General features: G+C 39.4%; 14 protein-coding genes and 1 long non-coding RNA gene across 28 annotated transcripts; 8 read left to right on the top strand and 7 right to left on the bottom strand.

Moving 5' to 3' along the window:
- Positions 1–5,239: 5,239 nt before the first annotated feature.
- On the bottom strand, positions 5,240–13,836 carry tmem150ab (transmembrane protein 150Ab). Its single transcript, XM_017460386.3, has 8 exons — positions 13,433–13,836; positions 11,924–12,167; positions 10,631–10,678; positions 9,526–9,612; positions 9,353–9,420; positions 7,757–7,884; positions 7,502–7,679; positions 5,240–6,128 (listed from the first exon to the last, which is right to left on the bottom strand). Exons 2-8 carry the CDS (start codon positions 11,986–11,988, stop codon positions 5,818–5,820), a joined length of 885 nt encoding a protein of 294 aa, XP_017315875.1. The 5' UTR covers positions 11,989–12,167; positions 13,433–13,836; the 3' UTR covers positions 5,240–5,817.
- Positions 13,837–16,352: 2,516 nt separating this feature from the next.
- Positions 16,353–31,970, top strand: slc25a46 (solute carrier family 25 member 46). The gene is made up of 8 exons (XM_017460384.3): positions 16,353–17,089; positions 19,690–19,732; positions 19,819–19,876; positions 21,315–21,392; positions 21,593–21,693; positions 24,616–24,672; positions 26,894–26,951; positions 29,271–31,970. The coding sequence occupies exons 1-8, from the start codon at positions 16,834–16,836 to the stop codon at positions 29,856–29,858; spliced, it is 1,239 nt and encodes a 412-aa protein (XP_017315873.1). The 5' UTR covers positions 16,353–16,833; the 3' UTR covers positions 29,859–31,970.
- Positions 31,971–37,631: 5,661 nt separating this feature from the next.
- Positions 37,632–54,073, top strand: wdr36 (WD repeat domain 36). Its single transcript, XM_017460693.3, has 23 exons — positions 37,632–37,935; positions 40,284–40,311; positions 40,429–40,529; positions 42,194–42,311; positions 42,447–42,579; positions 43,419–43,473; positions 43,569–43,701; positions 44,352–44,527; positions 44,711–44,831; positions 44,946–45,011; positions 46,795–46,878; positions 49,143–49,297; positions 49,425–49,539; positions 49,628–49,793; positions 49,896–50,004; positions 50,147–50,226; positions 50,575–50,682; positions 51,718–51,815; positions 51,911–52,053; positions 52,172–52,288; positions 52,411–52,492; positions 52,611–52,798; positions 53,772–54,073. Exons 1-23 carry the CDS (start codon positions 37,780–37,782, stop codon positions 53,919–53,921), a joined length of 2,682 nt encoding a protein of 893 aa, XP_017316182.1. The 5' UTR covers positions 37,632–37,779; the 3' UTR covers positions 53,922–54,073.
- A 2,721-nt stretch (positions 54,074–56,794) lies between these two features.
- Positions 56,795–81,991, top strand: camk4 (calcium/calmodulin-dependent protein kinase IV). Its single transcript, XM_017460779.3, has 11 exons — positions 56,795–57,288; positions 65,391–65,469; positions 66,286–66,348; positions 67,061–67,143; positions 68,183–68,255; positions 76,186–76,276; positions 76,431–76,505; positions 77,263–77,338; positions 79,053–79,179; positions 79,341–79,493; positions 79,579–81,991. The coding sequence occupies exons 1-11, from the start codon at positions 57,173–57,175 to the stop codon at positions 79,732–79,734; spliced, it is 1,092 nt and encodes a 363-aa protein (XP_017316268.1). The 5' UTR covers positions 56,795–57,172; the 3' UTR covers positions 79,735–81,991.
- On the bottom strand, positions 65,470–79,455 carry LOC124626463 (uncharacterized). The gene is made up of 4 exons (XR_006981313.2): positions 79,318–79,455; positions 76,773–77,313; positions 65,917–66,354; positions 65,470–65,661 (listed from the first exon to the last, which is right to left on the bottom strand). It is a non-coding gene; the product is annotated as an uncharacterized LOC124626463 (long non-coding RNA).
- Positions 81,992–83,710: 1,719 nt separating the features above from the next.
- Positions 83,711–100,646, top strand: kcmf1 (potassium channel modulatory factor 1). Of its 4 annotated transcripts, none has more exons than XR_008393727.1 (8): positions 83,711–83,912; positions 94,039–94,206; positions 94,296–94,435; positions 94,733–94,834; positions 96,514–96,691; positions 97,134–97,419; positions 98,434–98,749; positions 99,978–100,646. XR_008393727.1 is itself a non-coding variant. In XM_017460669.3 (7 exons), the coding sequence occupies exons 1-7, from the start codon at positions 83,897–83,899 to the stop codon at positions 98,693–98,695; spliced, it is 1,152 nt and encodes a 383-aa protein (XP_017316158.1). In that variant the 5' UTR covers positions 83,711–83,896; the 3' UTR covers positions 98,696–98,832. The 4 variants fall into 4 exon arrangements, 1 of the variants encoding a protein (XP_017316158.1); XR_008393726.1 differs by lacking the exon at positions 99,978–100,646 and adding an exon at positions 99,059–99,253; XR_008393725.1 differs by lacking the exon at positions 99,978–100,646 and adding an exon at positions 98,865–99,253.
- Positions 100,647–105,903: 5,257 nt separating this feature from the next.
- ntrk2b (neurotrophic tyrosine kinase, receptor, type 2b) lies at positions 105,904–127,713 on the bottom strand. Its single transcript, XM_053676801.1, has 19 exons — positions 127,516–127,713; positions 126,672–127,015; positions 124,107–124,181; positions 121,491–121,562; positions 121,222–121,290; positions 120,908–121,053; positions 119,949–120,100; positions 117,443–117,575; positions 116,485–116,805; positions 116,382–116,393; positions 115,298–115,315; positions 115,165–115,196; positions 114,905–115,004; positions 113,558–113,746; positions 113,091–113,221; positions 111,046–111,218; positions 110,164–110,404; positions 108,431–108,589; positions 105,904–107,367 (listed from the first exon to the last, which is right to left on the bottom strand). Exons 1-19 carry the CDS (start codon positions 127,711–127,713, stop codon positions 107,182–107,184), a joined length of 2,751 nt encoding a protein of 916 aa, XP_053532776.1. The 3' UTR covers positions 105,904–107,181.
- Positions 127,714–132,659: 4,946 nt separating this feature from the next.
- On the top strand, positions 132,660–146,708 carry hnrpkl (heterogeneous nuclear ribonucleoprotein K, like). 5 transcript variants are annotated; one of them, XM_017460466.3, is made up of 17 exons: positions 132,692–132,811; positions 133,453–133,470; positions 133,949–134,062; positions 135,610–135,707; positions 135,985–136,041; positions 137,001–137,044; positions 138,265–138,337; positions 138,516–138,629; positions 139,899–140,027; positions 140,117–140,427; positions 140,632–140,679; positions 141,944–141,983; positions 142,459–142,474; positions 142,725–142,757; positions 142,844–142,911; positions 143,036–143,205; positions 145,840–146,708. In XM_017460466.3, the coding sequence occupies exons 3-17, from the start codon at positions 134,002–134,004 to the stop codon at positions 145,868–145,870; spliced, it is 1,293 nt and encodes a 430-aa protein (XP_017315955.1). In that variant the 5' UTR covers positions 132,692–132,811; positions 133,453–133,470; positions 133,949–134,001; the 3' UTR covers positions 145,871–146,708. The 5 variants fall into 5 exon arrangements, with proteins under 5 accessions (XP_017315956.1, XP_017315954.1, XP_017315958.1 ...); XM_017460467.3 differs by lacking the exon at positions 133,453–133,470 and having other exon boundaries at positions 132,660–132,811; positions 141,950–141,983; XM_017460465.3 differs by lacking the exon at positions 133,453–133,470 and having other exon boundaries at positions 132,660–132,811.
- Positions 146,709–150,299: 3,591 nt separating this feature from the next.
- LOC108260018 (guanine nucleotide-binding protein G(q) subunit alpha) lies at positions 150,300–159,835 on the top strand. The gene is made up of 7 exons (XM_017459920.3): positions 150,300–151,472; positions 152,132–152,316; positions 153,703–153,857; positions 155,527–155,655; positions 155,773–155,902; positions 157,182–157,335; positions 158,260–159,835. Exons 1-7 carry the CDS (start codon positions 151,337–151,339, stop codon positions 158,448–158,450), a joined length of 1,080 nt encoding a protein of 359 aa, XP_017315409.1. The 5' UTR covers positions 150,300–151,336; the 3' UTR covers positions 158,451–159,835.
- A 152-nt stretch (positions 159,836–159,987) lies between these two features.
- Positions 159,988–167,873, top strand: LOC108260019 (guanine nucleotide-binding protein subunit alpha-11). Its single transcript, XM_017459922.3, has 7 exons — positions 159,988–161,181; positions 163,657–163,841; positions 164,324–164,478; positions 164,608–164,736; positions 164,988–165,117; positions 165,213–165,366; positions 166,524–167,873. Exons 1-7 carry the CDS (start codon positions 161,058–161,060, stop codon positions 166,712–166,714), a joined length of 1,068 nt encoding a protein of 355 aa, XP_017315411.1. The 5' UTR covers positions 159,988–161,057; the 3' UTR covers positions 166,715–167,873.
- Positions 167,874–167,999: 126 nt separating this feature from the next.
- On the top strand, positions 168,000–185,596 carry prune2 (prune homolog 2 with BCH domain). Of its 5 annotated transcripts, none has more exons than XR_001811045.3 (13): positions 168,000–169,572; positions 172,169–172,434; positions 174,678–174,766; positions 175,079–175,285; positions 175,960–176,136; positions 177,393–177,495; positions 177,594–177,725; positions 177,821–177,907; positions 178,015–178,113; positions 179,564–179,709; positions 180,970–181,008; positions 182,956–182,997; positions 183,083–183,207. XR_001811045.3 is itself a non-coding variant. In XM_017459924.3 (13 exons), exons 3-13 carry the CDS (start codon positions 174,712–174,714, stop codon positions 183,108–183,110), a joined length of 1,056 nt encoding a protein of 351 aa, XP_017315413.1. In that variant the 5' UTR covers positions 168,000–169,572; positions 172,169–172,434; positions 174,678–174,711; the 3' UTR covers positions 183,111–185,596. The 5 variants fall into 5 exon arrangements, 4 of the variants coding, with proteins under 4 accessions (XP_017315413.1, XP_017315414.1, XP_017315415.1 ...); XM_017459924.3 differs by having other exon boundaries at positions 179,564–179,650; positions 183,083–185,596; XM_017459925.3 differs by lacking the exon at positions 172,169–172,434 and having other exon boundaries at positions 179,564–179,650; positions 183,083–185,596.
- A 1,512-nt stretch (positions 185,597–187,108) lies between these two features.
- Positions 187,109–208,726, bottom strand: pcsk5a (proprotein convertase subtilisin/kexin type 5a). The gene is made up of 37 exons (XM_053677299.1): positions 208,380–208,726; positions 206,442–206,546; positions 206,057–206,170; positions 204,865–204,999; positions 204,710–204,786; positions 204,543–204,631; positions 204,283–204,455; positions 203,993–204,199; positions 203,548–203,648; positions 202,469–202,572; positions 201,604–201,721; positions 201,317–201,505; positions 201,004–201,140; positions 200,745–200,861; positions 200,523–200,625; positions 200,231–200,421; positions 199,594–199,678; positions 199,362–199,465; positions 198,177–198,318; positions 197,762–197,877; positions 197,550–197,652; positions 197,176–197,312; positions 196,765–196,965; positions 196,595–196,663; positions 196,448–196,490; positions 196,025–196,167; positions 195,160–195,360; positions 194,856–194,939; positions 194,376–194,574; positions 193,944–194,161; positions 193,236–193,469; positions 192,269–192,502; positions 191,455–191,629; positions 191,144–191,355; positions 190,089–190,189; positions 189,281–189,482; positions 187,109–188,252 (listed from the first exon to the last, which is right to left on the bottom strand). Exons 1-37 carry the CDS (start codon positions 208,572–208,574, stop codon positions 187,780–187,782), a joined length of 5,631 nt encoding a protein of 1,876 aa, XP_053533274.1. The 5' UTR covers positions 208,575–208,726; the 3' UTR covers positions 187,109–187,779.
- Positions 208,727–208,822: 96 nt separating this feature from the next.
- On the bottom strand, positions 208,823–214,604 carry LOC108260021 (annexin A1). 3 transcript variants are annotated; one of them, XM_017459927.3, is made up of 13 exons: positions 214,556–214,604; positions 214,231–214,300; positions 213,967–214,081; positions 212,571–212,665; positions 212,363–212,476; positions 212,185–212,275; positions 211,998–212,077; positions 211,502–211,558; positions 211,190–211,283; positions 210,566–210,661; positions 210,215–210,273; positions 209,140–209,262; positions 208,823–209,019 (listed from the first exon to the last, which is right to left on the bottom strand). In XM_017459927.3, exons 2-13 carry the CDS (start codon positions 214,288–214,290, stop codon positions 208,954–208,956), a joined length of 1,050 nt encoding a protein of 349 aa, XP_017315416.1. In that variant the 5' UTR covers positions 214,291–214,300; positions 214,556–214,604; the 3' UTR covers positions 208,823–208,953. The 3 variants fall into 3 exon arrangements, with proteins under 3 accessions (XP_017315416.1, XP_017315418.1, XP_017315417.1); XM_017459929.3 differs by lacking the exon at positions 214,556–214,604 and adding an exon at positions 214,423–214,546; XM_017459928.2 differs by lacking the exon at positions 214,556–214,604 and adding an exon at positions 214,407–214,542.
- Positions 214,605–215,188: 584 nt separating this feature from the next.
- On the bottom strand, positions 215,189–227,229 carry tmc2a (transmembrane channel-like 2a). Its single transcript, XM_047151989.2, has 17 exons — positions 227,010–227,229; positions 225,544–225,634; positions 225,368–225,449; positions 223,812–223,918; positions 223,370–223,468; positions 223,117–223,259; positions 222,297–222,444; positions 221,953–222,141; positions 220,478–220,657; positions 220,172–220,330; positions 219,202–219,330; positions 219,057–219,124; positions 218,377–218,616; positions 217,827–217,952; positions 217,624–217,702; positions 216,858–216,975; positions 215,189–216,736 (listed from the first exon to the last, which is right to left on the bottom strand). Exons 1-17 carry the CDS (start codon positions 227,120–227,122, stop codon positions 216,534–216,536), a joined length of 2,274 nt encoding a protein of 757 aa, XP_047007945.2. The 5' UTR covers positions 227,123–227,229; the 3' UTR covers positions 215,189–216,533.
- Positions 227,230–233,492: 6,263 nt separating this feature from the next.
- Positions 233,493–235,482, bottom strand: LOC128629373 (transmembrane channel-like protein 2-A). The gene is made up of 3 exons (XM_053677244.1): positions 235,135–235,482; positions 234,990–235,025; positions 233,493–233,879 (listed from the first exon to the last, which is right to left on the bottom strand). Exons 1-3 carry the CDS (start codon positions 235,169–235,171, stop codon positions 233,560–233,562), a joined length of 393 nt encoding a protein of 130 aa, XP_053533219.1. The 5' UTR covers positions 235,172–235,482; the 3' UTR covers positions 233,493–233,559.
- Between the last annotated feature and the right edge of the window lie 8,966 nt (positions 235,483–244,448).

The following is a 244,448-nucleotide window of genomic DNA, read 5'->3' as shown; positions in this document are numbered from 1 at the left end:
ATCAGTCAAAATGTGCATTAGGAAAACCAAAATTTGGTGTAATCACAGGACACATGCTAGTGTCAGTCATACCTAGTACAGTAATCTTAGAAAACACGGTACTTTAAGGTATTTATTTCGACTGTAAATAGTTCTTAGCATCCTAATGGCCTTCTCTGATGCGGAAACGGTGTCGTACATTTGGACGTTGTATACTTAAGGGTTCTTAGCTTCCTAAAATGTTCAAGTATTTGAAGCAAAATCTGGGCAGCACAGTGGTGGCAGCATGGTGGTGGTAGTATTGACAGGTCACAGCTCCAGGGTTTGATCCTGAGCTTGGGTTACTGTCTCATTGAAGTGTCTGAGTGGGTTTTGTCTGGGTTCTCCAGTTTCCTCCTACTGCCAAAAAACAGGAGTGAATTGGTGACTAGGTTTGAATAAATGTATGAATATGTGTGTGGGTGCACTGGCTGGCGTTTCATCCAGGGTGTATTCTCGCCTCACTGATTCTGGGATCGGATCTGGCTCCACCATGACTCTGACCAGGATAAAGTGCTTCAACAGCAAAGCTACAGTCTATTCATATATATTTCCGGTAAAATCTCATAGTGGTTCATGGGTTGTTTATTTATTGCTGGTTTTGTTAAAAAAAAAAAAAAAAACACACACACACACAAAACAGAGTAAATTATTTCTGTAACTCTTCTTTGTGACAAAGTCTACTGTTATAAACACTACACAAATAAAACGCAATTCAAGTGTGACTTTTTCGTTGTTGTTTTGACCAATGTGGATCATAAACGTAAGAAGTAAAGGAAAGAAAAGAAACAGCAGTGGGTGAAATGACAAAAATATCATTTCACGACACACAGACATTTCTACAATACACAATATGTATCATATCTGGCAACCTCCAGCAAAACCGTAGTCTTACATTTAAAAAGGAGGATAAACTGTTCCATTACTTTAAACTGAAAAGGGTTTAAAAATCCAATAATATCATTTGAATCCATTCTATTAATGAATAATAATTACATGGTCTCATAGCCCAATGTGGTCTTCTGCTGTTCCACCTCATGGTTTGATGTGTTTTACATGCTGAGATGCTTTTCTGCTCACCACGGTTGTAAAGACTGATTATTTGAGCTTCTATAAGCTTCCTGGTAGATCGAACCAATCAATAAGGCGTTTCCATCCACAGAACTGTCACTCACTCAAAAGTTTTTGTTTTTCCCCACCATTCTGTGTAAACTCTAGAGATTGTTGTGTGTGAAAATCCCAGGAGATCAGCAGTTTCTGAAATACTCAAACCAGCCTATATGACACCAACATCCATGCGACGGTTAAAGTCACAGAGGTCACACTTTTTCTTCGTTCTGATGTTTGTCGTGAACGTTAACTGAAGCACTCGACCTGTATCTGCATGATTTTATGCATTGTGCTTCCCCCACATGATTGCATAACCGCTTAAATGAGCAGGTCTATAGGTAAAGTGTATTGTTACATAATATCATCATACTGCGCGAGTAATGGAAATGTCGTGTGTTATTCGGTAAAAACTCCACTCTCACTGTGGTGATCCATTTCATCATTCATTTAGCCTTCATGCTTCCATACAGCAACAAGTAACTCATCGTATAACAGGACAAAAGTTATTCTATCAGATTAGAAAACATATTACTGATCAAAATCTGGAATTTAACGAAACATTTCAGGATTAGCAATTCAGAATTAGTATCACCCTTTCCCTTTGCATGTTTTGACCAAAGGGTGAAGCCAAAGTGTTAACCACATAATCATAACACAACATTGTTACTGTCACAAGAGTATATTTCATTCCAGTCATCTGAATTTGGCCCATTATAGAAAAAAGTTAAGTATTATCAACTTTCAGTAGTTTAACAGAGATTCTTACAGAGGTATGTTGGCACTAGGGGTGGACGATATGGCAAATATATCACGTACATACACAATAGATCATATCAATACCACAGCAATGCTGTATTCTTGAATCTGATCGGTCAGTTGTTGATTCATTTTCTATTACAGCAGCTCGGACAGTAGTGCCGGCTGTATTTCTAATCACAGGTTTAGTGTATATTAATGGGGACTTGTAAGGCTGACGCTCTGCATAATTCAAGCCGAACAATAAAATAAAAAATTTTAAAAAATGTTATTTGACAAAGAAAAATCTATAACTGAAGTTTTCATGAAGAAAGAGAGTTATGAACATTTATAGAAGGAGTCTCGAGTGTTAGCGTCAAGTTTTCTGACACTTTGTGCTTTCTGGTTTCTTGGCAACACGAGACTTTTTTTTTTGGTCTTATTAACTTCAAAGAGAGGAAAAAAATAGATGCTGGTGAAGGATTGAGCTGCTATATCGTAAATGTTTACAGGAACTAACTTGTCTCACGGACGTTCCACAACGTTAAACGTAACTATAAAGGGTTAAAAAGCGTTAACACAACGTGTAAAACGGTTAACAAGTTCAAAACTGCAGTTCTTTGTGAATTTCTGTAGTATAAGAGGAATAAAACACTTTGTGACATGCTGTTATAGGAAAATAGTAACCTCAGTGTGGTGTGTCGTTTATTTTCCTATATAACACACGTAGCACGTACATATCAAAGTGTTCTATTCCATACATATTATACTTCTGGACATCTTTAAGATACACTATAGGTATCAGGGTATGTCATTTTGCTGAGGTTTTGCAAACAAGTGCACAATAGTTTTCGTCCAACGTTAAGAAATAAAAATTTGTACAGATAGTGCAAAAAAAATAGTTGTATCAGAAAGTGACTTAGAACTTAAACTTCGAAAATAACGTGTTGTTATTTCACGATATCGATATAAAATCGTCATATCGCCCATCCCTAGTTTGGCACAGTTCAATATTGCATTATTGCAGTGTCAGAAATGGCAAATAAACTAATAATACATACAACATCCTACAATACATCATCATCATCATCATCATCATCATCATCATCGCTTCCATTATTGACCAAATACTAAAATACTCTATAGACTCAGGACATGTTTGAGCTTCACATTAGCAGGTCTGTTATTTCTGACACTATAAAATATTTTGAAGCATGTAGCGTCACTTATATAATCATTACTATGTTCTTTAAAACAAGAAACAGCTGTAGTGTTGTGAGGTTCATGAGGAAGATATGAAACGGAAAGTTGAAAATAAAAAAAATAAAAAATCACCCAAGCAAACGTGTTCACTTACAAGCGCGAAATGGTTTTTCTACCAAACGTACAAGAACGATACGACGAGAAATTCAGTGTGGACCGTCCTCAATGACTACCTCTACCTCGTCTTAGCACCAGATCATAAAACATAGTTATTGCTAACAAATTAAAAGGAATATTATTAAAATCTTATGAGCTGAATTGGTTGAACATGAAAAATATAGTCAATAGAAATGCCTTTAAATTAGTACTAGTACTGCGTTGTGGCGCGAAAGCAATCGGATTAACAGCGTGTAAACTGTACCTGTGAATGTTTGGCTCATGAACTGTTAACTGACAAAAAGCGTGGCACCATGATTAGTGTTTAAAAAGAAAATGACAGGACAATAACTACCCCAGGAAAACTACCCCGGGTGGTGTTTATCATGTACATAGCATTTGTTTTTGCTTCTTGAAGAGAAACATCTTTTACATACAGCTTCATGAGTGCATGCTATAGTCAAGACTAAGTCATTTTTACGACTCTTTTTATCCATAAATATTCAGTGTGCTGTTTTAATGATAGAAAATAACAATAAAGTTCGCTGTGGATGAACATACATCACTGAGTAGTGTATTGATATGTATCGCGTTGGAGTAATGTATATCTGGGCTGCACTAGAGGATAATCGGATTCATTTAGAGACGAAAGGTGTTTACAGGTCTTAGTCTTAAACTATTATGTTCCCTGGTAAAACTCCGATGGGGGGGGGGGGGGGGGGGTATGGGCTAAGGCCAAAACGGCAAAATATTAAGCTTTTAACAACAAATCATTGGTCAGAAAATTAGCACGAGTTAAACAAGCGCACTCCTGAGACCTCCTGTGCCTCCATTTGCTGTTTAGTTTTGCTGCAGTGAACTGTGGGGGGGGGGGGGGGGGGGGGGGGTAATCTGTAGTCTTCTTGTATGCGAAGGTAAAGTCATGATAATGATTAAAACGTTTGATGTACATTTCTGGGTGTACAAAATTAAAATAAAGTAAAAATAATAATAAATAAATAAACAAACAAGAAGCTGTTTGCGAGTTCACTCAACAAGGCTTAAGCATTTAAAGAAATGGAAGGGAAAAGCTATCCCATAATAAGTTACTTTATCTATTTGTTTCCTGACCAACGATTTGTTGTTAAGATAACTAATTAAAAGCTTCATATTTTGCCGGAGTATGGTTTAGGGCTGTGGTGATTGGAACGGTGCTTGCATTTCAGTGTAACACTCCTGCAAGCCACGGATCAAAATGAAATGCAATGCAATTCCATGAATTTAAATGCGTTTCATTCTTTAAAAAAAAAGAAGAAAAAAAAAGAAAGAAAAACAAAATAGATCAACATGACATAAGAGTGATTCGATGACGGGTTTCGCTTCTCAGCACGACACGTCCTCGTGATCATGAGAAGGTGTGATTGCTTTTCTACCTGGCTTGCCGTCTTCTCCGTACTGTACAGATTTAAACTCGTACGTTGAACGCTTTGTTTGTCATCACTGAAGTTTGTTCGGGAGAAATTCTGTGAGCCGTCGGGTTCCGAAAAACCCGACAACTCGGATACCGATTCGTTTCGCTGGAATGTTTTCACTGTATGCGATTGATGAAGCGCATCACAGGATCTTGTATTCATTTCCAAACCAAAAAAAAAACAAGAAGAAGATACGCCAATCGGATCCGGACGTTCGACTAAAGCCTGTTTTACACTGTGCAATTTCAGCTGACTTCAAACTGTACGAGATCCAGATGAAATAGAACTCTATAACGTGATTATGTGATAATGTGCTCCACGAGCTTGAGGTAATAATGAGATTTTTCTCTCATTAGCATGTTTCGTTTCCGTTTCGTCATCACCACTAACATATGTGCAGCTGTCCCGTGAGTATGGTGCAATCTTATACCGTCCTCCCATTGGTGGATTTTTAGATGAGCGTCGTTTTATTTTGAAAAATGTCGGATCCAGTGCTAAAAAAATGACAGTGAATCAGCTGCTGGTGAGCACATTCTCAACTAAAATTCTCAATTCTCAAAAAAAAAAATTTGCCTGCGATTTTTGAAATTATACAGTGTAAAGCTGCCTTACAAGAGCTGGCTTAAAAGAGATGACTCATTACGAACGACACGTCACTTCAAAGTGTGTGGGATTTTTTCTCTGAGTAAATACTGTAACGTGAAGTTTGATAACTGCATGATCTGTCAAAATCTGTGATTATAATTGGGGTCCATTACATTTTTAACATTCTATCAATCTTGAAGTTTGGCCCAGGCATTATGAATGTAGATAAATGTAAAATATAATAATAATAATAATAATAATAATGGAGTAACTACATGGTGATTCTAATAACCTGTTGCTTCTTCGACCTATTATAACTATATTATACAGCTAATGTTGACTAGAAAGGACCTTAACTTCCCTCTTTAATACATATTTAGTGTTGGAAAGCTAACAAGCTTTCAAGAAAGTATTATTATTCTTCATATTACACGTAACTTTATCAGCGCATTTCACTTGCATGAACTCTACACTTGATCGATTGCTCTCTACCAGCACCTCACGGATCGGTAGGATTTAAATCCGTGATTTACCTGAGCCCTAACCTCTCCTCCGTTCACTATAACATGGCCACGCTCTCAGGGGTGCAGTTGAGGTGTGTGGAGGTGCCGCTTCCCCCGGGTGACTTCATGCTGCGAGCACCACAGCCCATGGGCACGCTTTTCCCCATGCCTCCTACGATGACTCCTGCGCTCGAGGTGTCGTGCAGCCTGCCGTTGACGAGGGCGGCCATCATGGTGTCGCTGCTGACGCTGCCAAACTCGTAGGTGAAGGTTCCGTAATAGACCAGGACGAGGACCGTGAAGATCCACTCGCAGATGGCGGCAGCGTGCTGCAACTCGAAGCTCTCGTGAATGAAGAAGATGCCGCCTGGGTTAGGTCGGGGAGTTAAAGAGGAACAACCGGAAATCTTCGAAAGGCGTTACTCATAGCTTCAAGTCTTCCCTGATCATTATCCACATTCTGTGTTTTTAGATTTATTTTTATCTATGAGGCAAGAATAAATAACGGACTACTTCGACTACAAAAAAATAAAAAACAAAACCCTGCAGCAAAATTGCTTTAATTTTCATACAGATCGCATGTATACAGTTGAGTGCAAAAGTTTGCACACCCCTAAGCAGTGTGAGGTAGGCTTTAAAATTTTAATTTACAATGGACAAATAGTTTATGTTAAGAGTTCACATTTTTCACCAGTTTGGTTTGGATTTTTTATTCCCCCCCCCCCCCCCCCCATTTACTTTCCTTCCTTTCTTTTTTTTTTTTTTTAGGTCTTAGCTGTTTTGTTTTATTCTCACTGGCTCTTATCTCAACTGCTTGAGCAAACTGCTTCAGAGTTTGAGTCTGTTTGACTTCCTAAAGACCTAAAGTAAACATGATGACTGTTAGGATTCATTAGTACTGAGTACTAATGTACTGAGGTGTATTTAAATGAAGTAACTAGAGCATGACAATGGGTATTCAAAAGAATTGAGCAGGGTGATAAAGATAACTCACTTGGAAACCACTGTTTTAATACTGTACATCACCAAAATACCACCTAGTTTTAGATAAATGCCCGACAGAGTATTTCCCCCTCCTCAGATGAAACACTGATGATTAATAAGCAAGCCAACCAGTTTGTCAACTTCTGATTTACATCAACTTAATCTTAAAGTTATTGTCAAAGCATAAATGTCTTTGTTTATCAAACCGAACTAAAACTTCCTGCCAAATTTATTACTTCAGTAACACTGAAGTACTCGTGTGTGTGTGTGTGTGTTTTTGTTAAATACCCAATCAGCCATAAATTACCAAGCATGATCACTGCACAGCTGATTACCATATAGCTACGCCCACGAAGCTCTCACAATAAAAAACTGAAGACTAAACATCGAAAGCGCTCCAATAATGCAGCTCAGCCACTGCAGAGCATCGGCTATCAAAGATACTAACCTTTTTTATCGAGTGCCATTACTTTTGTCCTAATCGAATGGTGAGTTTTATTTGTCTTTTGGATTGCTCTCCTTCATATCATTAATATGAAATGACAAGATTTTCTTTAAACTCATATGCGTAATTGAAATAAATAAGCGAATTCAACTTGTCATCTTTATACGTGTACAGTTATACGATTTATATTTACTCAGGAGCTCTCGTAGGATTCAAACGGACTGGATTTTCATGATTCTCGTGGAAGCGCTCCTGCGAACAATTTAGGAATAAATTCCTTGGGATGCAGCTTGATAATTGAGTAAGGATACTGAGGATGAGAGAGATCAGCACTCCAGCTGACAGAGCCACGCGCACATGGGCCATCCAGAAGTCCAGCGCTGTCTCGGCCATGCGGTATGTGAGCACACACTGCAGACACACGAATAGCAGACCTGCTGGAAATGCCACACCGGCCCCCACGTAGTGCAGAGTCTTCGCATGGTCGACCTGAAAGAGGAAAAAAAAATTTGGTTAAAAAGGGATCTCAGGGGTAGATATGGTTATTTATTTCGTTCTCAGCTCACCTGGAAGTTGCCCACCATGACGAGTCCCAGAGCGTTGACACAACCCGACACCAGCGCACTGGTGTTGACCCAGCAGTGGTGGCTGTGCTCGATCACATGAGCGTAACGCAACATACAAATCATCACAACTACAGAGAGCGAGAGGAGGAGACAGAGAGACAGAGAGAATATGGTTGAAAACAAATAAACCAAGAAATAGGCTAACTAGTGTTAATATCAAATGAGTGGCCTAATGAGCGAATCTGTATCAGAGTGAAATCGATACTTTTGGTCCGCTTGCTATTTGGTTTGAGGGTGCAGACTAAAATACATGGCATGTTTGATTCACTTCCAGCAGTCAACTCGGTTCTGAGTCGAATCACTTTCTCACTACAAATTAACCTTAACGATCGGGAGATTTTTGACATTTCTATGCGCGCTTAGTTATTGTCTGTTCACATTTTCCTTTGAAATAAAAGTACGAGGGCATTTTCAGCCCTACAACCCAACTCCACAACCTCAAACCTGCACCCCCCCACCCTTTTTTTCTTTTTGCAAAAGAGCATATAGCATGTTGCTAGTCCGTACAGGATTTCATTGAGTTATTTTGTGATTGTTGAAACAAAAAATGTTTGCTTTTCCCGCAGGCTTTCAGTTCCACGCAATTCGTGGAGTTTCGTTTAGCAGAAAACTACGTGAATTGGCGAAATCGCAGTTGCATGAAACTGTTCCGCAAAGTCTTTCACGGCAATGTTTGTTGCTAAACAAGACCTTTTAGCTGTACTCATGTTCGACTCGCGTGATTCGAAGAGGGCTTTGGCTGAATGATGTCACATGACCGACCAAATCTGTGGTAATTTTGAAAAATCTGCGAGCTCCTCTGAATATTGCTTGATTTTGCTTTTGTTTCTGCGATCAAAAAATCACGAAATCCTAGAGGGACTGAATACAAATAAAGCTAAAATATCAAGCTAGCTCTGATTCAGACTCGGCAAATAGACTAGTAGGTGTGAAAACCCACTGAGAGTGCGAGGTGGTCCTAGCTTCCGTTGCAGTCAGAAAGTGATTCGACTCTGAATCGACTCGAATGCTGGAAGTCAATCAGACATGCCATGCAGTTTTTATGCAGATGCGAGCTTCTGAAGTGATCCACGAGGCACAAACTGAGCTAAAGGAGGGAGCTGTTGTGCTGCAGAAATGCCATGTGGTCTGGAGATTTGGACCAACAAACAAGTAGAGAAAATAAACGTTGAATGTGACACACAACATGTTTTAAGTTACTTATTTATCTAATTATTTACTTCACGCTTCAGTGATTTTTGTATTTTCTACGCACACTTAGTAAAGGTTTTTTTTCCCACCTATTTTCCTATAAGCTCTATATGTTCCTCAGCCAAAGGTTTTTAGTTTTATTTAATTCTGTACAGCGTAAAACCAAACATCCGATGAACCAAAAGTATCAATTTCACTTGAATTCAGAGTCAGGTGGAAAAAACTGTAAAGTTTAAATTTAAAAAAACCCCATCAAAATCACAGTGTTGTCCATTATCAGTGTTTCCAGCTTGTTAAATTCACACGTATTAAGCACTCACAAGCAAGCTTGAGATGATTATTTACCCATAAAAGCCCCGACGTTGCCTATGAGACTGAAGAGACAGCTCTCAGGTGGGTAACAGCCGCATTTACTGAAAAAGAAAAATCACAAACAGCGCGATTAGAAATTGACGATATGTTCGTGCGTCATTCAGAAAATCTGAGCGCGAGAATCCGGCTGTAGGAAGAGAAGAAACCTGATGAGAGGGATGTCCTGTGGAGTACAGCAGGTCTTGGGGAAGCCCCTCTTAGCTGTTTCCTCATTACAAGTCACATTATACGTCCTGTGAATCATGTAACAGTGTGTTAGATAATGAGATAGAACAGGCCATTTTCCACAAGCCGTGTATGTGTGGCGGACTGGAAAAACCCGTTGGATGTTTCTGTGGCTGGATTCTGTCAAAAACTTCATGCAGACGAAAATCTGTTTTGTTTCGGGGTTTTTTTTGTGTGTGCTAGCATAGGTTTTTCCACCCTAAACATACTCTAGAACCATGTTGGGTATGAAGCTAGTTTAACAAACGCAGTGGGGAGGAGTCAGTCTCCAAACAAAACTGTCTAAAACCTTGCTAGCTAAGTGTGTTTTTCCTCACACAATAAATGCCACGCTTTTGGATAGATTTGCCACGGCGAACTAGACATAAGCTCAATTCAGTTTGATTGTTTTAATACCAGCTGCTAAAATGTCTGTGATGCTCCTGCAGGACATTCGGAGTAAAAGTGATTTTCTCCATTTTCACTTTTGGGTTAAACCAGATTGTGTTGCCAGGTGTTCGGTTTTCAACCGTTATTCGGATTTTCCTTTTCAATATTTGTTAGTGTCATATGTAATAATAAAATAAAAATGAAATAAAAGGATGGTATTTATGATAGCGGTGAGTTGTAAAACTGGTGTTAATTCCATCCAGTCGCTTTGTTTCAGACAGACCTGGCAACTTCTGAATGCTAAAGAAGCACTTTCATTTCAGAACTATATATATAGTAGATATATATACTCCGATCAGCCACAACATTAAAACCATTTAAAAACAACGATTTTTTAAAATTTAGTAAACCCGTGTTGTGTTTGAAATTGTTTGATATCCACGAGAGCGGAGCATCTTTGCGAATTATTTGAACAAAAAGACGAAAATGTTCAACAATAAAGACAATTTTTCACAGCCTTCTTTGCTCATGGGGTGACAATATTAATGGAGGGCACGGTATAGTAGATTTCACCATGCGAAGGGTTTTTCCAGGCTGCCACACGTATAATAATAATGATCTGTGCTATGTGAAGGCTTACGGAAATTGTTGACTTACCAGTTTTCGACTGGACACACATGGTGGTTCATCACTGCCATGGCATACCTGGGAAACACAATAATTTACTTAGATGGTATCTTCTCATCTTCGTGTGATGGCATCGCAACACGGGTAAATTACAGCTTTTAAAACAAAAAACGGATATAAAAGAATGTAAATAAAAGAACAACATATCAGGTCTTAAACGTAACTGCAATGTTGGGTTTTGCAATACTGATATTGGAGAAGCAGGAAATATGCAAATGAGCAAATCTCCAAAAAACTGTTTAACGCAATCTTATCAGCATTTTTTCTGTTATCATAACATTGGCAAAACAATTACTCTGGGTGAAATGAATGTTGCAGTGCTGATCTTTACTTGTGACCCGTTCACCTAGTTTTAATAGTGCAAAAGTTTGTGCCCCTATGGTTTCTGTGTGGAAACAAACCTGTACTGTACGTCTGTTTTGCCAGTGTATTTAGGGGAGAATTCAGAAGCTGTTCAGAGGATATTAAAGAGGTTGTGCATTCGAGTTATTAGGGAACATTTTGATCACATTCAGAAAGTTAGAATCAAACTAATCTCACCTGGATACTGTAGGCTTGTACATAAGAACTAGGTGTGTAACGATCAGATGGTTTGTATTGATGCATCGATTTAAAAGGCAATGATTGAAATGAATCACAGGGAAGACAACTGTTGTGTAAAAAAAATCATTCATATTTTTAAACCGACTTGTAAATAGGCTAGCAAGGTGATTTGTAAGTCTGTAAGTCTGATACATAATATAGTCCGTCTTTACGTCATAATACACAAATTGACTGCACACCTATCCCAAATTCTAACATAAAGTTAGTCATGAAGTGATTAATTAAATCAAACTGTATCGTAGTGAGTCAAGTGATATCATTAAATGTCTAATTATTGCTTTAGTAATCCAAATTGTATTATCTGGAAGCCTGTGGGCTACACCCCTAGTAAAAACTTTTGCTGTAATCATAAAGATTAGACTACCATGACCAAACTGTCAACTCGTTAAAGAGCTAATCTACATCAGGAGTTCTGTAAAGCTGATTTGTTACAGTGTGTATTGTTAAAAGTGTTATGAAACTTCTTGAACTCAAGTTGATTGGTCTTCTTCCACTATTATTTGTTTAATATTCCCATACACTATCTAGGTGTTCTTCATTTTATCCTATAGGGTGTGCTAACTTTTACCCTGTATATTACAAGGCACATTTTGGATCCATATCATTCAAGCACCTGGACAACAGGCATTTATGTTTCCCAAGAACTTTCCACACACTTACACTATCCATATCCCTGTGATGGAGAATGCCGACAGGCTGACTGGCAGAACAATCCAGGCAGTCATGAGGCAGTCTGTGAGCAGCCCTTGTGCAAAGCATGAGGGGCTGCCGGATCAGGGCTACGGTGACGGGAGGAGAGATGCGGTCAGGTGAAGCCATGCAGTGCAGGGAATATGAGAGGAGTGTTGAGGGGGGACCACAGGACAGGTCCTTCAACTACATCCGGCACCCTTCAGACAGCAAGCTGTTAAGAAAAAGAGATGTTCAGGAAACTTCCTGGTCAGGGTTGTGGTGGATCCCAAGTTTATTCAAGGAACACTAGGTATGAGGTGGGGACATGTTCTGGATGGGACACAAGTCCATCACAGGGCACCACACACACACACACACACACACACACACACTCATTCACACTCACACCTAGGGGTAATTTAGAGTCACCAGTCCACCTAATGGCAAGTTTTTGGGAGGAAACAGGAAGAAACCCATGCAGACACAGAGAGAACATACACACAGGCAGTAACCTGAGCTCAGAATCGACCACTGAGCCTGGAATTATGAGGCTATAAAAAGTCTATCTGCACCCCCATGATAACAAAATTAGAAAATCAGATTTTCTGGCTATATCTCGGAGGTCACAGTGGCTTAGTGGTCAAAATGGTTGCATGGGGGTTTCCTCTGGATAAACCGGTTTCAGTCCAACAACATGCATTGTAGTCCTGATTAGTATTTCCATATTCGGTGGGTTGGTGCCCCCGCCTTGTTCCCTAGGATAGTTCCCTGGGATCAGCTCCAGGCTCCCTGTAACCCTGCGTAGGACAAGCGGTCCAGAAAATGGATGGATGGCTACACCTCAGGGACCCCTAGGTTCTCTGAGACCCCATGGTTCTCCATCTGTGTCCTTTTCTGACCATAACACTACTTCCAGCTATATATAAATGTACTTTTGTTTTGCGAATTTATTTATTTTCCACCAGAAAAACTGAGGTGTTTTAAATCCCAGTAAGTCCCTGCTACACTCATATTAGCACAATGTCTGCCTAACTGCTGTGTTGAGAAAAGACCAGCACCTAGAAAACATCTGGCCAGTGGTGGTCACTATGCACTGATGGACAGCACAGATTGGTGTGCTCCAGTCTGTTTATCTGTATACAAACAAAGTGTCCAATATGGGAGGTTAATCTAATAACCTGAATCGGACAGCATTTTGATGCAACTGTATAGAAAACAGTTGCACACATTTTTTTGTCATTTAAAAGATGACCAGCTCTTTAAATAGTGTATATATATATTTAAAATAAAATACAAACATAGCTCAGTGTGTATATCACGGTTAGGCGTCAGCTAGCTATCTTGAATGCTAATCTCCTTTCCGTTACCATTTAAAAACAATCTGCGAGCCATCAATACAAATAATGAAACCACATTTACACTTAACACTCTTATGCAAGTCATTTATATCCTTAGGGTTATTACTGATAAAAATCACTGAAACGTTTTCTTGCTTACCGCAGCCTTTCCAACTAATCAATGAATGAATGTTGTTGCAGGGTTAATGCTGCCAGGGTTGCCAGGTCTGTGTGAAACAAAGTTACTGGATGGAATTAACACGAGCTCTATACCAGAAATTTTACAACTCACCGCGATCATAAATATCATCCTTTTATTACAGGTGTATTATTACGTATGACGCTAACAAATAATGAAAATAAATGAAAAGGAAAAATTAGGAACAGAATAACGATTTAAACCCGAGCACCTGGCAACACAAGCGCCAGCACCGGACAGCCATTAGAGGGCGGAGCTACCTGCGCAGCATCATAATATAACCAATTATATATATATTTGTATTTCGGTTATACTTGTGTGCGAATTATATTCAATTATAAATATATGTAAAGTGTATTAGAGAGTGACTGTGTATGAGACAAATTATTTACAATAAAAAAAAGCTTTATTTTTAATTTCTACAACCACGCAGGGTTGCCAGGTGTGAGCCCAGAAAATCATCCCCAAAAAAAACACCTGCTCAAAAACGCTGCTTCATATCAAAACTGTAACATTTAAAGGAAAGATTCACATTAAAAAAAGAAGAAGCATTAAAAACAGTGTGTGTGTGTGTGTGTGTGTGGGGGGGGGGGGGGTAGGAAAACGTATGTCTGCATTTGAATGGGTTTTGTAATATTTTAAGTGAGAAATAAAATAATCAACCACTCTCAAGTTATTTTCCTAAAACAGCACGCCCAAAAGTGATTTCTCTTATACCACAACAAACTACCAACAATTACAATTTGTAGTCATTAAAGAACGTCACATAACACACATTGTATAGTATCAGCTGGTTGTTAACGTGGTTATTACTGTATGTTATCCCATGTGGTTTATAGTGTGGTTACTATAGTATTTTATCTGCTTGCTAGTGTGTTACTAAGTTAGTACTATATTATTCCAGGTGGTTGCTAATGTGTTGCTAGGTGGTCACTATATATGGTATTTCATCTAGTTGCTATCATGTTAACTAGTTGCTATGTTATCCCAGCTGTTCCTAGGGTATTGAGGGTATTAAGTGGTTTCTATAGTATTCCTGGTGATTTCTTTTCCCTGCTGAAAAACAAAAACAAAACACAATAGAAACCATCACAGAAATGCTAATGATTTCTATTGCAAACCATCAACAAACCATTTCCATTACCATTATTGGTCCTTAATGGTATCCACTAAACATGCCGGGAATAGAAGACAACAAATTACCAGCAGAGCCCCCAAAAACGGTGCACTATTTTTTGCCTTTTCTGTGATGGTTTCTGTTGTTTTTTTGTTTTTTTCCCAGCAGGGTAAATAAATCACCAGGAACATGCCTACTTTGAAGATGCTAAAATGCTAAATTATTTTTGATTTATTTTGTGTGTGTGTGTTTTTTTTTTTTTATCACAACATAATTCCCATAGATCAATTTGTGTTATTCCCAAGTCCTGATGACTTTATTATTCTAAAGTGTGGGTTTAAAAATATTTTTAAAAAAATAAAGAATGATTGTGTCTAAACTACTGGAATAAAGTTGGTGTGACGTTGGACGTTCGATATTCGCGGATATGAGGAAATTAAGGGACCGTCTCTAAAGTTGCATACAACATTGTTAAACACGTTTCTAACTTCAATAGCATTTGAAGGGAATGACTTACAGTCATATAACCAACTGTAAAGTGTTCATGTAGGTGTCAGCTATAATGCTCACCTCTTAGATTTTTGATATTTTTTAATAAAATAAACTATTAAATCATATAAATATTGCCATGTATTTTATTACTGCATGGGCCCATGCACATTTACATTTATTCACTTAGCAGATGCTTTTATCCAAAGCGACTTACAAATGAGAAATGAGAAATATCGTGCAAATGAGAACTATCGTGCCCTGCGTTGGATTGGTGCCCTGTCCAGGGTGTACTCCGTGTTGTGCCTGATGCTCCCTGGGATAGGTTCCAGGTTCCCCGTGACCCTGAAAAGGATAAGCGGTATAGAAGATGGATCGACGGATATAAAATAAATACAGTACTAGTCAAAAGTTTAGACACTGGAATAAAGTTGGTTTGACGTTGGACGTTCGATATTCACACACAAAATATACACAAAATGTACACGAAATATACCATAATTTAAAGCTCAATAGCATTTGAAGGGAATGATGTACAGTCACAAAACCAACTTTAAAGTGTTCGAATATGAACACCCTTCAAATACTATTGAGCTTTAAATTATGGTATATTTTGTGTATGCGCCCATTCTGTAGTGAAATTCATATCTAATTTACATATGATTTAATAGCTTATTTTAATAAAATCAAAAATCTAAAAGGTGTGCGTCATACCTGACATTTAGATGAGCACTTTCCAGTTGGATGTGTGACTGTACATCATTCCCTTCAAATGCTATTGAGCTTTAAATTATGGCATATTTTATGTATGAGCCCATGCAGTAGTGAAATACATGGCAATATTTACATATGATTTAATGGTTTATTTGAATAAATATCAGAAATCTAAAAGGTGTACATTATAGCTACATGAACTATAATGAACACTTACATGTACATGTACATGAACACTTTCCAGTTGGATGTGTGACTGTACATCATTTCCTTCAAATGCTATTGAGCTTTAAATTATGGCTATTTTGTGTATGAGCCCATGCAGTAATAAAATACATGGCGATATTTACATATGATTTAATAGCTTATTTTAATAAATATCAAAATTCTAAGAGGTTTGCATTATAGCTGACACCTAGATGAACACTTTACAGTTGGTTATATGACTGTAAGTCATATATACGTGTTTAACAATGTCGTATGTAACTTTAGAGACGGTCCCTTAATTTCCGCCTATCTGCGAATATCGAACGTCCAACGTCAAACCAACTTTATTCCAGTGTCTAAACTTTTGACTAGTACTGTATTTATTTTATATCCCTCGATCCATCTTCTATACCGCTTATCCTTTTCAGGGTCACGGGGAACCTGGAGCCTATCCCAGGGAGCATCGGGCACAAGGCGGAGTACACCCTGGACAGGGTGCCAATCCATCGCAGGGAACGATATTTATTTTATATATACCTGATTAATTTTTTACACCAAAAACGAGAAAACTACCGATCTGGCAACACTAGGATCTCATATCCCAGAAGGCCACAGCGCACCCGGAAGTAGCGTAGAAAGTCAAAGGTTGCCGTTCACTTAGCTAGCTAGCTAGCTAGCTAAATCCCGAGTTGTTTTGCTAGAGAAGCACTGCTCTTATCAGGGGAACAGCACCAGACGACTGGAGATCTTTGTAGCTTTGAAATGTTTCGTTTGTACATGTGTTAAAGAGGACAAACGTATTTTTTTCCGCTCATCCCACTGTTTCCCCATAAACATGACTTCCCGACGCCCAGACAGCTTCGACGGGTTAGGTTACAGAGGCAGGGAGGAGCCGTCATACGGCGGAGGCTATTCGGGAAGGTCGTTTAACAGTTCATCCAACACTGATCTGCAGCACTGGGTCACCACGCCTCCGGACATCCCCGGGAGCAGAAACCTGCACTATGGGGACAGCACGCCGCAGTCTGAAGCGGCTCCTGCAGCCCCCGGGGCCGGAGACGAGTTTCAGTCGGCTGCTTCTCCACCGTCCGGTATGTCAGGAGTGAAAGACTGGACTCTCCCCTTGCATTGTGTGCGATAAATAAATACCACAGATCCCGCCTTAGATCAGGCTCATTTGCATATTCATTGAGGCGTCGTGCTCATTTACATATCAAAAAGTAAAGATTTAATGAAGACAGAATACAGTAAAGTTGAACCAGAAACTAATAGATTATAACTTTTATAATTTCTTATAGAAGGAAGAAGTCTTTGCTCATGGCACCACAAACTATGTATATATTTATAAAATACCATAATTTCTATCAAGAACGCAAACAAAAGGAGGCCAAATGAAGTAGTGGGTATTAGAGATATAGATATGCATGAAAATGGTTTTGTGAAGAAGAATAACTCATTCATTCATTCATTCATTTATCTTCAGTAAGTGCTTTATTCTGGTCGGGGTTGATCTGGAGCTTATTCCAGGAACGCTGTTCACATGTTCGTTCACAATTTAGAGCAACGATCCACCGATACTGCTGTGCCACCCATAACTCACTTTTATTTCTTCTAATTATAGTGAAAAAGAGAGTTTAAAACAAAGAAGAAAGTCGTGTGCTGGTGGGTCAAATAATGGTGACGAGTGATTGGTCATTGGATACAGTGGTAATCAGTGATTGGCCGAAGGGATCAGTGATTGGTCATCGGAAACACCGGTGGTCAGTGATTGGTCATTGAGAACAGTGGTGATTGGTTGATGGGATCAGTGGAGATCAGTGATTGGCTGATGGGAGCATCAATAGAATGGTCGAAAGGAACATCGGCTTGCACAAACGCAGCTCAGTCAGGCTTTACACACTGTTGGTGCAAAGTGTGTGTGTATGGTGTGCCGGAAAGAACATCTGTAAACCACGAAAATGGGTTCTTCAAAGATTCTTTATGGGTTCATTGGACAATAAAAGGGTCTTTTATGGTTTTAATTAAGAGTTTCTACACACCTCATGCCCAGTGTACCTGGGATAGGCTCCAGTTCCAAAACGCTCAAAATAGATCAATATAAAAGTACATATTTGGCTAATAATTACATTCACGAAACACAAGATGTGCTGTGATTATTAGTCAGTCTGAGAAATTTTATTAGACCGAAAGGAGTTCCTCCTTCTAAAAACATGCACTCTTCCCTAAATACATCATAAGATACAATCTAGAAATTTGATAACCGAATATAAATAATGAATAATGAATGACCTTTCTGGACTTTTCTTATGCCCTTTTGGCATTTAATAAAATATATTCAAGCTTTAAATGGGATGTTTACCAAGGCTTGACTCATCCAAATGAATATCTGAGTCCAGCTGTGTGTTGGACAGTGTAAACAGTTGTTGGACAGAATATCTTGAGGAATATCGCGAGGAGACGTTCGTCACTTTGTTTTGTTTTAACTCAAACATCTGCACAGCTGTTCCACACAAACATTCCTCATTCTTCAAAAGTGATGGGGGGAGTATTCAAATTCACTTCAAATTTAAGTTGTATTCATAAGCATAAATAAAAGATATGTTTAAAAAAAAAAAAAGGGAATCTGATACAGGGGGGAAAAAGTATGCAGACACCAAAAATGCAATTGTTTGCTATTACAGCTTCAGGATGTCTATGGTAGAAAGTAATTATCTTTTTGCAGCATTGTGGATGAGTTTTGGCCCATTCCTCTTGTCAAACAGTCTTCAACTCGTCAAGGTTGCAAGGATCCTTCTGATAGACTGGCAAGTTCAAAAAGTCAGGCTAGACCATGCAAGCACCTCTATCTTCTTTTGTAGAGACCAGCATTGAATTAATTATGGCTGTACAGTATGTTTGGGGTGATTGACTTGTCGAAACATCCATCTTCTTCCCCTATTCACTTGCTTGGTCTATGAGGTTCTATTCTCCTCTAATATGCTACCGTACATCGCTCCGTTCATCTTTCCTTCGATGATACATAATGTCCCCGTATGACATATGAGAGAAGCAACCCCATACGATGAAGCTCAGACCTCCGTATTTCACTGTAGCTATGGTGTTCTCGGGATCATACGCGCAACCCTTCTTTCTCCATGATGAGACGGAGAATTATTACCAAAAGAGTCTTATTTTTGTTCCAGGGCTCGTTTGGAGCGTGCGTCTCTGTCTCCGTGCCTCGTTCGTAGCCGAGGTGTTTAGCGCGAGGTGTAGAAACGGAGATGATTGCAGCGCAGTTCATTGTTCTCTGTGTACCTGTTGTTCCTGCTGCTTTCAGGTGGTCCTGCAACTCCTTTCAAGTGACTGCGGGCTTCTGTCCGATCCTGATCATTAGTCTGCGAGCATGCTGTGAAACCTTGCGTGACGCACCTGCCTGAAGAACGAGTAGTTATGGTTCCATGAACTTTTCACGTGCATATTATGGAAATAGCAGTACTGACAGGGATGTTTAACGTTCTTTGCTGAAGCTCTATAGGTTTTTCCATTCGACTGTCGTTTAATAATGTTGTCGAAGAGAACTTTAGGAAGTTCCTTCACATTAACGTGATTGCTACTTGTTGTGTGAAATCTTCCCAGTCAACGGCAACGTCTTTTATACTGACGCAAATTGTGTGATTTACTTCTTCTTCTTCTATCTCTTTTCTACTTTCAGATCAGTTGAACAGATTTGCTGGGTTTGGGATTGGTCTTGCAAGGTAGTGTATACCTTCTACACACAGTTTGTCTAAAGAGTATTTATTTTTTTTTAACAAACTGTTTTGTTTGTTTTGTTTTTGTTCAGCCTCTTTACAGAAAATGTTCTAGCCCACCCGTGCATTGTGTTTCGGCGGCAGTGCCAGGTAAACCTGAACTGAAACGAAAGATGGATAATAGTACACGTTCGTCACATAAACAAATGTTTGTTTGTTTGTTTGTTTTTTTAAATATGATGGATCTACACTAATGTAATACGTACTTTTGTAATCATTGCATCGTCGACTGCAAAAGTTTGCACGCCCCTTGTTTTGCTCTGCAGCTTATCTGCAAACCAGAAGCGTGGTCATGAATGGTGTTTTCCTGTGGAATACCTGCTTACGGAACAAACGAACATTAGTCAGCACATTAACTCATTTACATCTTATTTCAACTTTGAATCAGCTTGCTGTAAGAGTCATTGGGATTTAGAAAAGAATCTAAAGACCTGTGGGGAAATAAAAAAACAGTATATTGACCTTTTACAGAGATAAAGCAGCAGAGATAAAAAGATATTAGAGCGTTTGGGGCGACCAGTACCAACAGAGAAAACTACCAGAAATGGAAGAAACACCTACGCATAGACATGACCTCGAGAAGGAAAGAAATATAACTGGGAAAATAAAAAACCCCAGAAGGACATCACAGATACACAAAAATAAAGCAGACACAAATAGCAGGAAACCTGAAATGACATCATCTGAAAATATCTATTTAATGTAATCTTGAATATAGTCCAATTTATCAAGTGTTTCCTATTATAAGATTACAAGAAAACCAAATGTAACATTATTAAACTTATTTCTAGACATTTTTTAAAAACTAATTTCTTGCTATAAAGGCAGATCATCTCACTAATTCTGTTGAGCAATACATTTCTAGGAATATGCAAAATTATATGTCAATAGAATAAGAAAATTTAAAGCTTAAAAAAGATCTATTAATAGACATTGAGATTAGCTACTAGTTTCTGTGATGAATCACGGAGACAGGATTATACTGGAGAAGTACTGAACATTAAGATTCCTGCTCTATGCCAGGAACGTGCATTGTGCCATAATTATCAAGCTTAAAAAAGATCTAGAAATAGACGTTAATAACACAGAATTCTTATATAAGGTTTATTGTAATTTTATAATAGGAAAAACTGGATGAATTCGACTATGTTCGAGAGAATTTCACTTCCTGAGCTGTTATTTATTTGCAGTGTAATATTTTAAAGCTCATGCCTCTGTGGTGCATGAAATGTTTTGTTGGTTTCATCATCGTGAAATAAGGGTGTGCAAACTTTTGTTTTAAAGCCTCATTTAATTGTCGGTTTATATAAGACCGAAGTTGACGGTTTAGTTGTTTAAACTGATATATAGAGATAAAAACCAAGTTCGGAGAGATGCATGTGTATATTTAAAGTTTGTGGTGTTTATCAGTTCATTAGGTGTAGGTTTCAAAAGTTTAAAAGAAAGATCAAGTTAATGCAGTTTAATTAATCAAACTGTTATATATATATATATATATATATATTGCTTTCTTGATGATGTGTCTCAGGTGAATTACCACGCCAGATGTTACCACCTGTCACCTTTAACAGCTCTTAATGTGATGTACAACGTCTCCAAAACTCAGGTAATGAAGGCTTCATGATGGCTTTCAGTATGTCCACAATTCATCTGATTATAGTATGGTTCCTGACTTTTATCTTTAATAAGAGCCTCTGGAACCTGAACTTTATTGATAGCACTGGAGATCTGAAACGTGAAGCTTGGCAACGTCTCAATTCTCCTCTCTCTCTCTCTCTCTCTCTCTCTCTCTCTCTCTGTGTGCAGGGTCCAAAGGCTTTATGGAAAGGGATGGGAAGCACTTTCGTGGTCCAGGGAGTGACACTCGGGACAGAGGGCATCATCAGCGAGTGCACCCCTTTGCCAAGGCAAATAATATCTGTTTTTCACCTTGTGGTGGTGATCTGTTGATCCCTCTGTCACCTCAGGAATCCCCCCCTTGTTTTTAGGTAGTAGTTATCTGATGCTGAGTCAAATGGAAGTGTGCAACTCAGACAAAGAGTGTCATACATGAGGCCGTGAATTCTACAGGTTCCTTATTATAGCACTAGACCACAATTTCTGACATATTATCTGAATGTGGTTATGTGTGATTTTTATTTATTTTTTACAGAAAGCTTGCTTAAAAGGTTTACAGGGTATCTGGTTGAGTCTAGAGTATTAAAATAAGCTACCATTTTGCTTATATTTTGTAAATAAAACAACAAAATTTGTTACAAAATATCATACTGACAGTGCTGGCATTTCTAACTCTTTTTTTTTTTTTTTTTTTTCTCCAGTGTTTCCAGTGGCATAGTGGTCAAATAATATTGTCATTATTCTATATGTTTAAACACATGAAAACCTAAACCGACTGGAAATTGCTGTCTTGTCAAACTCGAGATTTTCTATCTTGCTTATAACTAACGAACACATTGGCAGAGGTGCCAACAGTTACGGTTTAATCTGTAGCATTTGCACATTTTTGAGTCCTTGCTACGTCGTTACAGGAGACACCTGAAGACTACTTGAAGGGGAAAGGACATGGAAATTGGGAAAGTTCTGGGTAAACTTTGACCTGGGATTTTGCAAATCTTGGATTTGTGAGCCAACAGAAATCAAGTGGGCGGGACTGTGGTCTCTATGATCCAAATAAATACATAAATAAATGGAGGACCCGCTTATTATTATAACGTAACAAATTTTGCCTCCCAGTTTATTTTGATGCACATCTTAGGAAAACAAGGTTACCCCTAGGCTCTTTCCAAAATCATCCACCATAATGAACATACTGTTAATGTGTGCAACTTGCGGGTATCGTGATCAGTTTACGTTCTTTGGCTAGGTGATACGATGCTATAATATCCATATCGTTATGAATTATGTCACAATGCGCTTTTCTGAGATGTTGTGGATATTGTGATAGAATTTTTTTTTTTGTTGATTTTGTTTATTTTTTGCAATATTTTTCTCCTTTCCGTGTGAAATATATGTTTGTTTGTTTTTTGTTGACATCGAATGACGTGTTTTCTTAACACAACACCACTGTTTTGCTGGCAGGTTGTTAGCAAAACTACAGCAGATAAATAAATAAACAAACAAACAAATAAAGTCTACACACCCCTGTGAAAATTTTAACAGGGGTGTGTAGACTTATATATATATATATACAGTGAGGGAAAAAAGTATTTGATCCCCTGCTGATTTTGTACGTTTGCCCACTGACAAAGAAATGATCAGTCTATAATTTTAATGGTAGATTTATTTGAACAGTAAGAGACAGAATAACAACAAGAAAATCCAGAAAAACGCATGTCAAAAATTGTATAAATTAATTTGCATTTTAATGAGGGAAATAAGTATTTGACCCCTCTGCAAAACATGACTTAGTACTTGGTTTAAAAACCCTTGTTGGCAATCACAGAGGTCAGACGTTTCTTGTAGTTGGCCACCAGGTTTGCACACATCTCAGGAGGGATTTTGTCCCACTCCTCTTTGCAGATCTTCTCCAAATCATTAAGGTTTCGAGGCTGGCGTTTGGCAACTCGAACCTTCAGCTCTCTCCACAGATTTTCTATGGGATTTAGGTCTGGAGACTGCCTAGGTCACTCCAGGACCTTAATGTGCTTCTTCTTGAGCCACTCCTTTGTTGCCTTGGCCCCCCCAAAAAAACCCCCAAAGCATAATGTTTCCACCTCCATGTTTGACGGTGGTGATGGTGTTCCAGGGGTCACAGGCAGCATTCCTCCTCCTCCAAACACGGCGAGTTGAGTTGATGCCAAAGAGCTCCATTTTGGTCTCATCTGACTACAACACTTTCACCCAGTTGTCCTCTGAATCATTCAGATGTTCATTGGCAAACTTCAGACGGGCATGTATATGTGCTTTCTTGAGCAGCGGACCTTGCGGGCGCTGCAGGATTTCAGTCCTTCACGGCGTAGTGTGTTACCAATTGTTTTCTTGGTGACTATGGTCCCAGCTGCCTTGAGATCATTGACAAGATCCTCCCGTGTAGTTCTGGGCTAATTCCTCACTGTTCTCATGATCACTGCAACTCCACGAGGTGAGATCTTGCATGGAGCCCCAGGCTGAGGGAGATTGACAGTTTTTTTGTGCTTCTTCCATTTGCGAATAATCGCACCAACTGTTGTCCCCTTCTCACCAAGCTGCTTGGCAATGGTCTTGTAGCCCATTCCAGACTTGTGTAGGTCTACAGTCTTGTCCCTGACATCCTTGGAGAGCTCTTTGGTCTTGGCCATGGTGGAGAGTTTGGAATCTGACTGATTGATTGCTTCTGTGGACAGGTGTCTTTTATACAGGTAACAAACTGAGATTAGGAGCACGCTCTTAAAGGGAGTGCTCCTAATCTCAGCTCGTTACCTGTATAAAAGACACCTGGGAGCCAGAAATCTTTCTGATTGAGAGGGGGTCAAATACTTTTTCCCTCATTAAAATGCAAATTAATTTATACAATTTTTGACATGCGTTTTTCTGGATTTTCTTGTTGTTATTCTGGCTCTCACTGTTCAAATACAACTACCATTTAAAATTATAGACTGATCATTTCTTTGTCAGTGGGCAAACGTACAAAATCAGCAGGGGATCAAATACTTTTTTCCCTCACTGTATATATATATATCCACTGTATATAACATATGACATACTGTTTATTGTGGAAATGTCTTTTATTTTGTTTCTATTTTAAGGAAATCTGAATTTTAATATTTACACAGTTGTTACAGATTAATATATTAACTTTATCCAATTTGGAGACACTGAAGATTTTTTTTTCCCCTCCCCCACACACACAGGGAGCTGCCACACAGATGGAATCCCAAACAAATCGCAGGCCACTTTATTCTGAAAGGGTAAGGTATTTCAAAAACATAATTCATCATTTCTAACATTTTGATATGATCTTTGGGAGAATTGTAGTACATTAAGATTGACTCTGTACGTAGGTTTTTTTTTTTTACGGTGCACAGTTAGTCATGGCGTCTGATCAGATGTCTTCGTCACCGATGACTTATTTCCCGTCTGTTATGTTTTCGGGATGTGCGTCCATCTGCGTGCCAATTCGAGAAATCGTTAGCATGATATCTCAAGAACGAGTGGTTGATTGGTTGTAGAATTGATATGGAGTCATCATTGTAACCAGCAGATGAATTGATTAGATTTTGGAACTTGAACTTCCTTCCTGTTTGAAGTATATTTTAAGGTTATTTCTTGTTGCTTGTTGGTGGTGACGGTATCCCTGTGGACAGCATTGCCGTCCATTCTCTCTGTCAGATTATAACAACAATATGATAAAAACTGACAGTATAAGAGATTTTACGCAACAAAAAAAAGATTTTGTCCGTCCCAAAAATTAGCTTTCTAGAGCCCTATTCAGGCTGGATTAGTTTTACACGAGGAGGTGGAGGAATGTAATTATGATCTATGATATGGGATTTTAGTCCTATCATGTCAGTAAAGATTACGCCATATTTGAAGTTCTATAAAATGACCACAACAAGGAAATATACAGTGGTGCTTGAAAGTTTATGAACCCTTTAGGATTTTCTTTTTTGGAACGGCCAAGTCAAAGTCCTGACCTTAATCCAGTAGAAATGTTGTGGAAGGACCTGAAGCAAGGAGTTCATATGAGGAAACCCACCAACATCCCAGAGTTGAAGCTGTTCTGTACTGAGGCTCAAATTCCTCCAAGCCGATGTGCAGGAGTGACCGACAGGAAATAACCGGGAACGTTTAGTTGCAATTATTGCTGCACAAGGGGGTCACACCAGCTACTGAAAGCAAAGGTTCACATACTTTTGTACGTCACTCACAGATATGTATGATATTGGATCATTTTCCTCAATAAATAAATGACAGAGTATAACATTTTTGTCTCATTTGTTTAATTAGGTTCTCTTTTAGGACTTTTAGGATCATGTTGGTCATATTTATGCAGAAATCTAGAAAATTCTAAAGGGTTCACAAACTTTCAAGCATCACTGTATATCCCATCTGAACTGACATAATAGTTAAAAAAAAAAAAAAAAATCATTATATCCTGTAGGAAAAGTTGTTTTGTGCTTTTTCTTCAGTCTAGAGACACTGATCAAGAAAGTGTTCAAAACCAAGCCTTGGTCAGGTTTAAACGCAGAACAATAATGTAATGTACACACGACAGACTTTAAAAGAACGTGTCAGAGAATCAACACCTTTGGGCGTTTTAGGTACGTAATTCAATTCATAGCACAAGTAAAGCCTACAGTATCTTCAAGTTATGGTCATGTGACCTACTAATGTTCAAGCATAGCCACGGCAATTGCTTTTAATAAAGGACAAAATAGGTTTTTCTTCAAACGAAGTGTAAGTAGTACGCAGGAAATCCATACGTCTCCTTTGTTTTATATTCTGCATGCACGGAATGGTTTTGTTTTTGTAATCAATATCCCTTTTAAATAAAATAAGCATTACTGTGAAATAGTGGTCATTTTAGACTCCGTGAGAATCTCGGACCGTAAAAGTCCTAGCTGTAGATTGCGACCTGTTTTTCGAGCACCTCTGCGTTCGTGACCTTTCTTCCTTCAAACTTTGGTCTACGCTGGATTTGTCCTTATCATACACCTTCGAGTGCTTATGTTTAGAGCATTTTCTGTTGTAAACTACACTGAGATGAAAGCACTGATGTGACTAATACATGCTTAGAGTTCCAGTTAGTGTGACGATGCACCCGAGCATCAAAAATAGCTTAGGTTATATCACAAGTGTAATATTAAAAACTCCCCATGATAACAGATCTCGTATCGTAAGAATTTAGCCATTTCACTCACCTCTTGGTGTTAGTGACTTTAAAATTTTGATCTTATCTGCGTCATGTTTTTTTTTTTTTTTTTTTTAATCATTTATTGTACTAATGCTTATCCACTTTCCTGACTTCTCTGTGTGTGAAATTCTAAAGAAAACTCGCTTGCTCAGTGCTGTTTGGGATTTAGTCAAGTGTTGAGTTTGTGTAGAGGGAATTTCTAGCACTTGACCTCTTATCTCTGTCTGTTTAATGGTTTTGAGCAAGAGTGTTTTTTTCTTTTCCCTTTTTTTCAGTTTAACACATGTGATCGCATTGCCGTTTTACTCAGCAAGCCTCATTGAAACTGTCCAGGTCAGTGTCAATCTTAAATCTAGATTTATTAAGTGATAAGTATGAACACATGTGCATGAGAGTTATTTAGAATAAATCATTTACATTGCATATACAAGGATGAGAATAAAATATATATGTGTGTGAATATATATATATATATATATATATATATATATATATATAATTTGGTATTTGAGTTGCATTGAACACAAACACAAGGCTTAATTATATGCAGGTTTTTCTTTGTATACGATCTTATATAAATCTCTACAGTTTTAATCTAACCGATACAGATGGAAACAAATCATTTTTCAGATTAAATTTAAAAAAAAGAAGCATCTGTATCATATCATCTTCTAGACGATAGTAATAAAAAAATATCAAAATATGATTGTTTCATATTATCAGGAATATTAAAAATAGCTGTTTTTATATACACTCCATATCATATATCTTTATTGCACACTTTATTAGGAACACCTAATTCACTCATTCATGCAATTGTCTGATCAGCCAATCATGTAGCAGCAGTGCAACGGATGAAATCATGCAGATACAGGTCAAGAGCTGCCGGTAATGTTCACATCAGTCATCAGAATGGGGGGGGGGGTGTATATATGTGATCTCGGTGGTTTTGACTGTGGTATGAATGTTGGCGCCAGGTGGGCTGGTTTAAGTGTTTCTATAACTGTTGATCTCATGAGATTTTCACACGCAAGAGTCCCTAGAGTTTACTCAGAATGGTGTAATAAAGGAAAAACATCCAGTGAGGGACAGTAACGCCTTGTTGATGAGAGAGGTCTACAGAGAATGGCTAGACCGGTTCAAACTGATAGAAAGGCTACTCTAACTCAGATAATCACTCTGTACAGTTGTGGTGAGCAGAAAAGCATGTCAGTATACACAACACGTCGAGCGTTTAGGCGGATGGGCTACAACAGCAGGAGACCATGTCGGGTTCTGCGTCTGTCAGTGAAGAACAGAAAGCTGAGGATGCAGTGAGTATAGGCTCACCAACTCTGGACAGTTGAAGACTGGAAAAACGTGGCCTGGTCTGATGAATCTCTATTTTTGCTGAGGGCGGCTGTGGATCAGGTGGTAGAGCGGGTTGTCCACTAGTCGTAGGTTTGGCGGTTCTATTCCCAGACCACATGACTACACATGCCGAAGTGTTTTTGGGCAAGACACTGAACCCCAAGTTGCTCCCAATGGCAAGTTAGCGCCTTGCATGGCAGCTCTGCTACCATTGGTGTGTGTGTGAATGGGTGAATGAGACACAGTGTAAAGCGCATTGGATAAAAGTGCTGTATAAGTGCAGTCCATTTACCAAGGTAGGATCAGAATTTTGCACCAAAAGCGTGAATCCATGGATGCAACCTGCCTTGTGTCAACAGTCCAGGCTGGTGGAGGTAGTGTAATGGTGTGGGGAATGTTTAATATTCTAATGGCTACTTCCAGCATGATAATGCACCAGGTCACAAAGCAAAAGTCTCCAGTCTCAAACTGGTTTCAGGAACATGACAATGAGTTCAGTGTTCTCCAGTCGCCGGATCGGAGTCCGATAGAACCTGTTTGGCATGTGGTAGAACAGGAGATTCGTAGCATGAAAGAGCACCTGAAAAATTCGCAGGAAACAACATGGACCAGATTCTCAAAGGAATGTTTCCAACATCTTGTGGACTCCATGCCATGAAAATGCAAATGCAGGCCCTACCCAGTATTAGTGTAGTGTTCATAATAAAGTGCTCGGTGGGTTGTATATTAATTTCTGTCATTATGATACACAACGATTTCCTTTGTGAACCTTATAAACCGCATTTACCAGAGTGGAAACCGCATTATTAAGACCATTTCCTCAAATTTTTTTTTTTTTTTAAATCTATATTCAGAAGCAAGAATCTCAGTTTCTATTTGACATGCATTCATGAAGTTTTCCTTTTCTACCCATGTTCATATACCGAACATTGCCGTAACAACATCACTTTTAATAACAATGCATGGTATGTTTTTGATTAAACAATAAAGATTGTCGAACAAGCTTTACTGTAAATGTCCGTCTCTTCTGAGAGTCTGCACAGTATAATACATATTCTAATTTTAAGAACATTAAAAGACTGAAGAAGAAGAAAATCTTTTCTGGATTTTTTAAGTATGCAAATTGGTACATATTTAAACAGTAATTAGATTAATTTATGATGTCTGTTGTTTAAAATAAAATACTTCTGCTTCATAGTTTTGACCGTGAAATTAAAAAATAATTATTCAAGAGTGTGAAAAAAGCACCGTCTTATTTGAATTATTTTTAGAGCTTCTGTTGTGTTTTTCACCTCCCTATAGAGTGAGATCATTCGGGACAACCCGGGCATCCTGGACTGTGTGAAGGAGGGCGTGGGGCGTGTCTTGGGTCTGGGCGTGCCCCACAGTAAACGCCTCCTTCCCCTGTTGACGCTGGTTTTCCCTACCGTCCTGCACGGCGTCCTACATTACATCATAAGTTCCAGTGTGCAGAAGCTAGTGCTGTACGTGCTCCGTCGTCGCGGCAGCACCGGCACGTCACCCAAACGCACCGAATTCGGCAAGGAGACGGTCCAGAACATGCTAGACGCCTATTTCCCAGAGCTGATCGCTAGCTTCGTGGCCAACCTGTGTGCCGACGTGCTACTGTTTCCTCTGGAGACGGTGCTGCACCGGCTGCACATTCAGGGAACTCGCACCATCATCGATAACACTGACCAGGGCCTCGAGGTGCTTCCTATTAACTCTCAGTACGAGGGGATGAGGGACTGCATAAACGCGATACGACGCGAGGAGGGTCCGCTGGGCTTCTACAAGGGCTTCGGGACCATCGTGATCCAGTACTCACTACACGCAACAGTGCTGCAGATCACCAAGATGATTTACTCAACTCTGCTGCAAAATGCCTGAGGGGGTGTGTGTGTGGGGGGGGGTTTACAATGTAAAATATGCCATGCACGGGTCCTTTCTTCTCACTTCATTTCATCAGACTGCGTTATTATTTCAGGAAGCGCTTGCATGACACATCATTTAGGCTGCTTTCACATTGTGCTTGTTTTCCCTCCCACAGAAAAAGTGCTGACCACGCCCCTTTGTGTTCTGGTTGGATAGACTGATCTGCTAGCTTATCTGTATAGACTGTGTTAACGGTAAAACGTGACGTGACATTGTACGTAAACCTCCTCTCATTCTCTCTGTAACCCTACTCTACGTTCACACGAGCAGTGACGAAGCGCCACACGACATAGGTGCTGCGATTTCACCGGCAGCCGCAAGCGACAGACTGACATTTAAACTGAGATGTTCTCACTTCTATGCAAATGACATACGACGCAGTAAAGGGATTCCTCAGACCCTGTCCTATGGTGCGCATGGATTTTTTTTCCCACGACTATAGTTCCTACGTGCAGTTAGTTTCACGTTTAATCTTTCCTCGCGTCAAACGTGTATAGGGACATTACAAAGAAAAATAAAGCTCGGTAGAGATCGTTCTAGCTTCTGGCGAGTATAGATAAGCAAATAACGTGAGGCCGTTTTTTCTAATCTGTCAGCGAATATAGTATGAACGTCTAACACATAACGTGAATCGATCCATCAGTTTTAACACAGATTATAGTGCTTTATTTATGTGTTTAAATAATTCCATTTACAAGCTACGTAGCTACTAATAATCTCATCAGGACTAAAGTGACAACAGGGACACACCCACAAGAGAAACTACAAGTGAAACTTGTCTCTCTAGTGTGAACATGACATAAGAACAATACAAGCACTCTGTCCTACATGTCTGTTCGCCCCACAAGCTGCATCCGGATTGGTTTGGGCGGGGGTTTTTTTTCTTTTCTTTTCTTTTTTTCCACAACCACTGTGATGGAGGAAAAATAAATCTCAGCAGAAGCGGTGCTTTATAATCCGTTTATTCTGATCACGTCGGTATGACCCTGGAGCACAATTAGATGACTAAATGAACCACTTTTCCACCATTAAACATGACGTGCTTGATGTGATTGTATTTATAGTTGATAGTAGTAAAAATGATTTCGGTGTGGTACGCAGTTTCCAGGATGTTTTTGACATAAGTACTACAACAGAGATTAGAGATTACGTTCAGATCATTTTGCCCTGAGGGAAAAGGGAAAAATGAGTGAACTGAGTTGTCTAAGGGAAAGCCCCAAACGTGATTGCCTGTTTCCAAAAATACCATGGTTTCCATCAGACCATTAACGCATAAAACTTAAAAATAAAAAATCTGATTCTGTCGTCGCTCTGAGCCAAAACCGGAACTCCAAGCCGGAACTTTTTTTAAAAAAGCTACGATGAAATAAATATGAATAATCCTTTTTTCAAAGAGTGTAGCGAGTGTTGAATCGCGTATGAAAGACGCGCTGAAAGTCGAGAGAAGGGGGAAAAAAACGCCTAGTGCGAAAGCAGCCTTTAGATTGAGGATTTCCTGTTCAATAAACGGCTAGACGTCATTTGTTCTACTCGATCAGCACAGCTATGTGTGTGTAGCTTTCTACTCTCACGGTCCTCCTTTACTGATGTAATCTAATTCCTCTCACTCTGCCTACAGTACAGCGTTTTCTGTACAAACTCAGATCCTGGATTTCCACAGCCTTGCATAGATGTGCTTTCTCGTTTTCACACACACACACACACGTTTCACAGGGGTGTTAAACAAAGTCAACTGCTAAACTCTTCAGGACCAGTGTCTAGAGATTAATAGTACATGAACGATATATAAATTGTAAAGTGTCATTTAGTCATTTGCACCCTGGTGAATATTTGTAATGATGTGTGAATTAGTGAAAACGTTTCCATCTGCTTTCTGCCACCTCACTGCGAGGGGTACAGTATAACTCGCCACATCGCAGCAGCACTGATTATAGTGATCGTGTCAAATTTTGACAGCAGCACTTTGTTTGGAAGCAAATGAAATGTTTTAGCTGCACTTAGAATAAAAATATATATATATATGTAAAGTAACGGCTACTGTGATTGCGAATAAAATGTATGCAATTGTGTTCGTGTCGAATTGTTCTTTTTTCATTGAAAACGAGTAATATTTTGTTGAATTATACACACCGTTCTGTACACCTGCTCAGTCGTGTAATTATCCAATAAAACGATCACTTGGAAGCATCGCCATGGATAAAATCATGCAGAACAGGCCAAGAGCTTCAGTTAATGTTCACGTCATACATCAGAATTTGGGGAGGGGGTGATCTCAGGGGGATGTTCCTTGAGATCTACTTTCCTGCAGGTTTCATCTCCGACTGAAATCTGACACGCCGGTTTTAGTGGGCACGATTATGTTCTTCATGAAGGTAGATCGACAGGAACAGGGTTGGTGACCACTACCCTGGGGTTTACACACAACGGTGCGAAAAACACAAACGTGAGCGGCACTTCTGTGGGTGGAAACGCTTTGTTGACGAGAGAGGTCAGAGGAGAACCTGGCTAGACAGGTTCGAGCTGACAGGAAGGCTACGGTAACTCATAACCGTTCTCGGAACAACCACGGTGAGCTGAAAAGCATCTGGATGGGCTACAAGAGCAGATGATCACACCAGGTTCTTCTCCCGAGGCTACAGTTCATCAGACTCAAGGGTTGAAGATTGGATCAAGTCGAAGCGATATCTGTATAATGTTAAACAGTGATCCTGTGTCCACTGTAGCATCGTATTCCTGTTCTTGGATGGCAGGCGTGGAACCTGACATGGTTTTCTGCTGTTGTAGCCCATCCATCTTGAGGTTTGACATCATCATCAGCATCTGCATGATTTAATGCACTGTGCTGCTGCGATATGATTGGGTGATTGGATAATTGCATGACTGAGCAGGGGTTTCTGATAAAATGGTCGGGGGGTGGATATTAATGTCAATCATTTTAATATGTGGCTCATTGTTATATTAACACACGATGAAATATTAATACTGATTATAAATTTTTTTGTGGCATTAATCGTGATGTGTCTTTACTATTTGCTGTCCGAACCAGAAGTCTACAACAGAACAGCTTCGTTTCAGAAAAGGCTTTATGTATCTAGCCTTTAGAACAGTCGTTCTCAAATCGGGATCCCTAGGCATCCAAGGAGCATACCCAGGTTTTCTGTGTGTTTTTTTTTTTTTTTTTAAATATTTAATATTTAGAACGTATACGTATTAGCCTATTTGACCGGTCCCTTAAATTGAATGACTTTAAGTCAGACCTTAGTAACTATAAATAATGTAGAATGTGTTCTGTCAGTGGGAATGGATAAAAAATTATTATTATTATTATGGTACTAATAAATAGACAGAATATCATTGTAATATCCTATTAGAACTTTGTGCTTAGCATGATTGCTTCACATCTCCAGGGTTGGGGGTTCAAATCCTGCCCCTGCCCTATGTGTGTGGAGCTTGCATTACATCTCACCGTGCTTCGGGAGGGGTTCCTTCGGGCACTTTGGTACTCCTCCCCGAATCCAAAGACATGCACTGTAGGCCGATTGGCGTTTCCAAATTGTCCGTAGTGTGTGAATGTGTGAATGATTGTGCAATGCGATGGGTTGGCTCCCTGTCCAGGATGTCCCCCGCCTTGTGCCCCGAGTTTCCTGGGATAGGCTCCGAGCTCTCCTCAACCCTGTGTAGGATAAGCAAAAATGCATGGAGGGATGGATGGATGGGTGGATGGATATCTCCTAAGGGGGGTCAGTGGCATTTCTTTTACAGTTAAAGTGGTTCCTGGCTATAAACAGTTTGAGAACTCCTGCTTTAGAAAGATCTCGAGTCCTCGAGGAACCGGCTTTACAATGCTAAAATGCTTCATCCACCTTTGTTAGATATGTAACACCAACAAAGTAGAGGAACGTAGTAAGTAAATTTGTCATCAAACAGTGTTTATCTGTTTTCTGAAACAGGGAACATAGGAAGGGAACAATGATTGATTATGATCTTTTATTATCTTTGCTATAAATACAGACATGAACTTTGTGTCTAAGTTAGTAATAGTCCTGAATAGATCATACAGAATCACAGACTTCTCTGTGTGCTGCACTTTGATTGAGTTTTCAGTGCAAATGAGGGACAAGACCAGAATCCAGTATATTTCTTTATTTACCAACTTGTTTAAATAAGGAATGAAACACCTGGGACAAGCTGTTATAGGGAAATAAACAACAGTGTATTGGTGTGATACAGCAGAGTTACTGTCACCACCCCAAAGTTCATCATTTTCCTATAAACACATGTCCTGAAGTGTTTCATTCCTCTTATGCCGTAGAAATTTCTCAGCATTGCCCATCTGTACTGATTAAAAGGTCTAAAATGAGACTTTTTAAATCATTCTCAGTTTTATCCATCCATCCAACCATCTTCAGTACCGCTTATCCTTCACAGGGTCGCGGGGGATCCTGGAGCCTATCCCAGGGAACTTCCCAATCCCAATCCCTTCCCAACCCTATCCCAGGGTGCACAATGTGGGGGTTAACCTGGATGGAGTGCCAACCCATTGCAGGGCACAATCACACACACTACAGACAATTTGGAAATGCCAATCAGCCTACAATGCATGTCTTTGGACTGGGGGAGGAAACCGGAGTACCCAGAGGAAACCCTTGTAGAATGGGGAGAACGTACAAAGATGGGGATTCGCACCCCCATCTCCGAGGTGCAAGGCAAACATGCTCACCATTAAGCCACCGTGCGCCCTATTATTAGTTACATTTACAATTAATCAGTTTTAAATAGTTGTTCACTCACCAGCCTCTTTTTCTATATATCTTTTAATAAATAAAATTAAAAACAATGCAGCTTGTCATGTCAGTATCAACCACAAAGTTCTCCATCCTGAAAACCCTTAAAGTTACAGCTTTACTTCTGACTGTTACAAAGTGCTGACACTGGAGACTCCTTCCATATATGTTACATCAATGTCTCCTCACCATATCATATTTTTCCCCCCAATTCCTTGTGTTAGCTGTTACCGTAGAAGTGATATTGTATTAGAATAAAGTGAATTAATATAAACCTTGTACGAAGAACCGTTCTCAGAGCTACTGATATTAAGTAATTCATTTATATCGAGACATTTTATAAGGCAGGAACCTTTATCCATAAACACAGTGAGAATAAATTCTTTATTCTAATATTTTGAGATACTGGATTTTTGATTTCCGTGAGCTGTACGCCGTACTCATTGAAATTAAAACAACAAAAAAGGCTCGAAATATATTACTTTATGTGTAATCAACCTAGAATAAATGAAAGTTCCACTTTCAAGATAAGGTCAAGATGAAATTAAAAAAAAAAAAATAGATGGTCATTTTTGTGACATTTTTGTGACCAGAATTTATTGAGAAGTGATTAGAACAAATCTCTTTTATGTGGTGAAACCTGTAGTGACTTATCCTTTTGATAGTTTTATGAGTCACCACTGTTATTTAACACCTACAATAAAATTTTGAAGTCCACTGCTTTTTCGAATAATTCTGTGACTACCTTGTGAAACACTTATAGCCAAGTCAACTGCACAGAACGTGTGGGCTTTCGGGGTTTTGACTCATCAAATATAGTAAGTCTGTTATGTGTAAGCACTTCTCTGGTGCCACAAAAAAAAAGGAAAAAACAAACAAAAAACAAAACAAAGATAAGCCAAGTTGATAATCTGAAGCACTTAATTAGAACTGGGTTCGGTATAAAAGAACCTCCAGCAGTCACCTCGAGTTAAGATGAAGAGATGCTCAAGATGCAGAAGAGCAGGTTTGCTGGTAAGAGATGAAAGTCTTGTTCAGAAGTAATGGAATTGTGTTTTGGTGCTTGGAGTTGAACTGAACTTGTGAATATGTTTTCTTTTATTGACAGTGTTTTGCCTCATTTGTGTACTACTGGCCATAAAGGCAGGCACATGCAGTCAGAAGAATGTCTGTCTTCAGGAGTTGCAGGAAACCGCACATAATATCATCAAACCTCATGTGGAAGTGAGTTCTTAACAGTTTTCAGAATATTTTGATTTTATTGTAACTACAGTATGTATGAGATAGGTCATCATGTGTAAATACCTACAATATCTACACTGCCAGTCAAACATTTTTTGTTTAGTTTTAAGTTAAATATTAAGTTATTCCCACTAGAATCTGAGACTGGATGATGACGAAATCCCTAAATACAGACAGTGAACACTGCCCATAGTGGAGAAACTGTAATAAAATGTTAAACAAAACAAAACAAACAAACAAACAAAAAACTGCCTGTATATGTACTGTGAGTATTATATGTATACTGTTAATCAGTTGGTATTATTTGCAATTTCTTTTAGAAGCTCTCAATGAACTGTCATCACTTAACTGAAAACAAGGTAAGCCTCATTAGGCATTTTATCATATTTTATTCTAACATTGAATATAAAATCATTGTAATGTTTACATTAACATTAATTATATGGTGTTAACGTTATATTGAAGTTTGAACGTCTATAGGATTGTGTACTGAATTTGTTTTTCTGTTTGTTTTTTTAATGTTCAGTTTTCGAATAGGACTAATTGCATTGTGAAATGGATGAACATTAATTATACAAGTTCTGAGGAATCTGAGGGAATAACTCAATTAAAATATATATCAAGCCTCCTAAAAGGAAGTATGGTAAGGCACTATTAACTTTTGTGGTTTTCTGGAGTTTGTGGTTTTATGACAAGCACTAAAGCATTTTTTCATTTCATTTCAGTTCACGCTGCAGGATAGGCACAAGTGTTTTAACATGAAGTGGAACCAAAGCACTACTTGCAACCGTAATGAGTGTTTGAGCAGGTTCCTGAAATGTTGGTGTAGATTTATAGCAACGGCGATATGACCTGCCTGGTTTTTACTGCAAATGATTTGGATCAGTGTTTTACCTGCTCTTGTGACCTTGGCTTTAAAACCAGATTCAGCTCATGAAGGGTCTGGTCATTAGCTGTTGGCTGAGTTGTTGTGTGTTAATGCAGTGAAAACACTAAACTGTGGACTGTAGGTTCCTGGGATTACGGACTACAAATGAATGCCTTTATTTATTCTAATTTTATACTTTGTGATATAAACATGAAATTTAACCTTGGCTCTTTTGACTAATAATCGTAAAAGTTGTTTTTTTTTATTATTATTTTTTTTTTTTTTACATTTCATACTTTCATTGTTTATTTTATTTAAAAAAAAAATTATTTCAGTGATTTTGTTGATTTGTTATTTTATTTTTAAGAAATAAACTTACATATAAAATGAGCACATATGTTGTTCCCAGCAACTTTTTCCCCACCAAACATTTTAAATACTTCAGTAAAAAAAACTAACTTAAAATAACTATTATTATTATTATTATTATTATTATTATTTTAGAAATTGTCTTTGAAAAAAATGATAAGAAGAAAAGAAAAGAAAAGAAACATCCTACTGATGCTTGTCAGAAGGAACTGATTTTGTGGAACTGAAAAATACTTTCATTAAAAAAAAAAACAACTAACAAACTAAGAATAACTTTTTAGCAATTATCTTTTAAAAAGAGAGAGAGAGAGAGATCACATCCTACTGATGCTTGTCAGAAGGAACTGACTTTGTGGAACTGAAAAATACTTTAATTAAAAAACTAACAAACTTAAAATAACGTTTTAGCAATTAGCTTTAAGAAACATCCTACTGATGCTGGTCAGAAGGAACTGACTTTGTGGAAGTGAAGCGCAACCCGGAACCTTTTTAGTGTAACTCCCCGCATCAACACCGCTCGTTTAGGCAGTAGGAGCAGTGTAATATTTTAGCCATGTTTTAACTGAATGCGTTGTAAATACTTTAAGCCAGGATTTAGACATACACAAACAAGATGTCCGTGGTGGGGAAGAAAGGAAGCGCGATTTTCTCTGGATTTAGAGCACTCGGGCTTTACTCCAGCCATCTTCCACACGTGGTCCGTTTCCACAAGAAACACCGGGAATTTTATGTGGTGACAGCTGTTGGCCAGTGTTTCCACACCTACAATGTAAGTCAACAAAATAATAATAATAACAATAATAATAACAAGTTAAATCAGTATTGAAATATTGCTTGATTAAAGTCTAAATAGCTAAACTATATTTAACGTTGCAGGGGGACTCCTGACAGGCTTTGCCCGTTAGTTTCAACCCGAACCGTTAGTCAGAACCGTGTATTTGCTTGCCCTGCACTTAATATATGCTTGGATTGAAAATGAACGTCGAGAACTTCAAAATACAGCTCTGTTTTGCTCACGTGGTGTGTTCCACACGGAAGGTTTAAACAGTACGCGGTGCGCGCGCACTCTTTCTGTTTCCAAACACACACACACTGAATGGAGCTAGTTAGAAAAGCTCTTTTCCTTTTCGTTTTTATCGATCATTTGGAAATAATTCCTATTTGAATCGTGTCCTTGTGTGGGTACCTGGTCATTTGGGAGCTGATTACTAACCTATAACAGAATTGGCATTATTACTGACAGTCCCTCAGAGACTTTAAACAAACAAACAAACAAGTCAGTCAGTTCAGATAATCCTGTAGTATTAAATATAGAAGTGACTCAAATGTTTAACTCTGGAATACAATTAAACTTCAGATAGGTTATCACCTCACCGAGGTGATGTTAAATGGCAGATTTCTCACCCTGGATATTCCCTTGGAATGTTACACTAAAGATCAGTAATCTGTCACAGCAATTATGTTGGGTATATAATATATATATATATTATATTTATTATCTGCAATACTACGTGCACATCTTGCCTGTGTGAGATTATTTAGGTACCAGATGAAAGGTTTTGGTGTGACGTAGACAAACTGAAAGATTAGATGCTGCTGATTCGACTGTTGCGCTCAGCAGCTGGGAGATTACACTTGTCAGATAACCTCCTGAGCTATTAAACATCCTTTCTAACAAGTCTAACAGTGATGAAAGCTTAAACATAACATCATAGGTGATGTATAAGGAGTTGGAGAGACGTTATATGGCGCGAGGCAAGGCAAATTGATTTCTATAGCACAATTCATACACTGAGGCAACTCAAAATGCTTTACAGTGGGAGTGGGGGGGGGGGGGGGGGGGGGGGGAGTTTTTAACCTTGACTGAACTTTTACCAAAAAATTTGAGGTCTTCTGGAAGATGATTCCAGTTATGAGTAGTGTAATAGCTAAAATGCAGCTTCTTCCTGTTTGGTCCTGATGTTCAACACTTTTAGTAGACTTGTTCCCTTATTCTTTCATCATATCTGGTATCGTATCATCGTATTTGGTCCTAGGTTATTGAGTCACCAGAGTTATCGTAGGTTCTTTTTTTTTTTTTTTTTTTTCTCTCTTGCCTCCCCAGCTCAGTGGTTCTGAAAGTGGGTATTGGGGATCCCCAGGGGTCTATTAAGCATAGCCAGGGGTCAATGCGGTGGAATTTACAACCCACCGTTATCAGAGTTATTATATATACAGAGGGTCCTAAAAGTCTTCATACTGTAGAGGACTGTGTTTGCCAGCACCACGTCTGTCATGCCTTCGTCAGTGGACGTTTGTGGACGTCCACGTCTTCTCGTTCGGTCCGCAACACGTCCAGGCTTTTTGAATTTGTTAAAACGTTTGGCAACAGTGTCGTGTGTGTGATGATGTGCTTGTCATGTTTCCTGTTAAAGTCCATCGCAACCTTGCGACCGCTTCCCGATCCAGCCATGGGAATGAGTTCATTATGGTCTTCTTTTGTCAAAGGTGTTATTAAAGGCTATCTAATATATATATATATATATATATATATATATATATATATATATATATATATATATATATATATATATATATATATATATATATATATATAATAAAACCATGCTTCTTTGAATATCCTGTGGTGTAGTGTTAAATCTATTATTAAAAATGAAAGAATACGGTACTCTCCTTAATCGTCCACGAAAGTGACCAGGTAAAGTGAGGGGAAAAAACTTTTACGATTTTTAAGATTTGATCGTTTTTCCCACATGTATACTAAGGATTTTGTGTATTGTTATGATATATCAAAATCCAGTGAAGTCCTTTTCAGTTCTAGGTCATAGAATGACAAAATAAAGGACAAGTTCACGGGGGTGAATACTTTTAAATAAGGACAAGTTCAAGGGGGTGAATACGCTATTCGAATATGAAGGCATATTGTTTTCAAAACTTGTTATAATGATGTTTTGGATGTTCAAATGAGTGTTTAAATCTAATTTTGCTCATGCCACATCCTTACAATTAAAATTTCAATTCAAATGCAAAAATGTTATCTGTTGAGTTGTTTTGTTTTTTTTTAATGCGTCTGGAATAATGTCTTTAATCTGATCCTGTTCTTAACACTTTCTTCAGGTAAAGAAACTTGGAATTGTTGCTGTCAGTAAGTAATGCACAAATATTTTAGTACCAATATTACATTCAGTTCTTGTATACTTTTTATTTGTCGGTATTTAAACAAAAAACAAACAGCCATCTTTTGTTCTGATTTGTTGTCCAGGCAATGCCCTTCCTGAAGACATCGCCTATCTCGCTGCTGACCGAATGCTCGTGTACGCTGCACATGGGAAAGTCATTTCAGCTTTCGCAAAGAACACTGAGGTAAAATTCCTTTCTATACAGAGATCACTCACCAGCCACTTTAATAGGAACACGTGTACTGTACACCTGTAATTATCCAATCAACCAATCCTGTAGCAGTAATACGCTGCATAAAATCATACAGAGCTTCAGTTAACGTTCACATCAAACATCAGAACGAGGCGGATCTCAGTGACTTTGACAATGGAACTTTCGCTCACAACAGTCTCTAGAGTTTACACAGAATGGTTTGAAAAACGTCCAATGAGCGGACGTTCCTTCAGGTGGAAACACCTCGTCGATGATGGATCCCAGGAGAACGGCCAGATGGTACTAGACAACGATTCTTCTCAGAAAAGACGTACATAGAAGTCTTCCAAAATGCCTCCCAAGGAAAAAATCTCATCTTATAAGGAAGAATTCATATCAAATATTAAAGTGAAGGACCTTTCTATAGCTGTTGGTGTTGACACTGTTGGAATGTTGTAAATTTTATCGGTGTAGTGCTGTAAGAATTTAAGGATTATCCTGGATCTTGCCATGAAAATAACCACTGGTGCTGACGTGGCATTAAAAAAAACAAAACATAAAATAATATGATTGGCCAGACAGGTTTGAGTTGACAGGAATCCTCAAGTTTTATGGCTAAAGGTGACCTGGCTTTCTCGCTGGCTGCTCCTAGGCTTTGGAATAGTCTTCCTCTCCATATTAGATCTTCCCCTTCCATTTCTCTGTTTAAATCCTCTTTAAAGACCTATTTGTATTCTTTGTTTCAATTGAGGGTGTACATTTTTCATTGGTCCTTTTTTGTTTTTTGTTTACTCTTTCTTTATTTATTTATTTATTTATTTATTTATTGTTTTATATTTCCTGTACAGCGCTTTGGTTTCAGCATCTGTTGTTTAAAATGTGCTTTATAAATTAATCAACTAAACTGAACTAAGGCTACAATAACTCAAATAGTCAGGTCAAGTGACTTTTATTGTCATTTCAGCCATTTACAGCTGGTACAGTACACGGTGAAAGAAAACAACGTTCCTCCAGGACCTCTGTGCTACACAGAACAACACACTAACCAAATGAGGAGACGACAAACTAAATAAGACCTAGACATTCTACATGAAGTGCACGTGCAAACAAACACAAGACAGTACAGTAACTATTAAAACAGGACAATAGCACAGTAAGTGTCAGTGTAGCGCTGAGCAGTACACAGTTCTAGTGTGAAAGTGTCACCCCCCCAAACAAAACACTCTTTACAACCGTGGTGAGGTGAAAAGTATCTCAGAATGCACAAGCTTGTTGTAGATGATCTACATCAGCGCAAGAACCACTCCTGTCTGCCAAGAACAGGAATCTGAGGCCACGGTGGGCACATGATCACTGAAAAGTTGAAGATTTAAATTTTTGAAGATATATATTTTTTTTTTTTAGTGTTTATATGCTTTTCTGTCCGATTATTTTCCCGGTCATTTCGTAAAATCTTAAATCGTAATGCCCTAAGTAAGAAATAAAACATTCGCTGTGATATAAATATTTAGAATTAATTCCTCTTTAAAAAAAAAATTTAAAAAATGGTGGTCTGTGTGCGCATAAATGTATGATAAACTTTTGTTTTTAGATCCTCCTCATCGCACTTCGCACTTCACAACCCCATATTACCGGTCTACTTAACTATGTTTCAGGTCGTTCACACTTACGAAGGCCACCAAGCTGATGTCCATCTACTGCTTCCGTTTGGAGACCATTTGATTTCCGTGGACAAGCAAAATGCCGTCATTATCTGGGATGTGGAGTCAGAAGGTCTTAATAGATTGTTTCTTGATTGTATCATTTTAGTGAAATTACTGAACCACTGTCCACACCATGTCACTGTGCTGATTTATATATATATAAATTTAACCCATGAACCCATGGTGCTTTTCTTTTCCTTTTCAGATGTATACTTACAGATTTCATTTGACAAATCCACTTTTGAAGTCCGGGCTGTTATGCACCCGAGCACCTACCTGAATAAAATCCTGTTTGGAAGCAGTCAGGGGAGTCTTCAGTTATGGAACGTCAAATCAAAGTATGCCATTTTTACAACATTATAGCAACCGAACACCACATTTAACCCTTTAAACTTGCAGCGTGTTGTTTATCTTAAAGCATATTCTGTATAGTAGTAGCTACCTAAGGAATTAAACACATCAGGACGTGCTGTTGTGGGAAAATAATCAGCGATGAGATGTGGCTGAGGTACATTTAACACCTCGAAGTTGATTATTTTCCTGTAACAGTACATGAACTACAGCAGTTTGCCAGCAGTTTGCACGTACCCCCCCCCCCCCATTTATAGCTATATATGTGATTTTGTGGAATGTCTTTCAAACAAATTCCTGTTATTACTTACATTATAGCAGCTATAAATAGTAATTCCCTTACAGCCTCTATTTTCCCCTCTCTTGAAGTTAATGAAACAAAAATAAAACCTTGGTAAGTTTGTCATGTTAGTAAGAATCCACAATGCATTAAAAAGTCTTATTTCTCGAAGACTTTCCTGTGGTGGAAAACTTACTGACTGTTACAAAGCACCGACACTGGAGACTCCTTCCAAAAACTTCTACTAGCCCATAATGTGTGCTAGTGGTTACAGTAGAAATGTTGACGTATTACTGTTAACAAGTGCATTAATGTAAACCTTGTAGCTGGCACTGCTGTCAGAGCTGCTGTTCTAGAAAACTAATCAACAATCTGACCAATCAGATCGCAGAATTGTTATTGCGCTGTGGTTTAATATGATTATTCAGTAACTGCAGGTTCTAGGTGTTTAAGGGGTTAAAAGAACCAACACAGATGATCATTGAGTGTATACAGAGCGCAAGATTATTCTATACTGACATTTCTATACTGTCATTTTTCCCTCAGCAAACTTTTGTTCACGTTTCCTGGTTGGGGATCGGCAGTGACCGTTCTTCAGCAGGTCAGCGTCGTATCTCTCTTTTAAAACGTCTTCATTTAGACTTTTTTTAATCGGTTATGGTTTAATCCTGTTTTCCCGATGGCCTTATTTACTAGACTCCAGCGGTGGATGTGGTTGGTGTGGGCTTGGCTTCGGGGCAGCTCGTCATCCACAACATCAAATTTAATGAAACTCTGATGAAGTTTCAGCAAGATTGGGGTCCAATCACCGCCATTTCTTTCAGAACAGGTCTTTTTGCCATTGCACTCTATCATCAGTATGGAATAAAACACAAAGGGGGCATGGTGAATCCCCGAAGTTCAATATTTTTATTATAACGGCGTGTCTTGAAGTTTTTCATCCCTCTTGTACTGCAGCAATTTGAAAACAATTACCATTTTTCTCTATTAAAGAAGGAGACTTCATATGATTTATCTTCTATTTATAGTTCCATTTAATGTCTGCAAAACAAGTTAGCTCCGGTTATCACTTACGTTATAGCAGCAAATCCTCCCAGCTTGCCATATTACCAAGAACCCGAAAGACTTTCTCGTATAAGTTATAGCGTCACCTCTGGCTGTTACAAAGTGCTGACACTGGAGACTCCTTCCTTTAATAAACCGTAAATATATAATATCCCCTTAAAGAAAATGTCACCATATCAGTGATTATACACTTAAAAAAAAAAGTTTATATGGAGCATCTGCCTTAGAAGTCCATGTGAATTAGCTGTTGCTATAGAAACCAGTACGTATTAGAATGAATGCATTTGGCTTGCAGACTGACCAATCATAATTGAGAATTCAAGACACTGTAGTATAATGACCTTTTTTCCTTTTTTAAAAAAAAAAATGGTGTAGTAGTAATAACATTATTCCACGTTTATTTTATTCCTGTAGATGGGCATCCAGTGATGGCTGCTGGGAGCCCTGTTGGACACATAGGATTATGGGATTTGGAAGCGAAGAAGCTGATTGGTCAGATGAGAGACGCACACACCACGTCGATAGCTGGCCTCACCTTCCTGCACGGTGAACCCCTGCTCCTCACGAATGGAGCTGATAACGCCATCCGGGTTTGTCTTCATCACTTCTTCCTCAGTGTATCCTGCTCATTCCTGATGACCAAGACTATTTTATTTACCATACCTTCATCCATCCCATATAATTAAATGAAAAACTCCGTCTTCTTAACGATGAGTAAAATCTCCTCAGTACCAGTTTATGCACTGGTCCGTGATATTCCTGTTGTTTTGTAGGTTTGGATTTTCGACGTAGCGGGAGGTGAAGGACGTCTGCTGAGATTTCGTATGGGTCACAGTGCCCCGCCCACCAAGATCAAACACTACGACCAGAGTGGACAAAACATCCTCAGCGCCAGTATGGCCTTTCTGCCACTTATTTGTTTCATTATTTGCTCTGCTAAGACGTACAAACCAAAGAAAATCTATTACACTCGTAAAATAACACGATCTATACGTATTGTTTTTCCAGGCCAAGATGGCTCACTGCAGTCTTTTTCTACTGTTCATGAAAGGTTCAACAAGAGTCTGGGACATGGTAAGAGTTTGCCGATGGGACAGAATAAAGCGCTTTATACGGCCTAAGGGACTGTAGTTACGTGTACAGTATATATTAACCTGTTATTCTTTAGTAATTGCTGTAAATTAGTTCTTGAGTCACTACAGTGAAACTAGATCTAACTAGATCAGGACCCTCTAAGAGCTCCTGCGGGTTAAAGGGAAATTCTGTTATAAAACTATAATTTAATATATTATTTGTCATTGTTGTAATATTCTGTTGTACAGCACTGTATCGCTTACTGTGTGCATTTTAGCAGAATTCCCGATTTTTAAGTCGTTTTCCTGTTTTCACCCGAAAACTACAATAGCCGGGATGCAATACGTAATTCAACCATCGGGGATCCCTAATATGATCGCCCAATCAGGATCTCTGAGTGAGACACATGACTCTGATCTGTCGAAGGCATGGACTCCAGAAGACCTCTGAAGGTGTGCTGCGGTATCTGGCACCAAGACGTTAGCAACAGATCCTTTAAGTTCTGTGGGTTGCAAGGTGGAACCCACCAAGGGAAAATCATCATGTAGCATTGCTAGCTAAGATTAAGGTAGCTGTTAGTGTTGTTGCTAACTTCAGTTATTTGGCTCGGTGGAATTTTGAAAGACCTACACTAGATCTCTGCTTGCCTCCTGTTGCTCTTGTTCTGTATATGCTGTCTCGAGCATGTATGGTTGGATGTCGAAGTGTAACAGTAACTCTGAAATTAATTTTTTATCTGTTGAGTCATTTCTGTGTCTTCAGTAATCTATTTGTCCACTCGCGATAATTTTGAAAAGCAAAGTGATCTAGCCAGATGGCTACTGCTAATAAATAATCTCCTCCATGAATATACCATTTTCCAGTGAGCGCTTCCGGGTACTCTCGCTGTGCTGTAAGACCATGATCTGGCATGTTTACAGAGTGTCCCTTTAAGCTGTTAAATACTATACATTCATGATTATATTAATCATAGGTCATTTATAGTTCTGTTTAATGTGGAATATCCTCGGAACAAGTTAGTTCCTGTTCTCTCTTTTTTTTTTTTTTTTTTTTTTTTTTTTTTACAGTGTAAACATGTTCCTCCTCACCAGCCTCTTTTTTCAGCCTCTGGGTTCTCTTTTTTGTTTGTTTGTTGTTTTTTTTTGTCTCATGAAATTAACGCCAGCTCATCTTTTCACCGAGAAGCTGAAACGTGCAAAATCTTCAGTCCTGAAGACTTTCCCATGGCAGAAATCTTCACCATATCAACGATTATACGTATTTCGATGATAAATAACAGCAAGTTTTATTATTAAATGCGTAGTTGATGTGGCGTGTCCGGCATGCGAGTCCCTGTGCGAGATGTTGCTATAGAAACGACGTATTAAAACGAGTGCGTTGATATAAAACCTGTGATTTGTCTTCCAGCTGGATGTAATGTCGGTGGAATTAATGTTGTCCAATCAGATTCGAGAATTAAACCGTGCTGTAGTGTATCTAAAACTGGATTTTAATCCAACACTGGAGCGATACAGTATAAAGTAGATCCAGTTATTTCTGTTGGTTGACGGTGCTCTGTCAAGCCCGCGTGAATATGATGGTGACAAGCACAACGACGCTTTCTTCCATCGAAGAAAAGTAGTCCAAGCTCCGAGAGAATGAGTTATACAGATTCACGCTTTGATCGACAAATCCATGTTGAATTTGCCGTGTTTTTGGAGTGAAACGAGAAGGAAATTTTAATCTGTAGTACTCTCACGATTGCTACTGATGTCATAGAAATGATAGAAATTTTCATCTCCAGGGTCTTTTACCAAGAAGAAAGCCAAAAAGAAGGGGGTGATGTACGACACGGCGAAGCTTCCACCCATCACCACTTTTGCATCAGGTGCGCATTTCATCTGTTTTATTAATGATTGTATATATATATATATATATATATATATATATATATATATATATATATATATATATATTTATATTTTTTAAGCTTTGTATTTCTTTAGTACTTTTCCTATCAAGTGCATAGCGTAATTTTTTGTTAGTGACGGTGTCTTTACATGAATGCCAAGGATGAGCGAGCTCTCACTTATTGTTGTGGTTAGATTGTCGAAGATTAGAGTGTTTACTGTAAATGCTCGATTCTTATCTTGCAAGTTATTATAAAGCACATTCGGAAAGCGTACTCGAGTAATAAAACCTAAAACGTAGGTGTTTTTTAACTGATGAAATGATGTGAACTGTGACTAATAATTATCTTAAACTGTTACAAGATGATTTTTGTTTTAAAGCTTGGAAACATAATTCATTCTATGTAAGTTTGCCCTTTGTCTATATACTCCAGCATGTCTATATATTTTAACGAGGTAGGGCCAGGGGCGCTCATCCTCAAGTCCCACGCTGCCGATTGCACATTACACATCTTCAAAAGTGCGCGGATAGCTATAGCACTAACTACATTGTCACAATGGTGAATTGGCTCGAGTCCTGATCTTGATGAGATACTAAAATAAGCCCATTCTGTTGATGTGTAGTATACAGCCATGGATGAGATCCTGGGTGAGAGTAGAGACCTTTTGTGATTTTGTACTTGATTTGATTTGTAACATCTAAAAAAAAAATTGTAGGCTCGTAGTCTGCAGGTAGAGCGCGCAATGACACCAAACTACACAACGTGGTGTTGGACCTGGAACACAAAGTCGCTTAGGTTTTGAGATCATTTAGAGAGAACCAGACATCTTACAACCCTAACGGTCTTTTAAAAATATTCGTTTTTAAAACGCACACATTAGCACAGCTTAATTGCATGGACAAGCAGGGGCACCGGGGTTCTCATTAAAGTGGCTGGTGAGCATATATGTATGTATAGATCTACATACAGTGCCCTCCACTAAAATTGGCACCCTTGGTAAATATGAAAAATGAAGGTTTTTTTTTGTTTTTTTTTGGAAATGCGATTAAGTACGAGTACATGTTTTCAGTAATACTCAAGCAAAGTATAAACATGCCTAAATAATACTTAAGTATAGTAATAAAGTATAATTATGTAGGTATCGTCCACTCCTGGTAACAATAGTTGTATAAAAGAACTTGCACTTGGCAGTGCTGACCATACTTCAGAAAAGTGTATCATGATGATCATGTCATCCAACGAATTAGTTCTGTATTTATTACACTCTTATTAAGTACTAAGTATATCTGCTAGAAGCCTGTATGTCAGCCGAATGAATAGCATGAACTAGTTTTTCTGCATTTTGAGGCAGTTTTAGCTCAGTGGTTAAGACGTTGGACTTTTTCACCAGAAGGTCGTGAGGTCAAATCTCATCACCGAGCTGCCAAGGTGCCACTGCTGGACCCTTGAGAAAGACCCTTAACCGTCAACTGCTCAAATGTATAAATGCGACGAATGTACTGTAAGTCACTCTGGATAAGGGCGTCTGCCATATGCCATAAATGTAAATGTATTGACATTCTATTTCTTATCCTAGCAATATTTCTGACCTGAAAAAAACCAATCCTAATAATGTTATCTACATGAGCTTCAAACGAGAGACTGGAATCAATAATCACAACAAGGTCTTTCTCTGCTGCACATGATGATAACTGAAAGGCCACTCTGAATTATTACGCAATCTCAAAACTTATTTCTAGCTGCTTGTGGTCCTTCAGTATTTCTGTCTCATCAGAATTCAATTAGGAGGAAGTTACTCAGCATCCAGGGTCGAATGCGCTTTTCACTTTCCTCAACTTTACTACGCCGGTGTCTGTCATCTGGCTTTGCTGAAACCTATACAGTGGCTCTGTGTCATCAGCATAGCAGTGGAAGCTAATACCGCGTTTGCGAATAATTGTACCCAGAGGTAGTGTGTGTATATATAGAGAAAAGACAAATAGGCCTAAAATAGAACCTTGTGGAACCCCAAACTTTAATGTGCATAGAGAGAATGAGTGTGTCTAAGCTTTTGATAGTGTGTATATATAGTCTGACTCTAAAACAGGTCTTGCAGCCGTAAGCTTTACGCAGTATGTATGTTGCAGTGTTTGTTACATTTATGTTACATTGTAACGTGGTGTTACATTTCTTTAAAATACTGAATGTAGTATTTAGATATGTCCAGGATATTTTGTTACATCTTGGTTCTTTGTGTATAGAAACGGCACGTCAGAGTGACTGGGACGGCATTGTGGCTTGCCACCAAGGTTTTGTCCTGAGCACAACTTGGAATTATCAGAAAGGCTCTATGGGGACTCACAGGCTGGAACCGGAGCATTTCAACAAGAACCGTGCTCTCAACGTTCATGCCACGGTGTGTGTGTGTGTGTGTGTGTGTGTGTGTGTGTGTGTGTGTGTGTGTGTGTGTGTGTGTGTGTGTGTGTGGGGCATACAGGGTTCAATGTAAAGTATGATTTCATTTAAAAATCGTGCCTCTACAGGCTGTAGACGTCACTTCTTGCGGGAACTTTGCTGTGATCGCGCTGTCTTCGGGACACATAGACGTCTATAACATGCAGTCGGGACTCCACAGAGGACAGTATGGACAAGACCGAGGTCAGCTCACATGTGACATCACTTCCTGCCGCACTGAATTACTCTTGCTCCTATAGCCAACTCGTGTTCTTGTGTGATGTATCTGCAGCGCATTCGGGGCCGGTTCGAGGCGTCTCGGTCGACGCGCTGAACCAGCTAACGGTCAGCGCCGGAGCCGATCGTCTGCTGAAGGTGTGGAAGTTCAAATCGAAAGAACTGATCAACACACACAGCCTGCATGCGGCACCGGCTTCCACACTCTTACACAGAGACAGGTGAGAGCGGGCAGCTCGAGACCGTCGAGGTAGAAGTCTGAAGGCAGCTCGTTCTGTATCACCAACATGTTTCCTTCTTGTATTTACGGCGAATTTCCGCAGTGGGATGCTGGCCGTTGCTTTCGATGACTTCACGATCAGTATCTTCGACATGGAGATGAAGCGTATTGTACGCCACTTCTCTGGCCAGCGTGGGCAGATTAATGATATGGTGAGGGTTTTTTTTTTTTCTTTCTCCTTTCCTTCAAAAGGTCACGGTATTTCTGCACTCGTTGAGGTTGTACATGCATTTTTGTTCTGATCATAATAATTAACCGTTTTTTTCCCCCTCCTTTTTTACGTTACCCGTACAGACCTTCAGCCCTGATGGACGATGGTTGATAACAGCCTCCATGGACTGTACCATCAGGACTTGGGACCTTCCATCTGGCAGGTAAGACCTTAAGTGGCGTTTTCTCAGGCTTCGTCCTGGCAGACCATGGCGTCCTTTGAAGGAGGGGAAGACCAGGCTTTTACTCGGTTTCACTTTCTGAATGATTTACTCTGCCTGATTTTGGACGATGACCTTTTTGCCAAGTCATCCAGCTCACTTCTTAATGAACAGAGCCCAGTGAAATCGTCTCTAGAGATAACGTTTATCTTGTTCATCTTCAAGTAGTGATGCTTCAAGTATGATGGTTTATCTTTATCCTGTGGCCTTGTGGTTAACACGTTTTCCCCTGCTTTCTCACTGTCTCTCTTGTCTCTCATTTCAATCTTACTCTCTGTGTCACGGATGCAGTTTGGTCGACTGTTTCCTGGTAGACACGGCGGCCGTGAGTCTCAGCTTGTCACCTACGGGGAACGTCCTCGCCTCTGCCCATGTGGACAGTCTGGGTATTTACCTGTGGTAAGAGATTCAAGTTGGGTTTTTTTCTCCCTGTGATTATCTCGATTTTGGTTTGAACTTTATCTGGACATACCTGACACGAAATAATCCTAAATTCTGACACAGTATGACAGAAACATTCGGTGTAATCTGTGTGGGCTGGGTTTGTCTGATTCAACAGGATAAAACGTTTCTCATGTCCAACAATTATTGGCACCCTTTTGGTCGATACTTTGTGCTACCTCCCTTTGCCAAGATAACAGCTCTGAGTCTTCTCCTATAACGCCTGATGAGGTTGGAGAATACATGGTGAGGGATCTGAGACCGTTCCTCCAAACAGAATCTCTCCAGACCGTTCACATTTCGAGGTCCACGCTGCTGGACTCTCCTCTTTAGTTCACCCCACAGGTTTTCTATGGGGATCAGGTCAGGGGACTGGGATGTCCATGGCAGGACCTTGATTTTGTGGTCAGTAAACCGTTTTGTGATGATTTTGATGTATGTTTTGGATCATTGTCCTGCTGGAAGAACCAACCAGGCCCATTTGAAGCTTTCTGGCAGAGACAGTCAGGTTTCATTTAATATCTGTTGATATTTAAGAGAGTCCATGATGCCATGTATCCTAACAAAATGTCCAGGTCATCTGGTAGAAAAACAGTCCCAAAACATTAAAGATCCACCACCATATTTAACCGTGGGCATGATGTACTTTTCCATATGGCTACTTCTCTGTGCACCAAAACCACCTCTGGTGTTTATTACCAAAACGCTCCGTTTTGGTTTCATCTGCCCATAGACCCCGATCCTTTAACAGCCTTCTTTGCTCATATTTACCAAGGGTGCCAATTTTAGTGGAGGGCACTGTATGTAGATCTATACATACATATATGCTCACCAGCCACTTTAATGAGAACCCCGGTGCCCCTGCTTGTCCACGCAATTAAGCTGTGCTAATGTGTGCGTTTTAAAAACGAATATTTTTAAAAGACCGTTAGGGTTGTAAGATGTCTGGTTCTCTCTAAATGATCTCAAAACCTAAGCGACTTTGTGTTCCAGGTCCAACACCACGTTGTGTAGTTTGGTGTCATTGCGCCCTCTACCTGCAGACTACGAGCCTACAGTGGTCATGCTGCCTGGCACCTGCCCAAGCAAAGGTGAGCGCGTTGTCCGTATCCGCACACATCCGAGAAAATTCCACCTTATCGTTAGACACTCTGAACTCAAACTCGTGGCTCGTATGATTGACCAGATGACGAAGAGGAGGTCTTGGAAGCCGAGAGCTCGGAAATGGACGAGTACATGTCTCCCGTGCAGCTGGATGAACAGCTGGTCACGCTCTCTTTGCTGCCGGATTCACGCTGGAAGAATCTTCTCCATCTGGACATTATTAAGGTGTGTGTGTGTGCACCGTGAAATTCTTCTCTTGATCATATTGATGATTTATTTATTTATTTATTTATTTATTTATTTATTTATTTGTCACAATTAACACACAGTTTTGTGCTCACAGAAAAGAAACAAGCCAAAAGAACCCCCTAAAGTGCCCAAAGCAGCCCCCTTTTTCATCCCCACTATTCCGGGACTCGTACCTCAGTTCGCCCTTCCTGATACGTCATCGGAAAAACAGGTAACTACACGACCACAGCACTCTTACAATGCTCAGATCATCCCTTTCCTAGGTGTTAGTCAGTGTTTTATTCCTTACTCGTCACTTATCACCCACCCACTAATCATCTTTCTCATTCAAAGTCCAAGGTGTTCAACATTGGAGTTCTGGCCCAAAAGTCCAATTTCTACCTCCAGCTTGAAGAAGCGCTGGACAGCAATCTTTGTAAGGACAATAACCTCCATTATGATTCTGCCTCAATTCTGCACACGTAACCAAACGAAATGCGTTTGATATATCTTCGTAATGGCATTATTTGTTTATCTCGTTGCACCCGTTTCAGACGAGGCAGCGGTGAGGCATCTGAAGGAGTTGGGCCCTTCTGCTATTGACACAGAACTGCGAGGCTTGGCACCGGACATGGGTGGAGACGTTAGCGTCATGCAGAGCTTCCTCAGGATGATCAGCAGCATGCTGAAGCTGAAGCAAGACTTCGACCTGGCACAGGCCTATCTAGCGCTCTTTCTGAAGGTGTGTGTGGGTGGCAATTGTCTATTTTAATTTTATTTTTTTAAAGCTACTACACTGTGGATCAAAGAGCATGCAGGGCATCTGTTATCCATTTTCTTCCTACCAAACCATGTTTAAATCCCCCGACTACGTTATACAGTCCCTCTAGGATCTTGCCATTTTTCAATAGAAGAAATAAATGCAAAATCGAGCAAACTCTGCAATTTTCCGAAATGACTGCAGATTTTCCACAGATTTGGGCCAAGACGCGTCATGTCGCGTCATCACAACGCAGCCAAAGCCGCCTTCGATTCACGTGCATCAAACGCGAGTACAGCGAAAAGGTCTCATTTACCAACAAACGCCACAGTGAAAAACCGTGCAGAAATTATTTCATACAATTGCAATTTTGCCAATTGAGGTAGTTTTCAACAACAAAAAAAACAAAAACAAAATCAATCTTTTTTGGCTGCAACAATCTCAAAGAAACTGTTCGATTCTGTTGGATGACACACAATTCTGTATGGACTGGTAATAATACCTGTCAATATCATGTACAGATGAGTTTTTGGACTCAGCCAGCAGATGGCAGCAGAGTTTAATTAAGCATTATGGATATTTTCTACTTTATTTTCTATATTATCATCTACTACTTTCTTCTATATATTCTACAGTTGTGTTACTGATTAGCTAAATAATCTTTATTTACCCCTCAATAAATCGTTCCATAAAAATGTTAGAACAACGTTCGCCTCAGCCTCCGATGCTCCACTCGTGGTCCACATTGCGTCTGATATCTTTTGTTACACTTTTCTGGCTACAAGCTTCAGAATCTTGAAGCTTGAAGTCTAATCGGCTCTCCACCGTTCGGTAGTTTCCAGAGAAAAAGCAAACTTTGGAACGTTTTTTTATTTCCTGAGCTGTCTATAGAAATGTAGAAATACAGTCTTCTCTTGTGGTGATTTATTCCAGTCTTTAACTGATTTCCTTTTAGCTTCACCTGCGGTTAATTGCAGAGCAGCCTGTCCTCATGCAGGAGACGGAGAAAGTGCTCGACCTGCTAGAGGGGACTTGGACCTCCGTACAGACGCTCCTCAACAAGAACATGTGTCTCCTGTCGTACATCAAGAGTGCTCTGCTGTAGAGACCTGCTTCCTCCGCTGCCTTCGAATAGATTCTTTTGTTTTGTTTTTTTACTTTTTAAAAGTGCTAATAATAGTATTACTTGTGCAATTGTTGTCGTATTACATTTGCCTTGTATGACTACAAATGCTAAAATATATTGTATAAAAAAGTCTTGGTGGTTTGGAGTTGTTTCTGCGATGAAACTGAAGTAGAGAGAATTCATCGACACATCCTTATGTAGCGAGCTAGTCTGCTACAACAGCAGGAAGTACTCCGATTAGCTAATGCTACCTCTCCAGCTGTAGCTCTCCGACTTCACTAGCAAGCCAGTTAACATTAAGATATTATATTACCGAGGATACTACAACGCTAACAAACAGCCGGTTAACCTTTATTGTGTAATCTGGAAGCCAGGAGATGATGATTAACTAACTAACTAACATCAGGCTAGCTTGTGTAATCCAGGGGCCAAAGTGATTAGCCGTTTGCAAGCTAGTTAAGATGCTATATTGTATAAACCAGCAGACAATGACACTAGCAAGCTAACTAAGATTAGATTAACCTACAGGTGCATCTCAAAAAATTTGAATATCGTGGAAAAGGTCCAAAACCTGTAATTTTATTTAAAAAAGGCGGAACTTTCATATAATCAAAATTCATTACACATAAAGTAAAATATTCCGAGCCTTTTTTTTTTGTTTTAATCTCGACGATTATGGTTTATAGCTCATGGAAATCCAGTATCTCAAAAAAAATTAATAAATAAATAATAATAATACAGAAATCCATCCATCCATCCATCTTCTACCGCTTATTCCTTTTCAGGGTCACGGGGAAGCCTGGAGCCTATCCCAGGGAGCATCAGGCATAAGGCGGGGTACACGCTGGACAGGGTGCCAATCCATCGCAGGGCACGATTACATACACACTCACACACCCATTCATACACTACGGACACTTTAGACACGCCAATCAGCCTACCATGCATGTCTTTGGACTGGGGGAGGAAACCGGAGTACCCGGAGGAAACCCCCGCAGCTCGGGGAGAACATGCAAACTCTGCACACACAGGACCACGGCGGGACTCGACCCCCAGACCCGTGAGGTGAACGTGCTAACCACTAATCCACCGTGCGCCCCTAATACAGAAATGTCGAGCATTTCTCGCAAATGGCCTTTATTTCACTTTTTAGTGACCGAATTCAACAGCTGCCCTTAGACCCTCGTTATATGTGAGATGGGAGGTTCTTCCTTTCTTTTCTCTTACAAATAAACATTCATTCTTGTCTGTTGCATTTGTACGTGTCCTACAGATTCAGTCGATGGAGATTACACTCGGTTTATGGAAACGAAAGCGACCGTTGGCCTCAATGCCGCAGATATCTTTTGTACACTTTTCTGGACACAAGCTTCAGAATCTTGAAGGTTGATATCTGATCTCTGCACTTCGTTCTGCGCTTCTGTGTAAATGAATTGCAGTTTGTAGTGGGAAAGTAAACTTCTGAACATCTTTTTTCCCCGAACAGTCTATAGAAATCATATGAAAATCGTACTGTCTTCTGATGTCATTATTTATACCTGTCTTCACTTCATTTCCCTTGCTCTTTACCTGCGGTTAATTGCAGAGCAGACTGTCCTCATGCGGGAGCCGGAGAAAACGCTTGACCTGTTAGAGAGGACAGATCATGTGTCTCCTCTTGTACATCAAGATTACTTATAACTGCACATAAGCTACAGAGGGATTAGGTAAAAAAATAATAATAATAATTTTTAAAAAAGGCACCGAAGTATTCCTTTAAGCAAACTAAAGCACTCTGTATATTCGTATTCCAAAAAAAGCACTAATATGTGGGTGTGTGGATGGATCAGCTTGGGGCAGTGTGTGTGTGTGTGTGTGTGTGTGTGTGTGTGCAGGTTGATATTTGGTAAGGAGCAGTTCTACAACAGATGGGCCTCACTGTGTAGGGAAGCTCCAGAGTAGTCGTCCAAGCCCAGAAAGATTAGAGTCCAAAAAGGGAGGGAGGCTTCAAGCCTGTTCTCAGTAGTGTTTACTCAAACTGCGAGAGAGAGAGAGAGAGAGAGAGAGAGAGAGAGAGAGAGAGATTGATTGATTGATTGATTGATTGATTGATTCTGTAAAATGACTCTAAATGTAAAAACGGTTAAAATATTTAGACAGGATGAACTGGCATAAATTACCCTAGTAGTATATTTTGCAGAGAAATGCTGTGAGGTACAGAAGGACAAAAATAAAACATTAGTGTTTAGTCTGATTTGTTAAATCTGAAATATGAGAATTTGATTGCAGCAGTAACTGTAATACAGTGATTACACATTTATCATTTTTGTCATAAAAATGAATGATGTATTTATAAAAATGAACTATTTTATGAATTAATTCTGTATTATTGGCAAGCATTTATTCACATTATTATTATTATTATTATTATTATTACTACTAAAATAATATATGATGCAATATCTTTATAGATTGTATACATCATGTAATAATAATTATTATTAAAATATTATATATATGATGTAGAATATTTCTATATTGTAATAATATAATTCTACACATAATTCTTCATATTATTATTATGACTATTGTGATGATGATTATGATGATGATGATTATTATTAAAATAGAATATATATGATGTATAATATATTTATGTATTGTATTACTAATAATAATATTATTATTGTTGTTATTATTATTATAACACAATTCTTCTTCATATTATTATTATGACTATTATTATTATTATTATTATTGTTGTTGTTGTTGTTGTTATGATGCTGCCATGCTAGGATGAAGGCTACATGTGCATGAGATTAGAGCAGTGTTGCTCAGCTCGGTGTGTTACATAACGCCGGTGTTGTGACGCGGCGCGCGCGCGCTGAATCCCCGGTACATTAGCGACAGTAAGACCCAGTGGAAGCCCACCGGCCGCCCCCTCACACTGGGAGAGAGATGCGCTGCTGTGGGCGATGAGCTCCGGTGAAGGTGTATAAGTCTCGCAGCTCACTTCAGAGACGCACATTTTTAGGTAGCTACTGCGTGCGCTTTTACACCAAACCCGCGCTCAGGATCCCTGTCGATCCCGTGTATAGGGCAGTTTTCCGAGCCAGTGCGTGCTGTGTGTGTTCTGTGAACCGCACCTCCGGGAACGGAAAGGCAACTCCGCGCTCCGCAGCTTGGCACTGAACTGAAGCGGGGAGATCACACCGCAGCTGGAGAAGGAGCGCAGGATCACTGCGTCTGAGATGCTCAAAGTGAGTATGATCAGCTCCAGGCCAGGCGCAGCTCCGGAATACTGGATCGATGGCTCCAAGAAAGAGACGCTGGAGGACTTCTACGAGCTCGAGTCGGAACTGGGACGGTGAGTACCCCTTAGTATCTCTCAGTAGATTTCAGTACCTCTCAATACCTCTCAGTTCTCCTCAGTACCCCTCAGTATCTTTCAGTACCTCTCAGTATCTGTCAGTACCTTTCATTACCCCTCAGTACCCCTCCATACCTCTCAATACCTGTCAGTACCTCTCAGTATCTATCAGTACCTTTCATTACCCCCAGTACCCCTCAGTACCTCTCAATACCTGTCAGTACCTCTCAGTATCTATCAGTACCTTTCATTACCCCCAGTACCCCTCAGTACCTCTCAATACCTGTCAGTACCTCTCAGTACCCCTTAGTATCTTTCAGTACCTCTCACTACCTGTCAGTACCTTTCATTACCCCTCAGTACCCCTCAGTATCTTTCAGTACCTCTCACTATCCCTCAGTACCTCTCAGTATCTGCCAGTACCTTTCAGTACCCCTCAGTACCTCTCAGCATCCGTCAGTACCTTTCATTACCTCTTAGTACCCCTCAGTACCTCTCAGTACCTTTCAGTATCCCTCATCTGTCCGTTCTGAGGCACTGCGGGAGATGAATACACATCTGTTAAAATGAGAAGAATGTATTCTGAAATATTTTAATTTATTTCTATACATTTTCTAAAAAAAAAAAAAAAAAAAAATGATGTTACTCCTTTATGTCTCTTTTTGAAGTTAATTTCTCATTTATAATAAAATTAGCATCTCTCGTTAAAAAAAAATCAGAAGTTCTATTAAATAGAAGACTATTTGTTTAAAGAATTTTAAAAAATGAATTTTTTTTGTTCTGTTCATCATGTCACTTTTTTGAAAATCAGAAGTTGATTTCTCATTTCTGATGAATTCAGGCGAACGCGTTAAGGCTACATCTTTATTATTTTATTTCATTTGAGTTAATTGTACCTTTTCATATTTTGTTACTCTTTTATGCCTCCTTTTTGAAAAGTTAATTTCTAATGAAAATCAGTCATTGCTTTAAGTTTATTTCTTTGACAATTTTATTTAATTGTTTATTTTTGTCTTTAAAATTATTGTTACTTTTATCACATCTTTTTCTTTGAGACTGACAAAATGAAGTTATTCTTTAAGTCTATTTCTTTTATTTGTATTTTATTTTGTGTGATTTTTTAAATTAAATATCATTACATTAAATATCAAATATAAAAAAAAATATTAAATATCATTACATAATTACGTTACATTTGTCATATTTACATGTATTTTTAAAAATTAAAGAATATAAAAAGTTAATTTCTAATTTTTAATGAGTTTACCATATTTTTAAGGTTCTTTCTTTCTTTCTTTTTAATTAAATACCTTTGTCATGCCTCTTTTTTAACAATCAAAAGTTAATTTCTAATGAAATGACCCTGTTTAATATTTAATATTTAATATTATTAAATATTATGGGGTTTTTTTTGAAAATCAAAAGTTAATTTCTAATGAAATGACCCTATTTAATATTATTTAATATTATTTTTGTTATGTCTTTTATTTTATTTTTTTTGACAATCAGAAGTTAATTTCTAAGGAAACTGAGCTATTTCTTCAAGGTGAAACAGCTGAATAGGGTATCTAAAAAAAAAACCCCAACAATATCACAATAAATGTTGATTTCAGATTTTTTTTTGTATTGGAATCCATTAAAAAATATTTTTGCCTTTATGCGAATGACACGTCATCTCTTTTAATATCAACAAATTTTCATACCAAATCAAAACTCATGCGTTAAATACAAGACAGAACTTGGAACACGTGTTGGCGTAATGTACAGTATGTGACATGCTGCACAAATTTCTGTGCAAAAATGGGTTGTGGAGCGGGCCACTGAGCGGAAGGACGTCACAGTGTGAGCTCATATCAGTCGTGAAAAATGAAAAATAAAAATAAGAAAGGGGATCGGGTGATTCCTCGTTGCTTGCTATTTCAAAACAGATGGTGAGACAAGGTGAGATGTTCACCATGAAAGCATAAATAAGGGAATATTTCAATTCCAGCATGCATTAATCACAAAATGGTGGAATCCCACATCCCAGAGTGCTGAGATTTTTCGGAATAGTTCTGAAGTAACGCTTTATCTTGGTGGTGGATCCGCAACCCGGAGCACTGGGTGTGAGACGGGAATACCCCCTGGATGAAATGGCAGTATATGTTATGGCACGGCATTTTCCAGAGTGACTTACATTCATCTCATTTATACAACTGAGCACTTGAGGGTTAAGGGCCTTGCTCAAGGGCCCAGCAGTGGCAGCTTGACGGTGCTGGGATTTGAACTCACGACCTTTGTCCAGCGTCTTAACCACTGAGCTACCACTGACCTCTACATTCACACATTAGACTTTGTCGCAAATCCACCTACAGTACTAGCATGTTTTTGAGAGGAAGGGGGAAACCAGAGAACCAGGAGGAAACCCAGGCGGACATCGAGTGTGGAAAACATTCGAAACTCTACACAGACAGTAACCTGAGCTCAGGATGGAACCAGTGACCCACAGTACATGAAATTAGGACACGTTTTATCCAATTAGTTAGCTTAATACTCAACACATTCTCAAATCAAGGTCGAACATGTGCGACGCCAGTAGTAGCCTGTGTTTTATCAAGATTTTCCAGGTCCCGGGGTTCAGTCATAGTTAAATTAAGACTGCGCTTGGTGAGTATGGTGTGAATAAGTGTGAGTTTTCTATTTGTGTTGCTTTCCAGAGTGGCTTTGATGCATTTATTCCACTGAAGCTTTGTAGTGAACTGAAAAGGTTTGGCAGACTGGATTATAATTATAATCAGAGCTGTTTCATCTGAGAGAGAGAGAGAGAGAGAACGAGAGAACGAGAGAACGAGTGCGTTGAATAATCAGAAATGAGAGCGAAATGCTCCCATATGGCGGCAGGACGGCCAACAGAAATCTGCAGGAATGAGGCTTGCTGACCGTGCGATTTGTGGGACGTTCATTTATTTAGGATTTGCAATGAATCCACACGTTGGTAAAAATGAAATGCATTGCCCCGTATCTGTTGGTAAAGTGGTTATCTATTGGCTACAGTGTTCAATATTTGGCCTACATGTATAACATGGCAGGGTTTTATATATCATTGAGCACAAGGAGATGAATCACTTAGAAAGCCTGGGAAGGGAAGGAACACTGAGCTCTCATCAGCAGTGCCAAATGTAAAGCCCTCGGGTCCAAAATACAGCAAAGCAAGGTGAATCTATAATGAAACCAGGGAGAGTACCTTGCTCTATCTCTTTTACTTGCCTGCGATTATATAATACTGGGCAAGCAGAAAACAGAAGCGAAGAGCGAAGAGCTTGGGTAACACACACTCCCGCACTCCTCTTCTTCTCCCCGTCAACGGTGCATTAAGCGCATAGAAACAATAGAGCTGGGAAATCCATTATCACTAAGTGGCGACCATGATAGACGTTTATCGAGTTAGCTACTCCGCCAAGCTTTTATCTAAGCAAATGTTGTACAATCATCAAAAGTTATATTAGGTTTGTGGAATGATTGATGAAGGAAGAATCACAAGAAGATGTTCAGAAGTAGAGCTTTACAGGTACAACTGCGGAGCTATCAGTCTGGGAGAAACTGCTGAGAAACACCTCAAGGCAGTGGTTCTTAAAGTTGGGTTTGTGAAGCATAGCCAGGAGATCCACAGTTTAAAAATAAATAAATAAATAAACCTTGTTGCAGTCTTGTGGGAATGACAACCCACTATTATCATAGTGGTTATATTTATTTTTGAGTTCTTATAGTAATTAGACTGTCTCACTGGTAACGTTAATTGAATGGGTTTCATCGAAACTTAAAAAAAAAATAACAAAACATGCAAGCCTATAAATGATGCCATCTCGGACCTAATGTGCTGAGTTGGTATACAGTTTAGGAATTTGAAAGCTCTATAGCTCCATTAAATACGCAGAATATTACTCGGGCAACATGGATACTCAATTAGATTTCACCTGGAGCTATATTCTCACAGCGCAAATAGTGTTTGAGCCATTCATTTTTTTAATGGAGACAGACAAACATCATGTGCCGCGAGAACAGCGGGCGATCCGCAGTGAACTGAGAAGGAATTGTTTTTTTTTTGATGATTTAATAACTTTACGCAAATGAGAAACAGATTGCCAATCAGATTGTGGCCTGAGGTGTCATGAGTTATGGCCACGATCACGGTCGAATCTGATCAACCCAAACATAACATAACATAAAACCACCCACCTAATCTTGTGTAGGTCCACCATGTGCCTCCAAAACAGCTCTGACCAGTCGATGCATGGACCTCAGAAGACCTCTGAAGGTGTGGCATCAAGACGTTAGCCGCAGATCCTTTAAGTCTGGTCAGTTGAGAGGTGGGGACTTTTGGTAGGTGCTAACCACTGCATACCGGGAACACCCCACAAGACCTGCCGTTTTGGAGATGCTCTGACCCAGTCGCCTAGCCATCACAGTTTTGGCCTTGTCAGAGTTGCTCAGATCCTTTCACTTGCCCATTTTTCCTGCTTCCAACACATCAACTTCGAGAACTGACTGTTCACATGCTGCCTAATAAATATATCCCACTCCCTCAACAGGCGCCATGGTAACGAGATAATCACTGTGATTCACTTCGCCTGTCAGTGGTTTAAATGTTATGGCTGATCGGTGTATGTACTTAAACTGTATTCAATAATTTCTCTGGATTGGGGCCAGAGAAAACTTGCAATCTAGCTAACATTGGACTAGCTGTAAAAGCAGTAAGCATGTTTGCAAGCAAGGGGTAGCCCAAACTCGATCCCCTTTGTCAGTTAGAACGACACTAGCCAATCACAGGCTTCTCTGAGCTCATGTATATGGAAGAGGGTAGATAGCGCTTTCCTCCAAGTGTGTTATGCTGCCCTGTTTGAAAAGATATGGTCGTCTGGTATGTGTTAGCCTTCACCTTCGTCATTTGGTAGCTGTTGTATGATAGTTGAGAGCTGGCTGGTGGTTGGGAATCGGCCTGTGAGCAAATCGTGGCAAAATAAATTTGAAAAATGCGTGTAATTGGTTCTACATTTTCATGTGCTACTTTTAAATAGAGTTAGCATTATAATTTTGTTTTATTAATGCTTATTCACAGTGACACTAAGCAATAGAACGGTCATGCAAAATTGAACCTGATACTGCAAATCCGGCCCATTTTCATTAAAGGGTGTCAAATTCAAATTCAAAAAGACTCATAGCGCTACGGACCGAACGAGAAGACGTGGACGTCCACGAACATCCACGGATGAAGGCACAACCGACGTGGTGCTGGTAAACACAGTCCCCTACATTATGGAGACTTTTGGGACACCCTGTAGTTACACACAAAACTAATTACACTCCCTATTAGTAAGTTTGATCGATGCAAGTCAAATTTCGCCTCATTTTTACAGTAGAGATTTGAGGGGTTAGATAAATAAACCGATGCTGGTCAAATCCACTAATGGAAGCCTTGTGAGTGCCATTAATGTTAATATCGCCTCATTTGAACTATTGTTGTTGATCTGCCTTTGTAGGATTGAGCCACTGGTGTGTGTGTGTGTGTGTATGTGTGTATGTTTATGTGTGACTTCATTTCCGTAATGTAATATTATTACTGTGATGAATATTGATTGGATTTGGGGCATTACTGGTGATGAGTAGAGCGTTGTGATCTGGCTTTTGGACTATGAACCCATCTGCCTTCTCTTTAGCTGATTGTATTTTCTACTTTTTCTTTTTAATATTATTATGCCACCAAGGCTCATTCGTCTCATTTTCCTGAGAGCAAATATCCAGTTTCTGTTACAGTGGCTTTGGACCTGTGTTATGCTTTGGACTTGCATTAAGTGTTCATGTTTTTCTTGTTTTGGAATCGGGGTTGAATTGTTCCTTGAGTCCTGCACTGCATGTGTGTTATGTAACCGCCTTAAAATAAAACGACTCCTCACAGTGCCTTAGAAGAATTCAAACAATGTGCCAAATTGTCCGGGAGGTAAACAGAGCTGAAACAATGCTAAATACTTTGCGTGTGGGGAAAGAAATGGAAAATCCATCTCAAATTTAGTATAGGAGTGGGGATAGGTGACCACGTGTGTGTTAGGGGTGTAATGGAATGGCATTATCTGTATCTGTATCTCTCAGAGCTCCAAATATCTATATATGTATTTGGATTTAAACCTGAAGGGGGTGTTTGCCTTGCACCTCTAGGGCTGGGGGTTTAAATCCCTCACTCCTCTGCCTTGTGTGCGTGGAGTTCGTATGTTCTCCCTGTGCTTCGGGGGTTTCCTCCGGGTACTCGGGTTTCCTCCCCCAGTCCAAAGACATGCATTGCAGGCTGATTGGCATTTCCAAATTGTCCTTTGTGTGCGATTGTGCCCTGAAATGGGTTGGCATCCATCCAGGGTGTCCTCCATCTTGTGCCTAGCGTTCCCTGTGATAGGCTTCAGGCTCCCCCGCAGCTCTGTGTAGGATAAGCATAATGGATGGATGGATGGATGGATTTGTATATTGCACAATGCTGTAAGAAAAAAAGAGAAGAGTTTTTTTCCGTCAAATTCGCTATCAGTTTTTTCCCTCAAAAGTGCCAGAAGGCATACTGAATACAAAATAATGACAGAATGATTTTTTACAATTTGCAGTGCTGTAGCAAAAGGGTCCCTCCCATTTCCTCTCATTCATCACACTTTACAGAGCCTCCTCATTAATATAGATCCTTCTATTAACATTTAATGAGCAAATGAAATGGGGCGTTCTAGATGCAATCACAAGGTGAGGCTTAAGACTGAGAGACATTTCTAAACAATCTCTCTCTCTCTCTCTCTCTCTATATATATATATATATATATATATATATATATATAAAAGGGGACCCCCCCCCCAAATACTTCATGTAATGGTTTCTGATTCGTATAACAATGCTTTCCTGTAGTGTAACTGTTTGGTGAAATCCTCTTGTTTGGGGGTGGGGGTGGAGTTCGGTTTTCCGGGATATAGTAATTATGAGGAGCAGATTGTTGAGCTGGCACTCATGCTTGCTTGGTGTCTGTTCACATTTACAATGTGTGTGTGTGTGTGTGTGTGTGTGTATAGCAGAGTGTAGTTCATAGCCAAAAATCAAGACGGTGCTCCTCGAGCAATAAGGTAGCCGATCCGCTTTTATTGCATTACCTACATTTCATTTATTTACACGTTGCACAATGTCCAGCTGAGATGCCCGATTGAGGCAGGCTTATTGTGCTCCGGCATATTGTGCTGGCCTGAGGCCTGGTCTGATTGCTGGCCTAAGCTGATTATGCGGTGGACTGAAGGACCAAACACATAAGATGCTGATGGGTTGAAAATAAGCCGAGCTTTTACAACATCCAAATATGGGCCTGGACACTTAAAGCCAGCAGGGTCATCAGGTCATGCGATTTGGATTATTATATATCACACCAGTAATTATGATTATTTGGCACTGTATACCTTTTTATCCATGCACTTACATTTTTTTATGGGTTTTTTTTAACATCCATTCTGTTATCCCTGCATTACATTATGTACTGTATAGCAGCTATAAACAGACGTTCTTTTCATGAGTCCTCTGTCCTGAAGACTTGCCCATGTCTGTAAATGTAAAGTTACCTGAAGAAAAAATTCCTGACACTGGAGACTCCTTGCAAAAAGGTGTTTTTTTTTTGTTTGTTTTTTTTTAAAAATTGTTTCCTCATTAAAAAGTTCACCATATGAGCAATTGTATATGATTTTAAATCTGTATACGTGGCGCGACCACCATACGATCGAATCGATAATACATTAGAACGTTAAAGCGCATTAATATAATCCTGTGATTTGAATTGCAGCCAGCGTGATTGCCAGAGCTGCTGTTATAGAAAATGAATCGAGACCTCTGAGAGTTGACCAATAAGAGTTGAGAATTCAACAGCGATGTGGTATAAAGTCCAAGAAGTATAGCAAATACTGACCTGCTGGTTAATGAGCTACTATAAAATGAAACATACAGTACATACTGTATATACTATATTTGTCGTTTTATACTACACTGTATACATAAGCTTTTCGCTAATACGTAAGATTCATAACACATGACTAATGTGTGATTTTTCTCCTGCTTCCAGGGGAGCCACGTCAGTGGTGTTTCGATGTCGGCAAAAAGGCACCCAGAAACCCTACGCTGTGAAGAAGCTGAAGAAAACAGTGAGTCTGCTTTTAGAAATCTGGATGTCGAACATGAAGGTTTTGTTCTGTTCTTCTTTGTTCTTTCTTCTTGGATTGGGAAGTCGATCAGGTTTCTCCCAATCTAGGACTGGAGAACATCAAGAACTTCCCCGCTTTTCTCTGTGACATGATGGCTGGTCATTGTTGTTCAACTACGTATACAGATCCGCTCTAAATGAAAGGGGGAAAAAAACAACCCCAACATAGATTGTGTTAGTAAGGTTTTGAGCCACAACATTGATGTTGATTCTGCACATCTCTGGAACTGTACTGGAGCGATGAACACCATTCTGCTTTGATATTTTCTCCTAGTTGGCGTGTTGATGATGGTGGTAGGGAGCGCTGTCTAACAGAATGCTCCAAAATCTCCAGTAGTTTAATTGGATCGAGATTTGGTAAGAGGGAATGCCATAGCATATGACTCACATCATTTTCATCCTCGTTACACCATTCAGTGAGCCCCCCGTTCTCTGTGAATAAGGGCGGAGTCATCCTGGAAAAGACCACGCCCATCGGGATAGCGACGTTTCATCGTAGTGATCAGTCAGAAGAACTTTGTAACGATTTGCAGTGATGTTTTCTTCTAAAGTCAGAGAAGAGCCACAAACACAGTAGCAAAAATAAATAAATGCCCCCCCCCCCACCAGATTAAAAAAAACATGTAAAATACCCATTTAGACTTCATAGTCTTTTATTTTCAGTTAAGACGGTTAAAATGCTGAACTTCTCTACTGAGCCACATCCACATCCTCTCGCTCATCTTCAACAATAACTCCGTGCTTTTTTTCCCGCCAGGTTGACAAGAAGATTGTACGAACAGAGATCGGAGTCCTGCTGCGCCTCTCTCATCCAAATATAGTACGTCTGGAAGTAAAACACATTGTAACATCTAAATATTCAGGATTATGGAGGATGTAAAAGTCCATGAAAGTTTCCGCTTATGGTAACCTGCAGTGAAGAGAATACATTAACTATCAGAGCCCTGAATGTTACACAGCGCAAACGCAGGTCTCCACTAACCACTTTAGATTACGGTGTAGAGCCGTGCTTCTCTTTTATTTATTTTTCATAGTTAGAATCCTAATTGACTGATTGCTTAAATCGAATAGGTTTAAGCAAGGAGATGATATCGCCTTAAATCTAACTGCACTTTTCATGAAGCTACTTCAAAAAAGCTCTGTTTTCTGCTTTCAATCTACAGTTTAACTCAGGGTAACTGTGTTGGGGTTTTATGAAAATTCTGGAATAAAAAAAAAGCTGTCATGGCTCCAGGAAATAAATAATGATCCAGGATGCTACATATGTATCTAATGTGCCTAATCTGTACTTTAATTATAAGGGCGTCCATGATTTATTTACACTCAAATACTGCAGGTCCCTGGTTGGGGTGGAGGTAGAACCACTACTGGATTTTTTTACTTTAAGAGTGAGTTAAGGGTTTCAGCGTAAATGGCTGTGCCTTCAGAGCTTTGGTTACTGGTCTCCCAGCAGTCCTTATTTATTACAGTTGTTTTAATTATGCCATAGTTAAGCTTCATCTCTCTCACACACACATTTTATTACATGACAGATCAAGCTGAAGGAGATCTTCGAGACGCCGTCAGAGATCAGTCTCGTCCTGGAGCTTGTAACTGGAGGAGAATTATTTGACAGGTCAGTAGATGTATTTGGTAATATTTATCATCTGAGAATCTGACGCTCTAGCGATTTAACAGTAGAGATAATAATATCAGATAATATCAGTTTATCGATTGTACTAACACCGATGATTTCTATCTACACAAGTCGTGAATGATCATATGGCAAGATCGAACACAGCAAAAGAACTGGATGATACGACTGATGTATCTTACCGCGGTGCTGTTTAATTCTCGAATCTGATCGGTCGGGTTTATACTGTATTAATGCACTCATTCTAATACGTTACTGTTTCTATAGTAACAGCTCATTCAGAGGGACTTGTATCTGCTGGTGAACACAACACAAAAGATGTCTAGGTCTAAGTCTACATGCGGTAATTTCACTAAGAAAATCATATAAACATTGGCGGAGTTTTCTTCCGGAAAGTTCTCCACCTTGCAACACAGGACTTTGTGTTTTAAGAGTTCCTTAGTAACGTGACGAGATGCTTTTTGCTGTCTTATTAACGTCTAGAGACTGATAAAGAGAGAGTGGTGAAGGAATAAGTGTTTTAAAGCTGTTACATTTTTAACGACAACACGAGCAAACTTGACAGCCAAATTATTTGTTGATAAATTAAAAATGATCATCATTGGCAAATTGCTGTTGTGTATGAGGAATAAAACACTTTCGATACTTGCTCTTACAGGAACTTTGAGGTTCATTGATTACTGAACATTATCACCACTCCGCTAAGTGTTTTATTGCCTACAAACTACCGAAACCACAGTGCTATTTCATTTTCTCGTAAGCTGCAGCCCAAAGCAGAAATATGATGTCTGTTTTATTCCAAAAGGCGCTTCCCCGTAAGCGATGTCTAATCAGCGGAAGTGTCTCTGTTCACCTCTTTATGTGCGCCAAGTTGCACACGAGTCACCAGCTTACGCTAAAGCTGGAAAACCATAAAGTGAAAATGATCAGACGCTAATTATCAGCCGACCCTTTTTAGTGCCCCCGTTCTGTTCGCTGTGGCGTCATTTAAACATAACAGACGAGGTTTTCCGTCCTGCAGGGTGGTGGAGAAGGGCTACTACAGCGAGCGAGATGCAGCAGACGCTATCAAACAGGTGCTGGAGGCCGTCGCGGTGAGTCTTCATTCACTGAGTTTGATTTACTGGCTTGTGTTGTTCCACGTGATCCGGTTTGGCTCCGAGTCAGAAATGGCGATCAGAAATCCACAATCATGAATAATGAGCTGAGCTGGATCAGGTGTAGATCTTCCCATCTGTGAAGCTGCCATCGCTCTTCCATCCCATTTAGATTCATGGCATTATGTGATACAGCTGTGATTAATATGACCACTGTTGCTGTGGACATATCAGGATTTTTCATGTCAAACCAACAAAGTTAGGATCAGTGTAAATGATCAGCATCGCACACCTGTAGAGAAGGTGGTTTATGTAGAAATCAGGGTTGCCAGATTGGATCCGTTCCTATTAACAGGCTGGGAATCAGAGACCCTAGTAGATCTGGCAACCTTCAGAAAGTTACATTAAAATGTATAGTTTTCTTTAAAAAGAACAATACTATATGATGTCTGAGGTAAGTTAAAATTACTTAGCGGTTAGCACTTTTTCCTCGCACCTCCAGGGTTGGGGGTTCGATTCCCGCCCCCGCCCTGTGTGCTCAGAGCTTGTATGTTCTGAATGGGTTTCCTCAGTGTACTCCGGTTTCCTCCCCCAATCCAAAGACATGTGTTGTTAGGGTGATTGACATCGCTAAATTTTCTGTAATGTTTGAACGTGTGCGATTTTGCCCTGCGATACCCGGTCCCGGGTGTCCCCTGCCTTGTGCCCCTAATGTTCCCCTGGGATAAGCTCCAGGTCCCCCTACGACCCTGTGTACGATACGCGGTACAGAAAATAGATGGATGGATACGGTATTTGTTCTGCACCAGTACTGTTTAAGTGTTACTATTGTATACCTGTTACAGAAACAGCTAATTCACAAGGACTTGCATGGTTAATGTCGCACATAACAGAAGTCTAATTCATTATAAACAAATTAAAAATTTATATGATTTAACTTTTTGTAAGGAGACAATATTGATCATATTTGGAAGGAGTCTCCAGTGTCAGTGGTAAAGCTGTAATTAAGTTTTCCACCATGGGAAAGTCTTCAGCACAGAGGAGTTTGTGCTTTGTAGTTTCTCTGTAACATGACAAGCTAAAAAAAATTGTATAGCTACTATAATATGATAACAGGAGCTAACTTGTTTTGTGGATGTTCCACAACATTAAATGTAACTACACATGGATAAAAAATACAATGTGTTGTTCATTAATTAATAATAATAATAATAATAATAATAAATCAATGGTGAATACATGTAATATAAGAGGAATATAATTTTTTTTTCCTTTAACAGCAAACTTACTAATTCTATAGGAATATACAAATATTAAATGTTCCTTCTATAAAACATCAGCTACAATCAAATAATTACCATGTAGTAATTATTGAGACAAATTCAAAAATAATAAAATCTGTTTTTTCCTCCATACATTTGACACAAATCTACTTTTATAGTCGTGGTATTTATTCAGGTCATGAAAGGGCTTTAGTGCACTTTTGGATCCTGTTCCAGAGAGACTTGAAATGAGATTTACTGCTTTCACTGTTCTACTTTAAAGCCAGCAGGAGAACTGAGACCCCACAGAGAGGTCACAGATGGCTATTCTCTATTCTCTCTTTCCCACTGTCTTTCCTCTCTCTCTTTCTCAGTCTCTCCCCAAATGTGTTTACTATCAGAGCTGTTCTGCCACCTATTGAATCTTTTTCAGTCACCACAACACGAAATCTGGCAACCGCTCCATCCATCGCACCAGGTAAATAACTGAGACAGATGTCACGTCGCAGAAACAGGGTCTGTCCTCATGGGTGTACAGTAGCTGCTGTAGTTTTAGATGCTTTTTAAAAAAAAAATTTTTTTAAAAAGTGTATTCTCACCTCTTGGCTTTCATTTCACCAAGGAGATGTTGCCAAGGAGATGAGATAGCAGGACGGTGGGCACATATCTCATGCATGGCTTTCAGCTCAGAGAGTTGGCAGGCTGCAATAAGTAAACACAGACTCTCCACATCTCACCGGGTGGAAGAACAGTGAGCTGCCGCCCCCTTTAGAAGTGTCGCCTTTTTTTTTTAATATCACACCACACAATTTTGCCCTGTGTACTTCTGCTGGGAGTTTCCACACATTCTGTTTGTGTGTGTGTGTGTGTTTCTTTCCAGAGAAACACCTCTGTGTTGATCTGACTAGTTGCCAAAGGAAACCCACGATGCATCATTGCTGTTTTTTATCTCACTTCCGCCTGCTCTTGAAGGATTTTTATCCAGTTCTGTCCACTCCCAGAGAAAGTTTGACCAATCCTGACAAATTCTGAAGGAATTCTGACCGATTCCACCCACTCCCAGAGAATATTAGACCAATACCAACAGCTCCCAGAGACTTTTGACCATTCCTGCTGGATCCCAGAGAATGTTTGACCACTGCCCATTGCTCCTGAAGGAATTCTGACCAAGTCCCTCCCAATCCCGATCTGAACCCTCAATCCGTCCTGTTACTGGAGATACTTTGACCAATGCAGACTGCTCCCAGAGAACATTTGACCAATTCTGACAACTTATGAAGGAATTCAGACCAATCCCACCCACTCTCAGAAAAAGTCTGACCGTTCTGGCCTGCTCCCAGAAAACGTTTGACTGATCCCCACTCCTCCTGAAGGAATTCTAACCACTCCTGGAGAAAGGTTGACCAATCCCCACCTCTTCCGAACACCCAATCCATCCCGTTCCTGGAGATACTTTGACCAATGCAGACTGCTCCCAGAGAAATTTTGACCAATTCCCACTCCTCCTGAAGGAATGCTGACCAAATTCCTCCAAATACCAGAGAAGCTTTGACTAGTAACTACTTTTCCAGGAGAAAGTATAACCAATCCCATCCACTCCCAGAGAAGGTTTGACAAATCCGTCTTGCTCCCAGTGTAACTTTGACCAAACCTGACCTCTCCTGAATCCCCAATCCATCCCATTACTGTAGAAACTTTGACCAATCCTGACTGCTTCCAGAGAAAGTTTAACCAATCACAACCACTCCTGGATAATGTTTGAGCAATCCTGGCACTCCAGAATCAGCTGATCAATCCCGCCCACTCTCGTAGTCAGTATTTATGGTTGTGCCTGCTTGTGATATTTTTTACACGTTCAGGGTAGACCAACATCTCTCCATAGACTTTCATGGGCTGTTAAATTAAATCTGGATGGGTTGATGTATTGCATTATCTGGTATCAGGAGCTAATGCGGCATTTACTGTTTTCTGATTTCCTGTATCTGTGGCCCTGAAAGAGTTTATAAGAGTTCACATGCAGCTTCTGTTGTGCTGATGAGCTGCGCTGGTCCATTAACCGAGATAAACAGACCTCAGACTAAGGAGAGAGAGAAAGAGAGAGAGAGATAGAGAGGGAATATAAGAAAGAATATGAGATACAGTATGTATGTCAGCTCCACTGTGCATTGCACAGGAACAATTCCCCTCGGACAGCGCACAAAGATAACACTCACATGTCAGCCTAATTAGTGAGGATAGAGAAAAAAAATCTGCACTGTTTTATATCAGATAAAGCCTGGCATAAGACATATTTGTGTTTATGGTTATTATATGTTTACACTTACACTGTTTGGGCTGACGTGCAACGCTTGTCTCTGAAAATCAAAAGTTGAATACCATGTCAAGTACAGGGCTTTCATAATTCAAGGTTAATTAACATATCATTAGCATATCATTTGCATTATGTGCCCACTTAACATTTTGCTTCTGATTTTCAAACCATGATGAAGAAGCTAAGTCCGGCTGAGAGCCACGTGTGTGTGTGTGTGTGTGTGTGTGTGTGTGTGTGTGTGTGTGTGTGTGTGTGGGTAGCCGCATGTGGTTCTACTGTAACCAGGCAGACTTCTGCTGGTCCACGCTGCTGTGTTTAATGAGTTTCCGTGGTAACCTTCTTACCACGAGGCGTTGCTTATAAAACAGTATCTTTGTCACACTCCTATAGAACGCCATAGAGAACGTTCTTTTAATACATTATTTCGGTCACTAAATTGTCCGACTGAATCGGTTAGCCTGGTTTGAGATCATTTATGTAGTTTTAAATTCAATGGACAGACTTCCTAATTATTGTGTTTTTTCATTACGTTGTAGTTTTACCGATTAATTAATTAACGTACAATGATTGATTTTTAAAGAATAAAAAGAAAAAAAAAAAGTACAACAAAATGTGCAACAGTATAACAAGCTAATGAAGATTTCTAAAAAAATTTTTTTTTTAATATTTAAAAAAAAAAAAAAAAAAAAAAAGATCCAGCACTTCTTTTGAGTCTTGGTTTTTTTGGATTTAGTTTTTAGCCAGAACTTTTCATTTTGCTGCATCTTGACTTTGTTTTATAGCCTTGGAAGCCAATTTGAACAGAGAAAGAAGAAATAAGGTGTAGTAGAAAATACATTTGAGCCAGGTTATCATAATGTCGTATAAACATACGCAAGTAGCAAAATATTAAATGACTAAATTAATACAAAGTCAGAATGTTACAATGAAAACAATAACAGTTTTAAGTTGGGGTTTTTTTCTCTCCATTTTTTCTTAAATCAGTGATGGAGGGAATCCCGACAAATTGTGTTCCAGATCTTTGGTGATGAATAACAAATAACTGCTTCACCACATGATGGACAGAATTTCCTGTTTTAAAGAGTGATTAGGAACATTAGCCGGGCATTATTAGGCATTCAGGAAGGAACAAAGATGCTGCACTATTATAAGATGTTAAAAAAACAAAACAAACAGCTGTAAGTACTAAAGGAAACCAGTACAGGTAATCCAAAACCCGTGTAATGGGATATATTAATGTCCTAGCTACTACAACCTAGCTGCCTGTTTGTTGTGGTTTTAGGTTCTAGTAGTCTAGGTGAAGAAAAAAACAAAAGAGTGGATCAAATTCTAAGTGTCTTACATTCTGTAGTAGGCTCTAAATAACATTTTCTTATAGTGGGAGATTATCCAAAAGCATTACAATAAGTAAAATTCTGTTACTTTAAAAAAAAAAAAAAAAGAGAGACTTAAATAATCATTAGTAAGAGTAAGTAGCAATGATGGTTAAAACCATTAAATGTAAATATATAGACTCTCACTTTGAGAATCTGAGGATTCATCTTGATAAACCTTCTCATTATTAAAATATATGGTTAAAACATGGTTTCTGAATTCATTTAGGAGCTAAATGAAACTATTTATATCGACTCGGTCCTGTAAATGCCCCCAAAACTGCATATATTATTTAAGATAAGCATGCAGATTGGACAACACATACCGTTTTGTTCAGACGAAATAGAATCGTCTGGACGCCGTGTTAGGACATCAGCTTGTATGTTTTTGCAAAGTCTCTGTGTTAGTTAATTAACTAGCCAAACTAGCCCAAAGCATCTTATGTTCAGGACCATCTCATCTGGTAGAGCTAGTGCTCGGTGTGATGCTCGCGCTACCATTTATGCTGATGCGTTTGGGAAACTCGGCGCTAATCCATTATGGTATCTTCCATTTACACGTCCTGTAAAAATGAACATAATGCGCCCACTTTTTCCATTTATCATCTACTGTCTGACGCTGACTTACTTACTCGGTCACTAGTAACTAGTAGGTCTGAACCTCAAGAAACAAAATGATTTCCTATGTGCCCACTTGAAGCTGTGACTTGCAGGGACGTTCTTGTGCAACGTTTCATTACGAATCTAGAATTAACGATGATTCTGAAAGCCCATGAAGGCGGCAGAAAGCCGGGAAGGCGATTACATCCAATTGGTTATGTGTAAAGCAGGAAATGAGGCTGTGATGAGGTTAAAGTGGCTGCCAGAAAAGAGATTTTAAAGGATCAACAGATGAGATGAGAGGAGAGCAGAGGAAAAAAAGGCTAAAAGGAGTAGATATGTATCTGGCTCATGAAATTTGATGTGTCAAGTGCTACTTATTTATGTTCATTATCTCCGATCAGATTTCTCAGTCATATTTTCAGCTAATTAACCACAGCGCCAATTTTTTTCCGTCACCTTCTTTTGAAGATCTTAACCAAGGGTGCCAATAATTCTGGAGCTGACATAAGTATTAAGTATTGTCACAGATTTCCCCTATCGGCATACAATGCACTTAAATCTACTATGACTATACTATGTTTCAATGTTGTGTTTCGAGTTTTATTTATGTCATATGATTGTGTCTGAACATTGGGCTGTTTGTTTTGACTTTGAGTCTTGTCTCCGCCCCTTTTCCTGTGATTGATATGTTCCCTCATTGTACTCTCCTGTTCTCAGTTTAACCTCGACTAGCTTGACTAATGAAACCCTGTTGTGTCTTTGTCTAGTTGTGAAGTCTTACAGTACGTTTTGTCTCATTAAGCTCTTTGTGGTTCATGGTGCTACTTCCTGGTTTAGATCCTTGCGTGTTTTCTCCGGTTTACGTTACAAACCGGAGTTCTTTGGGTAGTTGAGGGTTCAAGCACTTTTCAAATATTTTACTTGGAACCTTTTCTGAAAGGGAAACCCTGTGTTGTATGGTTCTACCTGGAACCATTAAGGGTTCCCCCATAGGACCAAACCAAAGAACCAATTTGGGTGTTAGGAAGTTCTAATCAACGCATGCACGATTTGAAAGATTTTTTACTACAGAAATGTATTATTTTAACCACACTCATACATAGACACGCACACACACGCGCACAAAACATACTTAGTTACAATTTGTGTTTGGTGTGTAAGGTTAAGAGAAATTATCCTCAGAAAAAAAAAAAAAAAAAACATCTTTTATTTATTTGACATGAGTGATTTCCTGTGTTTCATTCAGCATGGTTAAGAACAACACACTTACGCTTTCTGACGTTATTCCATTGACATTTTTATTCCATAAAAAAACAGTTTTTACATGTTGCCATATCATTAAGCCATTAGCTCTGTTTGTAAATCTAAGTTTAAACATTTTGGGCGGTTTAACGCGCATATTTTCTCTCAATTTCGAATCTAAAGGCTTGAGAGTGTAAAAACGTGCAAACTTAATTAGATGAAAAACGTGAGTAAAATAGCACATCTGTTCCCTTTGGCACGTTTGCATGTTGCACGATCAAGACAATTCTTAGAATACACAAATTGATACGACATACGGGCAAGTATTACATTTGAGGAAACCTGTTTTTTTCCAGCTGAAGACAAAATAAAACCATTTACTGGGTCTTAATAAGAAGGTGTTCCAATATTGCACCTTAGGTAAATCACCGGAAACAAGCTGAGAACGATTCAATGTAATGTTGTTGTAAAGATAAGATAAATAAATAAAGATTTATAAAGGTTGTATATTCAAGATTCGCCTCACTCTGATACTGGCAGTGATTATTATTCTCATATATCTTATGAACAGAACACACTCATGTCTGCACAGTTTTTGGAAGCTTGTAATCACCGTCATGCTTCGGTTTCGGTTACATTTTTTTTTTTAGATCCAAGCTTGCCATGTTTATTGCCTGCTTTGCGCATCAGATCTTTTACGTCTTTTGATTATTCTTTACAAATCGTCGACAAACCCACACAGTTTATATAATTTCACCCAAGAATCAGAGTAAATCTGTCTGGAAGGGTGAAAGTGAACACATCGAATCTTTGCAAAACGTTTTGAACCCCGCTCACAAAAATGGCACCTGGCAGTTAAACACACTTGAAAGGGGATGCTAACGGCCCTCTTCTGAATACTTAGGCTCACAGACCTCTACGATTGGCTGATCCCGATGATTGGCATGGGAGAGAGGAACACCGTCTGTCCCACCCAGAGTTCACGCTCCCGAATGACACTTCAACCTGACAAACACCCTTCTAATGAATTTTAATCATTCCTTCAGGTTAAAGAGTTTGTAACTTGGAGTCACAGTGGCAGCTGCCGAAACAGCTGCGCGTGATGAATATTTACGTCCGTCTGTCTCTGTTCGCAGTACCTGCATGAAAATGGTGTCGTGCACCGCGACCTGAAACCCGAGAACCTCCTGTACGCCACTTCAGCACCAGACGCTCCTCTCAAAATAGGTATGGATACCGATCTCTGTCACCTGTCTAGAACCTGCATCTTCATGGTAGGAAATATTGATGGATTGTACCGGTCGGTTATTTGTGTATCAGTTGCAGTGTTTATGGCTAGGACACCTGTCTGAATTTTATCATGTGGGTTTGATCTTTTCAGCCGATTTCGGGCTGTCGAAAATCGTGGACGACCAAGTGACAATGAAGACGGTGTGCGGGACTCCAGGATATTGTGGTGAGCTTGTTAATATTGTCTGCGTATTCACAGTAGACCATCTACGACCCTCTATACACTATAGAATGTGTAGAAAGAAAGATCAGGGGTGGGAATGACTTGTCAGGGACAAGCGAGTTAAGCGCGGTATTATTCGATGTGTCCCCGTCCCCGTGAAGCGCGGTATTATTCGATGTGTTGACATATTTTCTACTGAAACAGGAAGTCAGGGTGAAACATATCAAGTGGCTCCACCCCTCTCTATATAGTCAATAGTGTTTAGCTTACCTCATAGCCCCGGGCTAAGCCGTACTTGACATGCGTTCGAACAGCCAAAGACACGTTTATCACCCTTGATCGATCGCTCAAGAACGGCAACCTCGGCAATGCGTTGGGTGTTGGGGGTTCAAATCTCGCCTCCGCCCTCTGTGCACGAAGGCTGCATGCTCTCCCTGCTTCCTCCAGGTACTCCAGTTTCCTCCCCAGTCCAAAGACACACATTGTAGGCTGATTGGCATTTCCAAATTGTCTATAGTGTGCATTAGTGCTCTTAAAAGAGTTGGCACCCCATCCAGGGTGTCCCCCACCTTGTGCCCCGAGCTCAATAAGCTCCAGGCTGTGTGGGATAAGCAGTTCTAAACAATTCAGCCTAGTTAATTAGGTTAACGGATTAACAAAATCAAGTCTGAGTGAGCACATTAAAACAGATCTAGCTAATAAAATGATCATTTATCCAACTTCTTTCTCTCACCCTCACCTCTGCTTCTGCCTGTTCCAGCTCCAGAGATCCTCCGGGGGTGTGCCTACGGGCCCGAAGTTGACATGTGGTCTGTAGGAGTTATCACATACATCTTGTAAGTGACACGCCTTCATTTATTATTCTCTAAGCGATGTGATGTCAGAGCACCTTTAGTCATTTAAATGAAAAATCGAGGACGTATACTGTAGGTTATGTAGCTTTGCCTCTCATTTATGTATAGATTGCTGAACGATATTTCTCTCACTTTTATTTAGACTCATATATTCATTATTATAATGTGTTCATGTCCATATGAATGGGGATGAGTCACAGCTGATGCCCAGCTGAATGGAAGTTGCTCTCTACGTACAAAAATAGATTAAATGACACGAGCATATTGTTCCCTCGACGTTTTCACTAACATCTGAGAAATATTTTAGCTGTTCATCTCATACGTGGTTAGCACGCATGTTCTCCTAAAGCACTTGTATTACCCGTTTGTTCGTTTTTTTTTTTACAGACAAGGGCAAAAGTTTGCATCCCCTAAGGATTTAGAAAGAAAATAGAGAAGATGTGCTTCGAATTTATCTATAAAAAGATTTTAATAACGAAATGTGAGGGTATCCTGAAACAAGACAACAATCCAAAACATAAGGCAGGGGATCAGTATTATAAATGAGAGGATCTGGATGAAATTCAGAGGATGTGAAAGAGATAGGAGGCTGTTCTGAAGGCAATCTCTAGACAAGAGGACATTTTTCAGATATGTGACCCAATATACAATATATAATTAATATATAATTAAAATACGCTCACGCTCAAAGTTCTGATATGAATTTTTAACTTCACAACAATCCTGCCATTTTTAACAGGGGTGTCTAGACTTTTTATATCCACTGTAGTTCTGTTGTTTTCATTATTAAGATCTTAAGTGATGCTAATATACCGGATATATAGTGAATGTAGTTTAAAAAAAAGAAAGAAAAAAAAAGAAGCATAGTTCTCAAAGCTTATAGAGAAAGTGAATTAGCAAAAGAACATGATGTCAGTGACTTGGACTGTGGCATGGTTGTTTAGTGCCAGACAGTCTGGTTTGAGTATATTAGAAACGGCTGATCTGCTGGGATTTCCTGCGTGGCTGTCTGTAGAGTGAACGGCCGTTCTGTGGGCAGAAATGCCTCGTTGATTAAAGAGGTCAGAGAAGAATACCCAGACTGGTTCGAGCTGACAGGAACGCTATGGTAACTTAAATAATCACTTTTTACAACCGTGTTGAGCCGAAGAGCATCTCAGAACACACAAAACATTGAAACTTGAGGTTGATGGGTTACAACAACTCCGGTCAGCCAAAAACAAGAATATAAGGCTATAGTCGGCATACGTTTACATACGGGTTACAGACGGGCTAGTCTTCACTTCCCCACATGCATCAGTGAGCCTTGGGCGCCCATGACCCTGTCGCCGGGTCACTGGTTGTCCTTCCTTGGACCGCTTTTGGTAGGTACTAACCACTGTATACCCGGAACACCCCACAAGACCTGCCGTTTTGGAGATGCTTTGATTTCGTTGTCTAGCCATAACTATTTGGCCCTATCGAAGTCACTCAGATCCTTACGCTTGCCCATTTTTCCTGCTTCCTACACATTAACTTCAAGAACTCACTTGCTGCCTAATATATCCCACCACCTTGACAAGTGGCATTGTAACAATATAATCAATGTTATTCACTTCGCCTGTCAGTGGTTTTAATATTATGGCTGATATATATACACAAATATATGTGTGGTTCTAGTTATCATTTTTGCCTTCATTTGTTTCTCTTTTTACAGACTGTGCGGTTTTGAGCCTTTTTTTGATGACAGAGGGGATCAGTACATGTTCAAGCGCATCCTGAACTGTGAATATGAGTTTGTCTCCCCCTGGTGGGATAACGTGTCTCTTAACGCTAAGGACCTGGTGAGTGAATGGATTTAACAAACAAACACTTCTTACTGATTACAGAAACATTAGAGTAGACTAACAATAAAACCTTTCACCCTACATATTAGATTTTTCATGTAAAAAGAATAAAAAAAAGAATAAATCTTTGCTTACCGTCTGTTTCTTCCTGTTTGCAGGTGAAGAAGTTGATCGTCAAGGACTCAAAGAAGCGGCTGACGACGCAGCAGGCCCTGCAGCACCCGTGGGTGACCGGGAAAGCCGCTAACTTCACCCACATGGACACGGCTCAGAAAAAGCTCCAGGAGTTCAACGCCAGAAGAAAGCTCAAGGTTGGGATATTCACACTCAGCAGGACGTACGTAGTAAACACGATGGCTTTTCTGTATATCAGTAGTGATGCTCTGGTCTCTGCAGGCTGCCGTTAAAGCCGTGGTGGCTTCGACACGGCTGGGAAGCGCCAGCAGCCACAGCAACTCGGACGCAAGCAAGGCAAACTCTCTTCCTGCTGAGCAGCAGGACGCGGAAGACGAGCAGCCTGAAAAAGACGTCCACAAGCTAGAAGACCCGTAGACTTGTTTGAATTTGCAAGGGAACGAGTTTACCATTTGTCAGTGAAAGGAAAATGTTGTTTTTCTCACAGGTTTGGTTAGACCTGAAACCATTGTGTCCTGACAAGGCTCATGACAGGATAGAGATTTGGGTTTTGGTGACATGCATGTGATTGATTTAGGCTACAATATCAGACTTTGCAAAAAAACAAAACAAAACAAAAAAAACCATCATGCCATTTAATACAAGGCATCTTGATATCTGTATCATGTATTTGAAAGCTGTATGTGAACCAAGTGCAGGTGAACTGTTTTTCCATTAACAGATATCGGGTGATCACTATGTTTAAGTTATATCCTATATAGCCAACTGAACCATCAGACTGAAGACTTTTTAATGACTATACCATAAGACGCAACACCGAGCTGCTTTATTACAAACATATTTTTTGAATGCATACGATTTACACGTAAACAGTACAAATCATACAATTTAAACAAAATCCTCGAGCTGTCAATGTCATATTATACACCAGGGTCTTATTCTTTGCTATAGAGAAATATCTATAGAAGTAAGCTTAAATATAGTTACTTTACATCCTAATAGTTATACCGAATTGAAAGGGCTTAGAATAATGTTTGTGTTGTTGATGAAGGAAATCGACGGGCTGGTTTTCTACTTTTCTAAGAATCAATACCAAGTACATGATGCATGGTTTAAAAAAAAAAAAGAAATAAAAAAAAGAAAGGAGTTATGCACAAATTAATGCTTATTAACAGTGCCAAAATCCTTCTGCACCCTCAGAAGGTCCCACTGTCTGCTCCAAAATTGTTGGCACCCTTGGTTAAAAAAAAAAAGAAGATGTCTCAGTTAATTAGCTCAGTCTCACACTGAAAGAAATCTCACTCTTAATTGAAGTAAAACCCCTATTAAACTTTATATGTTTTAAAAACAAACTCATGTCACAATTATTGGCACCCTGCACGTTGTGCAGCCCCGCTTTGCCAACATAACAGCATAACATACTTAATAGTTTAGGATTCGGTTCTTTTCTGTATACTCGTCCTGCTTTTTTACATCAAACCCACCTCGAGTGTTGCCAAAATCACTCAAAATGTCTAAAAACCTAGTTCCCGAGAAAGCTCCAGTAATGTCTAGTGAACTTCCGGAGATTATGTCTGTGGTTAGATGAAAGAAAAGGCTTTCTTCTTCATGACTTCCAAATAGTTTGTTGGAGTATAATTGTAGATTTGGAGACTTGGTGTCCCCCAAACTGCTACCATCTTGTGCAAATCTCACTCTGCGGTCTGTTGAGAACTGTTTGGCTCTCTGAACATCCTCCTCGAAATACACTTGTTTACACTTTTAATCTTCTTAACTATCGCCCTAACAGGATATTTCAGGCGTGTTAGTTGATTCATAAAGTTTTGTCTCATTTCATATTTGTATTTGCTAATCATCCCTATATTGCTGAATGACTGAAGGAATTTGGCCTCTGTGCCATCTCCTGTTCACACCCTAGTAAAACAAGGATGATGCTTAAGAGTTCCTAAACACTCAGGTGAACTTTTTCATCCAGTATTTTTAGTGTGAGATTACGCTATTTAACCACAGACATTTTTCCCCCATAATCTTTTATTTAATTATTTATTTTAAATACCATCTATACCAAGGGTGTCAATAATTCTGGACCTGACTGTATATTCAGGTTATAAAGTTAAAAGTTTTTGGTTTATATATGAACGCTATTAGGCTAAATTGTCAGTCACGGTTCTTCACCGTCTTGACTGATCAGCATTTAGAAAAAGGAGTTCAAAGGTGTATTGATTGAATGTTACTTAGGCTATAGCATGCTTTTATGTACAAATATCAGCAAATGCTGTTTCGGAATTATTTGCTAAAGACGTATGGAAAGGAATGTAGCATGGGTGTACTATATAAAGGTCGCATTGCATGTAGGAATGTTCTGCAGCTCCAAATGTCTTCTTAAAGTGCACATATTTGACTAATATTAATTACCATGTGTTCTACAGTACGATATTTACAGGCTGTTCGAGGGCCACATTGTATGAGACTCAGAGGTCAAATTTGTATATCTGCCTGTTTCTATCTTAACATTTTCATTTTACAATGAAAATTATACTGTGTATTAATTGCAAAAATAAAAGCTAATAAACGCAATAACAGAGGTGTGTTGTGCCTGCTCGGGAACACTGGAAAAGCGCTTACATAACCATACAGCTTGTCTGAAGTACAAGCTTAATTTTGGACTATTAAATGTGATTTATGTCTACAATCTGGCAAAATCTCTGTCTGGAATCAGACTTGACAAAATCAAATGGTTTACTAGTTGTCTTCACTGGAACTAAGAGGCCCAAACCTGTTCCAGCACGACACCCTGTGCACAAAGTGAGCTCCATGAGTTTCCAAGGCTGGAGTGGAAGAAGTCGAGTTTCCTGCACAGAGCCTCACTAAAGGTACGTTCACACATACAATGATTTTATCGCTGCACTAGGTCGCCAGTAGGCGTTCCTACTACCGGTTGCCATAGTAACATTTATCATTTGGTGGCACAAGTAGCATTCCACTTTCGACAACAAACCAGTTTTCTTGCCACTGAAATGAAACGTTCTGGAGGGAGAGAGTTTGTATATAAAATTCACCAGTGTACATATACATCATACCCTACGAGATGTAGGAGTAGCAGTGTGTGTGAGCTCTTTGCCATTACGGCCATCTATCTGCTGCAAAAGCTAAAGAGCCGTACTGTCTGGGTCCACAGAACGATTGGGACAATTGGCAACATGGCGGATCACGCATCATGTGCGCTCTACTGTCTTCACTCCCATTGGTAGTCGCTGCACCAAGTCGTTCCAAATTTGCATAAAGTTAAACTATTCTCGCTACACCCGCATCTAATCACCAACGGTCTCTGTCGCTTATATCGCCAGAATACCCCAGCTCTCAGTGGCTATGTTTACATGCACCCATTTCCTTCAATCCGAATGAATTCAATCCGTTTGCAGATCTGTTTATATGTACCCTAAACATTGCAATCCCATTCAAATATTTGTTTATATGTGCATTATATGTATTCTGAACGAAGCTTACAGCGTCAGTCGTCATGCCAACCATGCAATAGCGGAGAAAGAAAGCCATGGACGTGACACCAAGTGACCTAATAGGATTTTTTTTGTTGCTTTGTTGACATATATAAACATATGTCAGCAACATTTTCCCCCTCAAATCTTACTCAATTTAAATTGACAGACTGAATCCTCCAAACTGCATTTCCTTAAACACTTATTTGAAGAGATCGTTATTACGAACGTTCATTCTCCAACTCGGTCACTCGATTTTGTCTTTTAGTATGTTCGACAAATATTTTGTCTCCTCCATCGACCGGTTCTTTCCACCGGACGCCACGTTTAAGACGTAAGACGTGAACATACGCCCCTTTGCACTGCGTGTGTACAGAAGGTATTTTCAAATCTCATTGAGGAAATAATCTGATTCGAGCGTTTACATGGCCATTTTTTCCCCTCCCAATCGGATTAGAAAAGGAATAACCACCCCTTCCGACCTGATCGAAATTTCATTCGGGTCGGGCGCAATCGGATCGATAAAGGTTTTTACATGAAGGATTTTCAGTCCGATCAATCGGATTACTATCGGATTATTTAGTCGCATGTAAACCTAGCCATCGAAAATGAATGATCTCCATTCTCTTTATGTGCGAATGTAGCTTTATGCTCTTGTGGCCGAATGAGCACAAAATCCCACATCCACGCTCCATTATAAGAGAAAAATCTGGAATGGGATGTTTTAAAAGCACACACGAGTCGTAATGGCCAGGTGTCCACAAACTTTTGGCCCCAACCACGTAATCTGTGCTCATGCGCACTTGAAGTTTACCGCCGTTTAATCAGCGCTCGAGAAGAAGAAAGTTGTCTGTTGCCTCTGGCGCCCCCTGCAGGTCTATCCGGGTGTATGCGCTCCGTCACCGGCGGCTCATGACAGGCGGGGAGGGGGAAGGAAGAAGTGGAAGCCGCGGATCCATCTTCAAGAGAAAATAGGAAAGAGACCGCGTTTCCAACAGTTTTACTTCGTTTTTTTAGCGGCATCTTTCCTTGTAAATACGTGTCAGGGAGCCCGAGGTGGGGGCTGTGTCATTGTCTGTAGGATGTCCCGACATGAAGGTAGGTAGAGAGAAAAAAAACACAGTCGATTGCTGCGTAAAAAGAATTTTTTTAGCAGCCGCGGGTTGCCATGTTTTGTATTGAAATGCATTGGGAAAGGCTCATGATGGCCGCCGCCATGAATTTTGCAATCTTTTTTATTATTATTTAACTTCACTTCGTTCCCTCCTCTATAATGTTCCGGTCACTCTCATAAACCCGTTGTTTAGAATATCAGAATTCAGACAAGAGCCCGTGTCTGTCAGTCGGTTCGCCCGCCGCCTTCTTGCCGTGTGATAGCTAGGACCTTGTTTAGCATGCTAACGCTTGCTAGCTTAGCGAGCGCCCCTGGCTTTGGCCTGGTCTAGAGGGCGAACCGGAGACAGCGGAGGGAAATTATTAGCTCTTCCGAGACTTCAGAGGTGACTGCAGTGTCATCGAGGCCCTGCTTTAGGAGCAGTTCTTCAGAAATAACGTCTTGCTTTTCTCCTTGAAATAAAGCTATGCCACTAAAGCAGGATGATCCAGCAAATCTTAGCCACGCTAGCTAAATTAAGCCGGGCTAGTCGCCGGTATGTGGCGGTGAATCAGATGAACCTGGGCCGCCCTTTGCTGCTCATGTAGCTCAGCTCAGCTCAGGTTAGCTAGCTTTAGCCTTCAGTCACGCTATCTCTAAGTGCTGTAAAAGTGAATGACTTGCACGTCTGGAATTAGCATTAGGCTACACCTGGCGTGTTAGTTAGCAAGACGAATAAGTGACGAATTAGCTATAAACACGTCGAGTATAATTCCCTTAAAACGTTTCATACGTGTTACCCAAAATCTAAATGAGCAATATGTTACTTAATATGTTAGTTACAACCAAGTTGTATGACCGTCAAGGTGTATCTCTAATCTGGGAGACATGCTAGCTAACTTTACCTGACTGATTAGCTTACCTCTAATGGGGTTTTTTTTTACCGTTCAGACTAACAAACTGGTTTATAAGGTGAGCAGTCATAATAACCTGAAGTGTTGTCTGAACGGAAAAGTCAAGTCGTTACTTCAAAGTTTGAAGAGTTTCCTCAGGTTATAATTCATCAGTGTTTTCTTTTTTTTCTACTCTTTTTAAACGTTTAAACATTCACACAGGACTGTTTATCTGTTATTTTACTCAAAATCCCCGTTAAGCGTGTTTACACGCGCACAAATAATCTTATTCGTGTAATTCGGCTTATTCGAGCGGTGTAGAGACAACACGGAACGATGTTGCGAATCGGATTAAGGTGGTAATCTGATCTCGTTCCTAGAAATCCGACAGACGCCCGTTAAGCGTGCGTATACTCGGATTAATCACGCTAATCCGGTTTGGACAATTCGGATTATTAAGGCGGTCGTGTAAACGACTCATTGTGAGGGCTTAAATCTTGAATTGGATTAAGGTCACAATCAGGAATCCGATAGACAGGTGTTAAGCGTGTATATTGTGAAGACGGAGGCCATTCCCAAATTTGGTCTGAGTTTTATGTTTTGAAGTTTCCCTTGACTAAGTTTACATGCATGTCAGTAATCTGATTATTCGAGCGATGTAAACAACAAATTCCGACATCTTTGGAAATCACCTGGAAGAGCCTGTGGTGATTACGTGCATGTATACTGTGAATTTGTAGTCATTTTTCTATATGTCCACAGATTGAGATGGACCTGATCTCGGCCTGTTTTAAAATAGTTTGTATGGCGCGTAAAGAGGATTAGCAGCCATAAGAACCGCACAAAAAATAACCAACATTTAATTTATAACTGAATATTGTGTTTATTAAGAACACTACTCGATAAAAGTGGATGAAATAGTCCATGAAATTACTTCGAGTAGTTTAATGGCTTGACTTAAGAAGTAACCCACCTCATTTAAAGACATACTGAACAATATGTTTATAGGTTAAGTGACTTGTATAGAGTGGGAGTTTTTGGCCATTTTTAGATTATTGAAGTGCGTGTAAACGTGTTAATCAAATTATAGGCAAAATCGGATAATTTGCAGCTTCCCTCTTGGAGTGGATAAAACATGATTTGGAGTGATGGTGTAAACAGTCTGTTATTAATACGTTTGGAAAGCAGACATCACATGGCAGCCGAGGAGATGTTCATGTGACGGAAAGTGTGAGTGTGTCGTAATCTGTACAAACACACACACACGTACACAATGGAAATGTACACGTACACAATGGAACTGGCAGTAGCATATATTTATCCAGATATGTTACACTCTTACTCCGCTTCTTACCAGAACTGTTCATAATTACGTGATGTGGCATCCTGGAGGTGTGATGCTCTGGCATCTTTAATGTTTATTAGTCGTTATTGGTCCGCCAGACGCAACGTATATTTGCTTTTGTATTGTTGCATCCGAGGCAGGTGTCGGGAGAAAGGAATTTCAGGAAGATGTTCATCAATGATTGATCAAGGACGGTGAAGACGGTATTTAAAATGTCTCCCCGAGGTTGATTGTATACAGAGAGTTGACGGATTAAAGGAAAAGCCAACGTAAAGTGTGTCGCCAGAACAGCGTCACTGTGTTTAGGCAGAGGTCGTACATGTTTCTGGAATAGCGGTCAACCAATTGATCAGTTTTGCCGATTGCTGGAACTATCGGTTATGGGCAAAAATCCACATCGATAGTTATTTTGGTTTGCGTCCGTAGCGTGAGAGGCTGAGAAGGGTCTGCTGTCATTATACAGTACGAGAGCGGCCTCTAGAGGTGAAATTAAAAACCTTCACTGACAAATTTTGTTGTTATTTGAAGTGTTTTTTGATTTATTTTGGATGTCTCTGTTGTTATTTGAAGTGTTTCATTACGTGACTCATGCTTTCATTCAGTATCAGTTGATTAATTGGTTATCGGCAGGTACTGCCCAACTTAGTTATCGGTAAAATCTACCTCACCTCTGGAACCGTACTGTCGTGATGAACACCGTTCTTTCAACAGAGATTCCCTCTGCCTATCAGTCATGACCATATGGCAAAATTTACCGTACGTGTTCTAATCGGGTTGAAATCTGCTGACTGTGAAGGCCGTAGTATACAATTTAGATCATTCTCATCCTCATCAAGCAATTCATTGAGCCCGTGGATGGGGGTGGAGTCATCCTGGAAGAGACCACTCCCTTCATGATAGAAATGGTGCATCATAACATCAAGTGATTAGTCGGAAGAACTTTGTATTGATTTGCAGTGACGCGTCCTTTTGAGCAGGCAAGTCGAGAGATACTCCTTGGTGAAGAACTAAAAGTGCTGGACCTGATCCAACTGGTCGTATACGCCCTAACACTAATGACTAACCCCTGACCCATGAGATGTTGTACAACACGGAACAACAAACATATTTATCTAGCCTGAAACACACTGAGTCGTCTCCACCATCGGAGCTTTGGTCGGACTCCGCCCAGGTAGGAGGAGCTGGATCAGGTGTAATGTCAAAATCGTACTCCCCCACTTTGGTGAAGGATGACTCGTCTGACCAGATCACACCCCCCGCAACTCTGTAGACCAGGCCTTGTGGTTTTTACACCTCTCAGATCTGCTTGAGGGTTCCATGCAATGCAAACTTACTATCATGTTCCTCTGTGTAGTTGTGGGTTTTCTTTCTAGCGGTCTTATCACGTCCTGCACTGACGTTCTCCTTCACCTGAAGAACAACCGCTCTTCGGATTTTCCTTACAAATATCACTCTAATGATATTTAGATGCATGATGCACAAGCATCATGGTCCTGGAACAATTTCATATCATGGCGACTTGATTTTACAGTCTGTGAATGGCTTGCTGTGGCTTTTTTTCAAAATTTGCAGTGATTATTGTGTGTGGGGTTTTTTTTTTTTGCAGAAAAAGAATTCGCGAAATTGCAATTGCACGCGATCTTTCTTTTGTGTTTCACAGTGATGTTTGTCGGTAAACGAGACCTTTTAGCTGTACTCATGTTCGACGCATGTGAATCGAAGAGGGCTTTGACTAAATACATGTCGTGATGACGTCACATGACGTGTCTTGGCCCAAATCTGCGGTAATTTTGAAAAATCGCAAGCTCCTCTGAATATTTCGCCGTTCGCTTGATTTTTTTTTAAACATTTTTTTTGTGTTCATTTCCACGATCGCGTTATCCCGCGTGTCACTTTCGCCCATGTTCAAAACTCTTAGGAATGTTTCAGCCAGGGCTCCATGACGCATCCTGGACCGTGATTAAAGCTACAAGTCATATTTGGAAATTGTTTCTCTACTGTTTCATCCAAGACTGGATTCTTTTTTTGGAGAATTTCTGTTATTGACATTTTCAGGTCAGCATTAAACATTTTTAAGGATCTTCCTCTGGATTCTAGTCATTTAGTAGCGAAAGCTACTTAAGGACTCAAATATAGACAAAGTCCATCAACAGCCAATGAAACTCGAGTGTGTATAAACAGTAAATATAAGTTTTTGATGATGGTAATTGTTGGCCTGGCGTTTTTGGCTGGAGAGGAAAAGAATTCGAGCTGGCAGGAAAGTTGACGTGGGGTAAATATGGGTCGTAGATTTAAGGTGGAACCTCAAATCAATCAGAGTTGGTGGGTTTTTTTTTCTTTCTTTCTTTTTTTTCTTTTCTTTTGCCTCTTGTTTTAATGAGAGAGTCTTTGGTGTTTAGTTCCATTCAGAAACAAGTAAAAGGACGTTATATCATGAGCGCTGGATATTTCTTGTAAACTTGGCTGGTCACAGGCTTGCGATCTGATTGGTGGTGCAACAGTTTGAAACTTTAGGACGCTGTGATGCGACAAGCTTTTCTGGGGAAGATAAAGGATTAAAAGTTCATGCGCTCACATGTTTAAAAGTCAGTCCAGAGTTTTGTTAGAAGTGGGAAAAGGGGATTCGGTTGAATTCTGGAAATTTGTGTAGTTGCTCGTTGCATAGCGAAGCATACCAGACTCTCTAGCAATAGATAGACCTCTGAGAGAAAGACTCGTGTGGTCCCCAGTAGTTAGTGTGGGATCATATGTTATACATCCTAGTGTATCCAAACCTTAAGATGCGTTTAAACTTTTACTCCAGTATTTATTTATTTATTTATTTGGGCGTCAGATCTGAAACCAGTTTTACTTTTTGGAATATTTTTTTTCCGTAGTATTGTTGTATTGCTTAATATTAAGATTAGGCCTTTAGTAGTCTCCGCATGAGGACTGTGTGTGCGTGCCTGATCTCGTTTGCACTCTTTTCTGGCCTCAAGCTTCAGAACCTTCAAGGCTTCTCTCTGTACTCATGTATGCTTTGTTTAGACGTCACAGCGTCTTGTTTTTAGAGTTTTGTTTGTTTGTTTTTGAAGCAGTCGGTGGTCTGCATACGAGAAAATCTCGTGTGTTTGCTGACGGGCCATGAGAAAAGGTCTGTGGATCAGCCGTGTCAATCAAATCGACTCTGTGAAAGAAGGCGGGTCTTGGCCGTGCTTATTGACAACACGCCAGATTCTTACTCGGGCGCTGGAAGTCTGGCTCGTGAGCCAGGGTCGAACGGCCGTGTTCCTTTCGGCAGTTAACAGGACTGTGTGTAACGCCAAAGATAATCGCATAATCGTTTAGAAAGTAAATACACCTCAGTTTTTAAAAAGACTTTGTGGCGCAATGATTGAATTGAAGGATTTGATGCTTTCAGTTCACAGAATAGCCTGAAGTCTTCTAGCTTAACTGTTCATGCTAGTACTTGTACTAGGCCTCCATGTGCTTGTGTTATGAAGGCTTTCTTAAGAGACCAGTGCTACGGTCTCTTGAACCTAAAGGTGTAGTCTGAGGGGAAATGAAAGCGAAGACATGATGTCTGAGGGTTGGGCTTTGAGGACGTTTAGGATAATGAGGACCGAGGCTTTTGTCCAGTTGTTCACTATGTCACACTTGAGTATGTGATTTCTGACTTTTTAAAAAAAAAAAAACAGTTCTCTATGAAATCAGCATCACAGAGCTAAAAAAAAATAATGAACGTTTTAAAGTTTCCGGATCACTTTTTTTTTCCCCAGCATGTAGTTTGGTGCCGTTCCTCAGAAACATCAGACTCTGGTAGGAGATGTGGAATAAAGTAGAGTTCGGTCGGTCGGTTATGGGCAAAAATCCACACCGATGGTTGGTTGCGTCCGTCGCGTGAGCAGCTGAGAAGGGTCCGCTGTCCGCTATACAGTACGAGAGTGGCCTCTAGAGGCGAAATAAAAACCAACTCGCTGACCAAATTTGTCATGCTATTTCAGGTGTTTTTTGATTTATTTTGGATGTCTATATAGTTGTTATTTGGAGTGTTACTTTGTGGTTCAGTTTGGATGTATATCTTTTATGTACATTAATATTTTTAATAGTTAACATATATTAATATTTACATATTTATTTCATTAAAAATAAAAGTACAGGGTTTTTTTTTTTGTAATAAAAGTTCAGCACTATTTTACTTTTACAAACTGTCGGTCGATTAATCGGTTTTCGGCAGGCATCGTCCAACGTAGTTATCGGTAAAATCCTCTATCGGTCCACTTCTAGACTAAATTCTGAGGACAGATTTGGACTCTGATGATGATAGGTTTAGTTTGATTTGGATATTGAGCCAGATGATATTTGTGTGTAGCTGTATTAGCCGTGTAAAACCAGTACAAACTTCAGATACCAAATCGACTCCATTTGTGATGAAGGACGATGTCGTGTGGATAGTCCTTTAAAGCGGCGGTCTACATTTCCTCTCTGGTATTTAGCTTGTCTACGGCTAAATGAACTCAACCAAAGGCTAATCTTCCAAGGTTTGATTTTTATTCATTTTTTTCCGTTTTCTGTTTGTGTCCGTGGGATGCCATTGGCACGCGACCGGGTTCAAAGACAATGCCGTTGTCTGAAATTTCCTTGGCGTTGAGCGTGATCTTTTCGCCCGCGTTCCATGCGTGGTCGACACGGCAGCATATGTTTTGTGCTGGTTATATATAGGACACGTGTAGGACACATGCCAGAGTTGAAGAAAGACAGAGAGACAGGTGTCACACTTTATCGCCCTTCGTCCGTCGTGTTTCTTTTCCTTTTGCTTTACTTTATTTTTTTTCTTTGCTCATCACAGCCAGTGTGTGACCCAAAGCGAAAAGAAAAGCAACATGTGAGTAATTTGATGCAGAGAGCTGTGTTTGGGGTTTTTTTTTTTACCGTCCTGCACAGGAGCAAGAAGTCAGATATGAAGTTCGCGGGGCGAAAAAGAGCGAACGCAGCTCCGGTCACATTGAGCACCCTTCATTTAAACGACAGCAGACGCAAATCAGGTAGCTCAGGTTTGCAAATTAAAAAGAGCTTTACGTGCTGCGATACTTAGTGATGCTTTTCTTTTTTATACTGAGCTTTCATTTGTGACTTCATTCGCTAGGTTAGTAAGTATTAGAGAAGGCACTGATCTGATGCCCAGTATGTGCCGATTGCAGCAAACGATTGATCGGATATCGGATAAAACGTGACGAGTAGATAATCAAATAGATTTGTATTTGGAAAATAATTTATGTTTTGGAACTGGACGTGAAACAGGTTTCGTATAAAGAGATGACTGAAATTATTGTTGATGCGTTATACTTTATTATATTTATTATAATCGCAATGTTAGCGATTTTTGTGCGAGTTTAATTGAAGTGCTTCAAGTTTTTAAAAAAAATTTAAACGCTTTTAAAGAAAACTAACGTACGGGTTTCGGTATCATCTGATATTCGAGGTTTCGGTATCAGGAAAGCAAAAGTGCTACCGTGCCATGGTTTGAGGGTCAGTTTATTCTAAAGCTGCGTCCACGTTAATCCGGATCGATCTGAAAACTGCGTTTACATTTTAAAAACGCTTTCCGTCTACACTCTAAACGTTTTCCAGAAATCTCTCATCCGCACCGAAACGTCTGGAAGCGTAAGAAGCTTCGGCCTGTGTCGTTTGCGTCAGGGGGTTTATTTAAAAATGCAGTCTGAAGGATGTGCGGAGCGATCTTTTAATCTTTAACAAAGCTGTCAGTCTGGATAGCAGGTACAACCACAGCAGTACATCGTCGTTCACATCGTCTCGTTTATTTGGAGTCAAATAGGTCACGTGGCTAAAAACACGTCGTCGTTTTTGAATATCTCCGTTTTCTCGGTCCTACCTACATCGCAGAAACGGGGTTTTCAAATTGATCCACTTGGGAGCGCGTTTTTCCGAAAAGCTCAGATTTTCGCTGGACCAAAGCGCCGTCTCGATGTGGAGGGAAGGCCAAAACGTACGGAAAAAGACGCATTGTCACATTTATCTGGATTAATACGTAAGCTTCGCCTCTGCGAGGCTGGTGGGATTGCGTGAACGTCGTTAATCCAACAAAATTTTGACGATTTTGTGATGTCATAGTGGTGTAAGAGGAATAGAACATGACGGGGCGTGCCGTGATGAGAAAATCATCAACGACAGGGTAGTTTGATGCAGCCGTGTGCGGCGTTACTAGTTAAACAAACATCCTTTCATTATCACGTACAGATATTTGGATAGCATATTTAGCCAGAGATATTCATCCTCATTTCATGGAAAATGAATGGAAAACATATCATTTTTTGCTGAATGTTCTGCTCAATACAGCGAGAGGTCTTGAGCTGCAAATAACTTGATTATACCGTTATATATACTGACACTTTTTAAAATCTAGCCGACTGTTCCGTTGAGTTGTTTTACTTTAGTTTTTTGCAGCAGTTGCCGACTTGTCTCCTAAACACTTCGTAAACCTCCCCTCCTTTTATCTGAACGCAAAAGAATGAGTTCGGTGCCTGCCGAGGAGCTTGTGAATGAAAATAGGGCATGTCCGCTGTCGGTGTGGGATTTATTTTGGCTTCTTGTTGTGTGTAAGCTTTGCAAAATAATAAAAGTCCGGGCGAACTACGGAGAAACAAGCTGCGAGAGACTTGTAATGCGCATGTACAGTGTGTGTGCTTGAACAGCGGGAAAGAAGAAATGGGACATTTTGTTGACGGTCCACTTTTCATGGTTTCTGTTAAAATGTCGGCTCTGGGGAGGACGGTGAGAGTCCTCAGAGCAGGAGCTCGGTTCGTCAGACGTGCACCTCGGTGTTATCCGGAAGTAAGTGTTAAGGTGGAAGTTTTATATGAGGCTAGGATAACTATGCTAACAGGCTGAGCAGAAACCAGAGCACCAGGAGTCCCATTCTGCGCTATCATGTGATGTTGATCTTCCTTCAAAATGAATCAAAAAACTCTTCAAATAACACAACAAAATTGGGCGATGATGGTTTTTATTTCTCCTCTAGAGGCCGCTCTTGTGCTGTTTAATGACAGCTGACCCGTCTCAGCCGCTCACGCAACGGAAGTGACTGGGGAAAAACTATCGGTGTGGATATTTGCTGATAACTGACAGTTCCAGCGTTTGGTTATCGGTGCAAGTTAATCGGCAAAACCGATTAATAGCTTTAACCTTATATATATAAAAAAAAAACAGGATCTATGAATTTGCATGAATATGCAAATTGGAAACAGCTCTATTTGCATGTACAGTTCCAAACGCAACCCCTTACCACACATCCCTCATTATACTGCACTATTACTATGGGGGGGAAAACACACTGATGAAAATGTCCAAGTTCTCTGGGTTAATGTTTCCGGTTGCCATGTTGTATCCTTTAAATGTTCAAAGATGCAGAGCAAATGTTGTGGCCTCACTGTCTGAGCTCATACGAAGCCCCGCCCCTAAGCAGTTTGATACAAAAGTGTACCAGGAAGCGTTATCATTACTTTATTGAGTTCAGGACGACTTTCTAGACATGTTATAATCACAGCTTTTCAAAGATGTAAACTACAACCGTGTAGAAGTTCTTGCTCATTTCTTCACTTCGGTTAATGATGAATTAAATAAATCAGTGCCGCGTGACCTTCTCCTGTGCCCTGACTCCTCCGGACAGATTCTGAAGAATATATAGTGCAAAAATAATTACTCTCATCATCACGCTACTACTATTTCCAACTTTTTCTTTTCTCGCAGCCTGTCGCAACGTGTTCACAATAAAAATGCGATTGCGGCGCGGCTTGAGACGGTAAAATCTGATGTGAGAATATTACGAGAAGAACCGCAACGCATCCAGTAACAGACTTGCGACTGTATAACCGTGTGTGTTCTTTTGTGTTGCAGGTGTGAGCTGTGACGCGTGTTTAAAAGGGAACTTCAGGGGGCGCCGATACAAGTGTTTAATTTGCTACGACTACGACCTGTGCGCGTCGTGTTACGAAAGTGGAGCCACCACAACCCGACACACCACGGAACACCCCATGCAGTGCATACTAACCAGGGTAGACTTCGGTAAGGGTAGGATAGGGGTACAGGTTCTCGGCTTGGGCGTAATGACGACATGATGGGAATGATCTGTCTGTCTCTCTGTCTGTCTGCAGATCTGTATTATGGCGGAGAAGCGTTTTCAGTAGAGCAGCCCCAGTCGTTCACTTGTCCATACTGCGGCAAAATGGGTTACACAGAAACGTCTCTACAGGAACACGTCACCTCGGAGCATGCAGAGACTACCACAGAGGTGGTGAGTGTATTTACAGTGCCAAATCCAGATTAGCCACCAACCCAGGGAGGAAACTTTCCATTCGGAGGAAAGCTACATTTGCCCTCTTCTTCCGCATACATGATTGACCGATCAGATTATGAAAAAGTTACCACCCCCCCGCCGCCCTGATTTTCTCCTTAGTCGCCATCTCTCAACATGCTATAAACACTCTGAACAATTTTTACTTCAGCTGTATAGTCAGTTTATAAAATTTCTTTCTTACCTCTTTCTCTTTTTTTTTTTTTTTTCTTTCTTTTCTTCTTTCCTCGTCTTCAGATCTGCCCCATATGTGCAGCTTTGCCTGGAGGCGACCCCAATCATGTGACGGACGACTTCGCTGCTCATCTCACACTTGAACACAGAGCACCAAGAGATTTAATATCCTTTCACTTCTTTTAACATTTTGAGTGTGTGTGTGTGCACGCAGAACTTTGTACACAAAAAAAGGGTATTCAAATAAACACTCTGCTGTGTCCATGAAATGATTTTGCTTTTACTTGAGAGCACCAGATTAATGTTTAATGGCAGAAACATCGATTTTTTTTTTTTTTCCCTTCCTTTTTTTTTTTTTTTAAAGCCGAGTAACCCAAACTAGGCAGCGATTGATTTGATTGTTTTGTGTTTAGCAGAGTTGAGTGTAAACGCTCTCCGTTACTGTATTCTAATGACCGACACTATTCTGATGACACGGTAATGTAACGTGTTACATTTTAAATCGATGTCATTTGATTACAGCTACTGATGTCAATGAAATGACGTTACTTGCGTTACAGATTTATTGTTAAGAAAACAACATAAAGTAAAATGCGATTTTTGCCCCGAAGATTTTGTCTTTAGCCGCGAGTAATTCTCCACTCGGAGCGGTCCGTCACTACGTAGCTGAACGTCTGTAAAACAAGACGGCGGTGTTGTTATTTTTATATCTTCAGTGAACGGAGGCGAGACCGATCAGACAGGGTTTACAGGAGAATGCGTGGAAAAACTCGTGTCTTATTGGCCGACGGGTCTCAATTCTACCGAACGCTAGCTCATAGTCAGTGTGAGGGGGAAAATGGATACATGCCTATTTTTATTAACCAGTAAAGGGGAAAGTAAACAGTAACATCCTCTGATGCTGAGTAGGAAAACAAGGTGTGTACATGTCTGAGTTCCAGTTTACGTGAACATGATATGAGCAGAGCATAAGGGAAGATAATTTACTTTGCATGGTGCTGTAGCAGCTAAACCCATACAGTGGTAGCTCAGCTTCGCCTCCTCTTGGTTAGCGACACCAAACTAGCCTAGTTAGAAAAGTTGATACTTTATCGTCTCTGGTCGTCCTACAAACGGTGACAACACCCGAGGCAAGTTTTATGATAAAAAGTTTTCTTATGTCGTACATCGACGCGTGCTAAAATGACTGAAAGACCTCAGAGTTTCTCTTTGTAGTGTATTTTTGTAGGCTTTGAAAGTACCGTGAAATTAAAGTGATTAGTAATCTGCTTACAATTTTAAAATAGTGATTAGTAATCTGTAGTGGGATTTTTTTGAGTAACTTCGCCAACACTGGTGTTCAGATGAATTGAAATATTTGAGCTTGTAATGTTACAGCATTTGATTCAGATTTATTTACCTTTATATTTATTTATTTTCTTCTCCTTGGTGTTGAACTCAAATTTAGCACTTCTTCCATGCGCAAGCCTGCATATTCACACAGGAATCACTCGCACAGGCCAGATTCCTGTTCACTGTACAGGTTCACTACGTAGGATCTAACACCATGCTGTTGTGGGAGATTCAGTCACTGAATAGAAATGAATTCTGTGTGTGTGCACAGAACATTGTGTTTGTCGTTGTGAAGATTAAAGTATTGGCACCCCAAACTCGCGGTATTCCCCCCCTATGTAGGCCCCAAAAACCTAACTTGAGTAGTCGTCTCCTTGTCCATCACGAGTGCACAGGTTTAGGTGGTTTTAGGCGACATGCACTCCGTGTGTATGTGTGGTTTTGTGTGATTTTTTTTATTATTTTTTTTGTGTGTGTTTTCACTCGTTCTTCCTTAACAGTGATGTGTGTACGATGAGAGCAGCGGGGTGCGGCACGTGCGCCGGATGTTTCACCCTGGGCGTGGGCTGGGAGGCCCTCGGGCACGGAGGACTAACATGCACTTTACCAGCAGCTCCACCGGGGGGCTCTCATCCTCACAAAGCTCCTCTTACTCCCCGAGCAATCGGGAAGCTATGGACCCTATAGCAGGTGTGTGTGCAGGCGTTATGGTTTTGAAAATGTAACAACCTGGTTTTAAACAAAGAATCATGGTTCTATGCTGTTTTGTTGACATTTTAAAAGCACAAGCTGTTCATTCATTTCTGGAACATTTGATCAGGTAAAACTGAACATGGAGCTGGTGATGGAGAGAAGTGCATTTGAATTGATATTTAGAAAAAGTCAAGGATGAGGTTAAGCATGTGATCATCCACCGTGACTAATCAAGAAGCCATGCCATCAAGCACTTTGCTTGACACTCTAAATTATGTCTTAATCCTTTAATTTAACTTGGCATCCAGTCCTAACTATTTATTTATAAGCTCAAGCTTGTGTAGTGTTTAAAAAAAATATATATATATATATATATTTTTTTATTCCCCCACGTATTGCTTTGTTGTTGACTGATTTCATCTCGTTTATCGTGTCTCAGAGCTGCTGTCTCAGCTGTCAGGCGTTCGGCGCTCTGCAGGCGGCCAGCTGAACCCTTCGGGCCCGTCGGCCTCGCAACTACAGCAGTTGCAGATGCAGTTGCAGCTGGAGCGGCAGCAGGCGCAGGCGGCACGTCAGCAACTGGAAACGGCACGCAACGCCACGCGCCAGCGCAGCAACGCGAGCAACATCAGCGCCAGCGTGCCGCCGCCCAGCACCGCGACAAACACAGCCATAACCGAGAGCAACCCGATGGCCTCCCACAGCTCCCAGTTCCTCCTCACACGGTGAGAACGTCGACACGCAAAACACCCGATGATGAATTTGTGTCCCCGGAAAGGAAAAATAACAACTGAAGGTGTAAAGTTTTAGCAGTAATAATAGTCTAATATGTTTTAAAAGAAAGAAAGCACTAGAAACGGATTAGGAAACGTAAGGCTAGCCTCCTAGAGACGAGGTTTCGGTTTCTGGAATCACGATTTCTGATAAACACGCTCCGTGCGTAATGCGTCCACTTGAGTGAGTCTGTGTGTGAGATGCAGCCATGACTCACTCCATCCATCCGTTTCATTTCATACATTTAATCCAAATTCGTTTAGTAAATGGGAGTTTAATGAAACATTTTGCTGAGAACAAACGAGCTCGTTCTCACTACTTTTTTCAAAATGTAGCTTTCCGACGTCGTTTCTCCTTTTCTTCCTTTGTAGACTCTCCGTTCTTTAGGATCGCGTGTCTACGCTCTTGACACGCGTGCAATTAAGACTCTGGTCCGTGTAGACGAACTGAGAGTTTAATCTCACTTCACGTCGAGTGGCTTTGTCATTTCAAGCATATACAGCTGGTACAGTACACAACGTTCCTCCAGGATCGTGCTGCTACATAAAACAACACAGGACTACACGAGACGAGACAGAACTAAATAAGTCCTAGACATTTTTACGTCAAGTCCACGTGCAAAGCATGTGCAAGCAGCACAAGACAGTATAGGAACTACTAAAACAGGACCGTAGGCACGGTAAAAGACGGTGTAGCGCCGAACAGTTCGCGGTTCTAGCATGGACGTGTCCGATATAACGGGTAGTGCAAAACAATAACTATCATAAAACGTGCTTTGAATGTAAACATAACATAGTATGACACGGTATTCAGCTTATACCATATATGGACGTAGCAGCCAGGTAGAGAGTATAGTAGCGACAAGGTATTTCTGTAAATACCCTCTCGCTAATATTAAGACGGAGTTTCTTACCATCGCGTAAGGCGTTTCTGACGGCGTCTCGTCTTCCTTTCTGTCCGCGCAGGTTGAACGAGCCGAAGATGTCTGAGGCAGAGCGTCAGGCTCTGGAGAGCGAGCGCGCCGACCGGAGCCTGTTTGTGCAGGAGCTGCTGCTGTCCACGCTGATGCGCGAGGAGAGCTCTTCTTCCGACGAGGATGAGCGGCGAGACTTCGCCGACTTCGGCGCCATGGGCTGCGTGGAGATCATGCCTTTGGACGTGGCGCTGGAGAGCCTGAACCTGAAGGAGAGCTCTGCAGGCAAAGAGCCTCCACCTCCTCCTCTTTGATGATATCCCACCACCACGCAGACAATGTCCTCTGTGCTGTAACTGCCAATGACGGTGGGCAAACACACAGCTCTCTCTCTCTCTCTCTTTTTTTTTTTTTTTTTTTTCCCTTTTTTTTTTTTTTTTTTTTTTCTTTTATCTTACTTTTTTTTTTTTTGGTGATTTTCAGGTCTGTCACCTGTTACATTGTAAAAATCCATAAAGAGCGAGAAAGAGGGTGAAAGTGTGCGAGAGAGAAAAAGAACAAGCGTGTGCGAGAAGTTAGCGAGCGCGCAAGAGACAATGAAAGTGTATGTGTGTGTGTGTGTGTGTGTGTGTTGATGATAATCAGTTCCACATGACTAATTTTTTTTCCTTTAGCAGGTGAGCGTAGGTAGCTGTGGCAGACCTTCAGCTTCCTGTGTCTAACAAAAAAACAAAAAAAAAAAGAAAAGAAAAAAGGCTCTCCTTATAAATACTCCACATTCTAAAACTGAAGACAGAGTCCTTCTCTAATGAAGCTGCTGTGTGTATTTATGAATAGTAATTAATAAAAAGTGCTTGGATGGTTTACCATAACTACTGCATGAGGTTATTTGCAGTGTGCATGATTTTTAATGACCTTGTCATTAAAATGGCAAAAATCCCAAAGCGTACTTTAATTTTTTAATTTTTTTTTTTACTTTTTTTTAAAACTTTTTTTTTTTTTTTTTTTTTTTTTTTTTTTTTTTTTTTAAAAAGAGTTACTTGAACTGAAAACAAAAGTGTTTTGAGTCTATGAAATATTATAGAATCAGAATTTATTTAAATATTTTATAAAAAAGGAAATAAAAGCATAAGCGTACATTTGGAAATCTGCAGTTGCTTCATAAGAAAGCAACGCACCTTTCCGTCTCCGCTCCAACCCGCCCTCTGCTTTCAGGTGCCCCGTGATATCCTGATACCCAGTGCTGCAAAAAAAAAAAAAACTAAGGAAAAAAAACCACGGGAAAAATATACAAGTTAATACAATAGCCTTTCATTTTTTATTTTGTTTTGGTTTTTTTGTTGTTCAAGAACTAAAAAAAATCTATACAGGCGAAAATATAATCTGCCTCCCGTTGGGTTTTTTTGTTTTGGGGGGAGTGGGGGGTGTCTTTTTTTTTTTATTTTTATTTTTTATTTTGTTTTGTTTTTTTGGTTTAAAAAAGACGTTGATGTTTTCGTGAAAACTGTGTAATCACCAGATGTACTTTCTAACTTTTGCACCTGTACAGAACAGTTAGCTTCTCCATGCTTCATCTTGCTCTGCTTCTTCCAATAGCACCTGCTGCTCCCTGAACGAATCCTCTGAGCCGGAGTGCAGATAGACGATCACTTTTACTTTTATATATATATATATATATATATATATATATATATATATATATATATATATATATATATATATATATATATATATATATATAAATAAATATAAATGTCCCCGGCCGATTAAAATCACTGTACACAGGAGGAATCTGCGCCTGCATCAGCATTCCTACTCACAAAGCTCAAAAAATAAATTCTTTCTTCAGTTGGTGAAAGAGTGCTGGAGACTTTGCCACATAGTTTTTGTTCTACATTATTAAAAAAAAAAAAAAAAGGAAAGAATGAATCTCGTTTTTTTGTTTTTTTTTCCCCCGTTGTGCTAAAAATGAAATGGGGAAAAAAAAAGAAGGCACCTTCTATTTATTCAGGTTTTATTTTGTTTTGGATTCTTTTTTATTTTTATTTTTCTCTTTTTTTTTTTTCTCTTTTTAAGCCTTGTGATTGAGTCATGCCACCTCCATGCCTATACTTTTAGCCTCAATGTAAAATACAATGAGATGTATATTGAATTTGTGCGTTAACTTTCATAATGGTTCTAGGACATGGGCAGACTTTCTTTTTTTAAATGTAAATTTAGAATACTACAATAAAAAACGGCGCACAGCTTTTGATGAAAATAAAACCCATCGTCCTCTCGCTCATTGTAGCTGTGGTCTATATGTGTAGTCGTTTTTAAAAAGAATAAAGAAAAGGAGGGAAACGCTCCATCATGTGAGATTTGTGCCGCTAGGATTCAAGGTGAATTTTTTTTATTTTATTATTTTTTTTTTACAGCTCTGATTATTTTTTTGTAAGGTTTTACAAAGCCTTTTAAATGAAATAGAAGTACAGATTCATTGTAACAGGGACGCCATGACGTTTCCTCACGTCTGAATTTGAACTGCGTTGTTGCCACTAAAATGTGAACATTGTACATCTGATTAATTTAGAATTAAATGTCGACTAAATCTTAAAAAAAAAAAAAGAAGAAGAAGCAGAAATCTTAGTGGCATGATTATCACTTGCCATTTTACTTCCCTTTTACTTTTGAAATAAAATGATTAATTATACTATTAATATACAGATAAATCTAATCTGCACATTTCCTGTCTCTCACAGGTTTAAAAGTAATGGAGCTAGATTTCTTTTTCAGAATTAGTATTAATCTGTCTGAACAAACGGCACCTGGTTTAGTTTCTGCAGCCTGCGCCAGTAAATACTCCTATATTACCTTCGGATGCGTTTCACTATCCTTGTAACTGACACTACTGAAGGGAAGCAATCACACCTGCGTAAGTCCTTCATAGCAGCTGGCACAGACCTACAGAAACATTTACAGCAGCATCCTGACATGTTGAAGACATTTTCAGTGTTGCAATAAAGCCTCAGTCAGTTGAGGAGATTTTTGCTGATACAAGATTGTGTGATGATTTTTTTTATTTATCTATTTTTTTTTTTTCCCCTCTAACTGACTTGCTGACCAAACTCCTACTAATGTGTGGTCCTGAAACCCGGGTTACTGTTTCCCCAATGTCTGTGTGGGTTTCTCCTCCGGGATCTCCTCCGGTTTCCTCCTAATGATGAATCCATCTGTACAGGAGTCCCCCCCCCCCCCCCCCCCCCCCCCGCTTCAGTGGCTTTTTTTTTCCCCCCCATAATTTGCGATGCAAATTATGCAAATGCGATGCAAATGCTTTTTTTTTGTTGCACAAAACAAGAAGACTCGTCTTTCACAGTGATGTTCGTTGCTAAACGAGATCTTTTAGCTGTACGTATGTTCGACGCACGTGAATCAAAGAGGACGTTGGCTGAATGCGCTTTGTGATGACATCACATGCCATTTCTTGACCCCAAATCTGTGGAAATATCTGCCAAGCTCCTCCAAATATTGCCAAGTTTGCTCGATTTTTGCGTTCGTTTCTCCGATCGCGGAATCCCGAAATCCTGGAGGGGACTGATGATTGAATGAAAATATAAATACAGAGATGCCAGCATCTACGGTCGAGCTGCTATTTTACCATTTACGCTGTGCTGCCGTTTCAGCTAAGGTAGGAGTCAGGAGTAAAAATTCAGCAGGAGAAAAGACAGTTCACCGAAGGGGAAAGGACGGAGGAGGGCGTTTACATTCTCAGCAGGAAGGTTTTTCAACCTTACTAAAAGAAAACAAAGCTGATCAATTAACATGCACAATCACCACTTCAATCTGAAAGTCTCCTGTAGGTGGCGCCTTCATGCCGGTGTCTTCCGTGACTTTCGGTTATGGATACGACTCCCGAGTAATAATTACGACATCGCAGTGACGTTGAATTGCGCTCACCTCGCGATTACGATATTTCTGACCGGATTTGAGGGCAGCATTTATCCGGTGTCCTGTGATTTCATGAGCTTCGCTCTTGTGCGCCAATAAAAAACAAGTGGGCGGGACTGTAGTGTCACTTGTTTTCTTATTGTTCGATCTACCAGCGTGCACTCGGGCTTTTGCGGTTAAAATTTGGTTGTTTTCTTCTCTGGATTTTCTTCTTAACGCTTCGTCAATAGCCATGTTTGTATTTTTAATGTGAATTTTGGGATCTCGCATAAAAATAAAAATGTTGGATGGAAACACCAGATGCGAATAAAACCTCCAAAACCTGCATAAAAAAAAACAAACAAACTTGTGTGCTCAATCGAGACGGGTAACTTTTATTAATCGGTAAGAAAACGTGCGCATAAACTGCGATGGAAAACATATCTACCGAGTAAATTCCTTGATTTGCATTTTAAAAAAAAAAAGTCTACAACAAATCATGTGATTGGATAATTGGCTCAGAAAAGTAAAAATGGCGGCGAGTGAGTAGTGACTATCTTGTTCTCACGGACTCGCGGGATGGAGACGGCGCTTTATTCGCAAATATTTTATGTGATATTCCGTTTTTTCGCCCGAGGTCAATTCACAACTTGTATAGTAACGTAGCTGCTGTCATTAATGTTGAAAGCAGATGTAACCTGACTGTGAAGTCCTTCAGTGTTTATAAACCAGGTGTTATATTTGTTCCTGCAGAGTTCACGAGATGTTTCGGAGAATATTTTGGAAAGGTCACCTTCGTTCAGGCTCAACTGCATCATTAATGTTACGCGACGCACGAAGCTACAAAGTCAGTTTGTCGCGATGTTCTCATGTGTCGGAAAGAACCATAACACACCTCATGTCAGCAAAAAACATGTCACTTGACACCAAAATGCACAAAAGCAGTATAATCCTTTCTGAAGGTCTCGTAGTTCTGCGAGCGTTACTCTTGCGTAAAGGGAAAACTGATTAAATTTTTCCGATGAGAGTTTATCATACTAGAATGATTCAATCCAGTAGTTTTTAGTGATTTCAAAATAGATATAAAATCACTCCGTACATGATTTCACTGAGTTTTTTGTGATTTCGTTGCCGCTTTTCTTTTCTTTGCCTTTTTTGCTGTAAACTACTTGAACTGGGGCGCACGGTGGCTTAGTGATTAGTATGTGATTGTGCCCTGCGATGGATTGGCACCCTGTCCAGGGTGTACCCCGCCTTGTGCCCGATGCTCCCTGGGATAGCCTCCAGGTTTCCCCGTGACCCTGAAAAGGATAAGCGGTATAGAAGATGGATGGATGGACTACTTGAACTGGCTTTCGCGGCGATGTTTGTTGGTAAATGAGACCTTTTAGCTGTACTCGTGCTCGACGTACGTGTATCAGAGAGTGCTTTGGAGTTGTATTGACGTCACGTGACGTGTCTTCAGTCAAATCTGCCGTAATTTAGAAAAACTGCGAGCTCCTCCGAATATCGTGGAGTTTGGTTGGTTTTGCGTTAATTTCTGTGAAAAATCCCGGAGGGACTTTTATTTTTATTTATATATATATATATGTATATATATATATATATATATATATATATATATATATATATATATATATATATATATATATATATATATATATATATATATATATATATATATAAAATATAAAATGTGTGTTTGTGTTACAATTCCTGTGTAACCTTCGCACCGAACAAATCAGACAGAACTGTACTTGGGTGTAGAGGTTGCAGAAATCCAGCGCTGCGTTTAAGACATACCACTTTTATTAAATGCACAGTAGTACAAGGAACATTTCCACTGACTGCAGAGAAGCTGCTCTCAGGATGCACAAAGCGTAGAGAACACTGATCGAATCGAAGCAGTGAGATTGAATCTGCCAGGAGCAAAAGAAACTGAGGCAATTTAACACTCTCATACATGCACATAACTATGCACAAATGTTTATGCCAGGACACACACACACACACACACTCACACACACTCTTAAACACACAGTCACTCTTTAAAAGGTTTCTCCAAATGAAAAAAAAACAAAGTTCCATAATTCAGTTTCATAAGTAGGAAACCAAAGAAGAAAATGAACCCCAGTTGAACCGGGGACGGGTTACATAAAATAAAAAAGAACAAATAAGTCCCCGTTCCATGTAAATGAATACATTCGATGAAAGAAGTAATACAGTAGTGCCCAGTCACAGTTCTTCATTTGGAAAAGAAAAACAAATATTCGCCGTAGAGTAGGACATAAAGAACGGAGAGGGATGAGATCAACTCGGATGTGGACGCTGATCGCCATGGCAACCTCGCCTCACGATGACATCGGATGGAAAAATAAATAAATAAACAAACCGAGATGCTATCCTCACTGATACTCGGAAGTTTTTGTACAGTACATTTTGTCAGACAAAATAATTTGTATTTACACGCCTGTGGCCCCTTTTCATCACACGTTTGACATGATAGCTCTTTTTAAACAGATATATATATATATATATATATATATATATATATATATATATATATATATATATATATAAACATACTATTCATATACACAAAGATTTCATCTGTACAGCATGGGCTATGAAATACAGGCTGGCTATTTAGAGCAAATATTAACTGTGGGTCTATAGTGCAACAAAAAATGGACAAAAAAAAAATTCACTTGCTTTTTCAGTCAATTTAATAAAAAATAATATGTATATATATATATATATATTTCTAAACATATATGGGAGATTTGGACCAAATATAGTTCTTAGAATATAGAATTTTTTATTATTATTTTGCAATAGTATTTTAGATATCATTTCTTTTCTTTATAGATTTTACTTTAGCCAAATGCTGCTAAATAAACAAATTTCAAAATGAAATTGAAATAAAGAATTCTATATTATTTGATTATTATTATTATTATTATTAAAATCTGATTATCAAACAAAACAAAGTTTCTATGTGCATTTTTCTCTTTCCCTCTCTTCTCTCTCTCTTTTTTTTTTTTTTTTTTTTTTTTTTTTTTTGCAGTGCTGATCATTCTTTCTGCAACTTGTGAGGAAAGAAAAAGAAATAAATTCGAGTTTTATCGCCCAGAAAGAGTTCGACATCAGAGTACAAAGAACAGTAAATGTAGCTGATGAGCATTTACATTTTTGATTGCACAGATCGCTAGAGGAGAGGAGGAGAAGATGCCCACCGAATGATAGAAGATTAGAAGATGCATGTACAGGAGGACTTACTGTGTGTTCATGAAACGTAACCTCGGGAGGAGGCGGAGTTTATTCAGAATTAACCAATGAGATCATTCCGATCGAATTGTCTGTCACGACAGCGTGATTTATGAGTGCAGGAGTAAGTAAGGGTCAGTAAGTCATCCTGGAAGTATCCTCGTCTTTTTACAAAGCAGGTGGGACCCATACACACACACACACACACACACACACACACACACACACACACACACACACACACACTGAAGAATCCTGGCTCCCTTCATAGGGTCTTTATCTCCTGGTGGTGACCTCAGGGAAGGCCAGCTCGTGCCACATCACAGTGCCCACCAAAATCAAATGCTTTCAAACTGCCCGCTTTCAAATCACAAAAAAAAAAAAAAACATAGCAAAGGGCACATTTAAAGCAGGTTTTTTCCATAGTAAATAACAGAGCCTATAAAAACCGATAGTAATTATTTATGATGTATGATTAGAATCATAAGTGCAAATGAAATCCATCTCCTTGTATTAGTTAGACATGTCTGTCATTCCAAAAAAAAACAAACAATTAAAAACACTATGGAATATTAATGTGGTGACGTTTTTTTTGCCACTGAGTCTCCTCTCATCGTGTCATTGCTGGAACCACCAGACCAGGACTACGGCCCTGACCTTGATTTAGTCCCTTGTGTTTAGGGGCAGTCCGTTCACCGTTCACATGGAGTTCCACTGCTGGTGACTTTGGCTACTGTGCTCTCACCAAAAACCACAAAAAAAAACCATAAAAAAAGATAGACGATAAAGAGATGAACCGATCGCCATCCTGACATCTGCACAACTGCTTTACAGTGGCGGTTAACCAGAATGAAGACTTTTCGATATTTTCCCACTGTGCTTCGGTTAAAAATACAACAACAACAAAAAAAAATCACTCCATCGTTATTTCTTAATCCGAACAACAATTTTTAAAAGAAGAACGCATTCTGGTGGCCTTCCAGCTTGAGCAGTTGTCTTGCAGTCCACACTGGCGGCCATGACAGCGACAAAGTTGTGCTAATAAATGAGCCTTCCGTGACTCTAAATTGAGATTTCTCCATTTTTTTTTATTTTCTTTTGGAGGTGTAGATTAAGGAGGGAGAACGGGGAGGGGGGAAGATGGCATCACGGTGGCAACAAAGGACCGTCTATAGCTAAATTTCACGAAAAATGGCTTCCCTTTTTCCAAACTGTCCACGTTTCACAAATGTCTGTCATCTCGGACACTTAAGCATCAGCCTTTTCTGTTTTTAAATGTTTTTTTTTTTTTTTTTTTTGCTTTTAGTTTTGCTTGTACTTCGGCTAATCATTCCTCCAGTCACTGCGATGAGGGGGGAAAAAACCGTCCAGGAGTATTTACAACGATCGGCCCGATTTCCCTTTTGTTCGCCGTCGAAACACACACGACTCAAAAAAAAACCCAAAAAAACAATTCGAAGCAGAGAGGATACGGATGTCCCAAAAAAATTGGCAGAAATGTATGCGATCAACTTTAAGGCCTTTAGTCTATGTGGTAAAGAGGCAGAAGCACAAGCAAGAACATTTACGCCCAATTTTTTGTACACACACACACACACACACACACACACACTCACGCAGACATTCAGCCCAGGATGTCCAGATAAACAGGCGAGGCCTTGGCCAGGCTCTGGAGCAGATTGTGAATCTCTTTAATGTTGAGTCTCATGTACGGTTCACGCTGCCAGCAGCCCAGCATCAGGTCGTATACCTCTTTGGGGCAGGTGCGAGGCCTCTGCAGAACCCGGCCCTGTGTGATACACTCGATCACCTGCAGGGGGAGCCATCGAATACAGACAGTTATTCTACTGTATGATGTGGTGCTATTACAAACGCCATGTTTCAAAACCTCATCACAATATACAGTATGAGGTATGTACATAAATATGACATATTATCTACACATTATCTACATATATATCTATACTTATCTACACACACTTATGCTTAGGCTTAAAGGGAATTTCATTTAAAATTCTAGTGTCGTATTTGATTTGATCGCAAGGAATTCATCGGGGTCTGGAGGGGCCAGGATTTGAAAATGCTAGCTCCCGTTAAAGTAATTTTGGTTAAATCAAGTAGGAGCTAGTTTAGTTAACTGTACTGTGTGTCTTAACAAAATAATCGGAGAAGATTTCAGTATTACTATAATGCCAAAACCACTAAACAAGGAATACAGGAAATAAGAAAACTTAAGGTCTGGTAATCTTTCCACAAGAACTCCATACTCACTACTGTTCCCAAATTAAAGACTATATATATATATATATATATATATATATATATATATATATATATATATATATATATAAACAAAAGTAAAAATAGAGCTAGCAACTGGCTAATCTGAGAAGCATCACTGACTCAGCAGATATAATAACAACATCTCTGCCGCCCAGTCAAAGGCTCCACTCGTCAATAAGCTTTCTAGTATGGTAAATTTGATAGAAAATTTTTAAAAGCCTTGTGCCCGCCCCCACCACAATCCATCCTCTCAACCCCACATCTGGACCACCCCTGCAATCAGGTGACTGACAGACTGATTACGCAAAAGATCAGTGCTTTATCATTATCTTATCAGCAATTCTCTGACGAATGAACATCTGAGAATCTAGCGATGAGAATAATTAACCATCATTTCAGAATGAGCAATATTTTTTTTACAGTATAATAATACAGTCACACGTGAGTACTCTCACCACGTCAGGGACCCGGAGAAGGTGTCTGCCCCGGCTTTCGGAATTTTTCTAAATTGATATTGGTTTATTTTAAGCCATAGGAATGCTGGTGTGAGCTTCACAGCATCATCAGTTAATCCAGACCCTCAGACTGACCTCGTTATTGGAGAGCTGGTACCAGGGCTGCTTGCCGTAGGTGAAGATCTCCCACAGGACCACGCCCAAACTCCACACGTCACTCTCCGTGGTGAACCTCCGGTACATGATGCTCTCGGGAGGCATCCAGCGGATGGGCAGCATGGTGTGACCACCCACCTGAGCACGCACACGGGATCGGGTTATTAAACCGTAGCATTCGGATTATATGCTAGAGCTTGTTAAAACGGGACAATTCATCTCTCGTGTCTATCTGTTGTTTCAGTGTCTGGTATATTACAGGAGAGTTATCTGGTAGTCTAAGAGCTCACACTCACACACACACTCACTCACAGTGTGATCTTGGCAGTGTTAGCATGGGGCAGATTTGGGAGAGCCCTTCAGTGTCAGATGGTCCGAGCTTTTTTTGGAACAACTAACCACAGGAGGAGATTGTTCTTTTTTTATCGCACATTCATATTTCATCAGAACTAATCATCTGCTTTAGAGTCATATATTTCATCGATCTAATAAACAGCCTTTCCTGTTCAAAAAAACAACAAACAAAGCAGAAAATTGCTAACAAAGACTAAGTTTATAATTAACTAACTGATGAATTAATTGTAGAGCTTCTAGTGTTTTCCAGTTTAAAATGTTTCCTACTTGAAGTGTGTTAACAAATGTGTTAACACATGGAGTGTTTTTTTTTTTTTTTTTTTTGTGGTATGTTTTTATTACAGTTTACCCACTATTGGCAATTAAATGAAACAACTGTTCCAAAAATAAAGAAATAAAAATCTTTGTACTTAAGGACTCCTTCATTGTCCATGCTCAGACTGTAACGAGACTCTAAATGAGCGCTTTATTAAAGTGCACTTCTCTGATAGACCCAGTCACTGTACATTAAGTAATTTACTATAATCCATGATTTATCTTACAGCTGGTATTAGACAATGACTACGTTTACATACGCATCAATATTCCGATATCAATCCGAATTTGGCAGTATTCTAATTAGTACTGAGTCGTGTGAACACCGTAATCCGATTGCCCGATTCAGCTTGGAATATGCCCGTATTAATCGGAAATGTGTCGCATGTTGCACCTTATTCGGAAAAGCCACTGAAAGGAGATATATGCACATGCTCAGTCTGCAAGGAATCGTGGGTGCTAACAGATGCTTAGCTGTAGGCTAGGTATTTAGGAACGGCAACTTGCATCAGCCACGTATACAGGAATATTCGGATGCCTGTACGCATATAAACGTCGTATTCGGAATACGTGATGCGCATGTAAACATAGTCAGTGTTAGTAACTCGAGTAATTCTAGAGTATTTCATTTGCATTCACTTCTTGAGGTTTGAACAACAACAACAACAAAAATCACTACAGGGGGCTCAAAAACTTTTGAGTACAGGTGTATGTTATGATATTAATAGTGTGAAAAAACCCAACATATCCAGTCTTTTTTTTTCTTCCTGGATTGTGAAGAGTGGTCATTATGAAATGAGCATGCCAGTATTGGTTCATATTTTCTGCGTCATTGCGTTTTGACGGAAGACTCCGGAAAAGCAAGAACTGTGTCTTTTAATTGATGCCGATGACTCATGCACAAGGTAAAAATGGTCCAGAAAAAAAAAATTGAACCCCCAACCGTGGAGGTGTGAGGCAAACGTGCTACCCACTAAGCCACTCTGGAGCCCCCGCCAGAGACATTATAATTAATTAAATGCTTAATATTTCAGCCTCCTTACCCTGTAGTAATCTGTGCTGTACACGTCTCTGGACATGCCGAAGTCTCCGATCTTCACGAGCAGATTCTCCCCCACCAGGCAGTTGCGTGTGGCCAGATCTCTATGAACGAAATGCTGCGAGGCCAGATACACCATGCCGGCTGCGATCTGCTGAGCAATGTGCAGCATCTGCGACTGAGTCAGCTCCACCATCAAACTGTGCTGTCCGTCTGCCATTAAAATTGCATCTGGACCGTGAGCCCTGAGCAGCCGAGAGAGAGAGAGAGAGAGACGGTAAGAAACGTCATGTACCACTAAACATATTCAAACATGCTTGTTTGGAGGTCTATTAGCGGTGCTGTTCAGAGAACCAGTGAATGCCCCGCCACCGGGTTAAGAGTCGAATCGTTGCCTAATCAGAAGTAGAGTTTTTTGGAAATTCTACTTCTGACCTTGAGAGCGTTTTTAACCATCCAGACGTACCAGTAAATTCTTCAGCGTCTAAACACAGCAGCACTCGTGTGCAAGCTGAAACAATGGCTGTTTATCGCGTGTGTTAGCATTAGCATTAGCATTAGCTTTAGCATTAGCACGGTAGCTCAGATTAAGTTTGCAAATACCGGTAAATTGGTGAAATTTCTTTTACCGCGGTTGTGATGATAATTTTGCTTCGAAAATATTTTCTCAACAATTTCCACCCAACCCCCTCCTCATACGCGTCCTACTTCATTGGCCGTCAACGAACTAACTCTAGTTGCTTAAGTTGTCACGGCAACAAAACGACCATACTCAGTTCTTTATTTCAGATTCAGCAGCGCAACATTTTTGCTGCCGAGAACAGCATTCTTTCGTGGAACAGTTCCAGCTTTATCTACCAGCTCGAGAACTAGGGCTAACACATGCCTGAGGAACTTGTTGAGGTCTCCGTGCTTCATGTACTCGAACACCATGATGAGGGGATCGCTCTCCACACACACACCGTAAAACGTGACGATGTGCTCGTGCTGCAGGTTGGTCAGAAGCTCCGCCTCTCTGTGGAAGTCGGCCCGCCCACTCTCACTCGCCTCTTTCAGGGTCTGTGTGAGATGTGTACACTCTTAGAACACACACACCTTTTTATTATTAGAGGAAATTACTGCTATTAATGGCAATAAGTATCTCAAATACACTCAAGGTTTTTAAAGGTTCTTCAAAGTTCTTCCTAGCTTCTTTAAAGAAACACACTGGTCTAGCATTCTCTATTAAACCTTCAATGGTTCCCCCAGATGAGAGGTGGAAGAACCCCTTAAGAGTTCAAGAGTTTACCATTTTTCTAAGAGTGTGTACAATTCCCTTAGTAAAAAGGGTTCTTTTGGATAATAACGGATCACTGCTTCCTAAGAACACTCTGTGAAAGTGAAACTCTCTGCTGTAGGGTGTTATATGGAACCTTTAAGGGTCAACCAAAGAACCTTTAGAGGTTTTAGATTTCACTTTTTTTTGTAAGAACATATGCTACAACAAGGTTTGTTGTAACATGTTTATTTGGCACAAAGGGTTCCTCAAGGGATTCTATTTAGACCCCTTTATGAAAGAAAAACCCTCTGTTGTAGGGTTCTACATAGAACTTTAAGGTTTCCATCAGATTGACCTTTTTCTAAGAGTGCATGCTACATCACAGTTAATTGTATATTGTTCACTTAGTTCCTCAATGGTTCTTTGGGATAATAAAGCTCTCTGCTTCTTCCTATGCTACTTAGAACGCTCTAGAACCTTTGGGGTTTGCACAGCGTTTGGATTTTTTTTCTTCTTCTTTTTCTACGAGTGTATACTACAACACAATGTCACTCTGGGATGTTTAAAGATTCTACTTAGAACTCTCTGTGAAAGAGAAACCCTATGTTTTGGGGTACTATATACTTTAGAACCATTAAGGGTTTCCCATGGAGAACCAGGAAGAACCCATAAGGATTCAAGATTTATTTATTAATTTTTTTTCATGCATGTATGCTATAACACTGTTCATTGCAACATATGAAAGAGAAACTCTGTTGCAAGGTTTTACATTTAAAGGTTCCACCAGTGGAACAACGTTTTTAGGGTTCTAGATTAGATCTTTTTCTAAGACCGTATTCTATCTACAACACAGTACATTGTATGTAAATTGTTAACTTAGCAAAAAGGTTTCTCAGTGGCTCCGTTGGATAATAAAGCTCAGTGGCTTCCTAAAAGGACTCTACTAAGAACCCTAGGTTGCAGGATTCTACCCTTAGAACCCTTAAAGATAAAAACTTTAGGGTTCCACTGGCATGACAACCAAAGAATCCTTCATAATTCTATATTTTACCTTTCAGGGATTCTATTTAGAACCAGTTGTGAAAGAGAAACCTTTTTGTTCTATATAGAACACTTAAGGCTTCCCCATGCTGGACCTAACCCTAACCCATAAGATGTTCTATATTGTACTTTTTTCCTAAGCATAGAACCTTTAAGGGCTCCCCCAGTGGTACAACCAAACAACTTTTAGGGGTTCTAGATTTGACCTTTTCTTTTTTTTCTTTTTTCAATGTTATAACAAATTTCACTGTAACACGTTCACTTAGCAAGGAGGGTTCCTCAAGGGTTCTTTGGGATGATTAAGGACCGCTGCCTGCCTAAAGGATTCTACTTAGAACCCTATCTTGTGCTTCTACAAAGAACCTTTCAGTTTCCGACATTTTCACCTAGCAAAAAGGGATCCTAAAGGGTTCTTTGGGATAATTAAGAATCACTACTTCCTAACAGGATCCTACCTAGAATCTTCTGTGAAAGAGAACCACACTGTCATAGGGTTCCACATAGTACTTTCTCTCAAAAGGACTACCCAAGGAACCTTTTAGGGTGCTATAGATGGATCCTTTGAAAACTTTAAACCTTGTAATAAATGCTACTAGCATTTCTGAAAAGCTACGGATCTCAGAGCCTCGTACCTTGACAGCTACCAAAATCTTCTCCTGGTCTGGTGACAAGTTGTAGCACTCGGCTAGGAACACTTTCCCGAAAGCTCCCTCTCCTAGTTCTCTCTTCAGGACTATGTTGTGCCGCTTGATATGTTGCACAACTGAAAAGAAAAAAACAAAACAAAAACAAAAACATCACAGATCAGCCATTAGGTCGCTAGTGAGTGCAAATCACAGGACAGACCTACAGCACAACCATGCAAATGAATCATGTAAAAGAAAGCACAGAGCTCATATCTGTAAAATCTACATGTAGTGATTCACTTCAACGTTGTTGCCATGGCAGTAGAGAAGGTGAGTTTAGTATGACGACAAGCGAAGGCAAGCCCACGTCTAGAATCAGTTTCAGATGGTTGGGATGGAGTGAGTGAAGTGAGGTAGTGTATCTGTGTGTGTGTGTTGTGGTAGGTTTGATCTGGTGTGCCATGGCAACTCACAAGTGTCCGATTTCAGCACACTGCCAGGAATACGGAAGTACTGTGGGTTCTCGATGACCGGGATCTTGGTCATGCCGATGATGACAGCGTCTGGGCCCATCTCGGAGGACGACGGTGTGTTGTTGCCATTGGAGACATGGTGGAGTGGGCTGGCTGAGTCGTCGTCATTACTGATTACTGAGGAGGACCCTGCAGTGGAGGAGGGAGAGCAGTGTGCCAGAAATACACGATTATAATAAAAATAAATACAGACAAGTGATTATGAACTGAATGGTCAGTTTCAAATGGTGGACTTGATTATAGTAATATACGGTATATGTGGTGGTCTGGAGGGAAAAAAAGCATCAGATGTCCTTGTGGCTGAATTCTGGTAAAAGGAAAAATGATAAGATTTCGATTCTGGCCACGCCTTACCTAGATTATCTCCCTGCAAAAAGACGCATAAAGATCTCAAAAGCCTGGCTAGCTAAGTATGCTTTCCACATGCAGTGAATGACATGTAATGAAAAACCGGTTGTCAAAATATCCGTGATGATCCTGCGCCACACTCAAATGTCATTTTCTCTGTTTTCACTTTTGAGGGTAACCAAACTTTGACCGCAATTTTACGTCTAGTCGAGATATATGCAAATAAGATGCAAATTTCTCAAAGCTGGTGAATGAGGCAGGCAAATGGGCTTTATTTTGGCGAATCCAAGAATCATAGTCATTATCGAAAGCAGGGGTCAGTACATATGGCAACATTAAATGAAGATAATCCACAATAAAAAATAAAAAAAAACGGAATAATGAAATAAATGTGGAACAGAAAATAAGACTCCGAAGTGCAGGACACAACGAATAAGACATGGAACAGGTGAACACATGACACCAATGACGAGATGGGGTGGACCAAGCACAAAAGCACGTTGCATAGCGCGCTGATAGAGAGAAAACATGACACCCTGTAGTTTTCAGAATTATATATCATAGAAAATGTTAAAAAAACAAACAAAAACAAATTACACATAAATAACACACACATATCCTTTCCCAGGCAACTTCACACAATTACTGCGTGTCTTCTGGCCACAAATGAAACCTAATCTCGCATTAAGCTACACTGTAAAACCAAATACACTTAAATATAACAAAAATTCATTTTAAATTACAAAGTTTGAGTTAAATTTTTGTTATATTTAAGTGTATTGGCTTAAAGAAACTCATTTATCAACTTAAAATTTTTGAGGTAATTAGTTTCCTCAAATTTTTGGAGTTAAGCGAACTTATCCGGTTCATTATCCTGCCCTTTTAAAATCTAAGACTACATTTAAAACCGTCCCTGTAGCAGCTGTGACACATTCTTACCCTTCAGCCCAAACTTTGAGCTTCGACCATACTTCAGAAAGATCAGCATCAAGACACACCCAGTGAGCGCAACCCCAGCGATCCCCACCACAGCATAAACCTGGAATACAGATACAAAGGAACATCAAGTTGTCCTTCTACTGTAACAAGACATTAGTTCTCACTTTACAATTACCAGATGAAGTTCTTATTCTAATATAATGCATTTTTTAACTGCACGCATTTATTTACTGAACATTCGAAATGCAGTTAAGACTTACGGCCACTTTGCCCTCTTGACTTCTTGGGATTTCTGAACAAAAAATACCAATAATAATGTATGTTTTCTCAAATTCATCGAGATGAATTGAATATTGAGAAGGAATCCAATGAGTAAAATTAAAACAAACATACCTGGAACGTCAGTGGTGTCTAAATAGAGAATTCCCCCATCAAAACCAACAGAATATGACAGAAATGGATGAAAATCATGAATGTATATACAACTCCATGATACATTCAGTATTTCAACATTGTACAATGTCAACAAGCTCAGAGTATAATGTGCTTTGCCTTACAGACATTACAGTTAAACAGAAGTTTCCAACTCCAGTCCAGAGTCATCGCCTGAGCAGATAAACCACTGAGGATTGAACACTTAAGTGCTTTATAAGTCCTCCTGGTGGAGAACCACATCGCTAGTGCAGTTGTGAGCCCTGTGACTGGCATCTCACAATTGGCAATAAATATTGACTGTATTGCTTTAGAAATGTGCTAAAGCTGGCATTTTTGAGTAAGAAATTCTTTGGGTAGTCTTTTAACAGGGCCCATGTGGGTGGTGTAGGATATGGTGGTATTGGAGATAGGAGCCTTTTTTTTAAACACAGCTCTCATCCCCTGCCCCAAAGGAAAACTGGGAAAATCAAGGTTAACATATAGGGAGGAAACCCAGGACTGGGATGGAAAACCTTGTGTAGAGGTAAATTTTATGCCGATCAAACTGAAATCAGTTTAAGATAAGATAAGATAATACTTTATTAATCTCCAGATGGAGAAATTAGGGTGTTGTTTATCTAACATCCATCACTTTTCCATAATGCTTATCATACACAGGGTCACGGGGGAGCCTGGAGCCTATCCCAGGGAACTTGGGGCACAAGGCAGGACACCCTGCACAGGGTGTCAATCCATCACAGGGCACAATTTCACTATGGACAATTTGGAAATGCCAATCAGTCTACAAAGTATGTCTTTGGACTAGGGGAGGAAACCAGAGTACCCAGAGAAAACTCCCATAGCACAGGGAGAACATGCAAACTCCATGCACAAGGGTGAAGGAAGGATTCGAACCCCCAAACCCGGAGGTGTGAGGCGAACGTGCTAACTACTAAGCCACCGTGCTCCCATTGATCCAACATCCAGAAATTAAACGAGATTTACACAGATTATAGATTACAAAAAAAATGATAGTCATGTTTACTTTGGTAGAGTGACTTACCATAGTAGAACCCTGTAAAGCAGATGCAAGCACATGGTTACAATTAATTTAGCACGTATCAATATGCGAGATTAAAACAATCTTCATGTCTGCGTGAAGGTGCACCCACCTGCCCCTGACTGGTCCACTTCAGGGATCAACATGAAGTGCGCGGTGACGTTCCTCTGGTCCTTGCCATACTCGTTGGTGGCCACTAGCGTGTAGACACCATTGTGAATGTGCGTGGGGATATCAAGCTCCAGACAGCCATGGTACTCACTCTCCATCACCTCGTGGATCTGAGTCTTGATGTAATCCTGCTCCTCCAGGGGTTGGCCCTGATGGTACCACAGCAGCTCAGGTTTGGGGTTCCCCGTCACACTGAATGGGATGCACCAATCCTGTTTGCGCACGGGCGTGTCCAGGTCCAGGATAATCGGAGAGACTGAGCCCGGGAATGGGTGTGAAAGGCAAGATGAGGTAGAGAAGGAAGGGAAAGAAAACGAGAGGAGAGGAAGTGTGACCACGGGTCATGGCAGGAGACAAACCAAATGGGTGAAGTTGGAGTGTGGCGAGATTTAGAAGCAGTTCGGTTTGGAAGAGCGTGACAAAAGGGAAAAGTACAGAGGGGATACTAGGAGGAGGAATTGAACAGAACAATAAGAAATGAAAAGGCTTGCTGGAGCATAAGGGGCAGTAAGACCAAAAATAAACCAGCAAACAAGCAGAAAATAAAATGCACTTTAGATAACATTGGGACGTACTGAGTAAAAAATACTGGCAATAACACCGGTGGTGCATTACTTACATTTGCCTTTAGTTAATGCTAGAAAGAAGCCCATCAGTGGAGTCTCAAAGGACTCATTTTCAACACAACTAATTATAGGTCTGGTGGTTTAGAAAAGAAACTGCATACGAGCCCTCTAGTGTGCAACAAAATTGCTCGTTTTAACACACACAGTTAAAGACATACCCAGTGCAATAAATGGCAGAAAAGTAGTTCATCACATATTCTCTCTCTCTCTCTCTCTCTCTCACACACACACACACACGTACACACAGACAAAGAACTGAGTGCTTACAGAGGATATTGAGGACGACAGAGGCTTCAGTCTGACCCACAATATTCTCAGCGCTGCAAGTGATCTCTCGGCCATTGTCGCTGTGGGAGAGGTTCCTCAGCGACAACATAGACTGCAGGTCAACTGTGTTCACCTGGTTGAGGGGAAAAATGCGAGATTTTGGTCCGTACTGTGACAGTTCGATACACATTAAAGATGTTTATCCAGAAAAGTTCAAGATTCTGCACAATGTTTAAAGTTGCACTTTCACTGTTAGAAGAGGGTTCCAAGTACAACCCCTTTAAGAAGCAAAACCATCCATCCATCCATTTTCTGTACTGCTTAGCCAACACGGGGTCAGCGCGAGCCTATCCCAGAAGGCTCGGGGCACAAGGCACCCTGGACAGGGTGCCAACCCATAGCAGTGTTAATGCATGTCTTTGGACTGGGGTACGCGGAGTTAACCCCTGAAACACACGGAGAACAGGGCGCAGGTGGGAATCAAACCCCTAACCCTGGAGGTGCGAGGCAAACATGCTAACCACTAAGCCACCATACCCCCTAATATGATAAGTGTTAGGACTGAAGACGAGCCACACAATTTTCGAATGGAAAAAACTGTAACTAAATTATAACTGAGGGCACGCTCTAATAGGAAAATAATCCATGACAGGGTGGTGTGATGCAAAGCAGAGTTACTGTTATCACCCTAAAGTGGATTTGGCTGGAAGATTCCATCCATCTTCTATACCGGTCACGGGGAACCTGGAGCCTATCCCAGGGTGCAGCGGGCACAAGGCGGGGTACACCCTCGACAGGGTGCCAATCCATCACAGGGTACAATCACTTACACATTCACACACCCGTTCATACACTACGGACACTTTGTACTCGCCAATCAGCCTACCATGCATGTCTTTGGACTGGGGGAGGAAACCGGAGTACCCGGAGGAAACCCCCGCAGCACGGGGAGAACATGCAAACTCCACACACACAGGGCCACGGTGGGAATCCAACCCCCGACCCTGGAGGTGTGAGGTGAACGTGCTAACCACTAAGCCAGGCTAACTACAAATATTAAACGTTTATAGTTACTTTACACTGTATGTCTAGAAATGTTTAGGAATATATACGAGACAAGCTAGTTCCTGTTATCACTTACGTTATAGCAGCTATAAACTCGTTACAGTCATTCCCTCACCAGCCTCTTTCTTTTTTTAATACAGTTATATAGAGTGTATAATGGATTGGTATACGAGTCAGTTCACTGTTATACTGACTATTTCTTTCAGGTAAAAAAGGTCAACGCTCAAGTGTTTTCCCTCAGAATGAAATTGCTTTCAATTCAATTGCATCAGCTTTTCCCTCAGAAAGGGAGTCCCTTTAGGAAGCTAAGAACCCTTTATTATCCAAAGAACCTTCCCTTTTTCTTTCAAAGATTATATAAGATAACGCATTTTTTAAACACAGTGATTACAAAGAAGGTAAATTGCCGTAACTAACGGCAATGCTACATAGGAATCTGTATCTCACTGGATGATGTTTCCAAGCAGGCACAAGAGACACTTTGTTGTAAATATTCTAGCGGTGACATTAAATATTAATGGAAAACATGGGGCTTTCAGGAGTTAGAGCCAGGTTCCCACGGTCCGAGCTTCTTATCGGGATGAACAGGTCCATTACTGGACATAATGGCAATTAAGTGTTTAAGTGCTCTTTCTTAATGTACCATTGGTGCTTTGTACAGAGTGGTTAGGACTCACGTGAGGGTTCTGTGGTTATACACTGGGCATTTCAGGTTTTATGAAGCTTATAACTACAATCCAGTACATTTTGATGTGGTCAACATGCAGAGGTCTTTATAAACTCTTCTACCAGGAAAAGTGTGTACAACTTGGCAATATTGATGGACGGTAAGGAATAAAAAAACTTGGTGGAAGGCTATTATTATAAAATAACTAACGATTTGTTAGTGTGGAGTTAACGTTATCACCCTGAAGTTGATTATTTCCCAATAACAGCACGTTGCTGTTAAATTAGCGATTACAACTTTAAGCTACTTCTCGTTATCGCTTATGTTACTGCAGCTATAAACAGCCACTCCCTCACTATCCTCGCTTGTTTCTGTGTCTTGAAGTTATTAAGACTAAAACACACAGCTTGTCACCACAAAGACTGAAGTCTGTTTTTGTTTTTTTTTTTAACGAAGGCTTTCCCTTTTCTCGAAACCTACAGACAGTTACAAAGCGCTGACGCTGGAGACTCCTTCCATAATTGTTAAATAGACGTCTCCTTACAAAAAAACGTCACCGTTTTCCTTCGTCCGATAACAACGCCATTTTAAAACCATTTATTATTCATCTTGGATTATGCGAAGCATCCGCCGTACATGCCTCTGCGAATGAGTTGTTAACATAGAAACAATAACGTCTTAGAACAAGCGCCTGCACCTTCTGACCAATCAGATTTGAGAATTCAGCAGTGCTGTGATTTAAAGACCGTTAATAGCTTGGAAATGTGTGTTTACCTCATGGTTGGTTGAAAGTAGTGGCTGTTCAGTGGTGTTCAAATTCCAGAAAAGCATAGGAGCAGGAGATCCGGAAGCGCTACACATCACTATTGCATCACTTCCTGCCATCTGGCTAACGACAGGAGGGACAACCTCTACCTGTGGAAACTCTAGAAAGTGAGAAATATAAATGTATTTTTGATGACCTTTAGGATTCTCTCCAGCTAGGCCAAAGTAGTACATTACAGTTAAATCTGCATTAGGTATATGATTTGTCAAAATTTATCAAGATTAGGTCTCTAAAGGTTAAATAGGTGGAGATGAATACATTTGGAATGAATTTTATTCACTCCTTGAGCCTTTCAACTGCCTGAAGGGCAGATTACAACTCCATGAACATGCATTGAGGAGTTCAAGTGTGCAGTGGCTGTCCTTTTTTTTTCTTTCTAATCGAAAATAAACAGTATCTACTTAAACGAAAAATGGTATTCAAAGCTTTATACAGATTTCCCTTATATCGTTTACTGAGCAGCGTCTGTAAATTTTGCATCCAGCTTCATCCCCGTCGATAAACGAATCCATCGCGGAAAACCAAGACCACTGATTATTTTGGATCTGTTTCTTTTTGTTAATTATTTTCGAAGCACAAAGAGAGGATACCTGGCCGCACTGGAAGCTTGCTGATTTAACACTGAGATGGGGCAGATTGAATGGGGCATTGGGGAAAATGACTTACAAGAGGCACATCCAAATAAAAACAAACCCGAAGGCAGTTTTCCAAACTATGTCTTAAACCATTCTTTCTTTTAAGCAGTTCTACATATTTTTCCATGTTATTTGTACTAGGAAGAAACAAAAAAAAATCGACCTATTACACCTTTAATTGACTGATTCCACTCTCAGTGAATTTAGTAAACTTAAGCTAGAGCTTTCTCCGTAGTCGTTGCATTAAAATGTGAGTGGAGTCACTGGTTTACCGCATGAAGGGACAGTGATATTGGAGAGGGTCCTCAGTCTCCCGCTTTCCTGCCGACACTGGAGTTGATCTCGCTCACTCAAATCCAACCACGACTTGATCCACATGTTCTCACATGTACACTTCAGCGGATTCCCAGCCAGCAGCCTGTATGGCACAGACGCGCCAATCAACCCATTATTCACATATTAAAAACAAGAAGATGTAAAGTTCAGTAGCAGTATTTTTTTTTTTACAAAGCACGCCCATTCACAGGGGTGTTATGAGTGGGTGTGTCCATATAAGATGCTCGCTCCGGTGCAGTGACACACTTACAGAGTTGACATGTTGGAATTACGAATCGCCGTCCATGACAGCGTTGACAGTCTGTTGTCTCTGAGATTCCTACAAGTCAGAATGAAAGCTTACAGCACACTGCATACAGAACAGTTCTACTGCTGTGAAAGATCAGCAATAAAGGAATGGCAACGTATAGCAGCATCGTTCTCTTCTACAGCATCAAGAGAAATTGAGATTAAAACCCAATGTACCTTGTTCAACTTGACTTTAAAAAAAAAATGGCTACAGTGGAAAAATATACTTACAAATACTGAAGTTTGGAGTTGTAGACGAAGGCTGTTGTAGATACAGTCTTCAGTTGAGTGTTGATTATTGTTCTGTATTAAACACATTAATATCGATATTAGTATCATGGTTACAGCGTGGAAATTCACCTGCAAAATGAGAAATCACTACTGACACTTGAATATGTTGGTAGTAAATATTTTATTCCATCAGCATTTGCTCACACACTCACGAGGGTAGCTATCCTACCTTACCAAGCATACCTTAGGTACCTTATTCAGAGTGCTACACGGGTTGAGACTGAAGACTGGAGTTATACTGTATATGGTTACATTCATCCATCCATCCATTTTCTGTACCGCTTATCCTATACAGGGTCTGGGAGCCTATCACAGGGGACTCGGGGCACCATGGACGGGGTGCCAACCCATCACAGGATACAATCACAAACATACTCACACACCCATTCACGCACTAGGGATTATTTAGAGATGCCAATCAGCCTACAACGCATGTCTTTGGACTTGGGGAGGAAACCGGAGTACCCGGAGGAAACCCCCGAAGCACCGGAAGAGAGACAAACGTGCTAACCACTAAGCCACCGTTCCCGCGGTTACATTCACGAATGATTCATTTCATTATTATTCTTATTCATTTAGTAAAAGACAAAGAAATCAACATCCTATTGGATGACAGAGTATACTGATGATCATATTTTAGCATAACTGCCACCTCCTATCTACCTCACCATCATCTTCTTCGTATCACATATCCCCATCTTATCTTATCCAATAATTCTTGGTATTTCTCATAAAGTTTCATACCATGGCACTTTTAGGACCTCTTGCCTTTGCTGTGTGGGCCAATTCTCTAAACAGGGAAGTAACCCTATAAATAGTCGTTACTTTTTTCCCCAAAATATACAACACCTTGAGATAATTAATTTCACTTCCCCATTTTCTTAAAACAATCTGTTCTTTCTGGGATTTGAACTGTCCTTTAGTATGTTAGGAATTTTCCGTTTTCTCCATATTCCTCCCTTGAAGTTCACATCTACTCCATAACACTCTCATAATCAGAAGGGGGTCATAATCCATAATCACTAGGAAAAGGGGAAAAGAATCTTTTGCACAGGATGATAGTTATTATTTTGTTTGAATATCTTATTTTTTAAATTTAGCATCCTGTTAAAAAGTTTACCCCCCCACCCCCCACCCACCCCCCGAACCCCCCTCCCCCAGCTGTTAATGTATCATGTCGCCTTCTTGCGCATCATTGAATGTTTGCACCTTTTGTAATAGTCGTGTACGAGTCCCTCGGTCGTCCTCGGTGTGAAAAGATGGATCTGAACATCAAATAGTCGCTGTTGGAAAGGAGTCAAATATGTAGAAGGTGCTGGAAAAGTAAAGAATGTGCCGGACCTCGAGGATTTTTCTGAAGAACAGTGGGTAGTTTAACTGCTCAGGACAAACAAGGGACTCATGAACAACTCTCACAGAACATATAAACACAGTCGCTGATCATCCAGGTAACGACACACGGGATTAAGAATCGAGCGTGTGTGAACTTTTGAACTGGATCATTTGTATAAATTCAGCTCTATTTTTTTTTTTTTTAAATTATTAACATTTTGCAGATTCCGCAAGGTTTATGTAAATTTATGACCTCAACTATATATAAAGATTTTTTTGTAAAAGGTTCTTTAGGTGTCCCTCTGAAGGAACCTTTAAAGGTTCTACGTATAACCTTATCAGAGCCCCTCTAGGAAGCCGATAACCTTTAAATTTACTCCAGAATTTCTTTAACGGGTCTGCGAATAACCAGTTGTTCTCAGATTAATTATTAAAGATGAAATGTGTCTTTTTGCAATCCAAAAGTTGCTTAATTTACAGAATTGTAACGAAAGCCTAACACTTACAGTAAATATACTGCACATACTAAGAAAGAAATAAGTTTCTAAAGTACGAAATTATGCTTCAGGATGTTGGTCTTTGTTAAGATTCATCAAAAGAATTCATCAAAAAAAAAATCATAAAACCAGTACAAATCGATCTCTATGGCATGTTTTAAAGAATATTTGATCACAACACTGTTGAGTGCTCGATTCTGATTGGTTAGAAGGTGTTGTCGGTACAGTGCAGCTGCAAGATCACAAGTTTATATCACTGTGCTCGTTCTAGTACATTATTGTTTCTTGAGTAACAATGACATTTTTTTAATCGTGTAATTGTTGATATGGTGAAGTTTTCTGTGTAGGGAAATGTATGAAATTAGACAGTTATATGTATTTATATTTTTCTAAGTAGTCTCCATTAACTTAAAAGTTTTCTGAGTTGACATTTTCCAGTTACTCGTGAACATAAGAAGCTGCACTTCTTGTCTTATTCATTTCAAAAGAGAAAACAAAAGAGATGCCAGTAAGGGAATGACTGTTATAGCTGCTATAAGCTAAGTAATAACAGGAAGTTGTGTTGTGGACGTTCCACAATGTTAAATGTAACTATGAATGGATAAAAAGCACGACCTGTCATTCTTTAATCAATAGAAAATTGTACTGGTAAATCATTGTGGTATAAAAGGGTTAAAATTCTTTGCTCAGTTTTGCTAACAATTCCATACACATGACAAATACTCACAAATTCCTGAGATTTGTGTAAAACTTCATGCAGTCCTCGTTGAGTTCAAATAGTCCATTTTGATTCGCGATATACCTGGAAACGAAAAGAATCAGTTCCATGATTGCTGATTTTGATAGGGTATCATTTATATGATTTCTATGAGCTATAAATGATTTTCAGCCACTGGAAATAAATTCCACAGGCCCCATCAGTACATATTTCATTTCATGGATTTTATTTACATGTGTACAAGAATATTTTGTCTATTTATTACAGACAGAGAGCTTTCAACTTGAACCACCAACAGACACATTGGATTCAGGTTGACGTTATTTGTAGGCTGACTCGTTCATTAAGTAAATTCTTACGATTCAAGTGACCAGTTAAACTGGCGAATAAGTCATAACTAATAACTGTGATAATATTGGTTGTGATTTTTATTGCTGTAACTAATTATTATTATTATTTTTTTAAATCATGGACCCACACTTTGAGAACCAAACAGATAGGTGGAGATCAGTGGTCACCAACCCCGTTCCTGGAGATCTACCTTCCTGAAGACTTTAGCTCCAGCCATAATCGTGCCGACCTGACCATCTAATCACTGCATTAAGAAGTTCTTGATCAACTAAAACAAGTACAGTGCCCTCCACTAATATTGGCACCCTTGCTAAATACGAGCAAAGAAGACTGTGGGGAAAAAAATCGTCTTTATTGTTTAACCTTTTGATCTTTTGTTCCAAAAAATCACAAAAATTCTCTCATGCCCTCATGGAGATCAAAACACAGGTTTCTCAAAAAAAAAAAAATCTTTGTTAAATATGATCAAATGTTTGCTCGTCTAAATATGTCAGAAAAGCCAACAGTTTCCATGGGGTGTACTCATTTTTTCACATGACTGTATACCTAACTCACTCAGCTACTTTTTAAGTAACTATTTTATCCTTTCTCAGGGTCACAGTGGGGCCAGAGCCAGTTCCAGGAACTCTGGGCATGAGGTGGGAACACACTATCTCAGAGTACCGTGCATGTACACACTCATATATTTATCGTAACCACCTACTGGCATATTTTTGTGAGAACCCAGAGGAACCCCTGGAGAACGTCCTGAGAAACTCCAAACAGACAGGCACGGCGAGCTCAGGAATGAACCCTGGAGCTGTGAAGCAGCAACACAACCCATTGCACAGCTCTAAAATGCTCAGTAAAGGTATGCACTTTTCCAGATATTAGTTAGGCTTACATACAGTAGGAAAGGTGAAAAAGATGTACCATTCATGGTACCAGGAAAAGTATCACCAAGGACAAGGTACAAGTATTTCAGAGAGGGTTTCTTTGGTATCTCCAACGCCCTTTTGTTTTTAAATTTCTGACGCTTCCGCAGTTAAAATTCCGCCATAGGAGCTTTTGGATAAAGCGACGTGATCGCTCCGCACGCGCTCCGCCGCGCCGTTGTTGTGGCAACCGAGTGACATATTTGTGTAGGAGCTGATGCCTATTGCTCTGCGGACTCTGAACTGAAACACACATCATGACGAGGAAAATGTCTTTGAGAAATGTTTTGGTGAAGACGTGCGTGCGTGCGTGTGTGTGTGTGTGTGTGATTTTTATTTATTTATTTATTTATTTTCTGCATTGCATAGGCTACAGTCATGCATTTTTATTCTGAATTCATGCGCGTGATGGATCTTAAATCTCAGACAGGCCTGTTTTCAGCGATGATGATGATGATCATCATCATCTTCATCATCATCATCATCATCATCTATTGAGTCGACTCCTTATCATTCTCCAACCAGTATAGATTTATTAGCCTATATATTAGTACTGATTTTTTTTTGTTATTATTATTATTATTATTATTATTGTTAGGCCTATTATTATTTTGTAAAAAGCACCACATAAGCTCGAGAGATCCAGTGAGTGTAGATTTGCTCTAGTGCAAATTTCGTATACTTTTATTTACCATAACACCCACCCCTTGGAGATGCGCGTTCCCGCTGGCGCGCACACACTCCCGCGCAACACATACGCTTTAAGCTCGCGCTCGCGCGCGCACACAGACTCACGCACACACTCACACACACATACACACCCACACACACACACAAATACACACACACACATACAGAGACGGACTTTTATGTTGATATATATCTATATAAATTTTGTATAGGCCTATCACTGCAGAATCATTGCCGTTTGCTGTCAATAAATATATCCACTCACAAGCCTCCTGGATCCCAAAAGAGAAAAGCAAAAAAAAAGAAGAGAGAAATACATTGCATTAAGCATGAATATGAACCATAAGACTATGGGAAGGTTATTGGATGTCATAGAACATCATCCAGGATTTTAGACATCTGAAAATCCAAGCTGCACATTTCACACACACACACACACACACACACACACACACACACACACACACACACACACAAACAATCATGTTGTGTATTCATTTCAGGTTGTCTTCCCTTTTTTTTTTTTTTTTTTTTTTTTTAAAAGCAGTGGCACGACACGTCTTCTCATATCTCTCTCATCTCTCGTGGACTGAATCACAGCCCAAGCTGCTATACTTACATGTCGGTGATGTTTTCCATGTCAGTCTCGGGCACCAAGAGAGGAATATCCTCGATTCCTGGATCCTCAGAGATGCACGCGATCCTCGAGGTGTTACAGGAACAAGATGTAGGACAAGAAGAGCCGAGCTTCAGGAGCCCCATCAAAATGCCATAAAATCCCCAGCGAGCCATTCCGGTAAACCCTGCGACCAGTTCCAGTGTTAATGCCCCGGTGTGTGTGTGTGTGTGTGTGTGTGTGTGAGAGAGAGAGAGAGAGAGAGAGAGAGAGAGAGAGGTGGGGGGAGCGGGGGACGGGACCGAAATATCTTCTTCTTCTTCTCTGTCTTCTTTTTTCAAGCGGCACTTTTAATCATTCCTTAAAGCATAACGCAGGCTGATGCGCAAAGACGGCGAGGCGAGACTGCTGTCATGGAGTGGCCTTCTGCTGTCTGCGCACAATGGTGCGGATCACACCATCATGTGTCGATCCACGGTGCCAAGATAATATTGTACTCGCTGTCAGTTTCCGTATGGCAGTGCAGATTCTAGGTGATGATGTTGAAAGGAAAAAACAAAACAAAACAAAACAAAACAAAAAAAACCCCGTCTGCCACGATTTCAGTGTGGAAGTGAGCAGAGCGGAGCGCAACCGGATTGGTTCCGACCAATAGTACGGCTATCCAAAAGCGCTTGGCTGACGGCACTACAATCCCGCCTCCTGCCGTTTATCCCCCCCTCAGTAAGGCTAGGAGGTAAAACGTTTGACCCTTTGATTTGGCAAAAAAAAAAAAAAAGACAGTAGATAATAACCTTTGCTCATAATACACATGTAGCCTATACTGAGTTGATCATTATGAGCGGACAAAGCTCGTGCTCTGAAGGAGGAGGAGGAGGAGGGTGATGCCAGTGCGATGATGCTGCGCGTCCACGCAGGCGATGCTCCACCATCCACCATCCGCTATCCACGTCTCCAGAAAAACGCTGCGTGGGTATAACGTGGCACCGCAGGCACTGTCCAGGGGGTTATGGCGCCTGATCCAGCGCCGTGGCACAGAACGCATATGTGCGAGTGTGTGTGTGTGTGTGTGTGTGTGTGTGTATGTGTGTGTGCGTGTGTGTGTAGGAGTCAGAGTACCTGCGCGGGGCAGTTGATTAGGACAAGACAAACGCATTACCCCTAGTATTTACAGGAATATTATATTTACATCATATATATATATATATATATATATATATATATATATATATATATATATATATATATATATATATATATATATAAAGCCATCATGAAATATGCACCCTGCCCCTTTTTTTAAACCATGATACTATTTTCATTTTAAGATTACTTTATTGCTTCACCCCTAATTAGTTTTTGGCCAATTCGTGCTACAAGCGCGAGCGTGGCGTGTCGCGGGCCTTCAACAAAAGCCCAATCCACTGACAGCCATTACCGGGGGATGACGTGCACTTTGACGCACAAGATGTGTTGCATCTAAGAAAGAATAACTACAGAGCAGAACCGCCACTGCTGGAGTAAGCTTTGCGTTGGGGAGGGGGGATGGAGGGGATAAGCAAGCAACAGAACCCACATCAGACTAACCCACAACAATTTATATATATATATTTTATCTTTATTTATTTATCTTTTAGATTATATAATCTTATTTTATGTGCTTAGTGTTTATATGATGAGTAAGGCTATAGATGTTGAGATGGAAACACTCTAAAAAGATCTTGATGGATTGTAAATAATAATAATAATAATAATAATAATAATAATAATAATAATAATAGCAGCCTCAAATTTCTGTTCTCGATAGGTGTGGAAACCAATGTGGTCTTCATAATCGACTTATTGTGTGTTCTGAGATGCTGTTCAGCTCACCACGTTTGTAAAGAGTGATTATTACAGTGTCACTGTATAGCCTTCACATCAGCTTGAAGCAGTCTAGCCATTCTCATCATCCGGCCCATAGACCTGTCACTCACTGGATGTTTTTTGTTCCATTCTGTGTAAAGAAACTGTTCCGCATGAAAATCCTAGGACTTTCTGAAATATTCACTTCATCCTGTCGGGTAACAACAACCATGCAACATGGGCACGAAATCACTGACAGCACAGCTCCCTCAACATTGTGATGTTTGAGGTAAACATTACACTGAAGCTCTCGACTCTTATCTGCATGGTTCTTGATCTGCTGCCACATGATTGGCTGATAATTTGAATAATTGCGTGAATCTGCAAGGTGTATGAATGTACAGTATATATGTATTAATAGAATAATTTGAAATGAATACATAGCCTACATAAGTAACAAGTAATAACAAAAGCTCCTGCAACCGAATACAATAGCTTAAAATAAATGATATCGAGATGCATTTAAATAAAAAAATCATTTTTCAGTGCGAAATTTTGCACTCTCCCAACAACAGGAAAAGAAGTTATGAATATAAAAAAAAAAGAAAGAAAATTCTCACATAGAGAATCAAGGTAGGAGACACTCTTAAAAATAAAGGTTCTTCAATGGTTCTTTACAGCACCATAAACCAGTCAAAGAACCTTTTTGTCAAGAGCCATTTTTCATTGTATAGGGTTCTTGAGTTTCACTCTATGGTTCTTTGGTTTTCCATGATTCATTATAAGTTTTTAGAGTAGTGTATTAGTTCTTCAAGGTATTATCCCTTAACAGGTTAAAAATGAACCCTATAAGGTTCTTCATAGGCCTGGAAAAGGTTCTCATGGCATCACTATTAAGAACCTTACTTTGGTTCCTTAAAGCAATAACTAAGGGTGTAGCACTGCTGTGAAGAACCATTCTTCTTTAAAGCACCAGTAAATAGATTACTCTCTAAAAAACTTGAGAGTAAAAGGTTCTTCGTGCAACTTAAAAGGGTTCTAATGTGGCATCAGGCTGAAAAACCTTTTTTGGTTCTAATTGGAACCTTTATATTTAAGAACGTAGTTGACTGACTAACATTTTGTTTCTCTTTTATCCATATGAGGATCTATTCGGACATTATTTTAACGTTTACTCATATACATATATGCATAGGTTTATGTACAATCATTTTCATATAGTGTTCACTTAATAAAACGCAAATTGACTTTACCTGTAGATGCAGGTACATAGTTACCTCGAATATTGTTGAGGTCTTTAGAGTGTAATATTTAAATCTGTTATGAAATAGATCCTCAATATGACATCTACAGAAGAAGGAATTTGAAGATCATGCATTTCCATGTCTTCTTTGTGATATGGTGTCTTTACAGATTGGTTTCAGTTCCTGTATTTTACATCAGGTATAGTTTTAGTTAAAAAAAAAAAAAAAAGCTAATGTTTTCTAAACAACATCAGCAAAAAAATAAAATAAATAAAAATCAGGTCTGGAGGATCAATTTCAGAAAAACACACTGAACTGAAAAAATTAGGTTTTTTTTATTTTCTTTCTTTCTTTCTTTTTTTCTTTCTGGTTTTTACCACAAGAGGGCGAGGGAGATTATTATAGTATTTCCTGGGTTTAGTCTGTTTGTAGTCAGAATAAAAATGATAAGTGTTCAGTTACTCAGCAACAAAATGGCGGTGTTGTTGATTTAACACCTATGTAAGGTTTAAGCAGTATACAAATGAACACTAAATGTCTTAAACACTGCTGAGAAGTTCAAAAAAAAGAGGCAGGGAAACACATTGTAAGCCATAAAACATGATCATAATTGATCAGATATGCAATGAAACAGGCCTAAACCAGTTTGTTACACTGATATTGGACCACTATGAACCCTCTATGACACTTTTGTGGTGACATCCAGTCTTTTAAATACCAGCTATGTGACATTGTTATGTAAGGAATAAAAACATCAACAAAAACAAACAAACAAACAAACAAACAAACAAACAAACAAACCAGTAGGACATGCTATTAAAGGAAAATAATCAGCGACAAGGTGGTGTGATGCAACCATATGCAAAGCACTGTTACTGAGTTACTGAGTTACTGTTACCACCCTGAAGTTGATTACTTTCTTATATCAGCATGTTCTGAAGTGTTTTATTCCTGTCTTAACACAGCAATCGCATTTTTCTATTGCATTAATAAACAACATATCTATTTATGGTTATGTTTAATGTTGTGGAACGCCCGTGAAAAACAAGTCAGTGTTTGTTTTCACTTACTTTATAGCAGCAATAAACAGCCATTCCTTCACCAGCCTCTCTTGTACTTGTAATAAGTCTTTATTTATATAAGAGAAGTGCTGACGTCCTTCGTTGTGTATCTGATGAACTGCAGATTGCTAGAAACCAGATGTCCTCCTACAGTGCTGGAGGGTAAACAACAACATTTATGAAATTATATTGGCACTGGGATGGATCTGCACAGTACAGCAGCTCAGTCAGCTAATAAATAGCACAGTCCCTCTCAATACATAACATAACAGCCAGCTTTCTGTCTTCTATTATATTACATATTGTGTAGTCTGTGAATAATTTCGAAGCAATTGCTGTGTTGCTTGACAGGAGAGCTATAAACTATAAATTAATAGGTATGATTAGATTATACTAGACCAGATCAGTTTAGATTAGATAAATGTTCATAAAGGTACTCGTACAGGTTAAAGGCACAGTATGTCGGCTGATACCATGAGAAGATAAAATAGACCTTAAATGTAATATTTTATGAGGTCTAGATCAAAATTATATATATACGCACATATATAAAACAACAGTGTAGCTAAGACCATCATGATTGTCTGAGTAATATCTGCCACTTTATAGAAATGATCAGCAGTTTCAAATCTTACTGACACAAAAACAAATGCAGAATTATATAACTATGACCACACATGGGCAAGTGTAAGGATCTGAAGGACTTTGACATGAGATAAAAAAGTGATGGCTGGATGACGAAATCAGAGCATCTCCAAAACGGCAGGTCTTGAGGGGTGTTCCCGGTATGCAGTGGTTAGTACCTACCAAAAGTGGTCCAAGGAAGAATAAACCACAGGTTCATGGGTGCCCTAGGCTCATTGATGCGTGTGGGGAGTGAAGGCTAGCCAGTCTGGTCCTGTCCCACAGAAGAGCTACTGTAGCACAAATTGCTGAAAAAGTTCATGCTGGCTCTGATAGAAAGGTGTCAGGACACAGTGCATTGCAGCTTGCAGACCGGTGAGAGTGCATAGTCTGACTCCTGTCTACCGCCGAAAGCATCTACCATGGGCACGTGAGCATCAGAACTGGACCATGGAGCAATGGAAGAAGATGGCCTGGTCTGATGAATGACATTTTCTTTTACATCATGTGGACGGCCGGGTGCGTGTGCGTCACTTAGCTGGGGAAGAGATGGCACCAGGATGCACTATGGGAAGAAGGCAAGCCGGTGAAGGAAGTGTGATGCTCTGGGCAATGGTCCGCTGGGAAACCTTGGGTCCTGGCATTCACGTGGATCTTACTTTGACATGTACCACCTACCTAAACATTGTTGCTTACCAAGTACACCCCTTCATGGTAACAGTATTCCCTAATGGCAGTGGCCTCCATCAGCCCTGCCACACTGCAAACATTGTTCAGGAATGGTTTAAGGAACATGACAAAGGGTTCAAGGTGTTGACTTGGCCTCCAAATAGCCCACGTCTTCTGGATTTAAAGGATCTGCTGCTAACATCTTTGTGCCAGACACCACAGCCCACCTTCAGCAGGTTTTGAGTTGTGAGGAGTCCATGCCTCGACGTATCAGATCTGTTTTCGAGGCACAACTTGGGACCTACACAATATTAGGCAGGTGTTTTTAATGTAAAGGCTGATACGTGTATATTTATGGAGAAACATAATGCTTGTGAATACTGTAATACGGAACCGCTTTCAACGGTTGCTATGACGACAAGGCTACAGCCTGTAAGGGCAATACAAATCAAGGAGGTGGGGAGATTTGTAGTGACGGACAGCCACCGAAACGAACGGTTCGTTTTTGATAACGTGCTTGAACGTTTATTTGACAGTTGATCTGTCCAATCAGGCTTGAAGACAGATTGGCACGAGCGTCTGTCTCGACCAATCACAGCTTAAGACAGACGCTCGTGTAAATATGCGATGAAATCTGGATTGAACGCGTAGTTCGGTTTTTTGGCCAAAATATCGGAGAGACGAGCGGCGCCGTTAGCAGGTTTGTACTCGGCGTTTCTGCTAAAACTCTCTATGTGTATGTTTATGTTTAAGAATTGATAATAAATTAGAAGCCCGCAGCAGCCGCGCAGTATGGAGTATGAGAAGCTAATGGCAGTCGGAGTGTAAGAGGAAGGAGGTGTCCGTCGACATTAATTAGCTAGCGTAAGGAAACGTGCAGCCTTTCCGCTTAGCTAGCATGCTAGCATGTTAGCATTTTAGCATGCTAAGCAAGCCAATAAAATGGAGTGTTTGTGGGATCTTCCCCCCTGGCTTTGTAGCTAGCGTTAGCTAATTAACAACGTGACGTTTGGTTGTCAGGGCAACCGGACACCTGTTTCTCATTTACGCCTCTAACAGCATAAACAATTTCCGTTATGTTACATATTACAGTGATGTTGCACATGGAGCTAACATGCTAACCCCGAGTGCAGGCTTTTCCGCAAGCCATTTTGTGATTTTTGCCTCCGCAGACGACACTTCAGCTTTTTTTTTATTTATTTTTTTTTAAATTAAAACTCTGAATTAATTTCGCATAAAAACAGCGGTGATGATATGAACTGGTTAATTTGATATGCTGTTTTATTATAATTATTATTATTATTATTTTAACTGAATATGAATTTGAAACTATTTCCGTAGGGCTAATGCTGTTAGCAGGTGAGCATAATGCTAATGCTAACCCTAATGTTAATACACACGCACCATTTTGAAGAACACTAGGCCTTGTTGCTCGGCTTCTATAGTCGACTGTTTTATTTATTTATTTATTTATTTATTTATTTATAACATTTATTTTTTGTTCATAAGTGAGACAATGCGAGGTTTTTCATCTGAATTGAGCTAGCTGATGTTTTTGTTTATTATATACTGAACTTATTTTGATTAAATTCAGTTCAGATAGACGTGAATGTTTTGCAGTATGTACATTCTGTAATACTAAAATACTTGAGATCTGACACCCCCCTTTCTATCGAGCACTTACATTATTTGTGTCTTGTTCATTGTGTTCTCTATAGTCAGCATGTCACACACAAACATGCAATACAATGCATGACTGGGTCAAAACACAGTCTGATACGGATCCTTATTTATGCTGATTGTGTGAATGAAATCTATCTTTCTTTCTTTCACACAGCGTTTTCCCACGGAGAGGAGAACCCTTTCCTATTTTCTCCTTGATAGAAGACAATGGAGACAGAAATCGAGCAGCAGGACGAAGAGACAACGTTCAGCAACACTGACACTAACGGTAAATATTTAGTTTTCAGGATGCCGTCGAATTGCACTTCAGAGGGGTCGGAGTTCTTGTACGGGGCGGACAGGACGCCATAGATTTTGAGAAATTAACCCAAATTCAAGCTCGCAGTTTCCCGACACGCGTTCAGGTGTGTCGAACATCAGTACAGTTAAAAGGTTTCGCTTACCACCAATATATACCTCACTGTGAAAGACCGTGCAAAACAGTCTCGCCAATTCGAGTAGTTTTCTGCAATAAAAAGCCCCAGCAAGATCAGTCATGTTTTGGCCGCAAAAACTGCGAAAAAATCTCTGCGAAATCCTGTACAGACTGATTAGTTTTTATTCATATTTGCCCATTTTTCCAAAACAAAGTTATAAAAAGCTTAACGTGAGTGACTTGTTCCAATTGTACAAGGATTAATGGGCGTGTGTGGTTGTTGGTGCAGACCAGACTGTTTGGAGTATGTGCACTTATTTGATCTATATTTACACTATATGGCCAAATGTTTGTGGACTTCTGACCATCACATCCATATGTGGGTCTTCCCCAAACTTTTGAGGAGGCTCATGTTCCAGCATGACGATGTAGACACGTGCTGCATCCCAGTTCGCCTAGCGTCCGTCCTAAACAGAATTACATAAAACAGAGATTAGAATTACTGCATCACAGATCGAAGTATGTTGAAGCAACCATCCCAAAGGTACCTGGATGGTCTAGTATTTCCAGGTGAAATTTGTGGATCTGTCCCAGTACTCGCATACTCCTTTTAAATACACTCTTAACAGTATGTTTTTTTTCCATCACCTCTCTTCACAAAAAAGAGTACATACTTTTAGTGCATAGTATAAGTAGGAGAATTGAGACGCAGCAATGGTTTGCGAAGGTTGGTGTAGAAGAACTCGAGTGTCCTGCACCTCAACCCCACTTAGGATGAACTGGAAGGCCTGGTCACCCAACATCAGTGCCCGTCATCACTAATGTTCTTGAATGATCACAAATCCCCCACAGCCATGCTCCAAAATCTAGTAAAATTCCTTCCCAGGACAGGGGGACTAAATCTGGAATGGGTGTGATGGTAAGGTGTCCACAAATGTTTTTTTTTTTCCCCTATCCCTGGAATTATACCAACACTGCTTAAACATGTGGACAGCATGAATGTGATTGACAGCTGATATATTATACTGTGCAGAAGAATGGTATGGTAACTTGCCAGACTTAACAAAACTCCACCTTAAGATGATGTGAGATCAGATAATAAATAAATTCTTTATTCTAATATTTTGAGATACTGGATTTTTGATTTCCCTGAGCTGTAAGCTGTAATCATCGAGATTTAAACAAAAAAACGCTTGAAATATTTCACTGTATGCGTAATGAACCTAGAATATATGAACATTCCACTTTTTTAATTAAATTACGGTGAGGAAAAATGAGCTTTTCCACACATTATTATTATTATTATTTTATTTATTTTTTTAACATGTGCCTGTATAAATGTTTCATAAACATGAACAGTGTTTGGAAATGAAATCTAATTGACATTTCACTGTTAACAGGTAAACGCCCTGCTGAGGACATGGATGAGGAACAAACCTTCAAACGTTCTCGTAACACAGACGAGATGGTGGAGCTGAGAGTGCTGCTACAGAGCAAAGTGAGTCTTACTTTCGTGTAGACTTTTTGGGTATGGTTTAATTTTTTTTTTTTTCCATCGATAAATGCATTTTTAAAAAAATGGATTAAAAATAGTAGGAGAAATCTTGCTCTTAATCAGTGTGACTATAGACACTATAGTTAAGAAACCATGTGAAGCAGCATTAAAAAAATCTTAATGGTATTTAATGAAAACACAATTTATAGCACTTTTATTTATTTAATTTATTTAATTTTTTGTTGTTGTTGTTTTTGGGGTTTTTTTCCTTCCCGCCCAGAATGCAGGTGCAGTAATCGGAAAAGGTGGCAAGAACATTAAAGCGCTCCGGACAGACGTGAGTATTATTAGCTTTTAGAAAGAGCAGTCGATAAATTTCAGTAAAAGCCGGGTGGGAGTTGCCTTCAGATCATCAGCGATCATGATTTCCGATTTATTTATTCATTTATTTATTTATTTTTGTTGCCCAACATTTTTTACTAATCATCTGGATTTGATCTCAAACGAAAGCACCAATTGATTCAACTTAAATCTTGTAACTCGATCCTAATAATAACGTAGTTAGATGTGTAAGGGTGCTAATCACTGCATGCTACTTGGCCCTAAACGGGAAATCTTGCTCTCCGTAGCTGGCATGTTGATGCGACGTGCACTATCTATAGGTTAGCTCATTTGAACAGACTCTCATGCTCTCTGAATGGAGCCTGATTGTGGGGTTTTGACATTTCAGTAATAAAGTACTCAATCTTAAGTTCTTCAGAGCATTCTGTCTCGCTGTCCCCGTTAGGGATGTCATGGCGCGCTATCCATTCTGTGCCAAAGCCCTAAAACAGATGTCTAGACTCTTGAGCTGACCAATAGTCTTAATTTCATAATTAATTTCTGTATTAGTTTTGTATCTAAACTGTCTTCAGATCTGTCCAGAGCTGTTTCTTGTGCACTCGTTGCCAAGTCTCTTCAAAAAAAAAAAAAAAAAATTTTTTTTTAAACAATATAGTGAATATAGCCTTGTATTCAATTAAAATGTATTCCTTCTCCCCCTCTTCCCTCTCCTTTACTTTTTTTTTTGTTTTGTTTTGTTTTTGGCCACCTTCCTCTGTTGCCCATGTTCTGGATCGACATGTCCCTCCTGCGTTGCCCACCTTGACGTTGGCCCAACCTCCGCCCCTGAACGCCCGCCCGCCCACCTGACACCCCGGTTGGCCCCATAATCGTGCCCCTCCCTAAATGGGCACCTTACTTGACAACATGTGATTGAATGCCCTTGCCCAATGCCAACCTCCACGACCAATGCAGTACAATGCCAGTGTATCAGTCCCAGACAGCAGTGGCCCAGAGCGGTATGTCCCACCAGTTATTGCCTCACTGCCTGATTAGAACAGAGAACACATGTCTTTGATAACCTTCTGTTTCATATTAACATTTTTATACACATAGTATCGCCCCTTTTTAAGAAACATGTATTTGTACAATTGGGTTTTTTATGTCTTTTCCCCTTCCCCCCAACACCCCATTCAGTATTTATTTGGGACCTTTTTTCTTTTCTTTTTTTTTTTTTCTTTCTTTTTCTTTTTTTCTGAGATGTTTATGAAGTTGGTATTATGACACAAAACACAGGGAGAACTTTACCTACTTAGTTTGAATGGAAGGAACACTGCTTGAAGTGATGAGATATCTTTGCTGTTGTTGCTACTGTTGCTGTTCCTTGCTCTTGTATTGATTATTAATTGTTTAAAAAAAAACAAACAAAAAAAAACACACACACATCTCATCTGTCTCTTTGTTGCCAACCATTTCACTGTTCTCAGCGTCACCGTCTATGACTGCTGCTGACTCACTTCCCTGTTCTGTCTTCTTCACTGTTGTCTTGTCTTTGATTTCTCCTGTACTGCAGCTCTTTCCTGGTTTTCGTTTTATTTCTTTTTTTTTTTTCTTCTCTCTCTCCTCCTGCCCCTCTCAGGCCAGACAACAGGTCTCTCCTTTGTTGCCCTGCTCCAGCTCTACACATCACCTTGTGGTCTCCACTTGCGGTTTCTCCTTTTATTTTTGCTTTTGCATTTCATTTTGGGCTGACTTTTTTTTTTTTTTTTTTTTTTTTGAATTTTTTTTTTTGTAATAAATCTCTCAAATATTATATTCAATAACTCTCACTCATCTTTCCTGGTGTATCATAACAAAGAGGCTCATTAGTTTCTCCCCCCCTTGCTCCTCTCAATATCCTCTCAGTGGTGGGGTGTATGAAACAAGTAGCTTTCTCTCATGGCCTGTTGAACATCTTCAGGGTTGATGTTTGTTGAATGTGCAAGGGTCAAATGCATGTCAGTGACTCGTATTTCAGTCCATTGTGGGAGACCTAAACATGTGTTCAGGGGTTTTTTGTTTGTTGTTGTTTTTTTTGGTTCGAGTTTTTTTGTTTTTCAAAGCTCAGCTCTGTTTACAATTTAAAAAAAAAAAAATCATTATTTTTATTATTATTATAATGTTGAAGTGAATCCACATGTAAAGTTCAGTGTCTTTGTTTTTGCTCTTGTCTTTCTATGCTTTTGTTTGCCCGGCGCAGCATCCTGAGCGTGAGTGCAGATATTGAGACAATCGGAGATATTCTTCTGAAGATCATCCCTACTCTTGAGGAGGTAAGGTCTGAGCTTGGAAGATACATGGAGACCGTAGAGATTCAGATTGCATGTGTTAATAACGCGTATATTACAGATGTTGGGTAAAAAGTAAGGTCAGGATTACAAGCTTAGGCACACATGCATGCTGGTTATTTTTCAAGTTTGGTTTTTTTGAGACACACCTTCTGTTTGGCAGTACCAGCACTACAATGGTATAGACTTTGACTGCGAGCTGCGCCTGCTGATTCACCAGAGTCTGGCAGGAGGCATTATTGGCGTCAAAGGGACCAAGATTAAAGAATTGAGAGAGGTAAGCTGTGCAGGTTTTTAAAGGAAACCCCTTTTATGTTTAATTTGAACATTTCTGAAGGTTCAGTTGCTTACAAAGCTCCAGATAAACAAATAGCATGACTGAATGGTGACAAGTGTTACCTTTTAACGCTTAATCATTAATGAGCAGTGTGTGGCCAAGAATAAGCCTCAAGTAATAATCTGATGTGGTCCAATTAAAGTGTTTTTTCATACATCGAACACTGTAGTAGAGGACCCCCCCCCCCCCAAACAAAAAAAAACCACTCTGCTAAAATCCATCCCTTCAGGATATTGCCACAATATTTGGAGGAGCTTGCAATTTTTCAAAATTACTGCAGATTTTGGCCAGTACGCGTCACGTGACATCACAATGCACATTCAGCCTTCTTGGATTTACGTGAGTCGAGCATGAGTACAGCTAAAAGGTCTCATTTACCAACAAACATCACTGTGACAGATCGTGCAAAACAAATTCGTGCAGCTGCATTTTCCGCAATGAACTCCACAAACCGCATCGCAAAAAAAAAAGCCTGCAGCAAAATCCAGCGCTTTTGGCCACAACAAACACAAAAAACCTCTGCGAACGCTGCAATTTAAATTATGAGCACATTAAAGTGTTTTTCCATCTTGGGTGCATGTAAATCTATTGAATGAGACGTTTAAAACATTAGGCCTGTTTCAAAACCACAATAGGTGCACTTTAAATAGTTGATTACTGATTTAAATGACTTGATTTGAGCCTGCTGTATTTCTGGTAATGTTTAAACATCCAGTATTCAATACTTGCAGAAATTGGAAATGCTGAATAAAATTGATTTTGTTTAGCAATAGTCCAAACTACAAAGGTTATGTAATTAACCTCTCAGTGTAACATGAGGGAAAAATTCTTTCTTGCCAAAATAACACCAGTGTGTTTAATGCTTGATAATGCTTTTTAGGTGTATTGTACACTGTCCTAGACTGGTAGCTGTAGTGTGAAAGTGCGACATGTAGATAATGTGCTAGGAATTGGCAACAACTAATTTGGAGGTAAATTTAGGTTAAAAACAAAAAACATTTCCTAGGTGTGCACAACAGTTACAAAACACTTGATACTATAACTGTGGAAAAAATCGAACTATATGGCATTAATTTGGATTCCAGCATCATGCTACACTGTCATACAATATAACCGTCGATAAAAATCAATACAAGTAGCTCTGATTTGATTTGATATTACCTCTTGTTTTTTGTTTTGTTTTTTACTCTTCGCTACCTTGTGTCTCAGAATACCCAGACGACCATTAAACTCTTCCAAGAGTGCTGCCCGCATTCGACAGACCGTGTGGTTTTAGTGGGAGGAAAACCTCAGCGAGTGGTGGAGTGCATTAAGGTCATCCTAGAATTGACGTCAGAGGTAGAGTTGCATGTTCCCATTGATTTGATTTTGAAATCTGATGCAAGTTGGAAATCAGACCTTCACGATCTCGCTTCCGTCCTGCTTAGGCTCCTATTAAAGGCCGTGCTCAGCCCTACGACCCAAATTTCTACGACGAGACCTACGACTACGGCGGCTTCACCATGATGTTTGAGGAGAGAGGGCGGCGGCCCATGGGAGGGTTCCCAATGCGCGGGCGTGGCAGTTTCGATCGTATGCCCCCCAGCCGTGGCGGACGCCCCATGCCCCCCTCTAGGCGTGACTATGATGATATGAGTCCCCGCCGTGGACCACCTCCACCTCCGTTAGGGAGGGGGGGCCGAGGCGGGAGCCGGGCTCGAAATCTGCCTCTCCCTCCTCCACCTCCTCCCAGAGGAGGGTAAATAAAATTACCCTCATTCTTTAAACCAAAACATTGTTTATTATGAACTTTATTTAGAACTTGTTTCCTCCTCAGCCTGAATATTGTGTGGGTTTTTTTTTTTTTTTTTTAAAGGGGCATTTAATGAGGCATCCAGCTGTTGCTCCATTTGTTGTTTTGTTTTTGTTTTTGCCCTGCTTTGACAGTTTTATTGTTTTGCAGAGGCGACCGGTTTTCCCACCATCACGGCAATATAGACGACAGACCGAGGTGAGTTATTTTGTGGATGACAAAGCTGTAATTGCTGTGAATTGGTGGCTATTTTTATTCCTTCCAAACTAGTTTGTAACCGGTCATAAAGATTTGTATTCACAAAAAAGGCTTAAAGCTAAAGGTGACTCCTAAATGTACAATTTAAGAAACTTCTATTAGTATTTTAGTACTAAAAGCAGCACCTAAACCTGTGGTGCTTAGTCCAAAGGTCATCAAGAATGAATCGCAAAGTATCCCAGCAATTCTAAAATGGCTGCTCATTTAGCACCGCAGATCAGCTGGCAACGTTCGGTTATATACCGTACTCGCGTCATGTATTGTGCAGCACCTGCACCTCATGCCACAGGTTGTTTATTTTATTTTAGAAATTCACCAACTGCAATGCTGTTTACTCTGAGGTGCAGTCAGCTAATTAAGAAGGCTGTTTAAATCGGTCTTCATGTAACTCTAATTTACTTGAATTAAATAATATTCTTTAATTAATTTGTGATGTGCCACACACACAAGCTGCCAATGATTATATTCAGTCATGTTTTACAAATGGGCATGTTTTTTTCAGGTGCTACTGTTTGACTGTATCTTGTGGTGGTGGTGTATGTGGTACACATGCTCACACACTCACTCGCTTACTGCCGGTCAAAAGTTTGTGGACACTCGACTGAAACGTTTCTCATGATCTTAAGAACCTTTTGATCTGAAGGTGTAGGATTAACTGTTTGAAATCGGTGTTGTAGACAAAAATATAATCGTGCCGACGTGTTCGTTTCTTTCATTAGAAAAGTAATTTTATTTTCAAAATTATTATTTTTATCATTTTTTTTTAAACGGACAACGCGGAGTGAAAGATTCTGAGAAGCAGCCGATAAGTGTCCAGCGTAGATGTGAACTCCTTTAATACTGTTTAAAAAGCATCTCAGGGAAATTCCTCAAGAAATCGGACGAGAGAACGCCAAGAATACATTTCTTGGCAAAAAGGGCGTCTACTTTGAAGATGCTAAAATACTAAATTATTTTGATTTATTTCGAATTTTTGATCTCCCCATAATTCCCATCCTTCTGTTTGTGTTTGAGTTTTGATGACTTTATTATAATAAAATGTGGCGGGGGGGAGGGATATAAAAATTAAAGAATGAGTGTGTCTAAACTTTTGACTGGTAGTGTACATCTACACAGATGAATTCAGTCTGTTATGTACCACCTGAGTAGATGTGCTTTCCAATTTTTAGCGAGCCAATTCTAATCATTTACCGTTTGCTCCAAGTGACAGAAGAGGAAGACCTATAGATCGCTACGAAAGCATGGTAAGCTCCCGCCTGTAAAAGCACCGTCACACACGACGGTTTTCACGTGTTTATATGTCTCTGAATGCTGTGCAGTTGGGGGGGGGGGTCTGGCTCTGGAGAGGAAGGGCCAGTTTTGGAAAACGAGCAGAGCCTACTTGTTCTGTCTCTATGAAATGACAGGGTAATGGATGCATATGCTGTGAACTGCTTTGGCCTGCTGTTGCTAGGCAATGGATTTTTTTGAATTGCTTGTTGCCTTGGTAACTAAGGAGCAGATAGATATGTAGGTAAAAGCCATCACACTCACCAGTGAACTCGGGGCAAAGCTGGAAGCTTTGTCAAGCGCTTTAATTAGTTTGTCATTTGTTTTAATATGTATGTGCACGTGTATTTTTTTTGATGCATATAGGTTGGATTAACACACTCTCTCTCTCTCTCTCTCTCTCTCTCTCTCTCTCTCTCTCTCTCTCTCTCTCTCTCTCTAATTGAATAGAGTGGAGTTGTATATGGTGAGTGTTGTTCAGCTTTACTCCTATAAGCTCGTGCTCTCTCTCTCTCTCTCTCTCTCTCTCTCTCTCTCGCGATCACTCTTTCTCCCACACACACACTCAAGGTTACCCCTAATCAAACATGTCAGAATACAGCTCTCAGTAGCTGTAGTGTTTCCTCGCTTTCTGTTACTCACATCTTTCTCTTGTACCTCTAATATCGTGATAATCTTTTTTTTTTAATTATCTTTCCCTTTTCTGATATCTGAAGACAATAACTCTTCTTGGGAACCCTTCCAATCTGGTAAGTGTCCATCATATTTTTATGTGCAGACTCTGCATGAATAAAATGTAGGCACGAATTAATGAATTGTTAATCCGTTTCTGCAGGTGGACGAGGTTCCTACGGCGACATCGGTGGTCCTGTCATCACAACACAAGTGACTATACCCAAAGACGTGAGTGCGCTTTAACCCTGACTTTATTTATTTATTTATTTATTTATTTATTTATTTATTTATTACGCGCTCATACAGCCTTACTCACGTGCACACGGCTTAAACAACCCTTGTACTATGTTAGCTGGCCGGCTCCATCATCGGGAAAGGAGGACAGCGTATTAAGCAGATCCGTCACGAGTCCGGAGCCTCCATCAAAATCGACGAGCCTCTAGAGGGTTCCGAGGATCGTATCATCACCATCACAGGAACGCAGGACCAGATTCAGAACGCGCAGTATCTACTGCAGAACAGGCAAGTGCATGATCGAACAGCTAGACTTCAGGCCTGACAGCGGGCTTTTCTCACACACACACACACACACACCGCCACAATCTGCTTCTTAATCTTTTCTGTGCGTATATAAAGACACCTTTGACTCTTACTTTCTTCTTTTTATCACTGGCAAAGTAACCTCATGCTTCTAATACTACCCAAGTTCCTGTCTTTTCCTTCTCTGCAGTCTTATTTTAATTAACCTTTACCTTTAAATATATGAGCAGTTTTTTTGCTTTTTGCATGATGTAATTGAGTACTCGGACACAGATTGATTTCCCTGTGTTTTAAAATATAGCTTGTAATGATTTTGCCTCACAAACGTAATAACCGCATCATAACAAGTTTTAGGCGAAGTGGTAAAACATTGTTAAAGAATTAACAAATTTGCAGTTTAACAATCAAGAGAAATGTAGTATTTCACTGCGTTACAATATTATTGAGGTTGTAGTGTTACTCCAACATAGAAGACAGAAGGTGAACATTTAGCACTGAACATCACGACGAGCTAAGAAACCTTTATCATAAAGTTGAAGGAAAAACCCACCTGAAACGTTATCCATGTAAACATCTAACGTCTTGGAGTTCGAGTTAGACCGAGTCAACGTAAATGATTGATTCTGTAAAATGTGTTACTAATCGATTACATTTCAAGTAATGGAGTAGTTTTCCATTTGTATAAACTTGTATACATACACCTACCTTGACAAGCATGTACATTTTATAAAGAGTATTACCTTAGTGATAAAATTATTATAATGAATACATTCTTGTTAGCATTTTACTTCGGTTGCCCCGAACATGCAGCTTATTTCTAATCATAAACTGTGGTTGAACATGTGACCTGTAACGAGCTACTAATTTGTTATGAAAGTGTGGTCTAACCTGTTTCTGCTTTGATACTTAACTGCAAATGCTATTTTCTTTCTCTCTCTCTCTCTCTATCTCCCTTTTTTTTCTCTCTCTCCTTTCCTTGGGGGAAATGTGTCCGGATTATTTGAAACCGAAATCCAAACAAAAAGTGACCGAGAGCTGCGGTACTCAGAGCCCAGGAGAGCACGATAAAGCTGGCCTGCTTCTGTGTGGAAGACTTGTGATTTTGTTGTTGTTAGTTAGATGAAGTGACAACAAATCACGGTCTGCCCTACAGCACAGGCTCATCTGCCCTCCTCCCCCACTTTTCCTGTTTCTCTAACCCTGCCCTAACTTTCACATGTCTGTTTCATTCTGAACAACTTCTTCTAACGTGTGTGCGTGTTTTATTATATGCCTCCAGTTGCCTTTTTATTATTTAATAAAAAATAAAAAAAGACCACAATTACATGACATGACTGTATAACTCCTTATATACAAGCTCAGCTCTGTTACTCTATCTGTGATGTGATTTGTAATTAATAATAATAATAATACGACGCGGCATGCTGTTACAGGGGAAATAATCCATGACTGAGGGGTGTGATATGGAGTTGCTGTTACCACCCTGAAGAGGATTATTTTCCAATAACAGCACTCTGAACTCTTTCATTCCTTTTATACCACACCTCAGCAATTCGTCAATGCTAACAACTTTTTATTTATTGTAGAACGACACGTCATACTTTCACCTTCTTGTAGTTATGTTTAATGCTAATGCTTCATTTAATACATGCTGTTCCTGTGAATTTCCCTCTGGGATTTATAAATGATCGCTCTATCTCGCTATCTAAGGATGTCCATGAAAGATATAAAAAAATGTAATATGAGAGAATTTCACCTAGTCACTTCCAAAAATGAATACTAATAAACATCTTACAGAAAGCTTATCGATAATTAGGCAGACTTTCTTTTCCGTTTTCGAACGAGTACGCTAATATTAAAACGGTGTAGTGGTATGAAATATTTTTAACACTGTTCTGATGACTTGTTGTCCCTGTTGTATATCCAGTAGAAATACTTGCGAAAGGCCTTTCATTTGTTCACCATGAGAATATAATGAATTGGTAACCTTTATGGACGTGACGGTGAGGAAATGTTCCCACCGGTTATGAATACCCGTGCAGCCATGCGCAGTTCGCTTTCGAATTAGCTGCAATTGCTTGAGTGGTGGGATGATTATTATTATTCTTAATGGAAAAACACAACACCAAATCCAAAATATTGCCAAATAGGCACTTTTACATTTCGCTTTGAAACCACATTTTCCACCATTGTCTGGTCAGTCAGCTCGTCTTACGCTCGTTACGTGATGAATGAAATCTGATCCGTGCTGCGACTCTGACTCGTTCGGATCGTGCTGAATCGAGCAGTTCAAGTTTTTAATCGTAGCGTCCGTTCTCTAACTGAACTAAATGATTATTACGATAAAAAAAACCCCAAACAACAGTGGGGGTGGTGAAGTGATGTAATCGGCGTGTGGCCCTAACACCGGGAACACCCGACTATCGCGGCAGGCCTGGTAACCTTTATATATTAGCCAGGTTGTGAATAATCTGTAATAATAAAATATATTAATTCTAGTGTTTCACAGACTACATATCAACTTAGCATCCAGATCGTAATTATCCATGAGTGCAGTTTAATAAAAATACTTGGTTATTGCTGTCTGTCTGAACTGTGTGTGTGGTTCTCTTCCAGCGTGAAGCAGTACTCTGGTCGGTTCTTCTAGAGGACAGCAAGCAAAGACATACCGCCCTACGTGTTTTCCTTCAGCTTCTTTTCAGAGTCTACATTCCTCCGCCTCTTCGGTAGATGTGTCCCCTGCTGCTCTCCTAACACCTTAAAGAAAAGATTTTTAGGGGTGGAAGAACGATCTCTAGAACTAGCAGAATGAGTGGATCCTGATTCTTTTTCCTTCTCTTCCCCTGTGCTTCGGATGCATTGATTTTTCTCCGTTTTTGGGATTCTCATAACGTTCTGTGATTTTTAGCAGAGCCGTGTAATATCCACATTTAGCCTGAGCAGAGCCGCATGCCTGGTTTGTCTAACAATTCAGAATGTAATCTTCGCTAATCCTTTTTGTGTTTTTATTTCCCTTCTGCCATTTTTGTCATTTCTTTCAAAAAAAAAAAAAAAAGTAAGTTGAAATGTCAAAATGTAAATGTCCAGCTGAGTTTTAAAAATCTTAGCGTCTTATTTAATGAGCTGCAATGAATGTTTTTGGGGGGAGGGGGGAGGAGGGGGATGAATATGAAGTTGAAATGCAGATATGATTATTTTTTTCCTGTTTTGATTGGCTATGGACTGACTGTAGTCTCACTATCATGATTCATTTAATCTGATCAATGCTTGTTTTGTACGTCTGTTTCTACGCTTTTTTAACAGTTTAGATTGGGTGTCTTCAAAAACCCTGATCATTTAGTGGGTTAAATTAAAACACCTTTGTGTAAAGGTCTCCTGGTGGTCTCATCCCCCCCCAATCCCTGTTTTCCAGTGTCTGTGTAGAATGTGCTGTGAGTCTGAGTAATAAAGTCTGTGCCACTTTTTATTAAAAATGCATTCCCATCTTTTCTCTCTGCTATTGATTGACTTCACCAATATGCCTGTTAAAAGTGAAGGTATTAAGATGGTCCTTTTTAAAAAATTATACACACCCTAGCTGGGGTATGGAAGTCTGGCCTGAGTATTGGTTCCACTGACCTGAATATTTCTAGGTTGAATGTGGAAGTGGTTTTTCTTTTAGTACCACTCCTTTCGTGAAAGTGAAACAAAATTAAGGAAGGAGTGAGTGACGGATAGCTATTTTAACGTGGAAAAACTCCTAACCTGCAGGTGTTTGGTTAGAGTTAAATTCCTGCTCTCATTTGGATGACAATGTGTATTATATTAACATGTTAATAACTTTAAATAAATAAATAAAAAGCAATTTAGGCCCATCATGCCCCATGTAACTCGGTAAACAGGTTCAAGAGAGTTTCTGATATCTGCACTGAAACGATGCCACAGTTGATGTGTGATGGTTTTCAGCATTTTTACATTAGCTTGTGAACTATAGTACACAAGCACTGGCTGTGATTTGTGACATGAGAACAATGTGCTACACTGAAAAGCAAAACCATCAGTACGCGGTCGTTGTTGCATTGCTCTATATCTATATTATTAAATAATGAAACGCTGACTTCATGGCATACATGAATTAAATGTCCCATTGCAATGCATTTCACTTTCATCAGTGCATTGCAGTAGTGCCACACTGAAAAGCAATCACTGTCCAATCACCGTGATCAGCACTCTCGTATGTGGCCCAATCAGAGAATGGATGAAGGGCCTAAAAGCATCGTTTTCAAAGAGGCCTTACAGTCCATATAAAGTAACACCCTTTATAGGCTCATTTAAAAAAAAAAAAAAATTATTCTTAACCCTGAATCCTTAATCAAGCTTTTTAGGAATTATTAGCTAAAACAACTTAATATGACCTAAATACTTAATAATACATAGCTACAAGCCATGCCTTCAAATTTCTTAGATTTACCTGTTCACCTGTCAGGGGCTACAAAATTTCAACTGGCACCCCACGTGTTAGTGGGTTCTTGTATTTTTGAAGTCCTGCTAGATCTGGATTCATGCCATTTTCCTTCCTTTTACCAATCTCACACACCCACAAGCTACTGACTAAGAGCACCCTCTTGTGGAGAATCTCCAGCCTGCTAACATTAAACATGAGCAAGTCAATGAAGTTCTTTACATCTAAACAGTTGTGGGGAGGTTCCTTCATGTGTATATTACAGATTGATCAGAGTTCCTTCATGTACACATGATTAAGGTCATAGCTCTCATGTCTCTTAGGAAGAATTGTTCTTTAGTAGTTCTTTGTATCATTAAGGGTTCTTTCTTCATAGTACATTAAGGCAAATCTGTTTAACCTAAACTCAGGGATGTACATTAGACTGTTAGATGTTCCACAAAGAGACAAAACTGATAAATCAAGGCTTTTTTTTTTTTTTTTTTTTTAAAGATAAAACCTTTTCTGTAAGAGTTTACCTTTTTGTTCACTCTTAGGACCTTCCCTTATCTTTTGTAGCTACAATATACATCTCTCACCTGATAATGTGCATATACTTAACCTTTAAAAAAGACTTAAAGCATACTACAGTGCTGTAAAAGAAGTATTTGCCCCCATCCTGATTTCTTCAGTTTTTGTGTATGTCTCATACCAAATAGTTTCAGAAATTAAATCAAAATCTAAGATAAAACAAAGGCAACCTGAGTAAACACAAAATACAGTTTTAAACTGATACTGTTATTTATTAAAGCAAAAAAAAGTTACACAATACCAACTGGGCCTGTGTGAAAATGTATTTGCCCCTGTAATTACTAATTCCCCAAATCTATGAAACTGCATTCATAACTACTGCATTGATCTGTTCAATCAAATCAACACTTAAACAGAATTTTTTCAACAGCATGAACTTGGTTAAAAGGTCTTACGCAGTAACACACTATGCCAAAGTTGAAAGAAATTCCATAAATGATGAGAAAGAAGGTCATTGAAATACATCAGTCTGGGAAGGGTTACAAATATATTTCAGAGGTTCTGGGACTCCAAAGTGAGACCACTGTGAGAGCCGTTATCTCCAAATGGAAAAACTCAGTACAGCACAGTAGTGAACCTTCCCAGAGGTGGCTGACCTTCCAAAATTCCTCCAAGAGCACAGCAACGACTCATCCAGCAAGTCACAAAAGAGCCAAGGACAACATCAAAGGAACTGCCGGCTTCTCTTGCATCAATAAAGGTCACTGTTCATGACTCCACTATCAGAAAGACACTGGACAAAAATGGCATCTATTGAAGGGTGGCCAGACAAAAACCACTGAGTGGTGTGATGCTCTAGGCAATGTTCTGCTGGGAAAACTTGAGTCCTGGCATTCATGTGGATGTTACTTTGACATGTACCACCTACCTAAACATTGTTGCAGACCGAGTACACCCCTTCATGGCAACGGTGTTCGCTAATGACAGTGGCCTCTTTCAGCAGGATAATGCACCCTGCCACACTGCAAAAATTGTTCAGGAACGGTTTAAGGAATATGACAAAGAGTACACTGTGTTGACTCGGCCTCCAAATTCCCCAGATCTCAATCCGATCGAGCGTCTGTGGGATGTCCTGGACGGACAAGTCCGATCCATGGAGACCCCACCTCACAACTTACAGGACTTAAAGGATCTGCTGCTAACGTCTCAGTGCCAGATACCGCAGCACACCTACAGAGGTCCTTTGGAGTCCATGCCTCGACGGGTCAGAGCTATAGATTATTTAGCAGATGATTTTTTAATGTTATCGGTGTATATATTGATATGATGGTCATGTGAGGGCACAGAGTGGCTTAGTAGTTAGCACGTTCACCTCACACCTCCAGAGTCGGGGGTTCGATCCCCGCCGCTGCCCTGTGTTTGCACGTTCTCAGTCTGCATGTTCTCCCTATGCTGCATGGGTTTCCTCCCCCAGTCCAAACACATGCCTGGTAGGCTGATTGGCATGTCCAAAGTGTATGAATGAGTGTGTGATTGTGCCCTGAGATGGATTGGCACCCCGTCCAGCTTGTACCCCGCCTTCTACCCCATGCTCCCTGAGATAGGCTCCAGGTTCCCTGAGACCCTGTAAGATAAGCGGTATAGAAAATCTTAGATGGATGGATGGATGGTGTCCTGAAACTTTTATAGATTTTACATCCAGCTGTATGTTCAGCTTTAGTCTTAAGATGGCAGCACTGTTCACAGTGAGTGATAATAAAAGTCAGTATAATATATGAATAAATGATCATTTTATTAGAAATAACACAGGTTGTAATATGTAATATATATATGAGAAATTTTCGATTAATAATAATTTGTGAAGGGGGGTGTAAGGGGGGGGGGGATAGAACAGTTTAACTAGCCTCACTCTCTGAGTAGCTGAATTGTTGTTTTTTTCAGTTGGTTAGAAACACACCTAACATTAATAACCGTCGTGATTAAGCGAGAAAGTATTTCAGAAATAAACTTATGTGGGGGGGGGGGGAAGTGTGAAATTATGAAGTAAAGCGTGTGTAAAATCGTTCCTTGTTGGTGTAGAGAGCAGGTCTTTTGCTGTGCCGTGTTGCTTCCTCTCTCAGAGAGGTCACATGGCAGGCAGGGGAGTGGATGCAGCCTGTAATGCAATTACATATGGAAGATCTGAAAGCAAATGCACTTCGACTGGAATTTACCGGATTGTGGATGCACAGAATCGTTTTAATGAATTGATTCAGCGCGGACGGATTTGTTCGAACTTGTTGTTGATTATTTTTTTTGTTGTTCTTCTTCTTTTTCCTCCTCAAACCTGACCCACGGTACATGCACGGAGAGGGTTTTCCTGTAAAAACAGAACCGTTCCAGTCTGGTGGTCGGAAGGGAATTGTGAATAGTGAAACTCCGCCATATTCAGCTTTTTACCACGCCCGGGGTCGAGCGACTGGAGAGAGAGAGAGAGAGAGAGAGAGAAATCGAGAGGAAAAACCTGACGATTTCAAGGCTTTCTGGTTATATAAATGATTTATTGGAGAGTCGGGAGGATTACAGCACTTTGAATTGTCACACATGAGGATTCAAAACGATTCCAATTATATCTAGATTTATAACAAGCTGTAAAAGAAAGAAAACATCGTTTAGCAGCTATGGAGTGTGGAATCTGTTGATTGTAAAGTGAGGCTATACACACACACACACACACACACACACGTATATATTTACATTATTTATATATGCACGTGCGCATTCTTGTCGCCTCAGGTAGGGGCTCGCGCTTGTGTTTTTTTTTTCTTTTTTCAAAGCGATGATATCAACAAAAATGATATAGAGATATATATATATATATATTTGTTTATGAAATTGCGTCGACGTTTCATGAATCGCCTCACTTCTCCACCTCCTTTTTCTCCTCCTCCTCCTCTCCTGTTCTCCAGTCTGGACTACAGGAAAACTAGCCTTTACTACTACTTCTACTTCTTCTTCGTCGGCTTCTTCTTCTTCTTGATCTCCACGTGCGCTTAATTGTCAACACCCAGATTTTCTGTGTGTATATCTCTCTCTCTTCAGTGGAATGGAATAGCTGAGAAACTTTTCAACAAACAAAGAAACAAAAACAGTGTCATTTATCGTTTCATTTCGGAAAGAAACATGACTCTGGACTCCGTCATGGCGTGTTGCCTCAGTGAAGAGGCGAAGGAAGCGAGGCGGATCAACGACGAGATAGAGAGGCAGCTCCGCCGGGATAAGAAGGACTCCCGCCGAGAGCTCAAGCTTCTCCTGCTCGGTAATGAGACGCTAAAGAAGAACAAACAAATAAAAAGATTAATAAATCACAGATAAGTGACTCTAACCGGCTGCGGTTTGTTATGCAAAACTCGTGTGTGCATGTGGATTTTAAAGCAGGAGAATGCAAACGCGTTAATAATAATCGCCCGGTTTGTGTGTATGCGAGCAGATCAAACGTGCACCACAAATGTGCATATTGTTCAGCGTTTTTAGAATGGTCTGTTTGCGCAAAAACGGTCATGCATGGACAGACAGGAATGCTGCTTGGCTACAGATGCAGAACAACATAACATATATAATTATTATATTATATAGTTATTATGCTCAGATTAGTGTCTTAATGATATACCTTTCACACATCAAAATGTTGCACACAAGGACATACCTATAGGTTATATGTATGGGAACTGTCCATTTAGAAATCACACGCACACACACACAGGGCTTACTAAAGCTTGCACATGTTCAGCAGGTGGACCAGTTGGCATGAGAAGGTGTCAGGTGTAGGACTTGTTTGTTTTCCGTCTTTCCAACTTCATACCCCCTGTTTTCTTTCCCATCTTAACATGATCTTCCCTGTGTCTTTTATTTATTTATTTATGATTGCGCAACATTTCTTGCATCTGTTAAAATCCCTTAAATCTCTGCTCGCCGTAGGGACGGGCGAGAGCGGCAAGAGCACCTTCATCAAGCAGATGAGAATCATTCATGGTTCGGGCTACTCGGAGGAGGACAAGAAAGGATTCACCAAGCTGGTCTACCAGAACATATTCACATCCGTTCAATCCATGATCCGAGCCATGGACACCCTGCAGATTCCCTACAAATACGAACACAACAAGGTAAAGTCGTCCGTCTTCGCCAGGCCTAGAGGGAGTTAAGATGTGGATGTGGGTGCTGGAAACGTTCTGCAGTTCGCTCTGAGGTCCTTGGGAAGCCGGGTCTTTCATGTTGTTTTTGCCGGCGAGATCTTATTACACGATACACGTTAGACAATAAACAAGTGCATCAAGTCATTACGAGGCTAAATCGTCATGGGTGTCGAACACATGGCTGGATCTGATTCGGATTAGTGAATAAATCTAGCATCGCTGTTGTGAATAAAAATCATCACGTGGACCGTAATGGAGTTGACCGGTTAGGGGCGGGGAAAAAAGAGCCAGTTATTCCATTACGGAGAAAAATAGAGTGATAAACTGACAAAGTGCTAATGATGGATATCATTTTTCGTTGGCAAGGTAGAACTATGGCAACGTCACCAATGTAACCAGGTCACTTTCCAAAAGAACTCATTTACGGGTTTCACAGCAAGAAGGGCTGAATACTTCAGATGTAGTAATTCGATTACTTTGGAAAAAAAACAAAATTTTTTATTTGCACCTTCAAGATAAATGAAGACATTTAAGCGGAGTTGATGTGTTATTGAGCTACGAAACTGATTTCTTTGGTCTGACACCCCTGATCTAAATGTTCATAAATTTGATAATTTGATCTCATCGATGGTCAAATTTCCCCAGAGATGCATCTTTGTTCTGAAGTAGGGCAAGTCATGAGACAAATAAGATGAGAGACAGCGAGTTTAGTTAATCACACAGTACAGCCCTAATGAGATTATCCCTTCAGGCTGTAAAATTAATTATACGAATTCAAAGCCCCACAGAAATGTCCTGGTGCTCTTTTCTATTTCTGGATGGTCCTAAAGGCAAGCCTATTTTATTTTTTTTTTCTTCAATAACATCTTACAGAACATTTCAAACTTATCTGCAGCAGCACAGTAATAGGTCATGTCCTCAGTCGTAACTTAAGTGGGGTTTCAATCAGCCCTCAATATCACAAATGGGACCTTTAGTATTTATTTATACACGTACACTATATGTATAGTATTATGAGTGATCCACAACCCCAATTCCAAAAAAAAAAGTTGGGACGCTGTGTACAAATGTAAATAAATGTAAATAAGCCTTTTGTTGCCCCGTCCCAACTTTTTTGAGACGTGTTGCGGCCATCAAATTAATCAAAACGGTACATTTACTCAGTTTAAACATTTGATGTTTACTATGTTGTATTGTGAATAACATATGGGTTTATGAGATTTGCAAATCATTGCGTTTTGTTTTTATTTACGTTTTACACAGCATCCCAACTTTTTTGGAATTGGATTCGGGGTTGTGTGTGTGTGTGTGTGTGTGTGTATATATACATGTTCATTTCTGTCTCCTTCTTTAAAGGGAAATGCAAATATCGTTCGAGAAGTGGACGTAGAGAAGGTTTCAGTGTTTATAAATCCATACGTAGATGCCATTAAGAGTTTATGGAAAGACCCGGGAATCCAGGAGTGCTACGATCGAAGGAGAGAATACCAGCTCTCAGATTCCACCAAATAGTGAGTACAGATTTAAGACACTAATTGATGCCTGCTTGATTCCTTCGATCCTACATCATTCAGCCCCTGACCTGGAAATCTCTAGTCATTGAGTCAGCCATCTTTAAAGATGTACCAATTCTTAAAATGGAGTCTGAGGAATCAAGGAGAGATGAGAGAGGAGGCTTTTAGAGCAAGGATACAAAGGTTTTTCCTATGTGGAAGTTGTGGGTTTTTTTTTTTTTTTTTTTTTTTTTTTTTGGATTGCTAAGTCAATTCTTTTCACACTTGAGGGTTTCATAGGGTCCCTTGTTCGTATATATGATGTCGAGATCCATATTTTCACGCCGAAGACGACTGAGGGACTTGTACACGACTATTACAAAAGGTGCAAACATTCACTGATGCTCAAGAAGGTAACACGATACATTGAGTCAGGGGGATGTAAACTTTTGAACAGGATGTTTGGTGTAACTTATTATTTTATTTAAAGATCTTTTTTTTTCCATTTAGTACCACCCTTCAGAAGCTACATAAGATGTTTACATGTTTCCCAGAAGTCGAAATAACAATTTGCACCGATCCTGTTCAAAAGTTTACACCCCCCTGGATCTTAACGTATCGTGTTGCCTTCTTGAGCATCAGTGAATGTTTGCACCTTTTGTAATAGTCGTGTACAAGTCCCTCAGTCGTCTTCGGCGTGAAAATATGGATCTCGACATCATATATAGTCGCTGTCGGAAAGGAGTCATATATGCAGTAGATGCTGGAAAAGTAAAGAATGTGCAGGACCTGGAGGATTTTTCTGAAGAACAGTGGGCAGTTTAACTGCTCAGGACGAACAAGGGACTCGTGAACAACTCTCACAGAACATATAAACAGTCACTGATCATCCAGGTAACGACACACAGGATTAAGAATCAAGCGTGTGTGAACTTTTGAACTGGTTCATTTGTGTAAATTCGGTTATTATTGTGTCTTGTTGTCTATATGTAAACATCTGTTATGTGAAATAACTTATTCAGGGCAGGACTAAATAACAAACAAAATGCGATTTTTATGATCCCTCTTATTTAAATAAGTAAATAAATAAACAAAAATGACATTTTGCAGCTTCTGCAAGGGGTATGTAAACATATGGGCACAACTGTATATATAATCACATCAGTTAATGAATTAATGAAATTCGCTTTAAAGTGATGCTTCAGTGAGCAAGAACTTTTTTTTTTTCCTTCTTCTTCTCTTGATTCCTTCTCTTCTAGTTTCCTTTTCTTGCCTCCGTTCTCAACAGTGAAAGGAAAGATGAAGGAGACTCAACGAAATGAGAAGCAGCCTTACAAACAATGCTGACTCTGAAGGGCTGATGTAAAAGTCTGGTAGCGCTTATGTGCCAAATCGCACCTGATTTCTCACTTCTGTAAAAGTGCAGGAGTTCTTTTGCTAACGCTTCCTGTTTTGGCTGGATGCAGGCACAGTGTTTCCAATACAAGCCAGTGTTTAGTTGAGGTTAGAAAGAGAAACTGACCAACAAATGTAAATGTAGGTCAGTGTAAATAGGGAATCTTTTTAGCTTTCCATTTCGTTCCAATGCAGAGAACTTCACTGCACAGAGAAGTTTCACTTTTTTAAAAAGCAGCTACTCCAAACCGTACTGCAGATTAGGAGTGAAATCTCTCTCGGTACTTTTCAGCTACCTGAATTCGTTGGACCGGATTGCTGACTCGTCATTTGTGCCCACGCAGCAGGATGTACTGCGGGTCCGAGTGCCCACCACGGGCATCATCGAGTACCCTTTTGACCTGCAGAGCGTCATATTCAGGTACACATTAATTTTTTTTTAGTCTGTTGTTTTTAACAGTTTGCTTCCCTTTTGCATTTTCGGCGCGATTTATGCCGTCTCTAGTGTATAGTAACTGATCACTCTTGTCTGGACCAGAATGGTGGACGTAGGTGGCCAGCGGTCAGAGAGACGCAAGTGGATCCACTGCTTTGAAAACGTCACCTCCATCATGTTTCTGGTGGCGCTGAGCGAATACGACCAAGTCCTGGTCGAGTCTGATAATGAGGTTTGTGTCACGTGTGATATTCCTTCATGAGCAGCAGAGGGCGCCAGATTATATGCTTATAAACTAGTGCTGTCATCAGCATATTAGTTTTAAAGTGCCTTGCAAAAGTATTCACCCCCTTTGTGTTTGTCCTGTTTTGTTGCATTACAACCGGGAATTGAAATATTATTTATTAATTTATTTTTAACTACTTAACAAAGTAGTCCAAATTGTTGAAGTGGAATGAAAAAAGTTGAGTGCATATGTATTCACCCCCTTCGCTGTGAAACCCCAAAATAAGATCCGGGACCATCCAATTAATATCAGAAGGCATATAATTAGTTGATTTAAGGTCCACCTGTGTGCAGTCAAGGTGTCACATGATCTGCCACACGATGTCAGCATAAATAAGCTGTGTTCACGCCATGTCGTAATTACCATAATTAAAAAAAAAAGCGTTCTTGTAAAAAGCCTTCACGTCCTTGCCGAACTCGTAATTACAACTTGTAAACTAGGAATTTTCTGAAAGCTCCTGACGTCACAGTAAATTGACTGTTATTAATGTCTTAATAAATCAAGATTAATCTGAAAATAAACGAGGCATACGATACAGTTTAACGTCGCTAGCACAGAGTTGGATAACCATCTTAATGTCACATCATTCCGAGTCTGAGGACGTGAACAGGTCCGAGTAGAACGTCCGGGTTGTCTTTCAGTAATTACGGTGATTCCGACATGGCGTGAACGCAGCCGTACACCTGATCTGAAAGGCCCTCGAGTCTGCAACACCACTAATGCACTCAAATGAATACTTATGCACACTCAAGATTTGTCATTTATTTATTTATTTTTATTTATTAAAAAAATAAATCTTAATTATTGTTTGTCACTATAAAAATATTTTGCACCTTCAACATGGTAGGCATGTTGTGTAAATCAAATGGTACAAACCCCTCAAAAATAAATTTAAATTCCAGGTGGTAATGTAACAAAACAGGAAAAACGTTAAGGGGGTGAATACTTTCGCAAGGTGCCGTACTGTATATTGGCTAAAACCATCTTGTGTTTTTGTCAGAACACTAATACTAAATGCAAATTAACACAAAATATTTATTTATTTGTTTGTTTGTTTGTTTATTTATTTAATGTTTTTGTAAACCGGATGTTTTGAAGGTTAGCAGTGATCTATAAATGTTGAGAAGTTACTTGTCTTCTCTGTGGATGTTCTGTGGAGTAAATCGTTCCGTGCTAGACGTGCAAGCGGTTCCTGACATCTCCGTTTCCGTCTCTTCTTCCCCAGAATCGAATGGAGGAAAGCAAAGCGCTGTTCAGGACGATCATAACGTATCCGTGGTTCCAGAATTCTTCAGTCATTTTGTTTTTGAACAAGAAGGACCTGCTGGAGGAGAAAATCATGTTTTCACATCTAGTAGATTACTTTCCTGAGTACGATGGTGAGTGGGTTTGAAATCTTGATCCTAAAGGTGCTGGGTTTTTACACCGTGGACTCATTAGAATCGAGGCGGTCCTTTTTTGTTTTATAAAGCAGTGTTCGGAATCTATCGGAGCAACTGAACCGAATATGACTCCTTGGCGAAGTTCATCAGATTCGTCTCTTCATCACCTTCTGTATATGTAGTGATCTCTATAATTGTACTGGTAGAATTAATTTTAAACTTGTAAAGATATCTGAAGCATAATTTCACCACGGCTTCCTGCTGGATATCCTGTCTGTGCAATAACGGGACATTTACCTTCCACTGGTTTAAATTCAGCACTATTTTAAGTCGCGCTCCGGTTACTTTTGTTTTTATTTTCAGTGTGGAACCCTGTATGCTCGTGGGCTGTTGTAGCCCACTCGCTTCTGCGTTCTGAGATGCTTTTCTGCTCAGCACGGTTGTACAGCGCGGTTATTTGAGTTACCGTTGCCTTAATGTCGGCTTGAACCAGTCCGGTCGTTCTTCTCTGACCTCTCTCGTCAGCATGGCGTTTCCAGCAGCAGCAGCGGAATTGACGTTCACAGGATGGTTTTTTGTTTTTCGCACCATTCTGTGTAAACTCCCTGTTATTCTGTGATACTTGATGTGAACGTTAACTGAAGCTCTTGGCCTGTATCGGCATGATTTTGCAATATGCGTTGCACTGTTGACACATTAGTGGCTCTAATCGATTATTGAGCAGGTGTACTGTTGTACACATTTAAACAATGTTCTTCAAATACAACTGTGTTTCTTATTCCCAGGATTGAATATGCCTTATGTCTGAGATGTGTTGTTTTACGTCATGTCACAACGTAAAGGATTGTATAAACACAGTAACGTATTTCATGTTGTTTATAATTTCCTCCGCTTGCTCTCATTTCTCATTCTCTCCGTCAGGGCCCCAGAGAGACGCTCAGGCGGGGAGGGAGTTCATCCTGAAGATGTTTGTCGACCTGAATCCCGACAGCGACAAAATCATCTATTCGCACTTTACTTGCGCGACAGACACGGAAAACATCCGCTTCGTCTTCGCCGCCGTCAAGGACACCATCTTGCAGCTCAACCTGAAGGAGTACAACCTGGTGTAGACAAACAGATGAACGAAGCATGGCGTCTCTGCAGCTTGAGCTTAACTTTAAAATGACACGCAGAAGTCCTCCGGGGCGGCGTTGATTTTTCTTTTCTTGTTTTTTTTTTTTCTTCTTCCTTCGTCTCAGGCAAATTGGAGACGGATTTACCATTTTGTCTTTGGACGATAATATCAATGAATACAAACTGCTCACTACTGCGTAATTTATTTGCACCTCGGAGCTTGTTCACAGGGTCCGTCTCGAGTAATGTTATTCCATTTTAAAGCGAAACGATCCGTTTTATGTTCGCCGTGCGGCTCGTTCAGGGGAGCCACAGAGGTTTCGTAACGAAAGCATTTCGCTCTCCGTATGAGATTTAAGGAATGTACATATTTGGTTAATTACTGATTTAAGATGATCGCTTTGCTCAGATTATCCAATCATCCAATGATTGAGAGGTTGCTAGAAAGTCATTAAAAATTTTTTTTTCCCCATCGTATTGAAGTACTTCAACTGGTGACCATTTTCTGTTCAGAGTCTGAGGAGACAAGTTAGGTTCAGCGAGGGGCGGGGTTTACGCTAAAAATAAGCCATTTGTTGTCTTTATGATGATTAACAGTGAAGGGTTAAGAGTTGAGTGGTAGTATGCTACAAGTGCCACGTTTTGCTTTTAAATATGTTTCTTATATATTGCCAAAGGAATATACGCTCCATTAACATTAGCCATCCCTCTGTTTAAAAAAAGCAAAAAACACACACACTATCTGTTTGTACTGTTTTACAGATTTCTGAATTGTTCTGGTAAAGTTGTCCAGCTCCACAGCTTGACTGTACTCTATAGCTGTAAGTCCTCAGTATTTCATTAGCCAAATTGTGTTGGTCTGTTTTCATCTGCTGCCTGATATATAAGGTGCCATTTTTGCTCCCAAAAGTTCCCCAAAAACGGAGCGGATCACTTCGGGTTCTCTTGGCAGCACTTTCAGTATATTCTTCTTAATGATGAAATCAGGATGTGCGATCAGTGTTTTAAAGCAAGGCCAGTGTAAGGAACGAGGGCGGATTTCTACATCATGTTTCCACCAAACCAAAGTTAGCTCGTCGTCCTTCCAAAACTTAAGACAAGGCGATCTCAGTGCCGTCATCATTTTCCTCTCATCCTAAATGGTTTCGTACAAGCTTTCATCGATGAAGGGCGGCTGTTGTTGAAAAAAATAAATAAACGGCGGTATTAGTGATCTGTGATGTTTGCCATTGGAATGTTCTGGAAAATGAACCATAATGAAGTCCTTGTGTTTTTTTTTTTTGTTTGTTTGTTTGTTTGTTTGTTTGTTTTCCTCACCTAACGGGATGTTGGTGTTTAAATCATTCCTAAAATGACTCGATTAAACTTCACTTGCTTGTAATCCCTGCAAAGCTTTCACTTTTATGTCATGCTAGAGATATCGGTCCATGCAGGATTTCGTGAAGGTTTTTTTTTTTTTATTTAAATTTGCGATGCAACTTGCGGCATTTTTTCATCCGGAAAACTACTTGAATTAGCGAAATTGCAATTGCACGAAATGTGTCTTTCACACTGGTGTTTGGTAAATGAGACCTTTTATCTGTACCCGTGTTCAACGCGTGCGGATCGAAGACGGCTATGGCAGACTGCCCCTTGTGATGCGTCCTGGCCCAAATCTGCGCAAAAAAAAAAAAAAAAATCTGCGTGAATTTTTACAAATCTCTTGATTTTGCTGCGAAATCATGGATGAGACTGTAAAGGAAGATGATCTGGAAATTCTTCACGTAGCAGTTGAATGAAGCATTTCAAAAATCTCACCAATGTTCACAAATATTTGCCCATCAGCCATCCTGTGTGTAAAAAAAACAAACAAACAAACAACCCTCTAATGCATACAGCAGATGATGCCATTGGATCGAAGAAATCTGACACCAACAAACTTCTGGAGCTTCTGAGTATCGCAAAAGTAGTTGGACTTGAATAGCGAGTCAAACCCTTAATCAGTACATTCCTTTCACATTCAGTGATCTTCTGGGAAGCACTTTAGAAAACAATGAGTTGTATTCGCCATGTTTTTTTAAAATTTCTTTTCTTCTTCCTCACCAGTTCAGTTCATTCGACGTGTAACTCGATCACCTGGATGTCCGAATGAACCCTCCTCCTCCTTTTGGCTCTTTCTGGAACCAAATCTAAATTCTCTAAATATCATTTCATTTCATTTTTTGGACACTCCTGAGGAAAAAGCTTCATTGTATCTGCATTTCCACCACATACATGATCCCAAAGTGCTGATTCTTAACTTTTAACTCCATCCCTTTTGCTCTGTAAAACATTCCCTAGAACCATTCGACCCAAAATCCTTTCTAATCAACTCTAATGGAATAAATTATTCCGGTTTATAAGCTGCAACGTCTTGTGTTTTTATTCGTTAAATGATTTGATTAGGGAGGTGACACAAAAAAAAAAGAGACGTGAGAAAGGAATGAATAAGAACGACAACTATTCATGTAGGTGTTGTCTTCTAACACGCCCCATGCACACCATGAGGAGGGACGTCGCTCGTTTAATAACCAGTTTGCGGTATAACCTGTGTGGCAGATACTTCATTCAGAGCTTTGGTTGGCATGATGGATAATTGTTGTATGTCAAGTGCGGAGCAAGAAGCTCAAAGAATCCACCAGGACATCGAGAGACAGCTCAGAATGTCCAGAAAAGAAATGCAGCACCAGGTGAAGCTGTTACTTTTAGGTATGTTGACGTCTTTGTACGAGTTTTACGAGCTCACATATGCATTTCTGCTTTTGCTGTGCATTTCCCACGAAATGTGAATTTCTGGGAGTGTTACTCCGTTGATCTGTGTCCTCATGCATATAAATGCAAATCCACGTCTATGTTCTTCATGTGCCCCTCGAAAACGTTGTGTTTTAAGTCATATTTGCACCTTTCTAACCAATAGATCATGCTTTTGGTAAGTTTTAATAACTGGGCTTATAAATAACGACCCGTGGAGAAGTTTTTGAGCTTGTTTGCTGGTCAAGAATGCTCATCTGGGAGATGGAAGAGATGAACGCACCCTGATGTTCAGCTTGATAACGTTCCTGGAGAAGCGGGAAGTAAAAAGAAAAGGGGAAAAAAGAGAAATATTTTGTCACTGTGTTTAGGGCTGGTTTGCAAAACATCCCTGTCCATCTGGTTTCCAAATTGAACTGTGAAATATTTCACGATGTCACGTACAGTGATGGCAAACAGACAAGGGGCTTGGTGGTTAAGGCTCTGGGTTACTGATCGGAAGGTCGGGGGTTCAAGCCCGGCCAAGCTGCCACTGTTGGGCCCTTGAGCAAGGCATTTAACCGTCTCTGCTCCAGGGGGTGCTGTATCATGACCCTGCGCTCTGACCCCAACTTCCTAACATGCTGGGTATGCAAAAAAAAAAAATCACTGTGCATATGTATATGTGATCAATAAAGACTCATTATGAGCTGCGTCTCAACTCACAATCTCTAGCCTTACATTCAAAAGTATCTTCTAGTAGCTGGAAACTCCAGAACTCCAGCCCGGTATGCAAGACAGACCTTTCGGTACGTTTGAGAGGTTTTTTAAAATCCGAACACTAACTCTAATAGGAATTTAAATGTGACTTGTTTGAAAGTAGCGTTTCAAAATGTCATCACACGAAATCCATCTTCAAATTTAGAGCGATATTTCTATAATAATGATGATGATGATGATCATTAGTGAAATAAATGAATAAAACTAAAAGAGGAGCTGATTTTCTGGGGAATTTCTCTGATGACCCTATTTATAAATCAAGTGACCCGACATGGAGTCGCAACGCGCGGTTTGAGGACCCCGGCTCGAATCTTTGCTACTCTGTACACTTTGTATTTATCAAGGCAGTTTGTGTTGTGACCGCTAGCAATTAGCATCGAGTTAGTCTGTTTCGGAATTATTCTCAAGCTAGATATCATTATAAAGATAAGTAATGAAGCTTAGTTATTAGTTCAAGATTAGCATGGTGGTTAGCTTAGTATAGTTAGCATCGTGACTGCTATATATATTAGCACTCGTATTAGCTAGTTCGTTTTGTCAAAGTTATCGTCATCAGATTCCTTGATTAACCGAGGAACATGTGGAAATTTTAGCCAAGGCTGAAGTTTACTTGAGAAAAACCCAATCACGTTTAAGTATTGACTACATTTCATAAGAAAAATCTCTAGTTTCTAGTCATTACATTCGCAAACATCACTAGATTTCCTTATAATCAAATATTTGTAAAGTCATACATGGAGTTTTTAGCATCAGGCAATTTCAAGGAGTCGATTGAAAGTCCGAATAAATCTAAACTTTAACATGTTACATGAAGAATGAGACCTATTATCATGACTGCAATCAGTTTGCGGCTGTGTACGCACACTATTTATTGAGGCAGTTTGTACTGTGACCGCTAGCTATTAGCATGAAGCTAGTTTGTATCAGAATTACCGTCATGCTAGCTAACATTTGAGAGATTAAGAGTAAAGCCATTGTTAGTTAGCCTTAGCTGATGTTTTCCCATGTTCCTTGGTGTCGTGATGAATGATTTGTTGACACTGATATCTTTGTCCTTCACTTTCATACTTTTACTAAATCAAATACTGTAATTTTCTACTTTATTTCAAGTCAAGAATATTGAAAACTGGCTAGTCATTACTCCAAGTTGTGAAATGATTATACTTCTATCTTAATAAACCTTATATTAAATGATAAATAATTCAATCTACACCCCGAAGTCTAGAAATCATACATGATTCTTAATCCTTCTAATCCTGGTTTTTAAAATACACCTGCTTTTGTTTTAGTTGATAATAAAGTTATAAAGAGTACTTCGTGTGTCATAATTTAACCAAGAACATCAAACTCGGATTATTTCCCAGGTTCTGGTTTTGTTGAACAGCAGTACACTCAGCTCCAATATTATTAGCACCCTTTAAAATTAAAGAATGAAAAAAAAAGTGGTTCATTTGTGGTTAATTAGTTTAATCTCATATTGCAAATATGAGAGAGATCTAACCTATTTCTTCTGTTACTGGGCTGAATGCAATGTCCTACCCCACTGTTACTACAGCACTTCAATATATATTTTGTACTTATTACCACAAACCTGTCCCTATTATACTGGGCCACAGTCAGACGGCTAGGTGAATGAAAGCTATCTGGCTAAAAATAACCAGCAAATGTCTATAGGTACAGGCGAGAGCGGAAAAAGCACCTTCATCAAGCAGATGAGGATCATCCATGGAAAAGGCTACTCTGAGGACGACAGGAGGGCCTATACCAGGTCCATCTTCGAGAATATATTCGTTGCAGTGAAAACCATGCTCCAAGCCATGCAGACGCTTCAGATCCCGTTCACAACTGACAGAAATAGAGTAAGCTCTTGAGCCTGTACACACACAATTCGCTTTATTTGCATCTGGTGTTCCATCCAGCTTTTTTATGTGAAATCTAAATAAAATTTCCATAAAAATATGTAGATGGAAACATAGCTACTGACGACTAAATGGTGTGCGCTAAATCTTCCAATAATGCAGCTCAACCACTGCAGATCGTTAGCTACTATACACGCACTAACTCTTCCGCTAGTCTTATTTGCCTTCAGTTCTACATGTGTTTTGGAGTTGCTATATATCATTGAATTAACTTGCAGTTTATCCGATTTGAAGCCTGTCAGTAAAGGATCTCGGAAGGGAGTCTCATCGGATAGATTAGTTTGTATCCAGCTTGATAAATAAGACGCATTGTGTGTCTTTACTTTATACAGTCATAGAAATTAGGGAGCCAATATATTTTAAGTTGACTGTACATAAACAATAAACCAAAGATCCATTTTTATGTTGTTTATGTGTTCCAGGGTTATGCTGCGATGCTGCTTAATGTGAATCCAGGAGAAATGAGCACTATAGATAAGCGCTATGCTGATGCTATAAGCAGCATGTGGCGAGATCCCAGCATGCAGGAGTGCTACGAGCGCAGGAGAGAGTACCAGCTCTCTGATTCGGCCAAATAGTGAGTTGCGCTCATCAAGGCTGTCTGTATACCTTACTATAATCCACTCATTTCTCAAATAGACAGTGTTTACCTTGTACATATTGATCCGGGCTGTAATTATTCGCAAACGTGATTTTTAATTTTCAGCTACCTGGATGATCTGGAGCGATTATCAGGTCCCCTTTACGTGCCCACTGAGCAGGATATTCTCAGAGTACGAATTCCCACCACTGGAGTCATCGAGTACCCCTTTACCATTAGCTCTGTTGTATTCAGGTGAGAATAAATGTTTATATATATATATATATATATATATATATATATATATATATATATATATATATATATATATATATATATATATATATATATTAGTATGTGTGTGTGTGTGTGTATATATATATATATATATATATATATATATATATATATATATATATTAGTATGTATGTATAATATAATATGTATGTATGTTTAATATGTTGAGGTGTATTAGATGTATCTGAACAGCTGTGTTGTTATGACAGGATGGTTGATGTCGGGGGTCAGCGTTCAGAGAGGAGGAAATGGATCCATTGTTTTGAAGACGTGACTTCTATCATTTTCCTGGTGGCACTGAACGAGTATGACCAGGTCCTGTATGAGAATGCTGATGAGGTGGGATGCTTTGATTCACGTGACTGACATGATTACTCACTTTTACAACTAAACTGATTGAAAAGTATAAAACCATGCACTTTGTCTATTCATAGAATCGTATGGAAGAGAGTAAATCCCTCTTTAAGACCATCCTCAGCTGCCCATTTTTCCAAAGGACCTCCTTCATCATCTTTTTCAACAAGACAGATCTCCTTCAAGAGAAAATCTCCAAGTCCGACCTCGCAGACTACTATCCTGAATACGACGGTGAGAGGCTTTCAAATTCTACAGTGTCCCGGGATTAGTGAAGCTGTTGTTAATTAAATACGTTTTATTATTTATTATTATTATCATTATTATTATTATTTTTAAATGTTAAGGAACAAATGAGATGCACGTGACTGTTTAAATGTACATATGTGTGCTTTATTTTGACCCTTTATTAGCTCTTACTGGACCAAAGACTAACATTTCAAATTTTTTAGCAGAGAAGATGGCAATAAATGGATTGTTTTCATTAAAAGAGGCAGCGGTCTCTCACTAGCCAATTAAGAATAAGCAGTTAGTTATAAAGATGGATCACAGTCGAAACATAACAAGCTAGCTAGAGCTAATGCCAACTAACCAGTTCGATAGTTAATTAGTCGTAGCTAAATATTTTGGTCAAGCTGATTAGACTTAACTCTGTTAGCAGCTATGAGAGATTAGCAATGTAGCAAAAAAAATAGCTAGCTGCAGAAATTGCAGTGGTGGCAGGAACCTTAATACTGCATTATGTTAGGAAATGGCTCGGTCTAGCCATGGTGTCAAACATGGTGTTAGCACGTTTGCCTCGCTCCTCCAGGGTTAGGGGTTTGAAACCCGCCTCCGCCCCTGTGGGCTTGCATGGTCTCCCCGTGCTTCGGGGGTTTCCTCAAATGATTGGCATTTCTAAATTGTCCATACAGTGTGGATGAGTGTACGATTGTGCCCTGCGATTGTTTAGCATCCCATCCAGGCTATCCCACACCTTGTGCCCCGAGTTCCCTGGGCTAGGCTCCAGGCTTCCCACGACCCCGTGTAGGATAAGCAGTATGAAAAATGTATGGATTGATGGATAAATAGTCCTGCCTCATCTATAAACCAATTAGATTTTCTCAGAAATTACCTATTTGGCTGCAAATGTGTCTCGAGTATGTTTATAAGATATACACATGGCTGCTTTAAGCCAAATCGTGTCCCAAATAAGTCAACAAGCCTTTCTAAAGCACATGTGCATTTTAATAACTGAAGATATTATTGATGTATTATCTTCAACATTGACTTAAAATCAGACCTCATATAAACAACCTGAAGAAAGCAAGGTTTTCTTTCCTTCCACTAAGCAGGTTCTAAAAATTCTAAGCAACATTCCAAACAACATTGTAATCCCTTTTCCCCCTCAGGCCCCAAGAACGATGCAAACGAAGCGAGGAAGTTCATCCGCAATATGTTTGAAGCTCAGAACTCCGAGGCATGCAAGCGTCTGTACTCGCATTTCACTTGTGCGACAGACACAGAAAATATCCGCTTAATCTTTTCAGCTGTGAAAGACACCATCATGAGGATCCATTTAGAGGACTTCGGCCTGAATTAGAACATCTGCAGCTCTGACTTTTATTTTGTTATTAGAATTATTTATTTACTACAGTTATTTAGATGTCACATTCCTTACAGAAGAATCACGAGTCACTTTACATATGTGCTTTTTCTACTTCGCATATTGTTTGACAAATTTTTGACGTTTTTATTATTTTTTTTTTCCAGATATGATTTGTTTTGTATGATTTTGGTTTGACAATTATGGATGTAAATTTTTCATGTGATCACATATTCGTGTTCACATTAGCAGTTTCAAGGCATAACATGGTGAAATGCATCTTCACATCAGCATATGATCACATGAAATGGATCTGAATTTTCTGTAAGGGTTGTGATTGATTTTTATTTTTATTTTTATTTTATTTTTTTGTTTAGGACAGATATGCTTTGTTTTGTATGTTGAATGTTTCTGTAACTCTACGGTGTAATACTGCCAATATTGCTGTTTAAAGGTTCCTTTATTTTTGTACAAAAACACATTTTCCCATCTAGAAGTTGGAACTTTTTAACATTCAAACCCTTAAGGAACTGCTTTTATTTTCTCTAAAAGTGTAGGTGTGTAGCTAGCCCAAATAACCTTCCATTTATAGTGTATCCTATCTGATGTTTCCAAAGGAGAGATATTTAAACATACGCATTCTTCAAAAACACCATTAAATCCAATAATGCAACTAAATGGCATATTAACATTTTGGGATTCAGTAATAACCATGAACGTGTTCTGTGTTGTAGTTTAGAATATGTCCATTAGATGGCAGCACTGTATTTGGGTCGGTCTACTAGTAATCAAGTCATCCTTGATTGATTCATTGAGTCAGATCATTTGACTCAGCTCAGCAATAAGACTCGACTCTTTCGGCTACCAGACGACTCAATGATTTATTTATTTATTTTTTTGTTTGTTTGTTTATGTTTGGCTGTTTGCAATATGAAAGATGATTAGCCTTCTTGGGAGCACAGTGGCTTAGTGCTTATCATGTTCACTTCACGCCTCCTGGGTTAGGGGTTTGAATCCCACCTCCGCCCTCTGTGTGTAGAGTTTGCATGTTCTCCCTGTGCCTTGTGGGTTTCCTTCCTGTCGTGGTTGTTGTTATTTTTATTTTTTTTTGTCCATTTCACGTTCCAGTTTGAAAGAAGAAACAATATCTGCTCTATTGCGTGTACTGTATTCCTTCATTTCTAAACTCTGATCCTGCTGTTCACTCGTTGTTACCGCACTGCCATAGTGATGACCTTTGGAGCAGAAAGCTGCAGTAAGACCGATTAAGTGCAACCTGATCGTCCAAGATGGTCCTGGGATTCGAAGCGAAGGTGTGCTAAGATAAACACAGCAAATTTCCTGTTTAAAGGGACAGTCAGTGACTTTGGTGGGCGCAAGCCGAAGTGCTGTTTTGACGCACAAAATACAAACAAATACAATCCCTCTCTTCAGCCTGAATGAGCCAGAGCTTTTTGAATTCATGGGCAATTAGAAGAGACCACTCCATGTCCTGATTGGTTGGTGTTGAATTTGAGGTCCCCAGCCTGACATGCCTGCTGTGAGCACGTATTTATTTGAAACTGTTTGAATGTGAGAAGAGCTACAAATATTACAATGTTCTTGAGGGTACAGCTAGCGAATGATTACGAGATAGCAGTGCTTCAAGGATGATGTCCTATGGGAAGATAGATAGACAGAATTTGAAGAGAAGACAGGAACGGCACAGTAACACCAAAATCTCCTCATCTGTGAAGCCTGGTGGAGGTAGCGTCCACCTGCAAAGTGGCTGCATTATGGACGATTTTTGAGGAAAGTTTTTAAGTATCAAGACATTTTACAGGAACATTTCAGGGTAGTGTTGTCATCTAAAGCTTGAAGACGTTTGGTGAATAAACAAGACATTGACCCCAGCCAAAAAAACCCAGGACAATCAACAACAGAAAATTTGTATTTAGCTCAAATACATAGCTCAAAATGAGATGCTGTGTCATGACATGTAGAGGGCAGTTCATGCAAGAAAGTCCAGAAATATCGGCAAACTGAAACAGTTTTGTAGGAAGAACTTTCTAAAATTCCAAAAGTCCAATCAGCTTCTATAGGAAACATTTGCTTACAATATGTGGAGGATATTGCTGCTGAAGGATGTTTCAATGCAATGGTTCACATCCTTCTTCTAGTCATTACTGTTAATGATTAATCTATATGGAAAAACTGAATGTATTGCCTGCTGTCATATCAAGTTCAGACCACATGTTAAGTGTATTAATGCAAATATCCAGCTGGGTTTAGAATACCAGCTGTATTTTCCCGAAAAATATTTGGTTTGACCCAAATAATTATTTATTTTTATTACCGCACTGTTGCATCAAATCTGTTAACAGCCCTGCCAGAAATTCCACAGAAATGAGCAGGGAATCAACTCTGAGCTCTGAAAAACCTTTCATTGAGATTTATTTACACTGCTGTAGTATGGAGAGGATAGTTACTGATGTTTACATTGTACATTGTTGTGCTTATAATTTATTACGCCTGGTTGCTGGTTTAAAATAGAAGGAATAGACGAACATCACGGGTTTTAATTCTATGGCTTGCAAAAAAATATCTCTTCGTTTTTATTATTATTATTATTATTATTATTATTATTATTATTTCAGTTTTGATGGTAATTCTGCATGTTTTTGTTCCCATTTGACGTTTTTGCTCTCTAGCAGTTTAATGTGCAGAGTTACTGTGTGTTTATTGTGTTTGTGGTTAGCTATTCTTCTAGACAACTAGTAACTAGTTGTCATGGTGACGACCTTTGGATTATAGGGGAGAGGTCAGCCAGGAACATTTACTTCCTGATTGTCCAACAAGATTCTGGATTTTAAAAGGTGAGAACTAAACTTGACACACCACTGAACTCTTTTTTTTTTTTTTTAAATTATTATTATTATTATTATTATTATTATTGTTATTATTATTATTATAAATTTTTTTAAAAGGTTTCTTTTGCATGAATTTGTTCCAAATGTCTGTGCAGTGAATAATGCTGTGATGTATGTCGTTCAGTTAGGATATAATCCTACAGTTTTAAAGTGACACTGCTTTGTAAGTTGATAACGGAACAGATAAAGTGCGACAGGGTTGTGGCTGAATTGTGTTTTATTTGAAGTCAAACGCAAAATTATTACGTGCTACTCTGTTGTCTCAAAAGTGGAAATAGTGTGTGATTTGTGAAGCTGCTTTTTGAAACAATTGATTAATTCTTCAATGCATTTATACTAAGCTTACCAACCAAGAAAAATGAAGGCAGCACAAAACTTTTTTTTTTTTTTTTTTTTTTTTTTTTTACAATAAACATTTGCTAATGACGAAGACGCTAGGCCAAACTGTAGCTTTGTACGGAATAATATTTGCGTGTTATCGTAGATAAGAGAATATTTTAAGGGTTCTTTGAATAGTTAAGGCTCCTAAGCTTTCCAAAAGGGTTCTATGGGGAACCCATTCGGTTGTATGGTTCTACATACAACCACACCAGTGGTCACCAAACGTCTTCCTTGAGATCTTTCTTCCTGCAGGTTTCATCTCCAAACAATATCTAACACACCTGTTTCATTTGATCAAGAACTTCTTAAGGCAATGATTAGATGATCAGGTGGGCACAATTATGGTTGGAGCTGAAGTCTCAGGAAGGTAGATCTTCAGGAATAGGGCTGGTGACCCCTTCCCTAGAGGAACAACCAAAGAACCCCTTAAGCATTCTATATTAATCTTTTTTTTTTTGTAATATCGATACAAACAATTTTGCTTCAATGGTTTAGGACTACAGTTGCCACAAACACTTTTGCACTCAAGTTTCCATCGGTGAAGAGCCGATCTTCACTGAACTTCAGCGAAATGGACTTCATGTGAAAACTATAATGAATTTCCTGGTTACACAGTTGCACTTTTTGATCACGTAGCACACAGTTATAGAAGGGAATTATTTACAATCGCACTCTCCGGTGTCACACAGATGAGGATGGGTTCACTTTGGAGTCTGGTTCCTCTCGAGGTTTCTTCCTCATGTCGTCTCAGGGAGTTTGTCCTTGCCATCGTCGCCCCTGGCAACAAACTGAATTGAATTAAATATTGTTGAAAAAGGTCTCTCAAGAGTTTCTGTATCGTACTTTGTTTTCTGTAGGAGTTGTACTTGGAACCATCTCTCTCTCTCTCTCTCTCTCTCTCTCTCTCTCTCTCTCTCTCTCTCTCTCTCTCTCTCTCTCTTTTGTAAAGTTTTACACAGAACCTTTTTGACATGATGGTTCCCCCAGTTCAATAAGCCATAGAACCCTTAAGTGTTCTAGATTTCATTTATTAATCAATTCTGGATCGATTAAAGGGCAGCGTTATTTCAAAGTTGTAGCTCATTGCACATTGTATGAAGTACATTGTATGTTTTCGGGGTTTTGAAGACATTAGATTCGATAATAACTAATCAGATTTAAAAGCTTTATGGAACGCATTTCAAATCCAGCTGTTTAGATTCAAATTCATGTTTTGCTCAAAATGAAACATAAAAAAAATAAAAAAATTTTCCGAATTTATAATCTGAATTAGAATTGTTTACATCTTTCTTTTAAAAATGATATTGAACACAACGTTGAAATTCCGTTAGCTTTAACTCAATTTCGAACACTGATGTTCGATTTCATAACGCACAAAAAAGAACCAAAAAGACAAAAAAAATGGTCATTTTATTCGACCAAGTTTAAAAATGTCATTTGCAAATACAATTTCAAAATAAAGCACAAAATGTTACATTTACAAATAAATAAATAAATAAATAAATAAATTTGTTCTGCAAAATTTTCAAATGAAATGAACAAATGCGATTTCAAAATAAAGCACTCGATTAAAATAATTCACAAAATAATTCACTCGATTAAAAACCGAAATAAAAATTCTAAACCTAGGACAAAAGGTTAGATTTACAAAATGTAATATTTTAATTAGAAAATAAAGCACAGAATGTTACAAAATTGACAAAATTCAAATTTTATTTTCCAACGCTTAAAACGTAAACAAATACATTCGATTTTAAAACAGCACAAAATGTCAGATTAAAAAAAAAAAAAACATTATTCTGCAACATCCTCCATTTAAATGAACAAATACAATTTTAAACACAAGCACAAAATTCCAGATTTACTAAATTAAAAAAATTCACAAGGTTGGATTTACTACATGTAGACCATATGGCAGAAATGTCCCACAGTTTAATCCCCATGTGGATTTCGAGCTCAGTGGTGCAGCACAAATGTGATCTCTTTATTCCTCGACTCAGCTGTGATCACACTCCCCGTCTACCTCTTTCTTCTTCTTCTAGCTTCCTTATTACTCCCTATTGGCTTTTTCTCTTTTCACCTGCGCAGTCTGACTCAGGCTCGCTGCTCCTCCCTTATTTACACAAATCGCCTTGTTTCCTTTCTACCCATCCTCCTTTAGCTGCACACTGACGCTCCGTGCTGTTAGAGCTGCACTCATTCTGCTGTGCCAGCCTCACACACCAGCCTCAGGCTCTTATCAAGTGCTGGACAGGGTCACATGACTACAAAATGGTGGAGGCTGTCGGTGGGTGAGCCGAGCATCTCTGTAGCTGCACAGAGGAACGGAGAGAAACGCAGAAGACTCACACACACACTCATGATCTCTGAAACCTGGAGCAGGAGCGAGAGAGATTGAAAGGAAAGGAGAAGTGTGTATCAGCAGTGGTGAGTGATTGGTGTGTGTTGATGCAATGATATGAGAGAGAGAGAGAGAGAGAGAGAGAGAGAGAGAGAGAGATGGGTTGTGTTTTCTTCTTTCAAAGAGCTGAAAGAGAAACAGGAGACATGGGAGGGGCAGCTGTTTACACAGAACCAGTTCTGTCAGTTTGTGTGTGTGTGTGCCTGTTCATGTGTGTGCGAGGTGTGTGTTTAATAATTTGATTTGATTTTGGTCATGGGGTTGAACTCCTGAGTCTCAGGGGTTATTCACGAGACTCTTTCCAACAGTCATGGCCGACCTAAATTTGCATCCAGCTAAAGCATTTGCCTCTGACCGTGTGTGTGTGTGTGTGTGTGTGTGTGTGTGTGTGTGTACGAGTGTGAATGCTGAGTTGGAAGAAAAACGAAAATCCTAGAGAGGGAGGAGGGGAGCGAGGGATGAAAATGAGCCGATGATGTAACTTCCCTTTTGCGAGACTTGGACTGTGGTCTTTATTTATTTATTTATTTATTTATTTATTTATTTATTTATTTATATGGAATTATCATATTCTGTTATCACATTTTTCAAACACGTTTCAGTCTGTAAATTATGATGCGATCTTCAGTGGTTTCCAGAAGAACCGGTTCTTGCTGTGCTCCAGTTTTGTACTGGATATTTATATCCTCACAGCAACAGTAAATGCCCTATATACAGGAGGAGTAGATTTGATTTAACAGCGTAGCGATGGTTAAACAGTATTCATTCATAGCATGATCATGGTTCTTTAAGCACAACAAATGACATCATCTAAGGAAATGTCTACAGTATGCCTGGACTATTCTGTTTCAGCAAATAAGCTTTCTGATGTTGATTCAAAGCGTTTACAAATGCATTCAGAACATGAGGGTTCGAATCCCGGCTCTACCCTTTGCGTACGGCGTTTGCGTGTGCTCCCTGTGCTCCAGGGGCTTCCTCTGGGTACTCCCCCTTCCTCAGTTTCCTCCCCCAGTGCAAAGACATTTGTTGTAGGCTGATTGATATTTCCAGATCGTCCGTAGTGTGTGATCGCACCGCCCATTGTGATGGGTTGGCACGCCGTCCAGGGTGTCCCCCGTCTCGTACCCCGAGTTCCCTGAGATAGGCTCCGGGCTCCCTGTCACCCTGCGGTGGATTAGCGGTACAGGAAAAGGAATAGATGGATGGATGAACAGACTACTTCACTAAGGAAGAAAAATCATTTGGGGGCATGCTGCTATAGGTGGTGGTGTAATGTGTCCCAACATGATGACCTTAAGTGTTTTATTCCTCTTATACCAAACACAAATGGTTTTTATTCATCATACTACATTTTATTCCTTTATAGTCAAGTTTAAGTTTGTGGGATGTCTCCAAAACATGTTAGTTCCTGTTCTGGTTCAGCAATTTGATCGGACAAGTTGTAATCTAAGATTGTTGATATTTATTATAACGGCACTAAAATACAAGGCACTATTTTTGTTGACGGAGCAAAAAAACAAAACAAAATACTTGGCCATATTGTCTTTGAAAAGTCAGTTCCTCGATACTAAATTCATGTTTATAGAACTGTTGTATAAAAGCAATATTACACTGCAGTCATGCTGCTGTAGTGAATATCTGCATGGCTGTGATTACCCCACAGGACTCGACCTGAATCGTGCCTCGTGCCTCATAACCCTGCTGATATTCAATATAACAGCACTCTTGCTCATGTGACGTTGTTTAATTATCACTTATGTTATAGCAGCTATAAAGTCATTTCGTCAGCGGTCTCTTTTTTGATGTTAATACGATAAAAACGTAGATTGTCATGTTACAGAGCAACTGGAAAGGGCAAAGTACTCTGTCCTGTGTCCTATCTGAAAAGGTTTAGCTTTACCGCTGACACTAGAGACACCTTACAAAAATGCTTTAAAAAAAAAAACAACAAAAACAAACAAAAAAAAAAACTTCACCATATCAACAATTCAAATCAATCAAACAATACTTTTTTTAGTGTACGTATATGGAGTGTGTACTCTGTGTTATAAGTTGTTACGATAGAAACAATAACATATTAGAACGAGCACATTAATATAAACCTCGTTATGGAAAATGATCAAAGTGAACGGTTCTCTGAATGAAGCTGTGGTATAAACATGTGGTATTGCCCTGATTTAGACAGTGAGCACATACACCACAAAACATTTGAATGTTACAGGTTGTCTTTGAATCAACGATACAGATGTGTTTGTGTATAATCCTCCAGATCCCCCCTCCCCTTTCCCTCCGGTGATGAGGGGATGGAGCAGCCTTCTGAACACAAGATGAGCTCTGAGGGGGCAGAAGGCCGACCAGGTGAGTCTCTTTTAAAGGTACCTTACATTTAACAGCCTTGCAACACTTCTTCAATCTTTATTTTATTTCATTGAGGTCATTTTTATGTTGTGTCCAAAACCTCAAAGCTCCGTAACACAGTTAAAAAGGTCAAATGTAGCATTTGTGATAAAGCACAGTAGTGAAACAATCTAAAATGATTTTATTTTATTTCCATGAATTGTGATTAGGCCAGGTTGAAAAAAAAATGATGTTATGGCTGGACGAAAATAACGCACGGTAATTTATTTATAGAGATGTTTAATTAATTCAAATTCCCCTCTGACCTCATAGCTCCTCCCACTAGTCTGCCACTAAAGGGTGATGGAGGCGGCTCTCAACGGAAAAAGCTGTCCGCCCCCCGGATCAGCCTCTCGCTGGATCAAAGTGAAGACGACCTGTTCGACACCCCTGATGACCTAGACATTAATGTGGACGATTTGGACACACCTGACGAAGCTGATGTCCTGGACTACACTGATCACGAGTTGGACTGGGAAGGTGAGACACAAAGTACAAATGTGTCTTTACAAATAATAATAATGCAACAGAGATTTGTCCCCCAACTCTTAGTTAATTTTAGAATTAGTAGGCAAAAATATTGGTCCCCCTACTTGTCATCCTTTTATATGGCTTTATTGTTGATTTCGGCTACACATATTTGATGATATTCAGTCTCTGGGACATGGTGGCTTAGTGGCTAGCCGCACACCTCCAGGGTTAGGGGTTCGATTCCCATCTCTGACTTGTGTGCATGAAGTTTGCATGTTCTCCGCATGCTTCAGGGGTTTCCTCCGGGTACTCCGGTTTCCTCCCCCAGTCCAAAGACATGCGTTGTTGTAGGCTGTTATAGGCTGATTGGCATCACTAAATTGTCTGTAGTGATGGGTTGACACCCCATCCAGGGTGTTCCCCACCTTGTGCCCTGAGTCCGCTGGGATAGGCTACAGGCTTCCCACGACCCTGTGTAGGATACGCGATACAGAAAATGGATGGATGGAAGGATTTGACCTTGACCTCGACCCCCTTAAGACCCCCTTATCTTGACTTGAACTAGTCCTTGGACTTAGTCTTGGACTTGAGTCTTGGTGGTATACAACCCCAGTCATCAGTCAGTGATACATAATATCCCTTGACGTTCTTATCGTCTAAACATCTAAATCTATTCTATTCAGAACCTCAGGAATCCCAGAGAGCTCCAGTGAAGCAGGAGACCGAACCCGTCCCTACATACAGCTCAGAGGAGGAGCGACAGGACTCCAAACTCTGGAGGACTGTCATCATTGGGGAACAGGAGCACCGCATCAATATGAAGTGTATTGAACCCTACCAAAAAGTCATCTCCCATGGAGGTATACACACTGGTAGTGCACACAAACACACACACGTTTGTAGCTAATCTGGTCCCCTTTTGAAAAAAACTGGATAGGGTTGTACTTTGAAGGATGTGATTGGATCGTCTCAGAAGTGATCTGGACTGAAACTCTGGTTATAATGGAAGTGAATCAGTTCCACGAGAGTCCTGAGTAAAAAGGTTTCAGAAACCCAGGGGTGGGAAATACTTGATTAGTTGTACTTTGTTACTGTACTATGTTAAGTACTATTTTGAAAGATTATTAAAATGGAATACTTGTATTCTTACTAAAGTAAAAACGTACATTTTACTCCTTAGATTTTTATTTTAAAATGTACTCGTTAACAATCACAAAACACCACGAGAATTTTCTCTCTCTTTTTCATTTTTTTCCTCAGTAAAGATTAAACATGTGCTTAAAATTCACCAGCAAAAAAAAAAAGATGATAAATTACCTTTAAGTTTGATAAGTTTTGTGAGTAATTTTGTAGTTTAGTTTGTTAAATTAGCTAGCTAATTAAGTTTTGTGAATTAGCCCGTTAAATTAGCTAGGTAGTTATATTTTGTAAATTAGTCCGTTAAATTAGCTAGCTAGTTAAGTTTTGTAAATTAGTCCGTTAAATTAGCTAGGTAGTTATATTTTGTAAATGAGTTTATTAAATTAGCCAGCTAGTTAAGTTTTGTAAATTAGCTGAGTAAATTAGCAAGATAGTTAAGTTTTGTAAATTAGCTGAGTAAATTAGCAAGATGGTAAAGTTTTGTAAATTGTCTGTTTTAAGTGAGCTCGCTAGTTAAGTTTTGTAAGTGATCTAAATGATGTTAAATTAGCTAGCTAGTTTTTTCCCCATTGCTAATTTGCATTCATTCCAAAAGCGCTATAAAGCATTAATGAACCAGCTAGCCAAATTTTAGGTTTGTTTGAGTTGATTAGAATATTTCTCATATGGTTGATACCTTAGTGATCTTGATATTCAAGGTCAAGCATAGTGAAATTTTGGTCATCAGTTAAAAAAAACGTTTTACTCTTGAATACTTGAGTATGTTTAAATATAAGTATAGATACTTTTTTTAAAAATAATTTTTTGACCTCCTTCTTTTAAGTGAGTAAGATTCTGACATACTTTTACTTAAGTACATTTTCCATCCCTGCAGATACCTTGGCGTAAAATGGTGCAGAGACACTTTCTATCATTCAGCTTGAGTGCAAATGTAATTCATTTTCTTTTATAACAGCGAGTCTCTCTTCTCTAAAAGGCTACTACGGAAATGGTGCGAATGCCATTATTGTGTTTGCTGCTTGCTTCCTTCCGGACAGCGATAGTGAGGACTACCACGAAATAATGGAGAACCTCTTTCTGTGAGTTCTCATTTGCGTATCAGTAATCTATATTTCTTTACTTTAATTGTATTACCTGTAGCACTTTGCTGTAAAATTGTACTGTTTTTAATGGTCAGGTATGTGATCAGCACGTTGGAGCTGATGGTAGCGGAGGACTACATGATCGCCTACCTGAACGGGGCCACTCCTCACAGGAGGACGCCTGGCCTCGGCTGGCTGAAGAGGTGCTACCAGATGATTGACAGGAGGTAGCTGCTAATTTATAGTGCAGAATCATGAATGTTTGGTTAAAAAAAACAAACAAACCAACAACAACAACAACGACTTCAAAATCTGCTTTCAGGCTCCGAAAGAACCTGAAATCCTTTATTATTGTTCATCCTTCGTGGTTTATCAGGACTATCCTAGCCATCACCAGACCTTTTATCAGGTAAAAGAAGTTTATAGTAACCAGAGATAAAGATACAATATTTTTAATATAATTAACATTCATTTTTTATGTTTCACATTGTATGTATTTGTGTGTGTTCCCTACAGTTCAAAGTTCAGCAGTAAGATTAAGTATGTGAACAGCTTAGCAGAGCTGGAAGAGCTCATCCCTATGGAATATGTCCATATTCCTGAATGCATCATCAAGTGAGTGAGAGTTTATGTTGTTAATTCTAAACATTAATGTTAAAAAGCCATCAAATTTCTCTAAAATCTCTATACTCATGGTGTATTATTCACCCATGACGGTCCACGTTGTTATAGGAAAATAATCCATGTCAGTGTGGTGTGATTGTGGATCATTTTCCTTTGCCAGCATTACTGTTATATTACGTGTTTTATTCCTCTTATACCACAGCGATTTGCCAACGATTACAAATGATTATTAATGAATGACAAGTGACACTTTTTAACCATTTATAGTTACATGTAAAATTATTGAACGTCCACAAAACAAGTAAGTTAATGTTATCACTTATCACGTTATAGCAGCTTTCACTCGGCGGCCTTTCTTTTTTCTTAGTAAAGCTTAAATGTCCGTCTTAAAAATTTGCCATCAGCTATAAGTTAAATTAGCTAGCTAATTAAGTTTGTCATATTTTTTTTAATTAGATAAATAGTTACATTTTGTAAATTACAACCTGGATAAACAAGCTAGCTAGTTAAGTTTGTTAAATTAGGTAAGTTGGCTTGGTAAATGAGCTAGTTAAGTTTTGTAATTTAGCATGGTAAATTAGCAAGCTAGTTTTGTTTTTGTCACTAATGTACCTTAGCATTCACTCCAAAACGGCTACAAAGCATACTTCTCTCTCTTGAAGTTAATAAGACAAAGAATGCAGCTTGTCCTGTTATCAAGTAACCAGAAAGCACAAACTCGTCTTTGCCGAAAATATACCGATTGTTACAATGCGCCGACACTGGAGACTCCTTCCATCAGAGTTACTTGTTTCATGATATCAATGATTATACGCTTTTCTATGTTAAGTAAAAAAAACAAAACATTTTTAAATCGATTTTTTTTATTATTAGTCTTAGATTATGTGAAGCGTCTGTTGTACAAGACCCTGTGTATGAGCTGTTACTATAGAAACGCTCGAACTACTGTCAGAGCTGCTGTTAAAGAAAATTATTCAACAATTGAGAAATGAACCACGCTGTGGTATAACTGGTCTAAAAGCATATTGCTCAGTAAATACTAGGAAGTTATGTGTAGTAACTGTGTAGATTCTCTACATCAGGGGTGTCCAATCATATTCGGAAAGGACCGGTGTGGCTGCAGGTTTTCATTCCAACCAAGCAGAAGCCACACCTTCTTGATTGTTACGAAACCCTGCACCCACACCAGCTCTTTGCATTTAAGATTAAACACCCCTGGTCTAGATCTTAATCTGGACCTGCCAGTTCAACTGGTTAATACATGGATGCAGCTTTTTATTTTTCTACAAAGGTTTGCATCCGTCATGGCTTTTGAACGGAAACGTCAACAAGGTGGTGGTGGGTGTAAAATGTGGTTGTGTCCTACAATAAGATAAAAATCCAAATTATAAAGTCAAATGAGCATTTAAACAAGTGTTATCTGCACCTTCTCTGTCTTCAGAACATGTCGAGATGGGAGGGTGGGCAGTGGGCACGAGGCTCGAAAAGCTGCACAGAGGATGCAAAAAAAGAGGTTGGAGGTTGAAGGGTGGGCATACGAATGATCTCAAAATACACTATTGCACCATCCTTGCACATGATGATGAAGTAAGATCTATGATTATGTCTTTGTCTTCTTCCTTTTGTCTTAAGGGTGTAAGAGTACAAACTTTTGCACTCGACAGTATGACCTTCTCTGTTTGAATTCTTTGTGGATTTCCATAGACAGGATGTAGTCTGTACTCTTGTAGATGTCGATGCTCTACATAAGCAGAAACTGTGAAATGTGTTGAAGGCTGTTTTGAGGTGGCAGTATGTTCCTGAGAATCACTGAGAGCCCTGACAATCTGGTTTCCGTGGTAACAGACACTAATGTGCCAAAACAAGTGCTAACGAATGCGTTTTTTTCTTCTTCTTTTTTTGTCTCTGACCTTGTCTTCTAAATACAAGAGTTTTGGGAAGAAAAGGTTTTTGCAGGGTGCAGCAACATAGTTATTTTTGCAAGAATTATGAACCTTACGCCATGTGTTTGTGTTGTGATTTTGCTGATTGGTGCCCATCCATCCATCCATCCATCCATCTTCTATACCGCTTATCCTTTTCAGGGTCACGGGGAACATTATAAAAAAAATACTATAAAGAGCAGTAAACAGTAATAAACTACATACAGTTAATATTTGGTGTGATAATTCTTAGATAATTCTGCATAGTTTTAAAAGGAGATTAGCTTCTGATTTTTTTTTATTATTATTTAATTTTTTAAAAACATTTTCAACCTTCATTATGTTTTCTGTCTGAAAAGTGATCTGTTATGTAATATATTGCTTTCTTTACTGACATAAAACCATTCTTCTTTAGGATTTTATTTTTTGTTGGTAAAATAATGTTTGGAAATATAAGATGTTTTAATGCAGACATTATAATATAATTTTAAGCAAAATTTGTACTTGGGGTGCATTCGAGATTTGCACAGTACACGATGATCTTCCTAGATCAAAGGTAAAACCAAAAATCTACGGCAAGTGTGAGTCTGAGTCTGAGTGTGACAGACAAACAAGTAATTTAAGTAAGTAGACTATGGAAGGATATGTAGTCATGTTGAAATATTATTGGTATTATCTCTATAAGATCAGGGATGTGGGTCGAGATTTTAATTTTATATGTTTAACCTGCTTTTTGGTTGTTGCACATTCATCCGTCTTGTATTGTAAGTGGATATAGCTGTCGCTTTGCTGGAATAAATGAGGAGAGAACGCTGAGGGACTTTTGGGTTCATGCTAAAGGATAAACGTAGGTCCTGAAGCGAGATCGATTGAGACCCACTGATTTAGAATCCATGTCGATTCTTTTCTTTTTTCTCCACTACAGACTCGACGAGGAGCTACAGGAAGCTGGAGAGAACTCAAAGTGAGTATGAGTGTCCAGCATCCATTGCACTTCAGCTTAGAACTAATCAAGTGCTTGCTGTGTTTTGTTTTCATTCGAGTTATGTTGCACCGCTCGATTTAAAACCTGCCTTAACATATCGACGATTTAAACTTTAACCTCCCGATTAATCGCTTGACCTGGGATTAACTCTAACTGTCCACAATGACATATTCAACACCTAAACAATTATTCAGCAGTGTTACTCTTTATCATTGTTTCGACTTGATCTTCCTCTTTGAGCGGAAAATTCCATAAAACCATTTATTGACCAAACTATTCGGTCCATCTTATGGAGTTCCTAAATTTAAGCCACCTCAAATGCAGTATAATGTGAGATGTAATGTAAATTGTGTGATATGAACTCGCAGTTGTGAGAAAGAAATGTCCAAATTACGAGATTTAAACTTGCAATTGTGGGAAATAAAGTCAGAATTGCAAGATATAATGTTGCAATTATGAGAAATAAAGTTGCAATTCTGAGATGTACAGGTAAAGGAAATGACCTTTATTATTATTTTTTTCTCTGTGGTATGCTTCCGTAGTATACAGTATGTGTGTATGCAGTATACGTTTACTACAGTTTTATCTGCAGAACTATTTGAGCTTGAACACATTAAAGTAAATGTTCAATGTCAATTTTAATTTTCTGCATACTGACTTACAATGCAACTATGACCTGTTTACTACATAGCTAACACATTAAAATACCAGGTTTTGTCTTATATACATATTGCTATTAAAGGCTGATATATTAATTTAATAACATTGTTTATACTGCTCTAGCGTTATGTAAACATCCTAAGGGTGAAATGTTTATTCTTGTGAATTCTTCTTTCCGTCCTCGGTGTGGTTTGTTTAAGACGGTCCAAACACAACAGTTACACTCATGCTCTCGGTTTGGTTGTACCTGACCTCCAGCGTTGTTCGTGAACCCAACATGCGACGTATTTGGGGTTTTAGGTGATGATTTTTCGTAGCTGCGAGCTGCTGTTATGCGTCACGGATATTTGGACTGACAAAAAAACGAAATAAATGCTGGAGTCTATATACGATAATTTCCATTTGAAATCATGGCGTTCTACATTTTCTGTTCCTAGCCTCAGGGGTAGACAAAACATACGTTTATTAGCTAGCAGACCAGACACGAGACAAGTAAGTTTCAGTGATCTGCCAGGTTCCTTGTTTCGATTACTCCGCATCGAATTCGCAAGGCTTAGCTAACAAAATGCTAAAACACATTGCAAACTAATTAGTTAATGTACTAATACTAATGTACAGAATAAGGGCGGAAACATGTCCTACTTATCTACAAGAATGCATATGCTTTGAGCTAAGCAAATGGGTGCTTTAGCCAGCTAACGGTAAAAGCTAGTTTTTACCCATAAACTGGCATGGCAGACATTTTTGTCAAAATGTTTTAAGCTATCTATTTATACTTAGATAATCATTTATTTAGCGCCACTAGCTCTATGTTTTCCATGCAAAGTTGTTTTTGTTTTTTTTTTGCATGAAAGTTTGTCAAGTTTTAGCTTTATATGCTCCTTAAATTTACAATTTTTTTGCTTAATTATACACATGTAGTGTGAAACCAAACCAAATCAAATAGCAAACGAACCAAAAGTTTCAGTTTCGCTCTTATTCAGACTCGTCAAATGTACTAACAGGTGTGAAGACATCCTTAGATTCAAACACTGGGACTCAAAAGTAGACTTTGGACTTAATTTCTACTTAGTGGACAACCTGGGACTTGACTCAGATTTATTACAACCAACAAAAACGAACAATTATTATTATTATTATTATTATTATTATTATTATTATTATTTTTATTTAAAAGTAAATAATGCCCATTTAAAACCTGTTGTAGATTGTGAAGCAATTACTAATAAAAAGAAGTAATTCTTAATAAAAATTCCACCTATGTAGAATCAACAGCTTTCTCCAGGGACCTGATGTGCCACAACCTATGTGAGTGTTTTTATTCAAGACCATAATTTTCTATTTCCGCTGTGCTTGCAAACGTCTCTATCTATCTATTTTTTTTTTTTTGCAGAGCTCAACCCAGTGCAAGCAGCTCCTAAACCGAGGACACAATGAAGGAATGCATGGCCAGTGTGCGTGTGTGTGTGTGTGTGTGTGTGTGTGTGTGTGTGTGTGTGTGTGTGTGTGTGTGTGTGTGTGTGTGTGTGTATAATAAGAGATAACGTGAATATTCGAAAGCTGGATTCTACACACTCAATATCCACTGCCCAAACACACTTCCTCACCCACATCAGCTCATTAGACAGCTCGTTAGAACGTACTACTGTTCTCATGAATCGGTTTCCAGCATAGACCAGTTACAGCCAAGCATCATCTCTCAGATGCACCACAGATTTCAGAAATCACTCTTATTTTACTTTACATCTTCTCGCAATATGCCTTTCTTTTCTCTTCTTTTCGATATGCATGGGAAGCAATAATATCACGTTGGACATCTCACTTCATACATATTATACGATGTCATACGATAGCGTTTATAGAATGAGAACAACACCTCGTCTTCAGTATCTTCACTCAGTTTTGCTTTGAAATCATGAACATTGGAATTTTTTATTTATTTATTTATTTTATTTTTCTAGCAAAAATGCTTAAATAGTCTTTTACCTCTTTGTAGATATTGATGTTATGAACTGCAAAAAAGATCATTACGTATACCATGAGGTTACATATCAGCACTTGTTAAGCCTCACCAGCAAACTTTTATTTCTAACCTCCGGGGTGGACAAATCATACACTTATCAACTAGCAGACCAGACACCAGACAAGTAAGTTCTATGACCTGTGCAGTCTTATGATTTCAGGAATGTTTATCCAGAAATCTAACTGGCCAGGCTAATAAAAAATGTTAGCTAAAACGTATGGCAAGTTAGTTAGTTAGCTAAGTGTAGTAATACAGAATAAGGGCAGAAACAATCTACATGAACACATACACTTTGCAATGCAAGCTCAAGCTGTGTTCTGAGTGTTGCAGCAAGGGGGCGCTATAATCACCTAATGGCGGAGGCTAGTTTCTACCTGTCGGCTGTCATAGCAGATGAGCAGTTTGAGTCTCTTGGAGAGCTGGTTAGTTCATATAAACAAATACGACATGGAAAAATGGAAAAAAAAAAAAGAAAGAATGAAAGTACATTCTAATCGAATGAAAATGGAAACGACTTTGGGACAGATTTGTCCGAGTCACGAAAACGATCGAAGGATGTCCATATCTGTACTGCTGTGTCCAGCTTTCATGAGAAACATTATATATATATGATACGGCATCGCTTCTGCACGCCAATCGAATTGAAAATGCCTGACAAGATATTGCGAGTTCTGACAAAGTAGTCATCAAGAGAGAATGGAAACAACTTCGGGACTTCTTGTAAAAGACGAAAGGATGTCCATAGCTGTAACCTTGCGAGTAGCTATGAGTATATATGTCTGGACATTATAATGATTCAGTAAATGTGACCATACACAACAGGAGTGTGTGTTAGTAAAGATTTGGATGGGAGTTATCATTTGCGTTCGCATAGATATAGATATGTAGTGTTTATTCTGGCCCTAAAATGGACACGAATAAGTGTATGATTATTATCCTCGTCTAACAATGTATTCAATGTTGTGTTTTTGAAATCGACAGAAAGTCAGCAAGTTGTTGGACGACATGGTTTTAGCTATGCAATGTCCTTGCGGTGCAGGTAAAAATATTATAGGAGTCTGGCTAGTTTCAAAACATTTTTCTCTCAATATGCTTAAGCGTGTTTTGTTAAGCACAAAGGCTTTGCTCTGCACTTTATTGTGCTTAGTTGTAACAGTGTTTCTGATTCTGTGAAAAAAGTTGTCATCCGTGTATGCTTGTTAATCCGCTTAGTAAAAAACGTTCTACCTTAAGCTAGATTGGGTGATGGCTGATGTGTGTAGTGCAGCAGGTCGGTGGGATTCAGAGTGAGTAGCTTGTTTAAACACATAGATACACCAAATGAAAGGTTTTGTTTCGCCAAGGTAAATAAGAAATGTTTTTTTTTTTCTTTCCCTTTTGCTACTTATTAAACCTACTTGTCCAATGAGGAACTATAAACGAAAACTGAATAACCTGGATATGAAATTTGCTTGTCCAAGGTGTCCAGGTTACTGATTTGTCCACCCCTGTAACCTCGTCTTCTGCCTGTAGTGTTTAATCTTAAAAAAAAAACAAAAAAAACACCCAGCCAAAATGCAAAAGTGATTTCTTGAAAACCTCAATGTCTGTGTGTGTGTGTTCAGTCGCAGTGTTTGCTACGTGGAATATATTGTATACAACAATCAAATTAGCGGAGTAAATCCAGACAGCATGCAGATTCAGATTCCTAACACGTCTATGGAATCGATGTAGCTCCTGTGTCTACGTACTGTATGAACACCTCGTTGTATGTGAGTGTGAATGTGTGCGAGTTTGCTGTAGGTGTGATTGTGTTTCGGTTGTGCGTTTGTGTGCTGTTAGGTCTCTCAGGTTGCTGTAAACAGGAAATGACCTCATAGGTGGATTAAAGACGATGCAACTGCAGAGCACAATATCTACATTTTTGTGGTGTGTGTGTGTGTGTGTGTGTGTGTGTGTGCGCGGGTGTGTGTGCGGGTGTAGGCATGTCAGTGCATGCCTCATAGTTGTTAATATATTTACAAAATGTGGTCATATGGAATAAAGCTAAACAATTTATTGGATAGAACCAGAGGCCTTGTAAAATAATACTGACGACATCAATAAATTTACCTCTAATCTAATTATGAAGTGGTTTGTTTAAAAAAAAAAAAAAAAAAAAAAAATTCTTTTTGTATTATTTTTCAAATCCATTCAGACAGTCTTCAATCCATCTATTTTCCATGCCACTTATCCTGCACAGGGACATGGGGAGCCTGCAGGCTATATCAGGGACATCACACACACACATTCACACACTATGACAATTTGGAAACACCGATCAGCCTACAATGCACGTCTTGGGAATGTAGTGGAGGAAGCTAGAGTACCCTGAGAAAACCCCCGAAGCACAGAGAGAACATGCAAGCTCTGCACATGTGGACGCAGAGGAGGCGGGATTTCAACTCCCAACTCCAGAGGAGAGAGGCCTACGTGCTAAACCACCGTACTTGCCCCCTCTGATAGTCTTATCATTCAATATTTAAAAGTTTGCACCCCTAAATAGGAAAATTTACCTAATGTCTATCTAATGTGTATTATCTACAAATATAAATCATTCTAACATATTCTATAATTACATGTGGGGTTAGTTTGCAACAAGTCCATTATCCAAAACATTAGGTAAAAAGCAAACAAACAAATAAATATTACTTCTAGTACTACTACTAATAATACAGGAAGAGATACATTTAGTTAATAAACAATAATAAATACAATAATTTAAGCAAACAAGTAAACAAACAAAAATAAATGGTTTTATCTATGTCTATCTGTCTGTCTGTTTGTTTGATCTGTTTCTTTTTTAAGAAGAAGAATGTTTTGGTTTTGGTTTGTAAAAGGCACTGTGACTTCTGGGATAAATGAATTAGGGTGCGGTCTACTCCAAATAGTACAGGAGAGAAGACTAAAAAGCAGTTCAGAAAATTTAAAAGAGGTGGTTATAAAGGCAAGGGCAAATAATACAAGGGAAATAAAACAAGAGGGGGTGCAAACTTTTGAACCATGGTAGTACTCTTCTTACTGACAATATTAGTGATCTCTTGCATGATATTTTCATCCATCCATCCATCCATCCATCCATCCATCTTCAACCACTTACTCCTTTTCAGGGTCACGGGGAAACCTGGAGGCTATCCCAGGGAGCATCGGGCACAAGGCGGGGTACACACTGGACAGGGTGCCAATCCATCGCAGGGCACAATCACATACACACTCACACACCCATTCATACACTACGGACACTTTAGACACGCCAATCAGCCTACCATGCATGTCTTTGGACTGGGGAAGGAAACCGGAGTACCCGGAGGAAACCCCAGCAGCACGGGGAGAACATGCAAACTCCGCACACACAGAGCCGTGGGAATCGAACGTGGCAGTGTGAGGCGAACGTGCTAACCACTAAGCCACCGCGCGCCCTGCTCGATATTTTATTGCTATAAATGACATTTGTCTTTGGGCAGATTTTTTTTTTACCCTTGTCTGTGGAATGTGTGTCTTATTTGTTTTGTTCCTTTTTGGTCTGTTCTTATGTTTTATTTCAACAAAAGTCATTACATTTGCATTAAACTGAAGATATGACCACAAAAACACGTCCACACCCAAAACCATGACAGCAAACCAAGGCAAAGGACCTATTAAAGAAATGGCAACTTAATCACCATGTACATCCACAAAATAACATTTAAACAGTTAAAAGGTTTATGGTTCTGTCCACATGGTTGCCAGAAAACAAACAGTACAAGAGGTAAAGCTGGATATGTTTCAGTCAAATGTAAACGCAATACATTACAGATTAATCAGTTAATTAAATGGTACCTTTTGCCAAATTGCTAGTAAACTGTACAAACTCATGGTTACCTGATTTAGGTAAATGTGTTTAGACACTTAATTTAAATACATCATCTCATCAAATCCTTTTAAGCTAGACAGTCAACCACTATTAAAATGATCCACAGTAACTTCTTTTATTGTCTGTGTTATACAGCTTGGACGTTAATCCATCTCCTGTAGCATTTTATTTCATTTGTGCTACTGATTATTTGAAGTTATAGCTCGTCATACTCCAGCTGATCGTCCTGGTCCTCGCCAAGCTGCCCGTAGCGGAACTTGCGGTACACCGTACCATCCTGCCCCATGTACACGATATCTTCATCCTCGTCATCCTCGTCATCATCATTTTGACTGGTCCGTCTGTCACGCAGGTCCACCAGCTGCTCCTCGTGTAAATACCCGTAACCAGATCCAGACCCTCCGGCGTGCCTGGATGACGTCGATGAGGATGATGTCGTACCTCCGCGGAAAATGTCCCGTCCACTGCTGTTGCCTAGTTTTTCATAACCACGAGCAACAGCAGTTTCAGGGGCCGGCCGTTTGGAGAACGAGCGTGCGACGAATACGACTACAACGCCGAGAACCAGCAGCAGCAGGATGGAGGTGGTGATGAAGATGAACATGTTGCCTGAGTGCTCCAGTTCCTCATGGTTGCGGAAGGCAAAGTTTGTGCTGAGGACACACTCACCTTGAAGGAGAGAAAACAATCTGGCTGTAGGTAAAGACGCTCCACTGAATAAATAGGTTACTACACTAAAGAAAAGGATCCTACTAGGTATCTTAGCGTGCATTCACACTTTTTCTCAACATCAAGAACTTTTTTACATCCCGACCAATCAGGTAACAGGTTTGCAGGCGAGCGAGAAAAATAAACATGGAGGACAAAGTGATGGGGGAAAAGCACCATCTTGTTAGTAAACAAATATATGGAGAATTTATGACATGTTGACTAGAAAACATTTCATCACCATATTTCATCCAACTTTACAATACAACTAAAAATAAAAACCCTGGCTAGACTAGTATACACTGTGACTTCCCACTGTCACACAAGCAGGCCTTCTTCTCTTGGATCTCTGTCTTCAAAGCTATAATGACAGCAAGCAAGCTCCTCGTTGCTACAGTTAAACCATGAAATCTCTTAAAAAGATTTCTTACTGAAGCTAAATGTTCAAATCTAAAGTCTGCAGAGCAAGCTAGGTTGTTAGCTGATACCAGCTAAAAATGGTAAGCGTTCTCGTTATGGTTCGAGTTTGTGCATCGTGTGAGCTGTCATAAGGCTTCAACAGTAAATATTTATATGGCTGAACTACAAAATGCTCAATCTCAATATTTTCCAGCTGAAATGTTTACTGTATTTTTGCAACCAAGTTAGCAAAGCTCACTCCGAGGTTTGATATTAAGCAAGTATGATGTTCGGAAAGGAAGCTCCACCTACTGGCTGTTTGAACCAATGAATTTGCTCCTGCTTCTACATTAGAACAATTTTGATTTGCCCATGAGCACATCTGTACACAAGGCTGCACTCTGTCTATCAGGAAACTGCAATGCAGTAAAATATAAATTCCTTATACATTAATGCAACTTAAAGCAGTTCAAATTAAAATGGTGTCTCGTGTTACTTTAATAATATCTATGCTTGGCTTTTGTAGAAAATATAGGATCTTACACAGGATATGATTTAATATTGATTTGATTCAGCAGTAATTAACATACCCCTGGTCTGTGTACAGTTACAGCACTCCTCTTGCACTGCCGTGGTGTCTTTCTCTCCTGCATCCTGGTCCTTACAGCAAGGCAGACAGCGCCCACCGGCGGCTAGGTTGAACTGTGCATGGCAGCCGGTGCAATTCTGTGGGCCAGGTCCCTGACACGCCAAACATGACTGGTCACAGGGTTTACAATTATAATACTCCTCCTGGTGGAAAACAATACATTGGTAAAAAATGTATATAATCGAAATCCTAGTATCACTGGGATCACAAACCTCCTGGAAGTACACTGCATGTCACATTTAAGTGATATATACAGACAGATGACAGATTAAAGGAAAAACGGTGCCTCTTATGCTGTAGGGGGCATTTATTTTTAATCAAATAGATAGGTTAGGACCACTTAAAGATGAGCATCTTCATCCCATGATGAAACCTTTCTATCCTCATGAGTGTGGTCTCTTCCAAGATGACTCTGTCCCCATCCACCAGGCAGCATGGCTCACTGAATGGTTTGATTGGGATGAAAAGGGTGTAAATCTTATGCTATGGTCTTCACACCATCACACCAGATCTCAAACCAGTTGAACACCACCATAATGACAACACCAAATATCTTTTGGAAATATGTTGTTGTTGTTTTTTTAATCCCTTCAGCACAGTTCCAGAGACTTGCAGAATTTGTGACGAGCTATATTGAAGCTGCTGAAACTTTATTTGGGCTTTTCCTTTAATTTGCCATCCATCAGGAGTATAGCAGGTACGTGGAGTTAGTATTAAAAGTATTAACTGCTATACTGCCAAATTGGTACCTCAGACATGTAGTATTCCCCCATTGCACAGAGCGAATCACAGGTACCCTCTGAGAGTGAGTCTCCTGGATGACATGAGCTGCACTCCTTCACCCCTTTACCTACAATCGATTAGATATGATATAAGATTCATTGCAAGTAGATCAAAACAAACACATAAATAAAGACCTGTCATGTACTATCGATACGTCAGATCATTCGTTACAAAAAACTCTTGGGTATATCCTGTTCTTAGCCAAGTTTTACTGATGATACCAAGAGCTACCTATCCTTTTCCTCCAGAGAACGCCTCAGCCTTCAACACTCTAGACCACTACCTCCAACTAACCTTTTTGAAGACAGTGCTTCTTGTCATCTTCCTCAATTCATCATTTCATCACCATCAATCTTGGCTTATGGTTGGCAAGATTTTGGGGTAACAACTGACAACCATCTTGCCCTCACTTTGTCACTCTCCTGATCTTGCAGGTTTGCTTTAACATCAGGAACATGAGACTGGGTATGTTTGGAAAATTGCAAGTTCGAATGCCAGAACCGTCTGTGGTCGGGACTCTGACTGAGCAAAGCTAGGTATGCTTTCTTGGTATAAGGGATGGCATACTTTCTCTTCCCTGTCAATCAGACTGATACTAGCCAATCATGGGCTTCTGGGAGCTCACGTATAGTATGTGGAAGATGGCAAAATGCGGCCCTCCAAGTGTACTGCGCTGCCTTGAGATGCAGCCTGAGCAGCAGTTTGAAAAATATGCAGTTGTCTGGCTTCACGTGTCTCAGATCTCAGAGGAAGCATGTGTTAGCCTTCACCTTCACGACAGTTTGTAGCTGTCATGTAATAGGGGAGAAATAGCTACTGGGTGGGAACTAGCAAATGACCAAATTGGGAGAAAATGGCATCCAAATAATAATAATAATAATTAAAAAAAAAACAGTTTGGCCAACCAACATAACAGGGCCAAACACAGATCCTTGAGGTACACCGGTTATCACTCTCTCCCTTCTCACTGTATTATTTTTTCATTTCATCGACATTGATCTTCTAAGAGGCGTCTCCGTACCTGTGCATGTCATGCAGGTGGCGTGGCAGGGCTCACAGGTGCTGTGGATTGTGTCATGGTAGTGTTGAGATGGACAGGAGGACACACACTGGCCCTGTTTCTTTATAAACAGCAGCCCTTCTCTACAGCTCACACACCTCTCGGCTTGTGCACACTCTGCACAGGTCGGCTCACACTGCTCACACACCCTCGACTCTTCGTCTGCGTAGTGACTTCAACAGACAAGGAGATGGGTGTGTGGGTTAGTGTGTGTGGGTTTGTGTACATCCGCTACTTCGCGATATGCTCTGTGTGTGTGTGTGTGAGTTTACCCAGGCCTGCAGATCTCCACACACTCCTTGCCCTCTCGATACAGATGAGTGCTACAGCTCAGGCACTCATGGCTGTGGCGCCCTGTGCAGCTCACACAGTTCGGATGGCACGGCTCACATCTCTGGGTCTCTCCACTAAAGAAACCTGTGGGACACTCGTTCACACAGGAACCGTCTGCAGATACATAACACAAGCTGCCCGTCAGCAGAGGGAAGGAACGACAGTTCTGATCAGTACGTCTATGTTAAAGGATCATCCATCCATCCATCCATCCATCCATTTTCTATATCCTACACAGGGCTGCGGGGAGCCTGGAGCCTATCCCAGGGAACTCAGGGCACACCCTGGACGGGGTGCAAATCCATCACAGGGCACGATGACACACCCATTTACACACTACAGACAATTTGGAAATGCCAATCAGCCTGCAATGCATGTTTTTGGACTGGGGAGGAAACTGGAGTACCCGAATAAAACCCCAAAGCACTAGGAGAACATGCAAACTCTGCACACACGGGGCGGAGGCAGGATTTAAAACCCCCAAGCCCAGAGGTGTGAGGCAAATGTGCAAACTAAGCCACTTTGCTTCCCGTTAAAGGAACATGACAACAATTCGATGCTGGAACATTTTCAGATAAGAGCTCAGAAGCTTGTTCCAAAAATGATATTCTTTTGAAGACAAAGAACTATTAGGGTGGAGTTTGTTGTACAAAATCTCGACCTATCAATGATCAAGCATGAGGTTTATTAACCATTTCAAATGTCGAAAGTGTAACATAAAGCCGTGGTGTATTTTTTTACACTCTGACTCACTCAGCAGGTAGTGGTTCGGGTAGCAGCTGAGGCACTGGCTGTGGTCCGGGCCGGAGCACTGTTGGCAGTGTTTGTGACACAGGTGGCACGTGCCGTCGCGGTCGCTGTAGTGGTGTGATGGGCAACTGGTGGGCGTGGCACAGCGTCCATGCATGTCCGTTCTCAGGCCCTCTGGGCAGCTGGTGCAGTCAGTGTCCAGTGGACCTGAGCAGGTCCGGCAGGTGCTGTGACACACTGGACAACACCAGCGACAATAAAAGTAATGGATACCAAAGATGGTCAATAATAATCCAATATGATACATGCATTTGCGAATCTTTGAGTAAATGTGCCTCGTGTTGCTAGATGTAGGAAAAAATCTTTAAATAAATGTGTGTATATATATAAAATCAATGCACTCTTTCTAAAATTATTTCTAAATCGTTGAGCTCGAGAATTTTTGGTGAAGCTTTCTGAAGACGTTCATTTCGCATTTATGGAAGGAGTCTCCAGTGTCAAAGGTAAAGCTGTACGTTTTCAGACACAGGAAGGTCTTCAGGATGCTACAGGCTGGTAAGAGAACAACTCTTTATAGTTGTTCTCCTTGATAGAAGTAAAAAACGTGCTTTTCGTAGATGTTTCGTAACAGTAAACATAGCTATAACTGGATAAAAATACGATATGCTGTTCTTTAATTAATACGAGCGTTTACTTGTTGACAGATTGCTGTGGTATACGTGGAATAAAACATTTTAGGATGAGCTGTTATTGAAAAATAATCAACTTTGGGGTGTAAGAGCAACATCACTTTACACCACCTGTCGTTAATGAATTTCCTATAACAACCCTCCTCGTTACGTTAGTATTTTATTCCTAACACACTTTATAATAAGCATGTCATCCTGTCAGTAAACAATTGTTTACATGTGTATTATTTTTAATATGAACATTCCAGTTACTGTTTCTTCCTGTGTGTGTTTATACTCACCCATACACTCCCCAGACCTGCTGTCTCTGTAAGTTTGTGATGGACAGGCTGACACACACGTCCCGCTGTGCAGGGTTCTGTCAGGATCGGCGCAGGAGTCACAGTCGTTAGGACCCGACCCATGACAGAGCTCACAGTCTGAGTGACAACGCGCGCACACACCTTCCTCCTCATAAAATCCTCCAGGACATGCAGACACACACCCGGCCTCATGCAGAAAGTCCTCTTTACACTCTAGAGATGGTGAGCAAAAAAAGAGAAACCTCTCTTCAGGTGTGAATATATATTCATACAAGCTCTGATTATGATGAAGTAGTAGGATGTTAAATAAAATTGCGTGTACATACACCTGAATGATATTTTTCAGGCATGACGTAAGGAATGAAACACTTCATGACGTGTTGTTATAGGAAAATAATCACAGATGGGGTGGCGTGACGCGGAGACGCTGTTACCAGCCCAAAGGTACCACAGCAATTGCCAATGATTATACAGTATGAATGCCAGTGGGTAATAATCCCAAAACAAGTTAGTTCTTGTTATCACTTCCCTCATCAGTTTTAAAGGAACGTAAGACCTTAGAGTACATGTACTGTAAGTGTACTTCCTTCCTCATGAGCTAGAACTATTCACCATAGTACCTCAGTGCATATCCAGACACAACTGAACAACAGAAATGTAGCATTCTCTTGTGTATCTGTTCCTTACTTGTACACTGGCCTTCCTCAGAGCACTGCAGACACCCGTCTGGGCAGGGCATACACTCACCGCCCCGGAGTGTGTGTGCGGGTGGACACTCTTTCACACACTGGTGATTGTGAAGCACTAACAGTTGCTGACAGCTGAGACAGTTTGTGGCACTTTGCTCACACGACGCACAACCTGGTGCACAGCTCTTACACAAGGCTCCTGCAGGGTAGTAGCCTCTGTAAAACAAATCACACCCACACACAACTGATATACATATATGCATTTATCAGAGAATGGATTTATACATAAAATTAACATCTATGTATAACAGTGGTGATACAAACTGTAGGCCAGAGGAAGCTAAATCCAGTCTGAATTCCAAATACAAACACTGCGTGCACTGAAAATGTCCATTCTTTCACAAATATGGAATGAAAATCTGCTTTTAACCTGGTGCACTGGCGCAAACACTGTCCATTCTGCAGGTAGAGGGCGCTCTTGCGAGTAGACAAGCAGCGAGTGCAGCGTTGCTCATCCTGGCACTGGGCGCAGCCCTGAGGACACGCCTCACACTGCCAGGTCTCCTTACTGCCAAAGCTTCCAGCTGGACACCGTGTCACACACTGTTGGTCAGTACTCATATACCGTCCTGAAACACACACACCCACATACACACACATATACACACACACCTGAGCTCAAAATACTGAAATACTACAAAACAGACCAGTCTGAGGAACAGTGGATCTAAGTGTCTAAGTCAGGGGTGTCCAATCTTATCCGGAAAGGGCCGGTGTGGGTGCAGGTTTTCATTCCAACCAAGCAGGAGCCAGAGAGGAGCGATGTTAAAATCATTAACATGGCAGAGAGGAGCGATGTTAAAATCATTAACATGGCAGAGAGGAGAGATGCTGAAATCATCAAACAGACCTGTGACGCAGGAGGTGCACTGATTCTTTAGCCGACCCCAGCACCCCTCACATGAGGGATGGCATGCCTCACATTTTCCTTCTTCTGAATGACACACACACAAAAACAATATGGCTGTTAGTTCAAGTGTACTGTTTGGAAAATAACTCCTTAGACTCGTTAAGGTACGCTGGACAGTTTCTCTTCTTGTCTTCTTACACTGTACTGTTAACTGTATGACAAATATTTGATCATTTTGACTATTTTTGCTACATTAGTTATCGTCTCTGGCCCTTTAAAGACCATAACAGTGTATGTGGCTCACCGGTGACGTAGGTTCTATCAGGACACGTCTCTTGTTCTGCTTCACACTCTCCGTTCACCATTACCAGGCCTTCATGGCATCTAACGCACTCGTCCTCCTCCGGTCCAGTGCAGGTCTTGCAGCCTGTATAACACTCCTCACACTCCTGAGTGTCCTCGTCGGCGTAAAATCCTTCTGGACACTCACGCACACACTTTCCATCTGCAGGAAACGACGACGTAACCATGAACTTATTACTGTAATATTACTGTATTAAGCTGGTCGGGAAAAGAGACAGCATATTTACCTTACTTTAGCTGTCCTGCTTTAGCAGGATTTTAGATAATGTGCTTTTATTTCCTGGTATTTACATGTAGATGTGTTACACAACATAGAACATAACATGTTTTGTATCAGACCCCCTAATTTGTAGGCGAGCAAAAATATTGGAACGTGCGACTGACAGGTGTTACTTGTTACCCAGGTGTGTCGTGTTAGATTGACTGTTTAAACGATAAATAGCTCTGAACAACTACTCTTCGGTTTTAGCCTTCGGGATCACCGGTGAAGACTGCATTTGTTGTTAAAAAGGATAAACCGACACGAAGACTAGAGAGCTGTCTATGGGAGAAAAGCAAGCCATTTTGAAGCTGAGAAAAAAGGGAAAACCAATGACAGGCATTGCTGCCACATGCCTTTTCTATTATTGTCACTATTTCACTGCATAACATCTGAATAATCTCTAAATAATAAGCTGTGTCTTATTATTATTACTGAGTAAAATTCTATGAGATTGCGTATATATATATATATATATATATATATATATATATATATATATATATATATATATATATATATATATATATATATCACCATCCTTTACCAGATAGGAAGAAGTCCGCCTCGCACCAGTGGCATTCGTCTTCCTCACAGCTGACACAGTCATTTTCACAGGCCATACAGCTCATCGTGCCCTCCACGGCGTAGGTCTTAGCTGGACAGTTCTTATAGCAGCCTTCCTCAAACCTACAGATACACAATTAACATTTGGGTGCCAGCTAACACAAATGCTATACTAATATAAGACGTAAAACGCAACAAAATTATTCCTCTCATACTGCAACAATTTACCAATACTAACACATTTGAATATATTAAAGAACGAAGTCGTACGTTTTATCCGTTTATAGTTACATTTAATGTTGTGGTGGTAAATAGGATGGTTAAACCTGGTTATGAATACAATAAGTTGCTACTAAAGAAGCTACAGTATATCCCTCTATGAATCCAAACAAGTCGCTCTTACTTGTAATAGCCATCAGAGCAGGATAGACAGTGTTTGGGATTATCTGTAACACACGAGGACAGTCAGTCAGTATCACAGAGAAATAAACAACAACAACAACAACAACAATATTAATAATAATAATGTGGACCACAGTCCAGAACTTACAGAGCACACACTTCTTGCATCCTTCTTCACAGGCCATGCAGTCATCATACTCCGGGTCTTCAACCTCACCTACATACACACACACACACACACACACACACACACACACACCACACTATAACATGATAATAAACTTAGTAATCGTAAATATGTAAAGTAAGCAGACTGACCCTCTCCACACTCGAGGGGCGTGCAGGTTCCTTGGCTGAGGTAGTAGGAACTGTTGCACTTTAGGCAGTGTGTGGCAGAAGAGCAACGACTGCAGTGCTCAGGACATGGTTCACATATCTTCTCTGAAGTGTGGAAATGAGCCACAGGACACGCGGTCACACACTTCCCGCCGTACAGGTAGCGGTCCTGGCCAAAGCGGTCTATAAGTTTAAACAACACAGACATGCACGTTTAGCAGCAGTTCAGTGGTGGTCCATTTCCATGGACCATTTCCAATGTATAGAGCTAATGCATGTAGCTATAACGTGGTCAGAGTGTATACTTGAAACCAGAAATGAGCATTCAAAAGCAAAAAGACACAGAAAACTCTATTTTTAAAAAAACAAACATTTCCAGTAGTAGCCGCTCACCTTTGTCACAGCTGGTGCAGTCGGACAGGCCAGCATCCACACACTGAGCACAGGTATGGTCACACACACGGCACTGTCCACCAGACGCGTATTTACCCTCCGGGCAGCGCACGGCACACTGACCCTCGTCCAATAAACTGAAACAAAACAAGAGCAGAAACAAACAGAGTTATACTTAGACACTTTATTCTATAGAATGAATTTGAAAATGCTCTATACAGTATACACTGTACATGCATATGATAAACCAACAACACAGATTGTAGCTGTATGATTCTATGTTTTAAACCTGGCGTCAATTTCAAAGCAAGGAAGGACAACTTTCATGAGAGAAGGATACACCTAAAGTGAGAATGCCGAAAACAAACCCTCACCGGGGGGATGCGCACCAGACGCAGTCATCTTTTTTTGGCCCTTTGCACTTAAGACAAGTGCTGTCACATGCGTTGCAGTTCCCATGGTCATCCTGGTACTCTCCTGGGACAAAGACACACATGCACAAACATGCACAAAAATATACCCCTTGATGTTCAATCCTTTGGTAAAATAACAACATTTGCTAATGATTTTAAAACGACCGACTCACCATCAGCACAGTTATGAGTCAGGACGCACGCTCCATCCTGCAGCATGAGCCCTTCCACACACTCACTGCAGTTCCTTTTGCCTGGCCCTATGCAGGCTAGACAGCTCACATCACACCTGTGTAGAGCATATCAACACTCAACACTCACACATCAACGCTCATCGCCACATACATCAGATCACGGTTTGGTTGTGTGGATAATGACGAGACACATTTTAGACAACAAGGAGAGCAGCAGAAGCAGGAAGTAAACACAACATAAGCAGACTAGTAACTATTAAGAACCAGGAAATGACTTTAAACACACTAACGGCAGTGATAAAGATCTCAGAACCCAACAGAGACTAAACTACAGATACACAGACATGACCAGAAAGACAGACACACACACACACACACACACACACACACACACCTCTTGCAATTGCCTTGAGTTTTTCCTGTGAGGTCAGAAGGGGTTTGTGTGGGATAAAAGCCATGACTGCAGGAGGACACACACTTCCATTCCTCCATCACATACCCATCAGCACAGCGAGTACACGACTCTAAACCTGCAGCTGAACATTATCACACACACACACACACACACACACACACACACACACACACACACACACACACACACACACACACACACACACACACACTGCTTGCAATCTGAAATTGCTTGGTTTATTTCTACTACTACTACTACTACTACTAATAATAATAATAATACAATTTGTCACAGTTTCCTAGATTATGTCACGGATCCCATGGCGACGGACAACATTTCCTTGAGTTTCTTTCCTTTTCTGTTCTAGTCCCGTCTCTGCTCTGTCCTGTCAGTAGTTTGTTACCTGTCTGTGTTCACCTGATCTGTGTTTAGTTTGGATAACTTTGTCATGCCAGTGTCTCATTGGGAAGTCTTTCCATACATTTATGTATTGAGTACCTAACTGTATATCCGTGCCTCATTTTCATGTCTTGTTAATGTTATTTCTGGTGTTGCCTGCGTTTTGACATTGATGATAGCTTAGCCTGATTTATATTTGATTTGCCCCAGTAAAGCACAGAGTTTACACACTTGCGTTCTGCCTCTCACCGCATGTTGTACTTTATGTATAGAGCAACGGTCATACCATTTGTACCTCAAAGATCTTTACAATCGTGAAGTAAACAGAAATAAAATGATAGTAGCGGAATTGAAATGAGGGATGAAGCGGAATTTTGGAAACTTACACCGAGGATTCATACTTCAGATTTGATCAAGAAAGCAAAAACGCCATGCTTCGGTTTTTCTTTAAATGTAATACTAAGTATTAGTATCTATATTTTGTTCTGAGCGAGCTGTAGAAAGCTGTAGTAATTTCTGATACACCGTTGATAAGTCTGTCGATGCTGTGGACATTCAAGAGGAAGGAAAATATATAGCTGTGTATTTTCAGTACAGCTGTGAAACATGTAAACATGTTACCTTCCGGTTATTAGCTAAAGGTAGCAGGTACAGTCAGAAGAGCAGTGGTCTTACCTTGTGGAACTCCACAGGTAGCACCACAGCTATTGTAAAAGGACATCAGACTTGTAAGGTTAAAGGCGTATCTATTAGTCTGTACTGTACCTGAGCAGGTGGCACAGGCTGAGTGACATGGTTCACAGGAATCCTTCTGTTCCTGATAGAAGGTTCCAGTCTTACAGCTCTTCTGGCATCTGTTTCCCATCAGGCTAAGAGAAAGAGCAAGAGAAAAAAAGGAAAGATATTTAAGACTGAATCGAGCATACAGTACGATTGCCCATGTCCGCAAGGATTTCTCATGTTCAATTAATGTAGCTTTTGAAAAGAATTTCTTTACCGTGTGCCTTCTGGGCATTCGGTGCAGACACTGAACGATGTACATTTCACACAATTGTCGCTGCATTTCCAACACACGTTCTCCTCTGTGATAGGAATTCAAACAAAACACACAGATTATTATTAATAGCTTTAGGATTCAGTCAGAAAAAAAAAGGAAAGTTTCGTCACATACTTTACTTAAATCTTGCAAAACAAACAAACAAAAAACCCCCCCTCAAATGATGTGAATTTCCGTCGTTGACCATTAGCACAACTATTTTTCCATTAAACGTCAAAGGGGCGGTCCTTTGGATTGCAACGCACAAGATTCAAAGTGGAGGAAGCACTGAGATTTTAGCTTGAGATTTTCTGTAAAGATTATTTCAGTAATAAGAATGAGACTGAGATACTGGGTTGGATCATGCAACTACAATATTGTTGACTTTTACCCTGTTTAAAGTTGTCAGGTTAGCTAGCATGCTAGCACCTGACGCGGACAGACACGATGAGCCTGATGAAAAAAACCTCGCAACGTGCAAAATGTTGTAGGAATTTAACAAATATCATGAAATCCTTTTAGAAATTGGGTTGCGTCTTACTAAACGTCAACAATTTCTTATTCTTTCCACACATTCTTCTTTCCGCTGCCTACTTGCCATGATCGAGGTAATATCCATCTCCACAGCTGGTCACACAGTTCTTTGTCTGCTGGTCCAGATGGTAGCCAGGCTTACAGGACGAACACTGATCACCACGGCTTCCTGTACACGTCATGCAGGTAGAGTAGCACTTCTTGCACCGCTTCCTGTCCCCCCAGAAGCCCTGTGGACACTGGGACATGCACATCCTGCACAGGGATTTACCATCAGACTCACCATCAGTCTTAGGGTCTGATTCAAAAGAGTAACTTTTGAGCAATCTGTGACATGAATGAAATGAGTGTTGCACCTGGTGCCATTCTTGAATTTTAAGTAATAGTGCAAACAGGAAATACACTGATGTGGACCGGGTCCATCACATCCGTCCTCACTGCATTCTGGATCACAAGAGCCTTTTGCAAATAGAGAAGAGTGCAAGAGAGGACAGAAATGAAGTAGCTGGCAAATTATTTACAGTACCGCTCAATCTTGTTAAAGTTAATGATTACATTGGACACAGAACGAAACGCACTATTATATTCTTCAGTGTCATCATCGCTGGACATCTCAGCTGACCGGGGCTGTTCGTGCCGTTTGTACGGATGCTCAGAGGTGCCATAAAGCACCAGACTGCATTCTACGAGTTTACCTAGGCACCATGAAGAAAAAAAAAACCTCTTGAGACTTTTTATTTGCATGACTGTGGCTAACAGCTCTAACCACTTCAGCCACCCAAGTTCTCGACAATACGTTTTTCTACTGGTGTAATTTTGCAAACTGATTTTGGGCACCGTGTACTCGGGCGTTCCTCCTCAGGGATGGGGTGTCTTTGATTTCTAGGATCCAGTCTCCTGCTGCTCTCTCACCCCAGCAGTGTGTGGTCATGAACTCCCAGTTCGTAAAGGCATCAATGGAGTGGTCATTGGGTCTGCGCAAAAAACACCAACACACAGTGATTGTTTATGTGTATCATCCTCCATAAAATTCCCTGTGTAAGTTGTATGTGCTGGAAATTGTAGGGTGATGAAATCATTCTGAGCAGGTATTACATTCGTTATTTCACATATATTTTATATATGTTCAAAGATTCCAGTCAGCTCTTACCGGATGGCGAGGAGCTGAGATTTGGTTCCTGAGGGAGAGGTTAAGGTTATGGACAGATCTCCACGGTGTGGGTGTGTGATAGTGATGCGTAGGATTACATGTTCCAGATATGTCACATGCCTGCCAGGCTGGCCAGAGCAACCTAGAGACTTGTGCACCAACTGCCACACCCGATCTGGACTAATCACTCTGGGAGGTGAGAGATTAAGAGAAAAACTGAGGTCAGTCAAACACTTTATCATTATCAGTGATGGATCATTTCAAAATGATACGACGTGTAACATTACCTTGGTTTGTGTAATATGCTCTCGTCACACACATACTGCGTGGGAACCTGTCGCCACATTTCGGCCTCTTTCACCATCGCCTCAGCATCCATCAACCCGAATCCATACAGGTGGCTCACTGTTATAGATCCATTTAATGATGAACACTTCTTTTACTACTTTCATTTCCAATATGTATCGTTATGTCATTAGAGAGCAATCTGAATCTCATTCAAATCTCATTTGTGCACAATCCTAACATTACTTCCAAATCTACACCCTGTATAGTGCCGTATTTTGGCAGCCATTTTGTAGCCGTGTGTGGAAGTAAGACAGGATATGCAGTGCCTTTGTGAAATCCCATAATGCACTGCTTAGGGTTGGTGTCCAATGTCCAGATGATGTACCCTGTGCCCAGGGTCGGTAGGGTTACTTTAAAAATGTATTTCGTAACAGTTACAAATGACTTCATAAAAAATGTAATCAGTAACGTAATCCAAGTATCACAATACGAAAGTAATGTAATCTGATTATTTTTGGATTATTTCACGATCATATATGTAAATAAAGTCAAGAGAAAAGCAACATGATCTAAAATACTTTTATTTAGAGGTTATTTTAGAGCTTAAATAAGGAGAGGGGCTCAGGGGTAGGTTCAAAACAGTGTTACTATGAATGCAGACTTTAATAGACTGACAAAGACACACTATTAGCATCACATAAATATTTATAAATAAAATTGGTTTCGCTCTGCCCACGTTTGATATTTTTTGTCTAGGCAATATAATATGCACAGCTTTAAAGTTTCCCTGTGTCCATCACATCTGACCTAATTTATAAAGAGCATAGATTCTGGATGGGTTTTACGAAAGCCTGCTAATGTTACCATCATTTCCTGCTCCATTGGTGTGCCAGTCAGGAGCAATCAGGTGACCCCGGCGTGAAGTCTTCACGATGATATGCTGCACATCCCTCCAGGTCAGCAGAGGACTAATACCAAAGAATAAAAGTCAAAACAAAGAATTTAGCCATAAATTTCATATTTAAAATTTATATTGAATATATTTAATCAATTCCAATGGAATGTCTGCAGTTAGTAAGAAATAAAACAAGATGGTGTTACATGGCCAACCCATTGTTGATTATTTCCCAACAGCAGCTTGTCCAACAGTGTTTTATTCCTCTTATATAACAGCAATTTGCCAGCGTAAACCATTTTTAATTTATTAAAGAAAGACACTGTGTACTTTTTATCTGCTTATAGTTCCATCCATCTTCTATACTGGTTATCCTTTTCAGGGTCACGGGGAAACCTGTAGCCCATCCCAGGGAGCATCGGGCATAAGGCAGGGTACCAATCCATCGCAGGGCACAATCACATACACACCCATTCATACACTACAGACACTTTGGACACGCCAATCAGCCTATCATGCATGTCTTTGGACTGGTGGAGGAAACCGGAGTACCCAGAGGAAACCCCCGCAGCACGGGGAGAACATGCAAACTCCGTACTCACAGTGGGAATTGAACCCTCAACCCTGGAGGTGTGCGGCAAATGTGCTAACCACTAAGCCACCATGCGTCCTGCTTATAGTTACATTGAATATTAATGTTCTTGTTCTCACTTACATTACAGCAGCTATGAACATAAATGTTCTTTTTTTTCCCTCTTACTTTAAGTTAATAAGACAAGATTACGCAGTTTCTCATGTCCCGAGAAACCACAGAGTGCAAAGTCTTAAAGTTGCAGCTTTACTGCCGACTGTTTTAAAGCAGTGACACTGGAGACTCCTTTCAAAAATACAAAATAAATGTTTCTTTATGGAAACCTTCAGCACATTTACAATTATAGAACCAATGATTATGTACTGTGGTAGAAAGATCATTAACACATGGTCAATTTGCTCATAAGCACAAACTCTATAAGATATATGATCTTTATGTGTAGTAGTTGTGTATTACTTTGCCTCCAAAGTCAGAGCGATGATCCCAGCAGCCATGGGGGCTGAGGCTGAGGTGCCGGAGTGCTCATCAGTACATTGCTGTTTCAGGTCTGTTGTCACCTGCAAATACAATACACAGAGGACCATCTTTATGATTTACAGCAGCAATTCAGCATCCAGTTTCCAGGTGAGGATATCCAGTGAAGCAAGGGTAAGACTTGAGCATAAACTGTTTTTGGAAGTACAGATTTTAAGATATCCATGTGGGACCAACCACAGTGGTAGACCATGAGTCATCAGGTCAGTAGAGCTTTGAGTATCTGGCCTATAAAGATTTCTGCACGGTTTTAACCTCTTGCCATGATCAACTCTAAAAGCTTTAGCAAGCCTCCTATCCATAAATATGGAGAAAAAAACCCTGGAACATGCACTTAAAAACAGTTTGAATGCAATGAATCACTCACAATCCCGAGATTCTCGCCGCTGCTGTAGGTGGAGGCAAGAGTGGAGGAACACTCTTCCAGATACCAGGGCTTGCGGCCGCTCCGGGTGGTGCTTCCCACAGAGATGGTGTAGATGCTGTTTGTATAACCATCGCATGAGCAGTGGTCTTGATTTCTTCCCCCATTTCCTGATGCCCAGACAAAGATAGAACCACGGCCTTTCCTGCCCTGCAAGCCAAGGTGTTAGTAATCATTCCAGGGGTAAAAAAAATCGTCATATGAGTTTTCACAAACGACACACAGAACCTTACTTTACGTATGCCATTTTCTAAAGCAAGACCAGCAAGGCGTCCGGGACCATCCACAGTTCCACCATCATCCTCTGGCCCCCAGCTCGAGCTGTAAATATCAATGTACTCAGGGCTCAGGCTCAGCGATTTGGCCTCCACCATGTCCGTCATGTCACCATCCAACATACGGACACCTAAAGATCGAATTAGAGGTGCTTCAGGCTGAAAATATCAACTGGTTGGAAATACAGAGGTAGCGGTTTTCTAATTTGAAGACATACCACCAATCCTGGCATTGTAGGCAATTCCAGCGGTGCATAGTGAGTTGTTAGCAGTAGCAGCCACCACTCCAGCACATCTGGTTCCATGTCTAAAAGGAATTAATGACAAAATTTTGTCCAGTTTTTGTTGAATATCTTGAATATGTCATTTTTAGATCTTTTCAGACCTGTTTTCATTCGTTGCATCGTATCGTGGTGTTGGGTCAGCGTCGTTCCCGTTTACATCATGGCTAGCTCGTGCGTCCTTATAGTGACACAATAACATAAGTAACCACGTAGATACAATAGAAAATATGATTGCAATAGAATATGGAGCACGTACATAATTTTGCTTCAGGTCTGGATGTTGCTTCTCCACACCATCGTCCAAAATAGTGACCACAACTCCTTTCCCGGTGTAGCCTCGGCTCCATGCAGCCTTAATGTTCATGTCAGTCAGACAGTTCTGATCACAGCGCTACAATGGAATATAGGACTAATTACATGTGAATAATTCGAACTAATTACATGAAGAATTCCTTAAATTAGCAGTATACTCAAAAATTAAATACGTCTTTATTAAGACAGTGGATAAAAAATACAAATTGATGTTTCCAGGACCTGACATTTGCTAGATGTTTCATTCAAACCAAATAACACACGTACGTTGTGCAATTTGAACTTCGACTGAACAACCCATACTTGGTTTTCTAGTTTCTGCTCTGATGGCACTCCGAAGTAGTCCCCCACGTTCATATTTATTACACAGAATGTTGTATTTCTCAATCATGTGTCAATCTATGGATCAGTCAATGAAGCAGACGCAATGGACACCAATCTAAGGGGTGTTTCACCAAGTATAACCACCTGACATGACTGTCACTGATATACTACATGAATCTACAGTCTGGGCAGAAGGAAATCAGCCCCAGGCTCTGCTTCATACATGTCATTTTTCTTTGGTAATGAGTAATAGTTGAAATTTAAGTGTTTAAGGATATATCGCTAACCAAAGAATGTATTTTTTCTTATGCTAAACAGCAAAGACATTTATTTTGATATTTAATTTGTTGTAATCAGGTCATTAGCCAGCCAGTCAGTTTTTTTCCAGGGTTATGATTTTACACCAAGTTGTACTAGACTTAAAACAAGGTTGAGGTTGGAAAAAGAAAGTCAGTGAGTGACAAGGTTTTAAGATCCTGTTTTAAAACAAATAATCAGAATTAAATCTAATCAGATATATATAGGCTATGGTAAACAAAGGGAAAGTGTAAGTGCATTCTGTGTCTCTACGATGTACTGAATCATTTCTGTTTTAAGATGTACTGCAAAGACTGGAAGCAGAAGAAATGGGATTATGGCCACGCCAGTACTCCAAAAGAGGATTATTGTATATACTGTAAATCAGAAATGTGTGCGTACTACGGTGAACTTGTTTCCCATGCGATGACTGGGAACGAAATCAGTGCACATCAATATACACTCAGAATTTCAGATGGCGGTAATATTAAAATTGTGGTGTGAACAATACTAACAATGTACCACATGTTGTCCCATTCTGGGTCATTAAAGCTGCCGAACTGGGTCTCAGTGGTTCTGCTGATTCGTTTCACCCTCCTGTGTAGCATCTGCTGCTGGATCCACTGCACCTTTAACACCAGAAACAGTGAAATTACATCTGAGGTGCGTGATTACGTACGGTGACACAGCATACACAAATTACAGAAACGAATTTTGAAAATGAATAATTGAACATGATTAGTTAAGGCTGGCAATTTTGAGGCTGCATTAGTATATTCGTGGGCTGAGGTGTGTGTGTGTGTGTGTGTGTGTGTTAGCAAGTGCATGTCTGTTGAAGTGTAGTCTGACCATAAACTATTCATCGGCGTCTCAGTAACAGCAGACACATGATCTGTGTACCTTGATCTCAGTGGCAATGAGGCTATGCTTCCCTCTGCTTGCTACAGTGGAACGTTTGATGGTTCTTGGGCGCAGGAAGTGGTAGTGGTCCTTCAGACCCCCGATCTGCAGTAGCACATGAAAAAGAGGATCAGTCTGTGCATCTAAGACGTGCTTGTGCAGATCTGCAGGTACATCATGACTGGCACAGGTATAAATTATGCACTCATCCTTGATGTATTCCATTGAGTCAATCAGCAGCTCACCTTACAATGCTGATAAACTTACCAACAAGGTGCAACCTGACCTAGAGGAAAATAGTCAGCGCTTAAGCCATTGGTTGATGCTTACTCGCTGATTCCACGTGGCCATAGCGCTATTATGTTGACTTGGGCTAAATGATAACTTAACCTAGATTAAAACACAGATGGCATGTCCTGTAACTCTTGCACACAATAGGTCCCGTTTATTAAGCTGGATACAAACAAATGGATTCGTAAATCGCCTGTAGGAGCATTTACACAAGAAATTTGGCGTTCATGGAAATCCAATGAGTTCAGAAAATCATTCCTATCCTAGAGAGTTTTTGAGTTTGTCGAAATTTACATATAAGGAGACTCAGTGGTTTTAACCTCAACTGAGGACGTGCAATTTTACACTATATGGCCAAGTTTTTGCCGTCTGATCATCACACCGATTTGTGCTTGTTGAACATCCTGTTCCAGATTTAGTCCCCCTTTGCTGTTATAATAAGCTCCACTCTTCCGGGAAGACTTTCCACTAGATTTTGGAGCATGGCTTTGGGGATTTGTGTTCATTCAGCCACAAGAGCATTAGTGACGTTGGCTGACGAGACTCGAGTGCAGTTCATCCCATCTAAAAGACAAATACGACTAGCCATTAAATTAGGATAAAAAATAGTGGCGCCCTATAAAAAAGTGGAAGCGTTATTCTGTGTCTGTGGTAGTCAATATGTCGCAGTGTCTGAGATGCATTATGGGAAGATTTATCGCACGCCACGCTTTGGCAGCGCTCTTTCACCGTTTAGTCGTCATTTTGCCGTTTTCAGCTATGGGAGCTTTGCCTTTTATGGGGTTTTGTAAGTGTCACTGAAGGGAAATCAACTATGCCATGAATCCATGAAGAAAATCAGTGTTACGGACACTTTTGTAAATCTGGTGGGGATTTTTCGTTTGGTTTGGCCTATGAAAACATTCGCACAAAAATGACTGATAAATAAGGTCCAGTGTTTGAGACGGTGTGTGAAGAAGTACTTAAACGACAGGATAAAAGACAAGGCGATTGAAACATTTGCACTGCAACACGGCGAGTATTGTGGGCCAAGGGTTAGTCTTGCATGGTTGCACACATACATTATAGAAGAGTTAGTGACCTACTGAGGTAGGCCAAAGAATGGTCAAATCATTGTCAAGATCATGCCAAATCTGATGAATAAAAGTTTGTTCTTTGAAAACATAAAGTAAATCAAATCTTAACTACAGTAGGTGATTATTATTGGCTAAAACTTGAGCCATTTATCTCAGAAGGCCTAGGACAACCTGTCTGGCCAAAATCTAAATCATTTAGTGCATTAATCAATCTACAGTCAAAAGAGCTGAGTTAGTTTTATATGCATTAACGTGTCGTTCTAACTATAACAATTACACAACACGTTTGTATCAATAATCTCCAATATTATCACCAACATCACCATCTCCAATCCTCTTGATGATTTAGTTCTGGCCTATTTGGCCTAGCACAATGATATATTGTTGTTTTTTTGGTGGAGACTACAAAGCACTTCTGTAAGTCACTCTGGATAAGGGCGTCTGCCAAATGCTGTACATGTAAATGTAAATGCAAAACCAAAACAAGCTGGTGATCACTGTTTAAAGCCACAGTAGGAAAAATCATGCTTTTTCAGGAAACACAGCATTACACAGCGCTGAAGTTACGTACCTGTCCCATATTCAGAAATCCATACTTTTCAGCAATCCGATCGGCATTTTCTGGACCTCCAGTGATTCTCACCGCCCAGTGGTTCGTGAATAATTGTGCCTCGCAAACCAGGAACATGAGTACAAAAAACATCATGAGCTGGAAAAGCGCTGCAGGTGGTCTCGTACCTAACGGCATCTTCCATTCGTTTCCCATCAAAGCTCACCACTTCATATGTAGCTATAACGTTGACAGCATTGTAAACTAAGCTCAAGAGGATCAGCAAACACACAGTAGCTCCCTACGGACGCAGTTTAAAGTGTCCTCGGTGCGTAGTGTGTGTGGATGTGAATGTGGAAAGGTCCGTAGTGTCTGTCTCAAATTACACCTACAGGTGAGACACTTATTTGAGTTCAACCGGCTGAAGGCGGAACACACTGAAGCCAACCAAGTCAGTTTGGGAAAGTTTTAGAGAAGTAGCTTTATTAAGATAGAATGTAATTACACACCGATTCAGTACAATGAGCATTTTTTTTTTTCTTCAGATGTGCAGCTCTGAACAGTAAAATAGCTTGAACATTTTGAAAATGCATGCTCAGACTCCTGTTTGGTCTCCACAGAGCACCAGGAGAATTTTCTGATAGTCCCCCTTGGTTTCTGCCTGTAAAGACCAAATTTGTTAGTTATTAAATAACCGTCTATGGTCATCAGTGAACAGTGAAATTTCAAACATCAATCATGTTTTTTATTTTTATTTGAATAAAATCTCAGTGTGACTCACGAGAACGTCTTGCTGAAGCACTTTTCCGTACATCCTTTTGTACTCCTGAATGATTTTCTGCAGGTCCACTTCAGAGCGACTCACTATGATCCGAATCATTGTGTCATGGTCATCCAACATGCCCTGAGGATGGAGCAGGTCTGATCAGAACTCCAGTCAAATACAGTAAGTACAATTAAATCCAAAATTATTGGCATCCCTCATGAAAATGGGCAAAGATTATTGTATAAAATAAACATTTTATACAACTTTTGTTTTCTTTCATACTAAGCATTTTAGGAACACAGAGGAAGTTATTTGTCAAAGAATAGGACTTCCTCTGAAAAAAAAAAAAAACATAAGTAAGAAATTACTGGCACCCCATGGAATATTGGAGATACAATCTAAACTAATGATCATGCCTGATATTAGGCTATACTGGGTTGCAAACAGAGTTATAAGGGGTGCCAATATTTTGTTCTTTGATGAATAGCATTTTCATAAAAACTGCTTTTTAAAATAGTATTTTCTCTAAAGAATCCATAGAATATTGGAGATAAATGCAAAGGTGTGCCAATAATTTTATTAGCAATCATTTTAAATATCCAATGTTTTCAATAAATAAATACATTTTTAAAAAATGTACCGCTTAGAAGGAAAAAAACTGGAATTCCTTGTTTAAAATATAACTAATCGGCGCCCCCTTCTGTTCACACTTAACATTTCACTCATCGTGTGTGTGTGGGGGGGAGGCGGGGGGGTGCTCATTTTCTCAAAGGGTGCTAATAATTCTAGACTGCACCTGGCTGAACAATTTCAGAGAAGCATAATTGCCTAATATACGTACATATTTATTCACTCTGACCAATTGTCTTGCTGACTAAATTTTAAAGTAAGAATAAAACAGATGTATTTGGGGGGGGGGGGTTGTTGTAGTTATGTTGTTGTTGTTTTTTTGGGATACAGTGTATTCAAAGATTGTGATACATTCAGTTATCATTATTCAGAATGTAACAAAATTCCAGATGACATTTCATTTTATTTTGTTCAGTAGATAGATTTTGTAGATAAACAAACCTCAAGCCTCAAGTTTTACCTTCATGGCCAGATGCATCCTTTCAGCAAAGTAGGCAGGTTTGTTCCAGGCTGCTTTCACTGTATAAACAACAATCCCATTGTACAGTCATGCTCGAGGCATCAATACAATACAGATTTAAACAAATAAGTGTATAAGTGTGTTGTGTAATCATGCGTTATTGGCAGCTTGGAAACTCCGTATATTTACATTCACATCTACAGCATTTAGCAGACACCCTTATCCTTATCCTTATCCAGAACTACTTAATGTCCTTTGTATTCTCTATCAAAAACACATCTTCATGCTACTATCACTCGATCAGGGACTAAGAGAACCATCAGCCTTACATATTTACACATCTAGACTTACCCAGGGTCATTAGGCAATCCTCAGTGTCTCCACTTAGTTCCTGCTTCACTGCCTGAGCAAACCCCTCTGTGCCAAACTTATCATACGCCTTGAAAACTGAGAACACACACATCCTTATAAAACACAGAGGTGCCAACATTTATGGTTTACTTACCTACATTTACTTTTTCTGGCAATACAGAAACAGAAAACTCTGGTCTGACCAAAGCTAAATAAAATCAGCTGAATTTGCTGACTCGCTGAAGGGGAAAGGACGTGGGACGTGAAAGACGCATTTGTTTCTGCTGGCAAATTTTTTACGTATGTGAACTTTAACAGTGTGGATTCATAAGCCACCATTTATCGAGTCAGAAGATGGGAACTGAGGTTCTTTAGTCTGAAAAAAAAAATGAGATTTTTTTTCTTATTACTTAAGCCAGATTCAGACCGTGTGATTGCAGCAGTCTTTTAAGATGAGTGTTTATCACACTGAGCGTATCCACTACTGTATGTGTAGCTGTCCTGTGAGCTTTGTGTTGGACTCCAGAGCTCCAGGGCTGGAGCTGTACACCCCTGGTATAAATGGCTTGTGCATCTTATTTTATTTAGTTGCTCAATTCATTGTTGATCATGTCGTGTACTTACTTTTGCACAACTGGGCATCACCTCTGGAGGTAAGAACGTCGATGAACACAGAAGACACCGTTCCGAGCCTTTTTTCTCCGGCTTCAAACAGCGCCTGAGACCACCATTTAAACCCAACATTACAGCACTGCATGTAGGAAATGTGTCTGTAGAGTTTCTCTTAGATATACTGTTGTTATTTCTATGGGTAATGGATGCGGTATTCAAAACCGGCTAATTGATATGATACACGTGAAAGATACACGTTCATGGATTGATGTATTGTGGGGGGAAAAAAAAACATTTTGATTGTTTGCTTGAAAACGATCTCACCTTGGCCTCACTTTTTGCGAGCCCATCGTCAATGTCACGATCCTCCTTTCTGATACCCTGCGTTAATAAAGCGGGTTAAGTTTGAATTCAAATAAAGGTAGTGTTCATAAGGCTGCGCAATCCTGGTATGACAAAATAACATAAACCTGAATCTGAAGCTGGCTTTTATTCGAATGTCATGACAGATGACTTTGTAGCATGGTGGATTTCGGGTACGTGAAAACTTTTCTAAAAGAAGTGTGTAGTCTGAACAGTGAGAATTATGACACTGTAACAGCAGAGTTGTGCATATTTCCATCGGTGTTCTACTTTAAGTCAGCCTGGACAGTATCATAATACGACCTTATGTCAACGTCTCACCAAAATTTTAACGACGGCTATAAGAATAAGCCTTTATTAATATGTGTAGCTTTATGTCAGCTTTATGCATACGTCATGCAGCCCTATAGCATGTTACCTTTGTTTATAGTTTTCTTAACAAATGATAGATTCGTACCTTGGACAAGGCGAGTAGAGCCGTCTGGTAATGTCCGCTAGTGTCACCTCGAATATCGTGCTCCAGTTCCTTTCCATATGCTGTGATCCGTACGTACATAATTGTGAATGCAATATGAATTCGGCTTTACGCTTGTAAATATCTATCCAGAGTAATATACGTGACATGTACAGATCGCAGTATTTACCATCTTTATAGGCAGTTTTTAACAACTGAATTTCCTGGTTTGATCTCGTTCCCAGAATTTCATTCAGCACCTTTTCCTTGGTTCCCAAACCCTAAATGTGAAGGAAATATTTACATTTTTGAAGACCCTCTGAAAAAAAAGGTAGTGAAACGTTTCGTGCTGAATTACTGTGCATTACCTTCAGGGCCTGTTTGAGTTCATGGGCATCGTACTGCGCTGGAGTCATCAGCAGGGCCAGGGCCACATTTTTGTAGTGGGACTTCAAGACCGAATTTAAAGTCTTCACTAAATCCTAAAAAAAAAAAAAAAAACAGGAGCATATTAGCACGCTGAATGGATGGCATGTGTTACAGATAGTCTGCAGTTCTTGTACGTGAGGGTCTCACTTTTCCAGAGTCTTGTTGAAAAGCTGCTTTGATTTCCTGTCTCTGCGCATTAGTCCGTCTAGCTAGTATCTCTGTAATGGCGTTTTCATCCACACCTGCACACAGAGAGAATATAGACACCTCGATATGCTACGCAACAGAAACACCACAAACCGATTCACACTGTAACCACTGTATTATTCACTGAAACTGGAATCAGCCAAATAATCACTATTACTGTAACGATTATACAGTATGTAACTATAAATGAACAGTTCACGGCAACTTGATGTAACTTTGTTTAATTGTGAAATGTACAATGTTGTGAAAAAATGCAAAATTGCTCACTACTGCATAATTCGGTAGATTATTTTTTTTGTGTGTTGAATTTTCCACAGGGAAAATAATAACGTGTTAATTAAGCAACCATTGGTCACTTTTAATGACCAATAATTTCTCTGAAAGACTCAACACTATGTGGCGCTTGTCAAAGTCGCTCAGATCCTTACACTTGCCCATTTTTCCTGCTTCCAACACATCAACTTCAAGAACTCACTGTTCACGTGCTGCCTAATATATCCCACCCCTTGACAGGTGCCACTGTAACGAGATAATCAATGTCATTCACGTCACCTGTCAGTGGTTTTAATGTTATGGCTGATCGGTGTACAGTATCAAAACGAAGTGCTAAAACTCACTTGTCAAGACGACGAACATTAGCCTGAAAAAGATTTCAGGCAGGTGTAAAGCTAACCGAAATGTATAACAGTAACCTGAGCGAGCAACAGTAACTCTTAAAAATGATTTAATGTAAACACTATATAGAATTCCCTGAAATTGTATTTGAAGATTCACACACTAGCTAGCTAACCGAGTTGGCTAAATGATTCAGAAGTTAACTTCTTAAGTAAACAGCACATTAGGAAGAATTCATTTTGGCCATTTTAGCTAATTCGTTTCAACAGTAGACTTGTGGGAACACTCTGAAGGTAAAAGGAGAGTCTTGACATCGCTGCTCAAGTGCTCAGGTGCTTCTGACTAGACGTAGACTGCAGCTGAACATCCCATTGAATTTACTGTGAACACCTTCGATGCTACATATTTTCTCAGAATGCAGTAAAGAATGAAAACAGCTGTAAAGAAATAAAACAGTATGTTACTGTTAAAAAAAAAATCTATAAAATTCCTAAAAGTAAATGTTGGTCCCAGATGAGCTTAAGTGTGCTAGCATGGCATTCTATATATAGTATTTTGGACAATTAGTAAGCTAATGGCCATTAACCATCAGTCTCTCACACACACACTATCCACCACTGTACAGGAAAGCATTTAAAGGCAGTTTCTCACACTGACCTGAGCACTGAAACTAACACATACTTAGTTTCATTTGAGAGCCCTTTGGTTTCAGAAGCACTACCTTTGGTTTCAATGGCTTCTTTTAAAGCAGCACCATCTCTGCTGGCGTTGAAGTTTGGATCAGGCCGGACAGTACCATAGTACGGGGTGGCGCTTCCTTTAGAAGAATCTTTGCCCTGTTGTTCACAGACAAGAGCTTTAGCAAACAGAACATTTATAAAACATCTACGTACACTATTATTATTATGTCTTGAAAACCAAGCACAGACACAACATCACAAGTAAATAATAATAAATAAAAAAAAACAGTAGGCTTTGAACAAACCGAATTGTCTTTTGGCTTGTCATCAGTTAATCCTTTAAATAATTTATGGAAAAATGACATCTTGAGGGCTCTAAAAGACACAAGTGGGCGAATTATTAATCACATCCTTCACACAAATGTCATTTCTATGTGAACATTAATAACCACTTACAACATTTTAGCTCAGTAGAACGTACCAGAAAAATCACTGACCAATAATTTGTTCAAGATTTCTTGCCAAGATTTGTTTTCAAGAATGTCATAAGCTGTTTTCGATCCATTTCCTAGGTTTCAAATGATAATCACAGCTGTCAGAACATCTCATAAGTGTAAAACTGAGTCTCACCTGTGTTGCAAAGGTTGCAGGGATCAGACTTAAATGATTGGTAGAGGAACAGAACTCACAATAACTTGCTGCACTGGTGCAAACTGGGTGGAGATTGTGGAATCAGGTCCTACTGGTTGTACCTGACTGCATGCTAGTTATTGCATAAGAAGCTATTTATACTGGTTCTCTGCAGGAGCTTAACCTGGCCTGGGCATTCGGGGCTCCAGCTCTGAAGATTTTTTCTATAGTCCTGAATAATTCTCTACTTGGAGCAGTTTTTCACTACACCACTGAACATCAGTCAAAGAAGAAAATTGTTGTAATTTTGTATCTTCAGTGAATGGAGTGTTGTATTTATCTTCAGAGAACTGAGACGAGACCAATCAGACAGGGTTAACAGGAAAATATGTGGAAATACTTGTGTCTTATTGGCTGACAGCTCTCATTCCTGCCAAACGCTACCTCACATTCAATTAGTGTGAGGGGTGAAATGGTAAAAATAAATAAATAAATAAATAAATAAATACCAGTAAAGGGGTTAAAATTGAAACACTAACATCCTCTGATGCTGAGCAGGAAAACAAGGTGTGTAAATGAAAATAAAAACACATACCAATGTTTGATTACATTTATTATAATATATAGGCACAATAAAACAAATGCATTTGTTTTCTATTGATAAATAAGTAACACATCAGATAAGCTGATTATTTGAGTTAAATACTTAAAATATTTTCAAACTGGGCAAATTAAAGCGATTTCGAATTTTTGATATTTGTGGAATTTGGAGCCCTCTAGTGGAGGAAATTGTGTTGCACGCTATTTAGAAGCAGAATATGATTCCAGCTTATATTTGATCAAATCTACAATATTTGAAGCGAATCATTATTGAAAATCTTTGTTGTGTTTTTTAAAATTTCATTCATCATTATGATAATGATGATGATGATGATGATTTTACGGTTGACCGCCAACGTTAAGGTTGCCAAGTCTGCATAACAAAACAAGCTCAATAGCCCAATATTTAAAACTTGTAAAAACAACATCAAGAACAACAACAACAACAGGAGTCAATAAAATCAGTTCCAAAGTTTAAAGTCTAAACCTCCCTGTATTACATTACAAAATCATGACTATATTTCCCAAATATGCTGCAATATTTACAAAGTACAGTAAAATTAAACACATACAATAAATGACCAAGTATAATATTTTTGCCTCATTTGTATAATTGGGTTCTCTTTATCTACTTTTAGGACGCGTTTGAAAATCTGTTGATGTTTTAGGTCATATTTATTCAGAAATGTAGAAAATTCTAAAGGGTTCACAAACTTACAAGCGCCGTAATATTCAATAGTTCACTACACTGTAATAATAAGGACAACTTGCATACAATCATTATAGATTCAATCATTATATGTTCAGATTACAAACATACAGCTTATGAATATATCAGGGGAAAAAAACATTGATAGAATTAGTCTAATGTCTGCTAAAAAGTTAAACAAGCTCAAACTTGCAAGCCTGATATGGCAACCTCTAGCCATTTTAACACTGTCATTTATATCAGCCGGTTTGTTTATGCCAAAAGCTGGAATGATGATATATGAATGATGTAACCTTAATGGGATACCTAAAAATTCCTAACAAAACCTGACAGCTCCATCTCCACTCTCTCGACAATAGCTATATAATATACAACAAGTTACACGTTGCCGCTTTAAATTTAACGTCCATTGCTCTGAATGGTCTACTTGTGTTAGATATTCGAAAAAGTATTTCAGAATACTATACAACCACTCTTACATATTCTCAATGTAATATGCAGCGCTTAAGGTGAATTAAAAACATAGAGTCTCTATTCATTATGTATCATTTGTGAGAAATTGGAATAACTAAACAGGTTCAGGAAGAAAGACTAGTATATAGTTCACTGCATCATTTAGGAGGTAGTCTGATACTGTCTAATGCTCGTGGCTAGCGCTAGTGTCTAGTACTATTGTCCCTTTCGATGTCCTGCCCCTGGAGCCGGACCCGGGTGTCCAGGCAGAGGCCCAGCTGTCCTGGGGCCTGGTGCTCGGTTCACAGGTCCTCGGGCATTAGGATTAGCTGATGCCAGCGTTACGTCTTTCTGCAGGTTCACACCATTCGCAGCTGATCCTGGCTTCACTCTTGATGGTTTTCCTCCACCAGGTTTGTCTTTAGTACGGAAAGAAAATATGAATGAATTTAAGACACTTATGTTTTAAAAACGTTGCTTTACTTTATAGAGTCAAATGTTGTCATGAGCTCATTGCTGTAAGGTAGAAACTTTTCTGACCTGCTTGGTTGCCTGAATCCGGCATATTGGAGCGTCTGGGTAGTAAATCCTCTAAATCCTTCATCACTTGATTGGTGCTGTCTTTGTTATTCCTCCTGTTCTTTTCCTCATCTCTTGCCTAAGAACAACGTGAATAATAATATTATAACAGTGAAAGATATTAGTCCAACAATTAAATAACAACATTAATAAAAAAAATAATATAAATAAAAGTCCTAAAAGTAGATCAAGAGAACCCAGTTAAATAAACGAGACAAAAATATTATAGTTGGGCATTTATTGAGGGAAATGATCCAATATTACATATCAGGTCATATTTATAAATCAACACAGATAGCTTTTTCCGGTTGTGTCCATAGCTTGAGCGGCTAAGAAGGATTCGCTCTCATTATACGGTACGAGAGCGGCCTCTCGAGGCGAAATAAAAACTATCCCTGACCAATTTTGTTGTGTTATTTGAAGTGTTTTTTAAAATTAATTTTGGATGTCTTTTTGGTTCAGTTTGGATGTACATATTTTATTTACTTTAATATTTATTAATAGTTAATATAGTAATATTTACATATCTATTTCATTTAAAAAGGTACAATACATTTTCATGGTACAGTCAGTACTGTTTATTTTTGTAATAAAGTTCAGCAATCAGTTTTTACCGGCTGATTAATCGGTTATTGGCAGGTACCGCCCAACTTAGTTATAGGTGTCGGTAAAAATCCACTATCGGTCGACTTCTACTATATTGTACTACTTTGTTCTCCAAACTTACCATTTGCATTTTCTTTTTTAGCTCGTTGTTGGCGTTCTTATAGGCCTCAGACACTGAGTTGAGATAATAAATTGCTAGACTGCAGAAAAAATAAAACACATTCTTTCATTACGGAGCGTCAAAACAAGGGACAAGTCGGATGATGTACAGAAACCTACTGATGCAACTGAGTGCAAATATAATATAATGCACGAGTGACTCACACCATGAGCAAAACAGCTGGGATGATGAGGCCGGGGTTGGCTGCGTAACCGAACAGCTTCCCCATAAATGATGGCAGATCCAGCTCTATCGTCTCAACAATCACGTCAAACATCCGCTCTTTGCCACTGTGAGAGGAGAAAAATGTGTGCTCACAAATCCAGTAATTAAAGCTGAGGTTTCATTGAAAAGGTAAGGAGGTGGACATTGCAGTTCATGATGAGAAATAGTTTTTTTTTTTAAAAAAGGACCAAACTAATTAATAAAGTAAAATATATTGAAAATTATGCTTCAGGAGACGAGCATGGGAGGGATGAACGTTCCAAGAAATTGTGAAATTCAGGATTTATGATTGTTTTGCAGTTTTGCTTTGAACCAAATCATTTTGGATATTTAGTTTTGTCCTTCAAGTTGAGCAGTATAATATTTCAGCAAGAGTAGTGAAAGTAATATCAAAGGTTTACGGTTCATAAGTTACTAATGTGAAAGCATCATAGAGTAATGATAGTGTGTGTGTGTGTGTGTGTGTGTGTGTGTGTGTGTGTTTATGACCTAAAGGGCCCACAGTCAAAGGATGGTGGCAGGGACATGATGGTATAGACGACAGGCAGCAGGCTGAGGAAGAGGATGAGAAGAAGGAGACCCATGTAGAAGTTGTTGGATTTCGAGGCCTTGAAGACTCGCTCATGAGGCACATTGGAGGCCATGACGGCCCAGCACTGGTAGTACATCGAGGTCAGGAGACGGAGGACGTTGATGCCGACCAGACCAGGAGCGTAGAACGCTCCCATCCTAACACACACACACACACACACACACACACTACAATATGGAGGTGATTGAAATAACAAAAGTACATTGCACTGGATGTTACAGTGAAGTCCATAAGTCATGTTGTTGCTTCCCTTTCTCTACTCACACACATTTCCTGTATATTACCTGTGTAGATGCAGGGACCAGTATACACACTAGAGGGTGCTGAATCCAGGTAAGTAATCACCATAGGATAATGTGTGTCTGAATCTCAGGAGTGCCAAACATACAGCCCAATAAAGGTGCTAATAATTTGGCCCACTAATTTAAATGAAAATATAATCATCTTGTGCAGGAGCTCAAGTAATTTAGCCAGTTCACCTAGAGTAGAAGAACGGCATGCGCAAATGTATTGCACGATTTTTTTTTGGGGGGCACAAAAACGATACTGTATTGTGTCTCATGCACTTGCGTCCTACCAAATCATCCCTTGATTGAAGACCAATCCAAGGACATTGCCGCTGATGTCAAACTCAGCATAGGAAGGCTGAAGATAGAAGTTAAAAATAGAAGTTAGTTACCAAAATGGTGCAACATTAAAAGCTGAAGTGTGAGATCACCTACCCAGCCTGCCTCCAGGTCCCAGCACCAGCAATAGTTAAGGAAGCGCACAATCAGAGCCCTTGCAAAGTCCCCAATGAGGATCGTCAGATACGTCACTTGGATATCTGAGACAGTCAGTTTTACAAATTCCTACGGAGAACAGTGTGTTAGCCAATACGCACGTTGCTACACGTAAAAATACTGAAGGACGACAGTATGTATGTGGTGGCCTGGGAAAACCCCTCACATGGTCAAATTTGGACATTTTCTGCTATATTCTTTCCTGAACTGAAATATGATTTCCGTTCGCATGTATCTTAATCACAAAACACGAGCCTCTTCATTGTGTCTTCACTCCACTGATCTCAGTTCATGCTAACATCGTTGAGGAAATAATCACTGATTCATTCAGTCAGCTCCGTTCAGTTGGTTAAATTTCTTCTTATTATTATAAATGTCTTTTTATAAGGTCATTTAAGTATTAAAAAACTGTTTTCTGTACATTGCCTGTAAGTGCTACAAAATAAATTGATTAGAGTTAGGATTATTCCATTTCTCTATGGCACTTAGCCATCCAACAACTTGATTAAATCATGACAATCAAAGCTAGCAAGGTTTTAGACGATTTTACGCCGACTGACTGCATTTCTGTCTCAGCTTGTTAGAAATCAGACTAAATAAAAAACATTTCCAAAGCAGACAAAAGCAGAACAGAAATTTCCAATGTCAACTGCATATTACTTGCAGAAAAACTCTATTTTTGTCAAAATTATTGGGTTTTTAAAGTGCAGTGAAACCTGACGAGTTTTCCCAGACCGCCACACACTGAAACCGACTGAAACTTACTCAGAATGGACCGGAATTTCTTATATAATAATCACACCTAAGCAAAAGGCCTCATCCTATAAAATCATCTAATACAATCCAAATCCACTGAAATATTTTCACATTAACACAGTGGGCGGTGAGAGATAACAGGGAGCCTCATTACTATCCCCACTGTTGTCTCCCAGCACGGGCCACGGATCACATCAGCAGGGTCAGGGGGGGGCGGCGTGCCTGTCACATTCGGGTTATTGGCACTGTAGTTGGCATAATATTCCTTGAGGAACCACATGCTGGCGTTCTTTATGGATTGTTCCTGCACCAGCTTAGAGAAAAACAAGCAATATTCAATCCATTACATGAGTACTCTCTACTTTTCCACAGAAACAATCTAGACTGGTATGCAGCAATGATTTAACACATCAGTGATTTCATATCAAAAGCAGCGACAACATGATGATCATGATTATACCTTTTCATTGACCTCATCGAACAGAGCCAGCAGGAAGGTGTACAGGTTACCCAGGAAAAGGGCGAAGATGCGTCCGAGTTGCCACTTGAGGGCGATGCGGGGGTGGTAGTCCTCCAGCTCGGCGATAGTCTCAAACAGCATTGGGCCCACCAGTCCGAGTAGCGACATTATGATCTCCATCTGAATAAAGTCCACCAACATTTTACCTCAGTTTAAGCCATATTTGGCTGATTTTGCATACCCCAAATTTGTCTTTTTTGTCAATGTATATATGAAGCTTTCCTTGTCATAATTTATAATCCCACTTTTGCATGGTAATATTGCTAGCTATTATATAAAATCCAAAAACGGACAAAAAAAAAAAAAATAGGCTGCTTGGAAAACTTATTTTGATTGAAAAAATACACAAAATATAGCTTTCCACTTCTATCCCGAATAAAGCTTACGGCTAAATATTATAAGAAATAATTTACACTTTTTTTCCTGCAGTTGCACACAAGCATTTATAGTAGCAAAGTTTAAAAAAAAAAAAAGAAGGTAAATCAGTTGTATTTAGTATTTTCCTCAATATTCACCTGTTTATTGATGTGGGGTGACATGAATAGGTTTAATCCATAAATGCGGGTTGTAAGAAATTAGAAAGGACTTGAAGTCAGGAAAGTACAGCATTGGCCAAATAGCACTAGACTAGCAGATTTCAAATGCCACCCACAAACAAGCCAGCCAAAATATCCCCAGTCAAAAATATCAACACTCCAGTCTTAGCAAATAAGTTATTATACAACTGCAAGCAACAAAATGTAGCCCTTTGAAGCCTCCAGTCCACATAGAAACAATGTTTTGTGTCACTGAAAAGGAAGCTCTTTGAAAATGTCCTCAAAGCTGGAGAAATCATGTGGACAAGAAAAACATTCTTGAAAACGTGTCTCACAGAGTCTACCGATGCGGATTTGTGTGCAGGTGCCGGATGTGCAATGTTGAATATCCAACCCAATCTGAACCACTGAAAATGTGGAAGCGAATTTGTGAAGCGAAATTAAATGGACCGAAATTTGCCTGTCGAATAATAATAATAATAATAATAATAATAATAATAATAATAATAATAATACCGATTACTGCAATTCAACAGGCTTTTTTGTTTCAAAGACATATGACATTATTTTACTTCCATATATACACCCAGACATGTGTTAGTTTGGACTTTATATCAAACATTTTAATCATTATCATGATTTTACCTTTGTGTTCAAGAAGACTATATAAGTAAATTTTCCTGTGTCTAGCTGAACCGTTCACTTCAGCAAAAGTAAACGAGCAAATGGAGGCACAGGAGGTCTCGGGAGTGCTGCTTTTTTATTCTTGCTAATGTTCTTTGTTATTAAGACCATTAAAAACTTCATATTTTGCCTTTTTTTTTTTTTGCTCATTTATGGTATGGAATGTGTGATATGAAGACAGTTGTGCTGTATTACCTCGTTTTTCTCATACCAGCTCAGGTCGTTCCTGCCAGCAAACTCTTGTGAGCGTTTGACCACGAAGTAGATGAGGTATCCGCTGCCTCCCAGGATGCAGGTAATGAGGAAGTTAGCCAGTACACGCAGGAATCTCGTGAGGTGGATGTTCTCATCCTTCTGGTTCTCCTGTTCATCCACGATGGACTCCTACAACACACAGGATAACCTTTCAATACAAAGACTCACACTGTCAACACTTAAGGAAGACACAGAGTAGATTTTGTTTTCCAGCATACCAGAAAAAAACACACATAATATATATATACATGCTAACCTAAACACCCTCAGATTCATATACACACCTTAAAGCTTGTGGTGATGGAGGCGAACTTGTTGTCGGCCGTCTCTGCGTTGCCGATGAGGTAATCCCAGCTTGTGAACATCTTCCAGGCGAAGGTGAACTCATTGTCCTCGCTGTCCCCACCCCCCACATCTGCGTTTTTAGCCATCCTAACGGCGAGAGTGGACTGCGTTCATAAAAATGGGAATCCACTCTAGCTGCCAGGATAACAGAAGCGCATTCTTCTGTTTTGACACATGGCACAATCGACCGGTTCGAGCCTAAGTCTAAGTCTAAAGTCTAATTCTGAAGAACTAAAGGCTCTATTTTCATGCAGATGCAAGCGGAATTTGTTGGTATAATGCTGAAGTGTTGTTACTTACTTGGGTGTGAGTCAATTTTTTCCAGTCCTTGACTGGTTGGCTATTTTTGTGGTCAAAATGAAAGGCATCTGCACTGATATTGGCGGAGAGGGTGTGACATTCATAATTACCCAACTCACTTTGGGCTAAAATTGCACTAATATTAGACCCCCAGTGCAGACAGAAGGCCAAAAAGGTACTCTCCTGACTTCATATTTAAGGGCATAGAATTCTGGTCCTGTGCCATGATCACGAAAATAGGAGCCTTAAAAATCCAAAGACATAACGTATTTTTTTATTCATACATTCTGACGTACGTCACCTCTACAGCCACACTACGTAAAACTGCAAATACTCCTGAGAACGTACACATCTTACGCTGATATACATTACAGAATGAACTCTCTACCTTAAATATGACCTGTACTAATATTTCATGCCATTTCTAGCAGCTCTAGTAATGGATGAAATGAGACTCACGTTCGGATCACAACCATCAGGCTATACCCGAAGGTCCCAATGCCCACCAAGAGGTAGGACAGAGGGAGGCGGAACTTCAGGAAGCCAATGGTTCTCTGGTCATTATAGTAGCCATAGAATAACACAGAGTACTTGCAGTAACCCTGTTAAAATAAAATGAGACTATTAAATAGTGGAAAACGTCAGTTCATTCTTTGGAATGAAAATATAAATGAAAACATGGGACTCTTGTGATATAGTTAACAGGTCTTACGCTAAAGTCGGTGAGAACTGCGTAGTCCATTGCCGTGTCCTGTTCTTCTCGCGGCACTGTTTTCCGAGGAATAGATCCATAAGGGAGGCCCATGAGAACCTATAAGATATACATCCAATTTGAGTTCAATGGAAGAATATACTGTATTTTTTTAATTATTTTTTTTGTGTGCAAAATAATGTATTCTTCAGGGTTCATACAGCTTTTAAAGTACTAAAGACACCAAGCTTAAAACAAGCATGTCATTATTTAAATACATGTGCAAGGGAAAGAGCCTTACACTCGATTCCACCGAGAGAGTGAATTTGGCTCAGGACACACACGAGGAAAACCGTTCATAGCATCGATTTGTTGTATTCAGTTCATTTACACATTCAAGACGTTTTAAGCATCTGTAGGAACCCTGATTGTTGCGCATAAATAATTAACGCCCCACTCTGACCTCAGGGATCACAATCAGGCCGAAGGTCAAACTGAACAGAACAAGGTTCATGCCATACATCCAGCGGAGGAAGATGAAGTACGAGGCGACAGAAGAACCGAAGTGACCTAAGAATTCAACACAGAGGTTACAGGATTAAAATATTATAATCCTATTAATATAGGTTTAAAAAACAAAAGAAAGGCAGTTGCTATAGTTTCAACAAGGTGAGGAGGTGTTTCGAGAAAATCGTTATAAAAGAAGTTAAATAACCACTGGAGAGAAATAATGCTCTCATTTCACATTTTATTTCTTTTTTTTTAAAAAGCTATTTAAATGATTTTATTTTTTTAGATGATTTGCCTGAATAGCACTTAAAAACCTTTATCACCTGATCTCTCTGTAACAGAGCTTTCAAACGATTTTGAAAAATCCACTGCTTATAGATTGCAGATCTGCTTATATATATATATATATTTTTTTAACCCATCACTAATGGCATAAGGAAGACATGCATCAAGATTCATCTCTGTATGTTACTTAAAGCAACCCGGGTAGCAGTTCTTGAATTTAATAAAGGTGTTAAAATCCTTAGTGTTACTCATAACAGTGTACTGTATTTCAGGGGCAGTGGTGGGGTGACGGTTAAGGCTCTGGGTTACTGATCAGAAAGTCAAAATTTCAAGCCCCAGCACTACCAAGCTGCCACTGTTGGGTCCTTGAGCAAGTCCCTTGACCCTCTCTGCTCCAGGGACGCCGTATCATGGCTGACCCTGCGCTCTGACCCCAACTTCCTAACATGCTGGGGAAAATGTGAAGAAAAAATAATTTCACTGTGCTGTAATGTGACCAATTATTAAGATCTCCTTTCACCTTCTTGTGTTTTAGTTGTAGAAAAGAGGCCTTGGGAAAATGATTGAACGGAGTCGATCCTATACTTTCCCCAACACCTGTAATCAGAATCTGAGTCAGATTCAAGTTTTAGTTGTTGATTTGCAGAGCTCAGGACAATCTCAGCATCAACATTATATCTCAAAGTTTGGAGATTGAAAGTTTTCTGTGTTTTAAATAAAGACTGTTAAAATCCATACATAAAGGTGTGTTGTTTACTTTATAAATATTTCAGTGTTTATTTTACGAGATCTCCCATCCTGTATTGTGTTTTAGTTTTTGTAATTAGGAAAGGAATTGAATAGAATCAACACCAACACCTGAAATCAGAATCAAAATTGCTAAAGTCAAACAGACTTAATAACCTGCCCAGGTATGGACTGTTTCCTGGTTAATACAGCCAAATGTGTTGAATTTCAGAGAATATAAATTTGGCGATTGCTAACAGGATGTACAGTAAATTAGTTTTGTATCTCTAGCGTTCTTAAAAAGATTGCTTATAGAAGCCTTAATTCCAATAATAAATTTTAGCCGGACAAGTCGATCAAACTGAAATGCCATGCGGTGGAAATTCACCTGTGAAATGAAACATCACCACCAACGCTTTAATAATCTCAAGTAAATATGTCATATGTACAGTATGTTAATCGCGTCATTTATAGATCACACCGAAATTTGTGACTCACTTTCAACCTCTTTTATTTTCCGTTCCCAGGGTATGCAGGCTGTCTTGAAGTTGTCAAAATCTCTCTGAAACTTGATCCATTTCTGACAGAAAAACAATCACAACGGTGAACAGCTCGGACATGATGCATCACGTCAGCATAACAGTGTAAAGATAGGTATTTTCTGACATTCTTACCTTCATCATCATGACTTTGAAGGCATACAGTTTCTTGCCCTTCCCTTTGCCCAAAGCACCTTCAAACTTATCCACAAACACCTGAGCTTCCCTAACAACAGAAGATCAGCAAGTGAGTAAAAATGTAGTTTTGTTCACAGCGCTGGACGGATTTAAAAACTCTCCATCATAATAAAATAAAATGTTATTATTAACAATTTAGTATGAATAGTTCAGTATAGATATGAATATATAGCATGAATAGTTCAAGTACTAGGGGTTGCAAAGACCAGTCGACTAGTTAACTAGTTGCTGCTGTGGAGAGATGTCAACTGGGGAAAAAACATCGAGGCAAATGTCAAGGAAATGCTGGGAAAAGTTTATCTTTACGGGGTTTTTTTTTTTTTTTTTTTACTTTAATGCACTGTTAACACTTTGATATCGCTTTTCATGAAGTAGAGAGGTGTTTTTGAATCCCTCTCCCATCTGCTCTCAAAGGAATGACTTGTCTTGTCCTTTAAAGAGCGCTGTCAGAGCCACGGGTTGCAGATCATTATCCAATCCCACTCAGCTGGTTTAGAGTCAGATAAGATACGTAGAGCGCATGCCAGCTCAAAAAAACCCCCAAAAAAACGCTGATCCAGACTCGTTTTTGGATTATTCCAAGACCAGAGTTGAACACGGAGGAAAAACCTCCCAGAGTCTGCTGCAGCCATAACATCATTAAGTTTTAATGAGCTTCTGTGTCGCACAGTGTTGTACGCTCTTATTTTCAGAATCTACGATTTCGGCTCAGTTCGTAAATAGTCTGATACACATATTTATTATCTTACACATTTATTGCACCGATTTGTTTACTTTCATAGTTAATAGTGCGGCCATAAAAAAAAAATCATTGAAGCTAAACAATTGTATTTGTAGCCTGTGTGTTGAAATGTAAGTGTGGTTTGACACATTCTTTGTTGCACAAACAAGACAGCCTGAAAACAGCAATGTTCTGAAACTATGGAAAAGATGACTACTGTATTCGACTACTTTCTAAATGACTTGTTGACTTATAAAAATGAGTAGGTGCGCAACCCCTACAGTGAAACTAATATGAAAGGTGTGAAGTGAGGAATGTAAGCCAATGACTCCTGAGAGTTTAAGGGGTTAAAAATAAGCTAATCAAGCTAAAATACAAAATTTACGATTTAGAACATACAAGAAACTTGTACATTGTAAACTTCTTTTGTGTAAGAAGTTTTTTTTTTTTGACTTTGAGATTATTTAAAACCATTTAAAACAGTATTTTCTCCGTATAGGTCAGGTTACAAATTGAATAATTAAATCCTACATCTTTACTTGGCCCGAGATTTTCTGAAGCCTTTTGTCTTGTTCACACGGATATTATAAATACTGTAACTTAACCATTGACTGACTAATCTCCATGTGCTAAATCTAAAGCGTGGCCTATGAGAACACACTTTCACACTCATCCACAGTACTTGAGGTGTTTGAGCCTCCTCTTCATCCGCCATGGCTTGCTCCTAATGTTCGCGATCAGCTTCTTCTTTTCCTCCACCTCTTCCATTAGCCGAGCCCTCTCCCCCTCTGACATGGACTCCTCCTCCTCCTCCCCCCCCTCTGACTTTGAGTCCTCACTGGGATAGTGGGGACGCGCAGGGGTGGGAGGGAAGAAGAAAGAAGGAGCGATGAGCAATGCTACTACACGGTATTAACAGATTTATGCTGATCTGGGACCAGTTTTGCAGCTTCAGCCACGTCAGGTTCCTAGACCAGCATAAAAAGGGGAAAGCAGAACCTGATGGTCAAAGGGTTTCAGATTTTAATGCAATCAGGGAATAATGCAGTAAGTCCAGCACTATATGCATAACCAATAATGCATGTAAAGCCACAATGTTACAAAAGAGTCGCATGGACTTCACATGTGAATAAATACATGAGTCACATGTGAAATTACACGTATATATTGCTCACACATTTTTCACATGTAGGGGACTTAAAAAAAAATTCCCCCCCACATATTCTTTTCCCCTTCCGTTTCACATACGATGTTTAACACATGGTTCATTCATTCATTTTCACATGTGATTTCGTTCCCCACATGATTCTTTTTTCATGTGTTTTTTTTTCCATTTTTTGCTCGTGATCGTTTTACACGTGGTTGATTTATTGTTCACAGTGAACTTGTTTTCTCATTTGATCTTTAAAAACTTATTGAATTATTTTCACATGATGCACACGATACAGTAATGTTCAGGTGGTTTTTCTAGCAACGGCTTTATATTCACATGATTTTTACACATGGTTCGTTTGTTTTCATGTGCGTTTTTTTCACAATGGATTTATTTACACGGGATTTTTTTTTACAATGGATTTATTTTCATGTTAATTTCTTTTTACAATGGATTTATTTTCATGTGATTTTTTTTTACAATTGATTTATTTTCACGTGATTTTTAAAATTTTTTTACAATGGATTTATTTTCACGTGATTTTTTATTTATTTTTTTACAATGGATTTATTTTCACGTGATTTTTTTCCACAACAGATTTATTTCCACGTGATTTTTTTCACAATGGATTGATTTTCACGTGATTTTTCATAGTGGATTTATTTACATGTTTTTTCCCCTATATTTTTGTTTTCACGTGATTCTACCACATGATTCCTTTATCCACATGTGATTTTCCCATGATTAATTAATTTTCATATGATTTTTATACACAACTCATTTTCACAATGATTTTATTTTCACATGCTTTTACACAAGATTAATTTTGATTATTTATTTATTTATTTATTTAATTATTTATACACCTGATTACTTTGGTTTCACTAAGCTTTACACAAGATTCATTTATTTTCACATGATTTTTTCCCTCTCTGTATAATTAGTTTATTCTTAATATATAATCAGTTTATACATGATTAATACACAAGGCATATTTGTTTGTTGTTAATATATTTTCTCACACAAATACTCGTTTAACATCTCTGATCAATATATTCTTCAGACGATGTCACATATGTTTACTGGCGTTCACATGCAATTTCCGGTCATAATATGTTGAAATGCACCTTTATGTGTTTTCCAGGTGTTTTATACACATAATCACATGTGGAAAAAAAACAGACGATCACATGTGAAAAGTATGTGATTTTCACACAAGGGCCGGACAATAATGAAGAATCCTTTGCTTGTCACTTCGATATTCTTAAACCATGAGAGTTTTAAGAGAGGAATTAAAGTTTAGAAGGAACAGTTCAAATTTCACAAAAAAAAAAAAAAAAAATTAATACAATATAGAAATTTTAATCATTCCTTAAAAATCAAATCACCCACCACACCCACTCACCACTTTGAGTCCTCACTGGGGTAGTGGGGACGCGCAGGGGTGGGAGGGAAGAAGAAAGAATGAGCGATGAGCAAATACTACGAAGTGTTAACAGACCTGCGAGCAGTAACTGCATGATATAATCACACGAAAAATCTCATGATTCACATGTGAAATTACACGTATGTGTTTCAGATATTTTTCACATGTGGTGCATGGTTTTAATTTTCACATGATTTACCCCCCCATACAATTCAATATTTTCCCATGAAAATAATTCCCCCAAAAGAATTTATCACGTGACTTTTAACATGTCATTTATTTACATCTGTGATTTTTTACATATGATTAGTTTATTTTCACATGCTTTTTTTCCATGTGATTAATTTATTTTCACGTGATATTTTTCATGTGATTAATTTATTTTCACGTGATTTTTTTGGATGTGATATTTGTTTACATGTGATTGATTTATTTTCACGTGATAGTTTTCATGTGATTAATTTATTTTCACGTGATTTTTTGGATGTGATTTTTTTGCTTACATGTGATTAGTTTATTTTCACGTGATTTTTGGGTGTGATTTTTGCTTACATGTGATTTTTTTTATTTTCACGTGATTTTTTCCATGTGATTCATTTCTTTTCACGTGATTTTTTCATGTGATTGTTTTATTTTCGAATGTGATCTTTGTTTACATGATTAATTTATTTTCACGTGATTTTTTTTCATGTGATTCATTTATTTAAACCCATGAATGCTTTTTAATGTGATTTATACATATGAATCAATATTTACGACGTGGTCTTGTTACATATTATTTACTTTCACGTGATTTTTTTTTTACTACTCATTTATTTTCGCCTCATGATTTTTTTTCACGTGATTTTTTTACATGATTTCAGATGTAATCGTTTCCCCCCACATGATTTGTGCTTTCACATTTGATCTTTTTACTACTCGCTTGTTTTCACATGATTTCCCTCACATGATTATATGTGATTTTTTACATTATTTGTTTTTCAGATGTTATTTTATCATGTCAATCATTATTGTTCACATGATCACATCGCCCAGGTGATGTCACATGTGTTTACTTAAATACACAAGCAGATTCTGATCAGAGCATGTTGAAATGCCCCTTCATGTTTTATATATATATATATATATATATATATATATATATATATATATATATATATATATATATATATATATATATATATATATTTGAGATCACGTTATTCACACAATCACATGAAAAACGATAATCGCATGTGAAATGTATGTGATTTTTCACACAAGGGCTGGACAATACAGAATGACTTGCTTGTCATTTAGATACTCTTAAAACAAGAGCATTACTAGGAAAGAATGTTTTCATTATGCAAAATCTAAATCGATAGATCAAAATGTTTCGAACCACTCCTTTAAATCAAATCACCCACCACACCCACTCACCGCTTTGAGTCCTCACTGGGATAGTGGGGACGTGCAGGGGTGGGAGGGAAGAAGAAAGAAGGAGCGATGAGCAAATACTACAGAGTGTTAACAGATTTATGCTGATCTGGGACCAGTGTTGCAGCTTCAGTCTCATCAGGTTCCTAGACCAGCATTAAAAGGGGAAAGCAGAGCCTGATGGTCAAAGAGTTTCACATTTTAAAGCAATCAGGGAATAATGCACTTCGGAATTAAAGAGTATTTTGGGAATATTTTCACAACTGCATATTTACATGCATAATCAATAATGCATGTTAAGCTGCAATGTAAACCCAACATATTTCGGTTCCCCTTACAGAAGAATCACGTGAGCTTAAGATGAATAATCACACGTGGTTTTTAGACATTTCACATGTCATATTTACAGTACACTATATGTTCCACAAATCTGTCAATATTAGATGGACTTTTCACTTGCAGTTCATGTATTTCTATTTTCATGTTTGATGTTCACACATAATTCATTTATTTTCAAGTGTGATTCACGTGATTTTTTTTTTTTTTTTTTAAAACAACAACAGATAATTCATTTAATTTCGTGTGTGATTTTGACACAATTTGTTTTTCACACGCGAGTCTCACACTACACACAAGTGAAATGTATGTGATTTTTCTGTAAGCACCAGACAATGATGAAGAATTTTTTGTTGTCACTTAGACACTCTCAAATGAAAGTTTTTCAGGAACAAGTTAAAGTTACACAAAAACTAATTCAACTAATTCTCATTACAATTTTTCACGTCACTCCTTAAAAATCAAATCACCCACCACACCCACTCACCACTTTGAGTCCTCACTGGGATAGTGGGGACGCGCAGGAGTGGGAGGGAAGAAGAAAGAAGGAGCGATGAGCAATGCTACTACACGGTATTAACAGATTTATGCTGATCTGGGACCAGCTTTGCAGCTTCAGTCTCATCAGGTTCCTAGACCAGCATAAAAAGGGGAAAGCAGAGCCTGATGGTCAAAGGGTTTCAGATTTTAATTCAATCATGGAATAATGTAATATGTCCAGTTCAATTAAAGAATAATCTTGGGCACAAATGCATATTTCCATGCATAATTAATAATGCATGTAAAGCCACAATGTTTAAAAAAAGAAGAAGAAAAAGAAGAAGTGAGTGTTTAGGTTAAGCCCCTTACATAAGACTCACATGAACTTGTGAAATAAACTCAAGAACTGAATCATTACATGAATCACATGTAAAATGACACATATAAGTTTCATATCTAGTGTATGGGTTTATTTAAAAAAAAATTTTTTTTACATGTGATTCATTTATTTTCACGTTATTTTTTTACGTATGATTTGGTTATTATCACATGATGTTTTTTTTTAAATATATGATTAGTTCATTTTCACATGTGATTTTACATGTGATTCGGAATCACTAGCACGTGATTTTTTTTTTTTACACACGATTCATTTGTTTCCGTATGTTCATTTTTCACATGGTCTCATTGTTCTGATGTGATTTTCTCACATGAGTAATTATTTTTCGAATGTGATCACATGGTATTCAAATGATCCCATTTGAAATATGATTTTTTTTAAAAATAATTTGTAAGGGGGGCAATAATGAAGAATTATTTTACATGTGATACTCTTAAAACACAAGTGTTGTTAGGAATGAAAGATGATATGTAACCATCAAAATGATGTACAAAATAAACTAACGCATCACAATGTTTCGAACCACTACTTCAAATCAAATCACCCACCACACCCACTCACCACTTTGAGTCCTCACTGGGATAGTGGGGACATGCAGGGGTGGGAGGGAAGAAGAAAGAAGGAGCGATGAGCAAATACTACAGAGTGTTAACAGATTTATGCTGATCTGGGACCAGTTTTGCAGCTTCAGCCACATCAGGTTCCTAGACCAGCATAAAAAGGGGAAAGCAGAGCCTGATGGTCAAAGGGTTTCAGATTTTAAAGCAATCAGGGAATAATGCAGTAAGTCCATCTCCGTTAAACAATACTTTGAGCACAAATGCATATTTACATGCATAACCAAAAGCTCCAATATTAAAAAAAAAAAAAGTGTTTCTTTAGGTTGAGCCCCTTACAGAAGAGTCACATGAACTTCACATGTGAATAATCATCACATGTTTTCAGATGATTCATTTATTGTCATGTGGTTCATTTATTTATTTCCCTGTAATTGTACAGGTTATTTTTTATACACAATTATTATTATTATTATTTTTTTTTACAAGTGATGTTTACATGTGATTTTATGCATGTGATTTTATGCATATTTAAATGTGATTTCCCCCTCCCCCACCATAAGATTACATATTTTCACATGTGAATTTAACATTTGTTTATTTATTTTCACACGTGATTTATTTAGTTTCACGTGTGTTTTGTATACATTGATTTATTTATTTTCAGGTGATTTTTTATTTATTTATTTATTTATTTATTTATTTATTTAACACAATTGATTTATTTTCAAATGTGATTTCTTTGCATGGCCTATTGGTTTTCTCATGTACATTTTTTTTTAACATGGGGTTTTAATTTTCAAATGTGATTTTGTCATATAATCACATATTATTCACATCATTTCACGTGAAAAACAGATGACGACCAGTGAATCATATGTGAATTTTCCATAAGGGGGACAAAATGAAGACTTATTTGCTTGTTACTTAGATACTCTTAAAACGTTAATGTTGCCAGGAATAAAAGTTTATCAGGAACAGTTAAAGTTACACGGAAATCAAATCAACACATTATTATTATTATTATTATTATTATTATTATTATTATTATTATTTACAAATCACTCCTTAGAAATCAAATCATCCACAACACCCACTCACCACTTTGAGTCCTCACTGGGATAGTGGGGACGCGCAGGGGTGGGAGGGAAGAAGCAATCATGGAATAATGCAATCATAGGATAATGCAATAAGTACAGGTCTGTTAAAGAATATTTTGGGCATAAATGCATATTTACATGCATAATCAATAATGCATGTAAAGCCAAACCATTAGCTGAGTAGACAATGCTGAAGAAATATTTGCTTGTTAGTTCATTGCTAAAATAGACAACAGAGAAATTGTTCCTAGCTTATAGGTTTGTTGACTTAAAGCTGTTTTTTACTTATTGATATAACTCCACCTATAAAAAAAAGTATTATTTAAAAAAAAAAAAAGGAAAGAACAGTTTTGTAATAACATCATTAAACAGAAACAGTTTCGGTTGTTTCTGAAACACCATACCTACTGCTCTTCTTCTTAGCACTTTTGCCTCTCTTGTTTTTGGCTCCCGCTGGCTTTCCTCTTTTCCGATTCCCTGCACACCTCTTCGGAGGAATGTCATAATCACTATCATCCTCCGAGGCCTCCCTTGGAGCTGCTTTCTTTCTGTTGGCTGCCTTTCGACCTTTAGGGGGTTCAGCGTCTTCGTCCTCGTCCCCACCGTCCTCGCTGGCGGCCGCTTTGCTTTTTCTGCCTACAGCTGCTTTATTGTTTTTGCCTTTGTTTTTGCCTTTCTTGTCGTCTGAATGCATACATGCAGGTATACATGGATGCAGATAAAACAAAGCAGCACGTTTTGCACATCATAGCACTGGGATAAGTCATTTGACGGCTTTTAGAAATGGATCATGATTGTGCAGTAAACTAGACCAGCAGCAGGCATGCAGACCCATGATGCTAAAGCACAGAGTGGATGGAAGAAGCCCCCACCCCAGCTACACACCAAACTACAGCAAACGTCTATGAAATGCCACTAATTATTTAATAACTTCTAAGAAATTATTTAACTTTCACTTGATGCTATTGATAGCTACCTCACCAACTACAGTATGCTAGCTCACATTGCTTAAATAACCTATGTTATATATGTAATAACCCAATGTTAGGTCATGTGAGCTAGCATGCTATCATTGATGAGGTGCTTCTGCTAATTCATGCTAGTTAACTAGCTAACAATATACAATTTAGATAGTGGCTATGTCTCACTCCAGTCATGTGGGAGAATTTGTGCAGATTAGTCATTGTTTTCATTATTCTGACTTCAAAAAATACAACACACTGCAATTTCTTTTGTTTTACTAGAAAATAAGGGCAGTTTTAGTTTTTATCCAGCATTAGTCAGCATTGTAGCTGTGTTCATGTTCAACATTAGCACATATCTCAGACTGAGCTTTACGCCACAGCCGTGTTGAATTCTAGAAATTTCTGACTTGAAATTTCAAACGTGCCCTAACCACTAAACCCTAACTGTATATAAAATGTAAAATAATAGAACTTTATCATATCAACAACCCTTTTTACTAAGGGTTAAAAAAAAAACTCAAAAGAGTTCCAGTGATTACATAATTTTCTCCGCTTCTCCAATCCTCAGTGTTCAGTTTGAACGTTCAATAAGAACACATTTCTGCCCACTCTGAGGCTTGTTTGCCAGCCGAAGGCTTCATGCGGGGCTGCAGCTGTATCCCATTCACAGCACACAGCAACAATAAAGTAAACACGCCACAAATACAGATACAAATACATCTACAAATAAATATATATATATATATATATATATATATATATATATATATATATATATATATATATATATATATATATATATATATATATATGGTGTGTTTGTACTTACCCTCAGCACTCTCCATTCCATCAATCTCTATACCCACTAAGTGACAAAAAAACAACAACCTAGAGTTCCTCAAAAGCACAACATTTCAAAAATGAAGCATCAAATAATATTTTTTATGAGAGATATCAGATCTTAAATGTCCCACCTTCTGCTAATTTTGCTGTATCACTTTTCTTTGGCATTTTGAAAGTCCTTGAACTGTTCCGTGTCGGTCAGGATGGTGTAAACGTTCTTCTGTGTCTGCAGACAGTAGTCTGGCGCATTCCCCCAGTATGAGGTGTGCAACTACTACCCCGTAACTGACTCCCTATATCCATGGCAACGTCACATGATCTCAACGTCCCATCAAATATGTCAAATTTCAGCAGACACGGTGCCACTGTGTCCATGTATACTGTACAGAACGAACAACTTCATAATAGGCTGTTTAAACAGAGAGGTGTGAGGTGTATTCTCAGCGGAGAAACTGAATTAGCTAGATGATCGATGAAAAAGAAAGAAGAGTAAGGAAGGATTTGTAAGTCTTTCGGACCCTTTATTAAACACTGTTTGACACATTAAGGGACAGATAAGATCACAGTGCTGTCTTTTGAGCAACAAAACAACATATTACGCCTGATTAAGCCATCAGATACACTCTCACTCATAGAGACACATGATACCGTGACACTTAGCACTTGTCGTGAGGCGAGCACCCTTAAACATTTAATGAAGGTTTAGGTTTCCATTCAAGAGGCAATTAACCACATTTTCACAGAGTATTAAGCTTTACATGTTCATATCGTTAGTCGTAATCAAGAAAAGCTCTGGATGCAGTTATGTGTGTGTTTTTCAAAAGGAGCCAATAAATATGCCCACCAGACTTTTTATTAACCAGTACTATTGTGTACAAGTGTGACATATGAGCTGCAATATTGCAGATAAAAAGAATAGCTGGGTAATCTACACACACACACACACACACACACACACACACACACACACACACACACACACACACCTGTGTGCCCATGTGATATTACACACCTAGACACCTGGTCGATGATACAGAGGGTCTCACTTTTCACACATGATCCACAATATAGTTAATCAGTCTGAGTGCATTAGCCGAACTGATATAAAGAGATATCTGTATATACAGAGAAGAGCAAACACGCCATCGTGACCATGACAATGTTGCGCAAAGGTAATGAAAATGTTCTATTTCTCGACTCAGATGATGGTGAGTTTAATAATTCATGGTTTAGCTCATGTAAAGTGTATGAGCAGCACTTAAATGTTAATGTATCTTGTCCTGCAGAGACGGAGAGCTCAACATGGAGAACATGACTTATTTTATGGTCTGGACTGTAGCTAGTGACCAGCAATGGGGCTGTCCATAACAGTCCACATTTTCTGTTGTCTCTGAACCGAACAGTGTCTTACATGCATTGTGAATTAAATGTGTGATATGTTTCTCTCCCCCCCCCACTGTCATTGTATCCCATTGGTGTTGTAACACGCTCTTGGAGTTTTGTGCCAATGGCATTAAATAATAAATCAACATCCACAACCAAAACATTTATAACGAAATAGTACTAAATGACTCACCGGCCAGTACCAAACGACTCATAACTCGGTACCAAACGATTTAGAGCCCAGTACCAAACTACTCATAGCTCAGGATCAAAGAACTCATAATTCAGTACCAAACTACTCACAGCTCAGTACCAAATGACTCATAGCTCAATACCAAATGATTCGTAGCTCAATACCAAAAGATTCATAACTCTGTACCAAATGACTCATAGCTCAATACCAAATGATTCATAGCTCAATACCAAAAGATTCATAACTCTGTACCAAATGACTCATAGCTCAGTACCATTGAACTCATAGCTCAGTACCAAACCAAAGAGCAGTTAGAAACTGCTGCTCTAAATCAATAACGAATATAGGTGCAGAAATTCTACACTAATTAAAAACTCAAGAACAATAATCAGTTGTTGCATAATCAAAATCAAAAAGGGATCAATGTAGTAATAACTCTCATACTGTTGCTGTTATTCAGTCTGATGATCCATTCAACTCCACACCTCTCCTAACTCTGTTGTGTAATTTTCATGTCACTTTATACTTGAACTGCATATATAGCGTTTATTTTGGTATCATTAAAGGTTTCTTCTTTATTTATGCCTTGCTGATATGAAGCTTAAACTAATGTGTACACATAAATTATAGTAAACCAAAGACAGAAAGAAAGAAAGAAAAACTTCAGTAACTCCAAGTCGCAGTTTTTTTTTTGTCTCTCTCTCTTTTTTTATTTATTTTATTTTTATTTTATTTTTTTTATCAGACCACAAGGGGGCGTCATGTGACTGCCAGACACAGAACCATGTTGTTTAAACCGGAAGCCGTATAAAATGCTAAGCAACTATTAATACAATTTATAGCAATAAATCCAGATTAGACCCACTCAGGATGTCTTTGTTTTTGTGCTAATATCTCTTATAGTAAATATGTAATATTTGGTGGGAAAATTTTAGTCCATACTAAAGATCAGTTCTTGGGCTGTTTGCCAGAGGGCAGTCTTTTTAGTGCTCACATCAAACTCCTAAATCCCAGGGAAGTGAAACTCCACCCCTCACTCTTACAAAGTTTCACAACATTAAATGTAACTATAAATGTATAAATAGTACAATGTATCACTCTTTAATTAATAAAAAAAAAAACTGCAAATTGCAGGAAAAATGATCAACTTCGTGGTGGTAAGTGTAACTCTGCATCATCACAATGCCTCATCGTTGATTATTTTCCCGTTACACCATACCTCAAGTGTTTTATTCCTTACATATTGGCATAAACTGTACAAATTAGTTTCAGTGTAAGTACTTACAGTATAATGAGAAGGCATCACAACTTCTCTACAGAACACATGCCTGTACCCTCTGTTGTGAAAGCTGAAGCAGGACATAATGTAATAACCCAGATAGCAAGCAAACACACACACACACACACACACACACACACACACACACACACACACACACACACATCTATGCTCTGTTTCAGTACTGTTTTTAATACACCCTTGTCAACTTGCCCCACCAGTACCCTGGGGGAATCCCTGATGCCATCTTAAGGGCCGTTCCATTACTGTATTAGCTCAAGTGAAGTTTGTTAAATTACCCTTTGGTAGGAAGAGGGGTCAAGTCAATACTCAAAGGGTGAAGTCACATAAATGTCGACTTCAGGATCAGACCACCTGCCTAGAAATGACAGATTTGACAAAGAAAAACTCCGGACAGAGCTGTTTATGAATGTAAGGCAGTATATATTTGTTATGGGCAAAAGAAAGGTGGGGGGGGGGGGGCATAGTTGCTTAGTGGTTAGTTGCATAATTGCTTAGTGGGGTTTGAATCCCACCTCTGCCCTGTATATGCAGAGTTTGCATGTTCTCCCAGTGCTTTAGTGGTTTCCTCTGGGTACTCCAGTTTCCTCGCCCAGTCCAAAGGCATGCGTTGTACACTGATTGGCATCTCTAAATTGTCTGTAGTGTGTGCACCGGAGTGTGATTGTGCCCTGCGATAGGTTGGCACCCCATCCAGGGTGTCCCCTGCCTTGTGCCCCGAGTTCCCTGGGATAGGCTCCAGGCTCCTCGTGACCCTGTGTATGAACAATGCTGCATGGTGCAAAGTGGTGCAATGCTTATTTACCAGGGCATGTGTGTTCCTATTTTAAAATCTTCTCCTCTTTGTTCATACCTTCTTTAATTCCAGTTCTGAATTCTGCTGTCCAACAACACCATGCTGCTTAGAGAAAAAAAAAAGAAAGAAGAAAAATCACACACTGGTCTTAACTGCGTCACTGAATCTGCTTTCACATGGCAAGAATGTGGAGATTAAATAAATCATCTAAAGGTCACCAGGAGGAGGCGCTGTCTCACAACACTGACAGGTTTACATCACATACTCAGGGCTGACTGGAGGAAGCAGATGATCAAAAAAAGTAACCACCACCTGATGCTGAGATGTAAACTTGGGCCGTTTAACCAATCACTTCTTGGGAACCTTCACACATTACTTTCTCAGTTGAAGCAAAACTCCCTTCAACCACGTTCAAGTAGGGTTCAAAAGCAGCTTTCATTCTCGACTCACGATGTGCCAGTATCTGCATCTGTATCTGACTCTACAATGCTGTCAAAAAGTATTCGCCCCATCCTGATGTCTTCTGTTTTTGTATATATCGCAGACTAAATCGTTTTTAGATCTTCAAACGAAATACAACATAAAACGAAGGCAACCTGAGTAAACACACAATGCCATTTTTGTCTATTTTTTTTTTTTTTATTGAAGCAAAAAAAGTTACCCAACACCTATCACCCATGTGAAAAACTAATTTTCCCATTAAACTTAAAATCTGGTTGTGTCAACTTTAGCAGCAATAACTGTAACCAAACACTTCTGATAACTGGGGATCAGTGTTCCACTTACTTCTAGGACTAGGATTTACTCATGTGCTTTGGATCATTGTCTTGCTGCATAATCCAGTTGCGCTTGAGTTTTAACTTACGCACTGAAGACGGGACATTCTCCTTTCGGAATTTCTGGTAGAGAGCAGAATTCATGTTTCCCTTAAGTATTGCAAGTTGCCCAGACCCTGAAGCAGCAAATCATCCCCACACTATCCCACTACCACCACCATGCTTGACTGTAGTTATGATGTTCTTTTTGTGGAATTCAGTGTTTGGTTTAAACCAGATGTAACAGGACCGCTGTCTTCCAAACAGTTCCATTTTCGACTCATCAGTCAACACAACATTCTCCCAGAAGTTTTGAGGATCATCAAGGCGTGTTTTGGCAAAATTCAGATGAGCCTTAATGTTCTTCTGGGTTAGCAGTGGTTTTCACCTCTCCACTCTTCCATTGATGCCATTTTTGTCCAGTGTCTTTCTGATAGTGGAGTCATGAACCTTTATTGATACAATAGAGGCCTTTAGTTCCTTTGATGTTGTTCTTGGCTCTTTTGTGACTTCCTGGACGAGTCGTCGCATTTCTCAGAAGGTTCACTACTGTGCTTAGTTTTAGATAACGGCTCTTGCTGTGGTTCTTTGGCGTCCCAGAGCCTTTGAAATATCTTTGTAACCCTTCCCAGACTGATGTATTTCAATCACCTTCTTCCTCAACATTTCTGGAACTTATTTCTACTTTGCAATAATGTGTTACTGCATAAGACCTTTTAACCAACTACATGCTGTTGAGAAAAGGGGGGGGGGGGGGGGGGGGGGGTTAGATTAGCCCAGTCGGGATTAGATAACTTTTTCGCTTCAATAAAAAACATTATTATTTAGAAACTGTATTTTGTGTTTATTCAGGTCACCTTTATTTTAATTTCTGAAACAATTTTGTATGAGATATACACAAAAACAGAAGAAATCATGATCTTTTTCCACAGCACTGTATTTACTACTCCAAATACCTGTATCTATGTCTGTAATCAGAAATGGGTGTGGCCTAAAGACGTACAAATGCCAGTCCTGTCAGCAAGGTGCAGAGGTGGCACCACAACTCCAAAGGTGCATCTGTCATTTGTTTATAAAAACATACAGACTAACTATGTATTTTGCTTTTAGTGCTTATATAGAGCCAAGATAAACTTTACTGCCTCAGAGCGCTTCATCACTCCTCATCACTCCATTTCACTCTAGCTGTGCTGGTATCCTCCACTCCTCCCTGCTTTTCCTTTTTTTATTTTTAAATTTCTCATTTTTTAAAAATGTATCTACAGTTGCCACGGTCACCACTTCTGTTTCATTCTTTCTTCACATTCACTTCCGCATTTCATTTACTGGTCTGCAGGAGCACTAACAAACTGCACTGCACTGCACTGCTTACTCCTCTCTTCTCTCTCTACAGTAACTCTAAAAACCCTCCATCTATCTCTCTACATCTCAATTTCCTGCAAACGTTCTTTCTTCATACGTTCCCTCGGGCCTGATTGCTATTGATTTCCACACCCACAACTTTCTTTTCTAGTCAACTGTGACTTAACAATCTAGTTTAACACTCTAGTTAATATTTATCTTTTTCTTACATTTGTGGAAAGCTGTTAAACATCAGCAGGACTCTAACCAATAATCAATCATCTTCAAAACTGAAGAAAATAAATAAATAAAGAAAGAAAGAACAGGTTGTACCAGCAGCGTCGGATTTCAGCCTCTCTGCAGTAACCAGAGCGCTTTTGCTTACAGCAGATGCAGTTTGATAAGATGACTATCTTTCCTTACACTACTGCATGCACAAATTAACAACCAGAACAATGCTGTAGCTGTATCACTTTACCTTGTGACATTATCTAATGCATTAGTTAACATGAACAAGCTATGAACTTCAGAATTAATACACTATGAGTAATATATAACACTTGTATTCATCGAATTTATATACCTGCATTAACCAATGTTTATACCATCAACAATTACAATTAAATCTACAAAGAACATAAAACTTAATGAAGAAAATCCAGAACTGATACTACTTACACCTTCAGGAAGTTCAACACTTATCAACATGCTAAATTCCTTCTTGTTGACATTTCTGAACTTCATTTTAGGCATGAATGTAGTAAGGTACAAAACACTTGGGGGTGTGCTGTTATAGGAAAATAATCCATGATGCAGTAGTGTGATGCGGCCAGATAGTCGAGTTACTGTTATCACCCTGAAGTTGAGTATTTTCCTATCGCAGCATGTGTTTTATTCCTTTTATACCACATACATTCCCAATGCTAACAATGTTTTTATTTATTAATGAACAACACATTGTACATTTCAGCCATTTATAGTTACATGGACTGTTGTTATCACTTGTGTTATTACAGCTATAAATAGTTGTTCCCTTACCAACGTCTCATTTTTTCCCCTCTCTATTGAAGTGAAGAACACCAAAAATGGTCATTTTACACCAACAAAAAGCAGATTTGAGAATTGTGCAGCGCTGTGGTAAATAAACATACTAATTGTTTAATAATAAACATTAGTATATTACTATTAAACATCTCTAGCTTGTGTATTACATTATTCATGTTGAAGTCCCTATTTTGTTCATGTTGCATGTCATTAATGCAGTAAGTTATTTTATGTTAGTTAACTGAACCTTAATGTAGTGTTTCACACTACCCAGGTAACGCTGGGAGGGTTTGTGGGTAAGATTTGCATGCTTAAAAAAGGTTAACACATGGCTACGGTTTCCACAAGCTGTTTATAGATAAAGAGTTAATGATATGAATCACAAAGGGGGGCGAGCACCTTGAGGGCTCTATTTGTAGTGATGAACTTTCCATATCTGAGACTCTTGGTGAAAGTGGAAGTCACAATGAGATGAAAATATACCCTTAGTATTATAATATACATTCTATGTTATTCAGTGAGAAACACCTTTTCCATGTGCTTCATGCAATGAATCACTAAACACCAAGTGATTTGGCCTTTAGTGTTTCATTACATGAATCAGTTTGCTAATTGCTGATGATGCATTAATACAAACGTGGGATCAGAGGAAGTCATATAGTGTGAAACGGCTTGTCCACGTTTTTTTTTTCCTCTTTTTTTTTGGAGCACAATGTCACGACTTGTTTGTACGTCCCATGGTTTTTGAATGGAAACGATTCAAATATACCTCGGTTTTACAATTTCTGCAGAAATTCAAAAAGATCTAAGGTTTAAAAAACAAAAATAAAGTAAGACAACAATCCAAAACCATTCCAAAACCATTGCGGTTACATTTTAACGAGTATTACATCTAACATATTTTTTTTTTTTAATTTCAGAAGGCGTGAAAAAGAGAGATGGTTTTGAACGGATATCATTTAGATTTTTTTTCCACTATGTACCTCTGGTTTATGATTCACCTACAAATCCAACATACAAAATGGTTTAAAAAAAAAAAAAGAAAGAAAGAAAAGAAAAAAAGACACCAATCTTGGAGGCTAAAAGGTTGGAGGACATTGTAAAGGCAAAGCGTAAGTATGCAAGCTATTAGAGGATATTCATGACTCATCTATAAAGAGAGATGCTTTGCACTCTCTTTTCACAATGTCTAGCTTAACATACTCTATCTGACCATTTTTGTTACCTTTAATAAAGGAACATCTGTGGGAGAACACACTTACAAACCTTGTTAAAAATTACATTTATTTATCTTTTTTCCTCTGTTTCCCCTCTAAGGGTGTGCAAACCTTTGCAATCAAGTATAAAGCATATAACTTAGAGGTCCAGTCATATTTCATGAGTCATATGTCACATCATATTCAACACTGATTGGATTTGTTAATGTTATGCTCAGATTTAAGTGGAAAGACTAACATCCGGTCACCTCAACAAAAGTTGGTGACCCCCGATGACCCGCTTATTATCCTGGATTTGAACGAATCAAGGTTTTTGAGGTAAAACCCGCCTCTAAGTTTGCTGAAAGGACCATGTGATGTTTGACTTGGCTGTCCTTTCAGGATCCCTCACACACAAACAGGTACGCTGTCAGTTACATAAAGTGTCGCAGGTGACTATTAACACGGGTTTGTAATATGTGGTCTGTAACATGAAGTTATGGCAAAAATGCAACCTTATATTGGTGTCTTTTTACCTCTGAAACACGGCGAGGGTGTATAAAGTGTTGCTTCAGTGATGTTTGTTATCTGTGATCTCTTACATTCATGCATGGTCTTAAGCCATTATTAGCCACAGACATCTTGGATAGAGAATTTTCCTTTCTAATAGCTCATGGATTCCGCTGAGAATTATATCTCTACTCATTTAGTTAATTGGACAGTGTTGTGGAAATGAATGGCTCAGGCCTTTAATGTTTCACAAAAGCAAGCAGTTAAAGCATTCGATTCCTACAAAGCGTGGGAACGCTAAGTAACATTTAAATCACTTTGGCATTATGAAGGTTTACTTTTGTTCCCTTTGTTCTCACAGTAATTTCATTTTCTTCCGCCAAGCCTTCTATGCAGATGAGGCTGGCAGGCATGTGGTGTCGTGTAACTGTGCCTCATTCTGCCTCATATCTTATACAGTAAATCACTTTTATAATCGGTTTAAAGCACCTGTTCACTAACATGACATACAGATCGTGACATGCTAGTCCAACAACGCAACTGGTAAACATATACAGTACAAACAAGTCCCAAATGATTGGCTATTTAATGTTCTTACGAGAAAATTTACATAAGAACTTGTGTTCTTTCAAAAACATGTGTGGCAACTCCTCTCAGTGTCCAGAAATTATAGTACTGCCTTGAAGCAGTCATGAGGCGCATATGTATTATATCTTCATCCATTAACCCAAGAGACAGATAGTTGTTGACCTAGTCATGGAATGTATATTAAAAAAATCCCAAGCATTTAAAATATTATTCAGCACTATCGATGTCATAGACGTTGATTCTTGAAAAGATTTCATTATCAGGTTTCAAAATCAACTA

This window comes from Ictalurus punctatus, chromosome 28 (assembly GCF_001660625.3).
Source record: "Ictalurus punctatus breed USDA103 chromosome 28, Coco_2.0, whole genome shotgun sequence".
In the NCBI taxonomy this organism is placed as follows: domain Eukaryota; kingdom Metazoa; phylum Chordata; class Actinopteri; order Siluriformes; family Ictaluridae; genus Ictalurus; species Ictalurus punctatus.
Note: the sequence above shows the minus strand (reverse complement) of the source record. Positions and strands in the feature narration are given on the sequence as shown.

Bases quoted from the DNA above. Each gene is read 5' to 3' on its own strand.
- tmem150ab (XM_017460386.3), bottom strand. From the start codon at position 11,988: ATGACTGCCTGGATTGTTCTGCCAGTCAGCCTGTCGGCATTCTCCATC. The intron at 9,613-10,630 runs GTAAGTCAACAA...CATGATTCACAG, and splicing joins GTGTGTCCAGTCGAAAACTG to GACGTATAATGTGACTTGTA. The intron at 6,129-7,501 runs GTATCCTTACTC...GACCTAACCCAG, and splicing joins GCTGATCTCTCTCATCCTCA to GCGGCATCTTCTTCATTCAC.
- slc25a46 (XM_017460384.3), top strand. From the start codon at position 16,834: ATGACTTCCCGACGCCCAGACAGCTTCGACGGGTTAGGTTACAGAGGC. The intron at 17,090-19,689 runs GTATGTCAGGAG...TTCTACTTTCAG, and splicing joins GGCTGCTTCTCCACCGTCCG to ATCAGTTGAACAGATTTGCT. The intron at 26,952-29,270 runs GTCAGTGTCAAT...ACCTCCCTATAG, and splicing joins GCCTCATTGAAACTGTCCAG to AGTGAGATCATTCGGGACAA.
- wdr36 (XM_017460693.3), top strand. From the start codon at position 37,780: ATGTCCGTGGTGGGGAAGAAAGGAAGCGCGATTTTCTCTGGATTTAGA. The intron at 42,580-43,418 runs GTATGCCATTTT...TTTTTCCCTCAG, and splicing joins TTATGGAACGTCAAATCAAA to CAAACTTTTGTTCACGTTTC. The intron at 49,298-49,424 runs GTGTGTGTGTGT...GTGCCTCTACAG, and splicing joins CTCTCAACGTTCATGCCACG to GCTGTAGACGTCACTTCTTG.
- camk4 (XM_017460779.3), top strand. From the start codon at position 57,173: ATGCTCAAAGTGAGTATGATCAGCTCCAGGCCAGGCGCAGCTCCGGAA. The intron at 68,256-76,185 runs GTGAGTCTTCAT...CTCTGTTCGCAG, and splicing joins AGGTGCTGGAGGCCGTCGCG to TACCTGCATGAAAATGGTGT. The intron at 77,339-79,052 runs GTAAGTGACACG...CTCTTTTTACAG, and splicing joins GGAGTTATCACATACATCTT to ACTGTGCGGTTTTGAGCCTT.
- kcmf1 (XM_017460669.3), top strand. The intron at 94,835-96,513 runs ATATCCTTTCAC...TGATGTGTGTAC, and splicing joins ACAGAGCACCAAGAGATTTA to GATGAGAGCAGCGGGGTGCG. The intron at 96,692-97,133 runs GTGTGTGTGCAG...ATCGTGTCTCAG, and splicing joins AGCTATGGACCCTATAGCAG to AGCTGCTGTCTCAGCTGTCA.
- ntrk2b (XM_053676801.1), bottom strand. From the start codon at position 127,713: ATGCGTTCTGTGCCACGGCGCTGGATCAGGCGCCATAACCCCCTGGAC. The intron at 127,016-127,515 runs GTCCGCTCATAA...AATGATTAAAAG, and splicing joins TCCTTCAGAGCACGAGCTTT to TGCCGCTTGAAAAAAGAAGA. The intron at 113,747-114,904 runs GTAAGAATGTGT...CCTCCACTGCAG, and splicing joins CTCAAAGTTTGGGCTGAAGG to GGTCCTCCTCAGTAATCAGT.
- hnrpkl (XM_017460465.3), top strand. From the start codon at position 134,002: ATGGAGACAGAAATCGAGCAGCAGGACGAAGAGACAACGTTCAGCAAC. The intron at 136,042-137,000 runs GTGAGTATTATT...CGACCAATGCAG, and splicing joins TTAAAGCGCTCCGGACAGAC to TACAATGCCAGTGTATCAGT. The intron at 143,206-145,839 runs GCAAGTGCATGA...GTTCTCTTCCAG, and splicing joins CAGTATCTACTGCAGAACAG to CGTGAAGCAGTACTCTGGTC.
- LOC108260018 (XM_017459920.3), top strand. From the start codon at position 151,337: ATGACTCTGGACTCCGTCATGGCGTGTTGCCTCAGTGAAGAGGCGAAG. The intron at 155,903-157,181 runs GTTTGTGTCACG...CTTCTTCCCCAG, and splicing joins TGGTCGAGTCTGATAATGAG to AATCGAATGGAGGAAAGCAA. The intron at 157,336-158,259 runs GTGAGTGGGTTT...TCTCTCCGTCAG, and splicing joins TTACTTTCCTGAGTACGATG to GGCCCCAGAGAGACGCTCAG.
- LOC108260019 (XM_017459922.3), top strand. From the start codon at position 161,058: ATGATGGATAATTGTTGTATGTCAAGTGCGGAGCAAGAAGCTCAAAGA. The intron at 164,737-164,987 runs GTGAGAATAAAT...TTGTTATGACAG, and splicing joins ATTAGCTCTGTTGTATTCAG to GATGGTTGATGTCGGGGGTC. The intron at 165,367-166,523 runs GTGAGAGGCTTT...TTTCCCCCTCAG, and splicing joins CTACTATCCTGAATACGACG to GCCCCAAGAACGATGCAAAC.
- prune2 (XM_017459925.3), top strand. From the start codon at position 174,712: ATGGAGCAGCCTTCTGAACACAAGATGAGCTCTGAGGGGGCAGAAGGC. The intron at 174,767-175,078 runs GTGAGTCTCTTT...CTGACCTCATAG, and splicing joins GGGGGCAGAAGGCCGACCAG to CTCCTCCCACTAGTCTGCCA. The intron at 181,009-182,955 runs GTGAGTATGAGT...CCACCTATGTAG, and splicing joins GAAGCTGGAGAGAACTCAAA to AATCAACAGCTTTCTCCAGG.
- pcsk5a (XM_053677299.1), bottom strand. From the start codon at position 208,574: ATGGGAAACGAATGGAAGATGCCGTTAGGTACGAGACCACCTGCAGCG. The intron at 206,171-206,441 runs GTACACAGATCA...CTGGTGTTAAAG, and splicing joins TCATTGCCACTGAGATCAAG to GTGCAGTGGATCCAGCAGCA. The intron at 200,422-200,522 runs GTGCAACACTCA...ATCCCTGTGCAG, and splicing joins AAATTCAAGAATGGCACCAG to GATGTGCATGTCCCAGTGTC.
- LOC108260021 (XM_017459927.3), bottom strand. From the start codon at position 214,290: ATGTCATTTTTCCATAAATTATTTAAAGGATTAACTGATGACAAGCCA. The intron at 210,662-211,189 runs GTAAGTACACGA...GTGTGTTCTCAG, and splicing joins TGATGCCCAGTTGTGCAAAA to TTTTCAAGGCGTATGATAAG. The intron at 210,274-210,565 runs GTAAGTCTAGAT...TTGTTTATACAG, and splicing joins GGATTGCCTAATGACCCTGG to TGAAAGCAGCCTGGAACAAA.
- tmc2a (XM_047151989.2), bottom strand. From the start codon at position 227,122: ATGTCAGAGGGGGAGAGGGCTCGGCTAATGGAAGAGGTGGAGGAAAAG. The intron at 223,469-223,811 runs GTCAGAGTGGGG...TATATCTTATAG, and splicing joins GCCTGATTGTGATCCCTGAG to GTTCTCATGGGCCTCCCTTA. The intron at 217,953-218,376 runs GTCATAAACACA...CTCCTCTCACAG, and splicing joins TTTGACTGTGGGCCCTTTAG to TGGCAAAGAGCGGATGTTTG.
- LOC128629373 (XM_053677244.1), bottom strand. From the start codon at position 235,171: ATGCCAAAGAAAAGTGATACAGCAAAATTAGCAGAAG. The intron at 235,026-235,134 runs GTGGGACATTTA...TTTGTCACTTAG, and splicing joins TACAGCAAAATTAGCAGAAG to TGGGTATAGAGATTGATGGA. The intron at 233,880-234,989 runs GTAAGTACAAAC...GTATGCATTCAG, and splicing joins TGGAATGGAGAGTGCTGAGG to ACGACAAGAAAGGCAAAAAC.